The sequence below is a fragment of the Typopeltis vanoorti genome, chromosome 8, assembly GCF_054136105.1.
Source record: "Typopeltis vanoorti isolate ZY-2024b chromosome 8, IOZ_Tvanoo_1.0, whole genome shotgun sequence".
Classification (NCBI taxonomy): domain Eukaryota; kingdom Metazoa; phylum Arthropoda; class Arachnida; order Uropygi; family Thelyphonidae; genus Typopeltis; species Typopeltis vanoorti.
The window spans coordinates 56539308-56810973 of NC_143556.1; the positions used below are offsets into that span (position 1 = coordinate 56539308).

The window sequence follows — 271666 nt, forward strand, 5'->3', positions numbered from 1 at the left end:
AAAAGAATGATGGCCACTGAGAATTATAAACTGAACTGAACTGGTCAACTCCCTCCGAAAGGAGAAAAATAAGAAGACCATGGAAAGGAACCATTGTTGTGAGAGCGATGGAGAAAAAAGACTTATGGGATAAGGACTGGGTGAATCGTACAGAATGGGATCTGGAAACAAACAATTGCTGATAAGCGGAGAAGCCAGAAAGAAAAAAAATGTATAGGAGAAGGAGACAGTGAATGAGCTGAGCCCTTGTGTACTCCTGCATTGGTACTGAAATCTGAGGAGAGGAACCCATCTACCATGACACGTGATAAGCGGCAAGAGAGGAAGGTGGCGATCCTGTTGCAAAGAAAAGAATAGAAGGCAAACCCGATCAAATGCTCTTGAAATGTGAAGAGCACCGACATGAGTTTCTTCAAGCCTTTCTATGTTTCGTTTACAAATATGGATGGTGAAATCTATAAAAGTGACTGTAGATCTAGAGTGCACTAGACAATTACCTGTTAGTCACTGTCGGCCTCTATGTGGTGAAAACGTTCGCTGTTGATGACCTGTCTCCATGGTTTCAGAGAATGTTTATGATAAAGTATATCGCCTGTACTTTAATAAGAGCAAGTGGACGGTAGTTCATTGTTGGTCGACTTGTATTGCCTTTTATTGGAGTAGGGTGAAAGAGGTCTTGTTTCCATTTTGTAGAACAGATGCTAGTTGAGTAGGAAAGAGTGAAGAAGACCACTTCTTCATTCTTTCCTACTATAGCACAATATAACGAGGGATACCAGCATAATATGATGAATGAAACTTGCTGTCCACGTTATTCAGAATTCACCTGATTTCTTTCTCACGAATGACTAAGAGTGACATGTGGTTAACATTTCTTATTAAAGTACTGGCGATATACTTTACCTTAACATCAATAAACGAGTTGTAAGAGAAGAGCTCTGCCACAGAGTCGTCATTGTCTTTGGTTTTTTGAAAAGACCAAATGACTTTTCATTTAGTCTTTTCAAAACCTTGCATTTGGTCTTTTCAAAAGACCATTGTCGTGGTCTTTTGAAAAGATATATAGTCTGGAAGTGAAAAGAAGGTTAGAAGTCACGGAGGTCATGACATTTGCCATCCTTGTAATGTCGGATGAGGCGGCACTAAGAATGACTGGGCTAAGTTTGTTCCATTAAGGTAATTTGTACAAGAATGTGGTCTCAGCTAAAAAGAGGAAAATTGGCGTCCACGGTGTATTTGGAGGAGCGCTCGTTAAGCAAAGGTCAAGATTGTAGAATAGATATTGAGGATTATTTGGTATTCTGGACAGATATATGGACAATCTGTGTTTGGTTGTTGCCGATGACCAATATCTTTTACTCTTCGCCCTCTTGATTGGGGTAATTGTAGAAGAGAAGCCAGTTTAATAATGTACGCTGCAATTTTACATATGCATTGACGTCAGAGAACTTATTAGGTTTATGAGATACATAGTTTTCCACTAGATATAAAATCTTCTTAATGCCATGTTTAGCTCTCTCTCTCTCTCTCTCTCTCTCTCTAGGTTGAGAGGCTTTTCTTGTAGAATGGATATTTGTTGATCAAATCCAGTTTATAACAGCTTGATGCAGCATTTGTTTGTTTCGAAACTAATTATTCCATAGTTAGGAATGAAAAAAAAGTAATACAGTATAACTGTACTGTATAGTGATAATGAATTTTTTTCTTGAATATTTTGTGTTCTTTCTTTCATCAGCGCTAGTGGTGTCTTGTTTTCCGAAAATCAAATTTGCTATTCTCTGTTGCAATAACTGCATTCTGTTTAGTCTGCAGTCTACATTAGGAAACTGAAGCTACTCTTTATAAGAAGTTTTAGTGTGAAATATTTTTAATCCAATTACGTATTACATTGAGATATGTATAGAATATTGTGAATCAGAGTAGCACCTCTTGCGTTTTTGTTATGTTTTCTCATACCGTGTTCGATATAAGTATTTTAATATATGTAAGAGGTAATTTCCATAGGTAGTCGTAGAGTAGAGTAGAGTAGAGCTTCTATATATCATCTGACCTTCAGTCCAACTATTTTGTTCATGCAAATGTACCATAGATATACTCCTTTTTTTTTTTTGGTCGTGATTCACATAAAAATGTGTTTTATCTCTAGAGTTTTATTTTTTAGATACTTCATGTGACTACTCGAATTTAAATCAGCATTGAGAGAAACACAAGGTGTATATTGTGTTGATCTGAGCGATAGGCTGTGATTTTACTGTAGTTGAGAATGAATGTCAGTTTTTAAGGTGTTTAGTGTTGATTTGTTGGATCTGGGTTTAAATTTTCACTAAATTTGTCTTATCATGGTTTACAGCCATGGCGTTTTTAATAAGCCAGGTGACTGACCATCAAGCATAGAGAGAGAAAACTGCACAGTATGACGCTTTACAGACTCCGATAACTCTTCCGATGCAGGTTAATCATGCATATGTTAGACATCTCATTTTCAGATAATTTTACACTACGCAATAGAGGCCTAACTATTTCAATATGTGTTAATGTTTCAAGTAATGTGTTATACATGCGGGTGAAGTACTTTTGATAAGTCATAAAAGTGCTTTTGTTGAGTGGATCGAACTAATTCGATAGGTTCTTCTTCCAGGAAGCAATGTTGTTCTTTCTTTCATTCTTTCTTTTTTTTTGAAAGCTGGGCTGTTTTCGGGATGATGCGCAGAGATTAGGAAAAAGGGTGAGCTCCATAATTCAGGATCATTGACAGTAGCAGTTTTTCCTGCTACTGTCAATGATCAATGAACTGGACAACATGAATAATTCAGTGTCCTTTCATGTCTTTATCTGAGTCCACCGATAACTGATTTCTAAGTCAGCAAAGAAGGACTTGGTTTTAATCACTCACTAATTGATCTTTTCCAGATAATTCCAAAGTTAGTCAATCTTTGCCACGAAAGTAGAATTATTCCTCCTGGAAGAAACTTGAATTTCTAATCCCCTTATTAAGAAAATTCGACCATAGATCTTACAGAATATATAGAAATGAGTTAGGATGAGGAGCACAACATATATCGTAGCCTTCTGTGTGTCTCTACATTTCGTCTTTAAAAAGAGTCCGTTCCAGTCTGCAGGTTAGAAACATCCTCATCACGATGACGAAGACGGATGTTGGCAGCCAACCGATTTCCAAAAGTTACGTTTAAATGGTGCCGCCCTAATTTTAACAACGTAAACAGTCAGCTGGGTTATCCGAGTGGCTATGCACTTCGCAATCATATGCTTGGGAAAAGAGTGTCCTGGGTTCAACTCCCGTCGCTGACGTGAAGGAGCTTAACGATCTTTCTCCGACAAAGCCAAGTTAGCCGGTCTTGAGCGTGGACCTCAGGATTTTTCTCCCCAGTTTATCTGAGAAAAAATCCCAGATAAACCGGGGAGAAAATTTGCGCGTGAGCGTAAATTAGGATTAGGAAACTGAAGCTACTCTTTATGAGAAGTTTTAGTGTGAAATATTTTTAATCCAATTACGTAATACTTTGAGATATGTATAGAATATTGTGAATCAGAGTAGCACCTTAGAGAGAATGCAGATCGATTTACCACAAAAAGAGAAGAAACATTTCCCTTGAATAATCAGAAGATTTAACTGGGAATCGTGAGAATTTTACATGCCATAAAAGAACAAACTAGTTATGTTATGAATAACAAAAAATAATATGTTATGAATTACATATTATTATATATGTTATTTATTGTTAATCCATTGTCATTGTGATTTCATAAAATAAATAAATAAAATATTTGAAATCTTACTCATCACTTTATTTTCCCTTATCTATCACTCATTGTAATACACGTTTCTCAGTCCCTTCCTTGAATATTTGCGTCAATCTGCGCAGGCGTATTAGTGAGATTATCAAATGCAAACAAGGGTAATGAACTCAGATGCTCTACTGGGAAATCACAATTAAAAGTTTGTTGAGAACTTTTGAATCTCATTGGATAAAAATTTAGAACATGTTAATGGATTATATTTTGTTTCGTTTTTGTCCGTTAACCATTACTTTCGAGCGGTAAGTGATATCCTTTCCCTAAGATAGCCATTATATGCTGCATTAACTTCTTTCGCACGAGTTTGAATCACGCTTGACTTTCTTTAATGGATGTATCAAGTTGTTTCGAACTTTGTTTAATAATTTTGATAAAAAAAAGTCGTATGAGAGGTTTCAACTGATGAATTTTATTTTCGCGAAACTGACTTGTAACTTTATCGTATTCTGAATGATTACTTATAGAATGCTTTTTCACATGGCAATACAGTAATATTCTTCCGTATCAGAAACTGTTCATTCATATAAGGCAAACCTCCTATCTCGCTTCATTTAATCGGCATTTTATGAAAGATGTCCTCTCTTCATCGACTTATAAAATTCTCTGGTTGAAATAAACCTTTTTTTATTTATGATATACACGAAAATATCGTGAAAAGGGAAGCTGCAACCAACAAAGAGTCAGCTTCCGTTTACAGGCAGGGTTAGTACGACAAACACAAATATCCATACTGGGATTCGAACCCACCTGTTAGTTGGACAGTAGGTACGCTATCCATTCTGTCAACCAAACTGGCGGATCAGTGTTGTTATATATTTACTAATGTTTATCCTTATTTGATTGCTAGTTACGTCAGATGACCGCTAATTAGGCCACTACTGTAGTCTCAAAGATGATAAAATATCTGTACTGAGGCTGAAAATAACCTGGGTTCGATTATCGTCCAGGATGAAAGGAACTTTACAAGCGCTTTCAACTTATGTGAGTGAGTTAACCGGTCTCATACTGAATTTTGAGTAATTTCCTCACTGGATGAAACTCCGTTTAAGTTCACACACACACACACACACACACACACACACACACACACACACACACACACACACACACACACACACACACACACACACACACACACACACACACACACACACACACACACACACACCAGTTCGAGTTTTCCAATGACCATACACCCAGCGTGTTGAAAAGTGCACGTTACATTCTTGAATGAAATTAATGTAAGAACGTAATTTACATTTTACGTTTGCATATTAATTCTGTGTAATTGAAGCTATATGCTTTGAGATACCAACAGAATTTAATATCATCAACTTTTGTGTCTTCCTTCGTGATAACTTGGAGTATGTCTGTTGCAGCAAGTTATTTTCTATGGACAATATTTATTTAACTTCTCGTCTAAATGCCTCTAGATTTTTTCTGCCTCTAGTTCGTAAATTCTAGAAAATCCTTCTGCAATTAACAATCTATATACACATATGTTAAATAGATAAGGTGTTATTGAGCTATATAAAGCTCTGATCATGGCAGGAGGGTAACAGCAATAGCCGAGCCTCAGTTAAAACTTCATTGGCTACAACATTACCATCTATTACCCTCCCAGGATAGAGATCTAATAATAATATCCTCTCACATGTTAAATTTAAATAGAAAGTCCTTATAGTCCTTATAAGGACTGCCTTAAAGGGGCGAAGCAGGAATGCTTTTCATCTTCCCCGTTATCTGTAGAGGACAGTGTAGGGATAAGGTGTTATTGAGCTATTAAAGCTCTGATCACGGTAGGAGGGTAACAGCAATTGCAGAGCCTCAGTTAGAACTTCATTGCTATACATTACCCTCCAAGGGTATTAATCAACAACCAAGCGTACCAAAGTCCTTATAAGGACTGGCTTAAAGGGGCGAAGCAAGAATGCTTTTCATCTTCCCCGTTATCTGTAGAGGCCATTGTAGGGATAAGGTGTTATTGAGCTATTAAAGCTCTGATCAGAAAGTTTTAGTAATCTAATGCAATAATTTAAATAAAAGGGTGTGTGGTTGTATTTAAATATTTTAATAAAAGTTAAAATAATATTTTCTTAATTTTTAAGAATTAATTTGAAAATTATGAAATGTTTATAGTTTCAGAGTTATAAATAATTAAAATATTTTGGTTCTGTATGTTTCGCTTAAGATAAAGAATGCTGTTATGGTGTTTCAAACTTTCCGTATTCAGGCTATTTTGCAACAGTTTGTAGAAACTCTGTACTAAAAACTCAGTGAACATAGCTTGAAATTTTTATAATCAAAATATCATCAAGATATCATAAATAAATTCGTCTTTCAATAGTAAATCGAGTTTTGAAAAAACTAAACAGTGACATGATTCAGATTAGGTGAGTAAGCAATATTCCTGAAGATTTGTTTGACTCTTTATTGTGTGTGTGTGTGTGTGTGTGTGTGTGTGTGTGTGTGTGTGTGTGTGTGTGTGTGTGTGTGTGTGTGTGTGTGTGTGTGTGTGTGTGTGTGTGTGTGTGTGTGTGTGTGTGTGTGTGTGCGTGCGTGTGTGTGTGTGTGTGTGTGTGTGTGTGTGTGTGTGTGTGTGTGTGTGTGTGTGTGTGTGTGTGTGTGTGTGTGTGTGTGTGTGTGTGTGTGTGTGTGAGACAGGATTTCATAAACACGTGTGTAGTACTTTAATTGCGGCATTTTGGCATTTTGGATTAAATGAAAATTACTAAAAGCCCACTATACATCCGCATCCTTAATTAACTATTAATTCTCTGTTACTCAGTCTACAACTGTAAAGGAAATAGCAAATGACAACACAGATTCCATATTGGTTAGCAGATGGGTGTTATACGACTATTGTAGTATCTTCTGAAGTCAATTCTCAAATAAAGCGTGAAAATAGTACCTCTATATTAACGCTTGTATGGAAACAAATATGTATCGAAAGTAGATGAATAGATGAATATATGCTTAAATAGCAAACTAATTACAATCCAGATAATAATGTGATATTTTATATTCCATTTTAAGCAATGCATTTAGTCAACCGTGCATGCTCAGAGGATAAAAGAAGTCTTTGCACTGTTCACATCCTCTCAGTTCACTACTGGATGTAAACACATCGATACAAACCAACTAGATCAGCGACAACTTGATCTTTGTTAAATCCTTCGTTTCATAGAGGAACTTCCAGATCCAGATACAGCGATACAGACAGCTGGTGAAAAATAAGACAATCTGGCAATGTTACATCTTACAATAATATCTTATAATGATTACAATGAACAATTATGAACAATCTAACACATCTAGCATATTCCGTTTCATTCTTTTCTAGATAACTTTTAACCATATCTTTAGAAACATAAACAGCTTTCCCTTTCAAATCAATGGAAATATCACCTTTTGAGATATCTTTCACATTCCCAAAAGCCCACCCAACCTGGCTGTATACTTCCTTTTAATTCTTCTATTTGTCCATCTATAATTTTTTATATACCGTAATTTCTTCAAGATAAATATATGAATCCCCCCCCTTCTCTCTCTCTCTCTCTCTCTCTCTCTCTCTCTCTCTCTCTCTCTCTCTCTCTCTCTCTCTCTCTCTCTTCTATCCTTCCATTATAGCTCTTTTCGAGATTAAAATTGTTAATCATCATTGCTTTCGTTTTGTTTAAATTTACCTTCAGCTCAGTTTAAACTTAACACTTGAACTAATTCCCTTAATTTTATTTCTACATCTTTCGCCAAGATAATTATATCATCAGTAAAATACAGATGAGTTAGAATCTTTCCGTTCATTTTAATTTCCTCATTCCTCCCATTCGATTCAATTTATGATAAACTTTTTCTAAGGAAGATGTAAAGAGTTTCGAAGGTGTATTATCTTCCTATCTTATGCTCATATTAATCAGAAAAATTAATCAATTTTTCTATGCACTTTAATGCCAGACAGCAAGACTGTATATTTCTAATTCCAAGTTTTATACATATTCTTTGTATATTCAGGGTAGAGACCCTGTCTTCAGAGTGATTCTAGGATAGCTGAGGTTTTAATGGAGTCAATTGCTTTTTCAAAGTCCACGAAAGTCAAATAGAGAGGTTTATTATATTCTCTTATCTTTTCTATAATTTGTCTAAGAGTATGAATATGACCAATAGTATTATAATTATGTCTGAACCTACCCTCCTCCTGTGATTGCCTACATCCAGCTGATGCAATATTTTGTTATTTATTACTTTTATAAATGTTTTATGTATTGCCGATAATAAATTAACGGGCTTGTAATTTTTCATATTTTCTTTTTCACCTGGTTTTTAAATAATTATTATTAATGCATTGTTCCATTCTACTAGGGCTTCTTTCTATTTTAAGCGAAGCGTCCAGAGTATCGAATCGCAAATTCCAAAATTGCCTTACCTTTTAAATTTTGGCACGTCCAGTTCACAACAGTTCTTCAAGTTGATTGCCTGTAATATTTTTCTTTAATGTGGGCTCAACGGCTTTCATGCTTTATTTGATCTATGTGATTACAAATTTAAAAAATTTAGTGCTAATTTATCCCACACTGACTAGGAGGATTGGGACTTCACCTGTCTATATTCTCCAGTTGGAGTAGTATGACCTTTACGCTTGAGGTAATTCTTCTACCCGTTTACCTTCTCGCTACGTTGAAGCTACAAACAGAACTTATAAATATGATGATATAATATGATATTTTATATAAATTTGAATTATAAAATTATTTAAACATAATTGATTCATTGAACAATCAATTATATAATAATAAAAAAATTAAAATTTTTCTTTAGAATAATAAAATTAATAACACACCTTTTATTTACATTAATCTCATTTCATGACATGGATGAAACGGCTCTCATTTAATTTGTTTTGCTTACTAGTGCTAAATTGTGGTCTTAATTTCATGAATTCCGTTAGATTAGATAGAGATAGAGATAGATATATAGATATAGATAAATTGTGGTCTTAATTTCATGAATTCCGTTAGATTAGATAGATAGATATATAGATATAGATATATTTATTTTCCTTTCAACAAAGCTAAATAAGATACGATTTCTTCTGCCAATGTCAGCCGAAATATAGACTTCTGACATTGACAGTAGTCTAGGTGAGTTTTTATACCAATTAGAAAGAAGAATGGCCGAGTTTCCAAGAAAGTAATCACTACTAGCAGTATCTAGTGGTAGCAGTATGACTGTATTTCTTACTGGATACTAGAAATCGCTGAAGATCGTATCTGGAATTTTCTACTGAAATTTCCGTTGCCACTAGTTACTCCTCTCTCTCTCTCTCTCTCTCTCTCTCTCTCTCTCTCTCTCTCTCTCTCTCTCTCTCTCTTCTGAATGTGTAAAAACATGCAATGACTACTTTATGCAGCTTTAGAGTTAAATTACGAACTCGCAGTAATTTATATTTCTCTTCGTTAATTCCTTCTAGTAGCGCTGTCTTTTTTTTTTTTTTTGAACATTCTTTTCTCTCCTTGAGTTTTTCCTAAAGCGCATAGTCTGCCGGTAGGGATTCAAATCCAATGTTAACAAGTTCTCAACTTTCTACCTAGCCACAATACTAATCTTCTCTGGGCTGAATAACCTACTGCATGTAGGATTACCATAAAAATAATTACACCAAAAAAATGAAATATCACTACTGTGGCGAGCCACTTGATTATAAATTTAAGTTCTTTGTGGAACACAATCGTACTAAACCGTTCTCAATAAAAACGTTCCTAGCGAAACTCTTTCAGTCCCAGCTAGTGATATTGACGTCATGTTGGCGCTAGAATGGATATGACTTGAATGGAACCGATTTTATTTATGAAACTTTATTATCGAAAAAAACAGCAATGATACACTCAAAACGTTTCGTCACTATCGCTGTCTGAAAAATAATGCGCTGTCTGCTAGCCATAAATGCTTTGAAAGCAAGGATAACGAAATTTGAAGAAACGGTTCACCGAATATCCATCTTGGACTTAGAAGAAAGAAAATAAGAAATTGTCATCGAATAGATTGCTTTTGGAGAAGTGGAACGTACCTCAGAGAACGAGCCTCTCTTGCAGTCCAAGATCTATTGCACGTCCGTTTAACACAATATAACCTGTCTGGCGACTTCTTGCACGAAGTCAAGTAGATGCGGAATGTTCGTATGTCAGTGCCTTGTTTCGTAGACAGAATAAGTCCCGCTTTCATTTAAGTGGTGCAATGAATTCGTGTTACTATCGAATATGGACTAAATGAACTCCACATAAATTTCATATTCTCTCTCTCTCTCTCTCTCTCTCTCTCTCTCTCTCTCTCTCACACACACACATACATTCCCTATCCAGTGCTACAGCTATGCAACGACGTTGCCTCCATAGCCACTAAGTCGTTTCCCAAACTGATCGCATGTCATGTGTATCTTAACGATTGTGATAAAAGTATTTAAAGAAAACCAATATGTGCATAGAAGTTAGTTGTGAACTTCCCGTTTTGAATGTGTCTTTTTTTTTTATTGATATCCGATATTTAACAATGAAAATCAAATATCAGTAACCTACATCTATTGATATCCGATGTTCAGTTATATGGAACCTGTCGAGTTATTTTATGTTTATTTTTCTAAAAATGTTAACGCGATTTTCTTGTTTTGTTCATTCTAAAACCAAGAGTTGAGATTCCAAGCGTTAACAACTTTAATATAAATATGGTCTTCACGAGGCCACCGAAGGTGTTCTGAAGTATTTTATCTGAACCAAATATTTTGTTGACCAGTGGATGCTGCTTTCCATATGGTTCTACAAATGCTCAATGTTATTAAAATCAAGAGAATTAGGCGGCCATGGGTGCACATCTGCTTTTCGAACCATGCATGCACATGTGAGCCTTGTGGTTCGGAGGAGTGATGGATTGTTGGAAGAGTCCAGTCACATTATCACCGTAGGACAATACCTGTCCGAAACAATCTCCAGATAAGAATTAGCTGTAAAAGTATATTCATTGTCGATAAGAGGACCCCGTGATGTCTGTGAAAGTAATCTCCCTACCAGGATACCACCGCCACCACCAGACTGTTTCGGTGAACCGTGAAGCTTGGTTGGCCAGCAAGAGGCTAGGTATTCATAATGGATAATGGTTTAACTCATGAGTTCCTGGAAAATTTTTCCAAAGAAATTAGGATAAGGAAAGGTGTTTCCCAATAGAATTTATTGTGCAGTGACGCATTATTACTGAATTCACATCAAAACTAAATCTACACCCGGTATATTTTAATGTTAATCTCACCCACGAAAGGCTGCAAACCTATAGTGCCACGGATGGGCCAAGGGTTAGGTAATCCATCTGTAATTCCTGATCTAGACACCAAACGTGGTACTTTCTTCAAAGCCTCCAAGAGAAACGGTAGTTGTCTCTCTAAAAGTTGTCTATGTAAAGAAAAGTATATATTACAAATGAAAAATAAAGAAATCTGTTTTCATTTTGAATCATAATTGTTGTAATTTGTTAAGCAAAAATGGTCAGAATTAAACAAAATTTGAACTCAAGAATATTGAAAATAATTCAAGATAAAAAGGTAATACATATTTTACAATCATTCTGTCTTATAACAAACTTAATTTTCCATTACAGTGACGCCCACTTTCAGAACCCTTAATAAACGTAATTAATTTAATATAAACTTTGTCTTTCATAATCTAATTTCGAAATTTGTTTATGATATTCAGTATTGATTTTTGAAAATGTATACTAATATATTCATTTACTTCCAAAAGCAAACTAAGATTTGCTTATATTTTTATAGGGAAAGATTATTTTTCAAGAAAATTGCTTAAATAACGAAGAAAATAAAAAAAAAAAAAAAAACTGAAATCTCATTGTAGTGATGTACACGTATATATTACAAACGTAATTTATTAAACTATTTTGCTTTTTATTAATACAAGTATTTACACAGTAAAGTATAAAATATTTGTTTCTATAGTAAATTGAAAATATATTATGTTTTAATTACAATAGAAATTTTAAACACAACACTTTTGAGTTGTTTTGTAATTTTAATTGATTTTAGACAAACCCAGTAAAATAAATTTATGTATTACTAATTATATGAAGAGCCAAAGGCTTCAATTCGGCGACATGACGCTTGGAATCGCCGAACTTTATATAGTTTCTATGTTCGGCATGAAACTCTTGGAGTTTCTTATTCGGCTAAGAAACAATATGGGATGTAATATCCTTTCCTTATAAGGACTGGCTTAAAGGGGCGAAACAAGAATGCTTTTCATATTCCCCGTTATCTGTAGAGGACAGTGTAGGATAAGGTGTTATTGAGCAATTAAAGCTCTGATCATGGCAGGAGGATAACAGCAATAGCCAAGCCTCAGTTAGAACTTCATTGGCTACAGCATTGCCATCCATTACCCTCCAAGGGTATTGGATTGAATGAATCAATCACCGACTATGTAAGTAAAGGTGAAATCTCAAAAATACGGACGATCTCTAGGCCACTCCCTAGTGGGCGAAAGACCGTCCTAATCTCAGCGTTGGTTCCCCTCAGTGACGGGCTCCCCGACCACTGAGCAGAACCGCTCATATTCCGAGGAAAATAATTCACCGGCAAGTACCCCTCAGCGGGCCATGCCGGAGAACACTTTCCCCGGAGACTCAAAGTGCTCCCTTAGGGCAAAACCTAAGAGAGCGAACTCATTTACCCAGGATAACAGCAACAGCCGAACCTCAGTTAAACTTCATTGGTTCAACATTGCCATCCGTTACCCTATATGGGCATCTCATATAAAATCAATCACCGCATCTCACGGTCGATTGATTCTCTCACCAATTTCCCATGTAATATCCAATTGACAATTGACAATTGACATTTATGTCTTTAAGGGTGAAGCAAGATGCTTTTCATATTCCCCGCTATCTGTCGTGGTTACAGTGAGGGTAAAATTTACGAGCAGTTTGCTCGCCCTGAATGGGCATGGAGATTATGCATCGTTATAGGAGGCTAATATAGTTTTTGGTCTTCTATATTTGAATATGTCCGTTGGCTCATATGCTGCAGCTTGTTGAATCAAATCATTGGGGTGTGTGGACGTCTTTAGAAAAAACTTGGAAGCTAAGGATTGTAGATAAGAGAGAATATATGGAATATTTGTGTCTCTATGGAGCTGGCTGTTTCTAACATACCACGGGGCGTTCAGAATCATTCTCAAGCACTTGTTCTGCACACGCTGAATCTTGATAATGTTAGCGTTAGAGGTGTGGCTCCAGGCTGGAGAGGCATAGGTGATTATGGGACGAATCGTCATCTGGTAAAGTTGCAATTTGATTCTGTTGCTGAGCTTGCTATTTCTATTAATTAGCGGGTAAATCTGAGCTATGGCTTTAGATGCTTTTGCACATGCAGACTTGATATGTTGGTTGAAAGATAGCTTTTTGTCGAGAATTACACCCAGGTAATTTGTTTCTGTCTGCCAGGGAATTTTAGTATTGAATAGTAACACATCTCCTGCAGGAGACATTGGCCTTTTTGAGAAAAGAACCGCTGAGCTTTTCAGGGGGTTGACTTCCAATCTCCACCTAGAGAACCAACCCTCCAGCTTTAGAATGTTTTCTTGAAGCTTTCTAGTAACGAAGTGGGGTCTGAGGGATCTGGTTAGTATTGCCGTATCGTCCGCATACAGCGCTAAAATGGAAGTCATCGGATTGTGAGGGATGTCTGACATGTATACAGAAAACAGCAATGGAGCCAGTAGAGATCCCTGTGGCACTCCAGCAAAGATATGGCGCTGGGACGATATAGAACCGTTAATTTTAACTTGCATTGATCTATTCTGAAGATATGAACGGATTAGATGAACCATTTTTAGTGAGATGCCGGCTGAGATAAGTTTGTGCAGGAGATGTAATATCCATTAACTTAAATAAATGTATGTATGATTAATATTTATAAATAATTATGGTGTGATTAAAGAAAGTTATTTATTAATAATTGCATATAACGTAATGCTTAATACGTAATAAAATAATCTTTAGAATATTTCATTTTGTATCTGACTTCCACACAAAAAAAAAGACTGTAAGAACATCTTGACATATCTAAGATCTAATATAAGTGGGAAACCTCATTTCCCTTATCACTGTCCTAAACTGCAACTGCAGCAATTATGATGCCCAGAAAAGAACACAGTGGACATGTCCGACGAAGTGTTAAAACTCCAGATGCAGGTCACGAAAGGAAAGATAGTCCTTACAAGTCTTATGCTGAAAGTACTGCTCTGTAAATATCTAAATCCGCAATATCAGAGTAAATGATATTCAAATCTCAAATAAAGCAGAAGTTACCTTCAATCGTTACTTGTTTATGTACTAATATTGGAATAGTCTTCTCAAACAAAACGGCGAGTTCAGGGCATTTAATTCTCAGGCAAATTCATCACTTAATGCTTTAGTTTAAACATAGGAGAGTTACTAACAGAAGGTGCAGAAATAATGGAGTTACCTTGAAAAAAGGTCAAGATAGCAGCATCTTGTAAAGATGCATTTATCTCCGAAATGCTCAAATGGTCGGAGAAGTATGTGTCAATCTTAAAAATTCAAAACTTAGTAGTTGTGCAGGAAAATTAGGAGGCGATTCCTGGGCTCTATCGTCTCATATCGCGGAATTAAAGAAGTGTAGATCTCAAGCATGTTCACGAAAAGGAACTGGGTTCGAATCCGGTCTAGACCAAGAACCTCTCTAAGGACACTTTAAGTGATGGTGAGTTGAAGTGACGAAGAAGAACACAACAATTTACAGACTGATTAAGCTGGCATCGCCTCTAGTTCCTTTGATCTCAATTCAAAATAACAAAGAAATGTAAGGGAAAACTTGGTTCAACTAGACTAAAGGAAAACTCGAAGCCTAGCTTAGTAACTTGGTTGATCTCGTTAACAGTGAATAGCGCTTCCGCTCTCCAACCAGTGATTCCCTTTTGACATGGATGTTTGTGAATGTCTGTAGGTGCGGATAAAACTCACTGCCTTGTATAAGATCATTATTCGCTTATGGATTGGTGAAATGATTTGAATATAATAAATATTTGTCTCTATCTAAAGCAAGGTTTTCTGGTTATCTAACCCTTGGACTATCCACGTTATTTAATGTCCATTTGCAGTCTTTCATGGGTTGGATTTACATAAAAAAAGAAAATGAAAGGAAGTGTAGCGTCTACAGAGCAATGGGAAATAGTATAATGGTAAATAGTTTAAATTTATATGCACGTTATATATCTAATCGTTATACAGAAATAAATAATAAATCTAAGCATTCCTATAGTTTTTTTTTATTATTATTTACCAGCTTTCCCCCCGCTAATGAGATGTCTTTAGTATTTCTTCCAGGGGAACGTAGATGGCTGAATGTAGGATCGAATCCTCCCTCAGGTATTAGATCCTCCTGATAACATTTATCAATTATCTTATTACGCATATCCTGAGGGATGAAGAGGACTTGATTCACTCAGATCACCATCTTCATCCAGAGCCTTTTGAGAGACGCGCGTACCATATTAGATGCCCCACATGATTTCTCTGTAGAACTGAATAGGAATTTATCATGTGACATTAGAACATCATTAGAATCTTTAGATTGAATGACTGCATCGTATTTTTCTGTAATTGATTCAAACTTTCTTGAGAATCGCAGCAATCTCAAAACATTTTGAAATGATTATGTTATATACTTATCTGGTCCGCTTTGAAAACCCTTATCTTCAGCCAGGTACATGACTGCTCTAATTATTTTTGCTTATTGCTCCACAGAAGAGTGTTTGCAATTTAAAGTCCTTGCCTCAGTCATTGGAAGATTTTATTCTTTTAACAATTACTTTTTGCAACAATCAAATTGTTTTGCAAACGGTTTGTAATTTTAATCTGTCATATACTTCTCTGATTAGCTTTTATTTACCCGACTGATTGACTCAGAATAACAATAAAAAAGACATTTATTTTCCAAAAATAAAAGACATTAGCTGACAGGTTTCCATATAGACATTTTTTGTTGTTTTATTTCATTATCTCTGCACTTCATATCTGAAATTTTCCATGGCTATTTATTACAAACCTCTTCATCCCAATTACATTTTCTCGTATCAAACACATTTTGTGGCAATGTTGGAATCATTGTCTGTTTGTCCTTTTAGACAAAGGAGATAGGGAATTATTTGCCAGCATATAAATTGTTTCTAAACGTATTTATTTTCTTTCAAAATTTCTTAAGACGTATTTGTATAAATGAATTTCTTTCCGGGCCTATAGCTCTATAGTCTACACTAGACTCTGCTGAAAGATTAAGTCATAAAATGAAATTCTTAATATTGTCATTAAAAGCCCACACATTAGTAAGAACACTATGAATATTGTAAGAGTATTGATTTTATAAGTATTTATTTTTAATATAGTCCAGAATTCCTGCTCTAGAGAGCAAACATGAAATTTTTTAAAGCCGCTTCAGGTCTCCAGAAAAGGTGAAAGCGGTTTCACACCGGATGATGAAGTTCATCTCCCACCTAAAGATAATCACCAGCATCCATGCTCTCAACAGGATTTGAACTCAAGACCTGTTTGTTAGAAGATGGGTCAAACATACCGGCAATTTGAAGCATACCATGATTTGTATTATTATTTTAATTGAGTAGGATAAAATGAAATAGTAAGAGGGGTAATGGAAAGAATTAATGTAATACGTTCATCTATAGATCGTGCCTTCAGTTTGTTTAATACATCTCTTTCATCTAGACTAGAGTTCACTTTAATATTATTTAATTCCTTATAGAGATTTTTTCACCTCTTAATAAACTTCTTTCCTCTCAATCACTTATTGTATCGAAGTTTTGTTTTGATAAAAAAGTAATATGCAGACAAGAATAAAAACAAAAATGGATAGTTGTAAAAAAGTCTGGCAAAAGGGCTTTCTTCGATCATGTTATAAAGGCTGATAATTTTCCCATCAATTATTTAAACCTAAACCTTTAATTTCCGTGGCTCCTGAAATTTTTATACATTCAACCTCTCGTATAATGATGTTAGTGAGGCTATTAGAGCGCCAAAGGGTAAAGTGAAAGATTTGATTGTTACGGCTGGAAAGAATGATTTCAAAGGAGAAACGTATGACATGAGGGAGGACATGAAAGAATTACTGGAAGTAGCAAAAGAAAATAATGAGAAAGTTAGCGAGTCTGTTACCGTGGTATGACAGAGTAGAGCCGAGAAGGAGGGCCATAATAGCGAATGACTCGATGCGAAGGTATGTAGGAGGAAAAATGTTGAAATTTTTAATGTGTGGTGAGTTTGAAGGGCCAAAGGACTTATACAGAAGGCTGGTTTGCATCTTAATGGATTTGGTGTTCAGATTCTGGAAAACGTGTTGTTGAGTGAAGTGAAATTGGATGTTCAAAATCGGGGAAACTAGAGCTGTTAGAGGGGGAGTGAGCGGTTGAATGGATATACAGATATCAGTAAGGCAACTGAATGTAAGAATATGCATAAAATGCCTAAATTAGTACCACTGGTAACAAACCTAAATGGGATAGTTAGTATAAAGTGTCAGAATAGCAGTGGGCGTAAGGGGCTTTTACACTTTATGTACACTAATGCCAGGAGCATTTGGAACAATCAGGAGGAATTTTAGGCATTGGTTCGCTCATCCTGGCCAAAGTTGTATTGGCATTAGTGAGGCATGGCTAGCAGAATATGACATAGTGGAAACAGTTAGTGGGATAGAATGTGAAGGGCATAGTGTGTGCAGGTAGGATACAGAAAAAGAATAGGGGAAGAATGTTATTGATGATTGTCGATGAACTGCAACCAAAGAGGCTACCTGGTGTGAGATTGAGGCCAACAGAACAAAACATGCAGTTGGATGCTTCTATAGACCAGCGGATGGAGAAGATAGTTCAATGAGTGGAGAGCGGATAATTATTATAGGCGATTTCAACTATGAGAACGTAGATTGGAAGGTGGAGGAGACACGTGGAAGGAAGAAAAGAGAATTCATTCAGTTACTAAGGAATAATTACCTAAGACAGTATGTGATGGAATATATTAGGGGTTTGATAGTGCTAGATCTGGTAACTGCATCTGAGAATTTGTCTATAACCAATAGGACCACGTTGCCGCCAATTAGAGTGATCATGTGGTCTTGACCTCGAAGGAGACTAAATGTGTGGAATTTCAGTTAAGAGGGAGTATATATGTTAAATTACAGGGTTGGTAAGTATGACAAGCTTAGGAGATTGCTTGGATCAGTGCCATGGCATGTAAAATTGCAAGGGCTGGATGTTGATAGTGCATGAGAAGTGGTAAAAGAATGTTTGAGGGAAGTAATGGCAGACTGCATGCCTAGAGTCAGGAGAGTAAATGAAGTGGGGGTTAAATGGATAGATATCATCATTAAGCTGGAACTACAAAAAAAAAAAACAGAATTGTGGAGAGAATCCAAGGAGAACGGTGACCAACAGACACATGAGGAGTACAAAGCAGAAGCCAGAACGGTGACCAGTATGGTATGAAAGGAAATTACCAGCGTAGTACAATATGATATTCCCAAAGAGTTCTTTTGGTATGCTGCAAGTAAAAAGAAGAATGTTCATGGCAGAATGATTTTAATGAACTCCGATGGTAGGGAGGTAACTGAATCAGTCGAAATAGTAGCATTACTAAATGAACACTTTGCAAAAACATATCATCCAGGTGGAGATATTGAAGTAATGGGAAAGGGAAACTTATATGAAAACTGAAGTAAATGAAATGGAGGTGCAGAGCATATTACAGAACCTTGATGTGAATACAGATATGGGATTAGATGATATATCAGCTGGAATTTTACGTGAAGATGTTAGGAAATGGGAATTGTCGGTGCGCTTGGCCACATTTCTTAATCTACTTCTCGGCTCCGGATTAGTCCCAAGGGAGTCAAAAGAGGGGAAAATAGGTTCGTTGCATAAAGGAGGCTCCAAGACTGATGTGGCAAATTACCCACCGATCAGCATATCAGGAGTTGTTGTCAAGGTACTGGAGAAGTTGTTCAAGTGTAAAGTACAGAAATGGGATACTATATAGGGGCAATATGATTTTATGAAAAGCAGGTCATGCCTCATAATTTGCTCACATTTTATAATACAGTAACAGTTGAGTTGGATAAGAGTAATAGGTTTAGAGTGATACTGCTGGACTGTAAAAGCCTTTGACAGGATACCAAATGAATTCTAATCAATTAACTGTGGCACATGTGGGTGGATATACGGTTGTTGAGGTGGATAGGAGAGTAGTTGATGGAGAGATATCAGCGAGTACTTTAATCAAGAGTAGAGTCGAAAAAAAGGCCTATTATTAGTGGTGTGCCATATGGCTCTGTTCTTGAGCCGCTACTATTTAATTTGTACATTAATGATATAAGAAAGGATCTGAGAAGAACTGCTCAATTATTTGCCGATGATGCAAAATTGGATAGAATAATAGTTAATACAGATGATGTTAAAATCTTGCAAGATGATTTGGATAGACTGGCAGTCTGGGCAAAGGTCAGTTTAATGTCAGTTTAATGTTGAAGTGTAAGGTTATGCATTTTTTGGGTGAAAAGATTACCGACTGTATGCTACATTTGTACTGTGCTCCAGGAAATTGAGAAGCCAGAGATTTGTGAGTGTTAGGGATAGGGAGTTTAAAGTTTAGAGGGCACATGTTAAACGTGGCTAAAGCAGCTCATCAGGTTACTTGGTTACTGAGGAATACTTTGACGAGCAGAGACAAGCAGGTTATTGTTCATCTTTATTGAGCCTTCATAAGACCTCATCTTGACTACTTCGCGCAGAACTTGTCACCTACGTTTCTTGGCGATGAGGAAGAAGGGGAGAGGATACAGCTGCAACGAGAACAGTGAAAATTTGTGGACTATAGAAATTGGTTGACTGTTGGAAAAGAGGTGAATATGATTGAGACATATAAATTGTTAAAAGGATTTTAGAAGATTAATACAGAGAAATATTTTTGGAACTAGTCGGATGATGGAACTAGGGGCGTCCTTGGAAACTGAGCAAGAGTGTGGTTATCAAGGGTGTTAGAACTAGTTTTCTTGTTGTTGTTGTTGTTGTTGTTTGTTGTTGTTGTTTGGAGAGTAGTGCGTGAGTGGAATAGGTTACCAATGTCGGTTGTGGGTGCCATGACTCTAAGGTTCAAAGCAAAGTATGGTAGATACTGAGCAAATGTTGGATAGTGCTTGACATGATGTTTACGGCCAGACCTCCCTTGATGAGTCTAAGAACTCCGTGGAGTAGCCCGTAATAATAATAATAATAATAATAATAATATTTTTTTTTAAATATTTTTTTATTATTTCTCAGATAAATTACATACATTATATGATTTAAATAATATACATTATATAAATTACATACAATTATGCATAACAAATACTTTCTCGTTTTTTTTAAATAATAATAATAACAATAACTATTTACAACATATATTATTATAATATTCATAATGATGATTATTACAGATGTTTCTCTGCAATTTTACACTCTATATATACAATATCAATAGATATAATCACTCTATATTGCATACTTTTGTTACAGTTATTACATATTTGATTACATATGATACATTATTTACATTTGTTTACATATGATACTTACATTACATACATGTGTTTACATATAATACATACATTACATACTTTGGTTTACATGTGATACGTACATTACATGCACTAGGTTACTTATGATACATCTTGGATGAGAACTAATTTCTTGCTTTCATCCTCGAAGCTTATATGTAAGCTTATCTGAGGATGACACCAGTTGGTTATTATTTATTGTTTTTTTTTTGCTGTGTTGGGAAGCTACGAAATCTATGATTGATAAATTCGCGCGCGCGTGCGCACGCGCACGCACGCACGCACCCACCCACCCACAGACACCCACACACCCACACACCCACACACCCACACACCCACCCACACACACACACACATACACACAATAACTTGGAATGTATTGATGCGTCGCTGAATTGGAAGCCTGAACGAATATATTGTGTTTCATTAAGTTTGTATGGTATTTTGGGTGCGTGTCTCTTGTTCATAGTATGTCCCTAGAGCTCTTTTCAGGCTATTGTAGTTTAAAGTTTCTCTATTCAAAAGGTGATTTCTTTATCATGTCTGGTATGTAGAAGTTTCGCGTGGCCTTTCCGTACTGATTATTGTATTTATATGTGATATAATTAGCAATCTGAGGTCTTGTTATACGGTATGTATTTCTGACTGTCCTGTAGTTGGCATCGAAATAATGTTTTAGCAAAGCTGCACAGTAACATAAGTGTTTTGCTGTCAGTATTTTATGTTCTGACATTGCAGTGTATATAAAGTCGCTATAGTCTCTTTGTTCCCAAAAGGTCAGTTTCATCATTTTGTACTGTAACGACATTAATCTATTTAGTTTGTAGGGTGGACAGAACGCATAAGTTGTTATAGAGTATCAGTATATTTTGGCATAGTGCTCTGTATATTAGTGTTTTAGACGTGTGGGAACTGTGTGTTTTAACCTGTAGAGTTTGCCACTTATTGTTCGGAGTTTGTTGTGTAGATAGTTTATGTGGCTATTCCAGTTCATATCTGCATCGAAGTAAATTCCAAGGTATCGTATTGTTTTAACCTGAGTGCTTGTAGTGGTTTTACTGTTCTCTGTGTTTTTTTTATATTGAAGAGTGGATGTTGGATGATTATATATTTGTTATCAACTGGTCGAGTCAGTGGATTTCTGAATATCATTAATTTTGTCTTTTCTGAGTTTAGGTGTATAGAGTTTTTCGTGAGCCAGTCTATGATCAGATTTATGTCATGTTGCATATTTGTTTGGGCTATGCTTGCGTTATTATTGAAGGATATTATTGCTGTATCATCTGCGTATTGGAATATCTTACCTTTGAGTGGTAGCTGATTAATATCGTGCATGTAAATGTTGAATAGAGTTGGGAAGTGTACAGCTCCCTGTGGTACTCCACATGTTATGTTACTGGTAGCTCTCTGTTTCGGTTTGACCCGATACGTGTGATATGCTTTCTATTTTGAAGGTAGTTTGTAAACCACCTGTGAAGAGGTCCGTCTATTCCAACATGCCTCAGCTTTTCTAACAAGGTTTGATGTGTAAGTGTATTGAATGCTTTAGTTAGATCAATAAAGACTACCATGACAATTTTGTTTTTGTCTAAGACGGTATTAATTACGTCTGTAAAGTCTTCCAAGAGAGATGTTGTTCCCTTATTTCTCTGAAAACCATATTGTGTCTTGAGAATAATATGAAAGATCTCAGTGCATGCTGTGAGTTTCTTCAGTATGATTCGCTCCATAATTTGATTGATAATTGGTAATGTTGCTATGGATCTGTAATTGCTGATTAAATTTCTTTTTCCATGTTTGTATATGGGTGTGATTATGGCGGTCTTTAGCATACTTGGTATCTGTCCTGTTTTAAATATTTTATTTATTAATTTTAGTAGGATAGGACTTAAACTAGTTGCATGTTGCTTTATATCTTTAGGTCTGATACCATCAATTCCTGGGCCTTTGTTTGGTTTGATTTAATTTATTGCAGAGAGAAGTTCTGCTTCTTTTATGGTTGGGAAGCAATGTCTGTTTTGATTGTGGTCCAAGTGGAGGGTCTCATTTTGTGATTGGGGGAGTATTTCTGTTGGCCAAGTAGATGCAAAGTATTGGTTAAAGTCATTTTCTAGTTGTTGGATAGGTTTTGCGTCTTTCATGAAGCTGTATTTTATGATTTCGGAGGCGGTGGTGTTGGGAACAGAATCTAGCATCTCATTGATCAGATACCAGGTTTGTTTCGTGTTTTGTGCAGAGGTTAGTTTGTCTCTGTAATAGCTTCGTTTTGCATTTCTGATTTGTGTTGTAAGGCGATTCCTTGTTATCTTATATTCAGTTTTTAAAGCTGTGTTATTTGGATATTGCTTTAATTCTTTCCATAAAGCGTACTTTCTGTGTATTTCAAGGATTACGTTTTGTGTTATCCAAGGATTTTGGTGTTGTTTTTGAACGAATTCTGACTTTCCTTGTAGCTTTCTTATATATTTCCTCCAGTGTACGTTTAATGTTCTTGTATAAGATATCTCCTGAATCTGATGCCAGGTGTTCCCAGTCTGTTTTTCTTATTTCGTGGTTGACTATTTCTTCGTCTATTATTGTTTTCTGTCGCTTTTCTTCTGTGGGACATTGCATGGATATTGTCTTGGTGTGCAGGTTTAGAGCGGCGAAGTAATGGACTGCTACTTTGCACTTTATGACTGATGCAGTGTAACTATTTGGTGGTGCTCGGACGTTTATATGATCTAGACAGGAGGCAGTGATAGTATTTCCGAATATTTCTTCTCTAGTACATGATGTTATTGTTGATATTAGATTATACATGGATAGCGTGTCTATTGTACAGTGTTGTTCTGGTTTTCGTTTGCAATATTTATGTTTATGTCGCCAATTATCATTAGGTATTCGGTTGAGCATATTTCTTGGCTTGAAAGCCAGCAATTGAGTTCGTGCAAGAATTTTATCATGTTTAGGTTTGGTGGCCTGTAAATAGCATTTAGTATTATGGGATGCTGTCTATTGGTGGTATTAGTGATTTCGAGGCAAAGGGTTTCAGCATGCTCAAACTGATAGGCCGTTTCTTTTGCTATTAATTTTTGTTTGATTAATATTAATATTCCACCCCCTCTTTTTGTTTGGCGGCATAATCTATGTTGTTGGAAGCCTGGAATTTGGAAAGCAGTCGCTTCGTCATTAGTTATGGATACTTCTGTAAGAATCAATATATCAATAATATCAGTGTAATTCCTCAGATAAGCCTGTAACAATAACCAATGTTTTCGGATGCTTCTGATGTTAATACGCAAGATTGAGAGACCTCTCGCTTGTACTGTGTGTTGTTTCCATGCATCAAGCAATTCGAAAGTACAATTAATGACGTATTCTGGTGTAATTACATCTATCTGATGTTTCACATTCAATTTTGTTGTGTTGAGATCTTCTTATTGAACTAAGCTGTAGTCTTTTGTTTCACTCTGGCAATCTGTCTATATATTCCGAGCTTTTTATTTGTATATACTTTGAAGTCTGTGACTTTCTTAAGAATATTTTGCCGTCTTTGATCCATAAAAATTGATACTTTTTTTCTGTTTTTTCTTTTCTTGCTTGGTTCAAAAGATTCTGATTGAAAGGTGTTAAATACTCAGATAGAAAGATTGGCATATTGTCTTGCGATGCATTTAAATCCTTGACTACTGGTTTTTTCAGTCTGCTGGCTTTTATGAGATTGTCTCTTGTAGCCTTGCTTGTCAGACGAACTATGACTGGTGCGGATCGTGGCGAGCCCTGTTTTTTGTTCTTCCTGGGAAACCGATTTATGGTCTGAATATCATTACGCTCTAGGGAGATGTTAATTACATGACCTAACTTTAAAACTACGTCTCTGAGATTTTCAGTGGATTCAGTTTCTGGAAGGCTGTTTATGACAAGGTCTTCTTTATGTTGTTGTTGGTTTAAAACTTCGTATTGTAGTTTCAGGGAATTAAATTCTTGACGGAGTTCCGATGTGTCTTTTATCAATTTTCGCTGCCTGTCAGTTAATGCGTTAATGCCGGTTTTAATGTCTTTTACCGTTTGTAAGACTTCGACTTTTGAATTATTAAATTTAACAAACTCTTCATATTCGCTAATTTTTTTGTTATTTCGTTATTCTGTTTATCAAATAGTTCTTGAACAAGATCTACCCAGCTGGATTTTATATTTTCTAAACCTTTTTCTAGTATTAAATTTACGGAACTCAAATTATAAGACTCACCGGTATTTTTTTGTCTGTTCAGTTCATCGTCCGCTTCTGCCTCCGGCGTAATCAGTTGCGTCGTAGGTGGCGGCGTTTCTTTGTCCTCTCTGCAGTATAGGCATTTCCATTCCTCTCGCTTGACATTGGATTTGCGTTGCCATGTTGTTTCTGAAAGTCCGGAACATGTAAAGTGAAGATTCCTAAGGCATTTCCTGCAGGTTGTATGACTTCCGTCATATAACCTGCAGGAAATGCAGGAAATGCAAGAAATGAACGATAATTCCTTCGGGCACTTGTTGCACTTCATGGCTCACCTTTCTTCCCTTGGACAACTGTAAAGATGGCGCCGTCCTTTGTTCTATGCTCGTTAGTGACCACGGTGAACTCTGCTCAATTTTCAGCACACTCAAAATTTGGGTTTCACTTGGCCGATTTCGATGGATTATATATCACTGTCTTCAGCGTGACAAGAAGAGTTACTTTGTGACAGTTTTAAATTAACAACAGGAGTCTGAACCACATTAAATAATAATAATACTAATAATAATAATAATAATAATAATAAATAATGGGGAGAAATTTAGCAAATAGTATGCGCGTGTAGATTTAATAACCTTATTGTGCATTTGTAAACATTTGATGTTACAATCATGTTACCAGAGTTGGCCAAGTAGATGATAGCGCCATCCTCATGTAGGGACTTTTTAGTAGACTCATTAGGAATGAATAAACGCATGAGAATGAAGCCAAAAGCCACTATAGGTGGGATTACAATCACAGCCATATATAGGGTTGACTTTTCTGAGGCCGTGACGTGCGGAATTTTTAAGGGAAAATACTTACTAACGACTTTTCTTTTACAATATTAATATTTTTCTGTTTGAATTTTCGATTACAAGAAATGAATAAAAAAAAAGAAAAGGTATGTATGCAGTGAATAGAAGAAAGATGCCAAATCACGAATCATGTAATTTCTGCTTTTGCGTACAGATAATAGCTGCACTCGATCAGCAGATGGACAGCTACGTGTTATTGTAGTCGTTCTTCCACAAGAATGATTACAAAGTTCATTCTTGTGTAAGAATGAACTCTCTAATTATATATCATACTTAGTATGATATATACAACGTTCTGGGTAATATATCATACTCAGAACGCTGAATTTTATCTGCGTATGTTTCTCGGTACAACTGAACAAGGGTTTTCACTTGCAACTTGTGTGTGTATGGAACTTTTACAGATGTTATTGATATGCTGTCTTACTCCAGTAGTTGGGAGAACACGCCAAATGATTTAAGATATATGACACTTGGTAATATTTGATGTACATATGAAATCAATGACATTTTAGGAAATTATAGAAAAACTCACTGCACTCATAAATGTTCTTCGCATTAACAATGAGTCGGGTAAAGGCGTTGAGACTAGGTGTTCCCTGGAACACTTGTGTTCCGCGAACTGGTTACAAGTGTTGCGCCCGTGAAAGATGTCACATGACACAGTTCTGAGTGTAATTGACTACTCAGATCCTAACAACTGAAGACTGCTATGCGCGTTGACTTCTAAACCAACAGAATAAACCAGCATGTTGTGAAATAGTAAACATTATGTTTGGCGACGAAGCAAAAAAAGGAAATTATGAAAATTCCTCATTCGGACGATAGAATAAAAAAATAAAATTAAAGATATGTCACATGATATTGAGAACAGTTAGCAATAAACTCTCCAAACAACACTTTGCTTTACAAATCTACGAGTCTACTGATATTAGCAGTAAAGCTCATTTACTAGGATTCGTTCGTTTCATTAATGAAAACTAAATAGTGAATCAATTTCTATGCTGCAGAGAACTTAAATAGCGTTAATATAAGTATCCAAGAGGGAAATGAAAATATTTTGACATCCACTGACAAATTGTCAGCTTTTCATAAAAAAAGTATCTCTTTGGAAAAACTGCATATCAGAAAAAAATATATATAGTAGATATGTTTCCTTCACTCCATAATAAAAATATTGAGGGAATTATTTCCGTTATAACAGAACATTTAACAATATTGGAAGAAAAGATTTCAAGTTACTTTCCTTCCTTAAATACACACAGTTATGATTGGATAGGAAATCCATTCGGCACAGTTAATACATCGAGTTGTGAATTTTCGTTACAAGAAGAAGAACAATTAATTTTCTTGTCCACGGATCGTACTCTAAAAACGAAATTCTCTGAAATTACTCTTGACGAATTTTGTATTTTTGTCCAAGCCGAATACACAGCTCTGTCCACAAGAGCACTGAAAATTTTGTTACAGTTTTCAACATCATATTTGTGTGAGCTCGGTTTCTCAATATTAACCAATATAAAAACTAAAAAGACTTATTAATATAGACAAAGAGGTGAGCGTAGCTATATCACATAATATGTGATATTATGTGACCTGCTAGTTCTGAAATCTGCAAAAGCCGACAAGCGTTTGGTGTTCCTCAAAGGTTAATAACCACAGTATTATATAGCCGAATGGCTGAATTTGGCCTACGCTCTCTGAAAAAAAAATTAAAACGGTTATATTTAAAATTTTACTATATAACATAGTTGAACAAATAATATTCGCTTCATCTGTTTATTTTATCTAAATCAAAATAAAAATATTTAGCTAAGAATTTTAATAATTAGTTTATACACCTGCTAAGATTTAAGTTATAATACATTTAACTTTCTGAAATAGAAGGTGGTGTGAGGTTTGAGATTATTGAAAAAAGGAGTTGAATCACACACCCTTGGAGGGTAATGGATGGCAATGCTGTAGCCAATGAAGTTCTAACTGAGGCTCGGCTAGTGCTGTTGCCCTCCTGCCATGATCAGAGCTTTAACAGCTCAATAACACCTTATCCCTACACTGTCCTCTACAGATAACGGGGAAGATGAAAAGCATTCTTGCTTCGCCCCTTTAAGCCAGTCCTTATAAGGACTATAAGGTGTGAGATGCGGTGAGTGATTCATTCAATCCAATACCCTTGGAGCGTAATGGATGGCAATGCTGTAGCCAATGAAGTTCTAACTGAGGCTCGGCTATTGCTGTTACCCTCCTGCCATGATCAGAGCTTTAATAGCTCAATAACACCTTATCCCTACACTGTCCTCTACAGATAACGGGGAAGATGAAAAGCATTCTTGCTTCGCCCCTTTAAGCCAATCCTTATAAGGACTATAAGGTCATGATATTTGATGAAGTTGTAACGAACAAAGCTTTGTCAGTTCTCTCATGTTTCTTTGAAGAAATAATTTCTTTGTGTACGGAAACGAAAAGTTCTAATTAAAAGTGAACACATGAACTCCTAGGCAGAGCTTGTGTCTTTTAAGTAATGCAAATCCGATGCCAAAGGTTATATTCTCATAAGCTCTGATAAATTTCTTTCCATATTTGGCTATAAAATGTGACTAGGTTCATAACATCCTCAACTTTAATATCATACCTGTGCCAAATCAAAGCCTTTCGGCCTGTACTTTAGTTAAAAAAGCACTTTGCATGTTTAGCTGTATGCAGTAGAGCCACTTATAGTCATTTAGTTTAACAAGGTTTTATTCAACTAAACTAAATTAAATTGCTCGTACTTAAGCCTTCTTAAAAGTATCGTTTAAGCAAATTGAATTTCATTTAGTTTACGATTGTCCGAAAGCTTACATCTTCAACCAAAATTGTTTGCTCTAATGAAGATAACACCTCGGAATATTATTTTAGTAGGAAATCCTCAAGTTTATTACTTTAGAAATAATTCTTATAACGACTCAATTTACACGTGACTTCTTCCTTATTCGTTTGGCATATCTTCCAGTAAAACGACACCGTATCGTATTAATAACGTCATGTTTGCAATCGTTAATGATAACTTTGCTTCGTGTGTTCATTATGGCGAATATGTCATCAATAAACTGCATTCGCAACAAAGGCAATTGCTCAATACGTTAATGAAACTCTTCCTAGCCCAGCACACTCTTCAGCACAAAAGCTTTAATTTTAATCATAATCGGAGAACAATCTAGAGAAAGTGAAACCACACATAAATCGACAAATATTATGTTCATGATGATAATTAGCTCTGGTTGGTTTCTCTCCTTATTTTCTGATGAATAACGACGAATAGGAAGTCGTTTCTAAATCACTTCAATTGCTACTGTAATGTCTTGTGGGCGTAATTAGTTATACTCTCCATTATATTTCAATCGCACTATACATCACGGGTCACTTTCAAAACACCGCGAAACAAGATACCACCATCCGTTTAGAATATATATCAAGTTCCTTGTATTAAAGTGTGGTGTAAAATTCGAAACTAAACAATTAAGTACAGTATGCTGTTAATATGCATTGGCTATATCTTTTCGTGATATTAATATTTATATTTCTATTTCCTCCTAAATACCAAGAACTCTGTATTGTTACTGTCTGTATCGAAAAGAAGGAGTCTTATTCTTTTTGCTGGCTGTTAGATTGGTTTACAATTAAAGTCTTTTGGTCTAGACATGGATCTCATTATTGTTTATTTGAATATACATTTTTCTTTTTTTTTTCTTTTTTATTTCTTTTTTTTTTTTTTTTTTTGTAAAATAAACTTTACGAATCCTTCTCAGTATGAGCATTTCTCGCTATTATATTACTGTAATTTTAAATTAAACAAATTATCAGTAAACATTAAATAATCATATTAGCAAACATTTAATAAACATTAAGTAAATATGTTTATTTACGTTTTTACTTGAATGAATATCCAGGAAACACAGTAAACAATATGAACACATACTCGGAACTTCAGCAAACATCGATAAACTTGCCAATAAAAATCAAGTAACATGTTAGAAATATGTAGTAAACATTAAGTATACATACGAGGGGGGGGTCTGAAACGTTCTCTACCTAATAATGAAAAAACGAATTTATAATTTCAAAATTATTTTTATTTTTCAACATAATCTCCCTTAAGACTAATACATTTATTCCAGCGATGCTCCAGTGCCATTATCCCGTCCCTATAGTGGTTCTCAGTAAGATATGCAAAATACCCCACTACAGCTGCAATCACCTCTTGATTCGAAGAAAAACGCTGACCAGTGACGAAGAGTTTTAGTTTTAGGAAGAGAAAGAAGTCAGAGGGAGCTAAATCTGGGGAATAGGATGGATGTTCCAACAATTCATAGTGCAGATCCCTTAATTTCCCCCAAAATATCAGGTAAACATGCAACTAAACATACTAGTAAACAACAAGTAAACTCATCGTTAAAATACTAGTAAACATCTAGTAAACTCATTGTGAAACATAGTAGCAAACAACATGGAAGCTCATCATTAAAATACTAATAAACACCAAATAAACATAACATAAAACTTTCAAGCATCAAGTAAATATTTCAGATAAATATTAAGTAAACTGAATTAGACAAATTATTTGTTAATTGAATCGTTAAAAGTTTCGGATTTTATAAATAATTTATATAAGGGGATGAGTTGCATTGGTTTTTTTTTTCACTTAAAAATCATGAAGAACTTGCAGTTACAAAAATTAATGATAAAGATTCTTCACAATTCAATTATTTTAAGTGGGGTAATACTGAGGCAACTCATGTCGAAAGTTATAGAACTTCTTAAAGCATATGGCTGATTCTAAAATTTAGTTTCAAACATAACCATTGTTTGACAATTGGTAGACATTCCAGCAAACATTACATTGTTGATTTGTAGACTGTATACTGCATCAGCAATATTAGTGTCTTCAAGCTATTAAGTAGGTCTAATACAACATAATTGTAACTCTGAAAATAAATATTAAATGCAACGAGGGAATGTTTCAACACGATCAGCGAAGAAATAGGATGACAAAGGCATTCACTACAACCATTGCTACAGAAGCGTTATGAGGCATATTTCTCGGTTTGCGATAACCATGCTTCGGTAATCTAGCTCGTTAGGAATGAATAACTGTAACCTCTATGGAGAGAGTTGGTGAAACTCCGAGTCTCTCATCCAGATAAATTACTTTATCCATGATCGTGCAATCAACAAATAGACACGATGTTCCACGCACGGTGAAGTTAGCAGTTAAATCCAATTAGAACCCATTCCAGTGAGTTTCTGTTTATTTGAAATAGTTGCGATCGAGGACTATGAAGAAAGCTTAATTCTAAGGCATTTCGTTGCAATTACCAAGCGAAACGACTTTTAGCGATATTGGGTAGTTTAAGTAAATGGAGAATATTTGTCTTACTTGCACTTTAAATTATTTTGAATTCTTAATAGATTTTAAAGTATTTCATTCTTACATGGATTAATTCATCTGATCAAAGTAAACACTTAGTGTGACCAAATATATATCCAATGCTAAAATACTGTACTTTAAGAAGAAACATTCCTTTATACTCTTAAAAGATTTTTAAGAAACGGTTCGATATATTTCCTAAGGACAATTACAAAACGATTTAATCAATTTCAGTAATCAATTACAGAGAAAATGATACAGTTTCATTTATTATTTAATCAATTTAGTTATATACTTAAGAATTCCGATTTAAAACTACTGCGCATTTTCAAACAAATCATTTTTATGAGGATTTCTATATATAATAATGGTGTATTAATATGCAGAAAAATATTTTTGACTTTAAATTAAAAATTATTTCATTATACTTATTTAAAAGAGGTCATGTAATTTTCCCACCTTTTTTGAAATAACATCTCTATAATATAATAAGTCGCGAATGGTAATGCTGAAAATTGAGGATGGAGGGAAGATTCAATCCAATACCCTTGGAGGGTAATGGATAGCAATGCTGTAGCTAATGAAGTTCTAACTGAGGCTCGGCTATTGCTGTTACTCTCCTGCCATGATCAGAGCTTTAATAATAGCTCAATAACCTTATCCCTACACTGTCCGCTACAGATAACGGGGAATATGAAAAGCATTCTTGCTTCGCCCCTTTAAGCCAGTCCTTACTTATAAGGACTATAAGGCTTGAAAATTGAGGGTAGGAAGAGAAGGATGAAACCGTCCCACGGTTTCATCCTTCTGAGGCTCGGCTATTGCTTTTACCCTCCTGGTATTATCAGAGTTTTAATAGCTCAATAACACCTTATCCCTACACTGTCCTCTACAGATAACGGGGAAGATGAAAAGCATTCTTGCTTCACCCCCTTTAAGCCAGTCCTTATAAGGCTGAAATTTGATTGAATATTAAAAGTTCTCAGTAAACTGCAGAACCTGAGTATTGCTTATTAAAAGTTTGCAGTATTTCTTTCACTCTTTTTTTTTTTTACTTTCTTTTCATTTTTACTCTTTGCATTTTGTCAATCTGTTGACTACAAATTAATGTTTGATGCAGTTTTCTACAATAAATTGCTTTGTTATTGTTATTTCTAAAGATTTTCTGTTAAACTAGTTGCTTGTGAAATTTATATTATTTTAGATAAATATCTAAAAATAATAAAAGAATTAAATATCATTATTTTTGTAAGGATTGAAAACTTCGCATTCGAAAATGCATTTAATTAAAATTATCGCAATGCAACAGTGATATGGAATAAACTTGATTGCATTTGCTGTGATTCTGGAGCAATCGACCCCAGCCATTATGAATTTTTAATAAAACGGAATTAATAATCGTAACCTCAAATTATATTTATCTTCTGGCTTTAACTTCCTAATAGTTATATCAATAGAAATTTATTATTCATAGTAAAATATCGTTAATGGTATCCAAAAATTTCGTTTTGAGAAGCAACCGAAAATCCTTTGAAACATTTAAAAATATCAAAAATGCAGCATTTTTTTAAATTTAAGAATTCTTGAAATTGTTTAGCTGGGTTTGATGATTGAAAAGATAAAATTTTGAATCAAATCTCCGCCATATTATTCTATTCCATTAAGATGAGAGTTATTAGCCTTTACGAAAATAGGCGAAATTATTTTGAATGTTACTTCTTTAAAATATTTTAGTATAAAAGTAAATATTATAAGATTAAAGCTAATTTTTTTTATATTTTAAAACATTTCGTTAATAATTTAGAAAACTTCAGACACCAATTAATTTTTTAAACTTCAGTTAAATATAAATTAATTGCCTAGTAATGTGTTTTAAGTATACACCCTAGTTTCAAGTATGAAAGTTACGAAACAATCACCTGTTGTTTTCATTTCTAAGCTTAGCAAATATGAATCAATTTCCTGGTGATTTAAGTGCAACAATATACCTGCATCGCTTTGGAGGTAGTTGTCGACTAACACAGTAAGAAAAGAAAACAACACGTTAGATAACATCCTTGAAGGTGACACGAGGATATTGTTCCTGTCATAGCCAGGCCGACTTTCGCACACGTAAATAAATTTCAGCTTTACATCATTTTAAATGTAGCTATCATCGAGGACATTTTAATTCCGAGAACAATGCGTAGCTAATGAACCTTATTCTCAATCTATGATGAACGAAGGCCTCGCTAAATGTCGCTAAAGGACACCAGAGTCAGTTGTAGAACTTCTCGCATTAGTTACTAGATGGCAGCACTAAGTAACTTTTATTTTTTGTTGATTTCTGCGAAAGAGCAATCAACTAGATCAATTTCGTGGTGTGACTAGCTTCATGATTGCTTCAGAAAAGAGTCTTTTATCTGATCAATTGATATATAGTGGAACATTTTATGGGCTTTTTCCCCTCTCTCTCTCTGAATTAAAAAGAAAAGAAAACCGTCGAGTATATCCATTTGTATGTTTACCGATTTTGTAATATCTTTTTTTTTTCAGTATTTGTACTAACCGAAAAGTAAAACGAAGTTGATATTAAAAATGCGCAGTTCATCTTTGCCTTCTTATTTTCTATTCCAGCCCAATAATAACGATTAGTTAGCTTCAAACTTTTCCTAATAAAAGAATTAAAATTGGTTGACAGCTGCAAATCCTTTCCCTTTCATTAACTTTACTGGAGGGTGAAGGAGATAATGGTTTGCGACAAACTTTATTGGCATATTGAAATGTAAGATAAAACAAGCTGTGTAATTTATTTTAGAGTTATTACGGAAATAATTGACAACTTTGCACTTATTTCCCGATAACAGCAACGGATATTTTAGCAATTAGGCTTACGTCGGGATTCACAGTTTTGGGAACAAAGAGACAGAAGTTTAGCGATTTCTATGAATTATTCAATTGATTGGTAAACCTAGTTGTTGAGCGAAGGCTAGTTGTTGACCTTTGTTCAACAACTGGATATATTACTCAAATCTTAGAAAATCGCGACATTTATACTAAAAACAAACTCAAATTTTTCCCCTTGAAAGCAGCGATTTTGTCTCATACGGTTGTATCATTGATTTCTATGTCTACAAATCATTATTTCATACATAAGTAACTACAAATCATAAGTAATTCATTATTACTTAAGTTTGATTACTAAGTAGAATATTTGAAACTAGCGCAATTTGTCTAAGTAGAACATGATAAGACGACCATATGTTAATTAATTTCGCAAAACAGTTCACGTATTTCGTACTTGATTAAAATGTCATTAAATATATTTTTCCTATTTGAATTTCGTTTTATTAGTAATAGTGTTAGCGTACAAGATAGCAAAACCTGTGATTTTATTTGGAGGGGGGGGGGAGGTCACATGAAAAATAATTATATCACAGATGCATGACTGAATCCTACAAGCAACTACATAACGCAGTTGGTAGGACGACGCTACATTTGCTCTTTGGTTGAAAAGAGTCCCACACGGAATTTGAATCTTTATCGGGCGTTTCAAGTGAAAGTGAAAGCGTTTCAAGTGAGTTATATTCCACTCAACCGACAAACTGGCAAGAAAACATATACAGTTAACAGACACTGATTTCATAGGCCTTCATTGCGACAACCGTAAATCCGATCAAAACAAACCAGAATACTATATTTTAAATTTTAGAAGTTGAGACAGAAAACAAAAAGTGAAAAAGAGAGAAAAACAGAAAAAGACAGAGTTGAAGCCATATGCTCTAATACAGTATAAGAAATTTTCTTGGATATCGGATTCTTCGCAGGCGAATATAGTAGAAAGACAGATAGGTGTAAGAGGAATAACAGATGCAGAAAGGCTTTAATAGAAAGGATTTACGCAAGAAAAGGTATGCAAATGAAGTTGCAATACTTAGTTTATTATGGTCTTCGTTTCCCATAATTTACAGGCTATAATGAAATTATCTCCTTGTCCTAGTGTGAAGATCTGCATTCATGTTATAACTTGAATGAGCATGAATGCAAATTCCTGTTCATTCAAGTTACAACATGTTATAACAATAATATACTTTCGTATATTGCCATAACATCAGTGCAGTGTATTGTACTGCATTATACAAAACGATATTATATTTTGAAATTATATACTGCAGTATTATGGCAAAGCTTTAAAACATTTAGCGTGTATTTGTTATGATAATGCATTATGTGTGTCTAAGAATGCTATCCTACATTATCAACAATTACACTGTAGAGAGAGAAAATGAATCTAAGTGAGGTTGAAATTTAAAGTGAGTATTTCTGAAGCTTTAATCGTTAATTTTTTTTGTATGTGTTATTCTTATTTGAGGATCCAAGATTGGAGAGAATAGAGAGGCACCACCGTTGTTGTTGTGTGAGTCTCTTTTGTAAAAATTTTTACATTACATCTTATAAAATTCTGTTGTCAAGTTACTGTAGAAATGAATTTACATTCAGATTTGACTAGGCTGTTATATCTTAATTAAAAAACAGACAATTTAATTAACTCTTTTAAACACTGAAAAACGCATCTTCGTTTCTTTTATAATAGACAAATATGCAGAGTTCTTTTCAAGTTAGTTTGTAAATGAGGTGCTTCACAGCTGTGTAATTGAAGTGCAAGTAAATTGTGTAATGCATTTCTTAGGTTTCCTTTGTGGTTGTCGTACATCGCTATGAAAGTCAGAACTGTTAGAGGTACTCCAACTAACAGTTGTTGCAACACGTCAGCTTTTCATCTGTTCCATTGTGATGCAAATGGCTGAGACAACCTGGAGAATTCTGAAACAACACGTTCAAAATTATATTTAATTTAATATTATTGTCCTAGTCTCTCTATCCTTTCATGTCGACAATATTAATGAAGGCAATAAAAGATTTCTTAATTAAAACTACTGAGAAACACAATTCACACATGGAACAGGAACAATTCTTTGCATCATAACCAACGATCGCAAAAAGGTTTTTGGGTGTTTATAGCATTCCTTATTGATTTCTCGTGTAACACAAAATTTCCCATTTTCTTATAATTTACTTCTCTTATCCCGATGATATTACAAGGTAAAACGCGAGTAAGAGAATGATCGAACCACTCCGCAGTGTACTAGCAAAGGTAATACATATTGGAAGTACTTACAATCTGTTCACGCACTTTGATTGTGGGTATAAACAAATGCACGCAACTTCGTATAACTGCTCTTTTGCGATTAGCCATATTATTTTTCTCACTGATAGCAAACGAGAGTGGTTATAACAATACAATACGAGTAATGCGACTGCATTGTTTATACTTACGTCTTGATTGTGGAAACAGGTGAGGATAAGAAAAATGTGCACACTTTTCAAAGCAAGCACAGTTTTTATTAGTCTCAAACCAAAGTCACATATTTTCTCCACCTCCTAGAAAGCTGGACTTTACTTCCAAACCGTACAGACCTACAGGTATTCTTCCAGATGAAATTAAGGGGTAACTCAATAATAAAACCGAAAGTTCGGATATCTTCCTAGAATTCATACACTTGATCCTTATAAGGACTGGCTTAAAGGGGCGAAGCAATATTGCTTTTCATATTCCCCGTTGTCTGTAGAGGACAGTGTAAGGATATAAGGATAAGGTGTTATTGAGCTATAAAGCTCTGATCATGGCAGGAGGGTAACAGCAATAGCCGAGCCTCAGTTAGAACTTCATTGGCTACAGCATTGCCATCCATTACCCTCCAAGGGTACCAATTTTAGTCGCCTCGTACGACATGCATTAGCTACATTGGTGCTATTCTTATCCCGGCAACCACACGGGGATCATACACTTGATTTTTTACTGTAGGGAATTTTAGTTACATGTATTATTAATATTATATGGTTTACCTAGAATATTGAGTATTTTGTCAAATATTTAAAAATTGAGTATTTTTAAATATTTTTTAAAAAATATTTTAAAAAAATTTTAAATATTTTTTTAAATCATATATGATATAATTAATAGTTATTAGTATTATAATCTATTTAATTGAAATAGATAAGCATGTAATGATAATTATAGCTCTACACGAAGATCGTGTTTTTCATTTAAACTTACACTATTTAATTTAATATTTAAACTTTTTCAAACAAGACATTGGACTTATCTTGAATTGCTTCGTCACTGCATGATCGTTGACTTATTTGTTTATTATTACTTTTATTATTTTAAATCTAATACTCGTATACTGTCTTTTGACATCTTTATATCTATATACATACAATCTCATTTGTAAATCATCATCATCATCATCATCATGCATATCAAAGATAGCAAATAGATAGCAAAAAGATAGCATAGCACAGGCCATGCCCTAGCATGGCCTGTTCCGGCCTTAGAAGTCATCGTTGAATTGTTTAAGAGGACATCCTGGTTTTCTTTTTCCTAATGGCTTGTATTTTAAGGCTTGTTTTGGTAATCTTTCTGTTTTCATTCTTTGAACGTGTTCCATCCATTTATTTTTATATTTTTTAATTTTTTCTATCACTGGTTCTTGGTTTAATTCTTTCATAATTTCTTCGTTTCTTTTGGGATCAAATAGGGTATACTTTGCAGTTTTTCTCATAAACTTCATTTCTGCTGTTGTTAATCTTTGTTTGTCTTTTTGTTTTATTGTCCAGATTTCGCTTCCATACATTAAGACCGGTAGGGCTAATGTATTGTATACTTTTAGCCTGGTTTGATTTTGAACTAGGTTTGGTTTAAATATAGAGTTAATTACACCTGTTATTTTTAAATATTTTGCAATTTTTATATCTTTTTTCATTTTCATATGTGATCGTACATCCTAGGTAGTTAAATGAATTCACCTGTTCTAAGATCTTGTTATCTATTACTATTTTAGTTCTTGCTGGATCTTGTCCTTTAAAGGCCATAGTTTTTGATTTTTCTCATTTGTAAATAAATTACTTTTCCACACAGTGGGAAACTTTGAAATATGATAATAGCTAGCCGAAGAGGAGTAGATTAAATCGTGGGAAATGTGTTATAGCAGAATGCCACATGTCTTCTCGCTTATTAACAGTGCAGATGAGACATTCGAAGTGAATGTATGGGAACACTTTATGGTAGTGGCGAATACGACATAAGTCGCTCTGGAGTGTTTAGTTGAAAAAGCTGGCTTCGAAATCATATCAGGACCTAATGTGTGATGAATGCATACGTCGTTAAAGTTGTCTTCTATCCCATATTCACAGAATACTCATAAATTAGTGTATTATCAAAAACAGAGTAATGTCAAGTGTATCTTTTTGACTTCGGTATCCATTTTGATAGACTGACAGCATGTTTCTCTTTTTTCTCTTCTATTTAATGTTTTCTGTTATTTAAAGTAGAAAAAGAAATGTAAGTGAAATCAGAATTTGACTATATTAATTGTCAAATATTTATTTGTTTATAAACATGAGACCTATAAGCGCAAAATATTCGAATCAATTTCTTTCGAATACAGTTTCATGATCTCTACATATTTCTAACGCATGTCAAATACTGTCTTCTATGCCATGAGTCATTTGGGCGTCACTCTTCTAGGTCATCGGTGTGTGACTTTTTCAGTCACACACCGAAATTCTGGAACTGAATTTCAAGTGAAAATTTTAGATGGATTAGATTCCATTTATTTTCCTGAATGGAAATATTACTTACCAAAGTTGCAAATGTAAGTTAGTTTCCTTTACGCTTTTGAACTATTATTTTATTTTATTTTATTTTTTTGGCTTCCTTTCTTTTCCAAAAATTGTAAATGACTGTTATTGTGATGTTCGCGTCTGTTGAAGACATCTCGCAACCTGAAAACAGACATCTATTACCAATTCTTCAACCAACATGGAAGAGAAGACATTTCATAGCTAAATCGGCTGTTTGTATTCTATTGCCTTCAACGATGAAATTTATCTTGGTGAAGAAAGAATTATTCGAATTCTGTTGTCCTCTTTCGCTTATCATAGAATACCATCATGAAAAACAAGAGCAAATTTTCATTTGGAATCGAATTTGAAATTGTATTTTGCGAGGTGGTCTCTATTTATTGGTTCCGTAGCAGTTAATATCGAGTGCAAACACTCTCCTCCAAAATGATCAAAACTTAATACCAAGCGTCACTAAATGAGATTTCTGTCTTATAATGATTTTCTGCAATTCTAATAGGAAATTTGAAGACAGAAAGAGCACAAGGTTTATTGAGTATTTTGCTTCCTCAGTTTGCTACTTTGAAAAATAAAATAAGGTGGAAATCCCTGGATAAGATGAACACTTTCCTACTTTAGGAAACTGTGTGCATCTTATCTAAGGATTTCTAATTTGTCCATGGATCTGTTTTGCCAGATATGTGCATGAATATGGGATCTAATTGTAATTTTATATATAACCTGTGGTTTGTAGTTTTACAAACTAATTAGTGTTTATTTCAATTTACCTCGGGCTAAAGAGAATAATTTTTGCGATTAGTTGTCAATTTTGTTTTGTCAAAAAAAAATGTTGTCCATTTAACTCATTTGTTGAAAACGGAAAAAGTTTCGGCAGGTTTTCCTCTTGTACATAATTAGATTCAATTCTCTTAATCATCTCTTAGGATAAACATTCATAGAGGGTGACTTTTTCAAATAGCAGACATTTTGTTGGTGTGTAATACTTTTGCATACGAAATCAATTTACCGTTTTATTAATATGTTGTTAGTTCAAAGACAAACGTCGCTCTTCCTAATAATTATGGTTGTTAAATATTAATTAAAAATATATAATTCAGATCGTAGATGAAGAAGGAAGTTTTAATATTCATACTTTGAAAGGTAGATGAGATGTTTAAATAACTTACATGCCTTATTCTAAATGAGGTACGTATTTATTTTTTTAATGTTTCTAACGAATAAATTAACCCTTCATCTTGTTAATCACTGAACACTATATATTTCAGTCTCCTACAGTCTTTCTATCATTAATATTTAATTGAGTGTTGTTATAGATATCACTGTTTATGTTTTTTTAATTTATTTTTGATCATGTATGCTGTCACGCACATGATCAAAAATGGAAATCGGAATTTTATAAAGAAATGTCAACTAAATATAAACTTCTCCCTATTAAAGTGGTAGATTAGACTATCCAATATCGGAAAAATTCAGATCTATCATGCGTAGTAGATGAAAAGTGCAACTCAGTACGACTCCTTTTGGACGAGATGAGACTATCAACTTCTCTGATCATAGAAGATGCTTAAATAGCGGATTTTAGAAATGCGATGATTTCAAAATAAAATACGCATAGATTGGAATAAATCCTTTTCCTTCGTATGTCATCATCAGATGCACTGTCGGCAAGCAACGTCTTCTTTCGAATAAAAGAAATATGAAAACACACTACTCAAAAGATATAGTTTTTAAAGACAATTTCATAACTGCATCTTGTAAGTACTTTGATAGCTTTTCGATTGATTACGAGACGTCGTATCATATTGTACCCAGTTGAAGAATGCTTATGCAATTTCTGACAGCTATCTTAGCGACTGTCGATGAAGCGAAAGTAAAGTGTCAAAAAAAGATGTGGAAATCAATATTTCTATATTTATAAAACAGTTCAATTTACATCAAGTATAAATGCATTTTTATGCAAATATTTTTCTCATCTAGAAGAAACGAACTCTTTGGTGACAGATGAATTCTCTTGTAGAGAAGACGCGTTTTGCTTGAATTTCTTTCGCTTTTTTTTTAAATCAAATCCTGGATGAAGAGCGAAAAAAAGAAGGAAATCGTGAACATATTGAATAGAGAAAAAATGAAATGGAATATGTGGTGAAATGTAAAAAAAGTTTTCGGAGTATGCGTAAGTGTTATTGACATATTTCATTTTAATATAAACTTCTTTTGATTTCCTCTAGATATATTAGACTCCTGTGTACTTCAGTTTTGGAGCGGTTATTGTTTTTACTAGTCCAAATTTTTATTACATGGTTAATATCGATCGAAGGGCTTCGTTCCTATATTAATATCTTTAGGCTTTCGCTGATTAGTATAATGCTCTCTTGTAAAATGCCAACTTAGTATTCTGGATGATTTCTCTCTCTCTCTCTCTCTCTCTCTCTCTCTCTCTCGTCCAATATACGGAAAGAGAGAGGCAGAAATTAGCCAGTTTCCCATCTACCAATCCTACTTATATTTAATGTAAGTAGGGTTGTTATAATGTAGTTAGTATAGAGCATCAACATCAGCTGATAATCCTGCGCTGACGTCAAATTTAACATCAAACTATATTTTAGCGTCTATCCTGTCATTTTACCTGCCAATTTGCCACTTAAATATAAACTAGATATCACTCTTTTTTAAGGTTCTATACACACTCTGTATTATTAATATTTTAACAGTTGTTTTTCCATTAGTACCTTATCATATGTTTCTTTTTTTTCGACATCGACACAGCTTAAATAAAAATCTTTCTTAAGCTGTCGTGATTTTTTGACTCTGTCTCGTAAGGGAAAACTGTAGTCCTCATAACTATTTTTTTTCTAAATCCAGCTGACTTTTAGCAATTTTTTTCAATAGTTTTTTTAGCCATTTATAAAGAATGCGAGGATAAAAATCTTTTAGGTTTGCTTCTTATCTTTTATGTAAACTGGTACAATGAGAGATCTACTCCAGTCATCTTGAATTCGACCTTGTGAGCAGTTCTTGTGAATTATGCAGTGCAGCCACTGTAAAACTTTTATAGCACCATATTTCAGCGTTTCTGGTCGAATGTTTTACCAGCTTTTCGGCATTTTAGATTTCTGACGGGATTTTGTACTTCGAGTGTTGATATGTGTATACGTTCACTTATTGTATTTCTTCTCAATATTTTCTAACACTGTTCTAGTGATTTTTTCTTATTTAATAATTTTTCCAAACAGCTACTTTAGATATTTAGAGTATCCTTATTTTCATTTTTTTTTACCTTATGATTTTTTATTTCTTTTTGGGAACGTTTTCCTGTTTTATTTCAAACTTTCTCAGTAATCTCCAAAATATTTGACATTTCTCTTTTATATCTTCAAAATCTACCAATTACGTTTATTTATCAACTTTTATACGTATTTTAGCTATCTAAATTAGTAGAATTGATTAAAGGAGTGAAATGAATATGACGATACATATTTTTATATATTAAATTATAAGACACTTTTCAATTTGGTTGCTTTGGCTATATTCGTATATACTGGTATCGTATTAAGTAAAGTCCTACCATAAGTTTCTAAACTCTATATTTAGAATGTGTTCAAGGTTCTAAAACAATCCCACAATCTTTGTGCTTAGGAGCTGATTAGCTGGTAGTATACGCCTCATCTTTGCGGGTCACTTTCTGTTGGTATTCAGTGCGTGTTCCGATATGAACATAAATGTGACGCGCGAAAGTGATCCAAGGGAATAGCTGCAGTGTGTTCGTTTAACGAATGCCTGCAGAGTTGATCCTGTCATTAGTCATACCAGTTCCTCGAGTATTGAAACTCGGTAAATATATGCTTAAGTGAGATGCAACCTCAAAAGGCTCATTAAATCAGTAGCTGATTCCTTCGTTCTCGTAGAGCCAACAGGGCTAAAAGATCTTCATTTCTTTTCGTTTTGGAATTATTCATGCCAATCGCGATTCGGTTTGTGAATGAATTGGTCTTATCCTAGCGTATCATTCATTTAAAGTATAAGAATCTGAAAGAACAAAAGCTCTCAACTCCGATTCTTAGTATTAGCCAAATTAAATTAAATTAGACTTAAAAAGTTTTAAATAAATTAAATTAGACTTAAAAAATTGTAAACATAACAAGAATTAACGACTTAGTAAATAGTAAATAACTGCCGACTAGGAGTCCTTATAAGGACTGGCTTAAAGGGGAGAAGCAAGAATGCTTTTCATATTCCCCGTTATCTGGAGAAGACAGTGTAGGGATAAGGTGTTATTGAGCAATTAAGGCTCTGATCATGGCAGGAGGGTAACAGCAATAGCCGAGCCTCAGTTAGAACTTCATTGGCTACAGAATTGCCATCCCTTACCCTCCAAGGGTATTGGATTGAATGAATCAATCACCGCATCTCACGGTCGATTGATCCGCCGCCGACTAGGAGCACTTTATTTTTCTTTATATATTACTATTTTATTATATAATTAATTTGGTGTACTTTAATATTTTTTTATTAAAATAACAAAACTATTTAAATTTAAAGTAATTAATTAATTATTGACATTATTTTTCCTAATTGTATCTTTTTTAGAAAAAAGTTTGAAAATACTTTGAGTAGCCTATTTTTACAATGATGCCCTTGCTTCTTCTTCTTCTCTTATTATCGCCTGCAGTTATCCTATAATAAATACCCTTTATAGGACAGCATATTAAATTTGTTCGATCTCGTTTATTATCCAATGATTCTAACTCAACAGGGGGAGTGTATACGTAAATTGCACACAACATACATTTTTATGCCTTGGTGTGCATTTACGTAAACTTTAAAACTTGTAATTGATTTATATCGCTATAGACGAAAAGGAACAAGCATAGTTTAATTAAACTTTATTATTATTATTATTATTATTATTATTATTATTATTATTATTATTATTTTAATAAATAATAAATTATGAATATTATCAGTAAATTATTTTTTAAAACTTCACTTAAAATATGATTATTGTTTTAAAAGACTATTATATTTCTTGCATATTTTATATATAAATAAAACAAATACGAAAGTGTTCTGTTTTTATGTATATTATTCATCATATCGATATTTTAAATCAATTTCTTTTATCGATTTTCTGCATGCGTCACTCATTAATTTCTTCTTTAATTTAATATAATTCATCTGTCTTGTTTGTTTTAAAGAGTGTTGCATGCTAGTGATTAAAACAAAGGATGTTCAGTGGTACTTGCTTCATTCTCAGAAAGTCGGGGAAGCAAGCTTGTTGCATTACGTCGCTGCTTTTAATCTTCTTTACAGCAATACTAAGACGTGGGTTTCACAAATATATATACTCATGTCGTTCAAACTACAGATTTAGTTTCTAGAACAAAAATTAAATCCCCAAACAGGAAGTCAATTTATTGTACAAATCTCTAAGGAACCAGTCGATCGATGACTGATTGAGACTTTTCTTGGCGAAAACAAACGACAGTATTCCAGTGAGAAACAACCATTACTTAATACTGAAATTATGTAAACACTATTTTAATAAGCCGTTTAAAGGGCGGCTTATTTTTCTTCTTTGTTCGATATGTAGGAGGTTCTAAATCAGTAACAAAGATGATATGAAATCAGCGAAAGAAAGTGTTTTAATATCCTATTACAAGTTTTGAGTTTCATATTTTATACCAACTTTCTATCGCAGTTTTCAAGGGAAGAGAGAGAAAGAAAGAGAATCTGACAAACTTTTCAAGGAGAGAAAATACTACGTTATAGAGTACTGAAACGTGATATTTTGTTATCGTGTAAACTATTCACAAAGGTATTCATTACAATCGAAAGAAGTATCTCAGAAATACCTTATCGAAGGTGATAAAATGTTAATTACGGAAAGTAACAAAAAATACGCAACTAACAAAATTTTCCACTTTCTTTGGCAAAAATAAACAAACAAAAAAGCTCAGAATTTGATTTGAAGTGAACGTTGTTTTACTCCTGAGCTTGTTTTTATCTTCCCACTTAATTACCGCCATACGTGAAGATTAATGGTAGCAGCTACAACTTTTTTTTTTGGACAAACTAAATAATGTGAATTGCAGATAAAAAGAGAAAAATATTCCTAATTGACTGCAAATTTCATTTTGGACTGCATGTATTAAATATTTTGTTTAAGAATTCTGTTAATTTCACTAGTAGTGGGATATATAATATCCAAAAATATTAATTCACACACATACGCACGCGCGCTTCCGCGGTGACCAGAATATTAGACAAATACTTATACTCGACAAAAATGATTAATAATGTATAGGAATAGCTGAGAAAGATTGTTGATCATAAAATGGTCATGTGCTTCTGGGATGCACTGATAATTGGGTGATAAGCACGGAACATCGAAATCAGGTCTAATTTTTGGCTGGAAATGGTTCATTGGGAAATGCTGGATCATAGCGTAAAAAAGATAGACGAAAGTGTTATGAAATCCAATAGAGACATGGTGGAGATGAAATACCTGACAGTACAAACAGGAATTGCGATGTACGATATCAGAATGAATCAGGAACCCGATTCTGTCCCAAATAGAATATAGTAATAGACCATTGCAGATTCCAGAAAAAGCTACGCCCAAGATGGGCCAAGAAATATTAGCATTGCACATCAAATGGCTCAAAAAAGGTTATAGGGAGGAATTAATTCTGTACTCTGTTATTACATGCTAAATTAAGGACAAGGAAATGATAACAACGCAAAGTTGTGGACGATCACGCTTGCTTTGTCGCAATAAGGTGGTGGCTGTGAAGAATAGTATTGAAAAGGTTTTTCCTGGCATTCCTTTTATACCAGTAAACCAAAAGCTAAATGGTTAGGCCTACTTGACCATTGCTTCACGTATATTCATTTAATGACTATTTACACTACATATGAAAGAGGCTTTCAGAGCTGCAAGAAAACTCCCCCTGTTATTTATCCTAGAAAGGCAGCAGATCGATAACAAAGAAGTATCAAGATTCTTAAAAGCAATAAATTATCATATTAATGTCATTCGTGTTAATTCTTTTAACAGAGAAAATGCTAATTTACAGTCTTCTAAGATTTTTTAACGTACCGGAAGAGTTTTTTTAATAGGAAACAGTTGCTTTTGTTTCGCGTCTGCTTGAAAATGCTCGATTTATATCTTCGTCTACTTATTTTTTTTTTATAGCGGTGACCTAATTCTCAAATATGGCTCTTTGCCAAAAGTTTTAAATAAAAATTCTGATGGAAATGAAACTAGAAATTTTTTCTGTTTACAATAATTGTTTTTTCAAAATTGTTTTATTTACTGATAAGCGGGTAATACTGTCTTTGAATGCGATTAAGTGGTAGACTGTCTTTTATCGAGTGTAAAGTACACATCACTATAAGATAATCATTGCTTTAGGTACAAGCTGAAAAGATAATGCACACATCGAACATCTGGAACGTTAAGTCAAAAGTAAAGAACGTGTTGTTCATTTATCACCATTTCGAAAGATTAGAAATGGATTCAATGCATTTTCTCGAATTTCTTCGGCAATTTTTCTAAAAAAAAATAATTAAATGCATTCCCAATCCTACACACACACACACGCGAGCGAGCGAGCAGCCTTCTTTATCAGATGTATTTTTTTTCCTGTTTCTCGTGGATAAAAAAAATTAATACACAACAAGTCAATACAAGGTTATATGAATACATTTTACATCAACTACGCAGCAATACGCAGAGAAACGCAAGTGTTAACTGGAATAAATCTAATTACTATTTGTTTTTCTATTACGTACACTGCAAATTTATTATTTAAAAATCTAGCTCAAAGCTAACCCTCCAAATAACCTATGCTATTTCACTATACAAATAACCATCTCTTACATAAAGGTCACATTCGACAATTCGCACTCGCCTCATTTGAAGTGAAGCAACGAACCATATCTGAAGTGTGTCCAATTACAGACTGTATATACGCCTCTAAAGATAGAGTTGAGATGGTGCGTCTCGCTAAAGTGCGCTTGGTGAAGGAGAGGGAATAAATTATATATGCCAACATAAAGCACACTAGACATGATGAATGGGGCTTTTTTTTTTAACTCGAATGCACAATTGGAGTTAACAAATCTTCATTTCAAGATTTTCAATACGCATCAAAAAAAAATCGAAAAAAAATGTCATTGAAATAACAAGAATAATGACAACATAATAATGTAAACTCTTCTTCCATGAGACTCTTAGAATTCAAATAAACTGCATTGTGTGCAATTTTTAATTTAGTTATAATTTCATAACGCAAACATAAACAACAGATTTACGTTTCTAGGAATTTAGAAATATGCACGCAGATAAAAATCATGTAATAAATTATATAATATAATATAATATAATAAACTTTCAATTGATTCAATCAATTACTAACAATAGATTTATATAAAAAACAGAAAATAGTGCCTGAGCATTTTAATTAATACTGTGTATTTCAAGAAGAAAATAATTTTTTATTAAACGAATATTATATTATAGGTTCTACGGTATATTTTATTCATGTTTAATATGTTGTAGTTATTATAGTAGAAAAATACATACTTTTTTATAATAGAAGTAAACCTTTCTCGGTAACTCAGTAAAAGTCTGTATATTTGCAAATTTATATTTGTTCGAGTCTTATATTGCTCTAATATACTTTTTTTTTCACTTTTTATTTATTCGCATAAATCGTAAATTTTCTGATATAATCAGACTCTTCAAGAATGGTTTGTATGTGAGTCTTATCTAGAAAAGGTTGTGAACTAATAACACCTTCACAACATCGGTAGACCGGGAATTTAATAATTCTGAAAAGCTGTTCTAGAGGCCAAATATGTGATCTATTCAAACAACTCCAGCCCTCCAATCTCGTATCCGTCGATTAAATGCCACGATAGGCTTGTAGATTAAAATAAGCAGGCAAAATCCACTTAGCTATCAAGAAGAGTAAAGACAGTAAGGCCGGCAGGATAATTAAAATGACTTAATCTAACATGAAATACGCTCACGAGCCAAAACGTTTTGACAAGCCAGTCAGCTTCTGCTCAATCAGACTGCACGGGTGACCAGAAATAGGCCTCTGATGGTATTCTGGTATAAGGATTATTCTCATTGATTTCATTGGGTCTTCTCATTCCTCATTGAATATATTCTGACCGCATGTCCTACATTGATGACCGATCTGAACTCTTCAGCAAGACAACGCTTCGTGTCGCAAGGCTAATTTTGTGCAAACCTAGTTTGAAGAGCATATTCAAGCATTCAGTGTGCTCCCATGACCGCCTAATTCTCCTGATTTGAATACCATCAAACATTTACTCGGTCGCTGACTTCCATGACATTATTCTGTGTCGTTGGTCCAGAATACCTCAGGACACCTTCTGTGGTCTAGTGGACGGGGACATGCCGTTGGAATCAAAAGAGATCCAACACGCTACCAGGCAGGTAGTCATAATGTTTTTGATTCATGAGTGTATATAAATTCTTTAATGTCAAAGTTGGCTACAGGTTTAATAATAACATTTAAAACCTAAGCATGCATTCTTTAATAGTCATACGGTATGAGAGAAAATTGCAAAAATCCCGACTCTTTCTGCTATCGTATATATAAGACATCTACAGAAGTTCTGGCTATTATATGTACTATTGCAATAAATTCATCTTCTGTCTTCTTCATAATTTATTATGAAGGAGATAAATCATCTTTATAGCTTCGTACCTCACAGGTGCCATAAACTAAAATATCGTTCTGGCAAAATTCGATGAAAAATGAATGTTATCGTTGGTCTTCGAGGCTGAGTCTGAAAAATACATCTCTGATAAGGAGGAAAATCGATTTTAATTTAATTTCACAATATCATAAAAATGATATTGTTGCAATTTATAATAAAGAGCCATAAATGATTCTCACTGACTTAATTCAGATGAATTGCTATTTCTTCCTCTAATGTCATGATTTTCTGATTCATTTCGTATTATTATTATACCCCGATATACTCTATAATAAAAGTGAAGATTGTACACTTTATTTAAAGAATAAAATGTTCACACTGAATAGAAGAATGAAGAAACAAGTTCATGCTTATGGATCCCTGAAAACAGAAGTATTATAGTAAACGTGTAGATGGGACAGAAAAAAAAGTGACCTCTTCCTAATTTTTCGTCACATATTGAAAAGCGGCAGTAATCATTTATAACCACAACAAAGTCCTTATACCATTATATCCTTATAAGGACTGGCTTAAAGAGGCGAAGCAAGAATGCTTTTCGTATTCCTAGTTGTCTGTGGAGGACAGTCTAAGGATAAGGTGTTATTGAGCTATAAAGCTCTGATAATGGCAAGAGGGTAACAGCAATAGCCGATCCTCAGTTAGAACTTCATTGGCTACAGCATTGCCATCCATTATCCTCCGAGGGTACCCATTTTAGTCGCCTCGTACGACATGCATGAGCTACATTGGTGGAGATTATTAAGTAAAGCCACCCTCTAAAAATTAGGACGATCCCTAGACCACTCCATAGTGGCCGAAAGATCGTCCAGCTCAGCATTGGTTCTACTCAGTGACGGGCTTACCCCACCACTGAGCACAACCGCTCATATTTCAGGGAAAAGCACCCACCAACAAAGTCCCTCACCGGGCCATGCCAGAGAACACCCTCCCTCTCAAATTGCTCCCTCAAGGCAAAAACCTTAAGAGAGCGAAACTCTGCGTCCATTTAGTCGCCTCTTACGACACGCATGGATTTGCGGTGGGGATTATTAAGTAAAGCCACCCTCTAAAAATTAGGGCGATCCCTAGACCGCTCCATAATGACCGAAAGACCGTCCAACTCGGCGTTGGTTCTACTTGATGACGGGCTCACCCCACCACCGAACAGAACCGCTCATATTTTTCAGGGAAAAGCATTCACCGACAAAGCCCCCATAACCAGAGACTCAAAATATGTATATGTATGCAATCCCAGGCAAACCTCCCGAAATCTAAGCCCCCCCCCCTCACCAGGAGCGAAATTCTGGAAGAAACCTGAGAGAGCAAATTTCTCGAAACTCTGCGTCCATTTAGTCGCCTCTTACGACACGCATGGATTTGCGGTGGAGCTTTTTTTTAATGAAACCGACTCTAAAAATTAGGGCGATCCCTAGACCACTCCATAGTGGCTGAAAGACCGTCCAACTCAGCGTTGACTCCACTCGGTGATGGGGCAACCCCCACCACCGAGCAGAACCGCTCATATTCCAAGGAAAAGCATCCACCGACAAAGCCCCCTCAGTGGGCCGTGCCGGAGGACACCCTCCCAGAGAGACTCAAAATGTGCACTCCCAGGCAAACCTCCCGAAATCTAAGCCCTCCCCACTCACCGGGAGCGAAATTTCGGAAGAAACCACCTGAGAGAGCAAAACTCTCGAAGCTCTGCGTCCATTTAGTCGCCTCTTACGACACGCATGAATTTGCCATATTTAAAGGTAAAGCCGTCTCTAAAAATTCGGACGATCCCTAGGCCACTCAATCGTTGGCTCCACTCAGTGATGGCCTTCCACCCACACGCCACCACCGAGCAGAACCGCTCAAATTCCGAAGAAAAGCATTCACCGACAAAGCTCCTCAGCGGGCCGTGCCGGAGAACACTTTCCCCAGAGACTCAAATTGCTCCCTTCGGGCAAAAACCTTAAGAGAGAGCTCAAAACTCTCGAATCTCAGCGCCCCAGGGGGGGTAACAGCAACAGCCGAGCCTCAGTTAAACTTCATTGGTACAGCATCCATTATGAAAAGTTTAGAGTGGTGTATCAATATTTTGAAGAATAAAATTTCATTAAAGATATTTTCTAATTTAAAACATTAAAAATAAACTAGAATGAAGAATCCCATAATTAAATTAATAATTTTAATTTCCCTCTTTCCTATATTTTCATTAATATTTTGCAAAGTATACAACATTTAGGAAATGATATACTATTATTTGTCCATTCAAGGCAAAATACATCGCACATCTTGCCTTACCAATTAACGTTAATGCCAACTGTTTTATAACGATATTTCAAATGTCTCTTTATAACTAATGTTAATGACCCCCATTTATTACCCTCGTGTGTGAGCAAACGGTCAATGAATAATTCAACAAGTATGTCAGTTGCCTTCAACACATATCTTACTTACCAAACATTCCGTATAATGTCTAGCAGGTGCAGTGCCGATAAGAAGGAAGATTTTGCGCTACTGCTATGCGCATGTTCCGGTCATTTTCCAAAAGCCAGTGAGTGCAGCATATGTGCGCGCACTTGTTTGACAGTAGCTATCGGCTTTTCTTTGCGCGTGCAGCTTCGGAGTCAGAAGTAGCAACTGCGTGTACCGGCGCGTCCCTTGTGCGACGTATTAACTTTAACTATAGGGTTTGAGAAAAAAAAAAAAAAAAAACCAATTAATTGTCAGCGACAGTTAATTTTTAAATGATTTTTTCTCCCCCTTTAGTGTAGTTTAGCAGAGTTATCTCATTATCTCTCCGTATTATAAGGTGAACTTTTTCCTCCCCTGAGATAGCGTTATGCCGTTGAAGTATGGAACACCCATGAATTCTCCACTATCTTCTTTAAAAGGGGCAATTCCTAAGAGAGATCGGTCCCACAGCTTATGTGTCGATCGTGTCACTCCTCTAATACCGAAATTACATTGGAATATCCGTAATGGACCGTTTGGACGTAGAGGTTCGTCAAGTGGGATTATTGGAATTTTCCATACCACTAATATGCTGTTATGGTGTCATCCTCAGAATTATGAAGAAGATACATCAGCAAGGTATTTCAGATTTTACATATTTTTGTATATTCTTGATGTACTCCAGGCAATTAATTAGCCTTTATAATTGAGAAAATAACCAGAGACTAGTTCTTTTCCGAGTGATTGAATATTGCCAGTTACATAAGACTTTCACTCTTTTTTTTTTTTTTAAACTGAAACACATCCCAAACAATAATGACTTAACCCTCCGGATCTCGCAGCTGATCTGACAGATACATGCAAAATGTTTAAAATAAATATTCTTACACAATTCAGTGTATAGCTTGGAGGTCATGAGCAGCTGTGCATTCATATGTTATGAGTGATATTCCGCGCTGTTTTTTTGCTGTCAGCTTATCCTTATAAGGACTGGCTTAAAGGGGCGAAGCAAGAATGCTTTTCATCTTCCCCGTTATCTGTAGAGGACAGTGTAGGGATAAGGTGTTATTGAGCTATTTAATTTAAAGCTCTGATCATGGCAGGAGGGTAACAGCAATAGCCAAGCCTCAGTTAGAACTTCATTGGCTACAGCATTGCTATCCATTTCCGCTCCTTGCTGTCAGCTTGGTTTAACACATATTATATAAAGGTTTGTGATATTTGACAGTAAATGGTATCTGAGAGATACCGCGCTCTCCGATGTCAGTATAGTATGGTTTAGAATTTTTTTTTTATTCTTTGTTCAATAATTTCTAGATTGTAACTGAAAATAAATAAACCGTCATGTATTACTGAAATAGAGAGCCAAAGGCTTATTTATCATACATGTCCTCTAGGAGATGTCCTTTACATTTTGCAAAATACTAAGGAAAGTGAACTGGAGCTTACTCCACCTTTACTACGAGTTGCCCATAAGGTTGCTTATGCTTGCATCCGCCAAAACTTTTAGTTTCTATATTCGGCTATGAAATAATGTTGGATTCAATATTAACTTAATTTTTACTATCATGTATTATATTTTAAGTGTTTTTTCTTTATGTTTTATTGCATTTTAGCATATACCAGTAATGAATGTATCTCTCAGATATACCGCGACCTACGCTGCAATTTTATCGCCGCGAGCTCCGGAGGGTTAAGCTGTAATTGCTTTATCAATAGCAAGCACATATATCTTTAGTTAATCAAGTAAGAACTGGCCAATCGTTTTCCTATGCAGTATTGAATTTCACGTTATTATTTTTTTTAATTCAATAATTTTTAATTGTCAGTTTAAAAATGCATATTGAGAAAGATTAAAGGTTACTTCTGTGAATTGTTTTATTGGAAATATACTAAAACTATTATCTTTAATTCTTCAGTTGTGTTGTCGTGACAACAGCAGGAATTCAATTAACCTTGACGACTGCTTGTTAAAGTGATATGGAGAGAACATGCAAGAATGGTCTTGGCTTTAATCTTTCCTTGATACGATGTAACTAGTGATATTGCGTGGAACTATTGCGTGAAACCACTGTCAATTCAATCAAATTAGAATCAAAATTCATAGATATTTCTGATAAAATGACACTTATTATAGTGAATGAAACGGTTCTGCCCTTATGTTAAAAAGTGTATAGTGTTTAAGGAATCATTTAGGAAAGAGGGAAAGGGTACATTTATTAAGCAATCGAACTAGAGTGCCTTCCGAAATAAATATGCCAAGGATGTGCATCATACAGTGCATCCGTAGCGCACTCTGAAGAATATAGGTTCAACTCCCGTCGTACGTATAAAAACGCATTTATAATTTCAGTGTTCTTATTCCAGAAACAAGGCATTTTTTCAGTAGGCATAATCTTGCCTGAATATCCTTACGTAATTTATTTACGTTACACTTTTAATTATATCATGAACCATATAATAGGATGATAAGATCATTATAAGATGATATATGGATATACAGTTGTTATCGTATGAGCGGCACAAATATCTCTTTGTGAATATCTCTTTGCGGCACAAATATCTCTTTTTTCACCTTCAAACAGCATAGGAAATGAGGTCGTTTTTTTTTCTTTGGGGAACCCATTCACACTTTTTTAAACTCCTATTTCAAATAACTCGTTTAATTACATGAGCCCAAACAGTCTGAACTCTGATTATTAATGAATAATAACAACTAAATAATCCAGAGGGATACCTCGATATTTCTTCACCTTATCTTAAAGATTAAACACGTAACAGAATATTTGATCAACCTAAAAACTGACGGCAAACTGGCGGTCTCCCACCGGGAGATTAACTTTATCTTCCGCTATATGTATTCACTACCATCCATGCCCACAGTAAGATTCGAACCCACAGCCAGTTTGTTGTTGGTACGCTAAATATTTTTATTTTATATTATAATTTCACAAATCATACATCAGAAATCATCTAGTCCCATATTGTTTCACATATATTTACAAAATTTAAGTGATCGAAATGCTTATTTTAATTCTAAATATTTAAGTATTTAAATTTTATAAATATGGAAAGTTACTAACTTTAATTCTAACGACACATACAATAAGGTATTTTATTAACTCGAATTCAGTCTGAATCAATTTTGATTACCTTACTATTGTTTTAAATATCTTTTATCTGTTGGATCACTTGCCACGATTAAGGTATCGTCTAAATAATGCATACTTGTAACACAGGATTGTGGTTTATAACAAATTTCGACGTCCAAGGTTTAACTGTTCGTCAAACGTGACACGGTGAATTGAGAGCTTACATTTTCGGAGCGTTTTACAAAAATAACTTTTAATGTAAATTACATTTATAGTGTTATAAATAACTTGTTTTATTACGTTATTACTTGCAGCTTTTGAATGATTCCAAGAAATAGGTTTTGGAAATGAATTCCACCCACGGAGGTTTAAAACCTATAGTATATTAATAATGTGGATGAATATTTCTGTAGCTGCTTCAGGTCTCCAATAAACAATGTGGTTGTGGCACGCTGGCATTCTCAAACGTCTACGCCCACAGTGGATTCCAACCCACATCTTGTTAGTGGAGAACGGATACGCTATCCACCGGAAATATTCTAAACGATTTTATTCTGAATCGTAATCAAGTTTTCGCTTTAACACACAAACATGAAATGATAGCTAAAGTAGAAAAAAACGGTGCTAAGAAAAATTCTTCAGTGAAGAAGGACAGTGTCGGTAAGGTAGCCATAATAGCTTTGTAGTATGCAAGCTGTATTATATCTAACATAAAAAAAAATTATACGTAAATAGCTGTATGGTGTTAGTGTACCAAATTTAGAAATTTTATTCCCTTTTTTTTTGTGGTGGAATTTCTGATTATCCGACTAGTTCTCTGATTAAAAAAAAAAAAAAAAAAAAAAAAAAAAAACAGAGCATTGTCTCAGGAGAAGGAGTAGATTCCACCTAGGGAAGATTGATAAAACATCCATAGATGGGTGTATAAAAAGGAAATATCAGGGTATGAAATAAGAGTTATGAGGACAGATTAAGAAAATTTGATGCATATATTGGAAGTTCTATAAAGGGGCAGTCAGAAGGAAGTGGGAAGTGTATTTTTCATACTGCGAGTAGCAGGAGAATGGAATAACAGTTAATGTAAACTCATCGAATTATATTAAGAAACAGTACGACATACAATGCGATAGTTGGTTTGCACTTCACGCAACCAATTTTTAAAAACCATAGAGGGACGATAGGTTGGGATGATGATAGTTATAATAACGTACCGTAGATATAACGTCGTTGCAAAATTCTTATTCAAATAATATTGCATATTATGAAATCGTATTATCTATTTGAGTAAACATAAAAAAACAAGAAAATTCTAAGTACTTTCAGGATCTACGAAATATTGGTAATATATATATATATATATATATATATATATATATATATATATATATATATATATATATATATATATATATATATATATATATATATATATATAATGCATACAATTTGCAAGTGCAAATGACCTAACATTTAGAAGAGACAAAATTTACAAATATACTCATTCTGTAAAACGATATCCTCCCCAAGAGATTTGGAAGTGTGCCTCATCCCTCCTTAAATAGATGTTTACGCAGTAAATACATATTCTGGTTCTAAAAATTGGAAACTTTCCAATTTCCATTACATCAGATTTAAACTGTTTATGCTCTTGAACTTTATTTTTTGTTCGGAAAGATTTCTGTAAATAGTTAATCTCTAAAAGAGCTAAAAACTTCATAATTTTTTCTCAATAGTTGTTTCGCTTTTATAATCAAGACAGCAATAAATTAAAACAAAGATGAAAGAATTATATGAAAATAATACCAATACTAAAGGCTATATATATTATTTTAATATACAGATTTATACATTTTAAGTATCTTTAATTGATACAATAAGCACTATTTTAGGGTTGAATTGATGAATCTCCTTTCCAGATTTATCAGTAATATATTCTTCTGAACAATTGTATTCTGAAAAGTAGATTCTAAAGTAAACAGTAACCAAATAATCTCTTAACAAAATATTTCCTCATGATCTCGAGTACAAAATAAATAAATATTTCGTATTCCATTTTTAACTCCTTTAGTAAACATTTTGAATTCCAGTACAGAAAATTTTTGCAATAGATTAATTATTTTTCATGAAGATATTTCTGAACTTTAATTTGGTGTTTGCGAATTTAAATTCAGAAGAAAACAGAAGAAAAATGCTAAGGACCATGATCGCCATTCCAGAAGAAATAAAAATATCATAAATCGAAAAACAAATATATATATATATATATATATATATATATATAGGGTCTCAAAAAAACATATACACACTTTGAATGATCATAAAGTTGGTATTTATTATAATACAGTTAACTTCCACATTGTAAAGTACACTACATAAAGGTACTTTTCATCCCTCAACGTCTGTATTCAAACTGCTGACCGTCTGGTCCAGGCACTGCTGATAATGTGCAGCAATGGAATTGCAAACACTGAGAATCATATCGTCTTGTGGCTTCTCTTTCGATTGCTGCTTTCAAGTCGTCGACTGTTGCCAGTTTTGGGGTGTAAACTTTATCCTTAATAAATCCCCATAAGAAGATGTCCATTGGCGTGAGGTCTGGTGATTCCTGGGGATATTCTACAGAACCTCTTCTTCCAATCCATCTGTTGGGTCGAGTCTCATCAGGATAGGCCCTCACATCTCGATGGTTTTCAAGTACCACTCACAAAACTGCATTCTCCTATCCGGATCATCTTCGTTGAGAGCGTATACTCTTCTTGGAATGTAACTTTTCCAATGACTGCGCTTCAACATGCGATGGACACTTGATTTTGATACTCCTATCTCACGAGACGCTTGTCGCACAGATTTTCTTGAACTTTGACGACACGTTTCAGTCAACCTTTCTTCTGTTGCAGGCTTCGTAGCTGTTCGTGGTCTTCCTGGACGTTGCTTATGGACATTTTGAACCGTTCCATCTTCTTCAAATTTATTTCTAATTCTAGTGATAGTAAGTCTCGTTGTTGGATCTCGTTAAAATTCCCTTCTAAACTGTCTTTGCACTTCCACTATGTTTTCATACTTCCAGTAGCATTTTAGGATAAATTTTCTTTCCTCAACGCTTAGTCTGGTTTCAGCTATTATTTCAAATCCGTTAAACCTGCAAAATAACGAAAATTAAGTGAGTTTTCAGCTGTTGAAGTGTGTATACTTTTTTGAGACACCCTGTATATATAATATTTGTTAAAAAATTCGATACAAGTCAAGTGCCGATCAAAGCAATTTCTCTGTGATTATCGAAACGGTTATATAAAATGGAATATCTTAAAAACAATAAAAAAAATTAATCGGCGTAGTCACCAAAGACCTGGGTTTGATAAAGGTAAACAAATAAAGATACTGTATTATAAATAAGGAAATATTGTTTATAAATATGTCCATTATAAGATCGATTTTAAAACAGTATGTTATACAAACTTTATTTACATAGATAGAAATCTGCAATTTGTTATGTTTTTGAAAATAAATCTCGTTACTTAAATTACCAAAGAATTTTTAGTATTCTTTATCTAACTTAGTAGTTAATATTTTTTGTTCAAATGTATCGACTAAAATTCTAAGAAAATATTTACTAAATGCATTTTATCGTATTAAATCTAAGACACCTTTAATTTATTTATATAATTTGTTTCAAATAACAAATGCTGAAGTAAACGGATGGCGATACTGGTTAATCGACCGTGAGATGCGGTGATTAATTAATACTCTTGGAGGGTAATGGATGACAATGCTGTAGCCAATGAAGTTCTAACTGAGGCTCGGTTATTGCTGTTGTCCTCCTGCCATGATAAGAGCTTTAATTAATAGCTCAATAACATTGCTATTGTCCTCCTGCCATGATAAGAGCTTTAATTAATAGCTCAATAACACCTTATCCCTACACTGTACTCTACAGATAACGGGGAAGATGAAAAGCATTCCTGCTTCACCCCTTTAAACAAGTCCTTATAAGGACTATAAAGGAAGCGGATGGCAATGAGCCAATGAAGTTCTAATTGAGGCTCGGCCATTGCTAAGCTAAATATGACTACGTTCTCTTAAGGTTTTTATCTTAAGGGAGCAATTTGAGTCTCCGGAGAAAGTGTTCTCTGGCACGTCCCGCTGAGGGGCTTCGTCGGTGAATGCTTTTCTTCGGAATATGAGTGGTTCTGCTCGGTGGTGGTGGTGGGTGGAAGGCCATCACTGAGTGGAGCCAACGCTGAGATGGACGGTCTTTCGCCCACGATTGGGTTGCCTAGGGATCGTCCGAATTTTTAGAGACGGCTTTACCTTAACATATGGCTATTGCCGTTACCCAGCCATGACCAGAGCTTTTAGCTCAATAACATCCCATCTACACAGATTTTTTTCATTCAGATGACGGGATAAAGAGTCAAGAACTCAGTCCATCGCCCAGTTCTTTTAAGAACTTAAGCGAATTTGAGGTGGTGGATTAATACCCTTGAAGTGTAATGGATGGCAATGTTGTAGCCAATGAAGTCCTAACTGAGGCTCGGCTATTGCTGTTACCCTCCTGCCATGATCAGATCTTTAATAGCTCAACAACACCTTATCCTTACACTGTCCTCTACAGATAACGGGGAAGATGAAAAGCATTCTTGCTTCACCCCTTTAAGCCAGTCCTTATAAGGACTATAAGAAGCAAATGTGATCATAGCAGCATCTCTAAACATAGCACATCTCTAAATAAAACGTCTAAAATTTAATTTTGAGTTAGCATCGCTAATAAATAAAATGAAATAAAACTCAGAAGAATGGCAATTTATAAACCTATATTCGAGACAAATCTGTAGGACACTTCTAATATCCATAGAATTATTACTCTGCTATATATTTTCGTGCTGAACCTCGACTTCGGTGGATTAGTCTCATGGTACTAATGTGCCATAGATCCCCTAACCCTTTGCGTGTAGATTACTATATACAAAAAACTAAGCGTGTCAATGGATGAATTAGCTTTTCAGCACTTTAACGATTGACCACGCTAGTTCTCATGTTTAATAAGCACATGACCTTCGGCTAACGTGATACGGAACACGAGAGCTTTGTGACAATTTAAAAGCAGGTGTGTTGCTTTCATGTCGCTATAGAGAGCTCAAGTTTCAGTACAAAACACCTCCTAAGGTAAATAAAGATCCTTATTAAAAGATCAGTATGAAACACATTATATATCGCTGTTTTTATTATATATTGATAATGAAGTATAGAGGTAGTGTGTACCCATCCATTCTTACGCTACCCAGAATTTCAGAGTAATTCTTTGGAGTGCATTTTATATAATCCAGAACAGAATATTCAAATATTATGAAATTTCTGTTTCTTATAGATTACTTTTAGACTATTGTTCCGAAGATTTGGAAAATGATTCTGTCTAAAGAACTGAAATAGCAATTCAGGTATTAATTCGATCAAAAATAGATTTTTTTTTTTTTTTTTTTTATAGAAGCCAAAATTATATACTTCAAACTCCCTTATCTGTTCTTGAGGTAAAGAATTACAGTAAATTCTACTGTCAGAAAATGATATTTAATCGACTACAATCGCTTCTTTAAAATACCTTTAGCTTTCATTAAAGATATGCATGGATGCTTAATAAGGTCACAAACTTTATTAAAATTATAGAAATTTTTTATATGCTTCTTAGAGCAACAATCGAGTTCTTACACACCACTTTTTTTTTTTTTATATATATGAAACTGGATAAAACATGAACAACGAGAGTTGTATGTGGGGTGGTAGAGAACAGGCGGAATAGTCCTTTTTAGGACTTCCAGGGTAACAAATGGCAATGCTGTAGCCAATGAAGTTTTAACTGAGGCTCGGCTATTGCCGTTACCCAGCCATGACTAGAGCTTTTTTAGCTCAATAACATCTCATAGGTGAACTGGCTTACCAGTAACTTTTACAATAGTTATACGTGTAACAAGAGAACTCAGCAAAATCTTCTTCTTCTTGTGCCTTATCCCATCTATTTGGGGTCGGCCTTTTTACATAATGCAACTTTTACGCGATCCCAACCGACTTGACGCAGAGCTTGACGTTGGGAGGGGGGGGTAAAGGAATTTATCTCTGTGTTCACGGAGCAGGGTTGCTTATTCTGAGGGACGAAAAACCCGAGTTCCTGAGAGAAAAATCCCTTTACCTCAGTATGAGACCGGCTAACTCTACGGAGGCTTTAGAACTCAACAAAATAAAGACATAAATATTTGTAATTTGTATCATGCTTTAGAAAGCAAGCATAGGACAACGCGAATTTTTTAAATATTTTTGTCCACGTTTCCATAATTTATTTTCCGTTCCCGAAGTGGATTTAATTTGAAATGTAAGATTATTTAGATATCAATGGCACGCTATTCAGCTTATGATTTTTTTTATTTGCAATAATTTAATTTCAGTTAAATATAATAATATAAAATTATTATAAATATATAACAATGGTTGAAATAATACCTAACATTGTATCGTGCTTAAATTTATTTGTACATGCCTTCATGTGTTTGTCTGTGTGATATTTTTTTTTTATCAAATAGGCGATGTGGAATAAACCAATTCTCTCAAGTATTAATCCAGATTAAATGAAAATCTTTTATCCAAGGTCTATAAAAAGCTTGCAAACTACTTGATCGCACAGCTTCATTAGGTCCTCTCAACATTCAGTCATTTTTTCCTCTTAAAGTTTATTTATAGGGATTAAAAGTCTTGTTCGAAATGAAAGGTTTATCCCTTAAGACCTGCGTGATATGCACTACCCACTCCTATTTTTTTTTCGCATGATTCTATAAACTCAAACAAACTACACAATAAACCTATTTAAATTTAATCTTGTTCATCTATTCTCTCTCTCAGATCTCTCTCCCATCTACTTGTCAACCTATTGCATAAAAGACACTTAAATATAGTCAGGTAGCTTTGTGATTAATTAAAATTTTACAGCGTAGGTAGAAAATTCAACAACAAATACAACTATGACATCCGAAAGGTGTTGTGTTAGAAGTGGATTTTTTTATAGAATCATCACCAGCGCACTTGGGACATCATACAACGCCTTCGCAGAGCAACCTGAAGAATTTGATGAGTCTGTGAGTGTGAGTGCTATCTGCGCAGTTCAAATCTTGTCGCTGATGTGAAGAAGATTTCTATAAAACAAAACTGAAGATCAGTTATCGTATGTGTAGAGGTGGTGATATTGTTCCCATAATTTGGGATATTTCTTCGTGTAAATAGACAACTGACCTGATGAACCAACAAACAAACTTGCCATTCTTCCTGGAAATTCGAATTTTTCATCCCGCAAAGCAAACAACTCGCCCAAAAGAATTGGCAGTTCGCTGGCACAACACATTGGTCTCCTAGACCCAACTGATTTTGTCGTAATTCAAAACCCAATCACAACTGACCACCGGATCGCTGTAGTAGATTTAAAGTAGATGTCGAATAGTGAACATTTTTTTTAAATTATTCTTTAACTCCGCTATCCCTTTTCCTGCAAACAAATTTGTCATGGGTTGTCATTGTTTAATTAGTGGTAATTAAAGGCATAATTAAATAAACTACTCTTGCATTTATGTGCGGTGTTTGTCATCTAGAAAGTCCAAAACAACAACTTAATATTGTTCCTTAATTGATTCATTAACACTTCATTTATAATGAAATAGCAAAGGAGGGACATTTCCGTATTCAGATATAAAGTCTAAGATTGCCGGAAATTAAAGTTGGGAATGCAATTATCTACACTGATTCTTCTGTTAACCTTGAACCTTTGTCTTTTGATAAAATTGTGCAACAAAGTCATTTGTGCTCTAATTACACTTCTTCATTCGTGACATTGATTGACACACAATCGCAGACTTATATAACTGCATCGTTTTCAACAAAGAAAGATGTAATTTTATTATATGGAAATTCCTTTACTTTTTCTCGTGTACTTAGTGGGTAAATATTCTCATTTTCTTGAACCGGACGTAAATTCTTTCCTGGGCTAAACGCAAGAGAAAGTTCACCAGCGAACGGAAACACAACATGCGCCGATGATCTAATTCGATACATTCAAACCCCTGAGCATATTGTTTCAATGAAAACAAAGTGAATTATTTGGGTCTTCCTTCAAAGTGACGCTGGTATTTTGGTTTTCAAAAAATACTTCGATCCGTTAAGTCCGTAGTGTGCTATCAGCCCATGATTCGTAAGCAAAGAGGTACTGAATAACGACCAAATTTTATAACGCCAAGTTCTCTTCATGATAGTCGGCTCACCACTATGACTCTGGCGATCTCTTTCCCTTGGTACTTACTCTGATCTTATCAAACATACAAATTATTTCACACATACAGTTATTTGCTGTGTGCAAATTGTATAGCAGATTGGTTAATTGATTTCGTTCGAAAATAAAATAGAACCACGTTTATGACATATGGGAATTTTGCTCAAACGAATCATACACTTTGCGTGTAACATTGTTTATCTGAACACGTCATGACAATAATTAATTTGCTTTTGGTATTTCGACGGTTCACTCAAGGTCAGCCTTTCATGTTAGGCAGTTTTGATTTCAACAAAAACAAATGAGTTAAGGACGGATTAGATTACAATACTATATTCGTTTTTAGAAAGCGAAGAACTCGATATATCATCTCTGACTTTCAAAACTGGCCAAGTGTTGTTCAAGCAGGAAGTAGGCCATCAAATATCAGAAGAAGCAAGAATTAGTTACGTTCAGTTGTGGAAATTGTGGACTGTATGCTGCGCTATGGAGAAGAGCGCTCGATCTTCAGCTTTGGTGGTATGTTGTTAGAGGTGCACTCATCCTCTTTTAACCAGTGAACTATAGTGCAGATCCAGTGAAACCGATACTAAATTCGGCCAACAATCTATGGGTGTTTGTGGCCGGATCCGAAAGATATGGCCTTCTAGTTTGATATTGCCAAACTTGAACTTCTTTTTCTTACTATTCATCTGTAGAGCTTTCCATTCCAGTATTCTGTAAAAAAATCTTAGAGCAAAACGTCTCTGAATAGACGATTTTTCACTATTAAAAAAAAAAGTAAACATAAATGCTTTTGTATCTTTTTTTTTTCAAACCAGCACGTTCTTTATTGTATATAAAATGGATATAATTGCTTCTATATGTTATAAATGAAGTTAATATACAGACATAAATCGTTTGATAAACTCTGCATAATGTAAATGGAAAAATACTTTCAGAATCTGCCGGTGAAAAGTTATGTTTGAATCTAATATATAATGTACACATTATCATTGGAACTTCTGATTCCTAGAAGTCGTGGATTTAATAATTAAGTCTGGGAAACGATTTAAATTACAAACATGGTGAAGATAATTACACAGCAGCCAATCAGCTACTTAGAGCTTAGTTTTCATTGTACGCCAAACTCATGTATTGGTAAGTAGATTATTCTAAACAAACAGATTATGTTAAATAAATCACAGAGATAGTGATAAGCAAAGTATGTTATGGTATACTATACATTAAATAATGTCATAAAAATCTCAGAGGACATAGCGTAGACACTGGTAATCCCAGCATTCCAGTGGATATACTAGATGATTTATCTGAAAAGCTTCTATTTACTGACATGATTTACTAAGAAGAGTAGAATGAACAAACTAGAAACCTAACCTATTTTAGGTGTTATATTACGCATGATACTAAATAACTGATAAGAAGAGGCAAACCATTCTTTAAAATGTAGTGAATTTTTTGTTACATACAAAAAAATAGATTATTTAACTTCAACTTTTCTTAGTTTTTTAAAGCTCAGATCCTTATCTTCTACCAATTAACTGCTCCCTACAAAGGAAAGGTAACTTTATCATAAGAAAAAAGAAAAAATATTGATATCAACAAAATTTACCTTACTGTTTGGTTTGATTTTTTTAAGCTAGACGTTGCTATTACTTGCAGCAATAGCAACTTCTAACTCTCCGCATTTAAACTTTGTTGAATGCAACATCTGCAGTTTTCTAATAACTAGGTTTCTGAGGAATAGATGTCTGGTAAATTTTATCTTTTCATAAGCAACTTTGTTTCATAAACCACTTATGACATTAACAAATGGAAGTCTAGATCACTTAAATTCTGTTTCTAATACTCTTTGAACAGCTACAGATCTTGTTTCATGAAACCAGCAACATAATACTATCTACTGTTGTGTAGCCATCGCACTACGACTCACATAACTGGCAAACTTTAAGTAATATCTCATTGATCTTCGGTTGTGTAAGAGACTTTGAGATTAAGACGTGTTTCTTATCAATAATATACGTTTCATTTCTTCGGTCCTTTAATTTGTCAAGAATGTTTCAAGTGTAAAGGTCACTAAAAATAATTCTGTTTATTAAAATATCGACTATTTTCTATGCTTCGAAAGCAATTCTCTGCATAAAATTCACACTGATTATAAGATGTATCTTTCGATTAAGACTGAAGTATTTCTGTGTGCTATCTGGAAGTTCGAATGCAATTAAAAATCCGGCTGCCAGTTTTGCTAATTAAGCACATTATATCTATTCGTACATTCTAGTGTCAGTAAATAGTTTTGTATTACCATAAGCTGCGGTGATAGTATAGCAAAAGGACTTCGGCCAATAGACTCATCTCCACTACTCCTTTATAGTCATATAAACCTAATGTAACTTAATTATTATTATGGTACGATTATTATTGTCTAAGTAGTCTGATATGTATATCGAATGCTCGTATTCTCTGAGTGGTTTGCTCTTACCTGAAGGGGGAACCTCCACATCTGTACAAAAGAAAGACTAAGTCACTTTCATTCAAATTACATCGAAGAATTCTTTTAACCAAAAGGAATCATTACTACCAACTTCTACAGGCTTTATTAGTACTAATATACTATAGGGATAGACCAAAAATATATGTTTTATTCATCTACCCACATACTCACACCCCATTTGTCATTATCCGCCTTCATCAGTCATTTATTTCCGTTTATCTACCCCCTCGTTTATCATTCACTACCCACTCATTCACCATCCACTCATTCACCATCCACTCTCTCGCTCTCTCAGGCACGCGCACGAACACACACACACACATACATGTGCACAATTTTCCTACACACTTCTCCAAAGAGTATTCTCGGAGTTTAAACCAGGATAAGAGTATTGAATACTTTTAGTGTTAATACTTTAATCTCATTTTTGGATGAGATTAAATTATGCAAAAGATTTTAACTTTTACTTTTATCGGATCTGATTTAATTATATAAATATAAAAATATTTAATCTTTGTGTTTAATGTCTACAAATCTAAAGGATTTTAGCAGAATATTTGGTCGAAAGATGTATTTCATTAACTAAAATCATCGTTATCCTAATGAATCTTGATTCTCCTAAAAGTCAGTTTTTATTTCATACTGGTGAATAAATATAATCACAATTAGTTTTCGATTATATTTATTCTTAATATATATCTCTCGCAGTTTAATTTACTTTTATTCTTTTGTTATTCTTTTGTTGCTGCTCAGATCTAGAGGTTTTATCCAGTAAAAATTCAATTTTAACCTGCTTACTCAACAAGAACCATAAGCAGTCTTCTTCTGACTGTAGTTGCTAATACAACTTCCTACTCTGAACTTCAAGCTACACGTATGCAGGGAGGCTATTTTCACTATTAACACGTTGTGAAACAGCGTTATTATATTCCCCAAAAGAAATAGCATGATATAATACTAAGAGGAACTGCTTTCCTTTCAAGCAGTTTACCGATGTCCGAAATATTTATAAATATGTCACAGTGATGCTAATTTGCATTTAGCTCAGTTATGTTGTTTGAATTATTTTTATTTTGTGATATTATTATTATATTATTTTTATTATGAAGATAATTATTTATTACTTCTTAGAACACTATTGCTTTTGCATTTATTGCATTTCTAAATATGATCTTGAATATTCTTGCAATCTCCTAAGAGTTGGAGATGGTGAGAATTAATCTTGACTATCCTCACCATCTCTTAAAAATTAATGTTGACTATCCTTTCCCCACCTCTTAATCCAGAGCCACTGAACCCATTGCAGTCAACCAAATGTCCGAATATACCTTAACTACTAAATAATAAAATAAGTCCGTTATTTTAGAATACCAGTGTTTTGATTTTGAAGTCCCCGATTTTTAGAAGACAAATATTTTTGAATACTAAATATAATAATAATAATGCATCAATTTTATAAGTCCCGTATTTTAGTTTTAGTATTTGGCAGTTCTAAATTCTAAATATATATATATATATATATATATATATATATATGGGGGATTTCTATTTGAAAATTAATTAAATGATAAATTTTTTCTATTTTATAAATAATAATACATTTAACGATGACTCTTTTTTTAAAAAAAAAACTTAAATATTTCAAACTTAAGTATATGAATTGCAAAAGAGTGAGTTAAAATGATGTAGAGTAATTTTTTTTAATTTAAAATATCTGTTTTATTATCACATTCTATTTGAAGAAAAATATTTCTTCCATTATGCTAATTTGAAAATATAATATCACAATAATTAATAAAACTGACGCAAGTAAAAAAAAAGTGTATGACTTTATGATCATTAAACACAATACAGTAGAAACGTATTGAAACGAAACTCAATAAAAGTGGAAATGTCCTTCACGTTATTTTCTTCATATTGCACCCATTGAAGGAGCAGTCATCTGAAATTTTAAACTACACGAAATAATCATATAACAGAGCTTGAACTACCTCTGGTATTTGCTATAAAAAGAGTAGAAACTCCTCTCTCTCTCTCTCTCTCTCTCCTATGTTCTAATCGTGTATATATCTTTTCCACTGAATTCAATCTTTTTTCAATGAAGCCACACACAGACATACATTTTTATTTCTGGCTTTTCTTTAACAACTGCACGTTTGGAATCATACTATTCTTTGAGGCTGTTACTTATACATAAAAGAAACATGAAATCGAAATAGAGAAAGTTGTGATCTCTTTATTGAGACCAGAAGAAAAATGATCACATTTGCAGTAACACCCAAAACTACAAATCTTTGACGTCAACTGAGCGTATGATAGTTATCGAACTGCAATGCAACCAATTTGAAAATTCATTCAGCCATGGATTTTTACAGCATTTTTTATACCATCTTCCGAAAGAAATGGTTGTCAACATTTACACATAAACTGACAGCATTTAAAATAGTTTAAATGTTGTCACTTTACCAAACAACATAAAAAATCAGAGATGGAAGACACCTCCAACAGATTAAACCCTGCTATTGTCACATGGAAAGTATCATGCTTGGTTACCTAACAAACACTTCTAGTTTTTAGTTTTTTTTTTCTTCTTTTCTTTTGCTTTTTGCCTTTTTTTTTCTTGTAGTCGTCTGGCTATTACTTAGATGGAAGTGAAAAAGTTTTCCTGCCTAACCTTGCCACACTTAAACACTCCTACATAGAATCTACTTAAAGCATTCAAACCAAGTGGGAGGTAAGCAGAAAAAGCGTTAACAAGGGATCGACATTAAGTATCCTAGCGTCGTTGCGAAACAAGAGTTCCATTAGTAATGGTGGTGGGTTAATGGCCGTGACACATCTCCAAGCAACCGCTTACCTCGTGCAATCATCATGATCCTTAAGTGAGTTAGAAACAGGTTAAATATCATAGGAATAAATAAACCTTGAAAGAATTAACCGATCTCTGAATAACAAGCATAATGATAACTGATGATTTAATAAATATAGACAAGAGTTAATTTTGTAACGAAAAAAAAAAAAAAACGCTAGATTCTCTCTCTCTCTCTCTCTCTCTCTCTCTCTCTCTTGGGAGATGCAGCAAACGCTATCACCCGGTAAGTATAGAAATGAGAGAGAGAGAGAGAGAGTGGTAAATTTTTATATCTTTAAAATATTTTAAAAAATAATTTAAAATAATGTTTTAAAATATTTTGAATGGATAAAATTTTATCCATTCAAAATTCAAATAAAGTTTTATTTATAAAATTTAAAAGCCACCAAATAATGACTTGGTTTCTTTTATTACCATCGTCTGTGACTGGTTTTCGGTATTTCTACGCATGTGCAGACATATATCGACCGAAATGTTATTCACTTGTTATGCGGGTATTATCAACTCTACTTCGTATTACATGTGCGCAGGTGGCTTAACATCTGCTACCATTCATAGGCAGGTGGATAGCAACCATTTACTTCGGTTTTAAATGAAGGTAAATGCATTTTGACCCACACTCGATGTACATTGAGGAAATATATGGGTCTAAGTACATTTAGGGAAAATCTAACAGCAAGTCATTGTAAATAAAATAATTATTATTGATTTTGACGCAATCATTCTTTTTTTGGTGTGTTTTGAAAATGCACAAGATTGATAAGACTCATTACATTGATATTAACGGTTTGTTGCTATGCAAGTTAGAAAGACTCGAGCTAAATATTTTTATTGAAATTTAGTGTGAAATATCTACGGAAATATGTTGAGTCATCTCACTTTTTCTTTTAATCAAACCCTTTGCACAGACACGAAGCGGGAAAAGGTGTCAAAAGTTTATATTATAATAACTCTCTGGTTGGATGAATTTCATAATACTTGGGATTTGGAAAAAATAACAGAATCTGGGAAAAAGGAAGTCGTCTTGTGATAATGAAGAGTGCCACTACATGAGAACACTCTTACGATACTCCATTTTATGATTGCTCAAGATCATTTCCTTACTTGTTAAAAATAAGACTATATTACTGAAAAATAGAAATGTAACTAAGTACTATTGCTATTGTTCGGGACTCTATAGTGCAACAACACACCACACACAATGATATCAATCATACATAAAGTTGAATGATTGATACAACTTTGTGTATCAACTTTCATTGTCCGATGTGATACACCATTCTGCTTATTTGGAAGCCTGGATTATCTTACCTCACTAACAATGCTAATGTATAATGGATTTGTAATATTTCAAATGGTTGAGATTCACATAAAGAATTGAGCAATGCATACAGAAAGATGCGGCCATCTTCGTATTCGTCTTATTACTCATGTCGTCAATCTGAACGTGATTCACACTTTACTATTCCTCTAATGATAACTCATCATCATATATGCATCACTAAGAGATAAAGGACTGATTTTGTCTGATATTATTCTTATTGTTGAGCGCCAAGATGTTTTTATTTTACTTTACTGTCTATCTCTTTTTTATTAGTTTTCTTTCTTTGTATTAGGAAGAAAGATTCAAAAAAAAAAAACTCCTCATGTACTTATATTAGGAAGAAAGAGTCAAAAATATATATCCTTGTATACTTTAATTGCGTAGGACAGACACATGAAGCACTTGACAGTTTGAAAGTGTTAAGCTTTCAAACTGTATATTTATAATTTTAGTATAATTTTAAAATTATAATTTTAAAATTATATAGTTATTTTAAAATTAGGATTTTAAAATAACTGTATTTAAATAATTAAAATTATTTAAATATTTTTTAAATTATTTAAAAATAACTTTTAAATAATTTTAAAAGAGGATTTTAAAATTATACAGGAAGCATAATTTTAAAATCCTCTTTAATATTATTGATAATAATGGTGTAGGAGCAATATCGAATAGGCTTGATTTCATCTGTTTGTCGGAAAAATCAGGATTTGTGGATTATTTTATTCAAAAGCTCCTGCAAACTTATATCTCTCCCCTTCAAGAAAGAATCAAGTTTATTTTTCGAAAGTATACATTTCTTGCTAACTAAAGATACTTCAAATTATCTTTAATTTTCTCCATTGGTTATTTTCATCTTTGCTTCTAGAAATTTCTTTAGATAAATACCAGTTTCCACCAGCTTTTGTTTATAATTTCCCCATTTTGTTTTCTGAAGCGGTTATTAAAAATAATGTTTGGGAACAAAGGATAAGCTATGAAACGAGCCCACAACAATGAAGCAATTTGAGCAGGCTGAGAAGAGTGAACAGGTGCTGTTATCTACCTCCTATTAACGTACTTATTCCTCATGCTCTATTTCACATATTTGCAGTTAGAGAAAAGCATATTAATGGGAAAAAAAACGCTAGCAGAGCAAAAATTGATTTTTAATCATTAAATACCAAAGAAGAATTTGAAAATCTCATAAACATACACTTCATGCTGGTCCCTCATGCATTCAGACTGTATACGGTTTCCGGTTCATTATTCAATGCTGTCTAATTCTGAAAATGGCCATTGAGTACTTACGATCGCGTACTTGAATCAAGAATAACTCATGCAATGTTATAACTACATTTGCAATGTTATAACTTTGAGACATTTTTATCTAGCTGTTTTAAAGAATCGATTGAAGTTATTCGTTCACATGGAACCCTTAAGGGAAATCAGAGTTGATTAGACATAACAAGTGGTAATTGCTTACCAGATCTTCTAATACCTCAGACTTCAAGTATTTTAACAGAAAGCGGTAGGATAAAAATGATTGAGAATATTTAATTCGCAATGATACTTCAGTTTTATAGTTACATTGTTAATGCTTTTCATAGATATTCTCTCAGAAATTTATATTAATTAATAATAATAAGATGATAAATAGTAATAAGATAACTAAATATTAAAAAACTTGTTGAGTATATATTCTTTTAGGATTTATGATTAATTAAACTTTGTTTTTTTAAGTTAATATCTATTTGATATTTCCACATTAGAAACCTTACAGTATTAATTATCAAAAAAGTACTTTTAAAAACTAATGGCGTTTTTTTTTGTTGTTGTTGTTGTTCATTTAGGAGACAGAAATGAAACTTACAGTTGCGTATGACTATAACTAATGACGTTTATTAATGCTTGTCATTGGGTTTCTTCACTTCCTGGGGAATAGAGTAGTTCTATTCGGTGACGGGTTTTTTCCTGTCACTGGGTGGGACTACTGCTGAGTTTCCTGTCTTGGAGTGATTCAGGTCAAGAGTAATAAGTTTAGTAGTGATCCTTTAGGATCACTCAGAATTTTTAGAGAGGTACCTCCGACTTAAATATACCCGTAGTTGTGTAGTGCCCAGCCTCCCACGCCAACAAGAAGCGAAGAATTGGTGAGCGATAGCGAGTATGAGGATGCTTATATCAAATGATAAATTCCCTTGCTCCATGCGTACAAGACGACAAGAAGCCATTTTTCTTTAAAAATGCCCTTTTCCCTCTGTTTTTACAGGTACAGTCTAGTGTATTTTTTCTTTAACACCAGAGCATTTAATTAAAGTTTTTTTTTTTTTAGTCAGGGAATAACCTCTGTCGGTGGATCAAGATTTAACTCAGGCTCCGGAGTAAACATTTTTTCGAGCTCTATCTTTCTATTGTGAACCTAACATCTACGCTAAAGGAAAACAAATGAACTATGCTGCAAGCATAGGGAAACTTTCGAAAATCCTAAGCCTTGATAACCGGCTTTGAATGAGATGCTGATATAATGTCATGGCGTTCTACTGTCGCATGCGTTAAGCCTCTTTTGTCATACTGATGATGCTAAACACCGTAATGTATTCACCGGATATTTATCGACCTTCAGGTTAATGTTAATGCCTCAAAACGTTGCATTTTTATCACACCATTTTCTACTTGCCGAAACATAATGCTGAAAATGCGTGTAAATATTTCTGCACTATTTGTGGATGCTGTTATTTTCTTAATTAGAAAGAGGTAAGTAAGTTAATTCTCCATCATTTCCAAGTTCTATGGTAAAGTTGATTTTTGAGGCATCGATCACGGAAAGAAGGGTTACACTTTCTTCCATTCAATTCCATGGTCAACTGATTTGTATACACGCCCCCCCCCCTCCATACACACACACACACACACACCGAAGATTTTTAACTGTAATCTGATAAAGCATCTAGATGCAGAAGTTTTCAAAACTTTACATTCAGAGATCTTCTTGTGACGAATGAAGAGACGGTCCTATCGCCAATACGTAACTTAGCAGATTTTTCCCTCTTCATTTACATGTAACACCTATTGAAGCAGCACTTAAACACCTTAATAATGTCCGGCGATAAACTTGTCTTCTAAGATTTTTAATATTACTTCAGCCTACACATTCGTAAAGAAAAGATTTTCTTTACGAATGTGTTATAGATCACTGGATTAAAAGGATGAGAATTATCTCATGCCGATCTTCTCAGTTAAAAAAAAAAGGTTGCAGCTCTTTTAGATGCAACCTTTTTTTCGGGGTGCTGTATGTCCTAAATAACGCAGATAGCAAGTATATGCTCACACATTACATTTATTTGCTATAGTCTCTTCTGCTTTCATCTTAGGAGTAATATATATATATATATATATATATATATATATATAGGAAAATTAATTTCCTTTTGCAACTACTGCATCTCAATGGCTACAATATCTTTGAATAGAACACTATTCCATCACTCCTAATTCAGAACATTGCTCATAAAAATACTCAAGTACGATTCTATATCTGTTCGTCCGCAACCAAATTGGCAATAAAGTCCAAGAGCATACCATACAAGTTAGAATCAAGCTTATCATAAAGTTCATTACCTAGGGTGATTGTAGACTGTAGCGCTCCATAGAGTAGAGATGAAGACATATTAGGATATTTCCTCTTCGGTAATAAAGATCTTGGTTCAAACTCCATCCATAAGGCATGGAACCTTTTTAAAGACTTTTTAATTGAAGGTAAATTATATAGAATCTAAGTTTTTTTTCTGAAATCTCATTTATGAACAGCCTAAATACATTAGTGTCATGAAACCGAGCCGAACAATTCCCTGTGATTATCAATGGACCCATCCTCATCCATGACGTATTTAGGTTTGTACAGGATTTATATAATTATGAACAACGTTATAGTGGAACAAACCAAAGATCAGCAGAAATCTACGTCGGATTTCTAATGGATTGGAATAATATCTTCATTCCATTCAGAATAAATTAAATTATGAGAGATTTTTAGAGTCGATGAATGTTAGTCTAATCTACTAAACTCTTAATCGCAACTAAAGAATGAAGCTTCATAATGTATGGAAAACTTTGATTAAACACTGTAATCTTAGAGACAGGCTACTAGACCATATCTCAAGAGATAGCGACAGTCAGGTCGTGCGACAAATGGCAACTGTTATCCCGACACAACTTCATTGATAACGTAATTGAACAGTTTATAAACTCCTGTTATTTTTTTTTATGTTGGGCCCATATACAGGAGGTTGGCTAGTAAACCTATAATACGTTAGTACCGTATATGGGTGATGGATTGTGATGTGAAAGGAGAAACTTGTTTACATTTGATTTGAACGCCTGTATATTGTATTCCCTGGGAAATACTTCAGGGGAAGACTGTTCCACAGTACTGCAGTAGCAGGGATGAATGAGGAGGAAAAGAAACTTGTTCTGTGGATTTCGAGGTGTACTGTAAAAGGACGTTGGGCGGCAGCTGTACGTGTTCCAATGGGCTTGGTACAGGGGGAATTATTGATGCTGTTTCAGATGAACATTTCCCGTGAAAGTATTTATAGAATATACAGATTGCAGAGACCAAGCGTCTATGTGAAAGAGGGGGCCGCGAGTTGGTGAGGGATGGATCATTTATTAGTCTAATTGCTCTCCTCTGTCTTGAGTCAAGCATTTTGAGGGAGCTTTTTAGACCCCCACTCCAGATGTGAGAGCAGTATTCGAGAGCTGGGCGGATTTGTGACTTATATAGTGTTAACAGCTGTTTAGGGGTGAACTAGCGTCTTGAGCGAAAGAGAAAACCTAGTTTTTTGGAAGCTGAAGATGCAAATGGTTGTGATGTGTTTATGCCAGGAGAGGCTTGATGTCAGGGTAATTCTAAGAAGAGAAATCTCATCTTGTCTGTGAATTTGAGTGTTATCGAAAACGAAAAATTATCGAAATGAAAATGATTCTTTTTTGTGAGAAATAAGACAGAACTGGTTTTACTAGCATTGAAGTTGACAAGGTTGTCTGAGCCCCATCGGAGGATGGCTTGGAGGTCGGAATTAAGGGCAATGGTGGTTGATGTTCTGTGGGATGAAGTGAGTTGTGTAGGGTAGGGTTTGTCAAATGAAAGGGAGGAATGTAGTGTGCTGTCATCTGCAAAACTGTGTATTGGGTTAGAGGTCAACTGAAATAGGTCATTGATATATAGAAGGAAGAGGGTCGGTGAGAGAACTGAGCCTTGAGGGACCCCGGCATTAGTTGGATGGTGAGAGGATAGGGAGCCGTCTACCATCACACATAGTGTGCGTCCAGACAGGAAGCTGGCAATCCATCTGCAGAAGTCCTGAGGCAGTCCAAATGATGGGAGTTTGCTTAGGAAGCCTTTGTGCCAGACTCGCTCAAAAGCTTTGGAGATATCAAGTGCTTGGAATTCGCCGAATTTCTCCATAGCGCTTGTCCAGTGATGGGTGATGTATGAGAGTAGATCTCTCATATATATATATATATATATATATTATATATATGAGATTATTATATATTATATATATGAGATTATATATATAATATATAATATATATTATATATATATATATATATATATATATATATATATATATATATATATATATATATATATATATATATATATATATATATATATATATATATATATATATATATATATACCAGTGGAGTAAGAGAGTGTGTACAGGTGACATAAGATAGGAGTTAGTTCAGATGTACAGACCTTCAGAATAATTGTTGGAGGAATTCCGTCTGGGCCAAGAGACTTTTTTGTGGCTAATTTAGACAGCAGGTTTGTGATGTCTTTTTGGCAAAAGGATATATGGGAATTGTATGTCGGGCAGTTGGAATGACTGGAGGGCATTTGCCATTGTCAGTTATATGTGCATTGGAGGCAAAGTGTGATAGAGGTGGAATAGTGTAGGACAAAAGTTACGGGCAATTGCCTTGGCAAGAGACTAAAAGGCACGGCTTCCGTTTGGACAGGCTGCAAGCTTCCTGCTTTATGCCCGTTCAAAATCTGTTTTGGAAGTATTAATAGTTTTCTAGCATTTGTTTCGGACTTCAGTGTATGCATTGAATGAGGACGGGGTTCTTGATTTGAGCCAGTTGTGGTATGCCTGATTTTTCATTTGTACTGCCTTGGCACATTTTTTTGGAGAACCAGGGTTTAGTTAGCGGACGGCAGGTCTGAGTAGTGTGGGGAATATATGCTTTCATGCCAGCGAGGATTACTTTGGTGATGCGTTCGGTGCATATGTCTGGACTGGAAGACAGGAAACAATAGTCTAACCATGGGAATGAAGCATGGTAGTCTCGGAGACTGTCTCATTTGGCACTATTATAATGCCAAACTACTCTTGTGTGGGAATAACTGCGTATTCGTTGTTGCATGGGTGAGGAGATAAGCACGAAGTTGTGGTCAGAATTACCCAGGGGACTTACTACATTCACTGCATATTTGGAGGGGGTCATTAGTAAGGAAGAGATCTAGGGTATTTGGGGAGTGGTTTGGGTTATCTGGTATTCTGGTCAGTTTTTGAACAATTTGCGTGAGGTCATTAGTGACTGCAAATATTTCAGCATCTCTGCATGCAGGATCTGTATGACTGGAAGAGGAAAGCCAATTGGTGTTATGGACGTTGAAATCACCCAGGAGAGTGATTTCGCTGTTTGGGGAGTGGGACTGGAGAAAATCAACTTTTAAGGAGAGGAAATGAAAGCGCTCTGAGTGATTGGTGGTGTTAGGAGAGCGATAGAGACAGCAGATGAATTTGACTGAGTGACAAAGGGATATCTTCAGCCAAAGAAGGTCGAAGTCGGGCGATTTCAAGCTAGTTGTTCTGTGGCAGGGTATGTCAGAGCGGATATATGCACAATACCTGGTGTTATGCTAACACCATGCATTTTGATTAACTGTTCTCGAGCATCTGTAGTTCTTTCTGCTATTTTTTTAAAATTTATTTATCATCGGGATTGAGCCTCCATTGCTTGGTCAGTATAGACGAAGCTCTTTGGTGAGAAAGACCTGGGTTCGATTCCCATCAGTGACATGAGGAACCTTTATCTGGTCTGCTTCGATTAAAGATGAGTTAGCCGGTCTCATATAGAGATAGAGGGTTTTTTCACGCTGAAATTCGGGTTTTTTGTCTCCCAGATCAGGCAAACTGGCCTGTGAACACACATAGATTGCAGTCATGAATACGTCCCAGCAATATGCCGATCCAGAGCCGGATAAAATTGGATGGATTGGGGAAAGCAAGGGTAAACTACCCTGTAAAAATCTCACCAGGAATACTTGCTAATAGATTACTCTCCCTCGATGAGTCTTTGGACTCCCTGGAGGTGTCAAATAATAATAATAATAATAATAATAATAATAATAATAATAATATCTTCACTCCATTCAGAATAAATTAATGTTATGAGAGAGGATTTAGAGTTGATGAATGTTACTCTAATCTACTAAACTCTTAATTGCAACTAAAGAATAGTTGCAATACTTACAAAGTCGCCTATGGTCGGAAACGACCGAAAGGGAAAATCAGATCAGATCACCAGGATTGCAGAAAATAAATCAATCATGGCTATATGTTGTAGACACGTAGGATGATAATAACTGTCGGTCTGGTTCAGTATTTATGTTATTCTAAAACTCTTTCTTTCACACTAAAAGTAGACTGGAGATATTTGTATTAAATAATCCGAACATAGATCGAGAAAACATAACATTTTGTTTTGTGAAAGATGTACCCAAAACCATTCCCCAGTCAGAAATCACCAAGGTAGTTTTTTTTGGGGGGGGGGATTGACTATTTTTTGAAAAATCACAAAAGCAATAAACAATAGAAATATTTAAAACTGAGACTTTTAATATTTCAGGAGAAATTAGGGAACAGTAATGCCTATTGCTTCTTATAAAATGTCACCCAGTGATAATAATAATAATAAAATTTGGTAATAATACTTTTAAAATTCTTCGTGCAATTAAAAAAAAAAAACAGTTTATTAATTGTAGGGTAAAAACCTATTTTGATCTGTTTCAGTTATTTCTGCATGTAAAGCCAATGTGTGTGTGTGTGTGTGTGCGCGCGCGCGCGGTACGCCTGTACTTTCTTCCATTGAACAACTGTAGTATACAAGAAAAGCTTGGTTAATATTTAACCTGCTTGACAGTTGTTTTATAACCCATAAACAGGTTATGAACTGAACAATTCGGTAATTCATATCCACCCAGTCTAAACTTAGGATCTTCTCATCATTATAGGGCGGGGTGTCAACTTTCTAGAAGCTTTGTTATGTATTTATAAACTCATATGAGAGAGAGAGCGAGAGAGAGAGAGTTTTGTCATGCATCTATAAACTTCTCAGCGAGAGAGAGACAGAGAATGTGTTAACTTCATTCAGCCTATCATTAGCATTGTGATATCGTTAGGATACACTAAGTAGGTGTGTCTGTTTCTCAATACAAGAGATAACTAGATCCACTAACAATGAATTCCAAGGGAGTCTTGTAATCATCGTCGTGTACGGTATAATAAGACCAGATAATTTCTAGAATATTAGATAAACTAAGTGATATTATCACACAGCTGATAATGTTATTTTCATGTTATCCATTGTGTTTACTTGGAGGCTTCAATACATGCCATCTTGTTATTATACATGCATAGATTTTCCATAATTTCATCCTTGACATGTCAATGATCTCAGTGGAATTTAAACGATCCTCTAGGAGATGAATACATTGACTGTAGATTACAGAATCATAGTAATTATAATGGGTGTAACAATGAAGTGATAATGTAACGTGTTAGCTGTGGATAATGCAAAATAAATTCAAAAGCCCTATCATTATCTCAAAATACAAGTAGCGTTATACAGTGTTTTGTAACTTTTATTTATTAATAAATATTGATTACTTACCCTATCGACTGATGACGTAATACTCGTGGATTAGAGAGAGAGATGGTTTGTTGTTCTCGAATGGCAGATTTAAGGAAGTTTTCAATTGCATCTATTTTTATACTAAAACATAAATGTAAATATAATATGCATTAAAAATAATAAAGAATTTCTAATAATCTGTAAAATTTTCTAAATTTATAAAAACATTCTGCAAATAAAGTTCTCAAATTTCATTTTTAGCAATATATCATTTTTATTTCATGAAAAAAAAAAGAGTTAAATTATATCGTCAGAGTATTAGAGCAGGGGGTTCTCAACCTTTTCCAATGGCGTACCACTATATTTAATTCAAGATATTAGATGTACCAGTAAGGCAGTGGCTCACGTACCACCAGTAGTACGCGTACCATAGGTTGAGAATCCCTGTATTAGAGTATATCTTCGTATATATGGCAGACATTCATCACAACGCAATGTCGTCGATCATTAGTCCTTTAAGCAGATTATACAGCAATACTAACCAGATCTCTTCAGTTATTCCTTGTCACCAAAAAACTTCAACAAAACCTACTAATAGTAGAGCAATGGTTCTCCAAATGGAGATTACAAGTAAACCCCCCAGAAGAGCATAGCTATGCTCTTTACTAGAAGAACGGTATCTCCTAAAGTGGACATCTTCCTGTTTAATGCCAAGATTCCCTGGAAAACAGAAGACAACCTTGGTGCACAACTGGACAGAAGACTTCAACCACCACATCAAAGTCTTACGTGCAAATGCATCTAAAGCCATCTCCCAGCTCTACCCCCTAATTAACAGGAACAGTAAACCAAACACCAGAATCAAATTGCTTCTCTACCAGCTCATGATTCATCCCATAATCACGTATGCTTCTTCAGCCTGGAGTCATGCCATCAATAATATTCTCAAATTGCAATACAAGGCAAATGCCTACGCATGATTTTAAATGCTCCATGGTTTGATAGAGATGTTCAACTTCATCGGGACACAGATATTCCTTATATCTACTCTTTCTTCCAATCTCTTGCTAGATTAGAGGAAAGAGTAGATATAAGGAATGTCGACTTCTTAAAAAAGTCGACACACACTCCAACGAACTAGTACAGCAAGCTGCAAATTTCAATGAAACTAATCTCTACAAACACAAAAGACCAAAAGCCATATTAATTTCTAATAAAGATAAATAAACTCCATGCCTTTCGGGGCGAGCATATAGTTCATAAATTTTTTCTTCACTGTATCCCTATCAGATAGCGGGGAGTATAAAAAGCCTCTGGCTTCACCCTTGAAACCAGCAAAGTTATGCGGTGGACTTTCTATATATCGATATTTTGAGTTTACCAGATATTTTGGTACAATGTATACAATGCCTTGTTTTCTAGTAGCCGAAAGTGACCTAATTCATAGTTGCTCTCTCTGTAGAGTAGGATTCCCTGGATACGCTATCCTGGGTACTGCTACTCTACACACACACACACACACACACACACATATATATAATATATATATATATACATATACATATATATATAAAGGGTGTCCCAAAATTCACGCAAGATTTAAATTTAATGCCATTTGTGCGGTAAAGTGTTGCCAACGAGAAAAAAAAACAGCATGACAGCTGACAGTTCAGGGTTATTAAAAATGGAGCGCTACACGAAAGAACAACGCATTTTCATTGTTGAGCAATATTTTAAAAATAATGAAGGTTTGGCAGCTACAGTTCGCAATTTTCGTACAAAATATGGTCGGAATAGTGATTTAACTTCATCAACTGTGAAAAGATTATTTAAAAAATTCAAGGAAACTCGATCAATTAGTGATCTTATACACTCTGGCCGTCCTTCAACAAGTCGTTCAACAGAAAACATCGAAGCAGTTCGTGAGAGTGTTGCTGAGAGTCCAGGAACATCAATTCGGCACCGTGGTCTTGAATTGGGCATTTCGAGAAGCTCTCTACAGCGTATTCTCATGAAACATTTTCATCTTTATGCTTACAAAGTTCAATTGACTCAAGAACTGAAGCCTACTGACCACACACATCGAAGAGATTTCGTTGAATGGATTATGGAACAACAAGTGGATGCTTATTTTTCGAACAAAATCATCTTCAGCGATGAGGCTCATTTTCATCTTGATGGCTTCGTTAATCGACAAAATTGTCGCATTTGGGGTTCAGAAAATCCACGAGTGATTGTTGAGAAACAAATGCATCCACAAACGTGTCACTGATTGGTGCGGATTTTGGGCTGGAGGCATCATCGGTCCATTCTTCTTCGAAAATGCGGCTAGTAAGGCAATAACAGTTAATGGTGCTCGCTACTGCGACATGATAATTCAGTTTTTTGTGCCTAAATTGCAAGATATGGATGTGGACGACATGTGGTTTCAACAAGACGGTGCCACATGCCATACAGCCCGAGAAATAATTCAATTACTGCATGCGTCATTTCCTGGTCGTGTAATTTCCCGTTTTGGTGATCAGAAATGGCCGCCCAGATCATGTGACTTAACGCCGTTGGTTAGGGTTTTTTGAAGTCTAAGGTTTATGTCAATAAGCCCACGACCACCCACGCCTTGAAATTGAGCGCTGTATCAACGAAATTCCGCCACATTTATGCAAAACGGTCATGGAAATTTTCGACAAAAGAATGCGTATGTGCCAGCAAAGCCGTGGAGGCCATTTACCCGATATGCCATTCCATGCATAACCCTATACTGTATACTTTATGAATCAATAAGAAATTACAATTTTTAATTAAAAACCTGTGTTTTGTATCAAAATTACTTCTTGCGTGAATTTTGGGATACCCTGTGTATATATATATATATATATATATATATAGTTAATTTTTTTGTAATAAGGAATTTATTAGGAATATCCCTAGATTAGCTATTGCCAACTATTTCGTGACGTTATATTGGTAAACGGTTATAATACTAACACCATCTTTTTTTTTTTAATTCTTTACCTCTTTACCAGTAACAGTAGCCAGGTTCTCAAACATCCCTTTTTAATGATATTACAGATTTTCTTGCTAGAATCATATTACATTCGTGGTTTCCTCAGACTTCATAAAATTTGATTTATCATTCCGATCTGGGCTTTAATTTTTTCATGGAGAACTACTTATTCTGCAGTGACTCCGTCCTAAATCAAATTTATCTGGAATTACTGTTCGTAGATTTGTAATGATGTGTTTGAAAATAATTTCTTCTGTTCAAAATAAAAGTGATTGAGCTAAATGGCTCTGAATTCGCTTCAGTTTTTTTTTTTTTTCACAGTGGACACTTTTTATTTGTAAAAGGCATCCATAATCCCTCCACTTATTCTCTCGAGGGATTGTGGATGCCTTTATACAATCAATCCATCTTCAGTCTTCTGAATCACTTCCTAACAAACATAAAGAATCAAAATCTCTTTTTTACAGAAAAGTGTATGCTTTACAATTAAAAGATTAGTTTAATCCTTTATCCAAGTGTAAGCAAACAAAGTTTGCGTCTGAACTATCTTCAGGACTGAGGCAACTCGTGGTAAAGGTGGACTAAGCTCCCATCACTTGTCTTAGTATATTCCATAATGCAAAGCACATTCCTTGCGGACATGTATAATGCTATTATTTAAGAGAAGGCTCACTACCCAGACCGGTGTCGACCTTTATTGAGGTCTCGTCAGTGGGAGCCAGACCCAGAGATGGTGATACTAGGGTGGAAGTAAAGTCTATGTTTCGTTTATTTTCATCACTTACAGATGTCACAGATTTGTAAACGATCACAGTTCTGCGCCATACGACGAAATATGAATTTTAGTAATAAAGGAAAAAATTAAATAACTATTTGGTTCGTAAAGAGAGAGGTAATTCAATGATATTCCTTTTGCATTTCATTTTGCTAAGTAATATTTACTTAATGCAGTTGCTTTTTAACGATCTGAGAACGGCACAAATAGTAAATTGAACCGTTACTAACTTCCGCAACGATGGCCAAATTAGAACCCGCATCGCATCTTTTTTGATAGAGTTTCTAATTTATATGTTTGGTTGGGAGTGTAATTTGCAATTTAGCATAAATAAATAATGTTTAGTGGATAACTAGGATAACAAAATCAGAGTGTAATTTGCAATTTAGCATAAATAAATAATGTTTAGTGGATAACTAGTATTCAAAATCACGACCAGAGTGAATTTCTGTGTAATAATAAAAAATATTCAAACCCTCCATTGGGAAAGCAGCATCTCAACATTTTAAACATACAAAAAACTTACGAATACAAAAGTGAAACTCTCAAAACAAATTATCATTAATTACTATTCTCATTCTTATGACAAATTACGTGAAAACAGAAGAAGAAGCTAGTCCTATAGTAATTACTTTTTTTCCCTTTAACATTTCAGGAAAAGAATTCTAATTCGTTTGATTTAAGAATTAAAAGAGAGTAATCTTAATTAATAAAAATGCATATTTATTTACAAGCAAAACATTTTAATTAAAAGCACTTCTTTAGTTAGATATATTTTGAAAAGATTTGTAGTTCTTTTCTTACTTAAAAAAATCCAAACTTCTGTTTCGAAGTAATTTGTTTAGTCCGAGCCATTACTTCTATAGCTTCGCTATTAAGTACATTTAAACTCATTACGAAGAGAATTTATACATAATTTTTTTTTCAGAAAATAACTTTTTTTAGTATATATAAGAAGACATAAAATTAATTAATTTTTGTTCTAGATGTTTATCAGAACTCTCCAGACCCCCCCTCCCCCTCGTATTATATTGGAAATTGGAAAGTTTTAAACAATCATTCATGTTTAGCTTCATATTATGAATATGGGATTCACAGCTTTATTTACATAACATCCCTCTAATAAAAACTATCTTTTATATACAACTTTTGTTTTATTTCGATAAGAATAGAGTGAAATTATCAATTAATTTGAATTATGCTAAGTGAATCGCATTTCGTGTGAAATTAAAATCAAGAGTAAAAAAAGCTTTATGATTTAAATGTTTGGCCATCTCAACTCATTTTATGGCTTCGTTATTGCTTAGCTGTCAGGAATTTGCTTGAGGAAAGATTCTATCAAACTATTATTTTTTCCGGAATAATATCGATATTAAATATTCTAACATTCGACTCCTTGAGTGCGCGGCGTTCTTCCTCCTGTTTCTCACTTCTAAGATTGTCACTTCCAGTGCACAATTTTTAATATTTACACGTTGCTGAAAATCTGGACCAGTGTTATAGTATCGACTTCTGTAAGCATTTTGTTTTTCAAAAACATTTCATTTTAATGACACATTGCTACTTGACTGACTGATTTTAACTTTCAGTCGTTTCCGACCGTAGGTGACTTTGTAGGCATTGCCCACAGGGTAGAAATCTTATCAGATTTCTACCCTGTAAAAATCTGATAAGATTTTTACAGGGTAGTTCACCATTGCTTTCACCAACCCCAGTTTTATCCTGACTTAGGACGGCATATAGCTGGGACGTATTCATGACTGTAATCTGGGTGTGTTCACAGGGCGGATTTGCCTGTTCGACAAAAAACCGAGTTTCCGAAGGGAAAAACCCCTACCACTGTATGAAACCGGTTAACTCACCTTTAGTCGAAAGAGACCAGATAAGGGTTCTTCACGTCACTGGCGGGAATCGAACCTAGTTTTTCCAGACCAAAGGGCTTCGTCTCTACCGACAGAGCTACGAAGACTCCGTAGCCATTTAGATGATATTTAAAATATTACCTTTCGAGTCATGTAAGATTCAAATCTTATTTATTTGTCATATGGATCAATTCTGAATAAATAATTTCATATTCTTGTTTGTTACCATTTTGCGATATAAATAATCTTGTTTTCTCAAAATAATAATACAGAAAAAATATTATTTATTTATTTATTGTTTTTTAAATTTCATTTCATAGCGTACCTATGAAAGTGAATTCTAAATTCTGTTTGTTGAACTTTTAGCTCATCATCCAATGACCTATCTTCAAGGCGTGGAGTATTCAGCAGAAGGCGCTATGGATCCGTTGAAATGGTGAGTTCCAATTATGCTGTGATATGAGATACGAACATTCATAGAATACATGTTTGGTATTTTCTATATATATTAACCATTAAAAAAAGTTACTTTTATGTGTTATATAAAGAAATAGATGGAAATTATTTCTGATGCTGTTTTCTTTTATTTTTCGTGTAGAATAATCATCGTAAAATTGACCGGGTTTTTTTTATTATTATCATTACGTATCTACTATTAATCTGTGTTATAATATTCAAATTTCTTTCCATAAATTTGGTCCAAATTATTCGTGTGTTAATTTCAAACCACTTAAACTGAAACCAGACGAATACTAACTTAATATTTATCGTAATGATTTTAATTTTGATGTAGACAGTATGCTAGAACTTATCTATATTTAGCTTATTGTCTGCATCAAAATTAACATCACTTATGAATTAGTGTTCGTCTGCTTTCAGTTAAATTACATGAAGCAGACGATGGAAGTGAATGCATCGAAACTTTCTACGTTAACAATTTTGAACGATCCATTTAACTGTGTGATGAAGTTATTTTCCTGTGAATCAGCTGAGGATAATCATAAATAAATATGCTGCCCTATAAGGCAAATAACAGAAAATATTTTTCTTAGAAATTGAGGCGTATGCAGTCATAGTTTCATCTTCTGGAATATTTTTCTAGGTTTAGCAGTATTTTATCCCAATACTTGAAAATTTAGTATAGGTAATCGAAGCTCTTTAAAAAAAAAAAAAAAAACACTTCGCTGATAGAAGGAAGCGGATTCACATACTCTAAGAAAATAGTGCGAGCTAAAAAATAACTCTCCAATATAACATTTGTATACTTGGACGCAAAACTCAACGATTTCTTCATGTGAATTTTAGCAAGCTGATAGAGAGTTATGCCAATAGCTTTGGTATTAAGCCATCTTTTCCACGATACTGGCATCACTTATTAGGAATGGGATCGTAGTTTTCTGTAAACACACCGTCGTGCCCTATTATAGAATAAATTAGAAAGTTTCTTTTTTTTTCGAATTTGTTTTCCTTTTTTGGCAAGTAACAAGTTAGAAGCAACTTTTGCTATTGGAAGGCATATAAGCGACAGATTTATTTTCAGTACCCATCTAGACCCAAGAAGCAGTTACCCCCCCCCCTTCGTATGATAGAAACTTTCATTTTGATAGGAGATCTACTTTCTAGTGCACATTTCGTTTTGCAATATGTAACTGCCTTCTAAAAATAAACTGCATTTTCCATGAAAGTGTCGACATATTCAGGAATCTCTCTCTCTCTCTCTCTCTCTTTCTCTCTCTCTCTCTCTCTCTCTCTCTCTCTCTCTCTCTCTTTCTCTCTCTCTCTCTCTCTCTCTCTCTTAATTTAGGATTATCTCGGTTCTTGGAACTTATTGATGTGTTTTGAAAAAATCTGAAACCACTCTGTTTCATGGACTAAAGACAGTATGCCTGGTGTAACTTAATAAGACAACATTCATTTAAATTAGATTCTTAAACTGTGGGTCGCAAAAACGATTCTGGGGTTCGCAGTAGACATTGATAAATGTAAGTTAATTAAATATTTGTTATACAACTATTAAAATTGTTATATGTATTATAACTTTTCGCTCTACCTTTTCTAATTTTCTCATTTTTTGTTGCATATGTAAAGTTTATAAGCTATACAAATTTAATTATATAATATTAAATGAGAGCCTCCGTAGCTCAGTCAGTATAGACGAAGCCCTTTGGTCGGAAAGACCTGGGTTCGATTCCCGTCGATGATGTGAGGAACCTTTATCTGGCCTCTTTCGACTAAAGGTGAGTTAGCCAGTCTCATACGGAAACTCGGGTTTTTCCTCCCTCAGAACAGGCAAATCGGCACGTGACCACATGCATCTATAGACATAAGACACACCTGGAGGCATAAGACTTTGCCACCTTATCCTCGATACGATTAAATATAGAAAAATCCTCTACACCGCAAGGTAAGGAATACTAACAGGAGGAAAGGAATAATAAGAAGATAATAACAAATATAACTATATATGTGCACTTTTTGCGATTAATTATTAATGTTAAGGAATAATTAATTGCAAATTAATAAAAATAAACAAGAAATAAAAATAATTAAAATTATTTTTATTTTTTCGTTTTACTGAGTATAAAAACTGATACTTTACATAACCTGTACCTCCAGGGTCGCTCATAGCTTAGTATTATGAAAAGGGATAGCGGTTAAAAATTAAAATGAAAAATCTATCTTCTAAAGCGTGCTCTATAATTAATCTTCTACAAGTTTCTAAATGATTCTTATAATAAAATAAAGTCCAGAAATTTTGTTTTAAAATCTATGCTTAAAATACTTAGTTCTCTATCTTAACATAAACACAATGAAAATCTATTTTGCAATGAAGTTCAAAAGCACTGTGAGACGTCCAAGAAATCCTATTCCATGGAATGGTCAATATAGGTATTAAGAGAATGTCGTTGCAACTCTATTATGCTATAAACACAACTCGTTACTTGACATCGTACCAGGCCAAATCTGGTTTTATAGGTTCGTAACGCCGACTCGGTTCACCCAACTTTATCTCCTGAGATGTACTTCTTTGCAAAAATGAAATCTCAGCTGAAGAATCAACGAATTTTATTGTAGGAAGAATCGAGAATGCGGAGGCGAAGAAGTTATTTCAGTGGATACTAAAAACTAATACGCAGGGGTGGTTTGAGATTCGTTATCTGTGTGGGAAAATGTCTGACGAAGTATGAATAGGATGCCCATCTCGCTTCCTATAAAATAATACTCATGGAAAAAATAAATAAAAATGTTTTTAAAAAACATTCAAGAAAGGGTTTTTAACATGATTGCAAGTCCATCTTTTCACATCTAAGCACGTGAAAATTCAGGAAAAACTATAGTATTTCATCCAGCCATCAAAAATCAACGAAATATATCAATTAGTGGTGATCCGGACAATGCACTAAACTTTGAATTGAGCACATTCTCAGAAAAAAGCAAGGTTAAAAGAGTATCCCTATTTTGGGATACTCTTTTAACCTTTATTTATTTATTTATTTTACTTAAACATAAATAAAAAAACTTGAAAGAAAAATGCAATTTCAAATGTCTTAATTTAAAATTAAGAAAAAAGTAATGTTTTAATTTTAATTATTATTCTAAATTTATTTTTATAATTTTTAAATTACAGAAAATATATCAAAGTAATTCAAGTCATTGTGAATATAATATAGTATTTCAACTTCAGATAGTTGTAATTCTAATTGAAATATAGGTGGTTGGCTTAATTATTATGAAAAATTAATACATGGTCATTATTGAAGAAGAACTAGAAAGAACAGTGCTGACGTTAAGTAAAAATGGAAAGAGCTAGGGTTGATGATGAACATCGAAAAAACTAAAACAATAATATTTGGAGAAAAGTGAATGGGAAACAAATAAAGAACAAAGGATGGAAGAGGCTGGAGCCTTAGGGAGCGAAATGATGCACGATTTAGTATAAAAAAGAGATAACATCTGATAACAAAAGCGAAAGTAAACCTACAGGCAATTGACTAGAGATGGAAAAGTAAATCAATGGGCCCTGTCACAAAACCAAGGCTGGAAACATTCATATTCACAAGTTACTGTCTATGGGCATGAGACATTGAATGTTCAAAGACTGTAAGACGAATATTGGCTTTTGAAAGAACTTGTTATATCTAATTGTACGAAATAGATGGGTGTACAAAATATGACTAATGAAAAACTGTATGATAAAAGTAAACTAGAAAGAGAATCTAATGTAGAAAAAAATTCAAATGAAATTTAAACATATGGAACATATCTACAGGATGGATAACAGTAGAAATATCAAAACCTTGATGCTGAATACAGTGGACGATATAAAAAGAAGAGGACGGCCAAGACAGGAGTGGGTAAATGTTGTGAAGGAGTGATGTGGAAAGAGTTTGCTGGATTTGAGTCAACTAACAATGAACAGAGGGGGAATTGCAAAGAATGGTAAAAAGAGCATCGGACACCAACAGGCACTGTACCCATGTATCACAACCTTGTATGAACTTGTATGTACAAACACTGATGATGATGATTTAAATACCGACAGCTGACTTCATTTAATTTCGCAGGAAAATAAACACTTGAGGTACCATTTTTGAAAACTGCGATTTGTCCAATTTTCCAATTTGATAAATATTATATAATTTTACTTAAAATAACTTTTGTAAGCCTCTTGGCTCGGTAGGAACAGTTTATTTAAATAGTTTGGAGTTGAAATAAATCGCTAAACCAACCAAATCATCACAGCTTTAATTAACTTTTAATAATTGGATTTAATTAAAAAAATTAATCTCTCTCTCTCTCTCTCGTGTGTGTGCGCGCGTGCGTTCTATATTTAGTGTACAAGCGAATAAAGAATTTCGAGGATTATTTTGCTTCCTTCAATCTCCGACAGATGCAAAAGTTTCATTTTGCTTAGTGGTATTTTTTTTTAATCTGCGGAATGAATGAAATTTAATATCAAGCAGTTGCCTGGTGGTCTTAAGCAATTGTTCAAAGCAATCCTTCGACCATGGCACAAAGCAGAACCTCGCCGACGTGTTGTAATGATATCGTTGGTGCCAGAGTTATATTGACCCAATCAATGTCTGACAATCTGGTGCCGCTGCTGTCAACCACATCTTGTTGTGAATCACATCTGTCATTCTTCGTTACTACGGTGACAGATACACGTCATATAGCCGTTGGTATCGCCAACTGAGATCGTTAAGCGCTTATAAAAATTGCTAAAGCCAATGACCTACAAAAGAACAGAAATCCGTATTAAGGATTATAGAATAATTTACATTATCTGGATTACTTTATCGGAACTCTTTTTTTCCCCTTTCTATTAACAATCTAGAAACAGTACTACGGGAAATAGTACTGCTTCTTTTGTAAATTTAGTTATCTCTCTGTAAATAATATTCACCAGTTTTGATGCCATAAGAAGATTAAGATATCCTTTATCAATACAGTTCATCGTAACTCTTTCATTCATTGACATCATTACAACAGAAACATGAAAAAGTAATATCGCTTAGGTAGCAATACCTCTATCCTTTGCAGCAAAAGTAGCAGTATATTGTGCTTCCGAATTTCCAGCCCTAAAGTAGTCCTGACATTTTAAAATCTGCACAAATATTTTGTTACTGTCATTTATAATTTTCAAATTTCATTTTTTTTTCTGAAAAGATACTTCCCTTGTATGAACAATATGACTGTGCAATAACACGGCATTCAAAATTAATTTGAAGAATCGATGAACAATTCTAATTATAGTTCCTTATGACTATGACTGCAGAAAACTGTCTTTAAAGAAAAAAAAATTAAAACTTTTTTTATGAAACGTCGAAGAGAAATATTTGTATTTTTCTCAAGTAATTTTCAGTTTAGCAATCTGGATTTTCGAAGTTTTGCTTGAGTTTATAACAAATAAATCTCAAACAAGGTCATTCGCTTCAGTCTGACTGATTGCATGAAACTTATGGTCTAAATCTGGAAACACGTGATCTCAGTCTAAGACCTTTTCTTCTTCTGTTTGTTCATTGTCATCCTCTTTATCTAGTGGTCAATTCTCCAGAGGTTTAGGTAAGGGAAGTTCATTATTCTGACACAACGGCCTGAAGGTATCTACTAAGGTTGTATTCTTAATTGTTTTCCCTCTGCTTACCTTTCTTTTCTGTTTTGTTTTACCTCGTTACATTAGTTATCAAAAGGAGTGATGACTAGTGTAAGCCTTTCGCTTCAAACAGATAAGTATTGCGAATGATACTGACTAGACTTAAAATAATCACTCATAATTTTACATAAGCTTGCCAAGTAAAATATTTATATTTATATTTATATATAGTAAAGTATAGTAAAGTAAAGACATGTGAAAATGTTTTCTTCATTTATAATAAAAGCATATCACAGCAAAGAATAGTACAAGGACATCTGTAGTATTATAATATTATCTCCTTATCCTTATAAGGACTGGCTTAAAGGGGCGAAGCAAGAATGCTTTTCATCTTCCCCGTTATCTGTAGAGGACAGTGTAGGAATAAGGTGGTATTGAGCTATTAAAGCTCTGATCATGGCAGGAGGGTAACAGCAATAGCCGAGCCTCAGTTAGAACTTCACTGGCTACAGCATTGCCATCCATAACCCTCCAAGGGTATTGGATTGAATGAATCAATCACCGCATCTCACGGTCGATTGATCCCCTCCTCTCCTTTCGCTATGTGTGAATTCGTATTAAATATATAATTATAATTAAAAGGTGTATTTAAATAAAAGTATTTTTCGTTCTTAATAGAGAAGAATTTCTTTGAAAATCTATTTTATTAAATAAATTAATTATTTTTAAAATTAATTATATTTAATTATTTTCAAAATCTGTAGTATTTGGCACAATTCTACAGAAAAAAATTGATATGAGATGGATAAAGTCATGCTGTGCTATTTCAGACAATATTATTGTCGCGATTAATATTTTTGTTTCTTGGTGAATCAATAATTGACCAATATTTCTATTTAAGTTCTTTCAGCATGACTGACGTGAACAAACCACTTAGTGATATTTAAATATTAACTTTGTGATGGCAAAACAATTAAAGAAATAAAACAAAACAATTAATAGCTGAAGGAAAATAGATATTTCTCACTCTATGCATTCTTTACTCTTAAACACTATTTCTATGGAGGAGAAAAATAATAAAATGCTAATGTAATAGTGCCTTAGGCATCTGAATAGCTCTTCTTGCATAGTGATTTAGTAAATTGAGCCAAACCAGATTTGACGTAGCATTACTCTTTCCATCCTACGTTTAAAAAAAAAAGGGGGGGGATATAAATTGATTTTCCTATTTATAAATCACCCAGCTATATATATTTTGCAGAGTCATGTCGTATATCATCGGACCTGTCCATGGAATGTTGTCAAGGAAGAAGAAAACCCTGATATATTACGAAGCCAGGTGTTGTCAATGAACCCTGATAATGGTAATGATCTCTGTTGAGTCGAGTGGCGCACTTTATTATCCTCCAATCTTTTGAATGTCTTGAATTATGACCGAAGCATCTTGGCAATGGCATGTATCTTGAGAGAAATAAACGAAATCTGGAGAACATCTGACAATAGCAAGCACATTATTTTCGTTTTTTCTTTTGAATTCACATATCATTCAATTGATTTTCAGTAAATTCCAGTAACATATTACAGATGACTTCCATTGTGTTTGTAAATCTTCTCTAAAGATGAATAGCAGATCTATGAATGGCTTGGTTAACCCTTTGTTACTGGTTGCTTAGTAGGTACTTTATTTTATTGCCCTCTCAGCAAGTTGTTTCCATCATTAGCAACGATTTTCTCCTTCATTAAAAGAGTCATCTTTCGTAATAAAATTTTCTTGTTTGGATTTGACTATTCATGTGGTTTTTGTGTGTTTTCCTTTATGGATTTTTTTTCCCGGTCAGTTGAAGCTGCAATATTGATGGATAAGATATTCAAGATTTATGGGAAAGAGCAAATATTTTTAATTCTTGAATAAAATCACTATTGGCTACCCCTGTGGTTCTCTTGCACTGTCTTTCCCTATACAATGTTCATTGTATCATTATATGTTTAGCAACATCTTTGAATGACATTATTAACCATCCTGGCTATAAGACATGAAACACTTCTATGGCTTGTCCTCAGATCTACAGTTAGTAGAGAGTATATAGCATTTTGTTTTTGCAAGTGACAGAATTTCTCTCAATTACCAATACTATGATGAAGGAATACTTTCTTTTCATTCAGAAGCTATCTGATGGGTGCAGTAGCCTTCACGCTCCCTAGATCCTATCCCGATTAGATTTCCTCTTTGGGTTATGTTCAATATTATATTACTGTTTTGCCACCACTCTTCATGTGCTGAAGGAATGAATCGAGCTGACTGCTGATTCACTTGAGTTGCAAGTATTCCAGAATGTGTAGAAAGAAATCACTTAGAAAACAACCAATAGCACTCCAATCAACAAAATGAAACATTGAGAACTGTGTTTCTGAATGATATAAGCTTATTACCTACTTCTATAGTCTTTCAGTTATTTATTTGTGTTTTTGCAATAAATTTTTCGAAGTATAAAATAACCTTTTACATAAGAGACAATACTAGAACCCATAAATATACAAAAGAATGAATATAGATAACGATTCATCTATTTACTGGCATGGTTAGCTGACTGAATACCTTCGAATTATGGAAGATATCCACTCCGCATACCACATAGTAGTGCAAAAAGCATTCTTATTTATAAATAATACTTGTAAGTAAAGCACACTTGTTCTTAGAAATTGTGCAGATTTACAAATATAAATAAATAAATCCGTGTATGTTTTTTTTTTCTTTTTAAATGGACTGAGTCCTTGACTCTTATCCCTTCATCTGATCGAAGAAAATCTGTGCGGATGGGGTATCATTGAGCTAAAAGCTCTGGTAATGGCAATTGCCGAACCTCAGTTAAAACTTCATTGGCTACAGCATTGCCATCCACTACCCACACTGGGTACCCATTTTAGTCACCTCGTACGACATGCATGGGCTGCAATGGAGCTATTCTTATCCTGGCTACCACACGGAATCATTCTATCCTACTCTTATTTTGTTATGTAATTGTTTATACTTATATACATATATGAATGATGTTATAATATGATAATAAAAGTAATTGTGTTATAACAAGCAATGTCCAAGTAATGTGCATTGTTAATGATCAGATTTAACTTACATGTAAATTGTTAAATCGAATTATTGTATAACTGTTTTTCTTCAAACCAGCTGAATCGGCCTTCTTTTTTCTCGCTAGTCATTAAGAATATGAGGGCTAATTTAATATTATATAACATAACGTTTCTTGGATTTCACTATTTTATAAAAATCGTTATTAATTGAGTAAAAGTCTTAAGCTCCCATATCATTAAAAATTTTGAAGTGTTTAAATCATAAAACTTTCACTGGTGTGTTTCATCCATTCTTCATTTATTAATAAAAATTAAAGTTTCGCGTAGGATAAAAAAATAAGAAAGAGTTTTTATATTTAACAAAAATTAATACATAAAATAATAAAAAAAACGTTCAGTTTAAAATTAATAATAATTTAAAACAAAGTAAAATTAATTATTCTATACCAAACACCAAATATTTCTTGAAATAGCTTTTATTGGTTCTAAAAACCCATCCTGGGAGGGGAATGAACACCTGATTCCCGGAAAAGTCCTTTTTAGGACTTCCAGGGTGACAAATGGCAATGCTATAGCCAATGAAGTTTAAACTGAGGCTCGGCTATTGCCGTTACCCAGCCATGACTAGAGCTTTTTAGCTCAATAACACTATCCATACAGATTTACTTCATTCAGATGACGGGATAAAGAGTCAAGGACTCAGTCCATCGCCCAGTTCTTTTAAGAACTTTAAGAGGAGGGTAATGGATGGCAATGCTGTAAATGAAGTTCTAACTGACGCTATTACATTCCTGCCATGATCAGAGCTTTATATAGCTTAATAACACCTTATCCCTACACTGTCCTCCACAGATAGCGGGGAAGATGAAAATCATTCTTGCTTCGCCCCTTTAAGCCAGTCCTTTTAAGGACTTTAAGGATGGAAAGAATTCTGCGTAATTTAGGGAATCAGAAAATCCAGAGGATAACGGATGGCAATGCTGTAGCCAATGAAATTTTAACTGAGGCTCGACTATTGCCGTTATCACGCCATGACGAGAGCTTATAGCTCAATAACATTCCATCCGCGCATTTTCTCCTAGAGATAACGGGCTTAAGATATGAAAAGCATTCTTACTTGACCCATCTACCCACCTCAAAAAAAAAAAAAAAAAAAAAAAAAAGAAATCTGCACTACACGAAATTTATAAGAGCGTGATATATTGTTGTTTATAAGAACATGATCTCCAACATCTCTCTCTCTCTCTCTCTCTCTCTCTCTCTCTATATATATATATATATATATATATATATTTTTTTTTTTTTTTAAAACAGCCTTCTTCAGGTATCCACTAAAGGTAGAACACAGTAATAAAAAATTTTTATTACTGTGTTCTACCTTTAGTGGATACCTGAAGAAGGCTGTAAAAGGCTGACACTAGTTGTATCATTTTCATTAAAACTTCATATTTTATCTCGGTTTAAGTCATTAAATATTTATTCTTTAAAATGTACCATTACAACCGAGTAGAAGCTCAGGAATATATATATATATATATATATATATATATATATAATATTTTATTTTATTATTATATTATTAAATAATATTTATTATAATATAAATATATAATTATAAAGTTTCTTGGATATCACTATTTTATAAAAGTCGTTAAGATAGCAAAAGTTTAAAGTTAGCTCTTATATTAAAAATTGTAATGTTTTTTAATCATAAAACTTACTCGTGTGAATTTGCATTCGTTCTTCATTTAATATTAAAAAAGGTTAATTAAAGTTTAGCTTAAGAAAAAAAATTTTTATATCTACCCTTTATATATAAAATGATAAGCGTTTTTGTGTCACGTTTTTTTCAAGTTATTTGAAACGTTTTGAAACTCAGGGGAGAACCGGCCGGAACACGGGGGGTTGGGCGCCGTAGGTGCCGTGGGAGGGTGGGGGCGGAATCCTCCTTTCGAGTCATCGAATTCAAGGAGAACCAGCCTACCGGTCCGGAACTCGGGAGGTTGGGCGCTAGGTGCCAAGGGTGTGTGTGGGGGGTAGGAACCCCTTTCGAGTTCTCAAAATTCGAGTCATCAGAATTCAAGGAAAACCGGCCTACCGGTCCGGAACTCGGGGGGGGGGGGACGTCGTAGGTGCCAGGTGGAGGGGGCGGAAACCCCCTTCGAGTCATCAGAATTCAAGGAGAACTGGCCTACCAGTCCGGGATACGGGGGGTTGGGCGCCAGATGGCGGAGCCCTCTAGTTCAGTGCTTCCCAAACTGTGGGCCGCGTCCCCCCTTGGGGCAGTAGGTTTTGTTGAGGGGGGTCGTGAAATAATGAAAACAAATTTAAAATGTTTTAAGATTAAGTAGATTTTTTTTATTTTAAAAGAAATGTATTTAACTTTTATTTTTTCTTTTTGGTTATTTTTTATATTTTAATGGAAAAATTCACACATTGGTGTTGGTTCACAAACTTTGCTTCCTGCGTCGGCGTTTAATGAATATTAGTAAATATTGCTTATTCATGTTTCATTTCAAAGCAGTGGTTAATTGTATTTACTTCGAAAGCTCTCCAGGGAAGCTACAAATCTTCCTGTCCCTTTCATCATGCGTTGGTAATCAGGGACTGTTGATATTGACTTTATATACAAATCAAAACTCTTATATTATCACTGTCATCTGAGCTAGTTTTCTGTTACCAATAAAAGTTTCGCATATACTTCACACATGAAAAAAAGCTTAAACAAGTTCATGTGGGGAGATAGTAACTCACTTGCAGTGGTAAACAACACACCCTCCCTAACAGCCACTATACTGCAGAGGCAATAAAAACAAGTACTTTTATTATGCCAGTGAATAAGGTATGAGGAGTCTGTGTAATATATTTCTCAACAAATAATGCAATTAGAGACAACTGGGATAAAAACACACTAATTAATGAATCACATCTCCCCTCATACAGAAACTATGCTGTATAGACTGAAACAAAACTATATGTTGCATGGGCAAACACAGTATCTAACTAATAACTATTGTTATTAATTAGATGTGTGTGTGAGTTCCATTTCCCAAGGCAGCAATAAAATTCAACAGAACATGTTAAAATTCGTAAAAGTGTTAAAACTAAGTAATATTTATATATATACTGTATATAATGAATGTTATGGCAGTTTCACATATGGAATTCGATTGAAGAGAGTTAGCATTTCAACTCAATTGTCAGCTATGCTTTTATCTTTCGGTTGCGCGATCTTTTGTTAATACCGCACCAATCATATGCACGTTTTAATAACCTGCCTTTGCTGTCTGTTTCGCGTTAGGCTTAATTACCGTAAAGGGAGAAAAGTCACAAAAGAGAAAAATGTTCCTGGTCCGGGGATTCCCTTATTCAGGTAATATTCACTAATTTCATGTTATCAGTCTGTGGTGTGCCAATATCGGTAAGTGGTGATATTATTTGATCTATTCTACGTTAAAAAATTTAACCCTGAGATGGATAAGTGGCTGATAAAAAATAAAATAAAAAAATCCCACGAACAATCAGAAGAAGCAGAAACAGACTCAAAAAAAAAAAAAAAAAAAAAGGACAGTATTTCATATTTTACCAGAACAGCCCGCATCGTCTCCAGAACCAAACGGTAAGACGCAAAAAATGTAATACATGCATTTGATTTTTGCAATATTCGCTGTGTATGTTTTGTATTGAATATAAATACAATAAATATTATAATAATATATCTCTCTATTACGATTTTTTTTTCGAGGGGGGGCCGTGAAATATTTTAATTTTTGCAAAGGGGGCCCTGACATCCAGAAGTTTGGGAAGCACTGCTCTAGTTAAACAATAAAAAAATTTAAAAGTCGTAAGAAATTCCTGTTTAAAATCAGTAATAACAGAACAATGTAAAAGTAATTATTTTATATAAAATACCAAATATTTTTTCTAATAGCTCTTTATTTATAAATACGTAAATAACACAAAAGAAACTGTAATATATGAAATTTATAAAAGCGTGATATTTTGCGGTTTATAAGAACATGATCTCCAACATCGCTAAAAATTGGAAACTAAAATCTTATGAATGTTTTTTATATAACTTTTAATCATGAAAGGATGTAAACTGTTATGCATTATATATATGTGCGTTAGGTATCATCAGTAAGCCAAGGATGTTTATAATATGTTTTTATTTATTTATATTTTGATGTAATCCAGAAATCCCCATTTAGAGACCAAATATGGAAATTTTTAAACCACTTCAAGCATCCAATAAGCGGGTGGGTTCGTAACTTCATTTTCTGCCTAAAGACAATCACAAACATCCATGTCCCAGAGGATTCGAATCTGCCGCTGGGAGAAGATTAAACTCACCCTTCCTCCTACCAGGCAGACATTCGAAAGTGGATGCGCAAATTTCTAACTTCCGCAATCAGTTGTATAGAAGCCAATTAGTACTCTCCAGTTCGTCGTAATGATTTCAATTCGATGAAACTAATTAGGTGATTAATTAGTTAAAAATATGTACGGATAATTTTTAACATTTTTTCGTGCTGATTTTTTATTTAAATATAAGCCAAAAAATATGTTTGGATTAAAATATTCATTTTATTTATTTATTAAAATAGTAAGAATAAATTAGATTTGAAATATGTAAACCAATTGAGATCTTTATCCGTTTAATATTCCGATTATTTCTAGTAGACGTTTATTATTTACTTAGACGTTTATTATTGCAAAACTTCACTCTTTTCGCTACTTGAAATATTTTTTTTTTATTCTTTGTAGGATTACTGTACTTCATAAGAGCATTCAATGTATATAAAAAACTAATTTTTAAAGAAGATGAACATAATGTATGATGTTACACTAATTACTCCCAATTTCCCGCATGCAGCTGATGTCGTTCGGATATTAAAAACTGTCTGTAAATTTTACTAAAAAAATGAGTTTTGATCCAAAGTTCCATGCTGTGAAACGCTTATAAAATAGCAAGATCGATAATCTCATAAAGTGCAAGCGAAGGTTAAAATGCACATAAACTACCAGAAACGAAGTGTTACAATGATTAGTTTTCCATTGCTACGATTAGCAGATCCATTACGATCCTCGCAAAAAAAAAATTTTTTTTTTTCCTTTTCCTATCTGTTTTTAAAGATTTATTTTAAAAATAAGATAATTAATTAATGCTCATGAAAAATTTATCCAGTGATCTGTAAATTAACTTCAATGTATCTGAAAAAATATGTTTAAAAATATAACACTAGTTTTAAAAATAACCAAATGTATTTTTCCAAATGGTCGCAAGTTCTCAAATCACAGATTTTCATTTTAATAATAATAATAATAATAATAATAATTATTATTATTATTATTATTATTATTATTATTATTATTATTATTATTATTATTAGAGCTCTCAGATATCACTTAGATGAGAAATTTTCCTTTCATGGCGTCATATCCGGTTTAACATGCAGTCTAAACTGCTATTTTGAGCTCCCTAATACAAGCACTATTCAAACACATTAGACGATATCTGTCATTGTAGACACAGATTTGTTTAATGGTTTTTTTCCACGACATAACTGAGTATTCACCAAATTTATTGCTTTCGTGTTTCCATGGCAACAGTAAATTTTGCTAGCGCACTGTAATCAGCTCATTACATTGTTCAAAAAATAACAATAATCCTGTAACTCTTTTTATATTCCAAAATGAGTAGGCGGAGCTCCTAAACTTTTTGAAGACAAGTTCGTACTTCCATTTCCATTCTTCAGCCTTTACCGTTAATGAGCTTAAGCTAGCAATGAACCGAAGCTTCCAAGAGGATTACATAAATATATCTTGGAACTTACATTTAGTAGACTAATTCCGCTATACAGGACTGCAATAACTATAGGGGAATTAGTCTTCCAAATGAGGTTACAAGATATATGCAAGGATATTAAAAGAGAAGATAAACAATATTGTTGTAGAAAACAAATTACTAGATGAAAAAAGAAAATGGATTCCGAAAGGCCGTGCTTCTACGCTTCAATTTCTCACATGATTCATACAGTTCTGAGCTAGTCGACAATGTACATTTTATTATTTCGATTGAGAAACATAAGCGAATACAAAGCCTTTAGATTTTGACATCAGAAATCAACCTATCTTTGGAAGAAATTAAAAGTTGGAGATGTTGGAGAATTTGCTTATTTTTATTTTATATCACACATCGACATGATATAATCAGTACCAGAATATTGTCATTATATTTATTTATTTATTTTGTATGTGCAACCATACTTGTGGTTTATTTAAGGTTTTCTGGTGATTGTAAATTAACTTAGGCTTTTCGAGCAGCGACTTATTATGACATATATTCATAACCTCACACTCGCTCTTATTGACTAATACATAAATATTAATATTATATTATTTTATATAATTAAGTAGTCGAATAAAATTTCAGATCCGATCACTCAAATATTTAATAATAAATTCTGATATCATCGAATACGAAAATATAAATTTAGAATCTACAAAACAAAAAATAAATTTGTATAAGGCATTAAAGTTTAATTTTAAATGAATTAATCGTGTATTAAATCTTATTTTATTATCACAAGTTATGAACGATGGCTAGTCATATCCTTACTGGACTATGTTAACTCGACACTTTTTAAAAGTTTTCGCACTGTCGGCAATAGAATACTTGTTGCTGGCTGAACAGTATTCTCATCATCAGTATTACGAATGTAAATTTTCCCCTTCAGCTATGTTCAATTTCCTGATTTAAATGAACGTCGTCTGACCTTTAGATACTTCGTTCTACTTCTCTTTCCTTTACAGAAAACTTTTAATATTTTAAAAATTCTTCTTCGTAAATTAATGATACAAGCAACGTAAAATTTTTTAAAGAGATGTATTCACTTTTTTTTTGTTTTGTTTTGTTTGATTACGGTACTTTCCTTCGACCCAAAACTCAGATAAACAAGATAGATGAACACAGAGAGGCAGTATAGAACTTATAAAATTAACTTAGAATATCTGCATTGCGTAGTTGTTTAAAAGCATGTTAGTTGTACGTATTGAAAAAAAAAAAAACTTTGATGGCTACTGGCATTCTGCCAAGTTTTAATCCACTTTGTCATTAAATATACATTATCAGTAAAGAAATCTTTAATGCTTGTGGCTCATGTCACAAGTGCATTATCTACTCCAAAGGATTCGTTAGTAAACAATTTATGCAGCTCTCACCACAAGTTGACTGTTCCGATATCATTATTTGCGCATGCGTCATTAAAATTACTTGGTCTAGTAACATGAACCTGGATGTCTGTTTTTTTTTAGATAGGTGAATACTTACTAGGTTTTCCGAATTATGCAATTCTGTGGCACACACGCTGTGCTAATGCATTGATAGGTGCATACAAACTTTAATATTTAAGATTTCTATAAAAATATCGGTTTTATATAAAACCGATTTTTATAGTTTAATTTAACCGATTAAATTGATTTCTATAAAAAAATCAATGTAATGTCACACTCCTGGGTGTGACATTACATTGATGATCCTTAAATAAATATATTTCAAAACAAGCTCTTGTTTGCGTAATTCTTATTCCCCTATTTTATGTTTATTTATATACTGCTGATTTCCGTCTAATAACAAAATTTAATATGAATAGACATTTCTAGAAGTAGGTTGTTGAACTGGTGTACTGCATGCAGTTTGCTGACGAGACGTTTCATTTTCTCTGTTCGCTTTTGTAATAAAATAAAGTTTGGAGCTCCTTCTTGGAATTCATGAATTTTAATTCTTCATTTCATTCAGCAGTCGTCAAGTGTGACTCTTTAGCTGGAATAAAAACTTTGTCGGGATTTATTTAACTGGAATGTTATTTGCATTTATTTAATTAATAACATCAAATTCTTAAACTATATTACAGAAAATATTACGACACGTAAAATGTTTTCTAATAGCTCGAGCACTTATAATTTTTAGTTTCTTATGATTACTTGGTTTTATTTTATATAAATAATGATTAAATTTATATAAATTATTAAATATATAAAGAATAATTATATAAATAATGGTTAAATTTATATAAATAAATTTATATAAATTATTAAATATATAAAGGATAATTATATAAATAATGATTAAATTTATATAAATTATTAAATATATAAAGAATAATTATATAAATAATGATTAAATTTATATAAATTATGAAATATATAAAGAATTATTATATATAAATTATTAAATATATAATAAAATAATGACTGTTTAGTTTATGTAATGATACTATTACACTAAAAAAAAATTTCTGCTAGCTCAATTATATATATATAAAGAATTAATTTATATAAATTATTAAATATATAAAGAATTATTAGATATGTATGACTGTTTAGTTTATGTAATGATATTATTACACTGAAAAAAAAAAAAACTTTCTACTAGCTCAAGGTCTTCTAGTTTGGTTTTATATAATGCCAAAGTGACGAGTACAAATACAAGTTGATTTGATTTCAAGAGTGCTTGACAATTACTGGGACTTCTACTGTTAACACATTGGTTCGTTAGCTACTTTAGTTTAATTTTCCTTTAACAAGAAGTTAAATCCCTGTGTTTAACGTTGATGATTAGTCTCCTTAGTAACACAAAGACTCATTATTTAGAGTTTCAATAAATCCTGATAATTGTGAACACCATCAGCCACACATGTCAGAGAGACCAGATGTCTGTTCACCGTTTCTGTTACCATGGTGATTTTATCTGGCTTCTTCTAAATGAACTTTGTCAAGTAATGTGATTAGGAAGTTTTCTACATTGCATTTGTCTTGTAACGAACGTCGGTCTCATTGTGAGACCTAACGATTTTCAGATAAATGACACGAGTTAAAATAATCTTGTAAACATTCCATTATCAAATGGAAAACACTGACGTCCAAAGTGTTTTAGTTAATGGTCCAAGAGTTTCAAATGTGGTGACAGATTTGCTTTTGTTGATTGCGAAGCGTTGGATGGTTAGAAATCACCATTATCCTTCTGAGGAAAATTAAGTAATGATCAAGCGCCTCCGTAGCGCAATTGGAAGAACGACGGTACATTGCGCCCTTTGATTGGAATAGGCCTAAGTTCGATTTTCTCGTCGCGACGGGAGAAATCTTTATCTGCACGATTTCAATCGAAGGTGAGTTAGCCGATCTCATACGGAGGTAGCAGGGTTTTTTCTCCCGGAAACTTGGGTTTTTCATCCCGCATATAGACAAATCGGCATTTCAGAACATACGCAATTACAGACAAAAATACTAGTTGTGGTGGCCGGTAGATGGCGTTGGTGGAGATGATTCGTAGTAGAGGTTCGGTGTAGTGGTTGAGACAGCTGTAGGTGTCCTCCCGCGATGAGTCTTCGGATTCCTTGGAGGTGTCAGGAATAATAATAATATATATATTTATATATATAGAAAGTGGCAACGTACTGCTAAGGTTTGAATGACAGGAATTCTCTTGAAGCATGTCCCTTGTATGTGGTTTACATTCTTGAAACACAAAAATAATTAATTATTTAAAAATGATTCAATTAATTTTCTAAATAAATAAATAAAATATAAATTATGAACGAAATTTTTATGAAAAATTGCTTAAAAAAAGAAGATTCGTAAAAATAATTTATTTAATATAAGTACACCTTTTTGCATTAACTCTTAAGATTGTTTGTGTGTAAATTGCAATAAATAAATATACTGAAATTTTGCAATTATGCTTGATCAAGTTGAATTCCTGGATTACAGGAGGGGTTGTGCGCATATAAATATAAATAAAACATTTTGTTTTCAATATACTGTACTTCAGATACACGTACCCTTTTAAGGGGACAGCTTTAACGATTAGCAGGCATATAACTAACAAGATATATGACAGTGATCTATCATATCGATCAATGCTATAGATCGAAGTGTTATATACTTCATTGTGGGATCTGTCTTCTGCTATGCTCTTCACTCTGTAAAAACTTCTTAAATGCAGCCATTTTGTTTTCAGATTTCCTTAATTGTAGTGAGTGATGTTGAGGATTCTGGAATAAAAACTGTTTAGAAACAGGAATGAAATAAATAATGTGCTAACTAAATTAAACATTTATAACCTGACGTTTTGTCAACTCAAGCTAGCATTATCAAATTTGAAGATTATTTGAATTATTAGCATTATTTGAAGATACACACTGAGCGTAGACTAAAAATAACCTCCAGAACAAGGACAATTACATGTAAGGAGGACGATAATAGCGCCCTCTGTGGTGATGTTCTGTGATTATCGCTGACTGGGCGGCATGCCAAAATTTATGTGGAATTACACTATTATTTCTATTGCGATTCACTGAGTCCTGTAGCAGCTTCCAGGAATAGTCTCTGTGATTTAAACCAGGATCTGTGTACTTCGCCTTTTTTTTCATAGCTAATGAAATGGTCTTCATCCAAGAAATGTTGTGCCAGTCCATTTTTTGATTATCCATGCCGAATATATATATTTTATGTTTTTTCTTCTGGCCGTGGGGTTCCGTCCTGCCTGTCCAAAGTGCTTTTTTTGAGGTTTAGGGAAGATTTTTTTATTATAACCGTTCTGTTCAAAAAGTGTAACTAGAGCCTCTTGTTCCAGATGCCTATCTTGTGGAAGAAATTCGCTCTGCCCTGGAGACTAAAGCTCTGAATATTCCAATTTATTTGGCAGGATGATTATGGCAAGTGGCATATAAGTATCTGCCTGTTGGGGGGGACGGGGAGAGGGACAGACCGAACATGTGAGGATCTATCACATACCTTAATACAGCCTTGTAAGTAAGGTATCTAAGAAGGCAGATCCTGGTTTAAATCACAAAGACTGTTCCTGGAAGAGGCTCATGTACTGCAGAATCAGTTGAACTGCAGAAATGACGGTGTCATTCTACATAAATTGTGGCAGCACCCTATTCATCCATCAGCAGTAATCATAGAACGTGATGTCACCTCAGAGAACACCACCATTGCCCTCTATACACACAAATATCCTTTTTTTTTGGAGGTCAATGTAACTTTATCTTCGCTGAGTGTGTATCTTCAAAATGTCTTTGATAATGTTCTTTTGAGCTCTCGAAACGTTAGGTTGTAATTATTTAATTTAGTTAGTAAATTATATTTTATCTGTTTGTACGTAATTTTTTTATTCCAGATACTTCAACAGAAAGTTATTGCTTATTGTGTTATAAAAAATTAAAAAAAAAGAAAGAAAAACTTCAAATTAGCTAGCTATGACTATGATAATGATAAAAAACTGGAATAATTATGGCAATTTGATGAGTTAGTTTCCTTTGCAGGAAACTAACTCATCCCAGTCAATCCAGACTTAACACTTTTGTTTATATCAACAGCTATAAAAAGGATTAGGTCTGGATAGGGATAGCTTTAATTAGTGCAGTAATACTAACTTCCTCTCGATGGTTTTCTTCCCAACTACTCTGTTATGTTTTGTCTCTAATATTGTCTGATCGTGATAGGACGCCAGGAGTCAAGGTGAAGACTCTCTCGTTCTTCAACCCAAATGTTAGGCCCTGGGGACCAGTGATCTCTCTCTCTCTCTCTCTCTCTCTCTCTCTCTCTCTCTCTCTCTCTCTCTCTCTCTCTCTCTCTCTCTCTTGTCCTAAATAAAAATAAAAACCTAGAGATCTCGATATTGTCAAAATCTGTTCTTGCCTCAAGGATAGCAAACCAAAAGTTATTCATTAAACAACTAATAATAAATTTCGAATTAGGTAAAGAAAATAAATAAAAATGTACAAAGAATTATTAAAAAATAAATATAAAAACATAGCCCACCCACAATGCCACCTTTAGTGGATAGATGGGAGTCACATTAAATTATAAGAAAAAAAAAAAAACATAAATAAATAAAATAAAATAATAATAATAATTAAATAAAAACATTGGATATTGAACGAAAAAATTCAGTTAATTTTTTATAATATTGAATATATATATATAAAGAAAAGGTGTATATTTATTTATTTATGTATTTATCTTCAGTCTCTGTATTTCTTATTTACTAAAATAATTTATCAAAAAATTAAGGTTTGTTTATTAATAGTATATAATAAATATAAATCTTTCAATCATAAATACCACTAATTTCATAAAAAATATTTGTCTTAATTTATGTTGCAACTGTGTCTCAGCCACTTTATTTGAACGTCTAGTAAAACGTGTAATTAAATGAAAGGTTGTATTTAGTATTTGCTAACACATGAAGATAATTTCTTAGGGGAATGTTGGCTATCTCAGGAGACGCCATCGCAGAAAATTCCGCACTTAAAGTCATAGAAAGGTGGTTATTTCAGAGCTAAAAAAAGGACTACCTTAGTGGCTGTTTATTCTCATAGGACAGTAAACATTTCAGCCTTTGATAAAGTAGTAGAAACCTCACACAGCGACAGATTCACTTCAAAGCATTTTCTTCAGCAGAACTCATTTAATTTAGTTCTTACATTGGGATCAATTTTCGGTTTCAGATAAAAGATCAATTAATAACATTTAAGCTCTTAATGCGACACACTCTTCCATCTTTTTTCTGCATTCGTTTTTAAAACAATTCATTGTAAATGAAACGAGTATTTAGCTATTTATTCTCAAAAAATAAAGTTCCTAAATGCGTGTTTTTCTCGGAAAGTAATTTTCAAATCTCTCTCTCTCTCTCTCTCTCTCTCTCTCTCTCTCTCCTCTCTCTCTCTCTCTCTCTCTCTCTCTCTCTCTCTCTCTCGTAATTCGTTAGAATTATTATTTTTATTACTTTAAAAATATTATTTCAACGCATAACGGAAGAGTTAGAGCATCCTTTACCAGTAATTTCGATTATTCGATTTACACAATTAAATGTAAACCAACTCTAGGGTAAAAATGTTATTTTTCTATCAGTTTTTTCCTGTAATATTATTAACAGTATTAGCATTGTTCATACTGTTAATATCACCATTCAAATTATTGATGTTTTTGTACGTTTTTTTCTCCTAGTTGATTTCCAAGCTACTTAACTGTCAATGTAAATTAGACCGAACATGTAAGAATCTATCAGATTGCCTTGTAACCAAGGTATCTTTGAAAGCAGTTTAAATCACAGACTGTTCCTGGAAGCAACAGTCTCTGTGATTTATTATTGTTGTATTATTGCTTCTAGTTCTCAAAGACCGTGGAAGATGAAAACTATATCCTAAGCAAAAAGCATGCCTGAAATATTTTCAAATCAACATTAATCCCTCCTTTGGACTGTGTTTTTTCTTACTCCCCTTTGAAGGATGTTTACAAAAAAAAGTGGGATGAAATATCATTCCCTAATAGTAATGCGATTTTCGATGAGGATCATTTGGATGGTGTTGATGCCATTAGTATGCACGTATGAAGAGTTATACGCTTTGATCATGCCTATATAATTCGATACCTAATATTACTGTGATTCCACCCCAGTCTGGAATATTACTTATAATTATACAGTTACATAACAGTTGTGACTGTATAATTATAAGCGGCAATTTCACCAAATACTTGTGAAATCGTCGTTTATCGAAGTAGCTTAAAAGAAATTCCAGTTAATGCTTGAATCTCTACGGCGAGATTCAAGCATTAACTACCTTAGTTCCCCCTACCTTTCAACATATTATAAGTTGTTAGCCTTCTTAGAATAAGTATAACCATTAAAAATTCAATTATTTGCTTTATTTGTGGTTTCCTTGATGATGATGATGATGGTTACCCAATCAACTCGCTGTTTTAATGAATTCAATGAAGTTTCGCTCTTAGTATGATATTTGATATTTAAAAAATGCATGATATTAACAAATTACGCTATACTATTACTACAAATTACGTGCTTCCTTGGAAGTCATTAAGGCCAAAGAACTGCTGCGATTGCCTTTTGTAATCGTAATTTTAGGATAAAGTGGTTAGTCATATGCCTAAATATATTTCTTTGTTTTCATTTTTTTCCCCTGCCGGTTTGCTTGATTGCGGGATTAAAACCAAAGGTTTCCAGGCAGTAAAAATCCTAGCACATCCGTATGAGATTGGCTAACTAATATTCAATTGAAAAGTCCTCCTTATAATAGTTCTTCGCATCCTAAACTAGATTTGAACGCATGTCTTTCCAAACAAAGTACTTCGTCCAAATACGATGATTCTTATTTTATAATTAGAAATTACAGACTATTTTAATATCATCTTAACGTTTAGTCTTAAGTTGGAGTTAATTATTTAAAGAAACAGGCATTAATAAAGTTCTTATAATACTTGCTCAGAATATTTTCGCACATCGTAATAATGCTTGCATTGTTCTATCTATCATTGGTAGCTCATTACAAATGTTGTACTAATCAGCACTCGATGAAGTCTAGCTTCAATGTTACTCTTTTGAACTGACAGTAATACACTTTCTTGCGACTCCTGATCTAAAAGTTTAATTTGTTAAGGCATGGAAACCTAACGAAGAATTAAGACCTTCTCAGTTAATCCAACGATTGGCTGGTGACGTTTCACACAGACGAAAAAAATGGAGAGATTCATCACAATGGAGATATTCAAGATAATAATAATAAAAAAATAAAAATGGGGAGCTCCACCACAATGGAAATGCATATGCTCTCATATGCAATTCCAAAATTTTACAAAAATTCTAAACGAATTGGATATCATTGTAAGTCAAGGTTTGAAAACTATGCTGACATATTTTCAATAAAAAAAAAAGCTAAATAAGATCCATCCATTACCACAAAAACGAAATACTGTTTACAGGCTCAGAGAACGCTTGAGAAAACTAAAGTACGTAACTAGACCACGATATGTTCACAGTCAGGTAGCAATACAGTTACTACTGACCGAATCGTGCAAAGCACATATGTCCCTGCTCATCTGCATTCGATCATCCTTTTGATATAACTTTTATCTTAAAATTAGTATGTATGCAAGAGCTGAGAAAAGGAGTCATCATTCTTCGCAGTACATATATATAGAAGGGACTATCAGCCAAAGCAATTATAAATAGGTGCGTAGGCATTGTTGCAAAATGCAGAAACTATGTTAAAACTTCCTAATATGAGATCGATTACACCACAGAGGAACAGTAATGTTCGAGAAGCATCACTGGAAAGCGATGATCCTATTCCTAGCGTCACCATTTACTGAAGCTTAGTATAGGAATACCGAACGTCACTACAGAAACTCAGCAAATAAGCTAACAGAGAACAGAAGATCGGACTAGGAGGAACAAATCCACTCGACAATCTCTGAGGAGTAATGACAGCGCCAACTGACGTAAATCGAGATTGTACAGAGAGTAATCATACAAATATGATTACTCTATACAGAAGAGTTCCATATATAACTGTTAGACGAGATTGCGAAATACGAACGGATGTGTAGAATATCCACGTAACTGGCCTTAAACTTCAGCTTTACCTGGATGTTGAAAAAGCGAAATCAGATGAACGTCTGTCTTTTTTGATGGGAACTGTTTCAAAATTGTTTCAATGGAAATGCATCACAAACAACGTCATAAAACCCTTAATGTTTTATTTAGGAGTTGGAATTTCAGGAGTTCGTAAGAAAGCAAAGAGATTAGTTCTTAAAAAAAATAGCAGTCCAAATGAAGTTTAAAAAAATGACAGCGAACTGTGAGCAAAGTCAGTTATAATGAGGTTCATACATTATAAGTGTCCACCTAATGAATAAGTTGTAAAAGTATAATTTAATTAAGTTCTGATGGTTCGAGTAATGTCGTACGTCGGACTGTGATACAAATTTTCTTGCATCTTGTACGCTCATACTTCACACTCGTCTATTCGATGGGCTACTTTTATTTTCCAGAAATAAATATCTCTATGTTCAAAACCTTCATGCCGAACACCATATAAGTTAAACTCATCCTTGATTTTTTATAGTGTAAGCTCACATATCCAGATGAGGTTGAAATTACAGAAAATTTACGCAGTATTAACCATGTAAAGATATGAAGGGGAGAAAACACCGAGCATAGTTTTTTTTCATTCTTTCTACAGGTTTGTAGGATTATGTATAGTATATATCTTCAACATAAAAAACGTTGAGTCATTTGATGAGTCTCACCATAAAAAGCATTACATTGGATTGATGTAAATCAAAATTTATTGGAATATCATTAGGATGGTATCGCATGGTAATTCGACAAGAGTATAGCCTATCAACCTGTAGAACTCGTAGAATGTAACAAACCTCTGTTCGCTTGCTAGAGGAGTGCTGTAAAACCATGTTTCAGTTTGTATAATAATCCTTATCGACGGTAAAGATATACGAAGTGGTGCTGTGAAATGGTATGAGACCACCATTCTGCTTATATGGGGGGAAAGTTGCATGCTTCGTGTCTAGAGTAACCAGGATTGTCTAATCTTTAGCTGCTTCATAGTACTAATACTAATAAAGTACTATACACTAACAGCTTATAGTAGCCTTTCGTGGATGGACTTAACATAAAAATTTAAGATTTTTAAACTTATGCACGTAATATTTTCAACTGGTATATATTGAATTTTTCATATGCTTTGCTTGGACTTATTCTGCAAAAATTTCAGAAAATAGAGAGTTAATTGAGCATGAGACGTAGCACTAATTAGTTCTAACTTGAAAATAGCGTTACTAAAACTTTGCTACATTAGTTTGAAGTAAAGCTCCCTCTGCGCCTCCAAATCAACTTATATAATTACATAAGTTGATTTACAGCAACGATATAATATCAATCAATCCTCTCTACTTACGTCATTGGTCATAACTCCCCGGCTAAAAGGCGGAGCAACCGAAGACATTGCACAGACTCTTCCATTCTATTTCCTCTCTCAGACTATCCACGTCATTCAACAAACGTCAACAACTACAGCGTCATCAGTTTCACTAACCTATACGGATATATTAGCTATTGCTATTTGAATAATTCACAACACATGATATGCACTTCATGCACTTCCTAGTTGAGATTTTATTAGTGAGTTTAATTACACTTCGCTAGAATTTTCAATTACACTTACGCTACGTAAATTTCCGCGTCATTTATTATTTACAATCAGTAGCAGAACAGTGAAATATATTGCAGTTGAGTTATGATTAAGAGTATTATTATCTTAATCGGGAAATATAAATCTTAAAGCGGTTTTTAAAATATCAATCAGGTGAAATAAAAAGGCTATTCGACTGTTTTTGGAATTATTCTATAAGTCATCTTAACATCTTATACTTATACTTTAAAACATGCATGGATATATATATATTTTTTTTTTTTTTTTTGTTTGCTGTTATTTATGCTGCCAGAAAATCAGCTTCACTGCATACCTCGACATCTCTGCAGAAATGCAGTACTCTCTCCTTCAACATATTGTTTGTTTGGAGATGTTTTCTTTTCCTCAAGATAAAATGGAAACTCGTCTAGGTTTTTGAAAACTAGTTTTATTTTCCAAATATTTTAGAAAGTATTTAAATAATGAATAAAAAGGAAATGATTTGTAAAAATACGAAAATATTTGCGATTCATAAAAATAATAATAATAATAATAATAAATTTCTGTGTGACATGTAAGTACTTCACATGAGCAAAAGCTAAAACTATTAATTAATCTTTTGATAACAAAAAGAATGCAAAAATATTTTTTCAGTTACATTTTAATAGTCTATCTCCTCATTCTTTATCTTCAATTTTCAATAAGCAGTACATGAAGCTTATTGAAACAAATTACGCTTTCTTTGTTTCAATAAGGTTCAATTAATAAAGCTTTTATTAATATTTGTTTCTTTCTGCATACAATCATTTTTGTTTCCTAAATGTGTATAACAAACTATAACTGACACGTGATATTAAGCTTGCCTATTGAACGAAACCAATATTAAAGGCTACCTAACTCAAATATTTACCTTCTCAACACGCTACTTGATGAAAATAAAAAATGGTCGCTTACTGCGTTATAATTTCGTTTCGCTTCGGCGCCAAATATTCATAAAAATTAATATAGTTGATCAATGAAGGGTGACATCTTCCTTGAAGTTTGCTTTTGTTACTATAAAATTTCTCTGCTATATTTATCTTAATTTTTTCAATGTTAATCATTAAATCATAAGGTATACATTTGTTTTTGCTTTCTTAGTAAAAAATATTATGCAAAATTAAAAAAGGTGTCGGATTTATTTTTCTTTATTTAATGAATTCTTTAAAAAGACAATAAATTATATTTAAAAATTTTATTATCATTTCATTTTAGTTTTTAAAATATATAAAATTATTATTTCTATTTCTAAATAGATTTAATATTTATTAATGATTTTGAAAAGTAAAGGATATTTTTTCTATTTTGTTAATACTGGATTTCATTTAGCTTTCGTTTCTATTATTTCCTTCATTTTACTACTCAACTTATTTAAACCTTATTTTTAAGTGAACTAATTTATATCGTATGTTCGTCAATGGACAATACAGTATTCATTCCCGACCTGCGGATACAAAAGACTTAGAAAAAGACTTTAAACTTGTTTATTACGGTTTAGCTTGTCTTATGCAAGTAAAACATTTCTATATTTACTAGAGGAATGAGGAATAGTCATGAAAATAGGATTTCAAAGTTGATGTATTCACCGAACGTATTTACTTATTCAATTCACCGTATACTCTCAGGAAGAAAGACTGAATAATTAATTCTGGAAGTCCATTCTTAAAGTAATACGAACCGAAAATTAACAAGTACTTATATAAAGGATGTTTGTGATAGAATAATTAACTTTTGCTGGATCTTTAGGAAACCTTAGCGGTGTTTACAAAGTCCTGATTAGCGAATGTAAGCATTCTCAAGGTCACTGAATAAATGATGACCATGGAGATTCGCATGCTACAAATAGAACACAAAGGAAGATGGAGAGCGGTTTTGATGCTGTCGCATCTACTAATAATGCTATTCTTAAATGTTTAATGACACAGATTCATTCTCTGTTCTTTATTGTGTTCTTATCTTAACGATTTTTTATATATTTGAGTTCTTATTTAATTCAAAATAAAGAATAAAAATAGTTAACGTAGTCTGACAAAATGCATCATTTCTTGAAAAACAAAATGCTTAAATTAAGCGTAATTTTAAAATAAATGAATGAAGTTATATCTTCTACTTTCAGTTGGCCTCTTGTGATATGGATGGACAAGAAAATTTAATAAGGAGATTTCGGGTAGAGAATGGAGAGCAGGTTGATAAAGATGAGGTAAGTAATTTAGTATTAATTAACGTATAGTTTCAATATTATTTCAATTTTATAATTAAACATTTTGGTATTGTATTGTGAATTCGCCTTGTTATGTACAAAAGAGAAACCAGTTACAGATGTTTGGTGACGTTATGAACAGCGCCACCTAACAAAAGATGCCTCCAATGATGACAACAAATATGTACGTTTCAATGTAACAAAAAATACAACTTATGTAGTTTTATTATGAAATGTTTTTAAATATCGTTAGCTGATCCAGAAAATGCGTCACTCATATTTATTAAAGGGAATTTGAATATACTCTTTCAGATTATCTTGGGAGTTATCGAAAAATTATAACAACTAAAACAGTGCTCTGCTATTCTGCGTAAAACGAAATATTGAGTCTAATAATACGTTCTCTTTGGTGTAAAAGATCATACCTCTGATTTTTTAGTGAACAGATAGTGACTGATAGATGGCGCACTGTGCACTCTCTTAACAATATGTCGACGATATATTTCTATTTTAAACATATTAAAATATCGTATTTTTTATATAAAAATGAATATATTAAAAAAATATCGTATTTTCTATATAAAAATGAACATATTAAAATAATTTGCTTACTCGGATAAATATTTTGATATATTACTTTATATTTGTTTAGTTTTAGAAAGCTACTTTTATCTAGTATTTTTTTTTCTAAAATGATTCTATAAATAAAGTTCACATGACTAGACTATTGCGAGGACGATACAGAATTAATTAGGATTGATTCATTCAATCCAATACCCTTGGAGGGTAATGGATGGCAATGCTGTAGCCAATCAAGTTCTAACTTAGGCTCGGCTATTTCTGTTACCCACCTGCCATGATCAGAGCTTTAATAGCTCAATAACACCATAACCCTACACTGTCCTCTACAGATAAATAACGGGGAAGATAAAAAGCATTCTTGCTTCGCCCCTTTAAGCCAGTCCTTATAAGGAACTATTGCGAAGTTATACAATTCAGTATAACTCATATAAATTCAGATTTATTATCAATCTCTACTAGAATGCAGATTAATTATTTTTATGTCGTCGTTGAGCTTTACATACTTCAAAGTTTAGTACTAATTTCTAGGATATTTATGTAACTTAAAAGTACATAAATATCCTAGAAATGTTTAATAAACCTCCGTCTTAAAACACTTGATCAAATGACTGCAACAGCTGCGAACGAGAACCAGTAACTTCCGACTTCAAGAAAGCAACCGTTTATCTTCTTCCACTCATTCTTACCCAGAGATATACGTCCTCGGGGATACTTAATCCTTAATCTTCTCTTCCTGCTGCTTTGAATTCAGTTACACTGACTAAACAATGCATAGCTTACGATCGGGTCGCCAGTTTTATCGTAGGGCACAGTTGTATAATGTTTTACGAAAAGCGTCTATCGTAAACTTGCGCGAAGCGTTGCAAAAGATTACACGTCTCGTTACTGTAGTGGATAAACGAAGGTAAGCAGATATATGTATCGCTATGAAGTTCCCTGCGACAATATCTGTCACTACATATCTGAGTTAAACAACCCAGGCAAAGCAGAATAAAACATTACCGCTCACATTTGGCAACCAGCAGCGCACTGCAATCTCCATTTCGATGTTGCATCTGCAGTACTTTATCTGTTTTACTCGTTATCCAAATAAACCGAATGCATAACGCAAAGTCACTTTTATGCAGCATTAAATTTATCCACAAGTTTTGAATTTGGTCTCATATGGATAATATAAGAGCTGATTAATATTAGTCTGATATCAACATTTCAACTAGGAATAGATAGTAAGTAGTATCGTCTCTAATGATATCGATGTACAATATATTCTGCTACTCATTGATGATAGAACGGTCATGGAAAAGACAGTGTGGAGAAGTGTGGGTGGTGCTAAGGTGTGTGTGTGTGGAGCGAATTAGTAAAAGAGGAATCAATTGTTAGCTAGCATGAGCAGTCTCTGTGAAACTGCATCTTGGATTTTAACTAAATTTCATAAACTTAAAAGCTTCACCTTTGTTGAGAACCTTTTGTATGAGATTTGCTAAGATCTGTGATTTGTATAGTTTTTTCTGGATGTAAAGCAACTATGGATTACTATGTGTTTATGTTGGATGTTGGTGGCTCGTGTTACAGTCACTCCAAGAAGAAGGGGGGGGGGGCCTCTTCATGATTAAGAAACTGAATAAAATGAGACTTACGAAATTATGACAAAAGTTCTTTTTTGGGAATTAAATAACCCAGAACTAGATTTTACAACGATTAAAATTAGTCAGTTATCTTTCTCTGTCGAACAGTGGATGAGAACAGCTGTGGAAAATTTGGAGTAGCCGTTCTTAAGGCTTCGAAAAACTTGTAGACGAAAAAAATCAATCTTCTGCAAAAGAATGAAGTATTTTCAGCATTGAAAGGAAATCAGTCAGCTAATTACAAATTACATTAAGAGGACTATAGGATGGAAGCTTTCTTAAGGAGCCTTTGCACATGCTTTGAAAATATCAAAGAGCAGCAATTTTCTTTTCTCCTAATTTGTCATAATGTTTCTTCCTATCGAAGAGAAAAGTAAATTCGGGAGGACAGAATTTAAGGACAACTGGAAGATTTTTCGCATCCAGTTGCTGAAGAATTTTCTGATCTCTATGATCTCTGAACAATAGTGGGAAGATCTCTGAACATATCTTCATATATATATATATATATATGAAGATATGTTCATATGTTTTACTGACTGAATTCCGAGAATTAGACAAACAATTAATTTTATTTAACACAAAACATGTTTCGTCGGAAAGCTGACCTCTTCAGGCGTGAGAACATTGAAAGCAAACATAAAAAACACCATAAAGAAACATTGTACCACTACAAAATCGACTATAAACTACAGTTAAGTTTGAATTGAAGCTACAGTCCGGGATGAAATTCTATTGTTAGGCATCTGCGAGCGTGTGACTTCAAGAGTGTGCCAGTATCTGTTGGCAGAGTTATGTGTGTCTGGCAAATTATAACTAAGGTTGCTGTTTATGTGATGAGAGTCCAGGACAATTTCTTTAGACTCAACTATGCGGCGTTCTACCTCGTCGTGGCATATATGAAGGTTTGATGTTGTGGTCCAGTTTATCTCATGTTGGCGGCCTTCACTATTTGTGTTCACTGAGAACAAGACATGGCTTGAGAGGGCTCTTGCCCTCTGTTCTGTTGTAAGCACTGTCCCTTTGATGTTTCTCGAGACGTATGAGGATGGACCAGTTTGGCCATAATATGGCTTTCCGCAGTCACATGTGATTTTATACAGCCCTGGAAACTAAAGATGGTTGTAAGCCTGTTTGGGTTTGCTTAGAATTGATCTGAGTTTAAAAAGAGTAGAAAAGCACGATTTTATGTAAATTTTTTTCAAAATTCTTCTTATATATATATATATATTCAAAAATAATATATATATATTATTTTTGAATGAAATCAGCATGAAATTTATTTGGGAGCAAACATTTTCACTCACTACACTGGTTGCTTTCATTATGTTTAATTAAAATAATCAGTTTTTAATAAATGATAAAATTAAATTTATTAAATGCATTCCAATTAATCTGAATTTCATTAAATTAAATTTTCAAATATCTAAGTAATCATTTCATTATATTAAATTAAAAGGTATTTTCATTCTGCTTTATTGACATCACCATTGATGTCGGAAGAACTGGCGCTTTTACCACCTTTGCTACAATTAAGTTGCATCATGCATCTGTATTGGTAATTTATCCCTTGAAAATTTTAAATATATAATCTCCATACAAAACTTTGGTCAGTTAAGTCTCGTTATGAAGTTATGTGGGTAGCAGTTTATTTTTATTTTATTTTTTTTTTAAATATTCCATTGCATTTACATCGAGTTAAAATTTTGGTATTAAAAATAGTTTACCAAAATTTCAAACCTGTTCATCATCACGTAATAGTACATCTGTACTGTTCAGCCAATGGACTACAATGTTCAGATCCAATTGTAACACGGATGTTTGGAAAGAATGTCATCGCTCTGTTTGAGACTACCACACGCTGCTTACTGGTGGCCTGATATGGCTTGAAAAAGTGTCTATTTGGTGCTTACAACAGAATATCTGGATTTTGTAATCCAGAAATTCTGTTCTAAGCACCAAATTCTGTTCCATCCATAATCCTAATCTATGATACGTTTATAACTCCTCGCGAGTGAGATTTACATAAAAATATGAAAATAGTAATACTGAATATGAATTCAAAAATATTTTTATTCTGACTTGTCGTCCACATCTATGGCATGGATTGGTTAAGTTATGGAAGAAATATGGAAACTTATATTTAAAAAGTATCATTTCGTAAAACCTTGTTTTTTAACCTTTGATAATGTATTTTTCAAGAAAAAAGTAAATTAATAATATATAATAAATTAATATTAATAATATATAATAAATAAATAAATATTAATCTTCTTCTTCTGCAGCTTTTCTCACTTAAGTAGGGTCGCAGTTTGTGGTGAGTCTCCTCCACTATCTCCTGTCTTGGGTTGTAGCCACATCCAAGTTCTTCATCCTCAAGTCCTCCTCCACCATCTCCCTCCATCTCTTCCTTGGTCGTCCGCGCTTCCTCCTCCTCTGCACATCCATCTGCATGACAGTTCTTCCCACATATTCTTCCTCCCTCCTCATCACATGACCAAACCATCTCAACATTGCCTCCTGTATCTTTGCTCCCAAGTTCGTAACTTTCACCGTTCCCCTTACATAGTAATTTCTCAGACGATCTTTTCTGGTCACACCGCACATCCATCTAAACATTCTCATCTCTGCTACCTCCATCCTGCTAATGTTATTTTTTCTTATGGCCACAGTTTCAACACCATTCGTCCTAGCTGGTCAAACTACTATCATGTAAGATTTTGCCTTTTAGATTAATCGGCACCCTTTTATCGCATACAGCCATCTCTCTCCATTTCCTCCATCCTGCTTGTGTCCTACATCCTAGTTCCTTCTCAGCCTCACCATCCTCTTTCATTGTTGAGCATAAGTATCTAAAGTCACTGACCTTCCTGATGACATTTCCTTCCAGCTCCAGATCTATCTCCTGGCTGCTATCCACTTTGTAACACATATACTCTCTCTTACTTCTGCTCCGTCTCATACCTCTCTTCCAGTACTTTCCTCCAACTTTCCAGTTTAGCTGCCACTTCTCTTGATTCTGCACACAGCTCGATGTCATCTGCATGCAACATAGCCTAAGGCGCGTCTTCTCTCCCCTCCTCCATCACAATATTAAACAGAAACGGACTTAATGCTGACCCTTGATGCAAGCCAACTGTCACTGGAAAACTTTCTGTCTCTCCCAGGCAGGTTCGAACTCTTGTGTTCACATTTCTGTACGTCTCCTGCACCAACCTCGCATATTTCTCCGGTACCTTCTTCTCCCTCAGACACCTCCAGACTTCTTGCCTTAGCACTCTATCATATGCTTTCTCCAGATCAATAAATACCAGATGTAGTTCCCGTTGCTTCTCTCGAAACTTTTTCATCATCTGTCGTAACTCAAAGATAGCATTTGTCATCGATCGACCAGGCATGAACCAAATTGCTCCTTTGCAATCTCCACCTCCTTCCTCAGTCTTCCATCAAGAACCCTCTCTAGGATTTTCATTGTATGGGACATCAACTTTATTCCTCTATAATTCTTACAGTCTTGCGCATCCCCTTTACTCTTGTATATGGGAACAAGAGTACTTTCCTCCATTCCTCAGGTATATATTCCTGTTGACAAACTTTTATTAACAAGTCCCACAGCAGATCAATTTCCTATTCCCCCCAGTGCCTTCCATACCTCCACTAGGATCCTGTCAGGGTCCACCGATATTCTATTCTTCATCCTCTTTATGGCTTCCTTCACTTTCATTCTAATAATGTTCTGTACCATCCCCTCATAAGGCTCCCCATCTTCTCTGTGAGTCCTTGCATTTTCTTCATTCAAAAGCCCTTCAAATTATAATCTCCATCTGTTCCTTATATCCACATCCTTCCTTAATACCCTTCCTCCATAGTCTTTGATCTGCCTCACATGTACGATGTCCTTTGATGCCTTATTTCTACATTTTGCAAATCGATAAATCTTTCTCTGTCCTTCCTTTGTTTCTAATTGATCATAAAGGTCTTGATGCGCCATGGCCTTCGCCTGTGCAACAACTCTCTTGGCTTCACGCTTTTTCTCTCTGTACTCCTCTCTGTCCTCTTCTAAATAAATTAATATTAATAATATATAATAAATTGATATTAATAATATATAATTAATTAAGTAATATCAATAATATAATTAATTAATTAATATCAATAATATAATTAATTAATTAATATCAATAATATAATTAATTAATTAATATCAATAATATAATTAATTAATTAATATCAATAATATAATAAATTAATTAATATCAATAATATAATAAATTAATTAATATTAATGATGTATAATAAATAAATTAATATCAATAATACAGGGTGGTTCAAAATTCCACGTACAAACTTTGAGGGGAGGTAGAGAACATCAAAATCAACCATATTCACATAGGAAAGCATGACCGGAAACGCCACCGGAAAGTACTAACAGGGACACAAAGATACAGAAATAACACAAGGCAGTGAGTAGTGTAAAAAACTTTATTAGGCGTAACTGAATAGTTCAATAGTAGTTGCATACATAATATGGTAACCGAGATGCATGTCTACTATCTCAGCGTTCGTAAAACGACGCATGTTCTTCGTAAGACGTCGAAAGTTCGAATGAGGAAGCCCCAATTACTCACTTGCAGTGCTGGTGAACAGCGCCACCTATCACTTCCGGGTGGCATTTCCGGTCATGCTTTCCTATGTGAATATGGTTGATTTTGATGTTCTCTACCTCCCCTTAAAGTTTGTACTGGAATTTTGAACCATCCTGTATATTAATAATATATGATAAATATAATATAATAATATAATAAATAATAATAATAAAAAAAAAACATTACGATCAAGTTTACAAGACAATACGCAACAAACACGAAAGTCGTTGTACCAAAAATTTCTCATTTTTGTTCTAATTTCACAATAATATATTTTCATTATGATTTGGTGTTTCAAATTTTAGTTTGTTTTCTTATTTTAAAATGTATTTTAATATCATGAATAATTCTAAAATAATAAAAATATAATAGTAGTAATTTTATATATCAAAGTACAACTGAATATCGATGGCGTTATTATTATATGATCATATCGATGCTTAAACTGATAAACGATTAAAACTAGTGATTAGTGACGCCATCTGCTGACTAGTTAAAAAACTTGTAAAAATCTTGTTATTATTTGATTGTTCAGTATTTTAAAAGGTATTTTGTATACTTGGAAAGTGACACAACAAAATATTCAGAGTTTTCGAAATCAAATAAATATATTTCATACAGAACTGTGTATATTTAACGAAATTTTAATTATGTACATTGAGATATATTAGAGTTAATTTCATTGAGGAATTGAGTATAATGCAGTACAAGAGGTAAAGTATAAATCGCTTGTTTCACATAATATTTTATTTAACAGAAAGACATTTTTGAAATGCTTAATTTATAATTTCCAAAATTTCTAGCAAGAGATTGTTCTTCTTTGATACCTCAGTGACTTACTATGTCAATTATATTTCTCCAATTAAAATAAATAAATAAATAAAATAATTTTAATGAAAAAACGCAGATTATATATATATATATATATATATATATATATATATACTAACTAAAAGTACTTATATTAACTAAAAGTACTTTTATATATATAAAAGTACTTTTAGCCGTCACCACTAGCGGAGTTCAAGGCTATTGTTGATTTTAAAGGCATCAGGACAGGGAAAAAATATGGCAGACAAGAAGCGCCATCTCATGATTGTTAACATTCATAGTTCGAATAAACTACGGAGGATTTTGCTGAGAAGCGAGGTTATGAACCTGAATTTTCGAAAAAAAAAAAAAAAAAAAGAAGCCTGTACTAGAAATCGAAACCGCAAGAAAAAGCTGTTCCTCTATTCAGAATGAAATCTATAACTGTGTTTCAGTAAATTATAAAATTTATATTTTGAGTAATGCTAAGTGTTAATCTTGTTCGTATTTTTTAAAGATCTCTTCAAAAAATTATATGCAGTGCTAAAAAGAAAAGTCGTATTCCAATCCAAGTTTTTAAGTCTTCTTATGAGAAAATGCGGAGAGATATTTTGTGACATTTTATAAGCATGTAACATGAAGAAATTAATACATCTAAACATGCTAATTTTGTATAAGGACTTAGCCTGTCTGTGTACTTTAGGAAGAAATCCTAATTTATTCGTCGAAATTTTTAATTTCGACAAACTCCATTCGATGACTTAAAGAGTTTTTAAGATATCGTGATTGAAAAACTAATTTTGGTTATTAAGATATCGCAGTTATCTTGACTGTTGCCAGTAATTTATATGCAATCAACCCTTTGTTTATTACTTATATTCTAGAAAAAGAAATCGACTGATGCCTGGTTATTCATCAAATAAGCTCGGTAGTGTTGTTTTAGTCTTCACTTTTGGGAATCGGTTGAGCAACTAATCCATCTTTGCCATGGACACAGTTTAGCACAAAGCGCACTAAACGACAGACGAATAAGAATTCATGACGCAAGAGACACGTGCTGCCATCTGGTGTTCCTGAAAGCAACTGTTATTTATTGTGTGAACTCGTGTTTTATTTATTTATTTATTTTTAGCACACAGAAGTGGTAGAAGACCCCACAGGACATCGGTGCAGTGTGTGAGGTGCAAGTAAGGAGAAAGGATTGAGAAAATGGAAATCTATTGATATTTGTCTCAACGAGCTGGAGATTGAAGTTATTGGGAAAAACATTATGATTTTTCAGTCCAAGGGGAATTATCTCATCCTGTCAGGCGATTTGTGTATTAATGAGGATAAGGGAAGGTGAGCTGAGATCCTTTTTGCGAGACAAAAAGCAGGATTTCGTTGTCGTGGTATTGAACGGAAATAGGTTATCCTTGCCTGAATGAAGGATGGTATGGAGATCACTGTTTAAGACACCAGTTACAGATGATCTTGATGGAAGAGATGTCTGAGAACTACATGGTTTGTCAAAGGAATAGGATCAATGGAGTGTGCCATCGTCAGTAAAGCTATGGATAGGATTTGTAGTGATTGAGAAGGTAGGTGAATGGAGCCCTGAGGAACTTCTGAATTGGTACCAAAGCTCGAAAAGAGGGTGCCATCCACCATGGCACGCATTGGACAACCAGAGAGGAAGCTGGCTATCTAGTTACAGAGGATAACAGGTAGATTAAAGAAGATAGTTTGCAAAAGCAGGCCTTGATGCCAAACACGATGGAAATCCCTGGAAATATCATGGGCGGCGGGCAACATTTTTCCCAACCTTTATATGGCACCTATCCAGTAGTGGGTGATGTAGGCAAAGAGATCAGCCGTGGATCTCGATTGGTGGAATCGATATTGGTGATCGCTGATTAACTAATGATATTTTAAGTAGTGAAGAGTTCAGCATTGATTCGTTTCTCCATTATGTTGGAGAGAATGGAGATGATAACAACAATTGGTCAGTAGTTGGACGGCAGGCTTTTGTCTCCCTTTTTTGGAATGGGTTGGATATATGTTAGGTTTCATGAGTTGGGACAGGAGCAGGATGAGTATAGAAGAAGAGACGATAGAGGACAAATGTTAACTATGGAGCAGAATGTTTGAGTACAATGGAAGAGCCTTCTTTTTATCGAAAGTCCACAGGAGGCATTCGGTGCTCAGTTGCTGGTATGGAAGGAGATGATTTGCTTCTGTCATCTAATCCAGGATATCAGCTTTTTATTTAGATGTGATGCTACCTGGATGGGACAGAGGTGGAAGTGCAGATGAGAAATTCCGTTCGATGGCTTTTGCGAGGAACTTGAAGGCATGGCTTCCATGTGGAAAAGAGCCAAGTTTTCTGTTATTGGACTTTATAAAGTCGGATTTGTTGATAGTTATTTTACATTTATTGCATGCATTCCTCAAGGACTGAGTATGAAGTTTGTGTTCTTGATGCAAGCCACCTTTCATGCATTTGCACTTAGCAAAATCTAGGATACGATAACACACTGTATAGCGCCAGAGGACACTATTCTCTACGAAGAAACTCGAGTTTCTAGAGAAATAAAACCCTTCTTGCATGCCCAAAAGAACAATTCAGAAATCAGCTTAAAAAGAAGAAGAAAAGAACGGTATTTTAGTCGAGAATTGAACTCGTGTGTTTCCTTTACAGAAATGGAATCATCGTAATTACTACTCGGTTATGCAGCATCTTCCCTACTGCCAACGATTAGGAAATCAAATTGCTAAATGATGGCCCTGTGAGGTTATCTTATGATTTTCCTGTTCAGATCTTATTTTATTGTACACGTGCTGAAATTGTCTTCATGTCTTGAGCATGGAATTTGCTGGTTCTGTGTATAATTTTTGAAAACAGTAATTAATATCTGAAGAATTAAAATATGCTTCAAAGTCTTAATTTAATGACATCTGTTTTTGAAGACAGTTGTATGTAAATACTCATTGCTATCCTTTTCAGATAGTTGTTCTTCAATGATTTTTGCTTCTTTCGCTATGATTTCTTAAAAGGATATTTCCTCAAAAGTGTTTTTCGTTTGTTTTAATGCTTCTAAATCAGACTTCCTACCTATAATTGTGTCAGCTGAATGCCATTTCAAATGGAGTATTATAAAAAATGTATGCAATTTTATGTAATGTACCATTGACCAGTTTCAATTGCAGATAAAAGATAGCGTCAGCTATGTATGCGCAAAAAAAAAAAAAAAAAAAAAAAAAAAAAAACCCTGTATAGGCAAGAAACTGTGAAAAGTGGGAGCAAAAAAAAATTCGTTTAACTTTGAAATTATACCTTTTCTTCGAGATTTTTATTTAATTTGATATAAATCATCATTATTACAAATAAATAAAACAAAGTCTTATTGTTGTCTGGATCCTTCACACACCTTATTTCTATTTATTTTAATCCCAGTAATAATTTAAATTTAATTTTGATCTTTTTTGGGGAGAGGGGGGGCTCGGCTAGGAGGTTTTGGAATCGACCGTGAGATGAGGTGATTAATACCCTTGGAGGATAATGGATGGTTAGGCTCCACTATTGCTGTTACCCTCCTGTCGTGATCAGAGCTTTAATAGTTCAATAACACCTTATCCATACGCTGTCCTCTACAGACAACGGGGAATATGAAAAGCAATATTGCTTCGCCCCTTTAAGCTAGTCCTTATAAGGATATAATGGTGTGAGGACTTTGTTGTGGCTATAAATGATTACTGCTGTTTTTCAACAGTTAACGGGTAAGATGAAAAGTATTCTTGCCTCGCCCCCTTTAAGCCAGTCCTTATAAGGACTAATCTTTTGTTGAGAGGGTAACAGATGGTTACCCTCTCAACAAACCAATGCTGTATCCAACGAAGTTTTAACTACGGCTCGGCTACTGCTGTTATCTCGCCATAACCAGAGCTTATAGCACTATTTTACCCCATCCATACATTTTCTTCTACAGATAACGGGGAATATGAAAAGCATTCTTGCTTCACCAATCTAGCCAATAATAATAATAATAATAATAATAATAATAATCTTTTGTTCCATTGAGAGTGAGATTGTTCTTTAGTATTCTGAATGAATGTCCATTGGCAAGTGTCTTTTGTCCATCCCGTTTTCCTTTAAGTATTAGGCCTAACCAAATAACGTTTGTCTTGTTAAAAATCCGAATTTAGTAATGATACGGTATATTAGCAAGTCAGGATATCTGTCAATGAGGGGATGCTCTGGTCAGATAATCCGCTATCACTTGCCTCTGACTCACCTCCCTTATAAGACAGAACTTGATCCCAAGTTTTTCTACTCTGGCTTTTACAGAGGTAGGAGGCACAAACTATTGACCCATCCATGGAAAATATCTAATCTGAAATATGCAGAATAAATACTAAATTGTGATATTATATGTATAAAAATCTCTTTATCATGAAAATATAATCGATATTTAGATCAATATTATAGTCTGTGACCCACTTATACTAATTTTGTTAGAATAAAGTAGATAATATCTTCTTCCTAATCTGTTTTTCTAAAAAAATAATAATAATAAATAAATAAATAAAAAATATAGCATTTAACTTTTGCACCGAATTTCTGTGTCCTAAGTCAGAATTTAAGATTTCAAAGAAAAGTTTCGAAAATTTGAATTAACTAGGATGTTTTCAAATAAAAAAGTTGATTATTTTAGATTTCTTTTTTGTACTGAGATTATTAACATCGCTTTCTGATAACTAAAAATTTTACTGCATAATAACAGAGGAGCAGGATAACTCTTAGGAGATAACAGTCTCCTTTAAGAATGATTTTTAACGATAAACTGCTAGTTGAACAATTAGTTTAAACTATCTTTTGTTGTTCTTTGTTGATTAAAGTAAAAGTAATTTGGTTTTACTTAATATTTTAGTACGTTAATAAATATATTTCGTTTATGATTTCCTTCGTTATATTGCAGTAACAGCAATTTTTTTTTTTTTTATGGACACCTGGGTTTCTCGTCAGATGGCAGCAGAATCGATTGTGCTCAATTTATTTATTTTTATATTTTTTTATGGAATCCTGGGTTTCTCGTCAGATGGCAGCATAATCGATTGTGCTCAATGTTATTAGGCTAAATTAACGTAAATTAAGAAATAACATAATATTGAAATGGCTAGATACTTTGTGGCGATAAATGATTTTAGTTTGAGTTATATAAATATAAATATTGATATGCTACTTTGTATGAGAGAATAGATTTAGTTCGAGTTATATAAATATTGATATGCTACTTTGCATGAGAGAATAGATATATAAATATTGATATGCTACTTTATGAGAGAATAGATATGAGAGAATAGATTTAGTTTGAGTTATATATGAGAGAATAGATTTAGTTTGAGTTATATAAATAGTGATATGCTACTTTGTATGAGAGAATAGCTATATAAATATTGATTTGTATGAGCGAATAAATATATAAATATTGATATGCTACTTTGTATGAGAGAATAGATATGTATGGATTTCATATTATGAAACAAAATGTAATCTCCTTTTATTCATTTTTCATACTTTTCATTCGTTTCCAATTACTATTTATATAATTTGCTCCTGATTTCCTATATGAAATGGAGCATAACAGTCGTTAATTTCATATAATTATCGAACACATTCATAGCGTCAAATACGAGCATAATTAATTTCTCTCAAAATATCACATTTATTTTTAAATTGACGTCACATTATTCAGTTATAATAAATAACATCTATAATCTATACACTTCATGACACTACCACTATTAAACATCATTCGCTTTAACAACTCCTGTCTTTCTCGCAATTATTTTGTGTTTGTTTCAATAAGTATGTATGAAACGAACACTATTTATGAAATGTGAATTTAAATCATTAAAAATCATTTAAATCAATTTATAAATCATTAAAGCAAGGTTTGGCTAAAAATTAAGTCATCCATCAGGACAAATATTTCTGTTTTTCCTAAATGATAAAAATTACAGATCGGACGTTTTAGAATTATAGTTTATATTTTTAAGTATGAATTTTATGCATGTCCTTTTATAAATCTTTATAAAATTTTAGTGCTGAAATGTATTAATTTATTAAAGTCACATAAATAAAACCATTATGGAGTAGTTATTTGTTAGAAAAATATTAATTTAAATAAAAGAATGATTTAATTTAAATAAAATAATTTAATTTAAATAAAAGAATAAATATATGATGGAAATCATATAAAATTTTGAAATTATTGCCTTACACTAAGTAATGGCTTAAATGTGGAAATTACGAAATGAATCTGTACTTCTATTACGGTCGATTGATCAATGAATCAATCGACCGTGAAATGCGGTCGATTGAATGAATCCATCCAATACCCTTGGAGGGTAATGGATGGCAATGCTGTAGCCAGTGAAGTTCTAACTGAGGCTCGGCTATTGCTGTTACCCTCCTGCCATGATCAGAGCTTTAATGGCTCAATAACACCTTATCCATACACTGTCCTCTACAGATAACGGGGAAGATGAAAAGCATTCTTGCTTCGCCCCTTTAAGCCAGTCCTTATTATAATGACTATAAGGATTACTTGTGTATTTTATTGTATGTTTATCTTGTAATTTGCTGGTGATATTTTCCTATATTAAATGTATTAAGTATTACATACAGCCTGAAAGTTATTAAATGACTGCATTATTATGTTAATTTTAATTGTAATTTTAAACATACAGTAGTTTGTGAAAATATGGAAATCTTTAATTACATTTTTTTTCCAAAAATAAATAGTCTATTCGTCAAATCTAATGCTATGAAACCCACCACTTGGTGCAATAATAAATAACATAATATAAGAACACGTGTCAGTAGCTACTTCGATCCAGTGTTACCAAGCTCCTAAATAAAATCAGTGTGATGATTTTATTTTATGTATTTGTGAGTACTTTTTTAAGGATAAGGATGAAAAATAAAGTACATATTACTCACAATTATTGCAATAATATATCTGATAACAAATTATCCATTCGAATAATTATTTAAACATAATTATGTTTTACTTACCCTTTAAGAACATAGCACCATCGTATACTACTAAATTTAATGGAAAGTAATTAATTTAATTGAAAAAAAAAACGGAGTAGTCCTGCAAATATATTTCTATATTTGAGAAAAGGGTGTTCCAAAGAGTGCTGTGTTAGACCGCTAAAGATAGGGAACAGCAAAATCGTAGGAGAACATTAAGCGGAGACGGAAGTGATTGATCTTTGAGAAAAGTGAGGCGAACTACTTAACACTTGTCACTGCGTTGGAAAACAGGAGGAAAGAACACATTAGAGAAAGTGTCTACTGCACGGAAGCTAAGAGCTGATGTATAAAAACGCCTTCTTGTTGTGTGTGTGTTGTTAAATAGAACGGTAGAGAAAAGCTACCACTGACTTCCTTGCAGTTCAAAGACACATTTTAACGTTATTGCCACAGCTGGAGGGTTTACGATGGAAGTATTCATAACAGCTTGCAACTAAGAAGCAGTCATGCGTCGATCCATTTCTGTTTCTGCAGATGTTTTACTTTCTCACAGTTCCGTTCCTTTAACTATGCTTTATGAGGGACGTAGTAACGTTTGAACAACTTTCTTTCTGGTAGACTCGTTGAAAGGGGAGTGTAATAATAATAATAAAAAAAAATTGTCCATTTACTTTAATCTTCCTTTCTTTTTTTTTTAGTTTCGTTCCTCTGAAAGTTTGGATTATCATGTAGTTCCCAATATTTTATTTTATCATTATTATTGTACCTTACAATCCATCTTAAAATGACAGAGTAAGATTTATTTGCCTTTGCAAATAATGTGCTTCAGCAAACAGAATCATATCTTGCTAAGTAATAAAAAAACCAATACATCACAAACAAATCGTTACACCAGCACAATTCGAAGGATGATATATTGTTTTCTTTTTTGAAAACGAACATCATCCACTTACAAATAACTCCAAAACACCTTTCAAGTACATTTTTTTTTTTTTTTTACATTTTGTGTCATTTTTCAATTCAAAAACACCCCAATATGTCATATTAACAGACATGAATTTTTTTTTTTTTTTTTTTGGCTAGATGGGTGAAGTAAGAATGATTTTCATATTCCCCGTTATCTGTAGGAGAAAATGTATGGATGTGGTAATACAGAGCGAGCTATAAGCTCTGATCATGGCAGGAGGGTAACAGCAATAGCCGCGCCTCAGTTACAACTTCATTGGCTACATCATTGCCATCCATTACCCTCCCTGGGTACCCATTTTAGTTTCCTCGTACGACATGCATGGGCTACAGTGGGGCTAATCTTATCCACCACACGGAGGGAACATTTGTCCCCTTCAATCTGTAACAGTATTTAAAATTTATAATAATAAATAACAGGTATACTTCGAAACTTATTTTATAATTGGAATTTTTTTAAATAATTATAAGATTTCCATAAAAGAATTAATATTTAATTTATATTTATTTACTATATAGAAAATGAAATTCAATCCTTTTTTATAAGTTAAATATTTATTATGATGTAATAAACAAAGAAAAATGAAAATGGATAGATGTGCGTGTGTTTATAGTATATAATTGTTATCCTCTAATAATACTTAATAATACCAATACACTTAATTATTATATGCTTTTTTTTAAGAGAGAAAGAGAGAGAGAGAGAGAGAGAGAGAGAGAGAGGTAAAACGCATATGTTTAATTTTGGGTAATCACGCCATACTTTTAATTTAATAAATAATTTAATTCGACAATAAAAATATTTTTACTACAAAACAATTTTTTTTTTTACAATGAAAAATAACTTTCGATATAGATTCTACTTTTGTAAACGAATTCCGTAGTGTAAAAAACATTATTTTATCCAAAACTCACTTTTAAAATCTCGACTGAATTCTGCAGACATTTTTTTACATAAAAATAGTCATATATTCATTTTATTACACATTTTGAATTGGAATCTTGAGTGAAGCCAACATAAGAGTTTCGTTTTATGGACAAGTGGATAAAAAGAAAGGAAAAACTTGTTGAGATCGTTCTCATACAAGAGAGATCTCTCTCCCTCTCTCTCTTTCTCTCTGTATGTGTGTGTGTGTGAAATATATAATTTATGAAAATCTAAATTAATAAAAGGATAAAGAATGAAAATTTAAATTTCTTTTAGAAGACAAAAGATCAATAGCGAAATTTCATTTAAAAATACAATAAAATAAATAGAAAAGCATCATCGACCAAAAAAAAAGTGTTTCGGCTTATCACTTAGGAAGAATTTCTTAGACACAAGAAGGAAGAACCTTGTAAGTCCTAAAAGTTAGTGGTTTAAAGGAGGTTATTTAGTTGATGCAGTTCTAAACTGTAATCTAATAATCGTATCAAGGCGCCACATTTCACATAAATAAAATTCACGAAAGAGGTTCGCCGTGATAGCGATTTGGGAAAAGGAGTTTATTCCCCAAATGATTACAGTTATAGTGGAAGCATTTGATGTACATCTTTGAACTTTTACGTAAAATAAATATAAAAGAGGGAGAGGCGCTTTGTTGCGTAAGAAGGTATCAGATAAGCATATTAATCTACTGACTACCAGAGCATTTTCTGTGAAGGATACTTCTAAGTAGTGTGTAAGGCTTGATAGAAAATCACTTTTCACTGATGCAAATGTTCCCAAAGGGGAATAATATTGTCTTCTTACGGTCTTTATGTTGATATAGAAGAATGAGAAGTACAAAATATAACAAACTAAAAAAACTATTTTTCTGGCCTTATTATTTTAGATAAAGAGATAAAATATATTACATGGTGTACTAAAAAAAATTATAGTAATTTTAAATATAATAATAGAAACGTAATTTAGTATATTGATGTTACTAATTTTATATAATTACATAGGTAAATATAACAAATACTTTATTATTTGCTAAAAGAATAAAAAATAAATGAAATTGTGAAATTTTTCAGCATAAATAATCATGAAATGGAAAATTCATATCATAAGTATTGCGCCTTACATAGATTGGGAAAAAAAAAGAATTTTGGTAACATTCAATGTTTTGAAGTCACCAATTCGCTTTTAAAATGAAAAGATGAGAAAAGATATACTTCATCGTAATATTCATTTTACAATGTATTGTGAATATAAGTCTTATATGATTCTTGCAGTTCTTTTATATGCACTCTACGTTTTCTGACGTTTCTCTTTTATCATTTGAATGGAATATTCAATGGGACCTCTAGAGAAATCAAATCCCCACTAGACATGAATAAAGTAGAACGAAAAATGTGTGACAGGAGAATGTTTATTGATTTTCCTGTTATCAATAAAAATTTTGTAATCGCGATTCACGACTATACTGATATATACATCAATGAGTTCGATAGATACGAAGTTCTACAAAAACAAAAGAAAAAAAAATTCATTTTCAAAAAATTTATCAAAATAAGATGCGATTCCTCATGACAATTATAATCATATTTACGTTTCTTGTCTCATTTCCACTAATAAAAACTACCGTTTCTACCTCGCTATTATATTTCCGTTAAGAAAATCTAATAGTGGTGTTCAAATTGTAGTTCCCCCATAGAATCTGTATCGTTTTAGTGTCATATCCAAAATTTCATAGAATAATACTTTATCGAATTGACTATACAAGCTTTTTATTTTTAAAAATTAATTTTAGAAAATTTTAACTTAAAAATGTTAATCCAACTATTAAAAAAGCAATATTTTTGCGAAATTATTTTAATTTTAAGCAACTTTAAGAACTGGAATTATTTATCTTAGTATGATTCTATAATAGAAATGCTTCAAATCAAAAGGGGTGAAACAATTTTAAATTGAAATCGAAGCGCAAATTATTATTATTATTATTATTATTATTATTATTATTATTATTAGAGACCTTCAAGAAGTCAAAGCGTCATCGACGGAGGTTAATCATCATTCATGTACCTTTCTTGAATTTATTCAATTACATACATGCATACAACTTCTAAATGCAAGCCATTCACACGTCGTTCCATGAGAGAAAGATCTAGATCTCGTCCCTTTCTACTTCATTCATTCTTAGCTTCCATGGATGCTTTCTCTTCCTCTTCCCGCATTCCATAAAAAAAATATCTACTGATATCCTTTATCTACTGAATAACAGTTCAAAATCTACATTCCACAGTCTCAATATGTTTAACATTCTCCTTTGTATTCTTTCCGCTTTGTCTGCATCACCATGGGAAACCAGGACACTAGATCTGAGCATAGATGAAGTCGTATCAAAGCCTTGTAAAGTGGCAAAATTACTTTCTTATTCTTCCATGTCAATGTTCATTTCAGCATTGTGATTATTCTGAAATGAAAAGGAAAAATGAAAATTGCGAGTTGTATTCGCAATTTTTATCAGGTGCCTCACGAACTTCAATTTCTTTCCTATTAGCACTTCAAAATATCTAGCATGATCCGTTTCTTCTAGTATAATCCCGCCAATATAATACACTATTGGATATTTCCCCAAAATGAATGACTTTATATTTACTAACATTGAATCGATAACCATTTTCACATACCCACAATTCCAGCTTATTCAAATGATTCTGCAAGTATTGCATATCGGTTGCATTCCTGATTATCCTTCCCGTCTTGCGCCATCAGCAAATAGAAGCATGTCATCTGTTAGAATTTAACAGGTTGAAGAATGAATAACAATAGACTAAGGACCTATCCCTGAGGTCACCTTAAATGTTTTACACTCATACTTCATACACTACTTTTGATATCTGACACTCACCCATCCTCTTATCTAAACTAGTAATTTATAATTCAATGCCATATCCTCCAACTTATGCAACAGTCTTCCATGCTGAATCCTATCAAAAGTTTTAGCAAAGTCAAAAACTATCAGTTGTCATAGTCATTCCCGTTCTCAAGTTAATAATTAATAACTTTACCGAAATTACGATTCATCAGCAGCGAAGGGAATTTTCTTCGCTATGGATAAACTGAACAACATACAAAATTGGATTTAAAAAAAAGAGAAATATGGGCATAATAAGAGAACTGAGGAAATCCTGTTAGACTCTTCATAGTCGAATTAAAGTAGAAGACAATAAATTAAATAAAACATATCGTTGTGTCATTGTTTCAAATTCAGAATTTAGTTTGAATGAGATTACATCTAATTATCTGAATTGCTTTCTATAAGGAAACAAAATAATGCTTCATTTGAGAAACGTCTGAGGCAAGAGAGAGAGAGAGAGAGAGAGAGAGAGAGAGGTTTATAATATGTGAGGATCATTTCAAAGTATGTGGTCATTGGAGTTATGTAACTGTTTTCATTTTTACGTCAATTGAAAGAATAAAAACATCATGTTTTTGTTTTTCTGATGTTTTTATTCCGAGAAAATAATACTTCAAAATGGAGGAGCCATCCGACCTACCATGGATATCCCGCAATAACTAGCCACATGTTTCAAATGACATATCTGAGTTCACGGGAATGGAGATTATGTTCAAGTCCTATAAATGTATTTTGTTAAATAAATGTTTGGTGTAACAGCAGGAGTACAGAGTGCAGAACTTTCTAAATGATCTTCACATTAGAGTGAACAAGAAGCTGCATTCTTCTTTCTTTTGAATTATAGACAGAAATTCGAAATGAAGTTATAAGATGAGATCTGTCATTAAATAATCTGAAATGAGTCTGGTAAAATAGAAAGCTTAAAAAAGAAAAAAGAAAACTAGAAGTTGTGTATATGTGTGTGTTTCAAGGCTAGTCAGTAGTGTATACATTCCTAGTTTTTGAAAGTTGTGTAAAAAAGCCAGGTTATAAAACTATTTCATTTATATGTTTGTTTGTTTTTTTCAAGGAGAACATTTTTTGCTGTGATTCCTCTACCTTGCACTCTCCCTGTCTTCTCTTATGAACTTTCTTGAAGCTATAGTTACTCAAATAAGTTTCTTGTTTTCCAGAGATTAAAGTTTTAATTTCTAGGTTCTGTAAAGTATTACTTTTTCATCATTCCTGAGTGTTTGAAATGATCCTATTATATCCCAAAGTCTAGGGGGTATTCACCTTCTATAACAATGTGGCTTGGTTGCCATATGAATATTTTATATGTTGCTCCTTAACACGATAAAAATTTAGTAGGAAAAATTGCAATTTCTTATAATTTTGCTATGAGTTTCATTTCTAAATTTTCATTAATGATAACAATAAATGAGGAATTACCTTTCTACGATTATTGATTGATAAGTAAATGAATCCTGCAACACCAAAACTAATAAATATTCCACAAAGACAGTAGGTGAAGCTCATTTTTGACTTAAATAACTTTTTAAAACGGATTAAAATAAAACGTTATATTAATATCGATATATAATCGATTGTTTAATATAATTTATTAAGAATCTTCATAATATTTAATTTAAACAAATAATTTTATTTTTCGTTTTCTTTTTAGATATACGGATCACCCAGTACACCGGTGCTGGAAAATCCAGAATATCAGACCAGATGGTATTTTAAGTATTTCCTTGGAAAATGTAAGTATCGAACAAATTTAAGTAAATATCATTAAATTGCTTTAAAAATTAAAGCATTAGTACTAAAAATATTTCATTTTGTTTTCCTTCAGTGCATCAAAACTACGTCGGCGCTGATGCTGAAAGGTGTCCATTCTTTTTATCGGTTGTCCTTACAGATGCAAATGCGCAGGGAATACAACAGTACAGAGCCATTTTATGGAGGAAAACAGTACGTTTATTAACAATTTTACTAAAAATTATCTGAAACTTGTTCTTTAAATATAAGGGTACTTAATTATGAAAAAAAAAACATTAATTAGTTAAACAACATCGTTGTAGTTGAATGGAGAATTGTTTGAAAATATAAAACTCAAAATTTAAACTAGGACAATATTTAAACAGATTTCATTTAGTGCTGCGAAAATTAGGTCAACTTTGCATATTCTCCATGAACCTTAACATTAGAGAGGCGCTTGTCAGTTTTGGTATGCAAAGGATAAAAATAAATTTTGAATTGAACGATGTCCTCGAAAACAATTCCTATTTTTGTTATTTTGCTGAGTCTAAAGACATTTCTGAATTGCACAGTCTATCTGATGTAATGGTTTTCTTGGGGAAACAAAACATTTATTTTCAATTTATGAAGTTGATAAATCCTTCGTGTGGAAGGAAGATATTGCTAAATCGAAATGATTTACTGCATAATGTTGAATGTGTTTTGTTTGTAACAGTTTACTGGTTCATATTATTATTTTTAGATCAGAAAAAATTATATATCTAGATTAATGCTATAGAATAAATCAATAAATAATTTGAAGTCATGTAAATATTTTGTTTCATGCAAAATTGCACTAAGCTCGAACTGAACATGAATGTACGTGTCTCTCTCTCTCTCTCTCGCTTACCTCCTTAATGCAATGGCGTGGACGACATGGCATTTCCACTCCGGTTGATAAAATCTGGATTCGAAAGCAGTCTAGACTGAAAAATCTTTCTAAGATATTTACAACTGACGACAATTATTCCTTTTTTTGTTTGTTTATTTTTTCTGCAGGTTTTTCCTCGAGAACTCGGTTTTATAGTATTTGTGACATCATTTTTAACTACATTTGTTGCTTGCCAAAGAAGTAATAATGGTCATTTTTTCACCAATTGCTCAAATATGGGTTTTTGTGTTTATCGATTCACTAATATACTTGGGGAAAAAAAAAAAACGGCTGTTTTTGTTTTCCTCATATACATACTACAAAAAAAAAAAAAAAAAAATTAATGGCAGAGAATACGCAAAATGAAAACTTTGAAGAAAAATACATCCTACGTTTTAGGAGAAGTAAATATAATCAAAAGTATTAATATTAATAATATTCTTGTATGTTTATACACATACAAGTTCCAAGTTATATTTGTTTTTTCAGTTATATCTATAGATTTGTTTAAACAGAAGCACACACACACACACACACTGTTCTAGAACTTATTTTATCTATATTTATTTCAATCATGTTTCCTCATAACAAGTTAATTATATTAAATATGTTTATGAAAATAATGAAGATAACCTTATTTTAATTTATACTTACAATATTTAAGCATTATAGAGTTAACAATAACTGATAATTAATAATTTTATTTGAAAAAGTATCTTAAACACTAGGCAATAATAAGATATCAAATACCGTTCAAAAGAAACCGCATGTTTCTTTTGGCTAATTTGCCTATTTTCGAGATGGAAAACCAGAGTTAACCATCATTTGAAACGCTCTCACTTGAAGAACAGCAAGAACACATTGAGTAAGGACTCAGTAATCTAGATACACTAATCCATCCATCCAGGGCTTTTTGTTGTAAGAAATTGCTTAACAGATTCCTCTTTAAGCAGGAATGAAAAAAATAATACCGCAGGCTAAGGCAGCAAAAGACTAATCGGCGTTCTTTTAAATAGAAATTCAGCAAGGATTTTATACTGTTGTAGTTTTATACTTCTGTTTTTTAAAAGTCAAACACTTTACAAACGATAAATAAAAATTCTCGAAAGAATATAAAATAAAATATTTCTACAAATTGTTCCATATTGTGAACTACTTTGGGCGATTTTCTAGAAATAATAAAAAATAGAACAATTATAATAACAAAAATAGAACAATTTCTAGAAAAAATACAAAAATGGAATAATAAAAAATTCATTAATTTCTTCTGATTTCTTTTATTCTGCTAAAAAAATAATATATTGTGGCTTAAATTGGGATTTATTGTAAACAATTTCTAAAGAGGCGTCACTGGTTTAAACGAGATGATCCTATATTAAGACATTATCTAGAATAATTTCAGTTACTTTTAGAAGGCGTAGTAATAATTTCATAATTGAAACAAAAAGTGAAATGAAAAATTGATTCACATGTTTGCTATAATTAGATATGTCCTAAAAATCATAAAAGAAAGAGTGGAATGATTTTAATTATTATGTGGAAATAACAAAAAAGGTAGAAAATTCAAATAACTTTAAGCAATCCTTGTTATGAATTCCAGTCATTTCAGGACAAAGTAGGATTTCAAAGAGTACCAACAGAAATATCAGTCTTTTATTCAAATAATGTTTTTATTAAAAAAAAATATATATATATTTATTATTATATTTAAAACATAATAATAATTCGAATACAAGACTGATATTTCTGTTGGTACTTTTGAAATCCTACCTTGTCCTAAAATAAAATGAATTAGTCCTTACAGGACTGGCTTAAAGGGGCGAAGCAATATTGCTATTCATATTCCCCGTTGTCTGTAGAGGACAGTGTAAGGATAAGGTGTTATTATTATTATTATTATTATTATTATTATTATTATTATTATTCGTGAAACCTCCAAGGAGTCCGAAGACTCATCGCGGGGGGACACCTACAACGGTCTCTACCACTACACGAACCTCTACCACGAATCATCTCCATCAATGCCATCTATCGTCCACCTCCACCACTACTAGTATATTTTGTCTGTAAATTACGTGTGTTCTGAAGGGCCGATTTGTCTGTATGCGGGATGAAAAACCCGAGTTTCTGGGAGAAAAAACCCTGCTACCTCCGTATGAGATCGGCTAACTCACCTTCGATTGAAATCGTCCAGATAAAGATTCCTCCCGTCGCTACGAGAATCGAACTTAGGCCTATTCCAATCGAAGGGCGCAATGTATTGTTCTTCCAATTGCACTACGGAGGCATTTATTGAGCTATATAGCTCTGATCATGGCAAGAGAGTAACAGCAATAAAATGAATTAGTCCTTACAAGGAGTGGCTTAAATGGGCGAAGCAAGAATGCTTTTCATCTTCCCCGTTATCTGTATTTGTACAGGACAGTGTAGGGATAAGGAGTTATTGAGCTATTAATGCTCTGATCATGGCAAGAGGGTAACAGCAATAGCCGAGCTTCTGTTTGAACTTCATTTAAACTTAAGTTTTATCTATCTATGCCACAGCATTGCCATCCATTTCCTTCCAAGGCTATTAATCACCACATCTCACTTATCCTTATATCCTTATAAGGACTGGCTTAAAGGGGCGAAGCAAGAATGCTTTTCATATTCCCCGTTATCTGTAGAGGACAGTGTAGGGATAAGGCGTTATCGAGCTATTAATTAAAGCTCTGATCATGGCAGGAGGGTAACAGCAATAGCCGAGCCTCAGTTAGAACTTCACTGGCTATAGCATTGCTATCCATTACCCTCCAAGGGTATTGGATTGAATGAATCAATCACCGCATCTCACGGTCGATTGATTCCACCCACCCCGCATCTCACTTATAGTCCTTATAAGGACTGGCTTAAAGGGACGAAGCAAGAATGCTTTTCATCTTCCCCGTTATTTATCTGTAGAGGACAGTGTAGGGATAAGGTGTTATTGAGCTATTAAAGCTCTGATCATGGCAGGAGGGTAACAGCAATAGCCGAGCCTCAGTTAGAACTTCATTAGCTACAGCATTGCCATCCATTACCCTCCAAGGGTATTGGATTGAATGAATCCATCTCATCCCACTTAAACTCTTACTATGTATTTATAAGTGATAAATATTCAAGTTACAAAAAGGTGTATGCAGAGATTTTATATTATTACATAAATTTTAAAAAAATAATATTATTTAAATAATATTAATAACTTTCTTTAAGTAATAATGTTTATGTTATATTTTAGGGAGCCCAGAAAATTTCGCTTTCTCATGTACCTAACAAGCCGCTCACAGTAAAGTCAATATTAAGGTAAGCAGCATAAAAATGTGCCAGTGTGCAATGAACTCGTAATTATAATAGTGTAATATAGTATGCAAGAAAAAATGTTATAGTTTTCTTGCTTGCATAATGTTATGATCAATAATTTTATGCGTATTCAACAGAACTTTGTGGACTGACTGTGAGAGCTGAATTCTATTTTTTTTTTTTTTCAAGAACTTCATTTTAATAGTTCATTAATTGAAACTTAGGTTTTATATATATCTATGCAAACCTGGTAAAGGTCATAGTAACCTTACTGAGATGGCGAAGATAGAAACCGACTCTCTACTGATTTCCCAAAAGTTACCAGTAACAATCACCTAAATTCATTTAGGTTCTCGGACTCCCCTCATTATAAGGTTCGTGATAGTAGTTACCCATTGTATGATCAACAGATAGTATCAATGAGAACAATCAGAGATGCCAAAATTACTCGCCAGTAGGGATGCTATCCAAACATAAAAAGAGTTGTTCCAGAATAGAATATAAAAATTAAGATAAAGCATTGAATGATAAAGAATTTAACATTAATTAAACATTAATTGAAACTCAAATTAAACATTGATCAAATGATCTAAATCCATTTTTATTCAGCCTTTTGAAAAATTAGACGCCTGGCAAGCAAATAGTTAATGTAATGATACATTTATTAAAAGGAAAAACAAACCTCTCAAATTGCACAGAACTTTTGTTCTGTGCAATTCTATTCCGGCTTTTCAAGGACTTCCATGACTTTGATGCTGAATGCAATTAATCGGCGTTGGGGAAGTGAGTTTGGTGCTTGTTGCTCATTCCTTGCCTGGTATTGATTGGATCACAAAAAAACACACAATATTCTGAGCAATGATGAATTCAAGTTACCTATTTGTTCACTGTAAATGATTCCAGAACCTTGGTAATCCAATATTCTTTCTTTATTTTCAAATAACAATCAGTAGACAATGAATATATGGTTGCAAGGAACGAAACAGCTTGATTATATTTCCTAGCAGTACCACCATACTGAAAGAGTTGACTTTATTATGAGTAGTACAAAGCAGGTGATATTAATATTAACAGAATTGATTACATGATTTATTTTCAAGGTCTAAAGTGACTTTCTCCAGAGTTATATATATACGAGGGTGGTCTGATAGGTTCTCGGTCTCGACCATTATAAAATTCTTTGTAAAAGAAGGTTTAACGCCAAAAGGAAATTCATTCGAAGTTAATAACAGTTTATAGGCACTCTTCTCCTTCGTTTCCGGCAATTAAGAAATGGGCTGCCAAGTATAAAGTGGACGTACCAGTCTTGAAGATGATCCACGTGAAGGACGTCCAAAAAAGTGTAACAACACCAGAAATCATTGATCAAGTGCACGATTTGTATTGGATGACCGGCGAGTCAAAGTGCGTGAAATTACTGAGACTACAGGCATTTCAAAAGAACGTGTAGGATATATTTTGCATGAAGAATTCCAAATGAAAAAGCTTCGCGCAAGATGGGCGTTGCACTCGCACAAAAACGCACTCGCATGAAAATCTCTGAACAGTGCTTGGAGCGTTTTAACAAGAATAAAACTGATTTTGTGCCTCGATTTATTACTATGGATGAGACTTGGATTCGCCATTACACACCAGAATGCAAACAACAGTCAAAACAGAAGACAGAAGCTGGTTGTTCAGCGCCAAAGAACACAAAGTCGGTTCCATCAGCAAGAAAGGTCATGGCATTGGTGTTTTGGGATACTAAAGGCATTTTGTTTAGTAATTATCTTGAAAAGGATAAAACAATACCCGGGAATATTATTCTGATCTTTTAACCAGACTAGACGAAAAAATTCGTGAGAAAAAACCCGGTTTGCAGAAGAAAAAAATCATCTTTCATCAGAACAATGCACCTTCCGACAAAGGTGTTTTGGCAATGGGAAATTAAGGGATCTGCACTATGAATTGTTGGAACATCCACCCTATTCCCCACATTTGGCTCCCTCTGACATCTGTCTCTTCTCAAAACTAAAACTCTTCCTCGCTGGTCAGCGTTTTTCTTCGAATCAAGAGGTGATTGCAGCTGTTTTTCAGATCTTACTGAGAACTACTACAGGGATGGGATAATGACACTGGAGCATCGCTAGAATAAAGTATTAGTCTTAAGGGAGATTGTGTTGAAAAATAAAAATAAAAAATTGAAATTATAAATTCGTTTTTTCATTTTAGGCCGAGAACTTTTCAGACCACCTTCGTATATATATATATATATATATATATACGAGGGGTGGTCTGAAAAGCTTAAAAAGATTAGTTAGATTTGTGTTTATATTTCAGTTTTCAATATAATCAAAATACCATGTTGAATTTCTTAGTTATCAACATATTACATAAAAGCCATGTGTAATTTTCCAGTAACTTTCAAAATATGGATAAATTTGAAAAAGGCCCAAAAGAAGTATTCGCTCCTGAAGTACAAAAGGTAAGATATAGAAGTTTGTGTGATCTTAATCAAAGTATTAGTTTATTCTTAAGTTTTTCCAAGGAATTTGATCTGGTTTTTCACAGAGATCTACTTACAATCTACCATCTTATGGTCTACAGCCTCTCATCTTCCATCCTTTCTATTTCGTGGTGGCCACGTTCTTCAGTGTGTGAATGTTATGCGGAATAGATTCCTCTCGTCAGATTGCTCAACTAATGCTGGAATATATTTGTGCCCAATCTACCACCTATACATAAATGACCTCCACTAAATGACCTCAAGTACGTTCGATAGTTTCACTAATCACAGCGCCCACTATTTTCTTTCTTTTCATTTGACAACCATGTAATATCTTAATTACTGTTATTATGGATGCAATGATATTTGTTTACTACAACAACCGTTTAATGTTCACCAAAATTGGATGGCCTGTTCAGTTCTGCACTCTAAATAAAGTCATGGTGACTCCAAAATCACTGTTTCGCACGCGGACATCCAAAGCCATGAAAGCTAGAGACACAATGAGAACGATAATAACACAATGACGCTTAATTGAAATTTTATTTCATAGATTCCTGATCAGTTTATCTTTTATTTATCATTTAGATTATATGTAAGTGTAATTATTATCTAGATATCATCTTTGTAGCACTGTTTTTTAATTAAACATTCCGATTATAATAGTAAAGATTATGAGAATATTATTATTATGTGACACTTCCAGGGAGTCGATAGACTCATCGAGGGAGGGTACCTATTCTACAACTCTCTGTCTCCACCCTGCAACTACACAAACGCCATCTACCACCCATCACCAGTATTTTCACAGACAATTACATACATCCATGACCATGGCGGGATTCGAGTCCGCAGACTTTTGGCTGATGAGCGGATATGCTAACCACTCGGCCAACCACGCCGGCAAGAATTATTAAATAGAGATTAATTAGTAACCTACTATTCCAGAATATTACTGCAATATTATCGGCATCATAACAAACCAACAGGAAAATAATCCTATTTAAACCAAAGTTGAGATGACTCCATAGACGTTTCAGTACGGAACTTAACCAACAAGGTTTATTAAATTTCATCCAGCTAGAATAGAGCTCTCTCTCTCCCTTTTTTTTTTTTTTTGTGAAGAGTTTTACCTAATTTTATCCTGCAAGTCAAGTCAGATTTAAACAAATCTGAACAAATTTAAACAAAATCTTTCAAGACTAGGTAATGTTTGAAACATATGCGTATGTAAAGACGGACAGACGAACAAAATAAATCTAATAGGTGCTTAACCATTTTGAGAAAGACAAACAACATTCCAAGGTTAGTTGTAATGATGATAATGAATGGATAAATTGAACTTCCGTAAAACAATGGTAATTAGGAAACGCGCCATTTTATGTGTCGTTCATTTCTGCTTTTTTAACTAACCACTTGTAATATGACTAATCGATCCGTCACTTTTAGTTTCATCTTTTCCAGCGATCTATAGCGCTGTATTTATTTGTGAATATGATCCACGAACGTATTTCTTGTTATCCGATTCACTTCCGCCATAATTTCTTTTTGAAAGTCTTCATTTCATGGAAGGATAAAATTAATTTTGTAGAAGACAAGAAACTCAGAGTCCAATTATTTTGGTTATTAGTGGTACCTTGCCAGATAGCTAAACCTCTATCAATCCATTCCTTATATTTTGCTAGCGATTTGCTTGTCTAGTCCGCTGTTGTTGTTTTTGTTTTTGTTTTTCACAATACACGAAAGGTTGTGTTTGAGAGAAGGAAAAACTTCTTAAAGTTCTCTTTAAATATCTCAAGGTTGTCGTTCTTCGAGAAAGCTATTCCGGAGGACAGAAGTATGAAATTGAAAGAGTAGAAACAAGATTGGTGGGTTTGTAGTTGAAAAGTGAATGGACTTTACTCGATGTAAGTTCAGCAGAAAGTTGAGGAATGATGGATTCCTGTTCACTGGAGCCGTGCTTATGGAAGCACTTGCAGAAAAGTCAGAATTAGCCTGCGAGATGGTGGCTGGAGCGAGTCGGGATCATCTAAGCGAGAAGGAATTATCGGAATTAATTATTATCGTCTATTATCGGAATTAATCTTTTCTGTTTTTTGACAGTATCGGAATTTTTAAAGAAGTTTTTTGACAGCCTATTCAAAAGACGGAATGTAAATTTATTCGTTTATTTATTGAAATGTAAAAGATAGAAGGTAGTGAAATATGGCGTTGACTTTTTTTGTGGTCTACAGAACGGAAGAAATTCCATTCTGGTATTCTGGACCCTTTTCGGCTACTTAAAAACAAAAATTTTCTAGTATTCCAGTTTTTCTCATTACACACCAGAAAACTGCCTATGTGCAAAATTTCAGCAGATTAGATCCACGAGACATGGATTAGCATTCTAATCCATCAGGAAGTGCGTAAAGAGCTGCATCGCATTCATAAGGCTGTGTTTGTCAATCCTGATCCTGCATGAGAGTTCCCTTCAAATTGATAACCACCATTCTGAACAACAACAATTAGGAAATGATTGCACACAGCTCTGAAAGTGTGCCTTTTGTAAAAAGTATTATCGTGTATATGCTGATATTACAACGATTGCATTTAAAGCCGTTTATGGCAAATGCTATATACATAATTTTGTTTTGTCATTCAAATAATTCGAATCAAATAAATTGACATATATATATGATTTCGAACTGTTTTGTTCCATTGTATGGTTCGAATGACACCAAACTTAAAAGACTCAAAACATTTGTTAAATGATTCCCATTACTGAAATTTAATAAAAATTCATCCAGCCAGAATTCAAGAATAACGTCCGTCCGGACAAGCAAAACAAATATTAAGCCCATGCACGTTTTGTAAAATGCACGCAAAAATCAGCAAAACTAAAACGAAAAGAGAGTGAAAGTCCTAACTTAAAGAAATGACACCAATTTTTTTTTTTTTTTTGCTAGATGGGTGAAGCAAAAATACTTTTCATATTCCCCGTTATCTGTAAAAGAAAATGTATGGATGTGGTAATAATATACAACTATAAGCTCTGATCATGGCAGGAGGGTAACAGCAATAGCCGAGCCTCAGTTAAAACTTCATTGGCTACCACATTGCCATCCAATACCTTCCATGTGTACCGATTTTAGTCGCTTCGTACGACATGCATGGGCTGATATGTAAGTAAAGCCGTCTCTAAAAATTAGGACGATCCCTAGACCACTCTATAATGGTCGAAAGACCGTCCAACTCAGCTTTGACTCCACTCAGTGACTCCCCCCCACCGAGCAGAACCGCTCATATTTTCCAGGGAAAAGCGTCCACTGACGAGACCCATCCCGGAGAAAACTCTCCCCAGAGACTCAAAATGCTCTCCAAGGGCAATCCTCCCCCCCCCAAGGTCTAAGCGCCCTCACCGGGAGCAGAATTCCGGAAGAAACCCGAGAGAGCGAAACTCTGCGTCCATTTAATCGCCTGTTATGAGACGCATGGATTTGCAGTGGAGCTATTCTTATCCCGGCTACCACATGGGTGACATCAGATACTTATCCTTATATAAGGACTGGCTTAAAGAGGCGAAGCAAGAAAGCTTTTCATCTTCCCCGTTATCTGTAGAAGACAGCCCGTTATCTGTAGAAGACAGTGTAGGGATAAGGTGTTATTGAGCAATCAAAGCTCGGATCATGGCAGGAGGGTAACAGCAATAGCCAAGCCTCTGTTAGAACTTCATTGGCTACAGCATTGCCATCCATTACCCTTCAAGAGTATTGGATAGAATGAATCAATCATGACATCTCATCATGACATCTCACGGTCGATTGATTCCTAATCGACATCAGATACCTTAGTCCTTATAAGGACTGGCTTAAAGGGGCGAAGCAAGAATGCTTTTTATCTTCCCCGTTATCTGTAGAGGACAGTGAAGGGATAAGGTGTTATTGAGCTGCTCTGATCATGGCAGGAGGGTAACAGCAATAGCCGAGCCTCAGTTAGAACTTCATTGGCTACAGCATTGCCATCCATTACCCTCCAAGGGTATTATTTCTTTCCGGTCCGACATCAGATACAATCAGATAAATTAAATATATATTCCCATCATATTAAGATTTTAAAAGTGTATTAATAACATCAATTATATCTTTTAAAAATCCTAAATATATTTTAAAAAATTAAAAACATCTCAAACAACTTTTAGTTTTAAGTAATCTTGTATATAAAAATTATGTTTTTATTTAAAAAATGTTAATTAATATTCACAATAATTATTTGGCCTATATAATATTTTATTTTATTTCTCAGGATTTGCTGTTGTTAGAAGAACAAGAAGTAAGTTCGATAGCATGCCAACAAAGTGTTATAATTAATGTGTCCAATAATGACTAATAATTATCAGATTAGTGACAATAGACCAGATATTTTATGTAATTAACACAGAGTTCAAATTTAAAATTTTAACATTTATAGTTTGATAAATGGTATATTGTTATAAACAATAGTTTGTAATCATTTTCCAAATTCAAATTTAGTAATTTTCTGCAGTAGCTCTTGATGTTCAGGGAATTAAAAACTTTTATTTATTTTTTTTTTAAAGAATACGAAGTGAACTTGGAATTTATTTCTTGTTTTCCCAAAAAATGATATTATTGTTGACCTAGTGGAAAGGCTATGTTTGTGGGAAGTTTTCGGTATTGAGACCACATTATAATATGAATAAAGAGTTTAATAAAAAAAAAATATATAACAATTATAACCCGACGAGTTTCGTAAGTCGTAATACTTACATCTGGTACTGGTACATGAAAGTTTTATACGACAAAAGCCTACTGTTCGACCAAAGATGCGACACTTCTGCGCATGGAAGAAAAAGGCGAAACCATTCCTATAATAGGGTAATCAATGCGTATCGTGGGATGCGTATTTGTTATTACACGTCAAAAAATTAGCTTTTCTTTTATGAAAATTCTAGTTTTTAAAGTGGTAACTATTTTGCTTGTACAACAGTTGGAAAATTTTACGTATAAAGCACGTAATTTCGCGTGTTGATGACGAATTCGTACATCTCCTTATTCCTTTCTCCCCTTCAACATGAATTGACTCTTCTTGGCAACCTTCCAGCAACGGCTCTCGCTTCAGTGATCGGTAGTATTAGCAATTAATCATGCATATTAGATGTGTTTGATAAATTCACAACTGTTAAATATAATTGATAAACCAGAATACAAATAATAAATTCATTACAGTGTGCGTGTTGGAACATTGCTAGTTGTTGCTATCACGTTCTGTGGTATCATGCGTGTTATATCTTAGGTCCATGGCAATTAAATTTTTGATGGAAGCAGACCATACTTGATGTATGGTCTGCTTCCTTCTAGGATCCTGAGAATTTGCGAATAAGGACTAATCCTGAGGACTATTGAGGAAAGTGTGCATCGAAGATCGTCTTCCACATTCAGTCTACTTCTGACTTGTTTTTAATTTGAAGCAAACTTGAAATGCTCCGTCACATTTGTTAAGTTGTAGTTATATAGTTACATATAGTTATGAACAGAAGAATTTTTTTAATTTTTACGTTTCTATTACTTAACAATATTTATTCAGTTAAAGAAGTATTGTATAATGTTAATATTCACGAAGATAGAATGGTGACCTATTTGAATTCTTTCCACTCGGTCTGGCACTCGGTCGCGAGCAATAAGTTGGGGGGGGGGGGGGGGAGAAAAGGAAAAAAAAAGAAAAAAGAAAAATGACTTATTCCATTCAGTTTATGTAACAATATTTTGAAATGCATCGTGAGGACTATGTTACTTGAATTTCAGACCACTGTTAATAATTAAAAAAAAAAAAAAAAACTGAATGTGTGAATAAATAAAAACTCTTCTCGCTAATGTAAATTTATGGACTGTCTGAATATTGGTTCTTATTTTGCATAGTAATTTTTCTTCCTAAAATTACGTTTCAATTCATATATAAAAACCCTATAAGATAACAATATTTAAATATAATTATCACATCATGATTCTCTTTATTTTTTCTTGTTTTGTATTCTAGGGCTCTGTGAACTTTAAGTTTGGTGTCCTTTATGCAAAACTTGGCCAGACAACGGACGATGAAATGTTTAGTAATGGTAAGAATCGGAAGGAAGCAATAACCTTAAATGTATTTATTTAAGTTTTAGATGTACTTCAGAATGATATATTTTCGTATTTTACTTGTAAAAATATCAGGGTAAAATACTTGTAAAATATTTTACCCTGATATCTTATAAGGATTTGATCGATCGCCTGCAACATAATAATAATAATAAAGTAAACATAGATAAGTAGTTCGTATCTATGTTTACTTTTTATTTGCGATAAGAACAACATATTATGTGATGTGATGTGATTAGTGCCAAATATGACAACTGCTGTTGTCATATTTGGAAAGTAAAAAGACTCACATTAGCAAAAATAATGTCAGCAACAACATGAAACAAATTCAAAACCAATTATGTGATGAATTAATAAAATTCCTTCCCTTAAACTTACTTTATAAGTATCGTTAATGCCCCTGAAAATCTCGGAGTAGTTAACGAAAAACTGGGATAAATATACACGTCCATCAAGGAAGTGTGCTTTGCATTTTGCGATACTAATAATCATGTGAAGTCAATATGTATATACAAGTAGAGTAGCGGTGAAGATAATTCGAGCGCAAATTTTGTTTGCTTAAAATTTAGTAAAAGAGTAAACAAGAATATAATTTCTTGGCAAGTATAATTTACTTTATAGTAAATTAAAAAATAATAATCTTTAAAAAGTTTTATTAGAAAACAAGAAATAAGGAGAATATACCAAATTAAGTAAAACATCAAGGTCATAGATGATTACTTCTGAAGAACTGATGAAACTTTCTGAATGAAAATAATTCATGTATTTATAAATAAAAACGACCTATTGTAATATTCCATGTAATAAAGATTATTTAGGCAGTTCAAAATCTTATCAAAATGTTAATACGATAATTTGTACTTAAAATTAAAAAATAAATTAATTAATAAACACTGTATTCTTCTTCTTTACAAAAAAAATAATAATAAATTAATTAAAAAATAAATTTAAAATAAAAAAGGAAAGAAAAAAAGTATAAAATTAATGTATTCTTTATGTTTTTAGAGAATGGAAGCAAACATTTCGAAAGATTTACTGCCTTGTTAGGAGACAAAGTGAGGTTAAAAGGATGGGATAAGTACAGAGGTGGACTGGACGTAAAAGGTATGTGAATATGATAATATATTAGCTCGCATCAACAGTTTATCTATTTAAATAATAATACAATTTTTTAACATAACAACGCATTGTTTTTATGTAAAAAAGTCTTCTTTTTTGTTCAAAATTTAAAATATACTTTCATGTTTAGGTGATATGACCGGACGGTTTTCTGTATATACAATTTATGAAGGCCATGAAATCATGTTCCACGTCTCCACATTGCTGCCTTATTCAAAAGACAATCGACAGCAGGTATGCTCTCTTTTCAGTTTCTTGTTGTATTATAAATGTAAGAAATATATAGTAAAAATTTTAAAAATTCTTATTGCCGCATATATTTCATAATATTCCATTAAATTATTATTATTATTATTATTATTATTAATGACAAGTTTACTCTTGGTATAAACTTGTATTCATTAAAATGGAAACCTGTCAGTTTAAGAATGCTAAGCATATAATCTTTGTGAAATTTCTGCCTCATTTCATTGGATGGATCATTGTTTCAGTGTTCTAATGCAAACATTTGCACTGACAATATCACTGAAGCAGTTCCAGTCAATAAGGAAACATTTATTCCCATTAAAGTTTAAATTTTCGTCCTTATTTATCAAAACCTTGATTCTCTGAGAAGTATGCCAAGGCTGTGTGTGCGACAAAGCCGTCCATTTTTCAAAGCGATGCTAAAAATCAGAGGTTTGGAAAACTTTAATTGGGTAAAGAGTCATAAATGAAAAAATTATGTCGGTGTAAACTCTTATATTTTATATTAAAAAAAATATTTTAACGTATTTTATAATCTTAAGAATATATAAATTCAGTGTGTAGAATGAAATTGCATAAAAAACATAAATAAATTTTAAAAAAATACAGAAAAAAGATTCTGACACATCGGTATGACTTTCAAGTTTGAGTCTTCACAGCCAACTTACAGAAAATCTGTTACATAAATCGAAGCAGTTATAGGTTTTATATATGAAACGGACGACGTGAATATTAATCCAATTAACCAGTAGTTTATGGAGACGTAGAATCCAATCGACAGTGTGCGACTAGCTCTGTGCCACACGGCTCTTTATTCATGCAACTTCTATTTAACTGTACATTAATAATACAGGAAATGATCTGAGGGGAAATATTCAGTTTCTGAGGATGTAAAACTGGGTACAGGAATCGTTAACAAAAATGATCCAGAGATCTTGTAGCACGATTTGTATAGACTGGCAGTACGGGCAAAGAAGAATGGCTATCAATTTAATGCGGAAAAGTGAAAGGTTATTATGTTTTGGGATGAAAAAACTACAAGATGTATACTACATTGATGGAACTTGATATAGAGATATAGGGGTGGTAGTGGAAACGCGTTAAACTTCAGAGATCATATTGTAAAAATGGCTAAAAGTGTTTATAGGATTACTTGGTTATTGAAGAATATAGAAACAAGTAGAGATAAAGCATAGATCTGATCATCTAGGTTCCTTAGAGATGTGGAATGGATTCAGAGGAGTGTGATCGTGATGGAGGCAGATCTATGGGCTCCTACAGATGAGGACAGATGGAAGATTTGTGGGTTATAGAAATTACTTGATAGGAGGAAAACAGGGATATGACAGAAATATTTAAGTTACTGAAGGAATTTTATAGGAGTGATATACAGAAAATTTTCGATACATGGCATCGAAAATTTTCTGTATACATGGCGTGGGAAAACTAAGGATCATCCCTGAATTTGAGTAAGAGTGTAGTTGCAAGGATACTTGATAATATGATATAATAACTTCTGTCGTAACTTGCATAATTGGTTGCTTGATTCATATACACATACATACAAGTAATAATAATTATTATACATGAAATATTGTTCACATTTTTCATATAATCACAGTTTACTAGAAATAACTATAGTTTTGGGGTAAAAACTATGCGTGCATAAAAGTCAATTCAAGATTTGCTCAAGTTTCCATTCATCCGCCCCACCACACACACACACACACACACACACACACAACGAACTTAGAAAATAAAGGCGGGGGAGGGGGATCTGTTTCTTTCAGAATTGAAGTATTTTAATATTTGTATAAAAAAATAATATTTTTCTGCAGAATTAAGTATTATCATTACTTCTGAGATATTTTAATTCGATTTGTATACCGTTGAGGGATTAATTGTGTAGAATACATTCATAATTTTAATAATAAACATTTTTACTATTGTGTTTATCATTTTATTATAAATATTAATGACACCTGTTCTGTGCAAGGTGCACTGATTCATAGCTCAATCGGTGATTAGAATTGTAAACGATTCACATAGTTAATGATTGAATTTTTCCTTAGGTAGAGAGGAAACGGCATATCGGAAATGATATTGTCAACATCATCTTTTTAGAAGGGACTCACGAAGATCATCTAAATTTTAAGCCCACGATGATAAAATCACAGTTCACGCGTATCCTTTTCCAGCAGTTTTGGAAAAATGATGTTTCTGCATTTATTTAACATAATTGCATTTTTTCATGTACGAATAAAAAAAAATAAAAAAAATCAGTAAAATAATTAAAAAAATCTCCCAGTTGGTAGAACCAAGAAAATAAAATTTCTCATTATTTTATTATTTTTTTATTTTACTGATTATTTAAAAAAAAAAAACTTTTTAATGTATTATCTTTGGTTTGTTTTTTATCTCTAGTTTTTTCATCTCCTCCCCACACATAACTTACTTGATCTTTCAATTGTTCAGACTCACTTATGTATAAATGGGTGTACTAGACTGTTGAGCCATTGTATGAATTATTGTCGAACTATATGTTATGTTTGAGTCTTTGTATGAATTAATGATATAAGCATTATTGTCTTAATTTGAATTATTCTTGTAATATATTATTATTATTATTATTATTATTATTATTATTATTTGACACCTCCAGGGAGTCCAAATACGTATCGAGAGAGGGCACCTGCTCTACAACTCTGTCTCCACCACTCAATCAACTGACCGCACCTACACCAACGCCATCTACCGCCGACCACCACTACTAGTATTTCCAGAGACATATATATATATATATCATTACCAATAAACAATACTAAAAGAAGTCGTGAAATTTTCACTGAATAACATTAAGTAACATCCTGTAATTATCTTGTTGAATTATACAAAGTATTCGATTATTGTTGAAAGGAGAATGCATAAATGAACTCAGAAACGTTTCTTAACTTGATTTATTCAAAACCTTAATTCAGAAAAGACATTTTCGCCGTAGTAACGCACGAAAAAGAAAATTATTCCTACAGGTAAGAGTATTTCTTGGCCTCAAATTTATTTTCAACATTATCATCATTTTAAGTAACATTATCATCTTTAAACGTGATCATCATCATCATATGTATATTTATTATTTAAATGAACAGTTTTACCGTCAAATATCTGGTATTGAAAATTACTATAGTTTTTTGGATTTATTTTATGATTTATCTTTTACATTACGTAAATAGATTTTTCCTTAGCAATGTAGTTTATAATTGTTCCCGTTCTGGAAGGAATAATTATCTTATCTCTATTTCTCACAGACTGTCGGTATATTCGGAAGAATCTGTTCCTCTGTTCGGACCAACGTTGCCTTATCCACCTGTCTTTGAAAACGAGTCAGAATTTAGGGAATTTCTATTAGTTAAACGTAAGTGCATTGTTGGTTCATTGTTAGTTAATTAAATCTTAAAATTAAATAATAGTTTGCATTATTTCTCTCTTGATAAATATCAACCATCGAAAAACTTTATTTTTCAAATAAAAACTTAGTTTTGAAGTCTTTATTTTTTTTATCTTTTTTTATGGCTTCCTCAACACACACACACAAACATTTAGAATATTTAAATAATTTAATAAATGTGCGTGTGTGTGTGTGTGTGTGTGTGTGTGTGTGTGTGTGTGTGTGTGTGTGTGTGTGTGTGTGTGTGTGTGTGTGTGTGTGTGAAGCCATAAAGAAAGATAAAAAATTAAAATTATCATTTTATTTTCTAGTTATCAATGGAGAAAAAGCAGCTTTTAACACGCCGACATTTGCTCAGAAACGAGAAAGAACATTGGATATGCTCATAAAAGATATGTATTCGGAACACATGGCGGAGCATCGAGGGGTAAGAATTCTAATTTAGAATAAACTAAACTGCAACTATTAAAGAAGCGTATTTCCATTAAACGCATTTTAATTATCACTTCAGGAAATTAATCTGAAATTAATCTCAGACGAAGAAAATACCCACAGTAAGAACTAAAGTGATTACACTAAGTTTTATAAATATTGCAAAAAATTAAAATTATATTTCTTTTTATAAATAAATCTTAAAATTCTTTTAATGTACTTCAGAAATCGAAAAAATATTAAAAATCTAAACAAATTTAAAAGTTTACATAACACCTATTTAATTAAAACATGAAGTGTCTTATAAGGTCATATTTCGTTCCTATTTTTCAATCCGAGGAGATTGAATCAATCGACCGTGAGATGCGGTGATTAATTCATTCAATCCATTACCCTTGGAGAGTAATGGATGGCAATGCTGTAGCCAGTGAAGTTCTAACCGAGGCTCGGCCATTGCTGTTACCCTCCTGCCCTGATCAGAGCTTTAATTGCTCAATACCACCTTATCTCTATACTGTCTTCTACAGATAACGGGGAAGATGAAAAGCATTCTTGCTTCGCCTCTTTAAGCCAGTCCTTATAAGGCTAAGGACTATTTTTCAATTGGAATAACGGCATGTTTCGCTCTTATATATTTCAATTGAAATAAGGGAATTTTTCGCTCTTATATATATAAGTTTTTTTTTTTATATATATTTATATATATTTATTTATATATAAGTTGATCTTTTTAGGTTAGTCAACTATCCTGGGGTAAGAAAACAGTGTTTTTGGTGCGGTTCTACGGAACACCTAGCGCAGACTGCCCCAAAAATAAATGCAGGAACTGCATAGTGGCAGGACATGCCCTAGGTCAGTGCCAGGCGCCTTGCCTGAAATGCGGAGAGGAAACGCACAAGGTAGACGTCTGTCCCTAAGGGACACATGCCGAAAGAGCAAGGGGGGGGGGTACTATCGTACCGCTAAAACCATAGAAAGAGAAAAGCCAGAAGCAACAGAACAAGAAGAACTTAGCATTCAAGCAGCCGCTGTTGAGGTTATGATAACAGAAAAAAATGAAGACATCACAGAAACTGCACCTGTCAACACAGAGAGAGAGAGAGGGTCCGGCCGCCACCACAGAGACAGCGGCAGACGAAGAGAAGAACCACGGCGGGAAAGAAGCCGCGACTGTTGTTACGGAAGAAGTAAACAAATCAGAGGGGAAAAACGAAAGAGAGGAAATGGATGCCACCAACGAGACCGAAAAACGACCAAGAAGCCCAGAACTAGTAGAGCCAAAAAAAAAATCAAAACTGAACAACATAAACACTGCTGAAGAAACTAACAAAGAAACCACCCCTGCCAAAAAAAAAAAAAAGTTTTTTAAACGGGGCTGCACTTTTTTTAAGAAGATTTAGAGGACCGATTGCTTCTGCAGATAAAGTGTACCAACAAATAGTCAATGCAAGATGCGAAACAGAATTCCTTCTGCAGGATAACAAAATAAGTCTCAAATGGAAAGACCTCTCTATTGAGGACATTTCCAAAACCACGCCAGACCAGCTAAACGGCCCTCTGGAGGAATTATGCACTACTGAGAAAACCCAAGTAACACCTTGAAGAAAATGGAAAAGATAGATATTGAAGAGAAGTGCGACTGGGTTTATGATAAATTTTATAGAAGGATCTTTGGGAAAAAAAATAATAAGACTAAAAGGTTTTGAATTTTTCCCCCTTTTCCCTTTGTTCTTTCTCCTCCGTCTTAGTAGGTCTTATATTCAGTTCATACAGGAGGGGTTGACCTGAGAACCCGAGCGGCGAAGGCTTACATCACTCGGGCCGGGCTCCTCCCCCCTCTCTTTTTATTCCAAATTCGAAATTCACCTGTCTTTTCTTTACTGTCCTTAGTTTATTTTGTGTTCTCTTTCATTTGTTTTGCTTCTTTCGGCAGTCAGACATCTGAAGAGATGGTTGACCCTTCAAAAGCTGTAAGAACGGATATAGGGAGATGATGTCGGAGATCTGCTTGGCCGCAGACCTGTTAATAGGTTATGTGTGGCCAAGCAGGTCGACTGAGGCCTCTTTATTACCTACTACTATCCACTCTACCTTTTTCTTTTCCTCTCTCACTATCTGCTGACCCTCATCACAACTTTTAGACTCCACAAGCCGGTGATGAAAGATATGAACTCCCATTCTATCTCATAGAACAGTCGATTTTCATTTAATGAATACATAACTCCGCGTTTACAAACATTTTAAGATGCCCAAAGTTCGCCAATATATTAATATATATATTAATTAATATTATTTATAATATTATTAATATATATTAATTTATTAATATTAATTATATTAATAAGTTGAACAGTATCTTCCTCCTTTCACAAATCTTGGCCAGGTGGTCTTTTTCGGTCTCGGCCTAGCATTTCATCGGTCTGCTTCTGTTTCCTCGACTTTTTGGTTTAACAATATATCTTATGCAATAAATAAATAAAAATAAAGTCAACTTACGAACTTGCAAACACATCTCTAGGAACATATTATGATTCAGTCGTGAAAGGGGGAGGGAAGGAAGAATAGTTGTTTTACTTAGCGGATATCTAATCAGAATATCTGACAGACAAAGCATTTTTCACAATTTTATTTATTAAATTCGCCATACTGTCTGCCAGTCTTGGTATTAATGACAAAAAAAAAAGGGAAAGACATAATTAGTTGGTGCAAAACGCGGTGTAATCGAAACAAAAACAACGACAATAATAATAATAATCTTTTCTCTGTTACATCTCACAACAGTGGTATACTTCGGCTTGCTAGAGATATAGTAAGAATTTCAGTCCTTTTCATAAGAAGACAAATAAATTCAGATTCTTATCCTTTATCATTAATCAGTTGATATTTTTACGTGCTTAAAATAGAGATAGAGTGGAATATGTATTCTCTTTTGAACTTTAACAGGATGAGTCCATGATGTACTCAAAAAAAAAAAAAAAAAAAGAACTTTATCAAAGATATCGAAAGTCACTGAGGTTGGAAATGAAGACTTTAAATCAGTGGATCATGCCCCACCTCAACGCCTCAAAGATTTTCATGCCCCCCCCCTAGCATAATAGTCAGACAAGTTCTGAAAAAGTATAATATAAATATGTATTTTAAATAAAAAAGGAACATAGGTAAAACTGTTTTTAATTTGACTTTCTTCAATGAATATAAATTTGATATTACACTTTGTGTATTATAAAACATAAATCGAACTGAACGCGGGAAAATAAAATCCAAGTTAATGCGATCCTTGAGCTTGATGTCTGCTGCAAAGAGTTTTTATTTGAAGTACTAATTTAGTCATTTTCGATCTCAAATCCCCATGGTTTGTGATATGCAGATGATTTCTTTTTTTCAGTAGCAAGTCATTTACAGCACTAAAGAAGCCACATTCAACTAAATATGATGATGGAAGGGCAACAGTATTTTTTTTTTGTAAAACTAGTTGAATTTCGGTATTTCGTTTTCTGTCTCGTCAGAAAGCCATGCCATTGTTCCTTTTATGTTAAATAAATTTCTAATAGACTCATCATTTTGTTTTCTGAGAGTTCTTGATACTGTATTTATGTTGACTGCTGTACTAGTGATGTCAGCTTTTTTTTCTCGGAAAGTCAGGGTTGCAACATCGACAATTTATGGCCGACAATGGTGAGTTTTTTGAGTATATCGGTGATGAGGTGACGAATGCAACATTTTTCTAATTGCCCCCCAAAATATTCAAATTGCTCCCCTGTGGGGCGTACGCCCCACGTTGAGAAACACTGCTTCAAAACCTCGGGAGCTCGCAACTGATCTGACAGATACATGCAAAATGTTTAATATAAATATTCTTAAACAATTCAGTGTATAACTTGGAGGTCATGAGTAGCTGTGCATTCATATGTTACGAGTGATATTCCGCACTGTTTTTTGCTGTCAGTTTGGTTTAACACATGTTATGTAAAGGTTTGTGATATTAATTCTGTATCTGAGAGATATACCGTGACCTCCATGTCAGTATATTATCGTTTAGTTATTTATTATTATTTTTTTTCATTCTTTGTTCAATAATTTCTAGATTGTAACTGAAAATAAATAAACCATCATGTATTACTTAAATAGAGAGCCAAAGGCTTATTTATCATACATGCCCTCTAGAGTCTAGGAGATGTGCTTTACATTATGGAAAATACTAAGGAGAGTGATCTGGAGCTTACTCCACCTTTGCTAGGAGTTACCCATAAGGTTGCTTATGCTTGCATCCTCCGAAACTTTTATAGTTTCTATATATATTTGGCACGAAACTCTTGTAGTTTCTATATTCGGCTGTGAAATAATGTTGGATTCAATATCCAATTGATTTGTACCATCATGTATTATATTTGCAGTGTTTTTCTTTATGTTTTATTGCATTTTAGCGCATACTAGTAATGAATGTATCTCTCTGATATACCGCGACCTATGCTGCAATTTTTACCACTGCGAGCTCCCAAGGGTTAATTGCCGGTCTGGTTGGCCGTATGGATAGCGTATCTGCTCTCCAGCCAAAAGGCTGCGGGTTCGAATCCCGCCGTGGACATGGATGTTTGTGATTGTCTGTGAAAATACCAGTGGTGTGAGCAGTAGATGGCGTTGGTGTAGTTGCGGTCAGTTGGTGATTGAATGGTGGAGACAGAGTTGTAGAGCAGGTGCCCTCCCTGGATGAGTCCTTGGACTCCCTGCAAGTGTCAAATAATAATAATAATAATTGTATAGCATAGATTTGATTTCCGTGAAATAACTGTGTTTTGGGTTTAACTTCTTAGAGTCCATATGAAGGCTCATATTCTGGACCAAGTTGTAATATCAATATTAGAGTATGAAAGAATTTTCCATTTATTTTCATAACTACGTTAATACTCATCTGTATTTAACTCATCTTTTTTAAATTAAAGTCAAATTCTGAGTATTTATTAAATAAGTTATAAGATCCTTAATTTTAAAGGAAACCGTTTGTATATATGTTACTGTAAAAGTGTGAAAAGTGGTAAATCCTAGCATTTACCATAGTGAGGTGGTAAAAGTCCGAAAAATGCTTCCATTTCGGGCTTTTACCAAACAGTTTCAGTAAATGCCAGCACCAACACCAATTGGTAAAAGCCCGTTTTGTTTACATTGTAATAATTTACCCTTTTCAATTTAAATCTGAAATATAATGTCCAGAATAACATTAAACATAAGTGCTTTATTATTTTAATTTATTTTATTTTACTACATTTAATTAATGTATTATAAGAAAATGTTCATGAAATAAAAGTTTATATATATATATATATATATATATATATATAAACTATGTTTGATTTTCAGACCTGTTAGAGTATGGTACTTTGGAAATTCAAATGAAAAATCAAAACACACAGACACACTGTATAGGTATTTTACCTGAAATAAGTTTAGGGAAATTAAGTTTTTTTTTTTTAATTTTTATTTTTAAGAGAATAGGGAAGAATGAAAATTAGCAATTGCTTTTTAACCAAGATAAATCATTTTTATCTATAATAATAATTAGGTGGAAATGGACTTAAAAACGTTATAAATTCAGTCCTCGGTAATGTGCAGCTATCTCTGATTACTAATAACAGAAATGAGGAAATAGATATTTTTGAACCAGATTTGTAACCAAATCAGGAAGATTAGTGGGGGAGAACAGTGATTAAGCGCCTCTTCCAACTTATATTATCACCACTATTATTTTCATTTTGAATGTAAATAACTTAAAAAAAATAAGCATTTCTTCTATATACCCTCCTGATAATGTAATTTAAAAGCCATTAAGATTTTTGGTTAAATAAAAAACAATGAATTATCTTCCAAAAAGACCAATCCAAACATTCATATGTTTACCTTCCAGAATATGATAAACAGGAGAGCTTTCAGTGATGTATTGCCCGAAGCCTCGAAAGGAACCCGCAGAAAAGAACAAGCTAGACAAGTAGAATTCGTTAGAATCGGCCAGGTATGTACCCAAAAGAAAAGAAAAAAATATTTTGTTTGTCGATAGTTTAAAATATAGTTCTGAAATCTGAATAATAATCCTTGACATGAGAATCATATAATTCTATCAGTCTGTTAAATATAATTTCAGTAAACAATCTGATTCTATTTATAATTTATTGCATATTTTCATCACAATCCCATCCGATTTTTTGTAGAATTTATTTGAATGAAAAATTTATATCAAGATACATTTTGCATTTTTTACAATTTAAAAACTGCGCTGAACAACTTCCGTGAAAGAAAAATATTTTATGTTGTAAACCTTTCTTCAGTTTGAAAGTAACTGATTAGTTGCTGAGAACAAACAGGAAAAAAATCCTCCAAATGTTAAATCGAATTCACATCTCTCAACTAGAAGTGAAGGAATTTCTTCATGCTTCGGTTAGTACATTTAATTGAAACAGAATACGAAGCATGAAAGTAAAGTAACAATTAAACATAAAAATAATAAAAACATAAAAAAAAAATAATAATAAACAGAAATCCAGAAAGAATTTTTTCTTTTAGGTTGTAGTGGCCTAAATATGTAATTTTTATTGATATTTATATTGCTTTTTCTTCATTGCATTTTGTTTTCTTGTAGATAACATACTGTAAGTGGAATAGACATGATATATTATAGCAATGCCCAAATTTTTCTGTGCTTCTATAGTTTTAACGTTGTTTATTGAGAAACTTCGCTGGCGTATTTAATTATATTTTATGCTGTTTAAGATTTTTGAAGAGAATTGCTCAATTTGAAGCGCAAACTAGTCTCAACAGTTATTTATCACCTTAATTATAAGCGAATCAAATATTATACGATTTCTAAATGAAACGAATACTTTTAATATATGGTTTTGAATATTAATTTTCCTTGTAGATTATTTTTTGTTTCTGAAGAAAGATTAAACCGAGGTTTTTTTTTTTTTAATCATATTCCTGAATTAATTATTTCTTTCTGTCTTTGCCTCCTCGAGCCATTATTCCAGTAATATCTTATAACTTGTTATAAATAACTAGGCAGAAGAAAATTGAAACCATATTTCATTTTACAAAGAACGTAAACAGAACAGCTGTTCAAGTCATAAAACGCTTTCTCAACCTCTCTTAGAATGCAGGACTGAAATAACAAACCGTCGTTAATCTAAACCAATCAGTCTCTGACAGGGCTAATATCCTCGAATCGAAAAGAGACCTAGACACTTGGCTGAAATAAATGTATTACAATACTTTTTTTTTTTTACATTTTTTCCACTTTTAAATTAATTCAGCTTATCGGACTTATATAAACAGAGAACATTGTGATTGAAATTAGGCTTAAATAGTTAGTGATTAGCTTACTATATGTTGTGAAATTATCTTTTTAAAATAATCAAATAACTTAAAAGTTAAACTCAGTCAAATATATTCTATCTTTCTTATAGGCCTTAAAGCTTGACACAATCGTTAAAGGAGATGCACCAACTAGCCTTGCTACTACCAGCCTATTTAAAAGAGAGGTATCTATTTCTTAAGTTATCCATTTCAATATTCATTAAGATTTTTTTTATCTTTATTTCATATGATACCTTCTCTGTATCATCCCAACTCTATCATTTTTCTTATTTAGATCGAAAGTAAAAATATGCAGGCTATTTAATATTAGCTTCTGCCATTTTTGCTGCGTTTGACCTTCCTGCGTATTGATTTTTATAACTAGTATTCATTCTTTGCTTTGCATAGCGTAGTTGGGTTGTCTAATAATGTATTGTTACCTTACACAACCTAGCATATAACAAGTTATATTAAAAAGTGCATAATCTTAATTATATTTTAATATTCAAAATCTGAAGCTGGTCCTGAGAAAAAAAAAATCTGTGCTTAGAAGGAAAGGCACAGCTTTATACAAACTATTTCTTTGGTACTTTGATGCCATTTTTAAAACAACATAAAAAATAACCGTATATTAAAAAGAACTAATTTTGACAATCACGTAATATATTTGGAGATGAATTATTTTGCGTTGGATTGCAATTCTGTTATATTTATTATATATTATATCTAACAAATTATTATTTATGAAAATTAGTCTTAAATAATAATTTAGTAAATATTATATATTAAATTATTTCTTTATTATTCTCATATTTAACAAAAAATATTACTAGAAAGAAAAAGTAGCGTTAATACACCTATTTTAGAAATGCTTATATTGTTTTGAAATAAACAACTACTGAGAAAAGTAAGTAATCAATGCATTGAAAGAAGAGAAGCTCTACTTGTAAATTAAGAAATAAACAAAATAAATGAACCTTATGTAATAGTAAAATGTAATAATAAAATATTATGCTTTAAAATGGTTTTTGAATGAATTGTAATAGCAAATTTTTCCTCAAACATGTTTGATTTTTAGCCATGGGAGCCCCAGTGTTTTTATCCTGACTTTCCATATGAAGTAGTTTGTGGAGACTCGTGGGGTAAGTACTTAAAACTTTACATTGAATTAATATTGATTGCCAAAGCGATTTCAGAAATTTGCTTACATGCCACTTTCATAGAAATAAGCAAATGTTAAAGCGTTATTCTTAATTACAATATACTTTCGTATACTGTTGTAATATCTGAATATGCTACTGGAGTGGCTTCCAAATTTTATGCAGTATCTCTATCCAGTCTTCAGAATACTTTCTATGCTTTCCTTTATTGTAGAAAATTTTCAATGCTCTCTGCATTATTTCCATTCAGTATTTTTTTTTCCCCAAATATGTAATGCATTCGGTATTATATATATATATATATATATATATAAATTGAATGCCTGCAAATCGTTATGGTAACGATAAAATATTTTACTTTAAAATGGTTCTTGAGTGGATTGTAATAGCAAACAAAAGTTTGCTATTACAATCCACTATATTAGCAAAAATCGTTAACTCAAGAATCGGATAGGAAATGTCCGATTCTTGAGTTAACGATTTCTATAGCCAAACTGAAAATCGAGCAGAGAACACACTAACAAATGTTAACATTCGGAAAAACAATTTTCTAGTTCGTTGTGTGAATGCACTCGACCTCGCGATAATAACTGACGATTAGTTCCGTCTCTTCGACCAGTTCCCGAGATGTGGATCTCGGGGAACATGGACAAGTAGTGGTTTTTAATCCTGAGAACTCGGTTTTTAAAATACCGCAACTAAAGAAAATCGACCTTTTTCAAAAGTTATATAAGACTAAGCGGCCTCACCTACTCCCTCTGGGGAGCGAAAAGCCTTTAGCAGATTTATTATAATTATTATAATTAAAAACAGGGTATTTTTAACATTTGCGTTATAATAAATTTAAAAAAAATCACTTTTTTTTAAATTATTCAATATATTTTTATTATATAAATCCACATACGCACAGTAGGAACAAAATTATGAAATTTAAATGTTAATAATAATAAAAATAATAATAACATGAATTAAATTTAGCGCAGATTTGATTTTTTTTTTTTTTTTTTTATGACGCAAAGACATCAAACGTCACACTGCTCCAGATCACAAGTTTACAGCAGTACATATGGTAAATGGTTAGTAGGACAATCACAATACTCAAGCAACAGTTGCGATAGATTTCCAGTCATCCTTGGATGAGATTGTATATATATGTACGTAGGTCAATAAACGTAGATCAATAAATATAAATAATTTTTTATCTATTTTGTAATTAAAATGAAAAGCCAAGCGGCTAGTTTTCTGGCAACTTAATAGTTATTAAAGGGATAAAAATCCTATGTTTTTATATAGCCAGTAAGTGAAACTCAAGATCGAGAACTACGATCTATGAGTTTCAAAGCCGACAAACTATCGGCGAAGGCGATTCGAAGCAAAGGTGGAGTAAGCTCCCTCACTATTCTTGATATTCTCTCATAATGTAAAACACAGCTCCTAGGAGATGTAATACTGTCATTACATTATGAGGAGAGGTCACTACCCAGACCGGTTTCGAGTTGCCAGAAAACTAGCCGTTTGGCTTTTCATTTTAATTACAAAATATAAGCACACCTTTATGGCATTCGTATAGCGAAGGTATGTAAGTTCTTTTCACTAAGCTTTGATATCTTCCAGGTCTACCTACTCACTGATGAGACCGCAAAACAGGTTGAAACCGGTCTGGGTAGTGACCTCTCCTCATAATGTAATGACAGTATTACATCTCCTAGGAGCTGTGTTTTACATTATGAGAGAATATCAAGAATAGTGAGGGAGCTTGCTCCACCTTTGCTTCGAATCGCCTTCGCCGATAGTTTGTCGGCTTTGAAACTCATAGATCGTAGTTCTCGATCTTGAGTTTCACTTACTGGCTATATAAAAACATAGGATTTTTATCCCTTTAATAATTTTTATCTATATTATGATTTCAAGTGTCGAACAAATGACATAAAATTTCCTTTATTTTCCAATATGTGAAATTTACATGAGAGAATTAGCAAAAAAAGAAAAAAAAAAGATGTTTCATTGATTTAGTTGCGTAATTAAAATTGTTTTATTTTTCATTTCTTTTACGGAAATTTCTGAAATTTTTCAATGCCTAATTTTATTTCATTTCTCAGGAGAGAACAGGCTATTTCTTGGAACTGAAGTTGGGGTATTTCTCGTGGAAGGTAATTTGACAAGTTATTACTTTTTTAACATACGTTCCGTATTCCTTTTAGTATAGTATTGACAATTATAAGAATTCAATCGCAGGCATTGTTGAATGTCTTCGAAAAATGTATTCGTTTACTATGCGTTTAAATATAGTCCTATGCTTATTAAAATATCTTATCAAAGCTCGGTCAAAATAAATCCACAGAACGGTTCAGGAAGTTTTGTACGTTAGAAGTATGTGTTAAAACTGAAAGAATGGAATAGTTCTGCGCAATGACATGGAATAATTATTTTCAAATAATACAGTGCCATAATATTTATTTTTAAAGGATATACTGTATATTATTATAATTTTAATATCGTTTTCTTTATTTATTAAAGCTCTGTAAAAATGAATACCAATGTGAAATTCATTTTCATTTTAGAAGGGATGGTTCACAGGCTAATATTTGACAAAACAGTGCAAGTCAAGCAAATTAGCGTAGTGGAAGCTCACGGGATTTTTCTTTTTCGTACCGAAAGAGGTGAGTAATATTTTTCTAAGACATATCTGATATATGTATATATATCGAAAGCTACGGAAGGCTACTTTAGGGATTCTTTTGCCTAGGGTGACGATGTCTTCTTCTTCCCCGCTGCCAACTTTTATTATTAACTATGCGTCAATGTCATATTTTTAAATGTTCAGCATCAAAATGAATGCCTAAATATCTTATTTTGTCCAAGGAGTTTTGGATTACCATAATATATACGTTGTCAAGATCACCTGGTGCGTTCTTGTTCGTAAATACCTTGTTTGTAGTAACATTGGGAGAAGTTAAGGAGTTATTTTTCTTCTTACATGTTCTTGTATGCGACAAGAACATGTAAGTAAGCATTTAGAAATGCTAATAAATTTGTCAGCAGCGTGGGAATGTTTTTACAGGATTCATTTTCCAAAAAAAAAAAAAAAGCTGAACCCCACCCCCCACTAAGGGAATGTAATTAAAACCAAAGCTAACCATTTCCAGTCTGATGAACAACCGATGGGATTCCCACTCTCAGTTTTTTTTTTCACCTTCACTCTTTCAGCCTCCGGCCTTTTAAGCTGGACCGTAATTTTAAGCTTCAAACATCGTTAAGGGTGGTTGATGCGTACACGACTTGATTTATTGACCTAGAAAATTCTTTCATGATCTCTGACACCGAATGACCTTGTTTACGTTACTTCTATTTTTTTTTTTTTTTTTTTTTTTCCTATGCCGTCGTCTTTGCGGTTGGATGACTTACTGTTCCTTTAAATCGGTTTCATCTATTTATAAATATTACGAATAATAAAATTAAGAAACTTTATCACTCGTAAATAGTGAATGAAAATTCGGTAATTTCCTTTCAATTTTAAAATTTTAAACAGTTTTTTTTTTTTTTTTTTCCACTGCTGTGTTTGGTCGTTTAATGGGAATTTTAAGGTAAATTCAACAATTTATTATTCGTTCATGCCAAGGATAAAATCAGTTGTTGTAATCACTTTCTCAGAGTGGTCGACCTTAATAGGAAATTATTATTTTTTATAAGTAAAACAGTAAACTGCAAGTGCGGTATAAAGTTTGGTTCAAAAGGAACTTGATTCAAATAAAAAGATTTATCTTTGATATCCGTGTGGCTTCTTGCAGTAAAGGAGAAGCTGTGGTCGTAGACAAAATGTTCCCACCCCGAACAGAGATTTCCAATGGAAAGAGAAGTAAAACAAAAGTAGAATTCTATAAATGTCACACATTCCCATGTCGTCTAAAGAACACATAAATATCAACATCCCCCCCCCTCCGCTAAATGTCTATATATTAAGTTTATAAAATGCTATTTGTAAGTTCAATTTTGCGAGCTACTTCTTTTATTTAGCCTGATAAATATTTTTATTATAAGCTAATAATAACTAATCATATAACGTGTTAAAATAACACTGTGTGTGTGTGTGTGTGTGTGTGTGTGTGTGTGTGTGTGTGTGTGTGTGTGTGTGTGTGTGTGTGTGTGTGTGTGTGTGTGTGTGTGTGTGTGTGTGTGCGTGCGTGCGTGCAGGCGCGCTTTGTTATATAATAAGATAATTTTCTTGAACTTGATACAAGGACATTAAAGGAAAAACACATACTTCCTGCTGATTGGGTGTCGATCTATGTGGTGGAATATAAGTAACAAACATTAAGATCAAATTACCCTTTGTAGAACCATTCATTATTACCTTCACATTGCGTGAAAAGATTTCTTTGTGTGGGTTTCCTATTCATTGCTGACCTCGAGACATATATTTAAGTCGGTGCAATTCGATTCCAAGCACATCCGACGTTGTTATTATTATGAGGAACGTTGACTAAGGCTTTCGTTGTTTGAGTGATACCGACAGCTACGAAGGAAGCAAAGGCATCCTTATGAGAGCCTTCTATGGCTTTCATATAAATGAAAGGTCTGGAAAAGTGCTGAATAATGACGTGATATCAGAGTTTCTTTTCTTTTTTTTAATCAAAGCCATAGTTTATGAAAAAATAAAAATAAAAAATTTCATGTGTCATAACTTCAGAGGTAACATTTTAAAATGCCTAATAGTTTTCATTTCAGGCAGAGACAGTAGGGTGCACGTATTTAGGTTGTCGGATTTCGAAGGCGAAAAGAATGAATCTCTAGTTAGAAGCAGAGTCGAACTCAGGGAACACAAATTAGAAAGAACGAAAGGTAAATTTAATTTATTTCATATACTTTAATTAAAGCATGGTTTTTAAACTTCTGGTAAAAAGATGAGATTTCTCCTTTCATTAAACATGTTAAATTAAAGAATTAGTCCTTGTAGTCCTTATAAGGACTGGCTTAAAGGGGCGAAGCAAGAATGCTTTTCATCTTCCCCGTTATCTGTAGAGGACAGTGTAGGGATAAGGTGTTATTGAGCTAGTAAAGCTCTGATCATGGCAGGAGGGTAACAGCAATAGCCGAACCTCAGTTAGAACTTCACTGGCTACAGCATTGCCATCCATTACCCTCCAAGGGTATTGGATTTTGGATTGAATGAATCAATCATCAATCACCGCATCTCACGGTCGATTGATCTATTGATCTTAATTAAAATATATCGTAATAAAGAATTACTGTGTATTTTAATTAGACAAATGTATTAAAGAAATAAAGTAGATTTTAATTAAAAATAGTTCTTCTTTAACTAAAATATTGTTGCTTCATTTTTATATTATAATAAAACGATTACGTTTTATTTAAATATTAAAATAATGATGTATATTTTCATTACATATAATTTTATTATGGTATTGCTGTATGTATATTAAAAGAGAATTCCAGCAAATACTTAAATCTAAACTTCTATATAAATTAGAATTTTGCATTAATCTAGTATTTTAGTTGGTTTTGTTTTCATTGGCACTTCTACGTTACTTAGGTTGTCACCTCTATGCCTTAAGTCGTCCGGGAGGAAGCCACTTACGTATGGCAGTTGCTGTTGGTAAGAAACTGATTGTCATGCAGTGGCGCCATTCCGCTGCGTGGACTGCTTGGTGCGCAGCCTCTGATACCGACACGGTTGACGGCTTCCAGTTTATAAGAGTAAGTTGAAAGTTGCGATCAAGGTAAACAAAAGGATTTCAGATTAATTTCCCAAAAGATTAAAGAAAGATCAGTGCCGATAGACAAGATTATTAAAATGCTGTCATGATGTTTTTCTCCTATAATCGATAGCGACTGTTCTTTCTCTCTCGCTCTATTTTTAATCTCTCTCTTTTTTTTTTCGCTTACAAAAGTTTTTTCTGAGTATTTAAGTTTTCTTTTCATAATAAACAAGTAAAGCTAGACTAACATGTTCCTCGTTTTTATAGAAATAATCAATGTGTAAGTTATTTTAATTCTTACTATCGTTTTTTTTTTTAATTCTTTCTTTGCTACTCTATTTAAGAAAAATAAAAAAGAAAGAAATTGCTACTTTTCTATAAAAATAGAATTTTTTTGCTTCTTTTATACAATAATTTAGGCAGCTATTTAGATCCAAAACCTACATCACAAACGTACCATTGTGGACATATGGTTAATGATAAAGAAACCTGACGTTTCCTGAATAGCTGGATGTCATAGAATGGAATGAAAGAAGAGAATGAGAGGTTGATTCAATATATTTAAAGATGAAGTGTGTATGATGTTAATGAAACAGTTGCTCGTGTGCTTTTATATGGTTAAAAGGAATGTGATAGAGGTCAGTTCGTTAGGGCAGTCGCCATGAAAATACAGCTAAAACACATTTAAGTCAGAGGGAAACGTCTAGGATAGGGGTTTCCAAACGTTTTGCCATCACACCTTCCTTTAGTGTAATCTTAATGTACACACCTCCCCTGAAAATCCAAACACTAAAATGAACACAATGCATTTTATTTTGTTTTTTTAAAGGTTAAAGATAAAAGAGCATTAGTTGTCAAAACTGTGGATGTGGCCATTTGGGAACATCAGAATTCATCAATATTTTGATTAACGAAATTTTGTCTTAGCTTCGATGAGATCATCCTTCATATCAGCATCCACCATCGAATCGAAATTGATTTGATTTGTAAGTTTACGACTTCGACAAGCTGTCCGTAAACGAAAGCAATGTTTTTGCCTCCTCCATCACCATGTTACTCAAGAAACTAGTATTTTGGGAAAGGTAGATTTACTGTAATAATGTACAACTAAAAGGTTCTTCACACCCCTCCTGGACTCTGTCTGTACCTCCCCAAGGGAGGTACACCTCACAGTTTGGGAACCCCTGGTCTAGGAGAAAGCTAGTGGAGTAAATCCACGCGCGCGAGAAAAAGGGAGAGAAAGAAAGAGAATCATTTAGTAGGTGGACTGGTATCATCTGGATAGCATCAAACATTGTTAGGAAAGATTGTTATACACCATCCCGCAACAGCAATCTATGGCTAGATGAATTTGGAATTCAATAATTCATGGGAGTTGTATAGATGAGAAGTACACATACTGGCCATTGATTTAGAAACTTTTATTTAATATCGAGTTGGACCTCCTTTAGCTCAGATTACTGCACATATGCGGTTTGGCATAGATTCCACAAGGTATTCCACCAGGCGTTCACCAGACCACCATACAATCCTTTAACTGTCTCAGATTAAACGGAAGAGGACTTTGCTCCCGGATCTGTTTTTCTAACATGCTCCATACATTTTCAATGGGTTTAGATCCGGGTTTTATGATGGCCAGAGAAGATGGTAGAAGTCGCTGTCATGCTCGAAATTACTACTGAACAATTCTTGAGCAATGGACAGTTGCATTGTCGTCTATGAAACAATAGATACCTGCTGAAAAAAAAATAGTTCTCACACAGCAGCGTAAGAATCGATTGGAGCTTCACTGTTATGGGATAAACATTACATATTTAAAGATTTCCATTTAAACTTTTCTACAGAGGATAATACTAGCTCACTCTGAAAATTCAACACTTTAACATGTAATATTCCCTCTATAATAGTACTTTACTCGCAGATCGCTGCAATAAATATACAGGTGTCCAAAACCAAAGAACAAATACTATTTCTGAATATTATAACCACAAATTCAAAGGAATCAGCTTGTGGTAATTTGCATAACTTATGATTTCGAGTAGAAAACGGGTATCCATTAAAATTTTCGAATCATGTGGTAGCACTCAACAGGTTAAAAGGTAAAAGGCTGTGTTAAGCGAATTGTTTTGAAGGAAGCTCTTTTCGTGAAGGAATAAATTTGTAAACTTAGATGTCTTGGATCAATTGAAAGCTTGAAGAAGGCCACAGAATTACCGATATTTCCAGATAGTCCGGAATCTCACGTAGCGTTGTATACAGGCTCTGGGTAGCGTTTCGAACCAATGGAATGTATTCCAGACCTTTGCTATGAGGTTGTCTTCGTTCTACCACGGAGTATAAAGACATATTTTTGCTTACAACAACAAAATGTAATCGACGCACCACGGCAGGTTCGCTTGCAAGTCGGCTCATTTCAAGCATTATACGCAGATACGCGGATATTTCGACAAAATGTGGGAAGATGTCTGCAACAAGTAGACCTATACGCTCGAAAGGCCTGTAGTCGGCGTCCCTTTATTCATAGTTTATCGTTGGAGCATGCTTTCAGTGGTGGTGTATACATAAAAATTGGAAATAACACCAATGGACTAACGTACTCTTTACAGATTAGAGTCGATTTAGTCTTTCCTCCGATTCTAGACGATACTTGAAAGTGTGGTCTGGCGTAAAAGTGGTGCTGCTTAACATCTCGAGAATGTTCTTGAACGGAATATACCGCGGTGTTGGAGTCATGGTGTGGAGAGCATTATGCTTAATGGACGCACTGAACTACAAGTGCTAGAGAGAAAAAAAAAGGCACTATGACTGATGAGCGATATTACAACGAAGTTCTTTTTGTTCTATGGAACAATCGAACGTCATGTTGAATTGTTCCGTAGTGCTGTAGACGAAGAATTCATTTTTATGGATGACAATGCCACACCACATCGTACACGACCAGTGGATATACTTCTGGAGACCAAGGATATTATTCGAATCGAGTAGCTAGCAGCTCCCCAGGTCTGAATCCCCATAAAACCAGTTTGTGACTCAATACGGAGACGCATTGCTGCTCGAAATTTCCCTTCAGAAAACAATCAAGTCCTTATCCTTGCTTTGAAGGAGAAGGAGTAGGTCAGTTTTCCTCAAGAACTACTGAATCACTTGGTGCTAAGCATGGCACGACGTTGTGAGAGCTGCGTTGCAGTTCTGGGTGGACATGTTCCACACTGAAATGTCTCTCCACATAGTTTTCTGTAAGTACTCTACACTAATTCCTTAACTACGCCCTTAGGAGATTTGTAACTTTTGCCAAAAATGTATTGAATTTTAATTTGTACGAAATTTGTGACACATTTTTCTGCAATATAATTTTTTTTGTATGCTGGCAATAAATTTATGTCTACATTTGGCTGTAGTCATGAATTTTTTTTTCATGACTAGTTCGTCCTTAGCTTATGTAGCTAAGGATGAAATAAAGTGTTTAAAATAATAATTATTTTAAACACTTTATTTTTTCTGTATTTACCTGTATTATTGACATTGAGTTACTCTGAGGGGTTTCCATATTGCGAGGACGTTTTCGGAAGCTGGAAGTTATCCTATAGGATGCAAAGTACTAGTGTGGACTGGTGAGTGAACAAGGAGGGTGGATAACTCCCCTAGTTTCTCTGTATAATAAAATATTTTTATTTCTTTAAGATGGATGAGACATTATATCTTCATATGTTCATGGCAGTAATAGATTCTGATTGATCAATACCAGGCGGAGAGTGTTCGTGTGTTTCTGTCAGCAGCTCATTGTCAATAAATGATGTTTTACTGTTATGCGAATTTTATTTTTTTTCCCCTCATTCCACTATCCGAAGTCATAATACAAAGCAATAAAGTCCAAGTTAAAAATATCTTTCGATTTAACTATTGTATGCATTAAAAGAATTAATAGGATCTATCTAATAAGAGTAATTTACTGGAAATTAAGTATTTCAACGTTACTTAAGATATTCCTTCAGGTTATTCTAACGTTTTGTAATCGAGATAATGGCGAATTGAATTAGCTATTATAATGGTACTGAAAATGCAAAAGAGCGGCAGAAGTTTGTTTTAATGGACGCTATTAATAAGAAAAATCTTCTGATTTAAAGTTGAATGTAATTTTTCTCCTTACTTTATATTTCATCAGAAATTCATTATGTTATCGTTATTATCAAATGCGTTCTTTCTTTCTTTTCAGTTGATACTGTCTCTAATAATTGATTGTACAATCTGTAATCAGAGATTACAGATTGTAGAATTTGTAATCAGGTTTCTTTTTGCATTCGCGATTTCAATTAAAAAAGAAATTAAGATTAAGAAATTCGCGATTTCAATTAAAACAACAACAACAAAAAAAAGAATTAAAATGGGAAGTCATGTGTTGACTGGATACTGAAGACTTATTTGCATTTCTTCATCAAATTTTCACAATGAATACGAAGTATTTATTATGGTCAACCTGTTGGATTGTAATCATATAACAGAGCCATTTTGCCTGCACAGATTTTGTTCAATAAAAATAAAAATGGATCGCTTCATGCTAAAGTAATCTATTCTATATATATATACAGGGTGTCCCAAAATTCACGCAAGAAGTAATTTTGATAGAAAACACAAGTTTTTAATTAAAAAATTGTAATTTCGTATTGATTCATAAGTATACAGTATAGGGTTATGCATGGAATAGCATATCTGGTAAATGGCCTCCACGGCTTTGCTGGTACGTATGCACTCTTTTGTCGAAATTTTCCATGACCGTTTTGCATAAATGTGGCTGAATTTCGTTGATACAGTGCTCAATTTCTTCCTTCAAGGCGTGGGTGGTGGTGGGCTTGTTGGTATAAAAGTTAGACTTCAAAAAATCCCAAAGAAAAGAGTCCAACGGCGTTAAGTCACATGATCTGGGCGGCCAATTCTGATCACCAAAACTGGAAATTACACGACCATGCAATAATTGAATTGTTTCTCGGGCTGTATGGCATGTGGCACCGTCTTGTTGAAACCACATGCCGTCCATATCTTGCAATTTAGGCACAAAAAACTGAATTATCATGTCGCGATAGCGAACACCATTAACTGTTATTGCCTTACCAGCCGCATTTTCGAAGAAGAATGGACCGATGATGCCTCCAGCCCAAAATCCGCACCAAACAGTGACACGTTGTGGATGCATTTGTTTCTCAACAATCACTCGTGGATTTTCTGAACCCCAAATGCGACAATTTTGTCGATTAACGAAGCCATCAAGATGAAAATGAGCCTCATCGCTGAAGATGATTTTGTTCGAAAAATAAGCATCCACTTGTTGTTGTTCCATAATCCATTCAACGAACTCTCTTCGCTGTGTGTGTGTGGTCATTTTTAATAACCCTGAACTGTCAGCTGCCACGCTGTCTTTTTTTTTCTCGTTGGCAACACTTTACCGCACAAATGGCGCTAAATTTAAATCTTGCGTGAATTTTGGGACACCCTGTATAAAGATAAGCCGAAATTTGAAACGTTTGTATGTCAGTTTTTTGTCTCTTCATTATTTTGAAACGTCCAACAATGTGTTTGCCTTCATGAGACAAACACATTGTTGTCTCATGTCTCGATCATCAGAATCGAAGGAGAACCGGCTTACCAGCCCAGAACTCGGGGGGGAGACGCCAAGATCCCCCCTAGTAATGATAATAATAATTGATGTATTTATTGCATTTTGACAAAAAATCTGGTATTAAACAAATAAAGAAACGCCCGCAGGGTAAATATAAAAAAGGGAGTTTCATAATAATGTTCCTGTTTCGTAATTCCTTTCTTTATCACAACAACTGGAAATCATCTTGTTGTTGTGATAAAGAAAGGAATTACAACAACTGGAAATCATCTTGAGCAGCATTGGCTTATGTAACGCAGGCAGTTAGTTTCTTTAATAATAAGTTGTGTAGTTTCGAACTATTTTGCTGAATTTTCTCACACAAAGAAGAGCTAAAACCAAAATTGAGATAACAGGAAAAAGTTTTAGTAAAGATGCGAAACATCTAATTTCAATAAAATATGTCCAGACGGATCGAAGATATTACTCCACTTTGCCTGGATGAAATTTCGAATTGAAATCAAAACTGAAATGGATTAACAAATTTTAGAAAATTATCCAAATAAGAAATTTCATTAAAATTTATCCACTCAGAAAACCGTACAGAGAAAACGAATTTAAGTAGGAAATAAATCTAATCAGACTTCTGCTGCTTTAACAAATTATTGTTTAATTAACAATAAAATGTGTAGTCATCATAATCTAATGAATTTAGGGAGAAGTTTGTGTTACATAAAGAAAAAAATTCGTTTCCTCAGGGATAACAAATATAAAGACTATGTGAAATCCAATAAATATTCTAAGATGGTTAACATATTAGAGTGTTATTCCCAGAACATGATATTAAAATTTGACTTTTTGGCAACAGCAGACACTATTTCACTCGGATCGTTTTCCTTCTTTGTATTTTAAATATAATAAGTATGCGTTATCGAGGGACAATATAATATTATTCGTTCATAATATTCAATAAATTGTATTCAAAAGAAAATCTAATTATTCACAACATGGGACAATACGACACTTGACATGAGTATGTGTTGTCGGTGTGGCTATTGCCTATTGATTATTTACATAAATTCCACATATACTGATAAACAGAAGTCCAGAAAATCTAATATGACAAAAAAAAGGCCACTGTTTACTTAAAAATACCTATTGTAATGGACTTTTTTTCCAGATAATAGTACTTGATAATTTTGCGATATATCTGGTGTTCGATATCACTCATGTCCTCTCATCGGATTTCAAAAGAGCTACCTGTCTATCCAACATATAGCTTTCATATGAAAAGTATAACTGAGATATTCCCGAGTGTAATTTTTGAATAAGTAGTGAACCTATAATGACTGAAGTAAGTTAATGAATCTTAAATGTCCCTTTAATAATACATTTTTATCAAGATCACATATAATTTCCGTGCAACATTCGAATGTCTCTGCTAAATCCATAATACTGTTTCAGGAATATTAAAATTTAATGCGAATCAGGCAACTATACGAATATAATAGCTCGAGACTATGTAGACAACAATAGAGATCATTTATTTCAGATGTTCATTCTTAACCGTCTGATTATAACCACAGTTACCCGAATTTGCGTTCGTTTGCGAATATAAACAATTAGATTCTCACGAAGAAATATAAACGATTAAAATCTTTCAATTCTTATAAATATTACATTTCAAGTAAATATAAATAATATAACATAACTCATTGCAATATAACTATATTAATAAAAATATAATCACTGAAGTACATATATTCTGCTGTTTATAAATTAAATTATTTATGTAATTACATAAATCTTGATTGACTTTAGGAATTGTCAGTTGCTGAAGCACCACAAATCATAACGCTAGTGGATAGCCCAACATCGGGTGGAGACAATCAGATATGTGTGGGATATCGTCATCAGTTTGATCTTGTGAACGAAAAAAACGGAAGCACAATTCGTCTCCATGTGGTAGAAGGCAATAAAGTAAGAAAGCGTTTATTATTATTATATTATTATTTTAACTATAATTATAGTTATATACATTTCTAAACTGTTAATCAATAATTGAAATTTTAAAAAACGAACTAATTTCGCTAATTATCGGCTGGCTGATATCGCTGTGCTAAGCTAAGAATAGCCGAAGGAATTATTGGCTAATTAGAGAAAGATAAAATTCTTGAAATGATTTATTGTTAATTCATTTGTGTTATTAGGGCCGCCTGGTGTCAGCGATTGATATTTATGAAGATGATGAAGCGGAGCTACTTCTGTGTTATAATCGTAAGTACCAAAAATTAAGCGGAGTTAAAAATATTTTGTCCATACTCAGATTACGTTATATACGCGCGCGCGCGTGTGTGAATTAAATTCATAAAACTACAGTGCTGGAAAATTTGACCTTATATATTAATGAAATTTATTAAATGCCTCACTGAAGGATACTTCATTACCACAGGCGAATATTATGTGCGGTCTAAATCAGTCAGCCCAACCGGCCATGGTAGCGTCAAAAACTTAAATATCACCTTGCTGACACTATATCAATTCACTCTGAATTCTCGTGTGATAGTGGGAAGGAATGAGGTAATGGGTGAATTCAGAACGGGGGGAAGGGCGATTCGAAAAGTGACTCAAAAATAATTTTTTCTAAGAAATTGGATAGAAAAATCGAGTTAAATACAACACATTTCGTTTTAAAAAAAATTAGACATGAGATTTGTATTAATTTAGTTTAATTTAATTTTGGTTTCGTTAATATTCTTTAAAAAACAGTAGAATTATACTGAGAACTTTTTAAAATCAAAACCGAGAAATCTAATCCAATGCTTTGCTTTATTGCAAGATTTGATAAATTATATCATCTTCGACAGCAGTCATCAATGTACATGTTAATCAAGTTAAGGTGTGCGTGTGTGTGGGAGGGGGGGGTCTATTCGGAAATGACGTTCACTTTGAGCGAATCCTTTGATTTCTTGCCCTTTCCTCGATTTACTATTTTCCTTTGTTTAATGTAGGGATTAAAAAAAAGTTAAATTAAAATTTGACAATATGAGATGTCAAACCCTTCTTTGTATTGAAATATATATAGACCTGCAACGTACTGTACCCACTTTCAAAACATATACACTTATTCAAGATGCATAATTTATCTACACATCCATATCGGTGGGCTGGTGTTCTAATAAATTCTATGTAGCGTGCCACATGGTTCTCCATCACTGATATTAGCGGTCGTATTCCGTGAGTTTTCAATACTAAATTTTATTGTGGTGTCTTTTCATTTCTGTTCTACAAAAATTCATATTCAAATTGTTGACACAGTGTTCATATTTAATTACAGATATGACGCATTTTCAAAAACTTTTTGAAGAAAGTAGTAACGAGTTCGACTTTCAGTGGAATGCTGTACCTGAAGCCATAGGTATCTACTCTCGCTTAATGAATTAAATACACAGTTCAGTTCTTTAATACATGTATGAAGATGCTTTAAAACTAAAACAAATAAGGTAACAGACGAGTCACGCGTGAAAACACATCGTTCGCAGTAAACGTGAATAGGTGAAGAGAGCGTTAATATTGTCTATGACCGTGAGGTGGCGTTACTAGGTGGTCATACAGTCGGATCATGAATGGCAAGTAATTCAGCTTGAAAACTGAGACACACAGGAGATCGATGTCGGCATGTTAAGTGTATCGCATCATCAAAAATTAATTGGTTATTAGAAGATCGAAACAGCGTCATCAGAAATGATCATAATAACAGTTCTTTTGAGATCATAAAAGTAGTACCATTCTTGTTGGTTTCTTAAGTGGAGAGTTTGTGAATGCTAAACGCTACTGTAAAACGATGAATCAGTTAAGACGTACTATTCATAGTAAACGTCGAGTTATACGAGACGGAATCATCGTTGCTGTACAATAACGCCGTTTGTTTCTGGACCACCGCACAGTCCCGATTTCTCCTACACTGGGACAAATACATAAATATTTCCACTGTGTGGAAAAAGAACGTGCGTTTAAAGTTGCTTTTTGTGCCCTACAGCATGTATACCAAAATAGAATCCTTTATATAAACGTTTGTTACCTTATTTTCGGTAACATCCTCGTGTCATACTTAATATAAAAGTATGATACGGAGTAACTGATATGATTATAATAACATGATGCATAGTTAACTTGACGAATATATTTATATGTTTCTCTCTTTTATACATTTAGACGAATTTTCGTTTTCTAAGAGATAATAAATAAATAAATAATGACCTCTGATATATGAATGAAAACAAATGTTTTTATTCAACGAATCGATCTTTTAGATACATCTACAGGGATTTCATTCGTAAAAATAGGATTCTTTCCTTTTTCTCAGGAGCCATATATATATATATATATATATTTTTTTTTTTTTTTTTTTTTTTTTAACCGCCTACGATTTATCCAGCCAGTTATAACTTCCTTCAAGAGCTCCTTAATAACGTCCAATATATAACTAATTTCTCTACTATGCAAATTCTCCTACTATGGGCACATTTGCAGGCTGCCGTCGCAGTTTATTATAATCAATTGCCATATAGTTCTATGTACTCCTCTTAAACGAAACATCAATTTGCTGTTATACGTAGTATTAAAAAAAAATTTTAAAAAAGATAAATCATTTAAAAAAAATTTTAAATATATTTAAAATATCCATATTTCATCTTTAAAATGAAATTTTAAAATATCCATTTAAATCCAGATTTCATCAAAACAATGTTCAGGCAATATCTCAATTTATGTCTGGATACTGTCTTTCATTTTTTTTTTTTTTTTTTGAAATGATACTTATCATTAAATATAATTGTCAGTCAAATTATATCGATGAGCGAAAAAAAAAATCTTTCATGAAATATCCGTGAACAGGACTAGTTTAAGTAGAAAACCTGTATTTCACATTCCACCAAACAGGTGTTTATTTCTGTGGATTTTAGTTAACTCTTTACATACAAATCTGATTGAAATTGTTCTGAGTTGTTCTGAATTGTTTGGCTGTTGACATTTTTGTTGTTTATACGAAAACTAGCATAATATCTGACGACAAAGTTAGATTATTCAGCGAAAGTGCAATGATGCTCTTGTAAAGATTCAAAACGTGTCGAAAGCTGCTTGATTCTGACGGACCACTGAGTTTAACAAGATGGGATTATCTTTCTGCTTATTATAATTATAATTATTATCTTTATTTATAATTATTATATTTATGTTAATTATTGTGCTTAATTTGTTTTCATTATTATCTTTTGTTTAATTATCATAATTATCTTTCTGCCTAATTATTATAATTATCTTTCTTATTCAATTATTATCTTACACTTAATTTTTATACCATACTATTTTTTTATTGTTATCTATTATTTTAATGAACGTGCTCCGGATTTTTCAGTGTGTGCCTTTCCATACGTGATGGCCTTCACCACCGACATGATCGAAATTCGTCTCATAATTAATGGCAATTTGGTGCAAAGTATGATAATGCCGCGACTGAGCTTCATCACAGCAAAGGTAAATGGATAGAATGCCTTGAAAGAAATCTGTTTTTGTTTTTTGTTTTTTTGACAAAGTAACATCATTTTATTAACATATAATTTTACGTTATTTTAATTATCTGAGCTTGACTGGTTATTTAATTCTTTTAGAGCGACATCTTTTTTTCCACAACGGCTCCTGAATTCTTTCAAGTACGTCGTGAAATGGTGAAAGTTGATAAAATGGACAGGGAACCCAGCGTATCACCGCCGTCTTCTCCTCATTGTAAGATATTTCATTTATATGTTACAATAATGAAGTTTTTTTTCGATTCTTAACCATTCACTTAAAAGTATTATAAATAAAATACCTTACGGTGATAATGGGAACTGAATTTTAGGAAGCTAGATTTAGACGGATATGACGTCACTTATTTATAAAATTTACTAATGACGCATTTGCCTTGGATTTGATCGTGTATTTTGTTGGTTGTGTTGTAATAGTCGAGCAAGTAATGTTATTTTTATTTTGAAAGAAAATATTAACTTTTATATTAATATTCTATAAAAAAACGATGTGTTCGGGTTTTTTTTTTTTTTTTTTTTGTTATTAGACACATTTCAAACCAAATTACAACACTCCAGCGGCAGTGTACTCGTACCTAAACGCTATAGAAAACTGATTAAGTAAATGCATAAGTTTATAGAAATACTATAAAACAAAACCGATATTTCAATTAAATACTTTGTGTTGTTTCTTTTCAGCAAATTATGGTTTCACATGTGCATCAGATGGAAATAAGCCTTTTCGCATCTATAGGATATCTTTTAGTTGTCTCACTGGAAGCTCTTCACCTTGTGAAAGAAGGGTGCCAACACCTTCCATACCATCTCCACAATCGCTGCTCAATCCGCCATCGTGTGGCTCATGCTTTCTTTCTGCTGACAATCAGGTAAAACTATAAAGCTATTCAATGTCCTAATATTTCAGAGTTAGCAAAGCCTGTGAAGAAATACAACAATTGAAAACTATTTATGTTCACTATCACACATTGTTATGTGTCATGCGCTGTCATATGAAATTAGCAAAAGATAATATATATGTATAATGAATATAATACAGTATAAAATAATATATTAGATATAATAATGAATAATGAATGAATAATACTGAATATATAAGATAATATATATGAATTTTTAAAAATACTTGATTTGCTAGAAGTACGCTTACAGAGTACTTCTCAAGGATGTAGGAATTGTATTTAAGAATGTGATTTTCCATCGCAGGCTGACGGGAGATCGAGTCGTAGTGCAGCATCGTCGCCAATTCCACAAATTCCCATCATTCTTCACCAGCAGATGGCAGCATCTCCAACGCGATCTCTTAATAGGGATCATATTCATTCTGCCAGCTCCGACTCAGGCATTGGAAAAAGTATCGGCTCATCACCTCCTCCAAGTCCTTTAATCATTATGGATTCTCGAGACGATTGCCCGTTCCACGACAAATGAGAAACTTTTTTAATGTTTAGTGTACCACTGTTTGACGGTTGTAAGGACATTCCATTTGCTGTCAACTAAAGTCTTTCCATGGCTGCCAAACGTAAATACAATCAAAACCAAAAATGGTGAAGGTAGTATTTGTTATGTCCGTGTTGCTGTTGATTCCGTATGATTGGTGTCGTACGTGTCACCAATGGCAGTACCAAAGCACAAATATATATGCACTTCTACAGCTAACTTATTATATAGTATTTCAAATATACATATTTGCAAATTTTGTATAAGCTCTTATACGTGTTTTCTATTTAAAAAAAAATCTAGTCAGAATTATGTCATACTATAACATCACGTGGCATTTTTTGTTTATTTTACCAATTAAATTTGGTAAAATAAATGCTTAAGCTTTATAACTAAATACTGCGCTTATTAATTCGCGTGATCATGTTAAATAAAATAAAACAAAATGATTTATATTTTTTATCCGTTGCAAGTGTTCTGCAATTCAGATTTAAGACTCCTTTTTCAAATCTGAAACAGCTTTTTGACTACCTTTTCAACATGCAAATTCCTTCAGCGATTGTATGTTACCCATTTTTTTTTAACTCTGTACTTGACTGATATCAAATTGCTTAAATGTGATAAGTGTGTCAGATAAATTATGGTGCTGGAATATATTTTAAAATATCTTTTAAGAAAATTATTTTTTTTTTTAGTTTTTCACTACAGCAATAATTTTATAATTTTTATTATAGAAAAATAATGAAAATAATAAAATTTTAATATCCAAAGAATAGTGAGGATAAAAGAAAATGAAGATCTTGCATACATTGTGAGATAAAATGGGTTTGTTCATAGAGTGAATCATAATTAACATAATAACTGGAATCACTTTTAATAACTGATTTTAATCGAGCGATATTGAAGTGTAATATGCTTCAACAATATAAATTTATAATAAGTGGCGAATAGTAGTTTGTTAGTTAACATTGAAATATCATCAAATTTCAACTGCTCTGGTGAGTGGCCATCTTCAGCCATTTTTTCTTCATAAGATTACAGTATGTAATTTAGGTGGTTCTAAAGGGAGAAATTTGCGATTAGAGTGGGGGAAAAAATGAGAAATGATACTAATTAAGACAAATATATATTCAGAACGCGTGAATTGCTAATTTTTCGTCATTATTTGATTAATCATCAAATATTACCTACAATAATTCTGAGTTGTTTTTTCATATAATTAACTTTACAACTTACTTTAGGTCAGTTTTATGACGTGTTATTATTTTAGAGTGGAAACCAGATTTTTATTTTATTCACAGATAACTCTTTGATGATATAAGTTTACCATCAAGGTATGAATAAATGCAAAAGAATAAATGAATAAATGAAGAAAAGTGAATAAATGCAAAATATAAAACTAATCATATGTGAAGTGTATCATGGATAAACTTGAACACTTATATATAAGAACTGGCTTAAAGGGGCGAAGCAAGAATGCTTTTCATCTTCCCCGTTATCTGTAGAGGACAGTGTAGGGATAAGGTGTTATTGAGCTATTAAAGCATTGATCATGGCAGGAGGGTAACAGCATTAGCCGAGCCTCAGTTAGAACTTCATTGGCTACAGCATTGCCATCCATTACCCTCCAAGAGTATTAATTACCACATCTCACGGTCGATTCCTCTTCTTCCACTTGAACACTGTTTCCTGTTTTTTTATGTATTTATTTTTCATAGCTATACCAAAAACGTTTATTTTTGCTTTTACTCTGCATTTTACTTACTTTTATATTTCAGATTTCTTCATATCTGTTTCGGAATGTTTTATTGATATTAAAGTTACATACTGATATGGTTTGAAAATCATCTAATATTCCTTTTCTTCGATATTTTCAGAAATGTTCAGAGTTTTTTTTTTTTTTTTTTTGACTCGAAATGCCCTTAGAGATTGAATGCATGTAATAGAAATCCTGCTAGAGAATGTAGGATATTTTTCAGGAATTCCATTGAGACAGTGAATATCCGATTAAGATACGAGTGTATTAAAATACAACCGCATCTAATTTTTAGTAATGTGCGATGTACGCATTGTTGTTCATCAGCAAAATGCTTGCATGTTTATTACTTATTTTAACTGTTATTCACCTATATTCGTTTTCGAAAGGTCTAAAATACTTCGAATATTCGAATGTCTTCTATTATAAACAGTAAAATTATTTACTATAAAGTGTAATTTAATGCTGTAAGCATACATACAAACGTATATGATGAGCCGGAGAAAAAAAAAAAAAAAAAAAGAAAAACGGTGTCCAGCTTTTTAGTTAAACCCTGTTATACAAGTCGCAAACTAAGGTCGATATCCACACAAATTATAAAAAGTGATTGGTGTTATATAATATTTAACAGTACATACACTTCGCTGCATGGGAGATATACACATTTGGCGATTTCAGTTTTAAGAGATAGAGATGATGTTAACAACACTTTGATCCTATAAATCCTTGTCGATCTTATAGTGTTATTATTATTAAAGATACTGAGGGAAAAAAAAAAAACAGCCGTAAGCTTAAGAAGGGATTATGAGATTATGATAACTCCATCAGTGGTAAGCTCATGTAGAAAATTACTGTAGGACTACCGAGAAATGTGATTGTTTAATCTCTGAAAGAGATATACTTCTTCCTGTATATTCCTATAATGCTATTTGTTGATGGCTTAGTTATAATAATTATATCCAAAGTAGAGAGTTTTATTATAGGAACATAAACTTGAATATTTTTCGTTTATGGTCTTTTTCTTCATCGTATTCCTTAGTTATTTGCAGTTTGGTGGAAAATACAGTATATTAAATATTATTCTTTAATTGTGGTCTGATTCTTCAATCCTCTTGAAGTATACCTCCTTTGCGATTACTTAGGAACATAGAATACAATAACTCATTGAGAAGTATGTTTGCTTGGTGACAAAATTCTGCATTAAATTTAAATTGGGATAGAGAGTTTTCTTGGGATTTGTGTGTGTGTGTGTGTGTGTGTGTGTGTGTGTGTGTGTGTGTGTGTGTGTGTGTGTGTGTGTGTGTGTGTGTGTGTGTGTGTGTGTGTGTGTGTGTGTGTGTGTGTGTGTGTGTGTGTGTGTGTGTGTGTGTAAGTCACCAGCTAAGTTTCGTATATCTGCATGCAATGTGCAACTAGACAGAGAGGTTAAAAAAAAAAAAAAAACGAGTTAGAAAAAATAGTTGTTATGAATTACTTCTGATTTTACTCCTTGTAAGTTTCAGTACCATCATTATTCAAAAATAATGGCGGACGAAAATAACAACTTTATCACTGTTAATATTTATTACTCGACTTTCTTTACATTCTTGTACAGTCTAGATCCGAATAATCATTATATGAATACATCATTCATTAACAAAGCGTTAAAACTGTTAATCATTAACAATTTTAGTGATTTATTCTATTCTCTTATAATGTCTAATTAATTATCACATTCGTTGCTGAGAATGTGGTTATTGTTGGTCTTTCACAAATTTTGCCTTTTTCGTGCTAGTACAAACAACACAGTGTTAATCCAAACACTGTTAACTCCTAAACGGTCATAAACGGTCATCCTCGGCCAAATTAAGAGCATTGACTTAACAGGCAAAATATCGTTGGACGTTGCATTTCCTTGAAATTATAGGAGACACATTTATGAATTCTTAATCCTCTTAACCACTGTTGAATTCGAATTACATGAGTTCTCAGAAATCAATAAAATAATTTCTTCCTCTTCCTATAGTACGTGACTAATAGAAATCCTGGGTGGTGACATAATAGCAGAAAGCGCTATTAGCCATGATGTACCTTACTGTAAAGAACAATTTGCCAAGAATTTTGTGAGCTAAAAAAAAACAATAAAAAATAAAAATTAAAATATATATATATATTCAAGTAAATGACGTGGAGGATTTTCTGTTACCATTCATCAGCAAAAGAGAGTCCAATGTTGAGAAGACCTCCAAATGTTAATTAACGTATTTATTTTAAAATAACCGCATGACATCTCACTTTCAAATTTTGGTCTCGCATTTATGCTTAATCTAACAGTACAGGCTGATAAATTAATCCAACTCCTTTTTCATTATTTTTTTTTACAATTTTATCAATAAATAAAATGAATATGTTAGAAAATGGGAGAAAATAACACCCTGCATTTATTCTTATTACCTGTGTGGATTTTTTTTTTTTTGGTGGGGGGGGGGGGGCATTTTAGATATTTATTAAAATGAAACAAATAGTGCGTTGATAATACGCCTTTTTAAAATATATTGTCGCGGATATTTTAATTTTTTTTTTTATTTATTTTATTTAGAGCATTCGATGATCACGGTGACATCGCATGTCACAGTGTGATCACGTGTTTCGTCTTCAAATGCGCAATTAAAAACTAAGTATATTTCCCCACATAGCAACTGAATACAGCTTCGAAAATTAGTTTTTTAGGACATTATAAAGTTTTATTTTATACGGTGTCTGCTTACACATTACTCACACAATTAATGGTGTGATACGCACACAATCGATATATATATATATATATTAGGGGAGCTCTTCTACCCCCCCCCCCCTGGCGCCTACGGCGCCCAACCTCCCCGAGTTCCGGGCTGGTAAGCTGGAGACAAAAAACGTGACATAAAAACGTTTCAAATTTCGGCTTATCTTTTTATATAGAGAGAGTAGATTATGTGTGTGTGTGTGTGTGTGTGTGTGTGTGTGTGTGTGTGTGTGTGTGTGTGTGTGTGTGTGTGTGTGTGTGTGTGTGTGTGTGTGTGTGTGTGTGTGTGTGTTATAATATGCAACAACCATCAGATTAGGTAATACAGTATACGGTGCCTATAAATATAAATACATTAATGATTTTAGAAATCCCAAAGATGTGTAAGCGGTACTCTCTTGGTTCTAACGTTTGGATATCAGAAGTCAGCTAGTTCACCTCTCAGCATCGTCGAGGTTGAAAGCATTCACACGCCGCATTAGATTACAAGCGATGGTCCTAATCTCAACTAGTATTATTGTGATCTATGGTTGATTCTGTTTAGTTCGAATTGAAGACGGGTTTACTCCAGGAGAAAATAACCGTACATGCTTTTCACTAAGATCGACTAACTATGAAACTCCCTGAAAAACGAAAACAAAAAAAAAAAAAAAAAGAAAGAAAGAGAAAAAAAGTTCACCCTATCAGTGAACAGCATGAAACTATCACAGTCTTTCTTCTACATTCTACGAGGTTACGCCAATGTATGGTGTCTATAATAAAGTAATTATATTCAGTAAAATAGTGTTTATTTTTATATATACAAATTAAGTGGCGTCACGGGTAATAGGAGTACAATGAATTTGTTGAAGCATCTTTTTTTTTTTTTTTAGTTTATCGCTTATTAATATTTTTCGATTTCTATTCTGTGTGAATATAAATAACTATATTGGAAGTTTTGTAATATGTAATGAATTCTATTGCGTCCGGTATGATTTCATAACATAAAAAAATAACTAATTTCATTTTGATTAAACTGCGATCATAAAAAAATAACTAATTTCATTTTGATTAAACTGTTCGATCATTTCATATAAAAATTGACTTGATATAAACAACGATTAATGTATATAAGCACTCTTGGCAATATGGAAATTGATATCATAATTCAAAAATAATAGAAATTATATTTTCCTAATTGAATCCACTGATCGTTGTAAGTAGAAATATGAGATGCGATGCCTTTAGTGTAGAAAAAGAATCCTATATACAGGATGGCCAGTCTATGAATGCCCATTAGATCATACTCCCCAATATTAACATAGGATATGATCATCTGATGATCATATCCTATGATCATATAAAATTAACCACATTAGAGTGGTTAATTTCATAGGAAAGATTCTTTATGGAAGTCTTATTAGACTTGTGTTATTATTATTACTTGCATTTTTCGTTGGTATCGAAAATCAGAATTTGGCCATCCTAGTCTAGTCTTAATATAGATTGTTACCAACAAGGAAGCAAATACTTATTCATCTTCAAGATGTACTTCATAGGATTTATGATCAAGTTGATAACCGTATGCGATCATATAACTGATCATCTACGCTGTGAACTAATTCCTATACCTTGATATATATATATATATATAATAAAAAACAAAAAACTGTAGTAGCATCTGTGATCAGTTGTTTCTTTTAATTAATGAAAAAATAAAATTACCTCATATTCTTCATAACATTGTTTAAATGTCATATGAAAATCCTAAAAATATTGCAAAATAACCAAAGCTTCTTCTATGCATTTTGTAAATACTGTATATACAAATTATATCTATGGTATATTTTAAAATTACGATAAGCCTGTTTAAAATGACTTGGCATTATAAAACTGCAAAGTTTGAATAACAAAATTAACAGTTAAATCTTATTATCATAGCTGATATGAAAGAAGTGTTTGCTATAAGGTATATCTGTATTACCTTGTTATGTTATGAACGCACAAGCCGATCAAAGTGAAAGAATTTCTTGTACAAAGGAAATAATCTTTAAAGCAATGAGAATGCGTGCAGTTCTTTAGGGTGATGTGTGTCTACAGATTCGTGTCTCCTGGTGATGACTCATCACAGTTATCCAGAATTTGGAATTCTTGTTGGATCCTCTGCATGTGGTCCATTTGGCACCAATACCTTGCAGTAGTCTCACTGTTGTCTTTCTCTTTTCGAATATACATTTCTTCCTGATTCTTTTTTTTTATAAATAGTAAGATAAAGTTATTGTCAGGTCTCCTAAGCTGCCTTAGAATTCATGACTTAATTTCTTAAAAAAAAAATTTTGGACAATTCCGATACAAAAAAGTTGTTTAGATATATGATACTCTTGTACTATAGATAGATCTACGAGAGAAAGATATATAAGAATATTATTGGCGTGTAAGTGCATTCTTTTAGTGCAGTAAGTGTGGCAAATCATTAAATGAAAATAATTATATAATTTTATTAAATAATTTTGTTCAGATTTTCCAAATGTGATGTTCTAGCTTTGCAATAAACGAAATTGTCAAGAATATCGATATAAATAAACAAAATTGTGAAGAATTTCGATATATATATATATATATATATCATTTTAATCTTATATTTATCAATTAGCGAACTAAAAAGTGTTATCACCACAATATTTTTCAATTAGCGAACTAAGAATTGTTTTATCACCACAATTTCAACGACTTATTTAGATTAATACTTGTAAATATACTATCATACAAGAGGTGTATAGAATACTCTCATAGTGTTCTGAACATTGCTTGTGTGATACTATATATTTATAAAAATATTCTAAAATTATTTTTAACTTTACATAATTTTGTTAATTAATTTTTTGTTGTTTTTAGAATATTCAGTTTACGATATTATTTGTAATGTTTATAATTATTTTTTGTGTTTTATAATTTTCGTTTAAATTGCTAATGGACATTTTGTTGGCCTTGGAAGTTTGTGTCAATTCAAGTAGATTAATTTAAAAATGCATGTGTGGGTGAAGGTCATAAATATAAAAGCAGCGTTTACTTGACATCTTTTAATTGAAACACTCGATCATTATTTTTTTCTTTTTGATTAAATGATGGTTAAACTATTCATTGATGGGCACTATACTATTCTACACAAGGAATAGCTGATTGGTCAGTAAATACTTTCTCTGTCATTTTATTTAATACTCATTTATCATATGTAAAAGTGGAATAAAATACACGCATTTTTATTAAAAATGCACGGTAAATGCTTTATATCTCAGTTAAAATATATTCTGAAGATATATAAGCAATGAAATGTCCACAATCAGAATATATAAAACAAAATGCATTATAAAACTTAATGTTTCATGTGTGTTACTTTTATCTGCTATAATTTAAAACAGATCTAATGCATGTAATATGCCGTAATGATGTTTTCTGCTTCAACTTCAAATTTGTGATGCTTGCTTTTAAAATTCAGTGTCTAATTCTAGTTTTACAACCAAAATAAGGACGGATCGTGTCCTTGAACCAAATATTATATTGTTCAAATTTGTTATATTTTTATGTGCTTTATATGATATGAGTTTACCTTCAATACGTCATATCCGGTTGTAACCATGTGATTCCTGTGTATAAACTCTACTAACCGCCTGCGATTTCATGTGTACCATAACGAAAAGTGATTAATGTTTTCTGAAACTTGTAACTCTAGCAAAGCATTTATAATACTTAAAACTGTTGTACAATGTTATTCATAAACAGAACGTTTTTTTCATAAGTACTCTTTTTTTATCTCTGTACTTTGACTGTAGACATTCAGAGAAACTATTCCTTGAATGTAAATATCCTCTTTCGTGTACTATTTTCATATTAAAATTGTTTGTTACATGTATTGTGTCGTCTTGTTTCATTTGGATTGATTATTTATACGAGATCTATTCAAAAATTAGTCTTTTTTTTTTTTATTAATATTTGATATTAGCCAAGAGCTCATTATTATGACAATGCAAAACATGACTGGGTAGTTTTAGACAAGTCAGGACACGTACTAACAAAGTCCTTGAGTGGTTCGCTGATTTACAGAAAGCAAGAATATCCAATGAAAAGGAATATGCGCTCTAAACGACCAGTCAACTTCAAGGAATGACAAAATGTGGAAAATATGCAGTTAAATCGAAATCATCCATGTCTAATTGTTTCTGATACATTTGAACTACATTCATTTCGTGTGCTTGCGAAATCTTAGTATGATAAACGTATGTTTTAAAAAAAAAAATCCATATAATCAGCGGTAGTATAGTGATCAAATGCTCCTCCTATTGTAATGACTGATGGAATTTCACCATTTTTTTTTTTTTTAATCAGTTTTGTCTGGCAGATTTCATGCAGCTTAAACTGCCATATGAAGGAGTTAATAACATTATCTCATGAGTCATGTGTTTCTACTTATAACACAGTGAACGATTCAAATTTAAACCAATACGATGTGTCTTAAGAAGCTGGTTTCCTCTTAAGTATAATCTTTATTTGTTAATTGCTACACCATAAATAAATGCAGCTTCATCGTGCCACAGGGCAACAAAGCAACATGGAAAGAAAGCGAGTCAAAGCAGGAATTCAGAGTTATTGATCACCACTCTAAATCTACAAGGAGTCTCTTGTTGCCATGCAACAGAACTACTATTTGCATCCACTTCATTCCATATGAAGCCTCTTACTAACCAGTAAGAATGAAAGGTATGCCCAGGGTTTCTGTTCCAAGAACTTCATAAGAGCCTACCGCCACTCGTACTTAAATTCGGCGGTGAATGTCAGCCCGTTTGTTTATAGAATGAATGCGATCAAGGTTTCAAGAAATTCATCTTTCTGCCCAGTCAGCGTTCACTTTGCGTGTTCCGATTTTCAATCAGAGAAGCAAACAAGGTCACGCAAGAAATTTACCTTATTGTGATCGACAGTATTGAAGAATAAGGGTTCTTTTTTTACTACGGCTGTCAAGCCTAACTACCTAACTGATAGGCAACAGTTTCTGCTGTAAATCGTAAAATGTCAAATCATATCCCGGCATGCAGTACTCCTAATATTTCATCCCGTTAGTCATGGAAATTATAAAGAGGAATAAAAAAAAAAAAATTATAAATATAGAGATGAAAAAAGGTTTACACCAGTCTAAACCTTTACACAAAATACATTCTTTGTACTTTATAATGTTTGTCATAATGGAAATCATTTCAGAAGAGAAACTTCAGTAAAAAATAATAAATAAATAAATACAATATCTGAAAACACTCTCCTTTGTGCTCGTCATTCTATCAAAATTGTATGCAGCAACAGGAACATTGAGTCTAGTACCCATTGGGAGATGAGATAAGATAAATAATGTGCACGTACTACACAAACTATCAGGGAATTTCAATGTGTTAAGAAAGTAATGTTTGGTAAAAATAGTCTAAAGCATTCGTGTGATCCAATCGGTATACACTCACATGTGAAGTCTGCATTCTGCTAATTGTTCGCTCTACTAGCTACTGTTCTAAGATGACAGGAGTACAACTAGATGAGGTCTTATGCTGCTCTTTGATATGATCAGATTCCGATATTCTCCTTTGCGTACGCGTCGCGTTTCACGATTCTTTTGATCTATCATTTGCCCTCTCACATTACAAGTTACCACTTTGATCACAAGTCCGAAATTGAATGGATATTTTCTGGCTTTTCAACCGTTGTCAAATCACTTTACACACTTTCGTAGGTATACCCTGGAGAGGAGTTCGGTGATACCTGTCTCGATGACAGTTCCTGTTATCAATACGTATGTCTCAAGGAATCTTCAACCATAACACTCTTCCAAGGAAAAAGTTGGATTCAGATGAAATTCATTTTAGTGGTTTTGGGAAACGAAAATTTTATTTTTTGCAAAATAACGTGAAACAATGAGCTCCGTTTATAGATTTAAAACAGTACATGAAAAAAAAAAAAAAAAAGGTTCGAGGAAAAGAACGTTCCAAAGATAAAAAATAAAAGTTGGAAATGAGTTGTGGCGTATATATCTTATTTCCAACTTTTCATTTTTAATTGTATATATGGAAGAATGTTAACAGAGAAGCAAAGCATGTTGATTGTTTATAGTGTATAGTACGTGAATTACCTTATAAAGCAACATTAAAACATATATCGAAATAGAAAATATAAGTTACCTTTCCTTATTGTTTTATGCAGGTGGCGACATTACTCTTGACAACTATAAAGCAACTGTAATAAAATGTAATAAAATTATTCAGAAATACAAAATAATAAAATTAATAAAATACAGGGAAAATGAAATTAAAAGAGAGGAAAAAAAAAACACACAATTTCAATTAAACTTTCATTAACGAATTCAGTGAACTGCAAGGCTGGTGACACAATAAAAACAAACTGGCCAAACGCATTTTTATTTACATTTCAGAACTAGCAACGAAACATTTTTGATTAATAATGCAAAGTATTCATAGGAGAGTTTGAAGAAAATCTCGATGAGTTTTCTTCAAATTCATAGAACCGCAACAAAAATGAAGACGCGTATCAAAAGGAAACTCGGAAATGTTATTAATATTTCAGGAATGTATATGCAGAAGAAATCGAAGTCGCCACGTTATACTTTGTTATACACGGCATCAGCTTAAAAAAAAAAAAAGAAAATAGGCCGTGGAAAGGAATTATAACAACATCCTGAAGTTCTTATTCAGAACATGAAGAATTCCGAGTTGCAATATATATATAGCATAGTCAAAGAAATCAACAAAAAAAAAACCAACTCATAAACTTCGAATATCTCGGTGTTTATTTTTGACGAATGCTCAGATTTGATTAAAATGTCTCCATGTAAACTTTCATTGCAAAAAAAAAAAAAAAGGAATAGATGGATTTCACCTCTCAGTATAAAACCATTGCGATGCTTATTTGAGGCTTGAAAAAGTTCCGTCTTTGGCGTCTAGAGCAGGGTTTCTGGACTATGCAAAAATAAATTAATATATATATGATTATTAATGTATATTATAATGTTTATTAATATATTTATACATTAATGGCATCAGGCAGGGTCTAATATCAGATGTGCAATTCTTTGCGGATGATGCGAAGATAGGCAGGGCAATCAGAGAAGCTACTGATATCCCAGCACTTACAAAATGATTTGAATATGGTGGAAATTTGGGCAAACAAAAATGGCTATCAGTTTAATGTTACTAAATGTAAAGTTATGCACCTTGGCGTGCTGAGATTTCCAGCTGCATATTATATTAGCGGGGTTATGCTATAAGAAACTGAGACGGCAAGGGATCTTGAGGTATTAGTGGATAGGAATTTGAAGTTCAAAGGTCACATAGCAAAAGTTGCAAATACAACTCAGAGAATAATTGCCATGTTGAAGCGAACCTTGACATGTAAGGATAAGGAAGTGATTTTGCCTCTTTATAAGGCTTTCATAAGACCACACCTGGATTATTGTGCCAGATTTGGTGTCCCGGATTCCAAGGGGATAAAGAAGCTGGAAAGGGTGCAAAGAAGAGTTACAAAGATTATATCTAGATTATGGGATTTAAATTATGAGGACAAATTGCGAGTATGTCGATTGCAAACTCTGGTTAACAGGAGAAAGAGAGGGGAGGGGGGGAATATTATACAGGTCTCTAAACTTTTCAATGAGCGTTATAAGATATCGGCTGATGAAATTTTTCCTTATATGGAAGGCGGGGAGAGAACACGGAGGAGAAGACATTCGTTGAAGTTAAGTTTGTTCTCAGTCAAGAAAGAGCTAGGTTTTTCACTCAGAGAGCAGTGAGTGAGTGCAATAGTTTGCCTTTAGGGGATACTGATTGCATCTAGTGTGAATGAATTTAAGAGAAGATATAACAACTGGTTTGGGCGATTTATAGCCTCCCTCGATGAGTCCTTGATTCCCTGCAGGTCTGAAATGATAATAATAATAATAATAATAATAATAATAATAATAATAATAATAATAATAATAATAATAATAATAATAATAATAATATATTAAACATTAAATTGATAAAAATTTAGATAAACATTTCTATAAAAAACATCTTTAGCTCACCCAATGTATAGACCAGCGTTTCCCAGATATTTCCTACGACGGAACACTTCACAAATCCTGAAATTTTCACGGAACAACATCCTTCAATAAGAGATTTCTTAACGCCAAAATTAAACAAAGTCCCTTGTCTCTTATTCATGTTAAAATTGAAATCTGCAGGACTATTACTTTTAAAAAATCATGGCACTACGGTTTCGAAACAAGCACTTTCATCCTACAATACGAACTTGCCAAGAAAGTATTCAGTATTACTAGATTTGAGAACCGGATACAGACTGCCTTGATCTTCAATTTCGGTGGAAAAAGTTTTCTTTATACTTCCTTTGCTGATTGGTCACTAACATTTGCAACACAGAAGTTATTTCGTTCAGTTTTGAGAACAGAGGATACGCCGCCCATTGTTGTAATTGGCTTGCAGGCAATTTTTATGACCGGTCATAAACAGCGGTATTCCCTTTCCCGAATTACTTCCATGTTTAAAAATACACGGCTTGGTCACTGACATCACGGAACACTTATTCACTTTCCGCGAAACTAGTGTTCCGCGGTACATAATTTGGGAAACCTAGAGTATGCTAGAGATACATCATGCGATGAGATCCGAAATGTAATGATGCACAGTGACCGTGTTGCATTAGCAGCTTTTTTTATTTGAAAGGTAAAAAAATATTTGAAGTTTTGGACAATAGAACATTCTCACCATTTTTATGGGGAAAAAAAAATGTTGAAGGCGATTTATGCAGGTAGCCCTTCCATGTGATATTTTCATCTGATCTATTGCCTCTTGGACAAAACAGTAAATTCGTAAATTTCAGTTGGTATCGGCATATGCGCTGTAGAGGAGTTATTTCCTGTGACAATTTCCCCTGCCAATATACCCAATGTTGAAGGCAAAACGTACGTCACACCATACACGTAGCAAATGTTGTGCACTAGTTTGGCTATTGTGTAATGTCACATCGTTAATCAGAAGTGCAGACATTTCTAGACCCTTGCTCCCAACTTTTTTTTAAAATTTATTTTCATCGAGATTATGAAAGAGAATTTATTCTAACAAACATTGCTAATCGCAGAAGTCAATCTTCTTTGGCGCTGCTAATCGCAGCGCCAAAGCAGATTGACTGTTCGTTATTTCATGTGATTGGAAGAACAAAATGGAGAACATACCGAAATATATGTAATCTGCAAAAGTGACTTAAGCACCAGTTCTAACAAAGTTGTTCATTTTATTATTATTTTGCTCCTAGAGTGCTTGCTTATCTTTTTTTTTTAATCTTAATTCTTTGGACTATACGAGGGTGGTCTAGAAATGTCTGCACTTCTGATTAACGTATAATAATGGAAATGTCTGCACTTCTGATTGCCGATAGTGTCACCATAGATGGCGACACTATCGGCAAGATTTTTTTTTCTAAGTTGGTACATCTGTCATAAGCATCCATGTGAAATTGCAAGTCATACTATCAAGTAGTTTGTTTAAAACTACATAAAACTACTTGATATATGTAGTTTGTATAAAACTACATATATTATGTATAAAACTACTAATTGCAAATGAAAAAGCTTTGCTTCAGCTGTTTGAAGCAAAATAGTTGTCTGAATTCCTTGAAATGGATAAAATTGAGTATCGTGCGGTTATAAAATTCTTTGTAAAAGAAGGTTTAACGCCAAAAGAAATTCATTCGAAGTTCATAAAAGTTCATGGGCACTCTTCTCCTTCGTTTTCGATAATTAAGAAATCGGCTGCCAAGTTTAAATGTGGCCGTACCAGCTTTGAAGTTGATCCACGTGAAGGAAGTCCAAAAAGTGTAACAACGCCAGAAATCATTGATCAAGTGCACGATATGGCACTGGATGACTGGCGAGTCAAAGTGCGTGAAATTGCTGAAACTATAGGCATTTCAAAAGAACGTGTAGGATATATTTTGCATGAAGAATTGCAAATGAAAAAGCTTTGCGCAAGTTGAGTGCCGCGCTTGCTCACAGCAGATCAAAAACGCACTCGCATGAAAATCTCTAAACAGTGCTTGGAGCGTTTTAACAAGAATAAAACTAATTTTGTGCGTTGATTTATTACTATGGATAAGACTTGGATTCACCATTACACACCAGAATCCAAACAGCAGTCAAAACAGTGGACAGAAGCCGGTTGTTCAGCGCCAAAGAAGACAAACTCGGTTCCATCAACAGGAAAGGTCGTAGCATCGGTGTTTCAGGATGCTAAAGGCATTTTGTTCATTAATTATCTTGAAAAGGGTAAAACAATAACCGGGGAATATTATTCCGATATTTTAACCAGACTAGACGAAAGAAATCGTGAGAAAAGACCCTGTTTACAGAAGAAAAAAATCATCTTTCATCGAAATCAATTTCATCATGTACCTGTCCACAAAGGCGTTTTGGTAATGGGAAAATTAAGGGATCTGCACTATGAATTGTTGAAACATCCACCCTATTCCCGAGATTTGACTCTCTCTGACTTCTCTCTCTCTTCCCAAAAACTAAAACTCTTCATTGCTGGTCAGCGTTTTTCTTCGAATTGCAGCTGTAGAGGGATATTTTGCAGATCTTACTGAGAACCACTACAGGGATGGGATAATGGCGCTGGAGCATCGCTGAAATAAATGTATTAGTCTTAAGGGAGATTATGTTGAAAAATAAAAATAATTTTGAAATTATAAATTCGTTTTTTCATTGTTAGGCCGAAACCCTTCAGATCACCCTCGTATTATGTTTAGAGATAAGTGAAGACTGCCATTTGGATATTAAACTATGTGAATATAAAGAAAATATAAGATAATTATTTGATTTCATTTCTAGACCTCACCCGACGGAACTAACCTCATGTTGAATTGCTTGAATTTCTTAGTAGTTTTAAAATGTCCAGATATATTTTTTTCAATAAAGCTTGATTATCAGCCAATAGAATGTTTATAAGAAGAGAAATGATGTGAAAACTGGATGTCTGAAGAGAAACGAGCAACTTAGTTGTCTTGATTTTGAATGAGAAGAAATTTTATATGAGAAGAAAGCTTGTCTATGAAGGCAGGGAAGAGTTAAAATCAGTCGTTTTTTTTCACCAGCTTAGACACATCTGATGAATTCCATTACTAGTCTTGTCGAATGTTGATAAATTGACAAGTTTAATGTTTCTCCAAATCAAATAAGCTTAAAATTCTTCTAGTTTGAATTAATGTCACTAACAGCATATCCGCCGATTGCTACTGCAGCTCACTTTCGTGTGTGTGTGTGTGTGTGTGTGTGTGTGTGTGTGTCATTTCCGTCATTTCTTCTCCTCCCCCGCATATATTTATTATGCTTTTTTATCTTTTATTTCTATATATTTCATATTTATGTAATCGTTTTGATTTGCATTTCACGGCAAATGCCCCTTTATAAGTTCGATAACATTACGATAAATTGCTGGTGTCATTTAAATATCTATATGTGTAGTTATCCTTAGAATAGAAGTACGTATATTTGAGGACAGTAATTTCATATGTTGCTCAATTGAACGATACTACTGGCTTAGTAACATCAAGATTGAGCAATCGTTTGATTACGTCACCACCCCGCCATATGAAAATGAGTTTTTTTTTGGCATTATTTTGAGAAAAGGACAATGACAGAGATGGGAGAGAGTTAACAGCCTTTACGATGCTGTGTGAGTTCCAGCATGGGGGTTGTTTTGTGTTGTATTTCAAGTCGTAGCATTTGTTGTGTACTTGATGTGAAGAATGGATGTAGCCTTGTGAAGATTTATTTCAAGGTAGGGATTGAATGGCTGAGGTAGGATATGCGACTCGTTTGATTTCCTTGTTATTGCTGTAAAAATAGTAGAACAAGATTTTGTTGTAATTCGCCATAGAACTGTGAAATGCCCTATAGTCATCTTTGGAAGAACGTAGACCATCCAGTACACCGATCACAATGATTATACTGCTTTATGGGCGTTCCTGCCCGCTAACGCAGAGGTGTTGACCAGCTTCCCCTTATCCAGTCCCACTCATGGAACTATTATCGCCATCTATATTTAAAGAGGTCTTAAGTAACTGACAATTAAATGGGCGAATGATTGTTAACTGTATACCAGAGTAGTCCTATACGCACTGTTCTACTTCTGGCTAGAATAGTTTTTCTTTGTAATTCTCCAGAGTGCAGTTAATGGCATTTTAGTGTAACTCTGGGCTTATTATTATTTTTTTATGTGGTTCCCACGACGAAATTTCTTTTTTTCCGATTTTTTTTCCGATTTTTTTTTTTTTTTGTAAACCTACAGTACATTCGTCCTTAAGATAAGGCTAAGATAATCGAGAAATCTCTGCTTCTAGAGACTAAACACCGGACAGTTTTTCAAACTACTTCACATCACGCCTTCAGTAAGCAACGAAATCCATCTATCAACTAATGATCTTTGCAAAAGAGAGAAAACACTATCTGTTCTTCCAAAAAGAACTGCAGGAATTCATGTTTGTAAAATTAAGCTTAATTTATAATTATGAATCTTTTTATAATTGCTTCTAGACGTTAGTTAATTTTATAAGTTTCGTAACCGCGTATGTTTTCGACACTTGAGAAGTGCCCGATGAGAAATTGATATTTATGTTTAGACAATGTAAAGTATTTGCGATTAATGTACTTACAGATATCTGATAACTATAATAATTTCAATGTTCTTTATTCTAATTTACAATTGTTAAGAATATTTGTTGTTTCTGCTTTCGCTAACCACAACTATGTATCAGCCATTACTGACTTCTCGCTTGCTTTTTAGTTGAACAAGTGCGCATGCTCAGCGTGGAGGTTGATAGGTGATTGACAGCTGACACAGACCTTTCGATACCGGGGTAACGAGAAACAAGAGGAAGTTTGAGATTGCAGACCAGAGAATTTTGTTTCAGGAAGTTTTATGCTATTTTATTTATTTTTTTCTAAGTCGAAATGTATTCACAGAAGATTCCGAAAAGGGAATCTTAGCAAGGAGAATCCTTTTTTTTTTTTTTACTTGAAAAGTTGATACTGTTCAACAAGTGAATAGTAATAAAAGGAGATATTAAGTAGGCGTTCTGTTTCAACGTTCGAAGAAACGCTAAACGGAAAATTTCGTCTTCTGTCATAAGGACACCGATAATGTGAATTATTTTCCAGGAACAAGTGATGGAATTAGAGAAATCTGAAACTGTCAAGCAGCATTCATGAAAAGCTCTGATTGACACACTTTTGCTTGAAAGTAGGAAAATAAACTTTTTTCTGTGGTAAAGAATTTATAATTTGTGCTTCTTATCATTAGGTTGCCTGAGGTAAGAACAGTTTCATTCATTTTTTTTTTGGTCTTGAGACTGTCATCTTCTTTATTTTAAACGAAATTAAGTTGAAAGTCATTGCACCAATCGGGTATTGAAATGATGAATCTGTAAGAATTGCATCAAACATGTACAAAAAAAGAAAGAAAAAGTCATTTAAACACATAACTGGCGCAGCTGACAGGTTTAAATAAATTGGCACACTCTTTTTACAAAGATAAACAAGTTCCATCCTCAGAATCCCGAATATCTGGAAAACTTCATTCTCTTTGTTAGATAGCTTATATCCGGCTCGTTATTTATCTTTATCTTAAATTCCCAAAGTTTATTAATTATATTAATAAATTTTGGGAATTATATACATTACTGTATACATTTTATACAGCCTAAGTGTTTTTCTTTAAAACTGAAGTTTCTAATAAAACAAGACGTTGCTGGTACTTATGACTGAATTAATATGCATCCTTTGTAACGTACCGTTTTGCTAACTTTTTAAATTTACAACAAATACATAAGCATTTGTTGTAAATTAATCCATTTATTCATTATTTATACCTAAATGTCGGCATGCACTTATCATACTATATTCCAAATTGAATGTTCGTAATCTTTATTTTTTTTTTTGCACAGAAGCAATCTATCGATAATAAATATTAAATAGTTCTAGTCTTCCAGAGCAGAGCTTCTTAAACTGTGAATCGCGATCCCAATTTATTAATTCAGTCAAAAGGTTGCGAAAAATTTGGCAACAGTAAAAGATTTCTGAACGCGAAACAATCAAAAATTAATTCAAAATCAAACGCGTAATGAATCCGAGGTGTTTCTGGCAGCGCTCGTGTTGCATCGCCCTACTTCACTGCAGCCTTGGTTCTGAACACATGTGAACTTTGCACTGAGCATGCCGTCACGCGACGCAACACCAACGACCGCTGCCAGAAACACCTCGGCTCAGATTCGAGACTATTGTATTGTAATTCTTTATGTAAATGGTAAAATAATATGTATACCACCAAAGAATTATTTTAAAATAAATTTCTTTATGATTTGTCAGTAATTGTGGGTAATTTACCCGCTCATTGTGAGCATTGTAAGCTGTATTAGCTTTCTCTTGCGACGGCTAATTTCGGTTTTTTATATTTAAAACGATCTGAGGGTTTGTAGTCCTCTGGCTGTCGAATTACTTGATTTGGGTGATTATCTGTGATTGTGAAGAATTTTTCTGCAATGCCTGTCATATACTGTAAGTCTTGATATCTAGAAGGTTGGCTTCTTGGTGTAACTGGAGGTTTCTGATGAACCAAGGGACATTAAATGTCATTCTTAGGCATTTGTTCTGGATCGTCTATAAATCTCTGGATGTTCTGTTTAGACGTGTGTCCCCAAGTTGGTGAGGCGTAAGTTATCTGTGGTCTTATCACTGATTTGTAGAGGAGAATTTTGTTGTTTATGTTTAGGAAGCCGTTCCTATTCAAAAGTGGATATAGCTGTGCAATAGTCTGACTTGCTTTAGTGGAGACACGATTTATGTGTGTCTTGAAATTTAGGCGTTTATCCAGATGAATTCCTAGATACTTGGTAGAGTTGTGCCAAGGGATGACTTTTCCAAACATTTGTATGCTTATGTTCGGTTCTACTTTACGTCTGGTGAAAAGTACTGTAGACTTTTTCCTGAGTGGATTGCGATACGCCATTTTTTGTACCAATTCTCTAATTCGTGGACTGCTCTCTTGTTTGAGGCTAGATGTGGACGGAAGGGTTCTAGCTATGATAATTGTGTCATCGGCATAGAGAGCGGTGATAGAAGGGGACAACTTGGGAAGATCTGCCATGTATATGGAGAAGAGTAGGGGAGACAGCAGAGAGCCTTGAGGGGCTCCAGCCGTGACTCTCCTCTCTGTGGATCTGATTCCATTGAGTTTTATTTTAAATTTTCTGTTATTCAGATATGATTTGATAAGTAGAACTAGTGGTAATGGGATTCCTACTTGGTGTAGTTTAAAAATTAGACTATTATGCCATATTCTATCAAATGCTTGTGTTATGTCCAGGAAGACTGCGCCAGAATGTTGGTGCCATTCAAACCCTTGTGTGATATATTCAACGACTCTGTAAATTTGAAGCGTTGTGGAGTGATATTTCCTAAAGCCGAATTGCTCGTCTTGTATGACGTGGTTGATATCTGTTGCCTCTTGAATCCGTGTGAGTATAGCGCGTTCGGCTATCTTGCATACACATGAAAGAAGGCTGATTCGGTCTATAATTCTGTGGGAATTCTGTATTTTTCCCAGCTTCTGGAATTAGGAAGACATCCGCAAGCTTCCATCGCTCTGGAAAATAGTTTAGCAGAAGGATGGCATTAGTGATACTTACCAGATGCATAACCCGATCTCGGGGGGTAGGAGGTAATTTGAGTGCTTTGTTCGTTATTCCATCCAGACCCGAAGCCTTTTTGTTGTTTAGCTTTCTTATGATCTCATATATTTCTGCTAGTGACACGGATTTGTTGTTGGCTTGGAATGAGGAGTTTTGAGTAATTTTACGTACTTGTGTGTGGATATTTCTTATGAACTTTATATCTAAATTAGTATAATTGGAGCTCCATTGTCTTTCTAAGCTGTCTGCAAATGCTCCTGCTTTTTCCTCATCATATTCATCTTGGATTGGAGGAAGTTCGAATGAAGTGATCTCATCATTCTCCACAATGACTGATCCTCTGTGTTTAGGTGATGTATTTTGTTATTCCGAAGTTGGTTTCGGAATAACAAAATATCCTTTAGAGCATACCGAACCTGGTTTGTTGCTCTGTTAACTGCCTGCTTATCTGCGGATCCATTGTTCTGTGATATTGTCTTCTTAATCTGTTTTTCTCACGGATAAGACGTTTTATGTCCTCTGAGAGTTTATTTGGTGGTGCACTTGGTTATATATGTTACCTGTGATATTGCTGTTAGTATTTGTTTTTCTAAGGTTTTCACTGTATTTTCTATATCTTCAGTGGATATTATATGTGGAACTGGGCCAGTGTTATCCTGCAAAGCTGAGGGTAGTTGTTTCCTGTTTATAAAGGTGGTGGCATTTTCCGTTAGATCTTGTATGTTGCCTAGTTGCAATATGATGGGGTTGTGATCAGAACTTAAGTCGTTAACTATTGTATTTGATAGCTGTGTGCAATGTTTTTAGTATTGCTATATCAAGTACATCTGGACGGCCGGTTGCTCCGTAGTGTGTGTGGGTTCTGTGGGTCCTATTACTGTCATGTTTCTTGTAGTGGTATATGAATTCAGTAGTCTGCCGTTGATATTTGAGTTTCTGCTGTTCCATGTGGAATGTTTGGCATTAAAGTCACCAGCTACGATTACTGCTTTACCTGCGTTTAGTATTTCATCCAAATCTGAATCTAATAGTTTTTTATTTGGGGGGTTGTAGGCTGCGAATATCCTGATACTGCTTATGGTTTCCATATATATTTCTATTTCTGTGGTTTCCATGTGTTCTGTTTGGGGTTCGGCTGTTGTATTATGTTTCTTTATCTTTCTTTTGACAAAGATGGCGGTGCCTCCTCCTCTTGCATAGGATCTGTCTGTAGGGTAAGTGCTATAATTGTTGATTCTGACCTTGTCACTTGGACGAAGGTGTGATTCATTTATAAGATGATGTCTGCTTGGGTTTCTGCTGCAAACTCCTGTAGTTCCTGTATCTTGTAGGATAGTCCCTTTGCGTTCCAGCTGACAATCTGTAATGATTTAGGTTTTCTATTAGCCTTATCCATTAAAGATTTCAACAAGTAGTGATTGTTGTGTCTTAAGATGATATCCTTGGCTTCTTGAGTTGGGTTGGTTTGCCGGAGTTCAGCAAGCATTTCTCCTATGTGGCTTGTTATTGTCTGTAGGATAGGTTTGTCGGTTTGTTGTGACTGGTTTGGTTTTGGCTTTGGGTCTTTTAGGTAGGTTGATCTTGTTACTTCAGCATACGTCTTTCCGTCCGTTGTGGAGACTGTGGTTTGATAGGAGGATGTGCGTTCTTGTATAGGTTTGGAGTTGTGTCTTTTGGTTTCGAGGAAATGCTATGCAGCCCCATATAGTTTGCGGGGTGTGTCCCTCTGCAATTTGCACACTTTGCTGGTTGTGTGCGGGTTTTTTTGCATTCATTTGTTGTGTATATACCACCACATTTAACACATCGGTATTCTGCTTTGCAGCAACGTTGTGAATGGCTAAATGACAGCGATGATACGACATCGTTGTTTGTTTATGTTTTAGCGATTCAGTCTTTATGATTAAATCACAAATAGTTTGAAAATCGTATATGTCCAATATTAGAGGATATGGGGTTTTATCAGCTCTACGCATACGGCTGACTTTTGTAGGTCTGAAGCCTTTGTTTTGGAGATCTGCTTGTACTTCATCTGTTATAATGGGCTCTGTTACCCCTCAGTAGTAGGGGTGTCTACGTCTACTATTAGTCTACGTCTATCAATTATCCAAACTTAAAGTTTGAAAAGCTGGTCCTAGAAACCAAATTTCAAATCCTGTAGATCAAATCGATGATCTACCAGCAAATAAAGATCCCGCAGTCACAAAATGAAGAAAAAACTTACCTTTAAGTATTTTGATTCTTGCGAGTGGATTGAGAGAAGTTTATGGAAGGTCGACGAAAGAGCAAACCACTTCTCTAATCATTAACAACCCACAATTCAATCCGTAATTACATTATTACTATTTTTATAATCTTAATATAATCTTAATCCTCACCAGGCAAATGACCATAATGACTCACACATCAATGATCATAAATGTAATTAATTGCACACATTCCAAGTAGCAGAAACTCTTAGTAAAAATATTTAGGTGTGTCTACATATATTAAGGATTTTTTTTTTCTTGGGCAAATAGATTTACTTCGTATAAATTACCAGACAATATTTCACATCACATTATTTTTTAGCGAAGTTTAGAGAAACAATGTCTTTTTCTAAATCAGATTTGCAAAATTACAACTTTTACTTTCATCGTCACACTAATTAATATAATTTTCTTTTATATCCAAAAAAAAAAAAAAAAAACAGTTGCAACTTCTTTCAAATCAGAGTACAAAGTTGCGACAATTAAATTCCCGAAATGCACATAAAATCTATATTTGCTTAGCAGTAGGCTCGTAATTTAAATTTCTGTGGGAGGATTGCATAATCGTAAAGAAAACAACAAAAATAGATCAGCGAAGTTCTCAAGCAGAACAGCGTTAATTTTAGCAAAGACTTGAACCACCTTTGCTACAAGTCCATCCTTTTATTCCGCTCGATTTTACTGAACATAGAAAAATACTAGAAATACTCTTCAATACACATGCCATTCGTTTGTGGGGGATGCAAATTATTTTCAGATTATGCATCACAAATAAATCAAAAAATGGCAAATGCGTAGTATGACGCTTAATCAACCTGAAGTGGAGGGACAGACCAATCAAAACATTATATTTACAAACAAATAAACAAAACAAAACAAAAAAAAAGGAAGAAAAACAGCTGTGCAGATAAATGTATACAACTAGTGACGGGTTGTGTTATATTCAAAACTCCAACATATAGCTGGAACTATACCGTTTACTAGGCCATCGGCGAACGCTTCGACTTCATTCAAATCATGGTATATCCCACTTACCTAGAATTTGTGATATGAGTTTTCGACCTGCGTTAACAGTCTGAGATATTTTACAGAGTGATTGATTTTTGAAGCATGGACATTGGGATTATATTTCCCATTTCTGTTTTCGGTAGTATTTGACAGCCTAACGGACCAAGTTTGTGGCTGGCCTTGTCTAGTGTCTGGGGAATTTCTTTTGGAAGGTCATTAGAGTTTACTCGCAAAGAAGTAGAAGTAACAGCGCTACAGCTGCCGTTATCTTTTTCTATGTGTGGTACTGGACTAATGGATTTGAAAAGGGTAGTAGGCAAACAGTTTGAGGCGTACCCATGATTTGAATCTGAGTAGACATGAGTGGTACTCAGAGCTGGTCATCCATCATGCAGGTGTTAACCTACGTTTAACATTAATGGGCCACATTCCGGATTATGGCGATATCAAATATATTTGAATATCTGGTCACTCTGTAGTGCGTAGATTCGAGAACACTCACAATCGCAACACACTCCATGGAGAAGAATTCATTAAGAATTTTGTCGTTGCAATTCGTAGTTAGACTGTGCCGTGAGTTCCATTCAAATTGCCCGCTAAGAGCACTGCACCACTGGTATCCAGGAATTGCGCAAGATCTGAGTGAAGTAGCTGTTTATTTGCTTGGGGATTGTAAACAGAGTAAGTCCTTACTGCTAACATTCGGCTCTCTACCCTAGTATTCGCAATATTTCTAGTTATAAGACTCGCAACTTAACCCTGCTGTAAGTTTAATTTTTCGAAGATGGCCGTAACTCCTCCCCAGTGCATGTGGTCTATCGTTTCAGTACAAAATGCTGTTTCTCGGTCTTGGGTTGTCGACTGGACGAAGTTGTATTTTTAACAAGGACTATTCTATAGACCGGAGTAGTTGGTAAACTCTTGCAATTCATTGCAAATCCCCCCCCCCCACACACACACAACATGAAGTTGACTTTGAAAAGACAATCTTTAAAGAGCTAGGTGAGGTGATATGAAAGGTTAACGAGTCAGCGTTACAAGAATTATTTTAAATTGGCTCACAAATCCAATCAAATTCAGCAAAGCTAGCCATGTCTGAGTATAGCTGGCTTTGCTGAACTGGATCAGCATTTCTCCCAGAGTAACTGATACAACACTGACTTTTGTTTGTTGGTTATTTAGGGCGTACTATTTTTCTTGATTTCACTGCCTTCACACATTTCGGAAACTCGTGCTGCTTTTGTTGCCATGGGGGGGGGGGGTTAACTTGTGGTTGATGTATGATATGGTAATATGACGCTATGAAGTCTTATATGCAGTTTTCACACTTTTCAGATTGCTGGATGATATTTTTGCATCTCTTGTAGTTTGCAAGGCGTAGGCCACAAAAATCCGATTTTTTTTTTTCTTCTACATTTGACATAGAAATTCTGGCTTTACAGCAGTGTTGAACTTGCCCGAATTTGTGGCGTTAGTGGCAATGGCCTGACCCTTTACAGGGGGTGGGGGTTTAACAACCAGTTGCACACAGACTTCATGTCCTATATCTTTCGTGCTTCTTGCTGGTTTTTATTTATATTAAACCTAAAGGGCATTAGCTGCTTATCTATCTTGTACTTTCATTTGGTAGGATTTCATGGGAGATAAAAGAAGGATTGAAAGGTTTTTTATGACCTCATCACTTTAAAGATTCTTCGAACTGATCATGTGAAACAAACAAACAAACAAACAAAAAAATCGATGAATGAATGGAACTCTATCGCAAGTTATTGCAAAGCATAATCTAAAAATATACTACAAACTCTTTACTGTATAGTGATATTATTAAGGATTATACCAATAAAATGACGAAATGGTTTATAAATGAAAAAAAAAAAAATAGTGCTTCCTGTGATTATTACTTATTGATATACTCCAAAGTTACCCGTTTCCTATGATCATTATTTATAAATAATTATTGTAATTTATCTATCGATCCACGAAATTATTTATATTTGTTTATATTTCATATTTCGTTATTAATGATCCATTTAATTAATTCGTTTTTTTTCTTTTTCGTTTTCATTAATATTCTAGGATGAATTGGGAACAGATTGAAGATTTGTGGGTTGCAGAAATTGGTTGATAGGCGGAAAAGGGGGGGATATGATTGAGACATTCAAATTACTGAAGGGTTTCTATAAGATTAATTCAGAGGATATTTTTGAGAACAGGACTGGCGGCGGGAGGACTAGGGGCCATCCATGGAAACTGGGCAAGAGTGTTGTTAGCAAGGAAGTTAGAGCTAGATTTTTTACTTGGAAAGTGGTGAATGAGTGGAATAAGCTGCCAGAGTCTGTTGTGGGTGCCATGACTGTGAATGAGTTCAAGGCGAAGTATGATAGATACTGTGTGAATGTTGAATGGCTGTTCTTGACATGATGTTAGGGCCTCCCTCGATGAGTCTAAGGACTTCTTGGAGTTGCCCGTACTACTACTACTACTACTACTATCACTACTACTACTACTACTACTACTACTAATAATAATAATAATAAAACGCGTTTAAGAAGTGGTATTTACCCTTAATTCTGAATTTCTTTTTATTTTTGTAACAGTTCTCATCAATTTCTTGGAAAGGAATCTAAAGAATATTCATTCCACAGTTGTGGGATTCAAATCCACAGATTCTTGGTAAACGATAAATAAATAAAAATCATAAATAAAAAAAAAACTCTGCCTTATGCTCTCAATTTTCCCTTCAGACTTTATAAAAAATTGCTAAAGTTAGGTGGTAGTCTGAAGTATAATCTGGTTAACTGCAGCTCATAATTAAATAAAAACGGGCTATCGAATATACACAGCTTTCTATATTAACAACCAAAGCCAATACTACACCTTCTACAACCACAGTGAACATTTTATCACTTTTTTATACTATTGTAGTATGAAATACTTTGGTAGAGTATTCAATTTCTCAAATGTGAACTAAATGCACAGCTCAAGTTTAGATTTTTTAAAGAACTAAACAAAACTATTCATCAAAAATCGTTAGGCTGTCAGATACTAAAGGAATCAGACGTATTCGATAGACATGGCATATCCTATAGATGTTTTAATTACTATAGTTTCAATGAATAAAGAACGCCTAATAAATAAATAAAGGTAATTAAAAAAGTTTCTGGGACTATTTCAGAGAAATGATTGTCTCCTATTAATATCGTAACTTATGTTTCGAAGACCAATAGGAAATAATTGGGCGTTCACGATTTCGTTGAGTTCAGATTATTTTTATTTTATTTTATTTATGAACAGGTAAAGAAAGTTAACGATGAGGGGGACTGTATCTTCACCAATGATTCCCCAGTTCCCTACACTCTCCCTCCTGGTAAACTATGTAGGGGGAGGGGGTTGAAATCTCTGAGTCCCTGACCCATTCTTTGTACCCAGGCGCCTCGTGATTTTGATCATTTCTTCAGACATTCCTCATTTTCTACAATACAGTCTGCTGTAGGGATTACTGAATTTAAGACCAAGATATCGAAGGTAAGGTACTTTATATAGTCGAAAGTTAACTGTAAAATACGACCGAAATTTAAAATTTCAAGTTTAATTGTTTATGCTAAAACGAATAAAAATAAATCTGAATTTTAATATGATAAAAAAAAAACATTCTTAAGTGAGGATGTGTTTAAAGAATGCTTACTAAGAGAGCTATTATAGTATTTGGTAACGTTTTTCAAATAGTACGATTTCTACAGCGAATGTCAAGGTCACAAGTAAAAGTCCGTACTTTTGTGGTAGTAATTCGATGTGAACGAGCTAGTGCTGGGAATCTGCACACAAACAATCAATAACGAACTCGGATTTCGTCCTCCGGCTATGCCGCAAGCTTAGCTGCACAATAAGGTTGAAAAGAGATTTTGCATCTTACGCCAGCACACGCAGCATTAAATACGTCAACCCATCCAATGCCCTAACTTTATCGATGCATTGCACGAATCACATTCTAATATGTATTGTGCCAGTCTGTTTGGAAGGAGAGTAAGCAAAAATTAAGATTTTTCTTTAGCAATTCCGAACAGAGAGCTGGCATCAAAGGTGACCTTGAACACCGAGACTGCTTTGCAGCCGAAAAGACATAACGTCAATCCCTGAGGAGCTAAAATACCTCAGGGATCGTTTCTGCATACTTTACTTGCATTCTGTGTTCGAAATGGAATAGTTTTTAACTATTCACCTGAAAACACACGTAGAACAGAACAAAAGTGACAGAAAGAGAAAATAAACAAACAATTCCGAATCTTTTTGGAATTTTTAATTTATTCTATTGCTTCTACTATACAAAAAAAACGAAAAGAATGAAGTCTATTACACAAAATGAATTTAATTTATTACATGTAATTTTAATATTACTGCAAAAAAATCAAATTTAATAGAAATTCTATATAATACAAGAAAAATATAAAGATTAACACATTCATTTCTATTTTTTTTATTTAACGTAATATTACTCATTATTTCAACAAACTATAAAAAAACAGCTTTTTTATTTATACTCACAGCATTTTACGTATTATTATTTGTTTAATTAATGTATTATGTTTATTATTATTATTATTCTAATTTAGGCATGTAGTCTATAAAATGGTAAGCATTAAATTAATTAGTAATAAAAATATTGAAATAAACTCAAGTACCTAAATAATACTGCAAATATTATCCACATAATCCGCAGACAAAATATTACCCAAATACTACGAAACAGTATTATTTTCTAGACAAACATATATGAATAACAATCAAGCATATTAAATTAATATATATATATAGGCTAAATGGGTGAAGCAAGAATGCTTTTCGTATTCCCCGTTATCTGTAGAAGACAATGTATGGATAGGGTGTTATTGAGCTCTGATCATGGTGGGGTAACAGCAATAGCCGAGCCTAATAACAGATGGCAATGCTGTAGCATGCCATCTGTTACTCTCTGGAATTCAAAACCAAATGCCATTAAATTAATAAATTAACGTTGCTTCTAGTATCCTTATAAGGACTGGCTTAAAGGGGCGAAGCAAGAATGCTTTTCAAATTCCCCGTTATCTGTAGAGGACAGTGTAGGAATAAGGTGTTCTTGAGCTATTAAAGCTCTGATCATGGCAGGAGGATGACAGCAATATCCGAGCCTCAGTTGGAACTTCATTGGCTACAGCATTGCCATCCATTATCCTCCAAGGGTAATCACCGCATCTCACGGTCGATTCCTCTTCCATCTCTTTTGCTTCTAATAAATTAACATTACTATTGTTTACTTTCGTTTAAATATATGTATGCTGCTTATAAAATGGTATGTGTAAATCAATGAAAAAATTACTCAAAATATCAAAAATGTAAACATTTAAAAAAAAAGTCTGATGTAAATTAAAGATTATTAAATGTTTTAAAATAATTTGTTTTTATACTTATTTTATTGGGTTTTCTATTCATTTCTGTGAAATCAGTTAGTCATTCTTCACAAATCTAAAATAATTCACTACTGTTTTTTATATACCCACCCGCTTTATATTTTCTTATATAGAGACATATATATTATATGTATATTAGTCTCAATTTATTACATGGGGAAGTGATTTCATTAAAAGTTATAAATCCACCTTTCTCCGTCCTCCTGCTTTGTATGGAATTTAATCGGCCTGTGAAAGTTTTTGAAATATTTCTAGTAATGAGTGCATCAAGTTCACATTAGTCGGCCAACACAAAACGGTTGAAATAATTAGACAGCTTAATAAGATATAAACTGATATCTGTAATGACAAAATGAAATTAGCAATTACAGTTAATCAGAACACAGTTTTGTGCAATGAATTAATGTTTGGACATATAGTATATGATAAATTAAAAGAAGTAAAACAAGCTGGCAATTATAATTTAATAATAATAATAATAATAATAACAAAAGAACATACGCAGTTAACAGATAAAAATAATATGTAGTGAATAGTAGAGTAGTGCAAGGTGGATTGTGATGAGTATACGGTGGATCGTGTAGCAAGAGTGGCCTTCGCTGATGAGCCCGTGCACTACATGCAGGGAGAGGCATAAGTACTACTAATAATAAGAATACTACTAATAATAATTTAATTGTTCATATCTTCATGCAGAAAGCAAAAGCTTTGAATAAGTCATCAAGGCACTCGCGGTAAAAAAATGGACAGAAAGCTATTCTTTATCAATGAATGTTAGCAAAACATCTTACATACACATCTGTCTCTTGCATTTCCTGAATTACTGTGATAATTTGATTAAATTTAGTACGAAACATCATCATTAAAATTCATTATACAAATGTAAACATTTTCCAAAGTATTTTGCAATGCATTTATGTCCCGAACTTTAAGTAAGATACTTTATTTAATATAGCAGATACTTCTCTGGACGTTCATGGGGTACATTGCTTTTAACTTTTTTTTTTTTTTTAGGTAAATACACAAATTTAAGTATGGGCGGGAAGAGGTAGTGTTGTTGCTTTAGGGCGACTTACAACACCACCTACTGACCACAGTGGTTGGCCGGCCCTTCAGTATGGCCTAAAGGGGTGACACATGAATCTCGACTAGTGACCTCTACTGACCACTTACTGCGTATAGTTAGGACGGTGTTGTGTAGAAGGAATGTTAATTGTTTCGCTGCCATTAGAGAAATGCAAGTAAAAGTTTGAAAACACGCAACACTTCTTATAGGAAACACCAATACAAAATATTGTTTTATCCAGTGTTAAGGGAAAAGGTATGTGTTTTAAATATTTTATTTCTACCTTTCTTATTGCCTAAATCACGAGTAATATAATATAGTAGTATAATCCTGAGTAGTATGACGTACAGTAATAATACTGAATTACAACTTCATTCTACTTTTTTTTTTTTTTTGTGTTTTTATTAATGAAATGGATAATTTGCAGAACTTTTGTATTTCTGCCAGTCAACACAAAAAGAATTATGAACTTTTTCTTTAAACCGGGTTGATTATTTTTTCGATAAGAATTCTTTACCGAAATATGTCTGGAATTCAATTGTTATTTATTTATTTATTTGTGCTATTCGTAATATTATTTTATCAGTCTTTCAAACACTACGCTTATCAACCTTATTGTTTCTAATGATGGAATAAAATTACCGAAAAAAAAAACTAATAATATTTCGAAGCTAATATATATAATTATGTGTAACTAATAGTTATGCTAAGTGAAAGAAATCATTTATTCTCTGACCTACTTTTAAAAATAATAACTAACCATGAGTCATTTAGCGAATTTTTTTTTTTTTTTTTTTTTTTTTTTTTTTTTTTTGTAGATTGCATATTCGAATCGAATATTGCTAACACATGAATTGCTGAATTATTAGATTACAATAACATTCTTTGAAAGAGCTAATAATGAAAACTGGAATAATAGAAAATTTTAAAACTTGAATACAATTTACTAAAACGGGAAACGTACGATGAATAAAGTTAATGGGTCGAAAGGAAATTCTACCCAATGCAGCCAACAGAAATTGCCTAGTGAGTCAATCAATCAATGAAATAAAATAAATTTTTTTGTTTTTGAATGGGGAACGGAAGCGGCTAGGCTTAAGTTTCAGAAAGTTAAGATTTGTTGGATAAGTTCGCCTTTTAGCCTATAGCTAGTCAAAATATTGTGATCAAATCAAACTTAGTTTTAACCAGGCATGAAGTCATTTTTAGACTAAATTCTTCAGAAACGAAGTTCACCTCACCGCAGGTTACATGATAGCTGTGGCGTAGTCATGCGATCCTAAACTCCATAGATGACTTTAATAACAGTGTCTGAAGGGTGGGAAAGAAAATTCTGTTTAGTTTGTCGACTTAATTTCGATCGAACATTTTATTTCTAGTTTTTAATATATCACATCATTGCATCCAGGATACCTTAAGGGTTCCGAGATGTCTAGCTTCTTAATTACCAATCGAGAACATTTATTTTCCAATTTTTGAAATTGAATATTATGAAAATTGTGTTACTAGATTTGATACGCACTCGTACACTTAAAGACTTTTTTTCTGTTATTATTATTTTCGCGATAGAATAGATAGAATTTTCTCTCTCTTTCTCTCTTAGAATACAACTATTTTCAAAAGTTTTAAGCTTAATTATTTGGATCAACAAAGCCGAACTGAAATACAAATAGCATATTTTTTTATACATTAATTCCGGTTTTCTTTTAATACGTATTTTTTTTTTTAAAAAAATGTGATTTTAACACTTTCTTTTGTACACGTATCTTGGACACACTTTAAAAGTAAACCTTCCTTCCAACTTCTGCACTTTCTCAACAATGACCATTTATCACTGTGGCAACGCATGTCAAGTTGCCGATCGAAGGCTGTGAAATTGGTGAAAGTTTCGTATTTTAAAAAACTGACCAAGTTTTGATAAAATAATATTTTTTTTTTCAACTACGTTTATTTTTATTGTTATAAACGACGGCAAAGGAGCATGCGGCATTGGAAGTAAATTTTTATTGTTGACCTTTATTTGTGAGAATTTTCTCCAATAGCTGTTGCTTTTTAAAAAATGGAATATGCAAAATAAAATGCCTAGAAACGAAGAGAAAACGGAAAAATAAGATACACAGAGACCAAATAATTTTATTTTTTATTTTGCTGCACAAATAGTTAAAAATTCGAAATACCAGATTCTAAATTATTTTTCGTGAGCGTCCTTAAAGAGTAAGAACAAAGAACTGAAGAAAAAAAAAAAAAACCTTAAGGGGAGAGAATTAAATTCGATCGAAGCTTAACAAGACGTAGGGTTTCTACTTCTTAAGACTACTTAGGATGCTAAAGTCCTGCTCTAGCTTAGACAAATCTTTAATCCGGCTTAAATGTTTCCGTTCCCCAGAGAGATGTCTGTTTCAAGGACTGTTTTGGAAGTGTGGAGTTTTGAGTACGGAACTTTTTTGGCTTATGGATTCACATATACTGTCAACACTAAATTTAAGTAGAAGTTCCTAATGGGCATATCGTGGTCAAAGCTAAAATTGCCATGAAATTTTCTTCAAACTCTGAATAATATCAGTGCCAACGTGAAATATTATGTTAAATATCATTTTTATTTTTCATTCTTTATTTTTTATTTAAAAAATACTACTTATTACCTAACATTTTTAACATGTGCCTCTTTTTATATACGTATGATGACAAATCAAATTATTACTTTGATAATTTTTTTTATTTTTGGCTCTTCTGTCTTTTTTAACCATTTAATACTAATGTTTTTTTAAAAAAATTCCCTTCTGTTTATTTTTAATAATTGTAATTTTCCTTTTTATTCTTCCCTCCCCTTTAAAATTGCATGAAGTTTGATTTGTGGTAATTACGGTGATTTAGAAAATGGTAGGATTGCTTACTGCCCGAAAGAATAAAAATAATTATAGAATACAGAATTTTAAACAATTTTCAAAATTGTTTAAAATCTTACATTTGTTGTATTCCTTAAATCTGTTGAAAATTTCTTTGAAAATTTTACGATAATTTTAAGTACTTTTAAATGTATAAATTTTTTAAATTATAAAAATAAAAAATATAATATATAAAAAATATATTTGTTGACAAGAAAAAAGTACATTAAAATATAACGTTTACTTTACCACAAACGTAAGTTTTTTAGTCTTGCTATCAATCATAAGGCCGTAAGCGCTAAACTGAAAAGAATCTAATCGAATAGTTGTGTTTTAGTTTTATATATAAGTACATATTGAATTTGGTATTCTGAGCTGTTATTATTTAGGTAATAAATCCAAAAAGCGGAATTTTTCAAATGTGCGCAAATCATTTAGGTTACTAACAAGACAAACAAACATGTTACGCTTTGGCATTCTTTTCAAAGATCGATTTTCGCGATATGTAAAATTTCAACCAATACCAATAACATTACTGACAGGATGGGTGAAGCACTAGTGCTTTTCATATTCCCCTTTATCTGTAATGAGAGTTGTTTGGGAGTGGGAGATTTGTGAGCAATTAAGCTCGCCCTCTGAGGGCAGTTGTGTTAGCTATGATCAGTTGAGAGAAGAATAGCCTTCGGTCTTTTGTGTTTGTAGTAATCAGTCTCGTTGTAATTGACAGCTTGCACGATTAGTGGGTTTGAATGTGAACTTGACTTCACGAAGAATTTTTCTGCAAGATCACGAAGATGGGAGGAGATGTATGGAGTGCCGGTTTCTCGGTAAATCTGTGAATTTCCGACAAACCACGGTGCGTCCAGGATCATCCTAAGGCATTTATTTTGGATTCTCTGTAATTTTGAAATGTTTGATCTTGAAGTGTGACTCCATGCTGGTGAGGCGTAGGTAATGACTGGACTTATTACCATCCGGTAAAAGAAGCAATTTATTATGTAGGTTCAATTTGCTCTAACGGTTGATCAATGGGTAGACTGAGCTATGACTTTGGAAGATTTGGAGCAAATGAGATTGATGTGTTTGTTGAAAAGGAGTTTCTTATCCATTAATACCCCAAGATATTTGGTCTGATTGCCATGGATTCTTTTGACCAGAGAGCAGGATATCTTCTTTGTTGCAGATTTTTCTTCTTGAAAACATTATGGCTGAGCTTTTGAGGGGGTTCACTTGAATCCTCCAGTTGGTGAACCAGTTTGCTAGCTCACTGATACTTCCTTGAAGTCTAGTGATTGCTAGGCGAGGGCTGAGTGATCTAGCTAGAATAGCGGTGTCGTCGGCATAAAGGGCCGTAGTAGTTGTTCTTGGATTGAGAGGAATATCTGCCATGTAAGTTGTGAAAAGTATTGGGGCCAGAAGAGAACCTTGAGGTACTCCCGCCAGAATTTTGCGCCTTGAAGAAACAATTCCGTTGAGTTTTACTTGCACGTATCTTTCATTGATATATGAATATATGAGTTTCGCTAGTTTAATTGGGATATTGTTTTCAATTAGTTTGAAGATAAGGCCTTGATCCCAGACCTTATCAAAGGCCTTGGCAACATCCAAAAACACAGCAGCATTGTGAAGGTGCCAGTTAAAACCATGAGTGATATGTTCTGTTAGTCGGCGAATTTGTTGCACCATGTTGTGAGCTTTGCGAAACCCAAATTGCTCATTTGGGATTATTTTCTGTTGGTCCACTGCTGATTGTAGTCTTGATAGGATGACCTTTTCTATTACTTTGCCAAGACAGGAAAGAAGACTGATGGGCCTGTAGCTTTGGGGAAGTTTTTTCAGAGGTATAATGTCCGCGATTTTCCAATCTGTGGGAAAGTACTGGAATCTTAAAATGGAATTGGTAATATTAACTAGATGAATTATGGCTTTTCCGTGGGAGTAGCTTTATTATTCTATTGGTAATGCCGTCAGGGCCAGGGGCCTTTTTATTCTTCAGATGGGAAATGATATTTATTATTTCTGTTGGTGATGTGGGGTTTCTGAATCATCCTTAGGCTGACTTAGTGCATTTCTAACTTTACGATGAACTTTGTAAATAAGATTGACATTTAAATTTGCATAAGATCGGCTGCATTGATTTTCCAGAGTGTCAATTAGGGCTTCTACTTTTTCTTCATCTGTGTGTGCAATTCCAAGATTGGTCTTTAAAGGGGGAAGTGGTTGTCTTTTGGTACGAAGAGATTTTACAAACTTCCACATGGAGTTATCTTCTGGGTTGATTTCTTTGAGTTTGGTTTCCCATTTGGAGTTCCTGTAGATCTGGAGGGCTTCTGGAACCTGTCTGTTCCAAGTGTTTAAGGTTGCTTTGTCCTGCGGGGCTCTAGTATTGTGATATCGCTTTCTGGCCTTATTTTTGGCCCTGATCAGGTCCATTATCTCTTCTGGGATCCAGTTAGGAGCATGGAAGACAGTGGTTTGAGTGACTGATGCAATTGCTGAGTTGATTTGCCTAGTTAAATTGTTTACAGCTTGATCTGTTTCTTCTTTTTTACGAATGACAGGGGGCGGACCGATGTGGACTGGGAGAACCTTAGAGAGCTTGTCCCATGGTATGAAAGAATGATGGGGAAAGAGAGAGCCGATCTTGAAGTCCTAACCTGAGTAGGATGGGATTATGATCTGAGCTAAGCTCTTCTACTGTCTCCAGCTGGTATTGATATTTGATGTTTCTGAGGATAACTATGTCTAATACATCAGAACTTCCTGATGGGCTGTAGTGTGTGGGTTCAGTGGATCCAGCTACTATTGATGAGTTGAGTAACGTATAGTTGAATAAGGTATACGGCCTTTGGAGTTGATTGACGAACTGAACCAGGCCGTGCGTTTGGAGTTTAGGTCTCCTGCTATAATTATGGAATCCGGGGAGCCGAGGATGGAGTCTAAGTCTGCTGTCAATAGTGGAATACTGGGAGGGTTGTACGCTGCGTAGATTTTGAGTTTGCCTGCGTTATTAGTGTGCACCTCCACACCTGTCACCTCAAGGTTTAGAGTTTGGGGGTTAGTCAGTGCGTTGTGGCTTAAATAATTTTTGATAAAAATAGCTTTGCCTCCTCCACTAGAGTTAAGTCTGTCTGTCCTGTATAAAATATAGCCTCTTAGTTTTGGATTGTTTGATGGTCTGAGGTGGGATTCACTGATCAAGATTATGTCTGGATTGTATCTTTTTTGCAAATTCTTGCAGCTCGAGAATTTTATTTGTTAAACCATTGGCATTCCATGCTGTTATCATGAGAGAATTTGGTTTAAATTTTTTAAACATTATAGAGAGCTGTTAATATGGATTGGGTTTCTAGGAAGAATCTTTTTCTGGAGGATGGATAGGTGCTTGCTTTGCTGAATTCATGCAGCATTGTTGCAAGTGACGAGGTTAAAGCTGATGTGAGATTAGAGCTTGTTCACTCTTGTGATGAAAAAGTCTGGGTTCTTACCGCTTCCGCATGTGATTTGGACATGGATGAGGGTCGAGTGCCTTCCTGTGTTGTCGAATGTGAGGTATTATGATCTGGAGGGCGAACCGCTTGGTTGTGTGTTGTGTCATTGCTTGTAGGAACGTGGTTAGTTCTTGTTGATCCACGATTTTTTGGATGGAAAAGGCAACCCTTGTAATTAGAGGGATGTGGTCCTCTACAGTTGGCACAGCAAGCAGGTGTGGATCTGGGTTTGGTGCAGGAGTTAGTTTGGTGACCCTCACCGCATTTTAGGCATCTATATGCAGCTCTGCACAGTTTTTGGGCATGCCCGAACCTCTGGCATCTGTGGCACTGCCCTGCCGATGCCTTCTTCTTTAGAGGTTCGGTTGTAATTTTAAGCTTACAAATGTCCGTAACTTCATAGATGCTTTTTTGTGTGTTGGAGATTTCGACCAACACCAGTGGCATTGGTGTTTTATCTGCCCTCAACATTCTACTGACTTTGGTTGGAGTCAATCCTTGATTGATGAGGTCAGCTGTGATCTCATCAGTTGTGATACCCTCAGCCACTCCTCTTAGAACTACTTTTAAGTTCTTCTCGCTAGCTAGCGCAAATGTGGAAGGGCAATTTAGAGTTGTCAAAGCATTTTCGTCATCAAGCGATAATCAGTGACAGTGGTAGGGTGAATCTTTACACCCTCTTCAGTATTTCTTGTCAAGGAAAAATTAATATTTTGTTCTCCTAGGGATCTTGAGACTGAGGTCCATTTGTCTTTATCTCCAAGGATGACTGGAGGGACCTTTTCTTTTATATCTTGGGTGATCTGATTTTGTTGAGTTGTTACATCAACTTCCAATCCATCCTCCGATGTTCTGCGTCTTTTATTAGAATGTTCTTCATGAGAACAATCGAATTGTCGGGGAGTCTCTGAAGGTGGAACAGGTGTAATGTCCTCTTCAATGTCCAAATCATCTTCAGTGTCATTTACTTGAGTGAAGAGATTCAAGCAACCAGGATAATCTGTTTCAAATTTCTTTAGGAGGAATTTGAGAATGTCAAGTGACATATCTTTGTTTAACTGTTGAATGGCGTCTTTGATGTCGTTTACATTCTCCATTCTTGAATAGGTATAAAATATTTACAATGGCGAAGAGAACAGGCTAAGACCAGAAAATTGTATCAAAAGTCAAAGTCATACCTCGTATTCCGCAAACAAAGCAGATTCACAATATCTAAAACTCACTAATCACCACTGAAATCAAAAAACATTCTTCGCAACAACAACCATCATGCGAGCCGCCATTTTTCCAATAATCCATGTAAAATTTCCTTATCCTTATAGTCCTTATAAGGACTGGCTTAAAGGGGCGAAGCAAGAATGCTTTTCATCTTCCCCTTATCTGTAGAGGACAGTGTAGGGATAAGGTGTTATTGAGCTATTAAAGCTCTGATCATGGCAGGAGGGTAACAGCAATAGCCGAGCCTCAGTTAGAACTTCATTGGCTACAGCATTGCCATCCATTACCCTCCAAGGGTATTGGATTGAATGAATCAATCACCGCATCTCACGGTCGATTGATTCCTCAAACCTGTAAAATTTCCTTTATATTTCAACAACGTATATTTAGTTGTTTTAAAAATAATAATGGTGTATTAAAATCTCTTTCTTTTAATGCATTGTCCTGCCTGCGTATTAAAATAATAACATAAAAATCAATTGGGAATAAAATGTAACATTATATTAAATAGAATAACAGTACTTTTTAAAATATACTGAATTACAGCAATTCCAGGTATGACGTTGATTTTAGTATTACAAGCATCAAAATTTTCTGCTAGATGGCATTACTGCACTCCACTAAATATAAATGGAATAAAAGATGATCAGTCATTCGTAATTTATTTCAGAGCTGTAGCTTGCATTTTTTGAGGAAAAAGGTGTGAAGATATCGTTTTTTTTATTTTTTTGCATGCGATTTCTCTCCATCAAGAATTGATGGATGTGCATTTGAATCAAGTTCCTCTTAAATCAAACAAACAAACACAGACTTAAGACATGAAAACTTTTCATATAAGAAATAATCAAGGGTTTTTTTTATCTTCAAAAGTGAAATAATGAAACAACCCCGCCCCCCCCACGTCCTTCATTGACAATGCTCTTGCTTCCTCCACTTTATCTGTGCAGGAATTTCTGGATAGAACGGCGCAAGTGTAGTTCTAGTTCCGCATCTTCCTTTCTACCCTGACACCACCCTCGGTCTTTTTCTTTTATCCAAAATTATTTAGATTCACGTTATTTTATGTTACGTTATTTTCCAGGTTTTATTTGCCACAAATACATCAGATAATTTTTGTTTGAAATAAAGGCACAATTACTTTACCATTAATAATAGAATATAGTTATATAGCATTTATTTTTTTATACTATACGATGATAAAACTGCTATTGAATTATTTTTGAATTTTGCATATAATAGTGATGAAAATCGCGCATCACCATATTATTCCTAAACGCTTTATTTTATTGCACCACAGTGACATACACTATCCGACAAAAGATAGAGGTTTCTCTTCCGATTGCAGGGAGATGCGAATATGTAAATTTGTGGCCTATCAGATCAGTGATTTGCGCGAAAGTCATTTCGATTTTGTATGCTAAACCTTTCGAAGCAACTAAATCTATGAAAGCCAATTTATTATATCTGTTAAATGCGTATGTGTTCTCTTCCGACCGTTTGGAATTGGTGGGGGGGGGGAGTATAAACCCTAGATTCCTAGCGAAAAAGCCCTGTCACCGTCCTATAAACCTCCTACCTGACCTTCATTTTAAAATTCTCCATAAACGTTCTTCGTTTTCTAGACGGAACTTTTCAACTGAAAGAAAAATGTCGTGATATCCTCAAGACTACATTATTATCAAGATCATCAAAAAGAAATGATAATCGGGCGTTTGCACATGATATTGCACAGAAAATACGTAATCCTAGATGTATAACTAACAACAGACGAAAGAAATGAAAGTCCACTGGTGATATTGAACTCAAAGAGTTTCAAATCCTAAAAAATCTGTTTGAAGACTTGCCCAAACAGCCACACAGAGTTCCATAGGTGTTTCGACGACACATAGAGCGCAGCACGCGATGAAATTTCACAAAAAATCCTCTAGTCTTTGTTATTAGTAAGGCATATACGCCGCAGATCGGGACGGCATGGAAACGTAGAACTCGAACTGTGGAAACAGGCAAATCGTTGTATGGAATTGACGAGTCGCACTACATGCTCTTCTATTCTTATGAATATTTGAGTATGGAAGATGCATGGAAAATGCTCTTTTACCTGAGTTCGTCTCAATAACGAAGTCTAGAAGTATTATAGAATGCACCCACCTGTGTAGAGGTACTTCTCCCGGTCTCAATTAAGGGTCGAAATGCATGGATTCGACTGCTAAATTCTGGACAATAATGTCTTCCAAGACGCAAATAAACATTATGCTGAAAAGAGAACACTTTATTAATTTCTATTAATAAAGAAATTATTAATAGAAATACGTGGGGTTTATATTTTCCATAGCTTTTACTAGATAATGTGTATCCATGAGTGGCTTATATCTCCTTAAGGTAGTTAGCATATTATGAAACGATAATTTTCTTTGAAACAGGAATAATATAAAATGCCTTCATTAGAATTGGCGATCTCGTAGAGACGGAACAGTGAGGTGTATATTATCATACATCAACTCTGAATATGCTCAACAGCATGAAACGTGGAGCAATAAAAAAAAAAAACATCACCTATATTCGTATTCAATGAACATGTGATGTGTAACTCAAGGATCAAATATGCAGCCATCCCTAAATGCACCAGATGGCATTAGGAAAAAGAGCGATATTATTGAGCCTTCTCCAATAACAAATCCTTGTCTTCAGATGACATTTTCTAAAAAGTAATAGAAACTTTAACAAGTGCATAATTAAAAAAAAAAAAAAAAAATCCAGGCATTGAAAATTGTTTTTATTGTTAGCTTTCCCTAATGCTATCTGAAAAGCAAAGTTGAATGTACTGAACTATTTTTATTCAGAAAAAATTGCAGGTTAATCGCAGAATTCCTTAGAAATTCTGCGATTAACCTGCATCCATACGTGTTACTTCCATTATACAGGGACAATAACAGCACTTTGTTTGCATAATATTTCACAAAAAATTCAGTCTTCTATTTTTAGCCTCCAGCGCACTGCTGTATTCGAGTATTTCGAGGTTTTGCAATCGTTTTCATATAAAACTATAAAAAATAAAATAAAATAAACACAATCAGATGATTACTGAGTTAATACAATGAGAGCTCATGTAAGAGAAGTATGAAAAATATGACAATGAATTGGAAATTAACTCAGATCACATTTATGGTCCAACATTCATGCACTCACAAACAATGATATTTAATTAAAAGTAATAATTAATTAAGTAATTTCATTATAAAAACGGGTTCTTAATTCTCTTTATATTTCAGACTCCAATGTATCGATAATTGTCCTGGAAATTTAAGAAGAAGAAGAATCCTCATCGTTTTTTTCAAGTAACAGTCATCAGTCATGATCTGGAAGCTTTCGTTTGCAGCTTTCTTTCTCGTGTCTTTCTATACAGTACATGGTAAGCTTTTCGCTCTTATTCTATAATACACCACTTTGTTTTTCGCATAGACCAAAAATAACTTCATTAGACAGAGAAGGATTCCAGAGGGTAACAGATGGCAATGCTGTAGCAAATGAAGTTTTAACTAAGACTCGGTTATTGCCGTTACCCCGCCATGATCAGAGCTCATAGCTCAATAACACCCTTTCCATACATTTTCTTCTACAGTTAACGGGGAATATGAAAAGCATTCTTGCTTCACCCATCTAGCCAAAAAAATATTATTTAAAACTCAATTAGTTTATACAAGACAGAATAGTCTTGTGGAAAAAAAGAAATACTAGTTAACAACACGGTTTAGTAATTTCCATAGGAAACATTCAACCAACGGATAATTAATGAATACTTGATCATCTATCAACTTTTCAAGATTTTGTTACAGAAATATAAAATTTCGAATTTGCTATATTCATTGCACGTTCAAGGAAACGTGTGCAACGAATGTAGCAAATATCCCAAATTTTTATTTATCTTGCCGATTTTAATATTAAAATTCCAACGGGGAAGCAATGCTAGGGAAGGGGTAGTGGCTCACACAAACTTTCTCACAACTTTTCATAGTACTATCTATCTGTCTCACTGATTAAAAGGGCTATTGCCTGTTAAAACAAAAAACTCAAAAAAATTTCAGAAGAAAATTATATATATATATATATATATTATTCTACTTTTACCATGAGTTGCCTTGGTCTTGCACTACCTGCAGGGGTCAGCTACACTTGCAACACTTGCAGGCACAAACCTGACTATTTTTGTCTGTTTGCTTACTTGGGAAATGGAGTAAAACCAGGTTTAAAATAGCTTGGTATTTTTAACATTTATTATACCCAAGGTAAAATACTTTCTACACACACACACACACACATATATATATAAAATTAGAGATTAGTTGCTGCACGACGACAATGCCACATCCCACACCGCCTTGTCCGTCCAACAGTTCTTGGCGGATAACAACACGATGGTTATTCCCCATCCTCCCTACTCGCCCGATCTCTCTCTCTCTCTCTCTGCATGTGACTTTTTTTTTTATTATGATTATTCCCACGGATAAAGGAAACCATGAAAGGCAGCGATTCGTTGATGCAGACAAAGTGAAAGAAAAGTCGCTGGAAGCCATAAACAGTATTCCAGTTCAACAAATCCAGAACTGTTTCCAGCAAGTGAGACAAGTGCATGAATTCACATGAAGTGTACTTTGAAGGAGACTAGAATATGGTATTATAAAGTTTAATAAAATTTATTTTAAAAAATAATTCCGGTTATTTTTGGGTACCCCTGGAATATTATATATATATTTGTGGTATTAACTCGGAATTGGAATATGTTCATATTTATAAATACTGACTATAACCGAGACCAGAATAACAATTAAATTTATTCAAAACGCAACATGTTTCATCGGATTGTCCGACTTCTTCAGGCGCGGGAACATAGAAAGCAAATAAAGATTATAAGAAACATCGTATCACTATACAAACGACTGTTATAAAATTCAGTTAGCTTTGAACTGTAGCCACAGTCCGTGTTGAAGTTCTATTGTTAAGCAGCTGCGTGCGTCTGATTTCACGAGTGTGCCAATATCGGATAGCAGAGCTGAAAGAGTCCGGTAGATTATAGCTAAGGTTATTATTTATGTGATGAGAGTCCATGACAATTTCCTTAGACTCGACTATGCGGCGCTCCACCTCGTCACGGCATACATGAAGATTTGAAGTAGTTGTCCAGTTTATCTCATGTTGACGGCCTTCATCATTTGTGTTTACTGAAAACAGTACATGGCTTGACAGGGCACTTGCTCTAGTTCTTTTGTAGGCAATGTCCCTTTGGTGTTCTTCCAGATGTAGGAGGATGGATTTTTCAGTTTGGCCATAGTATTGTTTCCCGCGATTTTGTACACTCCTGGGAAATGTAAATTGGTGTGAACTTGTTTGTATTTGCTTAAAATCATTTTAGTTTAGGAAGAGTAGAGAAACAGGTTTTTATGTTGAACTTTCGTAAAATTCTTCTTATTTTCTTGGAGAGCGAGCTGATGTATGGTAAGGAGATATAACCTTTGGGGGTTGTCTTGTGTTTCTGAGTTGTTTTGATGGCGGCGGTATAGATGCTTATTAATAGTTTTAGACGGGTAGCCATTACTTGTGAAGGTTCTTTGTAGATGTTGTAGTTCATTTTTTTTAGCTCTTCACAAGTAATGGCTACTCGTCGAAAACTATTAATAAGCATCTATACCGCCGCCATCAAAACAACTCAGAAACACAAGACAACCCCCAAAGGTTATATCTCCTTACCATACATCAGCTCGCTCTCCACGAAACTAAGAAGAATTTTACGAAAGTTCAACATAAAAACCTGTTTCTCTACTCTTCCTAAACTAAAATCGATTTTAAGCAAATACAAACAAGCTCACAACCATCTACAATTCCCAGGAGTGTACAAAATCACATGTGACTGGGGGAAGCAATACTATGGCCAAACTGAAAAATCCATCCTCCTACCGTCTGGAAGAACACCAGAGAGACATTGCCTACAAAAGAACTAGAGCAAGTGCCCTGTCAAGCCATGTACTGTTTTCAGTAAACACAAATGATGAAGGCCGTCAACATGAGATAAACTGGACAACTACTTCAAATCTTCATGTATGCCGTGACGAGGTGGAGCGCCGCATAGTCGAGTCTAAGGAAATTGTTATGGACCCTCATCACATAAATAATAACCTTAGCTATAATCCACCGGACTCTTTCAGCTCTGCTATCCGATATTGGCACACTCGTGAAATCAGACGCATGTAGCTGCTTAACAATAGAACTTCAACACGGACTGTAGCTACAGTTCAAAACTAATTGAATTTTATAATAGTCGTATGTACAGTGATACGATGTTTCTTATAGTGTTTTTTGTTTGCTTTCTATGTTCCCACTCCTGAAGAAGTCGGACAATCCGATGAAACATATTGCGTTTTGAATAAATTTAATTGTTATTCTAGTTCTCGGTTCTAAGTCAGCATATATATATATATATATATATATACACAGAGAGAGAGAGAGAGAGAGAGAGAGAGAGAGAGAGAGAGAGAGAGAGAGAAAGAAAATGTCAAAGAAATTTCTAAAGATTTTTTATTATTGAGCCAATGGATATCAAACATCAGATATTTACGAAAAAAAAACAACAACAAGTGAATAGGCATTCTTCTACGAGAATTAATTTTTATTCAGTGTTCAATGGATTTTAGTAATGAGATTGAAATCGTATATGTAATCAACCATGCAGCATGAATAGCTACAGGGACTGCTTCGAGACAGCGGGGGGGGGGTCTAGAAAAATATTTGGAATGTTTGCTAGAAAAACATATTTCCCTGACATTTTGCAAGATGGGATGAAGTTATTTTAAGATATTCAATCACTAATCATCACTAGACAGTTTACATTTATATATATATATTATTGTTATATAATTTCTTATTAATATATTTTTTATATTTTGTTTTCAGCTGGTGAAAGTGAATCAAAATTATCAAAGAGAACTCCAAATAGAATTCATTACAGGTTAAATAAATTACAAGCTAAAGCATTATCCATTGCTGAATATGACACAAATAATACAATAAATAACTCAAGAATCAATGATCAACTTGATATCCACTCAATTATTAGTGATTCTTCAACATTTATAAATAAAGAAAACATAACAACAGTTGAAACCACCACATCTCAAACTTTTGATCATATAGGAGGAGGAGAAGAAAAAAATATAACTGATGATGCCACATCTTCATTATTCAGTAACAGAACTATCCCACCATTGACCACTAGAAGATCAGAAACAATAATAAATCAAGACAATACTGCTTCATCTGTTATCATCAGTTTGGGAGAGGAAAATGCTACAACACAATCAACAGTGACAACTGATATAAACCTATTTGAATCTTCACAAACTTCATCACACATGGCATTGGAAATGTCCACAGATTCAAGTGCCCTGATGAACGCATCACAGATAACCACATTCAGTGATACTGTATCGCCATCAAGCTCTACTAATGCACAAGAAATATCTACAAGAGAGAAATCATTAGCTGAACTTTCAACACACAATTCAGAAACAGTCACCCCTCAAGTCATCACTACAGAAAGAGAGAGTGAAAAAATAACCAGTCAGATTACTGCTGCCTCTTTATCAGAACCATCTCCTAATGGTACCATGTCAACAGTCATTACTTTCGATTCAACAAGTGTAGAGTCTAAAAGCACTGCAGAAACAACCATCAATCAAGTTGATGTATCGTCTAACATCTCAACAATAATTGCTTCACACATAGCAACCTCAGTACCTGAAAGTGCAGAAGATATAACAACAAATCAAGCTGCTACTACTACCCCTTCTTCTTCTATTAGTGATGGATCAATACTGACAAATGTACCTTCAGAAATTTTATCTACTAAAAACGATGCAACAACCACAGGTGTTACCACTGCTTTCACAACAACAACGATTGCTATGGAAACAGCATCATCAGTTGTGGAAAGAAGTGTGGACATTAGAAGCATGGAGATTACTACTTCTCCTGCAATTGTGGATACAGCAAGTTCAGCATCTGGAAGTAACACAGAGTCAAATTCTAATGCTACTGATTTGTCTTCCACTTTCAGTAACTTTTCAACATTGATTCCCTCAGATGTACCAGATATAGCTTCTGAAATCACTACATATATAACAGATATTGTAACAGATACAAATTCTCCTTCGATTAGTCCAATAACAAACACTATAGATACAGAAATTTCAGCTTCTGAAAGGACTGAAGAAATAATTAGTGTACAGACTACTGCATTTCCCATTAGCAGCACTAGAAAAGTTATAGACGAAAAGGTAATTTCATCTTCTAGCTCAGAAACAGCAATATCAGATATTGTTACTGATTCTACTATTGACACAGCAAACTCAACTCATCAGAGTATTGAAGAAACAGTCACAGGCGATATTGCACCATCCCTCAGTAGCATAGCAACAGCAATTGCTGTGGATACAACAGTTTCAGTTTCTGAATACAGTGCAGAAACTGTAAAGACTGATGGTACAACTGTTTCTCCTGTCACTGGCTTACCACTTGTAACTGCTGTGGATACAGAAGCTTCAAGTTTCAAGACTACACAAGAAGCTGCAACTACTAATATTACTGCCTCACCTTCTGAGAGTGGAACATCAAGAGTGATTACCATAGAGTTAGAAGCACCAGCTTCCAAAAGCACTGCAGAACTAATAACTGAACTGAATTCTCTTGTTAGTAGTATACCAACTATGAATCTAATAAGCACAACAATATCAGATTCTGAAAGTAGTGGAGAGACAACCAGCATTACTCAGAATACTACTGAATCTTTTTCTGTAAGTAGAGCAGATTTTTCTACAAGTGGTGCAGAATCAGATCTTGCCAGGACAGATATAACTAATCAGAGGATTTCTTTTTCTTTAGCATCCAAAAATACCCAAACTACCACTCCAGAAACTTCTACTTCCCTTGTCAGTAATAACACTGCATCACAAACAGTAGATACTGAAACTTTAACTCCTGAAAGTAGTGTAGAAATAACATCAAGGGTTACTGCTAATACCAAACCATCAGAAACTTCTTCATTTTCAGAAAGTACTGCTGTGGATACTACCAGTACTCAAATGACTGTTTGTTCTCCTGCCAGTAACACACCAACAGCAGCAGCAGTGGTCACTGAAGACACAACTTTGGTTTCTGAAAGTAGTTCAAAAATAATAAACACAGATGCCACTACTGTTTATCCTTCTATCAGTAACACAGCAACAGTGATCAATAAAGATGTAACATCCTCTGAGAGTAACAGTGCAGAATTAACTGATAATAGTACTAATCCAAATTCATCTCCTGAAAGTAGTGAACAATTAGTTATCGGTAACACTACAGCTTCTTCTGTCAGTAGTACAGTAACAGTGAGTGCTGGGAATGTTTCAACAAATACTACTGAAATCACAAAGATAGATACTGATTCTCCTCTTGTCATTAACATTACAATGGATATAGGTTTGAATACAGCAGCTTCACCTGAACCTACTGCAGAAACAAGCATCGCCCAATCTACTACATCCTCTCCTAGAAGTATAACAATAAACGAAGTAGAGACAGAAACTTTAGAAACTAGTGATGGAACAACCACTGACGTTATTACTGATTTTCCTTCTATCATTAGCTCAAAAGTGACCACTATGTATACAGAACCTTCAGCTTCTGAAAGTAATAAAAAAATGACATTTGATATTATCACTGCTTCTCCTATTGCTACGGCAGATTCATCTGTAAGTAGTGAAGAATTAGTTACAGGTGATACTACAGCTTTTTCTTTCATTAACACAGCAACAATAATCACTGGTGATGCAACTCTAGCTCCCAACAGTAGTGCTGAAGAAATAACAGATGTTAGTACTGATCCTGCTGCCTATAATACCATTACAACAACTTTGACCTCTGAACCTACAGCAGAAATAACCACTGCACAGGTTACCACAACTTCATATACTGCCGAAATTACAACAAGGCATATTGCAGTAGATACAGCAACTTCAACCTCTGGAAGTTTGAGAGAAATAAACACTGAAATTACTAATCCTCCTGTCAGTACTGTATCAATATCTATCCCAATAAACACAACAGGTTCAATTTCTGACAATAGTACAGATATTTCAACTGAAGAAACTGCTATATCAACAGTTATTGATGCTGATAGACCAACTTCTGAAATTAGCGAAGTGAACTCAACTGAGAATGCTGCTTTTCTGTCAGCAAGTACCATGGCAATGTTAATCAATGTGGATGAAGAAAGTTCAATTTTTGAAAATAATACAGACATATTTATCACTCCATATAATGCTGGTTCTGTAAATAGCACATTAGCAGTAAATATTGGGAGCACACGAGCTGCTTCCGAAAGTAATTTGGAAACAATCTCAGAGGATATTACTGCATCTCCAGTTACCAGCAGTGCAAACTTGCAAACTTTGGACACAGTTTCTGAAAGCAATGAGAAAATAACTCAATACACTACTTCTGGGAGTGACACAGCAAAAACTGTTACTATGGATAAAGTAGCTTTAGCACATGAACATGATGAAGTTATAACCTTAAATGCAACTTCCACTGTTGACAGTAAGCCATCAGAAACTGTATATACAGAAGATTCAGTTTCTGAAAATCTTGCAGAAAAAACCACCACCAAGAAGGCTACTTATTTTCCTTCTATCAGCAGTATGTTTACAGTAGTAATTGCTGAAGACACTACCCTATCAGCATCAGAAAGTAGTTTGGCATTAACAAACTCAGATATCACTACTCCATCATCTCCTATAAGTAGCTCAGCAACAGTGATCAATACAGATATTACACCTTCTGAAAGTAATGCAGAAACATCCACATCAGATGTTTTTACTACTTCTGGTACCATAGCAAATTATTCTCCTGAAACTGCAAAAGAAACAGTAAGGGATTCTCTCAGTAGCCCCAAAGCAGTGAATACCACCAGGAATACAATTTCATCTTCTGACCCTTCTACTGAAATAACAACTACACAAATTACTACAGCTTCTTCTGTGGATGTTACAACCAAAGCAGGGACTGTTATGGATAAATCAAATATAGCTACTGAAAGTACACCAAATACTGTTTCTGAAACTGGTACAAATGCTACAAATACTGATGTTACTACACCTTCTGTAGAAAACATGTCAACATCAGTTACTATGGCATCGTATGTTTCAGATTCTGAAAGCACTGTAGAACAAATCAGATCCAGCAGCATAGTGACAATAACAGGTCTAGACACAGAAGCACCTGCTTCAACAAGTAGCGTAGAAATTAAAAGCACTTTAGTTACTGTTCCTTCCTTTAGTGGTACATTAACAGAAACTTCTGCAGATGAAGACTACTCAACGTATGAAAAGAGCATACAAGTAAAAAGCACACAGTTTACTGCTGCCTCCCCTTCATGGAGTAGTGCACCAATAGTGACTGATGGGGCAACAGCGACTATGACTTTTGAAAATGCCACAGAAATAACTGCTCAGCGTGCAAATACTGCTTCAGTGACCAGTATATCAGCACTGAGTACTACAGATAGAGTAACCTTAGCATCTGAGAACAGTCTAAAAATAAGCATGAAGGATAATACAGATAATACAGATTCTTCTGTGAGTAGTACAGTGATGAATGCTATCGATGCGGTAACATTGTCTTCTGAAAACAAGGTAGAGACAACCACTATTACATATGATGCAAGTGAAACAGCAACAATTGTAGATGTAACAGCTTCAAATACAAAACCAGCTACCACACGGGATACCACTTATTCTTCTGCCAGTAACACAACAACATCTGTGCCTGTGGATGAATCCACTTTTTCTTCTGGAAACACTAAAGAAATAAATACTACTCTCCCTGCCACTGTCACGAGTACGATTGTGATTGATGAAGAAGCAACACCGTCTTCTGAACGTAGTGCAGAGATATATTTCGATGCATTCACTTCTACTGCTCCATCATCTGAACTTATAGAAATATCCTCAAGCGATACTGTTATTCCCTCTGTCAGTGGCACAGTTACAATGATTTCAGCAAATACAACAGCTTCAGTTACTGAAAGTATCGTAAAAACGAGCAAACAAATTATTACTACCTTACCTTCTGTGACTACTGACACTGCTACAACGTCACCTGAAATTACTGAAGATATAAACGATACCGAGTTTAATATGAATTTTCCTCTCAGTAGTACAACAACAAAAATCGCTGTGGATAATGAACAAGTGTTTATTTTCAATGCAGAAACTTCAATATCTGAGAATGATCAAAAAACATCAACCACAAAGGATAATACTGATTCTTTGGTAAGTAGCATGATGATGAATGCTATGGATATGACAATGTCTTCTGAAAACAAGGTAGAGGAAACCGCTGTTACATCTGGAGTAAGTGAAACATCAACAGTTGCAGATGTAGCAGCTTCAAATATAGAAACAACTACCACACAGGATGCCACTTATCCTTCTGCCAATAACACAACAACAGATATATTTGTAAATATATCAACTTTTTCTTCTGGAAACACTGAAGAAATAAACACTACTCGCCCTACTACTGTCACGAGTACAACCGTGATCGATGAGTATGTAACAACTTCATCTTCTAAAAGTAATGCAGAGATATTTGATGTTACAGTCGCTTCTACCGTTTCGTTACCCGAACTTAAAGAAACAACCTTGAGTGATACAACTTCAGTTACTTCAGATATCACAACTACTGAGTTTAATACTAGCTCTATAAGTAGTACAACAACGATCATCGCTGCCGATATTGGAAGTGCTGCTGATATAACCAGTAGCAAAGCAACGGTAATCAATGCCGATGTAACGTCTTCATCTGAAAATAGACAAACGTCGTCAACAGAGGGTGTTGTCACATCTACTGATACAATAATTTCATCAGAAAATGGCGTAGAAACGACTACAGCTGATACAAAAGTTTCTCCTGTCATCACAGAAACAGTTACTCATGATTACAGAACAACTTCAGCTTCCAAAAATACTGCAGAAACCAAATTTCTTACTTCTTTTTCTACAGAAAGAGTGATAGGTTTTGATATAACTACGCCTTCGGAAATGACATTCTCCAATGATTCTACTGATTCTCATCCTGTTACAAGCACAACAACCACGATCACTGTCAGTACATCAACTGTAGCTCCCGAAAACAATAGTTCATATACTACTTTGCACCCTTCTGTCAGCACCAGAGTAGTAGACGAAATGGATAAAGAAAATGTAACTTTTAAAGACAGCATCGAAGTAACCACAATGAAAGATACTATGTCTCCATTTGCCAGCAGCAGCTTATCATTCATTCATGATGATATAACATCTTCAGATTCTGAACACTCTGACAAAATCACTGATGCACATACAACTCTGTCACCTGTGAATGATCGAACAACGGTTATTGGTGTGGATGCTTCACTTTTGGCTTCTGAAAGTAAAACATCAGACATTACTGATAGTTTTCCTGCAATTAATACAACAACAATGATCGAAATGAGTGAAGCAACAGCTTTTGAAAGAACTGTACAAACAACAGTCACTCATGTTCCTAACACATTTCCTTCTATCAGTAGCATAATAACAAATGGGAATGTATCTGAATCTTCTGAAAGCGATAGAGATATCACCACCGTTCCCGGTACTGTTTATTTTTCTGCAAGTGATGTAGCAACTGTGATTGATGAAAGTGTATCATCTTCATTGTCTCAAAGCAATGCAGAAACAACATCAGATATTACCAGTACTCCTTCAACCATTTCGGCAACTTCACATCCCAAAGGTAATGAAGAAATAACTTCTACTGAAATTGAAGCTTTTCCTTCGGTCGAAAGTGCAGAAATAACTACCAGTGTGGTGACTACTGCTTCTCCTACCAGTATCCCACGTATAATGACCAGCGGGAATGCAGCAATTTCCGAAATCACAGAAGATATATCCACTAGTGGATTTATTACTACTTCGTCTTCGATTAGTAGCACAAAGCCAGTGATCGTCACCGACACGGTAATCGCAGGTTCTGAAAATAGTGTACACTTATACAACAGTCGATACACTACTCTTGCTGATAATAGCACAGCAACAATGAGTGCAGTGGATTCAGAAGAATTATTTTCCGAAAATGTTGCTGAAACAGTCGCCTCTATTCTCAGCAGCACATCAGCAGTAATCAACGCAGAGCGAGCATCCTTTACATCCGAAAGTAGTACAGAGATATCGGCATCAGATAATACTATCACTTCTTCAAACACAGAAAATTCATCTCCTGAATATAGAGAAGAAATCACTTCCTCTACTAACAGATTTTCTTTTTCAGGTAGTAATCCAACAACAATCACAGGTGACAAATCTACTTTATCTATCGACAAAACTTCAGATACAATAGCTTCATTTATTTCTACTGTTTCTTCATTTGTCAGCACCCAAGAAACAGTAAACGAAGTGAATAAAGATATTACTGTACCTCCATTTGTTAGTAGTACCAGAGTAGTATTCTCTGAAGACGAAGTGTCTTCACGTTTTGAAATTCCTGAAGAAATAACTACCACCATCAGCAACATCACCCACGTTACTACTTCTGTGAATAGTAGTGCAGCAATGATCGATGCGGATGCCTCAGTGTCAGCTTCAGAAAGTAGTTTGAAGACAACTTCAGGTGTTTCAAATACTTCTGCCATTAGCACAGTCACGGGGATCGATGCAGGTAATGCCGCTTCGGCTTCTGAAAGTAGCACACAAACGACTATCACTCATTTTACTCGTGCTTCTCCTACTATCAGTACAACAGTGGAAAAATCTGTAGATACAGAAGCTTCATCTGAAAATCGCTCAGATATAACATCAGATGTTTATACAACTTCTCCATTTGCCAGGAATATAATAACGGCTACTTGGAATACTACAAGAACATCTCAAGAAAGTACAGTAAAAACAACTACAGCTCAATTTACTACTGCTTCTCCTGTTGCTAGTAGCAGCACAGTACACAAGACCACACTGGATAGCGTTATTCCAGTTTATAATGTAGGAATTAACAGTACTGAAGACATTTCTGAAAGTAGTGTGGGAGTGGTCTCAACCGAAAAAGAAATTGCATCCTCTGAAAGCACTGTAGAAATGATCAATGCAGAAGTTACTGGAATTTCTCTTACCAATAACACAACACTAAGTAATAATGACGAAATTTCATTTTCAGAAGAAAGTACAACAACAACAGATAACATATTCGATGTTTCTAACTTTACGCCATCTTCTCCTGTAAAAGGCAGTGAAGAAATAAACGTTATTCAGGATGCTATTTCTCCTGCCAGTATTAGAACAACAGTGGTTCCAGCAGATGTAACGATTTCAGTTTTTGAAGCACAGTCGGAAAAAACAACCGCTCATGCTAATAATTTCTTTGAGGATATGACAGGAACAGTAATCGCTGAGAATGTAGCAACTTCAGCTTCTGATGGTGCTACGGAAACAATAATTTTAGATACTGCTAGTAATCGTGCTGTTAATGCTACAACAATAATGGTAAATGTGAATGGCACAACAGATTATCAAAGCATTGTAGAAGTAACTACCAGCCATTTTACTTCTGATTCTTCCGTTAACAGTACAGAAAAAGTGGCCGCTTTGAATACAGAAGATTCCGATAGTAACGTAGAAACAATTTCAACCATTGGCGTTGCATCAGTGACAGATGTGACAGATGTGGAAAGGGAAAATTTAGCTTCTGAACCTATTGTGGAAATCACCACCATCATTCCACCAGCATCCTCTCCTTCTTTCAGTAACACACCATCAGTGACTCACGAAGATAGAGAAATTTTGGATAATGTTACAGAGATGACCACTACACAAGTTTCTATTACTTCTGCTTCTGGCAGTAGTCTAGCAACAGAAACTGCTGCGCCCACGACTATGGAAATCACCACCATTACTCCGGCAACATCTTCTCTTGCTTTCAGTAACACACCATCAGTGACCCAAGAAGATAAAGAAAGTTTGGATAATGTTGCGGAGATGACCACTACACAAGTTTCTATTACTTCTGCTTCTGGCAGTAGTCTAGCAACAGAAACTGCTGCGCCCACGACTATGGAAATCACCACCATTACTCCGGCAACATCTTCTCTTGCTTTCAGTAACACACCATCAGTGACCCAAGAAGATACAGAAAGTCTGGATAATGTTACAGAGATGACCACTACACAAGTTTCTATTACTTCTGCTTCTGGCAGTAGTCTAGCAACAGAAACTGCTGCGCCCACGACTATGGAAATCACCACCATTACTCCGGCAACATCTTCTCTTGCTTTCAGTAACACACCATCAGTGACTCACGAAGATAGAGAAATTTTGGATAATGTTACAGAGATGACCACTACACTAGTTTCTATTACTTCTGCTTCTGGCAGTAGTCTAGCAACAGAAACTGCTGCGCCCACGACTATGGAAATCACCACCATTACTCCGGCAACATCTTCTCTTGCTTTCAGTAACACACCATCAGTGACTCACGAAGATAGAGAAATTTTGGATAATGTTACAGAGATGACCACTACACTAGTTTCTATTACTTCTGCTTCTGGCAGTAGTCTAGCAACAGAAACTGCTGCGCCCACGACTATGGAAATCACCATCATTACTCCGGCAACATCTTCTCTTGCTTTCAGTAACACACCATCAGTGACTCACCAAGATAGAGAAATTTTGGATAATGTTACAGAGATGACCACTACACAAGTTTCTATTACTTCTGCTTCTGACAGCAGTCTAGCAACAGAAATTGCTGCGCTCACGACTATGGAAATCACCACCATTACTCCGGCAACATCTTCTCTTGCTTTCAGTAACACACCATCAGTGACTCACCAAGATAGAGAAATTTTGGATAATGTTACAGAGATGACCACTACACAAGTTTCTATTACTTCTGCTTCTGACAGCAGTCTAGCAACAGAAACTGCTGCGCCCACGACTATGGAAATCACCACCATTACTCCGGCAACATCTTCTCTTGCTTTCAGTAATACACCATCAGTGACTCACGAAGATACAGAAATTTTGGATAATATTACAGAGATAACCGCAAAACAAGTTTCTATTACTTCTACTTCTAGCAGTAGCCTAGCGACAGAAACTGCCGCACACACAACTATGGAAATCGCCACCATCACTCCGGCAACATCTTCTCTTGCTTTCAGTTACACACCATCAGTGACCCAAGAAGATACAGAAAGTTTGGATAATGTTGCAGAGATGACCACTAAACAAGTTTCTATTACTTCTGCTTCTGGCAGTAGTCTAGCACCAGAAACTGCTGCGCACACAACTATGGAAATCACCACCATTACTTCGACAGAATCTCTTCCTTCTATCAGTAACACGCCATCAGTGACAGATAAAGATATGGAAAGTTCAAGTAATATTACTGAAATAATCACTAATGAAGTTACTATCGTTACTTCAACTTATGGCAGTAAGTTAGTAACAGAAACCGCTGCAAGGTCTACTTCAACTTCTGGAAGTAATGAATTTACCACGATTAAGTATACTACTTTTGGCAATACAGAAAATGTTTCTGAGCATCCGACTATATCTGAAATCAGTTCAGAAATCAAAACATCACATATCTCTGCTCAGTCTTATTCTGTCGCAGGTACAGAAGCAATGTTCACCGTTGATTCAGTAACTTCTCATCCTGAAAGTAATACAGAAAATATATCATCTAATATTGCAACTGTTTTTCCTTCTGTCAATAATACACAAACATCAATCATTCCAGATGAAGAAGCATCAACTTTTGAAAAAAGTACCGAAATAATTACTACTGAGGAAGCAAAATATTCAAATTTTGAAAATATTACAAAAATAAAGAGTCAAGTTACTACTTCTGTAGGTAGCACAGCAACGGTGGTTGCTATGGACGTAACTAACTCAGCTTCTGAAAGCAGTTCCAAAACAACCCTTAATGCTACTCTCACTCCTACCTATCCTGACATCAGTAGCATATCAACATTAACTGAAAATGATAATGCAACTTCATTATTTCAAAATGGAGAAAGAATAACCACCATTCATATTCCTACCGACTTTCCTGTAAGCAGCATAGGAACCATAAAAATGACTGCCAGCGACGCTTCAACTGCTGTTTCTGAAACTGATGGAGAATTCATTACAACTCAGTTTGCCACTGCTCCTCCTTCTGTAAGCAGCACTGCAGCACAGGTTGCTATGGATGCAACAACTTCATTTGCTAATAGTAACATGGAAATAATCTCTACTCGCATGACGTCCTCTTCCACTGCCGCTAGCATGGAAACACTGATTCCTGCAGCAGGAACTTTAGTTTCTGTAGCAGGTACAGAAACAACTAGCAAACAAGTTACTAAGGCTTCTGCATTATCCGTTAACCAAGAATCTGTCACGGAAAAAGAAAGTTTACCGTATGAAATTATTAATAATACAGAATCAGTGATCACTGGAGGTGAAATATCTACGTCTTCTGAAACTAGTATAGAGATAACCACCTCAGATGCCAGTGTTAATTATCCTTCTGTCAGCAATGCAACAACCGTTGTGGATGTTGAAAAAGCTACTTCAATTTCTTTGAATAATGCAGAAATATCTACCATTAATGTGACCGTTACTTCTCCAGGAATTAATACTACCGAAAGTGTGATGACTGATAGTGATACAACGACTGCAACTGTTGAAAGTATCAGAGAAAGAACACCTTCAGGTGTTATTACGTCTTCTCTTCTTAGCCGTACACCAACAGTCATCTCTCCATACGCAACAACTTCGTTTCTCGAAAATAGAAGAGAAACAGCGTTTTCGGATTCAAATTTTACAATTGCTTCTCTTTCTTCAGATAACGCATCAACTTTGATTTCTGCAGATGCAGAAACTACAACTGAGAATATTCCGGAAATCAGCACTCATATGACTACTGCTTCTCCCATGGATAACAAAGGAACAGTCATTACTGAGACTTCACAAACTTCCTCTTCTGATAATGAAGTGAAAAGACTTTCAAATGTTACTGCTACATTATTCCATAGAAATACAGCAACATCGTATTCTGAAAGTACTGCTGAAATAACTACTCAGGTCATCACTACTATGTCTCCTCTTAGCAGCATTGCTGTTGAGACAGCAACTTCACCTACTGAAAGTAACGTAGAAACAACTAGCGAACAGGTTACCATTGTTCCGTCTACCAGTAGTAAGCCCATAATCATCCCTCTGGATGAAACAACTATTGAAGTTACTGAAGAAGTAATCAATACTCAAACTACTATTTCTGTGGATACGCCAACTTCATCTTCTGAAAGCAATCAGGAAACAACTACGTTAGTTATTGCCACTACTACCAGTGCTTCTCACGATAATACTACATTGTCTGTCAGTAATGTAGCTATCACTCGGGATACACAGACTTCAGCTTTTGATATGGACACACGATTTGTAACTTCAGCGTTTGCTACTGCTCCATTTTATAATAGAACTGTAACTTCATCTTCTGAAAGGAATACTGTTTTGCCTGATAATATCACATCAACAGCAATTTTTGCAGAAGCAGCAACATTAGCTTCCGACAACAGCACAAAAATAACATCCATCAGTCCTACTACTGCTTCACCAGCTAGAGACACAGCAACAATGATCGATAGGGCTAGACCCTCTGTTTCTCTTCCCAACGGCACAACAGTGATCTCCACGGATGCAGCCACTTCACTTTCTGAATACAGTGTAGAAACAACTGCCACTTATGTCACCACTGTTTCTTCTAAGGACTCAATATCTTCCTCTTCTGCTAACAGTACGGAGATAACATTCTCTGAAGATACTAATTCTCTTGGCATCAGTACTGCAGCATCAACTGATGTGGATAAAGTAATTTTATATTCTGTAAGTACTCCGAAAGCAACCACTACTGATACTACTGTTTTTCCTGCCAGTAGATTAGAAACGGTGATTGCTTCTCAGAAAAATGTTTCAACTTCTATGCCATTTGAAATATCGGAAATTAGTGATCTTTCTTCCCTATCTTCAAGTGAAATTAGTTTTGATATTTTTGTTACACCTTCAGATAGCTCTCTTGATGTATCTTCTACTCAGAATGTCCAGGACCAAGAACAAACGACGTTGGCCGCTAATGAGGAAACATCAACGCAGCAAATTTACTCTGAAGTTGAGTTCACAACTAATGATCATTCAGTCACAACTGAGATTGTTGCGCGACCATCGTCTGAAACGGATGTAATTTCAACGCCCATTGATATCTCATCGTACGTGCTGGACACACGAAACAGATCACTTGACGCTCTTTCTTCGGAGTTATTTCCAACACTTTCTAATGAGCAAGTCTTTCTTTCTCATGGAGAAAGCACCGTAAGCTGCACTTGCGATGATTGCATCCTTCCCGATTACGAAGACTGTTCATTCTACTACGTGTGTCATCATTACGTAGGCGCAAGGTTTCGATGTTCTCCTGGTCACTTGTTTAATCCTGATAGCAATAAATGCGACCCACACGAGAAAGTGGTTTGTCTCAATGGCATGTCTTCCCTGTGTCCTACCCGTGATGGATTTTTTCCTGTAGAAGGTTCCTGTGAGCAATACTTCGACTGCACTAGAGGCGTTGCATTTATTGAAGAATGTCCAATTAATCTCCATTTCAACAGAAAAAAGCGAGTCTGCGATTGGCCTAGCGAAGCAAAGTGTGGTAAGTCAAATATTTCGAGTATTTGTTAAATCTAATTCCGTTTATGTTTTTAATGTCTAGATAATTTTCTAATATAATTTTAGGATTAGATCCATCTTAGTTTCCGAGGTATGGCGTCTTTTACAGCAAAGTTAATTGGGAAGGAGGGGAAGAGTCAGCCTATCGTTTAGGATGCGTTAGAGCAAATACAATATACATCTACACGCATAACGGCTCATCCCTTTTTTTACGGTTTGTTATTTTTCTCTGTGAGACTACACCTAATTTATTCAATGTATCAGCAATTCTGCCTTGGCTAAGTGTTTCATTTCTCAAAGATTCCTGCAGGAAGAAGCATGATTTTTTTACACCTGGTCTTCTATTTAAAAAAAAAGGCTAGGAATGCATGCAAATTGATAAACATACACGCAAACAAGTATTTTCCTCGGTTGTCTCGGCATTAAATAGCTAACCTATACGAGCAACTTTTTCAAGAGATGTCAAAATATACTTTAAAAAAAAAGTATGGGAACATCCCAGAAATACAGATAAATATAATTTTATTATCTTTGTAACATAATGTTTTGGACTATATTTAATGCCTGGACATAGTTATGAGTTTAGTTTTCAAACAGGTTATTATCCTCAGGCAGGTCCTTGTTGGCTTTGATGTGTGTGAGAGAGGATATTATCATTCTGGAATAGGTTGGCCCTTCACTTCCAATTCCATGTTTCGACAAACACCGATACCGCTTTCCATCATAATATTTTAACAGTTAGAGCATTTTCTCGCAGCGTTTATTGGTTTGCTTCCATGTCCAGCTTCACATCTTCAATGAAGGCAGGCTGTAATGAGATTCAGCAATCAGAAGTTTCCAGATCGAGAGTTACGTTTTTGGGGATAAAATAATACTACTGTAGCAGTTGCTCAGCATGCACTCATTCTATGTCGAATTCAAAATTACTAGTATTTTCTTTTCCGCGCACTATTTTTCTAAACTGAACATAATAATAATAATTGTTGATATCTCTCCTTTATATACGTTTCTTCGTAGAAAACCTTATTTGCATGTTCTTTGTATCACATTCGCTTTTGATGGAAAATTCCAATCCCCCTGTTAACATGGCATGAACTGAGCCACAATTAAATGAATGACAATTAATTAATTGAGAAACAGTTAAATAAGAACATACATATATCAAATAATGTGCAATCTGTAGGAGTATATACGTATTTTGAAATCAATGCATGTTGTTTATCGTTTTTTGCAGGTAGTCAACCGGAAGATCTTGGCGAGCCTGACTTAGACATCACCTGCTCGTGCAAGAATTGCTTGGCACCATATGAGGACGATTGCTCACGCTATGTTCTGTGCTTAAATGGAACTGCATATTCGCTACAGTGTGGATTAGGACTTGTATTTAATTCTGCAAAGCAAACATGCGATTATATGTCTGATGTCAAATGTACCACGAAACCCTCAGCACTGTGTCAAGAGCCTAACGGGAACTACAGTAGTTCCAACTGTGCGTCTTATTTACAGTGCGTTGATGGTATTGCGTACGACAGGAAGTGTCCAGACAATGAACACTTCAACAGCAATACAAAGAGGTGCGATGATCCCTGCGAAGCAAAATGTGATACCACGATAGGTAAGTATGTAAAGCTTAACTTTAAACATTGGAGTAATTTCTAAAGAAACAGCCTTTAAAGTGATTCATGTTCTTATTCTAATAGTTAGATATCTGCAGAATTGCCCAGTGGTTTTCAACAGCCACACGTCATTGTTTGCAGCGAATGACGTGTGGCTGTTGAAAACGGCATTGTTTGCAGCGAATGTTTAACGTATTGTCACTCCTGAATCCGAAGATCTGTTACTTATTGCACTTTGACTTTAATTCTTATTCTTATAGCCATTTGCTTCAAAATGGCTATAGAATCAATTAGTACCGAAATAGTACAAACTTAAGAAAAACATGGTCTCACTCATCCAAAATCTACACAATGTCAGAAAAGAAACTCACCCCCCCCCCAAAAAAAATAGAAAAAAGAAACATTTAAATTGTATGCTGTAGTCAATAAAGATGATGTTGAAATTTTACACGATGATTAAAATAGACTGGCGGTATGAGTAAAGATGAATGGATGTCAATTTAATGTGGCCAAGTATAAGGTTATGTATTTTGGGGTTAAAATATTACCAGCTTTGTACCATATTGATGGAACTGTACTCCAGAAAATTGAATGAAGACAGGAATTTGGGGATGGGGAGTTGAAGTTCAGAGAGCGCACTGGAAAAGTGGCTAAAGCAGCTTACAGGATTACCTGGTTATTGAAGACCATCCTAACATGCAGAGAGAAGCAGGTTATTGTTTCTCTTTATAAGGCTTTGATTAGGACTCATCTGGATTTTCGCACACGGATCTGGTCGCTTGGAGATTCGGATGAGGTGGAGCGGACTGAAAGGAGAGTAACTCAGATGGTGGCAGGACTGGGTGATGTTTCATATGAAAAGATACTGAAGCTTTGTGGGTTATAGAGCTGGTTGATAGGCGGATAAGGGGGGGGGGATATGATAAAGACATACAAGTTGCTTAGGGGGGTTATGTTATTAATATGGAGGAAATATTTACATAAATAATGTGAGAAAAACTAGGGATCAGCTATGGAAATCAAGTAAGAGTGTGGTTAGTAAGGATGTGAGGTCTAGACTTTTTGCTTGGAGAGCGGTGAATGAGTGGAATATACTGCCAGAGTTGGCTCTGAGCGGTTTGTCGGTGAAAGAAAAATACGGTACTCGTAAGTATTGTACAAGTATTGATGGACAGTGTTGATGTAGTTGACTTCGTACGATGAATGTACGGACTCTATGAGGTGCCCATTTTTCGTTTTTTCCCACAAGTCTCATGGAGTTTGTTACAATGCAGTAGCAAAACACGATTTGTATAGAGAAACAATATAGTTAACCTTTCATTTTGTTTCACGTATACAAAAACAAAACAGCACATTCTAACAAAACTCGTAATCGGCATCTTAGATGGTTTTTTTTTTTTTTTTTTTTTGCTTTTGCAAGTTTGTCCATCGCTCTGGCATTTCCTTCGAAAAGTAAACTGAAAGTTTTATTATTGTGAAGGTTCACTTTTGTTCGTGAGTCTATTAATTTTATTAACACACACACACACACACACACACACACACACACACACACACACACACACACACACACACACACACACACACACACACACACACACACACACACCTTCTTTCCTCTTTCACAATTTCAAAGTTGCGTTTCATAAATATCCTCCATCCTCTAAGTGTATGCAGTCGCAGTATGTTATGAAAGTAGAATATAATTAATATAAAATTATAATGCACTCGAAATAATTTTTCAAGTCATAATTAAAATCTAAATATTTCTTCAAAAAGTTTTTTTTTTTTTAAATTAATAACATCAATAAGGAAATCATATTGATCAACAATACAAACTTTGTGGAGTGGAACAAGTTTCAATAAAGTGTGGGGTGCAGACCCAGTTATCCAACGGAGTTGAATAATATGTAACTATGGATTGCTAGCCTAAACAGATAAACTGATTTGCCAGTCATGGATAGAACATTGAGCACAACTGGCTCTTTGGGAAAAAAAAACATGGAATACATAATATCTCTTCTATCACTTTTCTTTATGTGCTAATCGAAGTAAAAGGACATACTTAATATAAAAACTATACTATAACGTAAATACTTCTACTGTTTTCTTTTTTAATATTAAAAAAATCCATCGTCAGTTCAAAGTACGTTTAAGTATATTATAAACCAAACCTCAAGATAAATTTATTTGTTGGCAAGCAGTTCTTGTCAACGAAAGAAATTCATTCAAATCACCATCATACTAACAAATGAGAATGGCAACTGAAAAAGCTCTTTGTGTAGTGTCACTGTCATATCTGTCATAGAAATTTTGAAATATTTTCAAAATTTGTATTTTGAAATTTTAAGATGGCATGTTCAGCATTATTCTCTACATTCGTTGGAAACACTCTTGAAAATGAGATGAAAATAAGACTAATGACAATCCTGAAGCGAGCTACATTCGTTAATGCAAGCTAATGGCAGTAATACGTGTACAGGTCATTCTGCAGAAGACTACCTTCAAGATTACGTGGACAGAAATGATATATTAATGAGAATTTATGCCCAGCAAAAGACCTCTCAATGTTCGACACCGAAGAGTGCCACACTAATACGGATCCCTGACAGATGAAGTCGAAGGTTATTCTGTCTGATATAAAGTCAATGGCAAGAGAAACCTATAATCCTGACTACTGATCATACAGTAGAATTTAACTCAAGAGATATCAGGAACATGTATTTGTGGATGACAAATACAAGAATGGCTTTCGAGTGGATGAACAGAGCAGGAAATATAAATCCCAAAAGAAAAAAAAAAAAAAAGGAACGAATACACAAGAAGAAACTTGCTATTTCGTCTTACTGTATTATAAGCACCATGGGGTTTGACTCAGAACTCTTCTTAAATGAATCCCGTTAGTTGCGAATACAATGATTCAGAACGGCAGCTTAAAACACCGAGTGTTCTTCTAGGGATGGGAAGAATGAAAAACTAGTTGTCGAGAAGAAGTATCAGACCCACTAAATCGTCTTTAGTTGAAAAGTTGTCAAGGTTCATTATTCGCATCCTAGACAAGATTCGAATCTAGGTCTTTCCAGTCGAAATCTTAAGCGTGAAGGATAAATATTGCGATATCTTCGCCCTTTATGGAGTTGCTTAATGAGAAACCCAAACACTTACGAAGAATAATTTTTCAGATGTTTTAAAAGATCTGAAAAGTTATATTAATGTGAAGGGAAAAATTTCTCGTCATCATTAACAAATTCCTGACATGTACCCTTAGGGACTGTAGAGGCTATTACGATAGAATGAACTACATCATTACATAAAAAAAAATATATATATATTTGAAGACAAATCGACTAAAGGAAAATAAGCATATATCGATATCAAAGAGCAGTCAAGTACAAGTGCGAATTGTTTTTCCTTTTACTTATTCTATAAATTTATTGAAATCAGTATAAAAACTAAAGTTATCAATACTGAGGAGGAGGATCCTTGTAATGTATAGCTTGTCTAGATTATGGAAATTCGGTCCTGGTAGTAGGCTTTGAATCCATGCTGAATATAATATTTCACCGACGTCATAATTTAAATTTATGATGTCGGCGATCTACGGTTTCCAATCTAAAATTAAAATTAATTTTTAATCTCAAAAAAGCATTATATTAACTTTTTTTTTCTATTTCGATACATCTGCAGTTTGAATTTGCACTGCTATCTGGATCATGTAAGAATAATTGTATGAAGTTCGTTTTACATGTATTTGATAAATTAAAATTTAAATATTTTATTTTTGAGACTCACACTAAGTTTATTTGACTGGAACCAATTTGTTACTTTTAAAAGATCATCGTTCACCATGGTCTGCATTTGTTTGACTGTGTTCGAAGAGGAAAATCAGAATCTTATCATCAGAGAAAGCATTTATTTTATTAATTTGTTTTTAAGCCAGTTTACAGCAGCAACTCCTATTCCTACGATTATCAATTTTCCTATTAAAATTCCATGAGATACAATGTCGAAAGTTTTATGTCGATTTGAACAAGCTGCTAATGTTTATGCTCACATAGGAAGTTTAATGTGTGTTTATAAAAGTTTCTATAAACTTTTGATTCCAAATTAATTCTTTGAGCAGTCATTTTTATCCAAAAATTTCATTTGCCTAAATTTTACTAATTTCCCTCGAGGGAAAAAAAAGATAGAGAAGAGATTGGGCTATAAATTATTAAATAATTTGGTTTCCGTTTTTATAAACTAAACGACTACAGCCTAAGGTCCTTCTTAAAATCCGATTGACACGTGGTTCTCGTTAGTGTTAGATTAAACATGTACAATATGGATTCTAATATACATTTGACTTTTGACAATGTCCTTTGATTTCGTTTTCTCAAATGGGGGAAAAGATGGATGGCGTTATTAATTCTTTTAGCTGTGTACTTCAGAAAGATGATTTTAACATTCATGGCAACCGTTTTTTATTCCCCCCCCACCTCGTTTAGAAATAAAAATAATGTTTCTTACTTTGGACAAAATATTCAATTTATTATTTTAATGTTATCATCTAAGATTATTAAATTTAACATTGAATGTTCATATTATAACGAAAATTATATCAATATTAGTATACAGTATTTAAAAAGGTAATTAATATTTGATACCTCTTGTATCGAATGATGAGGACTATTTAAAAACATAATAATAATAATAAAAGAACTCTGAAATAAAACAGCTTTGCTACTTACAATAATGTTTATATATATATATATATCCATTTGAAAATTGATGTCAGAAGTTGCAATGCGTAAATCTGCCAGTTGGATTTTATTTATTTTTATTTTAGTATTACGTTTTTGTTTGGGGGGATGGCAAGATCAAATCTGAAATATCACAAAGTCATTGGACACCACTCCCATAGATGACGAGATGCCATCCATTTCTTATATAATTTTATTTGCAAGTACTTTCTGTGGATATTTTCTGAGAATTGGCCGGAAATATGATATAAATCAAGGCTGTCTACCTTTCTAGAGGGCAACGCGCTACTTAAAAGAAACGAATAAAGGCTGGTGTAATACAGCGCAATTTATTTATTGCGAAACATGCTTTAATAAATTTTTCGTTTTCAATAAATGCTCCGCAAACCAAGGGTGTTGTCCAATCCATATGTTACAAAATAGGGACAAAATTTGCTGGAACAAAACGAACGAGGTCATAAACCTCTAACTCCCCCACCCCCTCCTCACGCACTTTCATAAAAAAAAGAAATGAAAACGCCATAAGAGATTGCTACTTCACAAATCCTACATGATGTACAAATATACAAGACAGCGCCCTCTAGAAGTGCATAGGTAAACTTCAAAATACATCTCTTCATTTTTTTGTTTTGTTTTTGTTTTCTGAAACACTTGAAAGATGTCTAAATTTCAAGTGCTAGTTCTACTAAGATCTGTTCGTTTATATTTAAACTAAAAATCAAAGTCCTTGATTTTTCATTATGGATACAATGATACGAGGATATTTAATTATCCTCGTATCATTGTATCGTTACTTAAGAAGAAGTGAACAAATTAATTAACTTCTTATTAATTACCGTAATTCTTAAATTACTGAATATAAAATTATATACCGTTATACAAAATAAAAAAAATAAAATAAAATAAAATAATTCTTTTTTTCTTAATCAGTAGCCAATTTATTAATAAATAAATTTACATATTAAAATATTGCTTTATTAAAAATATTTCATCCTCACCACGAACAAACACCAATACTAAAAATTTCGTATCTCACAGAAATAACGCACGCAAGCATACGATACAATACACTGCTCGTTTGAGCAGTGTCGGAATGACTTGTAACGTGCAATCATAAGCGCAAATGAATATCGGCGAGACTGGCTGCGATTGGTCGAACGTGATGATATCGACACTGCGTTAGATCGCAGTGTATTTGTTTCGTAATCTAAAGAGTTCATCGAACAATTCCAATTACAGTATTAACTATTCAATCACTGTCGAAACATAAGCTGTAACCTTTAACATGTTGCATTGCACTTACATAATGTTGTAAGCATTGTTATTATTTATAAACACAAACAAAATTTAAATTTTTCATTAGGAATATAAGTATAAGTAATTACTTTAATTACTTTAATGATAGATTTTGTGTTTCTTATGGGGGGGGGGCTTCCCTCGATGAGTCTTGATAGACTTTGTGTTTCTTAGGAAGGACATCCCACGATGAGTCTTTTGACTCCATGGAGGCCTGAATAATAATAATAATACCTCCTATTTTTCGGTAATGTTACATTACCATCTTCAGGGATCATAAAATAATGATATGTGAAAGCAGGCACTAACATCAAGCAAATATGGCTGAAGAAATAAAATAAAAATTATAACATACCTAACTTCTATGACAATGCATCATCACAAATGGTATTTTTTTTTTCTCTCCAACAACATAAGCTTTTCGGTTAGTAGAAATGATACCATTACAAATTGAAAAAAAAAATATATATATATATTCAGCAAAAGAGTAAGAAAAAATTACTATTATCATGTATATTTATCAAAACTGAATGTACTCATTATATATATATATATATATATATATTTAAAGGAAAATAAACTAAAAATTATAACCTACAGGTTCACCACAGCCACAGGGCAACAGGACAGGGGGGAGGCTGAAATGGGTTTCAAAAAATAATCAGTATTATATTTTAATTTTCAAATTTTAAATTTTGCTGCCATGGGGACCAATTCATAAACATATATTTATGAACAAAATTTCTATTTCCATCATATTATTTGTTTCTTATCATTTTTCCAAAAAAAAAGGGGGGGGAGCAAAAATAAAATCTTCCACAGGGCTCATGAAAAGCTAGTTACATCTCTGTATAATTTAAATTGAGTCTCCTTAACTCACTCAGTATAGGCAAAGCCCTTTCGTCAGAAAGACCTGGGTTTGAATCCCATCAGTGACATGAGGAACCTTTATCTGGTCTCTTTTGGCAAAAAGTGAGTTAGAAAGTCTCATACAGAGGTAGGGTTTTTTTTTAACCTGGAAACTCGGGTTTTCCATCCCCAGAACTGGTAAACTGGTCCTGTGAGCACACATGGATTACAGTCATGAATATGTCCCAGCTATGCTGGTCCTGAGCCTGGATTAAAATGGGGGGGGGGGTGGAAGCGATGATGAACTACCCAGTAAAATCTCACCAAGAACACTTTGTGGGCAAGCCAACAAAGTCACCTATGGTCGGAAATGACTGAAAAGGAAAACACACACACACAAAAATAAGCTAAATTACATTTAGCTTATTTTTGTGTGTGTGTGTTTACTCCAGATCTTAACCTTAATAAAAGTCACACACACACACACACACACACACACACACACACACACACACACACACACACACACACACACACACACACACACACACACACACACACACACACACAGATAAGCTAAATTACATTTCAAAGCTAAACTGAAAATGATTTGACCAATTGTTATTCTACTAGCCTGACCTCTAGTGGAAAAAAAAACTACATCAAACCTATATTCTATTTATAACATCAAAGAACAAATTCATATAGATAGTTTTAATACAGCAAAAGTAGTGGCCTAATCCATAATTTAACATTAGTGTTATATTAGAATTAAGATCCTAGATTACTTACAGTCCTAATTATAATTAACTCTTAGACCAAAAGGTTTTGTGGTTAGAATATGTGCCTTCCATATTCTTGGGATTTTTAGACCATCATTGTTAAGATTAGGGTGGTTGATAAGAAATTTCACAGGCCTCCTTAAATATATGTTCATTCCACGTTTTGGTGTGGTGTAAACAAGAGAATGCTTTTCCAGTCAATTCTATGTAAAGTATTCAGAGCATGATCAGAAAGACTAGCTTGACCAGAGTTATTAAATATAATGCGCCGTTTATGTGCCTTTTTTTCCTGATAGGAATTGTGCGTCCTGTTTCACATGTACATGGCAAATTATAGGTGCAAATGCAATGAATACAGTATACTCCAGGGTGGGCCAGCGGATGAGTTGAATAAGTTCTTTAATTTTGCAGAAGTTTTAAAGATGGCATTAAGGTTGGATTTCTGCAGTATTCTGTTTATTTTGTCACTTAATAATAATAATTATTATTACGTGACACCTCCAGGAAGTCCAAAGACTCATCGAGGGAGGTCACCTACTCTATAGCTCTCCATCTCCACCAACTACAACGAACCGCAACTACCATCATCATCACATACACTAACGCCATATACAGCTAACCATCACCACTAGTATTTTCACAGACATTCACAAACATCCATGCCCACGGTGGATTCAAACCCGCAGTCTTTTGGCTGGAGAGTGGATACGCTAACCACCCAGACGACCAGGCCAGTAATGGCTACAGTTTTATTGTAATCTAGTTTATTTTTATATAAATTAAGTGGATATAAAAGCCAACATTATTTCAAATCCGAATACCTTAACTATAAAAGTTTGGTGCCGAATATAGTTAGAAACTATAAAAGTTTCGGCGAAGTTTGACCTCTCTAATTTATATAATTTTGCATCGACGAAGTGAAGCCTTTTGGCTCTTTATTTAGTAAATACTTTAGTGAATAGGTTACGCACCGATCGAGAGTTCGCTTACGGAAAATACATCTCTTCCACGCTTCGAGTTCCTTAGTACTGAGAGTTTTGCCCTCTTAGGTTTCTTCAGGAATTTTGCTCCCGATGAGGGGGGGGGGGGGGCTGAATTTTGAGGGTTTGCCTGAGAGAGCATTTTGAGTCTCCGGGGAAAGTGCCTCCGGCGTGGTCCGTGGGTGCTTTTCCTTGGAATATGAGCGGTTCTGCTCAGTGTGGGGTGAGCCTGTCACTGAGTGGAACCAACGTTGAGTTGGACCATCTTTCGGCCACTCGTAGGGAGTTGGCCGGGGAATCGCCTAATTTTTAGAGAGACCTTTACTAAAACAGTGTCTCTGATGAAAACCAATGTGTTTGAAACAGCCGGCAGGCTAGTGAAACCTTATCAAACAGACAACAGGAGGCGAATATACCGACGGTTATTAGCAATCGTGCTTCCTATCGTTTGGCTGGGGGAAACTCGTAGTATGGCCGCGAGTGTATTCCCGTTAAGCTCTCTGGTCAAACTTCGCCAAAACTTTTATAGTTTCGGTATTCTGCTTTGAAATAATGTTGGATTTAATATCCACTTAATTTCCGCCGAAATGAAGCCTTTTGGCTCTTTATTTTAGTAAATAGTTTATTTTTTATTTGTAAGTGGGTTCTTGCGAAGAATTTTGTTGATAGAGTAGTTTTGTTGTAGCCATTTTTCAGCAAGGTATTACTGATCATTTTTAATTCTTCTTTAAGTGCTTGTTCACTGGAGCAAATCTTTAAAGCCCTGTTATTATTATTTTTTTTTAGTGTGGTCATCACACCTAGTTTTTTTGTTGGGCGGTGGAAGGAGTTTATGTGTATATATTGACCAGTATGTGTAGGTCTCTGGTAAACAGGTCTCTGGTAAGAAATCTGATCATGCTCTGAATACTCTACACAGAATTGACTGGAAAGGTACCTGTTGCTTACATCGCACCAAAACTGGTATGAGAGTAAATTTAAGAAGGCCTGTGAAATTCTTATCAACCATCCTATTCTTAACAATAATGGTGGTCTAAAATCCCAAGAATATGGAATGCACATATTCAACCCAAATAACCGTTTAATGTAAGAGTTAAGTATAATTAGAACAAGAAATCTAGGATCTTAATTCTAATATAACAACACCCGCGTTAAATTATGGATTAGGCCACCGCTTTTGCTCTGTTAAAACTAACTATATGAATTTGTTCTCTGATGATGATATAAATAGAAATAGCTTTGATGTAGCGTTTTTTTTTTTTTTTTTCCTCACTAAAGTTCAGGCCAGTAAAATAATGGTTGATCAAAGAACTGTCACTTTAGCATGCTATATGAAATGTAAATTAGTACTGTTTGAAATGTAAATAGACAGTGGTGTAGCTAGAGCTTTTGCCGCCCGGGGCGGCGATCCCTGAGTTTGCATCCCCTCTCAATACACATCAAAAATACTAAAAAAAAATCAAAATCAGTCAATCAAAACAACGTAGAGGGAAATAAATTAAAACGCTATGTTTATTTTTGAAGTAAAACTTTAATTTCAACATTCTAAAATGTTATCTTTGTTGCTTTTCTGTTAGCAAAATCATCGATGACATTGACGAAGTCTATTTCATAGTAATGTAGGTAATTCTTAATCAATTTTATTTAAAAAACTCCTCTCACAACTAGCAACACGTACAGCAATTGTGAGGAAAATTCGCAGCAGTATTACAATATTTGGAAATGAGTTCTCGAGACTGTATTTTAGAATTAACTGTAAAAATTCAAAAAGGTTCAAAGTGTCGCCCGGGGAGGACCGCCCCCTCCCCTCTAGCTACGCCACTGTAAATAGACCGTAATATGAAGATCGAAACGTCGGGAAATTAAAGTAATTATTCCTAGCAGGGTTGTAGTCGTCATAATTTTACTGAAATGAATGTTAATCACCGTGTAACACTAAAGGAAACCATACTGTTAGAGCATAGTTCGTTTTGCAAAATCCAGAAAGGCAAAAATACATATAACGTAATCTATACGGGTGTTGTATTTAGGCATCACAAATTACTCCGTTCCAGCCGAGTGGAGTTGAATAAAATTTATTATACCAAAGATGGTTCTATTGTGTTTCACGAAAGAATTTTGTTTTTCGGTGAAAATTAGCGTATTTTATATAAATACCTCTACCATACATCGAATCGATTACTCGATTTTGAATGTTCACTATGTGAAATTCTTAAAAATAATGAAATGATTTTTAAGAAAAATATAGAAAGAATGTCACTGGCCGGTGGTGCCATCTGCCGGATGAGATCTTCAGTAAAATTCAGCATCACATTTATACGAAAATCTGTAATAATTATAGAATTTAATATTATTATTATTATTATTATTATTCCTGACACCTCCAAGGAATCCGAAGACTCATAGAGTATAGCATAAATTATATGAGTATAGCATAAATTTATATCCCGTATTAATAATAGTTTTAAGAGTTACTAGCAATACAATGAACATAATTACAATACTGGTTGTAATACTGTAATAACCTTTATTCAGCTTTTATGTACAAATAAGGTAACAAGACTTGAAAATATACATTCATTATAAAATTCTGTTATTCAGTGTATGTTCAGTATGATATACTATATGGGAAAATTATGTATTCATAACAACAATAAGTATAAAATACAACTGCAATAAGCATAGAAATAATCCTAAAAAAAAAAAAAAGCATAGCTTTATATTGTGGTAAACTTTATGTTGTTGTTATTATTGTAATTGAAGTTGCCAGTACAAAAAAACAGCCCAATTCGAATAGAATTTATTAAGGGAAGTCAAAAAATTTCCGCATTATTTAATTTATTATTTTTGTTGGTATGCGATTCCTACGAACTTCGCTGAATTCATATCAACCTGTAAACATAAACCTTTACTTGTGATATTTAGATATGACTAATCAAACTATAATAATAGTTTTAATATATATATATATATATATATATGTATGTATGTATATCCGCTCTCCAACCAAAAGGTTGCAGGTTTGAATCCGGCCATGGGCATGGATGTTTGTGATTGTCTGTGAAAATACTATTGGTGGTGGAGGTGGGTGAAAGATGGTGTTGGTATGATTGGTGGTTGCGGTTCATTGTGGTCGTGGAGACAGAGAGTTGTGGAGTAAGTGCCCTCCCTCGATGAGCCTTTGGACTCCCTATAGGTGTCATGTATTAATAATTTAAATTATGGTGATTTATCCTTTTCAGTCATTTCCGACCATAGGTGACTTTGTTGGCTTGCCCACAAAGTGTTCTTGGTGAGATTTTACTGGGTAGTTCATCATCGCTCTCCCCCCCTTTTTTTTATCCAGGCTCAGGACCAGTTTACCAGTTCTGGGGATGGAAAATCCGAGTTTCCAGGTTAAAAAAAACCCTACCTCTGTATGAGACTGTCTAACTCACTTTTTGTCAAAAGAGACCAGATAAAGGTTCCTCATGTCACTGATGGGATTCAAACCCAGGTCTTTCTGACGAAAGGGCTTTGCCTATACTGAGTGAGTTAAGGAGACTCAATTTAAATTATACAGAGATGTAACTAGCTTTTCATGAGCCCTGTGGAAGATTTTATTTTTGCTCCCCCCCCTTTTTTTTTTTTTGGAAAAATAATAAGAAACAAAGAATATGATGGAAATAGAAATTTTGTTCATAAATATATGTTTATGAATTGGTCCCCATGGCAGCAAAATTTAAAATTTGAAAATTAAAATATAATATTAATTATTTTTTGAAACCCATTTCAGCCTCCCCCCCGTCCTGTTGCCCTGTGGCTGTGGTGAACCTGTAGGTTATAATTTTTAGTTTATTTTCCTTTAAATATATATATATATATATATATATATATATATATATAATGAGTACATTCAGTTTTGATAAATATACATGATAATAGTAATTTTTTCTTACTCTTTTGCTGAATATATATATATATTTTTTTTTTCAATTTGTAATGGTATCATTTCTACTAACCGAAAAGCTTATGTTGTTGGAGAGAAAAAAAAAATACCATTTGTGATGATGCATTGTCATAGAAGTTAAGTATGTTATAATTTTTATTTTATTTCTTCAGCCCTATTTGCTTGGTGTTAGTGCCTGCTTTCACATATCATTATTTTATGATCCCTGAAGATGGCAATGTAACATTACCGAAAAATAGGAAGTATTATTATTATTATTCAGGCCTCCATGGAGTCAAAAGACTCATTGTGGGAGGTCCTTCCTAAGAAACACAAAGTCTATCAAGACTCATCGAGGGAAGCCCCCCCCCCAAGAAACACAAAGTATCATACCACTCATTGACCATTCTTGCTCTCACCACTCCATCAGACAATGCATTCCGTGGTTCAACCACCCTCCATGCAAAGAAACCACTCCTCACCCTCTTCCTCACAGTTTCCTCTCGTAATTTCCAGGGATGGCCTCTTGTCATCACTCCTTCCTGAAGTTCAACCAAGCGAAAGAACTCCCCAGTGTCAACCCTGTAACCACCTCTCAACAGTTTAAAAGTCTCAATCATATCACCTCTCCTTCTTCTATCCACCAAACTCTGCAGTCCACATTCCCTCAGCCGATCCTCATAACTATCATTGTACAGTCCTGAAACCGTCTTTGTTATTCAACTTTGTACCCATTCCACAGTTAATTTATCCCCTTTAAATCGTGGGGACCAAATCTGAGAACAATAGTCCAAGTGTGGTCTGATCACGGTCTTATACAACGGAATGATAACTGTTTTATCTCTGCAGATCAGTGTCCTTCTCATTATTGTAGCAATTCTCTGTGTTACCTTCACCACCTTTGCAATATGTCTCCTAAATTTCAGGTTTCTATCAATCATCAACCCCAGATCTCTTGTCTCCCCTACTTCCTCCAGTATAACTCCTTCAATTTAGAGTATTAAATTTTTTAAAGATTAATTAAAGTTTTTAATTAATATTCTAGTATATGTTGTCTTTCCCAAAAATCTGACAGTTATGTATTACCAACATATAAGCTTATCTACACAAATTATATTATTCTTTTTATCTATATAAAGTAGTCATTTCTTTTATGAAATGAACGATCAGAATCTAATTGTTCATAACAGTTTTCCTGTTGGTAGACTATTGCTACTTGAATTATTCTCCAAACAGTATCATACTTTTGGATGTTGTGCATTATCAGAACGGTGTCAGTTGTTGATAATAAAAGTGATGATCAGGGATGACAAGTTACTCTTCTTCAGGTTGGCAATTCAAAATTAGGGGTGAAGAAAAACCTGAAACATATCAGATTTAGGAATTGCTCCTTTGAGCAGCATAATGCAGAGGGCAGGTATCAAATGCCATCTTAGAATAATGAAATTATTCTAACCCTAAAAGAAAGGATTAGAATAATGACATTAAGTAAAGCACATTACAGTAATTTTAACATTATGCATTATGAGCTAGTGAATAATTTTGCTGCTTTAATCCTGCTCTTATAAATTAGCTCTCTCTCTCTCTCTCTCTCTCTCTCTCTCACACACACACACACACACACACACACAAAGTATCGAATCATATTCAAAGCTTTGCTGTTGACTACAATCCATTTCTCTTCTTCATTCATTTCAGCAATAGAAGGTTTTTTGTATGATTCAACATCATCTATGACCATTATCTTAAACACCGATCTTGCCATTCTAAAGTGTTAGGTAATAATAATCTAATGCTATCAAAACTCTTGTCTTATTTCCTGGAAAAAGATAATGCTTCATTCTCCACTAGTTTTGCTAATATTCCATTTGCCAACTAAGTTAATTTTTCTAGTCTTGGATTGACTTTCATTAGATTATCTTGGCACAAACACAACAAAGCCTATTCAGCTTTCAAAATGCTTGGTATATTCTTTTTGTTTTGTTTTAAACAATACTCCTCTTCCACTAACTCCTAATACTTTATAAATCCTAATGCTTCATAAATCCCATATCCATCTAACTGTAAGATGTTGTTCTCATATTTGGAGTGGTTCATCAAAAATCTCCCTAAGAGTGCTTGCTCGTATCCAGAAGACAGTTTTTCACTTAATAGATGATCCCTATTTTACCAATTCCATTCATTTTCTTTTCTATGGATGCACTGTTTCTACATTGTGTCTTTTTATAGGTATTTTTATGGGAGCTGTTAAACTGAATTGGCCAGTGCCACCATTCTTGCACTTTCCTCTGATCATATACAAACATGGGCAACTATTGAACAACATCCATACATAGTTCATCTTGAACTAAATTCTCATTCTGCTCCTTCATTCTGTCTTCCTCTGTTTCTGGAGCATCATTCAGTCTTCCTCATGTCCTTTCTTCCCTTTAACCCCCCCCTCCCCCATCATGTTAGAGGTCTTCAGAATTTATATGAGGTTGATATAAAAAACAGTTTTTTGTATTAGATTAGACTTTTCAAATTTACTCTTCCTTTTAAACTACTGAATGTAAGGTTATTTATCCAAATACTTTTCAGTGTCAAGATCATTGTTTTATAATTGCTACTATATTTCTTTTAGATTGCTTTAAGACTACAGTAAATCCACTGGAATGTCAAACTGATGGTATGTTTCCAATGCCAAACAACTGTCTACAGTTTGTTCATTGCAGTAATAGCATTCCATATATAAAAGACTGCCCTCCAGGACTGCATTTTAATCCTACACTGAAGGTGTGTGATTGGCCAAGTTCAGCTGGCTGCAGTAAGTTGATGTTTTTTTGTTCCAAAATAAGAATTTTTCTGAATAAACAATCAATTAATTAATGCTAAATTTACATAAAAAGCCATAAATATATTAAAAAAAACATTTCATTTTACTACTAATAAATGAAGCATAGCATATGATTATGATGAGATCATGCATTAGATCAATTTTTAATAAATTTTTTTTAAAATAAATATTTTCCATTCCTTATTTGAATTTGCCAAATGATATATCAGTGTATTTATTTTTCAGCAAGAGGTAATATGCCAAAATGATTACTTTCTATTATTTGGGGAAATTTCATTGCTGCATTGAATTATTGTTACAGGATTGCATATACTGGTAGCTTTTTTCTAGAAACAATAATTTTGAACAAGCAGGACACCCTTCCTTAGGAAGAATGGACAATCAGCCAGTCCATCCCCAGGTGGGGCCACTCCTGTAACAGTGAAAGACAGTAGAGATGATGCTAGAGAGGTATGTGATGTACTGTTCATTTGAAATTACTGATTGACATGGGCAGATTACATGATCTTCCAAACTTGGCAAAAAAGAATGATTGCAATGTACTAGTTGAAAGGTGGTAGTATCCAGGAAGCATCCAATATTATAGTCTATTTGCAGAATAATAGTTATGTGTTTCAAAATGGAAGAACACTGAGCAAAAATATCTACCAGGCCAATGGTGCACACTCATCACTCCTTGATGCTCTTGGTGAGTGAAAGTTGTCTTGCCTTATTCAAACACATAGAATAAAAAACTGAAATGGGTGACCATGGAATTTAACTAGGAGATGAATGTGGTATTTCCCAGTCCACAATACACTGTGCCTTCCTCTGTGTGGCCCTATGAAGTAGGCACCTATCACTGATGACTGCATTTGCAGTTTTCATCTGAAAAATATCATTGGGTATTAAGGACTTGATAAAAGTTGCTTTTTTCTGATAAATCTCATTTCCGGCTATACTGTATGGACAGCAGGTGTACAATTAGTCAAAATCCTGGCAAGAGGTATGGTATGCAAGATATTTTCATGGGAATCTCTTGGAGTCTTGATACCCATATACCATACTACAAATGCTAGACAGTACCTCTCACTGCAGATGATCAAGTACATCCTTCATGGTGAATGTCCTCCTGGAGGGCACAGGTATGTAGTAGCATGCACCATACTGCATTTTTGAGAGAGTGGTTTACTGAATATGAATGTCACTTCTAGTTACCATGGCCACTGAGTTTGCCATATTATGTAAATTGAGAGAAAACTGCATTTGAATCCTTCACGCCAAACATTAACTGTGTAAATATTAGGGTAAGGTAGTGATCATAATATTTTGAATGGACAGTGTATATTATACAAAAAATCCTAGCAATACGAGTAAAGAGACTGATTTTCAGAGCACTTTCAGGTAGTTGTTATGTATAATAATCCTTGGTTCTACTTTCACTAGCGTTATCAATCTATACTTTTACCCTGGCTGTACCATTCGGTATGATATTTAAATTTATACTTCCTCCTGTATTTTGATACCTGTTTTGTTAACCTGGAAACAGGTTAACAAAATTATAAGGAAAGATAAATTTTTTTTCCAAAAGGATTAAATATGTACTGTGTTTCAGGTGCAAATGTTTATTTGCCTTTTGCTTAAGAAATATAGATTTTTATTCTTTTTGACAAGATTTTGCCTTATATTTTAAGCTTCGATGAGTGCCAGTGACCAGCAATATTCTCTTAAATGTTTTGACTTAAATACGTTTTGACTTTGTGTTATTTGTGCTAAATGCTATATCTTATTCATTTCCATCATATGCAGATTCTATCAACTTAAATAGAGTAATAGCAGAGGATCAGCTTTCATTGCCAGAAAACTGTTCTTGCTACAATTGTAACCTTGAAGACTCATCAGATTGTTCCCGTTTTGTGAAGTGTACCAATGGAAAAGCTGAAGTGGAATATTGTCCTCGTGGAAAGTTGTTCAACCGTAACACAAAGCAGTGTGACAGAGCTTCTCAAGTTGAATGTACCCCTGTGGGTGACCCTACACTTTGCATATCACGTAATGGACTATTTCCTCTACCAGGGAACTGCAGTAAATTTGTTCACTGCTCTGAAGAGATTGCTTATATTAAATCTTGCCCAGCAAGCCTTGAATTTGATGTTCACATTAGTGGATGCAACTGGCCAACTGGGCAGTGTGGTAAGTTTGTTAATACTGTATTTAGTTACTTTTTTATATGTATTATCAGATAATTAAAATGTTTGTTATTATGCCTTAATCAAAATGAATTAAAACATATAGTTCATCTTTTCAAAGATACTGCATTCATGACAAAATTAATGATAAATATTTTTTATAAGCAATACTACCACTATGTTCGACAGAAATGCTACAAAGTACTGGTTGATAAATACTTCATAAGATCTCTTCTGAATGTTCAAAATTGTTTCCCTTAGCATTAATCCACCTGCATAAATATGATTAAGCATATAAATCTATATATGGATACAATTACTGATATCATTATGAGTTATTATTTTTAATATTGAGATTGGGACAGACCAATCCATCAACTATAGCCAATCAATCCTAACTCATAGCAGAATTTGTTATAAAACTGGTCTGTATTCTTTTTAATTTTCTAAATACCATTTAATTCATATGAGTAAGGATCTAGTTCTTTTTCAGAAGTTGCACATTTTTAAATCACAGATTAACAGTCAAACCATAATCTCCTGTAGTCATGGGCATCTGCAGAGGGAAGAAAATGGGGCACTTGCCCATCCCCAGGATCTGCTTGAAAAAAAAAAAGAAAAAAAAAACGAAAAAATTAAATAAAAATTTATTGATGTAATTATTTGTTTCCAAGCTGTGCCCCCCCGGGGGGGTAATTTTCTTCGGATGCCCATGTCTGTAGTGGTATGCTGTTGTAGGCAGGACCTTTGACAGATTAGATTGCACCCTGAGGCAAACAATTGAATATTGCCCCTGGTGAATTATAAGACAAAAATGTAAGAAAATCTCCAATTGCCATTTTGTTTTTATTACAAGAGAAACATTAATGCAAAACAATTACATAATAATATTAATTAAATATTTGCTCTAGGAGATATCACACAATAAAACTTTATAAGCTCTTCTAAACTAAACGCAGTATATTTGTAAACTATCTTGTTGTCGTAATATGCTGCATACCACAATATGGCTGAACAAGCACCCTTATTAAGCAGCACTGTGAGACAGGCTGCCTCTATGCTACACCCTGTTGATGGTACAGGTTGCAGGTTAGAATTAAAATTTCTTCTAGAATATCTTAGAACAGTATGTCTACTGAGTCTTTTTAGAGAAGCTTTTATAATTACATCAATGAACAGGATTTCATCAAAAGATCAAGAGACATGTTAATAGATGTGAGTTTTGTGACCCCATAAAAGTCCTAAATCATAATAATAGTGAAAAGTGGCTCAACAGTCCTTACTTTCTTTACACGTGGAATAAATATCTTGTGTCACTGAATGGCATTTGCCTTCAACTTTGGAACAATCCTCTGCCTCCCCTCACTGAAAAGTTATTTGATATATATGTTGCCTGGTAAGCAGATATGTGATACATTGATAATTACTCATACATTTCTGAGAGAAATCTTGCAGCAGAATTGGATTGAAAATATTTGTGGGGAAAATAGAAAGAAGGAAAGACTTAAAATTTCTTGTTGGTAGCTTTTAAGCCATTGTCTTATAAGAGATCTGTTCAACAAAGTATCTGGATTGAATGCATGTTTCTTTGTCATTCCTGTGTGAGAAACAGAGAGAGAGAGAGATTGGATTTTATGCTAATCAATTTGCATTGGTGAGTCAATAAAGCTAAATATATTTTATGGCTGTTTGGAATTATGGCTGAAGCAACTAAGACTGTGAGGCTCATTTGTCACTTTGTAGGATCAAAAACCTAAATTTCTAGGAGGAAAAACCCAAAAACCCAACCACCTGCATAACTCACACTGACATGTAAAATTCCATTACATGTCATGTAAAGAGCATTGTCAGTGCTCTTTAGCAAGAATTTATAGCAGATTTGCTGCTATAAAACATGTGGTTGCACGTTTTATAGCAGCTTTTATGATATCTGAGTGTTTGAAGAATAATTTGGCATAACAACTAGTGAAAAGTGATTTATTTTTATTATTGTTATTGCTTAAGTCCTCGAACTATAAAAATATTATTCAGGAAAAAATGAAACAGTTTTAAAACAAGATATAAACCTTGGAGTCTCAATGACAACCTCTGAAGAGAATATTGATTCATTCAGCTATGGAGGCATGTGGTGAAGTTGTCTGCACAAATAGAAATATAAGAATACCATGGCAGACACAAGAAATTAAAGAAGCATTTCTGATAAAGAAAAAGCACACCAAAATTTCCTAGCAAATAAGTTGTTAGATGATCTAAAAGAATGCAAAGAAAAATGTAACAGAATTAAGCTATGTGTAAAAGTAGCTAAACAGAAAGTGGAATTCCAGATGATTGGAGTAGAGCTCTTGTAGTTCCCATCTATAAAAAAAAGGGAATAAAGCTGGATATGAGAATTTCAGAGGAATTGCTCTACTTAGTGTTCCAGGTAAGATTTATGGAAACATACTTGAGAAGATGCTAAGAATAATTGTGGAAGAGGAGGAGAAAAACTAGATGGGTTCAGGCCAGATAGAGATTGTCAAGGTCAGATTTTCATTTATGACAAATAATTGAGAAACGAAGGGAATATAGCAAGAATCTGGAAAAAGAATATGACAAGGTCCCTCAGAGAAAAGCTTTTCAAAATGCTACAGTTATTTGGAGTAAATGGAATATTATAAAAGGCAATACATAGTAGTCTATACTGAAGTTCTAAGCAGCACTTAGAATTGAAGAGAATGCAGAATGATGCCGTGATATAAAACCAGGTGTACGACATGCACCCCATTATAAAAGAATGTTACATTAAATTTAGCTCATTGCCTTATGCAAAAAATGCTGTATACCCTAAATGAATCCAGTACAAGTCTCCAGAATTCTATAATTATTTGCCAAATATACATAGAAACAGAGGGTTGTGTAGCTCAGTGGAAGTGGCGTTTGCATCCTCTGTGCTTGGCCATACGAAGATAGACTTACGTTTCGAGTCTAGTCACCAAATAGAGGAACTTTTTCTAAGCCTTTCTTTGACTGGTTTCTGAGTTAGTCGATATCTGACACAGGCAAGCGGGTTTTTCAATCTGTAAATGCAAGAAAATGGATTGTAGAATTCACATTATTTCATAGTAACATATCCTGTTAGAGTTAGATACCAAAAGATGGCAGCACTTATTTGATCGTCTCTCTCTTCATCTGTGCACCTATAATTAGCGATAGACATGTGCCAGCTATCTCTGATTGGCTACCGGTGGAGATTGAACTGCCTACTCATTCTCCTAAAGCTAGATAGGGTTTAAAGGCCTCACCTACTGCCTATAAGGGAATAAAAAGGTTTCTAGCTTATTATTATTTATTATGACATAGAAACAATGGGTAAAACAGAAAGGACTTTGAAGGGGAACTAAATTCTAGTACATGTAGTTATCTTTATAAATTAAGGAAAAAATGTCTAAACATGAACTGTTTATTTTTGAATGTCTCATTTTATTTATTTGTTTTTTTTTAATCTGTACAAATTTTTCATGTTTCATTTTTAATAATTTGTTTTGGATGCATTTAGTTAAATGTAAACATTTTTCTTAAGGCATTATAAAATAATGAATTGGAAATATTTCAGGATACTTTTTTTAAAGATTTTTAAAATAGAAAAATATTGAAGAATTTAAAGGAATCTTTGTTCTTAATGATTATTATTTTGTGACCTTAGGTAAAATTGAAAAGGATTCTCACTGCAAGGAGTCAAGTGGATTATTTGTAAATAAGGAAGACTGTTCTTCTTTCTACCATTGTGATCATGGTGTTGCCTTCCTGAAGAAATGCCCTCAGCCTTTGAAGTTTGACTCTAAAAGGAAAATTTGCAATTGGCCCTGGATGGTAAAATGTGAAGAAGGTAAGATTAACCTACTAGAATCATGATATATACACTACATTTTTCACTGTATATTTTGTTTAGATTCTCCTTAATAAAACATACCTAATTCCCTGGTTAAAATAAATACTTCCAGATACTAATGTAGCATATTTATGACTGCCACTTGCCTATTTTTTATTATTATGTCTTGTTAATTTTAGAGAGAGAGAGAGAGAGACTATACACATCTGATAGGATATCTAACTAGATTTCTTATTTAATGTCATAGTTATTGAATTATAATGCAGTAAGTATTATTACATGAAAATATCATGTAATTCTTCATGAGAATTTCTCACTCAGTTTGACAGTTCTATAATTATTTTTTTTTTCTTTTTCAGCTGATAGTGAAGAAACCAGATGTGTGATCAAAAAGAATGTGAAGTGTCCATGTGTCTGTCAGGTTCCAAACTATGATGATTGCCGATCATATTATGAATGTCAAGAAAATGGACAAGCCTGCATAAAATATTGCCCAGCTGGATTACTGTATAACAAGAGAACGATGATATGTGATCTTCCTCATAATGTGACATGCCTAGGTAAGCACTTGCCACTAGAATATCATCTAAATGCTCCATAAATGAACAGATAAAGAGTGCTTCTTAAATTTTTCATCTTCCATCTTATCTATTACAAATTCTGTTATAAGAGAAGAAGAATAATCATTTTACACGTTTTGTGTGGGAGAGGAAAGATTAGCAAAACAAGTGTTCTCTGCCAGGTTGGCAGGGAAACGACCCAGAGGAAGACCAAGATATAGGTGGATTGATACGGTACAAAGTGCCTTAGACGATAGAAATATAAGATCTGAAAATGTTGGAGTCTTGACAAGTAACAGACTTATTTGGAGGAAAATTGTAGATAGGAAGTTAGTAATGATGTAATTTTTTCATGTAGTACTGTCATATCCTGTACACCCCTTGAGGGTACATGGCAGGAATTTGATGATGATGATGATGATGACGTTTTGTGTGTATTGAATGCCTCCATTTAGGACTGGTTGATAACAACAGTGTTAGGTTAATTAAGTGGCAGTAATTTAAGTAATTAGTTAAAATTGCCACAAAATTTATATCACAGATAAAAAAATAACACTTTCACACCATATTTTCTTCTATCATTTTTTTATTTTAAATTTTCTACTTCATAAATGATTATTGATAGTTGTCTAACAGAAAGAAACTAATAGAACAGTTTTATTTATTAAAAATTCTAACATAGAAATAATCCTTAAATTACATCACATTTTTATGGGGTGGAGAATGTTTAGAATGATGCTACATCATAAAGATAATGGAACATTTTTATAGTTTGTTGATTAAAACAAAAAAAAAATTAAATGATTCAGAAAACACGTACAAATTTTCAGAATAATTTAAGTAGTATGATATGTAGTTTATTATTGAATGAGTGGAATAAGTTACCAGAGTCTGTTGTGGTTGTCATGACTGTGAGTGGGTTCACAGCAAAGTATGATAGATACTGTGTGGAAGCTGAATAGTTGTTGATATGATGTTTAGAGCCTCCCTCGATGAGCCTAAGGACTCATTGGAATTGCCCATAATAATAGTAATAATAATAATAATATTATAAGAACAAAAGAAAAAATTGATTTATCTGAAAACTTGAAAGACAAATTGGTGAGTTTTATTTTTTTTAAACCAATTTTGTAATATGACATTGTGACAAGAAGATTGAAGCTGTTCACAAATCCTGAAAAAAATGTGATATAATTTAATGACAGATGCACTGAATTAATACCTCAGTATACAATGCAAATAAATATTTGTTGATTTGCTATCAGTAAATAAAGTGCATCTGTCCTTAAATAATACTGATAAATTCCTGAGATCTACAATAAGGGAGGTGTAAGGGTCCTATGATATAATAGTTTCACATAAAAAAGTTTGGATTGCAGAGATTGGTTGATAGGCAAAGAAGAGGGGATATGATAGAAACATTTAAATTACTGAAAGGTTTTTATAGCATTGAGGCAGGGGAAATGTTTCAGCTGTGTGATAGTGATGGACGAACAAGAGGTCATCCCTGGAAATTAAAGACTGTGGTTAAAAAAGGTGTCAGAACAAGTTTTTTTTTTCCTGGAGGGTGGTGAATGAGTGGAATTCATTGCTTGACTTAGTTGTGAGCTCTTCACCTGTAAATGAATTCAAGAAGAGATATGACAGATATTGTTTTGCTTTGGGTCTCCTGCGATGAGTCTACTGACTCCATGGAGATACCCATAATAATAATAATAATAATAATAATAATAATAATAATAATATAATATTATATATAATATTATATTATATATAATATAATATAATAAATATAATAATAATAATAACATAAAAAAGGGGTGCTTAAGGGTCAAAGCTGTATAACTGAGAGGAGACCTCCACATAGCCTTTAAAGGAATGCGGAGAACCGACCAGGGCTTCTGACCTAATGTCCAATCCTCACCTTCTCGTGATGCACCCTGTTGGGTATCTACTTGGATACTGAATGAACAAGGATGGGCTGGCAATTTGGGATTTAGCTGCCCAAATTGTATTCTTATTGGTTAAACCAAAATAAAACATGATGGTACAACATGACAAAATTTCATGCTGGCTGAGGTGTCGCCTGGTTAAACAAGGTCCCCGTTGTTTTTGCCAGAGAACCAGGGCGAACAGCGAAAAGTCAGCTACTGGAACAAATCTGAAAACAAACCCAAACTCAACATCACCAGAGTTAAATATACATATCCATACTTCAAGTAGAAAAAGCCATCAAAGGCTTGTAATGTGGAAAGGCAGCAGGAGTAGATGATATTCAACCAGAAATGCTGAAGTATGGTGGTATAAAAGTCTTACAGTGGCTGCACTGCATAGTTCAGAATGCCCGGACAGAGGGACGAATTCCGATGATTGGAGTAGAGTTCTAATAGTACCCATATATAAAAAGAGAAAACTGAATGTGAGAATTACTGAGGGATTTCCCTACTGAGTGTTCCTGGCAAGATCTATGCAAGTATACTTGAGAAACGGTTGAGAAGAATTGTGGAAGAAAAGCTTGGTGAAGAACAAGCTGGATTCAGGCCAAATAGAGGCTGTCAGGATCAGATCTTCACTTTACGACAAATAGTCGAGAAAGCATAGGAATATAACAGAGATCTGTTTTTAAATTTTGTCGATTTGGAAATGGTATATGACAAGGTGCCAAGAGAGCAGCTATTCAATACGCTGCAGTTATATGGTGTCAATGGGGTATTATATCAAGCAATACTTAGTCTTTATTTGAGTTGTAAGTCAGCAGTTAGAATTGAAGGAAGTACAGGAAGATGGTTTAATGTTAAATCTGGTGTGAGATAAGGATGTACATTATCCCCTCTGTTATTCATTATCTATATGGATCACATTATGAAGGAAAGTGGTATTAAACATGATATCAAAATTGGAGATGTTAATGTCAGCTCTTTGCTTTATGCGGATGATGTTATACTTCTAAATAAATCCGCTACAAGTCTGCAAGATTCTCTGACTAAATTGAATAGCTGTTGTAATAGATATGGTATGAAGGTCAGCAATAAAAATACAAAGACAACGAAAATAGGCAGAATCACTGAAAATGTCAACTGTGTTGTGAATGGAGAACCTGTGGAACAAGTAAAACATTTCAGCTAGTTAGGCACGATTTTTACTGAAGATGGTAAATTAAATATAGAGATAGACAACCGAATCAGCAAAGCTGGTATAGTAGGAAGTCAATTGAATAAATTCATATGGAATAAGAGAGAAATTAGTCGGAACACTAAATTAGCTGTATACAAGACAGTGTTCAAACCAGTTTTAACTTATGGATCTGAGAGCTGGGTCAGAAGTAAAACACTTGACCAAAGACTTAGAGACCGCAGATATGAGAGTCCTGAGAAAGATTAGAGGTGTGAACGGATGACATCAATGGCAATATCATATTAAAAACGAGGATATTAGGAAAGAACTTGACATTGTTAGTATCCAGGAATGTGTTAGCATAGCTAATCTCAGGTGGTATGGTCACTTAAACAGAATGGGCGAGGAAAGATTAGCAAAACAAGTGTTATATGACCTAGAGGAAGACCAAGATATAGGTGGATTGATATGGTACAAAGTGCCTTAGACGATAGAAATATAAGATCTGATAATGTTGGAGTCTTGACAAGTAACAGACTGATTTGGAGGAAAATTGTAGATAGGAAGTTAGTAATGATGTAATTTTTTTCATGTTGTACTATCATATCCTGTACACTCCTTTAGGGTACATGGCAGGAATTTGATGATGATGATAATAAATTATTACTATCTTCCTATTAATAATTTTCATCCAAATTAACCCATTATTTGTCAGCATTTTCTGCAATATTTTCAGACTTCCCATGGGTTACAAGATGACATCAAACACCTTTTTTTTTTGTTAACCTTTCCACTTCTGTTTTAATGTGCGAGCAGAGTTAATCTTCCTTTTTAATACCTCAATGTCTTCATTTTTAATATAATTCTTCCATAAATGCTATCTGTTTATTCTCATATTTCTTACCAGAGCTTTCACATCTGTGGTATTTTCTTAACTGCATTATTTTTTATCCTTAGATCTACAAGTTAAAAGTTACTTGAACTCCCTCTTGGCTACTTTCTCTCTTATTCTATGTAAATTTATTCAGCTGGCTCTCCACCATATCCTCTGTTATTATTCTGTTATTTATTTTCATTGCTATCTTCACTAAAACATGTGTCTAAACAAGCCTAAATGTTTTACTTGTTTTGTATGTTCTCTATTGAGAATGCAGCTAATGTTTTCCATATTCCTATTATTTTCATAGTTTGGTTCCTTTTTATTACATATTTTCATACTAAATTTGGCATATATATAGCAGGTATTCAATTTAGATAAGAATCCTGAAATTTTGTCTTCTCATCAAGGAGTAAGTATTTGCCTTTTTCAGGCTTCACCATCAAAACATCTTGCAAGTGCTATTCCTCTCTCTTTTTTTACAATTTGGTGTATATTTATCAATTTCCTTTGGTAGTCTATCTTTCCTTCTACATAATGCTTTTTCCATTTGTCTCTATCCTTCATCTTTTCATTTAACTATATTACTTAGCTCTTTTCTGATGTCTTCAATTTTTTATGGCCTATTTTTGTACATCCTTTATTTCTTCTTAAAAATATAATTTCTGCTGCCCATATTCTACTTTGCTCTTTCTATTTTAACAAACTATACTTTTGAAGCATATAAAATGAAAGTGGGAGTGGCCATTATTTTTTAAAATTAAGTTGGATTTCTTCTCTTGTATACTGCAATCATGACTATGGTCACTTGTGCCTTTCTAGACCATGGATACAGCAAATAGAATCAATTGGAAAAAGACTACCATGCTACACTGCAGGAAATTTAGAAGAGAAATGTTTTAGAATCAATTGCTCTCAAATCAGCCTAATTTGAATAAACATGGCTGCATAAAACTTCCCAAAAGATGGGAAACACTATTACTTCAAGATCCCAGAATTTTGAAGACTCGACACTCAGGGTAGTCCCTGAGTTTCAAATAATTTGACAAAAAACGTGGCACAAAAACATCCACAAATTATCTGAAAGTATGTATTTTTTCACCTATATCTTTGTCTTTTTGATATGTTATTATACATCCTGAATAATTAAAGTGTATCATCTCTTCCATTATTTTATCTTTTATAACTGTTTTTGATCTAATATGATCTCTGATATCAAATGACATGACCCTGCTTTCTTTTATGAAATCTTTAAATTATATAGTTAGCTTATCTTATTTAATACACAAACTGCTTTTTGCTTATGGCACAGTCTGGATCAGGGGTCTCCTCCTCCTAAAGCTAAGCAATATCATAAGGTGCAAAACAACTTTCCAGCTTTTTGAATCCATTCTTTACAACAGAATGGATCTGGGTCCATATTGGTGGAAGAAAGAGCAGGCCCAGATTCCTCCACAATGGTCTTCCACAGGGCTCTGTGTTAGCCTCTTTACTCTTTAACATCTACATGTCTGACTTACCACATACCAGTTTTCGAGTAAATATATATACACCGATGATCTAGTGATCATACATCAATCTACCTCCTTTGCCAACCTGGAAACAACCTTGAATACAGACCTCAACTCCTGGAGGTGTATTTTAAGCATTGGTTCCTGAAGCCAAATCCAACAAAAACTGTGTCTACAGCATTCCACATGAACAATGCAGAGGCGAATCAACACCTCAACCTCTCTTTCTGTGGCAAAATGAGAACATGAGCCCCACCTGAAACACCATGGAGTGAGCCTGGACAGAAGCCTGCCCTATAAAAGGCACATCATCAACCTGTCCAACAAAATTAAAATGAGAAATAATATCATTTCAAGGCCTGCTGGAACAACCTGGGGTTGTGATGCAGACATTCTAAGGTTATCTGCACTAGCCCTTGCATTCTCTGCAGTAGAATACTACTTCTGTCTGTGAAATAAGGGCACACACTATCATTATAGACATCCAGCTAAACTCTGCCATGTGCACAATTAGTGGGACACTGAGAAGCACCTCTCTCCCCTGGTTGCATGTCCTATCTAACATTGCTCCACTGAATATACGGAGAAGACAAGCGTCGATTAAAGAATTTAATAAAGTAATGAGCAACCCACTCCTGCCCCTGGACCAGACTCTCATAAATTCACCTAGTCTTTGCCTAAAATCAAGAAATACTTTCTGGTCCATGGACAAACTCTCTTCAGCTGCCTTACCATCAACACCTGACATGTGGAGAGCACTGGTCCAACAATCTTCCAATAAATGGCTTCCTGATTGAAGATCCCTCTGCTCTTCAGCCTGGTTTTGCTCTTCCTAGGAAGATTTGGTCATCTCTCAACAGGATCAGAACTAACCAGGGCAAATGTGGCAAACTACTACATAAATGGAGACTGTCAGACCATCTTTATTGCGATTGTTCTTCCGTGACCCAGACGATATGCAGATGATCAAATTTATATTACAAGATAATTTTATTTATTTATTTATTCTTATGGCAAAAGGAATACAAAGCAGCTACAGGTCAATGTGCAGTCTAGAAAGCCAATCCAATCCATCACCTCGTGGATTGGACAGTCATTCACAATAGTGAATCACTGCCCAAGCGCCAATCTCGTGGTGGCCTTTAGGACATCCACGAGGTGATAGATGAGCCCCTGGATTGGCTTTCTAGACTGCACATTGACCTGTAGCTGCTTTGTATTCTTTTTGCCATAAGAATAAATAAATAAAATTATCTTGTAATATAAATTTGATCATCTGCATATGGCATTATATTGATAACAGTTCTTCTGGCTAACTAGGTACCTTGTTTTATTGTTGTTTTCCATATTTGATAATTTGATAAATATATATATGAATGTAGTTTTTCTCCATGTCAACTGTAGAAACAAACCGCATTCTTATAGTTTTGATCTCTTCTGTTAATTTGTTACCTAAATATAACCTTCATTTTTTTATGTTTAATTTTGTATTTTTATATAAACTTTGTAAAGATTGTATCAAATATAATGGGTATTCTTGTTTTCATTATACTCCATAATTTTTTGCTCTGTGTTTTATTAAAAACCTCTCATATTTATACTGGATTTATTTAATATTGTAGCATCATTATATATGCCACATAGCATCATGTAGCATAAAGTAATGACTTGAGCTGAATATTTCCTGTTTTGATATCAAGCATAACGCCGCTTTCCTTCATAATACGATCCATATAGATGATTCATAACAGTGAAGACAAAATGCATCCTTGTCTTATATCTGATTTTATATCTTATATCTGACTAGGTCATAAATTGCTCTATAGAAAGGTCTTTTTATACCACTTTTATACCATTTCGAAGAGCTTTTCATTTGGCAACTTATCATGCTTTTCCAGATCTAAAAAGTAATATATATTTTTTTAATTTTTGCCATGATTTCTCAGCTGTTTGTTTTAATACATTCATGCTGGACTGTTTTGCAAGTGTTGCATATCATGTGAGAACTAATTTGAACATGTATATCATGTCCCGTCTGCATTAAGAAGGCTTGCAAACTGGCCAGGATATAACATTCCAGTTTCTTTTTTCTTCCCCCTCTACCCATCCATATTGAACTAATGTTTGTGAACTGCCTTAATACTATAGAAAATCTCAAAAATAATATTAGTCTTATTTTCATTAAGAAAAAAGAAAAACTGCTTTTTAAAATATTGTGCATTACATAAATGGAATGCCTACTGATTTTCAGTTATGTGATTATACTATCCAACATTACCCACAATCAGTAGTTTCATTTTCCGGTTAATTCCAGAAACATCAAAGTAACACTGTATATAATTATGAACTATTGTAACCACTTATATTTTTTAAACTGAAGATTTAGTATTATTATTAAATTAAATGCTGCTTTTAGAAAGTGGGGAAGAATCCCCACTTATCAATCAATTCATTGTAGTAAAAATCACACACATATTTTGGTTTAAGTATTTAAAAAAATCATTCATTGTTAGAAAGCGAATAATAAGAAATTCAAAAACAATAATACATACATGTGCAAAATGTATCTTTTTTGTTTGCAGTCATGAGAGTGTCAGGTGAATATTTTACTATTAGAATCTGGTTATATTAAAAAAAAAATTAACTAATGTACTAATTGATAACAATTTCCCAAATTTTGGGCATAGGCAGTCTACCACTGAGATTGAGTTATGGACAGTGAAGAAGGACCTAATAGCTTTCTTTTAAAAAATGTTTGTCTTTCTAGTTGCTTCTGTATAGTAATTTAGCTTAATTCTTCCAGAGGATCCTATGGCTATTACTGTTAATTCCGTGTTCAATAAGCCCAGATTTGTGGTTTTTCTGAGTTCGGTATTAGATCAATATTCTGAAATGCATTTTGTGGTGGATCGGCTCATTTGTCCAAATTAGGACAAACTGCAATTAAAATGAATCTGATATACTCCAGGTAGCAATAAGAGTTGTATTTTATCTTTTGGAGACAGTAACAAAGAATTGATTAAGTAGATAGACTTAAATGGCTGCAAGGTGGCATCTCTTTAGGATACAAGCAACACATTTAGAGATGCCTCTTACGGGGTTCATCTCTTCTTGTGGATTTGGGATAAAAATGGCTGATGTTTAAATGATTTTCAGGTTGTAACCATTGAGAAGAATTTGTATAATGGTAGAAATTTCTTGTTGAAAGGACTCAGGTGAGAAACAATGTGGGATCTTGAGCGTAGGAGTGAGGTACTGATGTTTTATAAATATAACAGCTAGAGAAAGTAAGTTTGCATTAATTTGCAGTAGTACTGCATATTAACGAGAATTAATTTGAAGTATTAGAAGTGCTGATAGAGATGCTTAAGGGTCAAAGCTGTATAACTGAGAGGAGACCTCCACATAGCCTTTAAAGGAATGCAGAGAACCGACCAGGGCTTCTGACCTAATGTCCAATCCTCACCTTCTCGTGGTGCACCCTGTTGGGTATCTACTTGGATACTGAACGGACGAGGATGGGCTGTCAATTTGGGATTTAGCCGACCAAATTGTATTCTTATTGGTTAAACCAAAATATAGAATGATGGTATGGTACAACATGACAAAATTTCATGCCGGTTGGGGTGTCGCCCGGTTAAACAAGGCCCCCGTTGTTTCCGTCAGGGAACCAGGGCGAACAGCGAAAAGTCAGCTACTGGAACAAATCTGAAAATAAACCCCAACTCAACATCACCAGAGTTAAAGATCGGTACTATCAACATAAGAAGCCTGAATGGCAAAGAAATGGAGCTAGCTGGGGAATTAGATAAGTACCAGATCGACATAATAGGGGTAACTGAAACAAAAAAGACAAAAACTGGTGAGATCTTTCTGAGCAATAAATACAAATTGTTATATTCAGGCAATGATAATCAAGGAAAAGAAGGAGTAGCCATAGTATTCAACACAAAATACGAGGCTAATCTTCTTGAATGGCAGTCAGTCTCAAGTAGAGTAATGTGGGCAAATATGAGAATGGGGAACTGGACAATGAGACTTATTTGTGCCTATGGTCCCACAGAAGGTTCTACTAAGGTAGAAGTGGAGGAATTTTTTGATGCTTTACAAAAAGTAACTGACACAATGAAAAAGGAAAAGTTAGTCCTTGTTGGGGATCTAAATAGCAGAGTAGGAAATGATTGTCAGACATACAAAAATATTTTAGGAAAATTTGGAGAAAAGAGCAAAGCTAATAATAATGGCAAATATCTGTTGCATTTCTGCTCAAGACATGGACTGGTTATTACTACCACCATGTTCCAACATAAAAATGTGCACAAATTCACATGGAGAGAAGAGGCTAGGAATAAGAAAAGTCTCATTGACTATGTTATTGTTGATAGTGATGTTTTCTCACTGGTGCAGGACACCAGAGTGTACAGAGGATTTGAAATTGGAAGTGATCACTATTTAGTCTTGAGCAGGATAAAATTGAATTTCATATTGAAAAGAATAACATGTGAGAAAGTTTTAAAGCAAATAAAAGTTGAGCAGCTCTCATATGTGAACTGTAGGCTCAAATACACAAAGATTATTGAAGAAAAAATGAAAGAGTTTGAGAACAGGAATCAAACCCTGGAGATTCAGTGGCAAACTCTGAAGAAAACATTGATTGATTCTGCCATAGAGGCATCTGGTAAGGTTATCTGTAAGGATAAAAAAATCAGAACTCCCTGGTGGACACAGGAAATTAAAGAGGCAGTGAAGGAAAAGAAGAAAGCATACCAAAAGTTCCTGTCAAATAAGTCAGCTTGTGCTCTTAGAGAATATAGAGACAAATGCAAGAATGCTAAACACTGTGTAAAACTAGCTAAACAAAAGTCATGGGAAGACTTGGCAAGAATCTAGAAAATAAATATCAAGAAGGTGGCAAGATATTCTGGAGGTTGTTGAAGAAGCTTAGGAATGAAGGAAAGAGTGCTGTAAAAGGAATTAGAGATGATAAAGGTGACATGAAAACGGGAGAAAAAGATATCCTTGAAGTATGGAGTAATTACTTTGAAAAACTGCTAAATGAAACAGGCAGTGATGACAGCACAGTGGTAAAAAACACTGACCAGATATGCAGTCAGGAATACACATCCATACTAGAAGTAGAAAAAGCCACCAAAGGCTTGAAATGTGGAAAGGCAGCAGGAGTAGATGATAATCGACCAGAAATGCTGAAGTATGGTGGTGTAAGAGTCTTTCAGTGGCTGCACTGCATAGTTCAGAAAGCCTGGACAGAGGGAGATGTTCCCGATGATTGGAGTAGAGCTCTCATAGTACCCATATATAAAAAAGGAAATAAAACTGCATGTGAGAATTACAGAGGTATTTCCCTATTGATTGTTCCTGGCAAGATCTATGCAAGTATACTTGAGAAACCGTTGAGAAGAATTGTGGAAGAAAAGCTTGGTGAAGAACAAGCTGGATTCAGGCCAAATAGAGGCTGTCAGGATCAGATCTTCACTTTACGACAAATAGTCGAGAAAGCATGGGAATATAACAAAGATCTGTATTTAAGTTTTGTCGATCTGGAAAAGGCATATGACAAGGCCAAGAGAGAAGCTAATTCAATACGCTGCAGTTATATGGTGTCAATGGGGCATTATATCAAGCAATACTTAGTCTTTATTTGAGTTGTAAGTCAGCAGTTAGAATTGAAGGAAGTACAGGAAGATGGTTTAATGTTAAATCTGGTGTGAGACAAGGATGTACATTATCCCCTCTGTTATTCATCATCTATATGGATCACATTATGAAGGAAAGTGGTATTAAACATGATATCAAAATTGGAGATGTTAATGTTAGCTCTTTGCTTTATGTGGATGATGTTATACTTCTAAATAAATCTGCTACAAGTCTGCAAGATTCTCTGACTAAATTGAATAGCTGTTGTAATAGATATGGTATGAAGGTCAGCAATAAAAAGACAAAGACAATGAAAATAGGCAGAATCATTGAAAATGTCAACCGTGTTGTGAATGGAGAACCTGTGGAACAAGTAAAACATTTCAGCTATTTAGGCACGATTTTTACTGAA

General features: G+C 33.9%; 2 protein-coding genes across 2 annotated transcripts; both read left to right on the plus strand.

Annotated features, from left to right (window-relative positions):
* The first annotated feature begins 51195 nt into the window (after nucleotides 1–51195).
* Nucleotides 51196–186425, plus strand: LOC150104009 (GTPase-activating Rap/Ran-GAP domain-like protein 3). The gene is made up of 28 exons (XM_090396376.1): nucleotides 51196–51446; nucleotides 83809–83878; nucleotides 111797–111880; nucleotides 133024–133105; nucleotides 133198–133316; nucleotides 137270–137334; nucleotides 139729–139795; nucleotides 144098–144124; nucleotides 145847–145922; nucleotides 146953–147051; nucleotides 147197–147300; nucleotides 149385–149496; nucleotides 150296–150341; nucleotides 150618–150724; nucleotides 151069–151184; nucleotides 157089–157193; nucleotides 159609–159672; nucleotides 161790–161840; nucleotides 162252–162350; nucleotides 164416–164529; nucleotides 165242–165405; nucleotides 172819–172977; nucleotides 173208–173274; nucleotides 174335–174415; nucleotides 176414–176532; nucleotides 176667–176781; nucleotides 177261–177448; nucleotides 177786–186425. Exons 1-28 carry the CDS (start codon nucleotides 51196–51198, stop codon nucleotides 178008–178010), a joined length of 2976 nt encoding a protein of 991 aa, XP_090252502.1. The 3' UTR covers nucleotides 178011–186425.
* Nucleotides 186426–236565: 50140 nt separating this feature from the next.
* Nucleotides 236566–259923, plus strand: LOC150104010 (chondroitin proteoglycan 2-like). Its single transcript, XM_090396377.1, has 6 exons — nucleotides 236566–236608; nucleotides 237707–238087; nucleotides 253289–253471; nucleotides 255290–255673; nucleotides 259352–259518; nucleotides 259897–259923. The coding sequence occupies exons 1-6, from the start codon at nucleotides 236566–236568 to the stop codon at nucleotides 259921–259923; spliced, it is 1185 nt and encodes a 394-aa protein (XP_090252503.1).
* Nucleotides 259924–271666: the final 11743 nt, after the last annotated feature.

Coding starts and splice junctions, on each gene's coding strand:
- LOC150104009 (XM_090396376.1), top strand. CDS start 51,196: ATGCCGTTGAAGTATGGAACACCCATGAATTCTCCACTATCTTCTTTA. Junction 145,923..146,952: donor CGATGAAATGTTTAGTAATG/GTAAGAATCGGA, acceptor TTATGTTTTTAG/AGAATGGAAGCAAACATTTC. Junction 172,978..173,207: donor ATGTGGTAGAAGGCAATAAA/GTAAGAAAGCGT, acceptor TTGTGTTATTAG/GGCCGCCTGGTGTCAGCGAT.
- LOC150104010 (XM_090396377.1), top strand. CDS start 236,566: ATGGCGTCTTTTACAGCAAAGTTAATTGGGAAGGAGGGGAAGA. Junction 253,472..255,289: donor GCCAAGTTCAGCTGGCTGCA/GTAAGTTGATGT, acceptor CATCATATGCAG/ATTCTATCAACTTAAATAGA. Junction 259,519..259,896: donor TTTGCAATTGGCCCTGGATG/GTAAAATGTGAA, acceptor TTTCTTTTTCAG/CTGATAGTGAAGAAACCAGA.